At 44.1% G+C, this 264,155-nt stretch overlaps 7 protein-coding genes and 1 long non-coding RNA gene across 49 annotated transcripts; 5 read left to right on the top strand and 3 right to left on the bottom strand.

The window, feature by feature from the left end:
- Positions 1 to 35,203: 35,203 nt before the first annotated feature.
- Positions 35,204 to 86,497, top strand: SP1 (Sp1 transcription factor). The gene is made up of 6 exons (XM_045073387.1): positions 35,204 to 35,345; positions 36,395 to 36,549; positions 36,868 to 38,383; positions 78,044 to 78,212; positions 80,548 to 80,747; positions 81,812 to 86,497. Exons 1-6 carry the CDS (start codon positions 35,339 to 35,341, stop codon positions 82,123 to 82,125), a joined length of 2,361 nt encoding a protein of 786 aa, XP_044929322.1. The 5' UTR covers positions 35,204 to 35,338; the 3' UTR covers positions 82,126 to 86,497.
- A 5,668-nt stretch (positions 86,498 to 92,165) lies between these two features.
- AMHR2 (anti-Mullerian hormone receptor type 2) lies at positions 92,166 to 100,432 on the top strand. Of its 3 annotated transcripts, none has more exons than XR_006604663.1 (10): positions 92,166 to 93,679; positions 93,926 to 94,117; positions 94,383 to 94,454; positions 94,641 to 94,771; positions 94,886 to 95,116; positions 96,464 to 96,578; positions 96,715 to 96,887; positions 97,141 to 97,298; positions 97,455 to 97,591; positions 98,291 to 98,430. XR_006604663.1 is itself a non-coding variant. In XM_013046952.2 (10 exons), the coding sequence occupies exons 1-10, from the start codon at positions 93,331 to 93,333 to the stop codon at positions 98,498 to 98,500; spliced, it is 1,758 nt and encodes a 585-aa protein (XP_012902406.1). In that variant the 5' UTR covers positions 92,166 to 93,330; the 3' UTR covers positions 98,501 to 100,432. The 3 variants fall into 3 exon arrangements, 2 of the variants coding, with proteins under 2 accessions (XP_012902406.1, XP_044929117.1); XM_013046952.2 differs by having other exon boundaries at positions 97,141 to 97,288; positions 98,291 to 100,432; XM_045073182.1 differs by lacking the exon at positions 98,291 to 98,430 and having other exon boundaries at positions 97,455 to 97,619.
- Positions 100,433 to 106,779: 6,347 nt separating this feature from the next.
- PRR13 (proline rich 13) lies at positions 106,780 to 110,043 on the top strand. 3 transcript variants are annotated; one of them, XM_004774613.3, is made up of 4 exons: positions 106,780 to 107,041; positions 107,442 to 107,480; positions 107,838 to 108,205; positions 109,387 to 110,043. In XM_004774613.3, the coding sequence occupies exons 2-4, from the start codon at positions 107,462 to 107,464 to the stop codon at positions 109,429 to 109,431; spliced, it is 432 nt and encodes a 143-aa protein (XP_004774670.1). In that variant the 5' UTR covers positions 106,780 to 107,041; positions 107,442 to 107,461; the 3' UTR covers positions 109,432 to 110,043. The 3 variants fall into 3 exon arrangements, with proteins under 3 accessions (XP_004774670.1, XP_012902402.1, XP_044929248.1); XM_013046948.2 differs by having other exon boundaries at positions 106,792 to 106,847; XM_045073313.1 differs by lacking the exon at positions 106,780 to 107,041 and adding an exon at positions 107,136 to 107,155.
- An 11,562-nt stretch (positions 110,044 to 121,605) lies between these two features.
- Positions 121,606 to 143,711, top strand: PCBP2 (poly(rC) binding protein 2). 17 transcript variants are annotated; one of them, XM_045073298.1, is made up of 15 exons: positions 121,606 to 121,759; positions 124,132 to 124,274; positions 124,849 to 124,872; positions 124,964 to 124,996; positions 125,339 to 125,455; positions 127,117 to 127,248; positions 128,449 to 128,577; positions 129,584 to 129,658; positions 131,540 to 131,632; positions 132,786 to 132,827; positions 134,072 to 134,144; positions 134,655 to 134,693; positions 135,632 to 135,684; positions 136,594 to 136,763; positions 143,278 to 143,711. In XM_045073298.1, exons 2-15 carry the CDS (start codon positions 124,206 to 124,208, stop codon positions 143,312 to 143,314), a joined length of 1,086 nt encoding a protein of 361 aa, XP_044929233.1. In that variant the 5' UTR covers positions 121,606 to 121,759; positions 124,132 to 124,205; the 3' UTR covers positions 143,315 to 143,711. The 17 variants fall into 17 exon arrangements, with proteins under 17 accessions (XP_044929233.1, XP_044929232.1, XP_044929231.1 ...); XM_045073297.1 differs by having other exon boundaries at positions 135,629 to 135,684; XM_045073296.1 differs by having other exon boundaries at positions 129,572 to 129,658.
- On the bottom strand, positions 137,202 to 141,563 carry LOC123390036. The gene is made up of 2 exons (XR_006604685.1): positions 140,486 to 141,563; positions 137,202 to 140,077 (listed from the first exon to the last, which is right to left on the bottom strand). It is a non-coding gene; the product is annotated as an uncharacterized LOC123390036 (long non-coding RNA).
- Positions 143,712 to 144,405: 694 nt separating the features above from the next.
- Positions 144,406 to 161,114, bottom strand: MAP3K12 (mitogen-activated protein kinase kinase kinase 12). Of its 6 annotated transcripts, none has more exons than XM_004774610.3 (15): positions 159,468 to 161,114; positions 153,453 to 159,125; positions 150,233 to 150,714; positions 149,724 to 149,907; positions 149,373 to 149,564; positions 148,943 to 149,101; positions 148,671 to 148,829; positions 147,871 to 147,979; positions 147,558 to 147,667; positions 147,317 to 147,433; positions 147,061 to 147,198; positions 146,239 to 146,863; positions 145,973 to 146,043; positions 145,608 to 145,881; positions 144,406 to 145,167 (listed from the first exon to the last, which is right to left on the bottom strand). In XM_004774610.3, the coding sequence occupies exons 3-15, from the start codon at positions 150,675 to 150,677 to the stop codon at positions 145,069 to 145,071; spliced, it is 2,682 nt and encodes an 893-aa protein (XP_004774667.1). In that variant the 5' UTR covers positions 150,678 to 150,714; positions 153,453 to 159,125; positions 159,468 to 161,114; the 3' UTR covers positions 144,406 to 145,068. The 6 variants fall into 6 exon arrangements, with proteins under 6 accessions (XP_004774667.1, XP_004774668.1, XP_004774669.1 ...); XM_004774611.3 differs by having other exon boundaries at positions 158,960 to 159,125; XM_004774612.3 differs by lacking the exon at positions 153,453 to 159,125 and having other exon boundaries at positions 159,468 to 161,113.
- A 97-nt stretch (positions 161,115 to 161,211) lies between these two features.
- TARBP2 (TARBP2 subunit of RISC loading complex) lies at positions 161,212 to 166,516 on the top strand. 4 transcript variants are annotated; one of them, XM_013046884.2, is made up of 9 exons: positions 161,212 to 161,557; positions 162,122 to 162,286; positions 163,098 to 163,200; positions 163,780 to 163,872; positions 164,443 to 164,515; positions 164,731 to 164,848; positions 165,152 to 165,279; positions 165,707 to 165,908; positions 166,073 to 166,516. In XM_013046884.2, exons 2-9 carry the CDS (start codon positions 162,127 to 162,129, stop codon positions 166,228 to 166,230), a joined length of 1,035 nt encoding a protein of 344 aa, XP_012902338.1. In that variant the 5' UTR covers positions 161,212 to 161,557; positions 162,122 to 162,126; the 3' UTR covers positions 166,231 to 166,516. The 4 variants fall into 4 exon arrangements, with proteins under 4 accessions (XP_012902338.1, XP_012902339.1, XP_004774651.1 ...); XM_004774594.3 differs by having other exon boundaries at positions 161,217 to 161,557; positions 162,117 to 162,286; XM_004774597.3 differs by lacking the exon at positions 161,212 to 161,557 and adding an exon at positions 161,669 to 161,806 and having other exon boundaries at positions 162,117 to 162,286.
- Positions 166,517 to 166,733: 217 nt separating this feature from the next.
- On the bottom strand, positions 166,734 to 261,214 carry LOC101674217 (cyclic AMP-dependent transcription factor ATF-7). 14 transcript variants are annotated; one of them, XM_045073288.1, is made up of 14 exons: positions 261,047 to 261,214; positions 242,186 to 242,254; positions 232,708 to 232,750; positions 198,969 to 199,065; positions 194,036 to 194,154; positions 190,906 to 190,980; positions 187,539 to 187,696; positions 186,409 to 186,508; positions 185,769 to 185,882; positions 185,010 to 185,162; positions 182,580 to 182,777; positions 181,181 to 181,289; positions 167,048 to 167,169; positions 166,734 to 166,941 (listed from the first exon to the last, which is right to left on the bottom strand). In XM_045073288.1, exons 2-14 carry the CDS (start codon positions 242,203 to 242,205, stop codon positions 166,753 to 166,755), a joined length of 1,497 nt encoding a protein of 498 aa, XP_044929223.1. In that variant the 5' UTR covers positions 242,206 to 242,254; positions 261,047 to 261,214; the 3' UTR covers positions 166,734 to 166,752. The 14 variants fall into 14 exon arrangements, with proteins under 14 accessions (XP_044929223.1, XP_044929222.1, XP_044929215.1 ...); XM_045073287.1 differs by having other exon boundaries at positions 185,010 to 185,135; positions 190,843 to 190,980; positions 261,047 to 261,211; XM_045073280.1 differs by having other exon boundaries at positions 190,843 to 190,980; positions 261,047 to 261,200.
- Between the last annotated feature and the right edge of the window lie 2,941 nt (positions 261,215 to 264,155).

Genomic DNA, 264,155 nt, shown 5'->3' with positions numbered 1-264,155 from the left:
TTCCCTTGGGGGCCTTATCCCTAATCCTACCTGGGAAGGAGCAAGGTTCCCAGAAATATGTGAGCCAAGGGTCCCTGCTGTGTTACCCCCAAAAGGCTAGTGCCTAGACACAGAGCCCCCTCCTAAAGGTCAGTGCCAAAGCCAGGCAGAGAGGTTGCCTGAAGCCCCCAGCTGCCTCCCTTGGGACCCTGGGTCCTGACTTCTTCCACACCCTTTTTAAAGATAGTCCTACTGCCCAGCTGAGGACCTGGTGTTCCTGGGTACAGACCCCCACACCCCATTCCCAGTGCCCCCAGGGGCTAGGGGCAGAAACTGGGATCACTGACCAAGGACCTGCCTCCACCCTTGCAGGCCTCCCTCAGCCCAGCCTCCCAGGGGGTGGGGCAGCCCAGGCAGAGGCGCCATGTGGCAGGGGCGGGTAGAGGCTGCGGCTCTGGTCCTTCCAGTATAAACCCCCTAGGCATCTGGTTTCTATCCACCACCCCCCACCACCCTGGGGGCCCCTCAGCCTCCGCCCATGGCCACCCAGATGCTGAGCTCTGAGATGGACGCCCCTGAAGGAAGGGGTGGGATGATGACTCTCTGATCTCTCAACCCCAGGACTGGGCTGAACCACAGGGACTGCTCCCTTCACTCCCTCCCCTGGAAGGATCAGGGTGGGATTTCTAGGTTAGAAAGGTTGACTCTGGAACCTGCTTCGGTTCTCTCTAATGGTTTAGGATCATTTGGGAAGTTCGGGGTGGGGGGGGCGGGATGGGGTGAGCTAGAGACACAGTGAAAACTGGCCAGGGTGGGAAGGTTCTAGCCCCCTTCTCCTCAGGGAAGCTGCCGTCGTCCACACCCATGACCCTCCTCCCACCCTCCTAGGCCGGGCTCCTGCTGATAGCCCTATACCAAAGGGACTCCTAACCCTTTCCTGTTGTTGTTATAGAAGGTTTGGCTACCTTAGAATCACCAGTGAACAACCATCAAAGCCCTGAAATAGAGATGGACACACACTCTAATACATACCTAAAGGTGACACACTTTAAGAGACACTCTTGCGCATGCACTGAATTATGAATATATATATATTTTTAAAGATTTTATTTATTTATTTGACAGAGAGAGATCACAAGTAGGCAGAGAGGCAGGCAGAGAGAGAGAGAGAGGAGGAAGCAGGCTCCCTGCTGAGCAGAGAGCCCGTTGCGGGACTCGATCCCAGGACCCTGAGATCATGACCTGAGCCGAAGGCAGCGGCTTAACCCACTGAGCCACCCAGGTGCCCAAATATATATATTTTTTGACCCTTGAATAATGCAAGGGCTGGGGTGCCAGTCCCCTCACAGTTGAAGATCAGAATATAACTTTTGATCCTCCAAAACTTAACTACTAACAGCCTAGCGTTGACTGGAAACCTTACATAACATAGTTATACATAACATAATGTATAACATAAGCCTTACATAGCATGGTCGGTTAATGCGTATTTTGTACGTCCTATTATATACCGTATTCTTACAATAAAATAAGCTAGAGAAAAGATGTTATTAAGAAAACCATCAGAAAGAGAAATAGGAGGCGCCTGGGTGGCTCAGTTGGTTAAGCGTCTGCCTTCAGCTCAGATCATGATCCCAGGGTGCTGGGATCAAGCCCCGCATCAGGCTCCCTGCTCTGCCAGAAGCCTGTTTCTCTCTCCAACTCCCCCTGCTTGTGTTCCCTCTCTCCCTCTGTGTCTCTCCCTGGCAAATAAATAAATAAAATTCTGGGGTGCCTGGGTGGCTCAGTGGATTAGGCCTCTGCCTTCGGCTCAGGTCATGATCCCAGAGTCCTGGGATCCAGTCCTGCATTGGGCTCTCTGCTCAGTGGAGAGCCTGCTTCCCCCTCTTTCTCTGCCTACCTGTGATCTCTATCAAATAAATAAGTAATATCTTAAAAAAAAAAAAAGTAAATTAAAAATAATTAAATAAAATATTTTTTTTAAAGAGAGAAAAAATACATTTTGGGGGCACCTGGGTGGCTCAGTGGGTTAAGCCTCTGTCTTCGGCTCAGGTCATGATCTCAGGGTCCTGGGATCCAGCCCCACATTGGGCTCTCTGCTCAGCAGGGAGCCTGCTTCCCCCTCTCTTTCTGCCTGCTGCTCTGTCTACTTGTGATCCCTCTCTCTGTCAAATAAATAAATGAAATCTTTTTAAAAAGAAAACACATTTTCGTATTGTCCTGTTAAAAAATTGGTGTGTAAGTGTACCCCCTAGTTCTAACCCATGTTGCTCAAGGGTCAGCTGAATCAGTCAGCAGGCACACACACTGATACACACTGATTTTATATAAATATAAATATATAAATATATACATATATTTTTTCCAATGGAAATGTATGTTTATACCAAGGTACTTGGCCTAACCCCTAATCACAAGAAGGCACACAGCAGAATGCACGCATGCAAACAGACTCACAGTCCCCTCGAATACCCTCCCAGCCCAGGATGCACACAGACTCCCCTCAGTACACACGTTTATGCACATGGCAGACATAGCGCACACACGCGGGGCCTAATGTCACAACTGTACAGCTCTAAAGGCCCCTGAAGTCTCCCAGAGGGGATTTAGGAACCCCTCTTCCCACAGGAATCTGGGGAAAAGGGTGATGTGGAAGGCACTGCCAGTCCCACAAACTGCTGCTTGCAACTCCTGCCAGTGTAGCAACCTCTAGTGTACCCTTGGGGGGACTGAAAGATCCTTTACTCCCCGTATCCTCCAGAGCTGAGATGCCCCAGCAAACTCCCTGGCCCTGGGGAACCCTGGCATCCCCACCCCCACCCAGACCCCCCCCTGCTCTGCGGCCCGCTGACTCATCCCTCCCTCTGTGGAGCTCCCCAACCACAGGGGCCTGGAAGAGAAGCTTGGAAAGTTGCGCTCATGTCCCGGGCCCCTGGTCTGGCCACTGCCCGGCCCCCCCTCTCCCCCAAGCGCCCAGGCCCAGCCCTTGTCTCCAGGAGAGACACCAGTGACAGAGAACACAGAGGGAACAGGAAGGAAGAAGGCACAGAGAGACAGGGAAACTGGAAGACAAAAGGAGACACTGGGGGGAGGGAACAGATGGTGGAGAGAGAGATAAGAGGCCCTGGGAGACAGCCTCCAATCTGGTAGGGCCCTCCAAAAGCAATGGAGCTGGTGACCAGGGAAACTTGCTCCTTGGGTTGGGGGATATTGGGACAGGGCCACTGCCCTATTCTTTGATGTAGCATTCCGAGCCTAGGCTCAGGGTGCCTGGGGAAGAGGATCCAATTCTAGGAGACAAAGCTGAGAACACAGGGCAAAAGGGAAGCTTTCAAGATGCCGGCAAACTCTGCACAGAGCTTGGAAGAGGGGCTCCCCTCCCCAACATATATGTATACACATTTACATGTTATATGCCTACTGCAACTCCCTCTCTCTGCTGGTTCTCCCCATCCCTTCTTCCAGCACCAAGGCTATAAGGCAGGACTCCAGGTGCTAGTCCTGGCTCCCATCTGCTCTGAGGCTTGGCTTTCCTAGTTGACATTTGAGTCCTGAGATAATACAGCAATTCCAGGCAAGGCTGATCAGAATCAGAAAGAGACAATCTGGGGCACAGGGCTGGCTCTGTCAGAATAGCGGGAGACTCTTGATCTCGGGGTCCTAAGTTCGAGCCCCATTCTGGGTATAGAGATTACTTGAATAAATGCAACTTTTTAAAAAAATTTTTTTAAAAAGTGAAGAGAAGTGCTGTTAGAAGGGAAGGAGCAAGAATAGCAGGAGACAAAAAGGAGGGAAAGGGAAAACTTGAGACCTGATTCTGGAACAAGGGAACCTGCCTTGGCTGGGTGTCTCACATGGGTAGCATTGAATTAAGACTCTGGTCATCTCAGGGACATGGCCCTTTGTAAAACTATATAACCTGGAGTCTAATACATGAAATATTTAATGTCTGAATAAAGAGAACTTGGGGTGAGCCCTGATCTCATCTTCTATCCTTAGGCATGAACAACCCAAGGGAATGGTTTTTCAAAACCCTGGACACACATTTCCCTCATTTTCTCTGACCTGCTCCTATTCTTCTTGGAAGCACAGTTTTTTGAGATGCAGACTGGACCCGAGGAACATTCTTTCATTCCACAAAGGCTCAGTGAGAACCTAGCACAGTGAGCTAGACTCAGGCACACAACTGTGAACAACAGACCTAGCCTTTGCCTCACAAACCAGTGACTAACATAAAGAGTGGGAAGTATCTGGAGACCGTAATTACTAGATGTTACTGGAGACCAAAGAGTGAATCTAATCCAGTGTTTGGGCAATCAAGGAAAGCTTCCTGGAAGAAGCAGTCACTAGATCAAGAAACTGAAGTAGCCAGGTGAAGAGAGGAAGAGTGTTCATAGGCATGGAGAAGTGTGTATACAAAGGCCTAGAGGTCTGGGAGATTAATCAGACTTTTGAAATGCTCAAAGTTGAGTGTGACTGAGCAGAGAGTGGAGACTGGTGGAGAAGGTCTAATTGGTTATGCTAAGCATCTGAACCTGATCCTAAGGGCAACATAGGGGAATATTAGAAAGATAATTAGAAAGATAGCCCCAGCCACAGAGAGTAGATGGGAATAGGGGCTTAGAGCCAAGCAGTTCGGGATAAATCAGTCGTTTACTATGGTGTAAGCTTGGCCAGGCAATATAACCTCTGATGCCTTCGATTCTTCTTTAGAAAGGGGAAACAGAATAATACAACCACCTCCCAGTGTTGTTGCAAGGATTAGGAATAATACATGTGGAACTCTGACCGCAGCATCTGGCGCTTAGTAGTCGTTGCATAAACGGTGCCTATGAGTATTGTCAGAGTTTGGAGGGGGGCAACGTTAGAGGCAAGGAGAGCAGTGTGTGGCAGCAGTCCAAGCCAGAGGTGCGATATGGCCTGGAGCCGCAGAGGGGATGCCCAGGAGCAAAGGGAAAGGTGATACTGAGAAGGCGGTGGAGGCTGCTTGGACATGAGAAGTTTGGGGGTGTGTGGAGAGCAGTCAAGAATGACTTCCCTTGACACGTGGGTTTGTGCGTGCCTATGCACACGGGACGCGCAGGCATTCTAGACGTACCTATTCACTTCTGAGAATGGCCCTTGACAGCCCCTGGATCCGGCCAACAGAGTGAGGACTGGCCTCCAGCCTCGCAGGAGGACTTCCCGGTCACCCGGCACACACTGCCCTAATCCCTCCTTAACTATGGCCTTTCCTCTCTTGCACCCGTTCCTGCCTCTCCTCACCAGCCCTCCTCCCCTACAAAGACGCTGTCTGTAAATTTAGAGTCGGTTTAGGCCACCCTTCCCCATACTTCCTTTTTCCCCTGCCCGGGTGAAGGAGAGTCCTTAGGACTCAGCCACCACCACCTCCCTACACGCCCTCAATCGGACGCCCCCCCCCCCCCCCGATCTCAAAGCACGGCTCATCCCTTCCTGCGTGCGGAGGTTTGAGGCCAGGTGAGCCGCCAAGCGAAGGCAGGACTGGGGGGTCTCGGCCCCAGCTCCAGATGCCGCGGGAATGCTTGCCCCAGACGGACGGATCGTGAGGTCTGAGGACGCCGGGAGAGGACTCTCCAGTCTCAGTCCGGCCCGGGGCCGCCGAGGCCGTGGCCGCCCTGGCGTGCCTCAGTGTCCCCGCGCGGCCGGGAGGCGGAGGGGCGGGCCGGCCGGGGGGCGGGGCGCGGGCGGGGTCGGCCGGGCCGGGCGCCCGGGCAGGAGGCAGCTGCATATCTGCGGTCCCGACCACAATTGCTGGGAGTCGCGTCCCGGAGACTGGCGGCGCTGACTCTGCCCGCTGCGGCCGCCGCGCCGATTAGAGCCCGAGAGGGAGCGCCAACCCGGGGGAGGGGGAGAAGGCGGCGGCGGCGCTCCGTGTACCCCTGTCCCCTCAGCCGCAGCCAGCGCCCCCAACTGCCCCGCCCAGCCCTTTCTCTGCGGCCCGAAACCACGGTGGGAGTCCTGCCTCCCTAGCCCTGGTTTTCTCGAGACCTGGATCCCGGGCGTCCTCCTCTGGGCCCTGCAGTGCCGGAGGTCCGGACGGGGCTAACAGGCCGCTGACCCTGGGCTGCCAGCCTCTCTCCCTCACCCCCACATCCACGCAAAGAGGAGTCTGACTCTCAGGGTTCCCCGTCTCCATGTCTCCCCCCACCCCCCCCCGCCCGAACATTCTCTAGGCAAAAGTAGCTCCCAGCGAAGAGGGGGTCAGACTCGAGAGGACAGGCATCCAGGGGCCAGAGCACCCCCTGCTGGCTGGCCCGAAGCCCCTGCCCCTCCCCCTCCAGCTGTGACCTCCAGCTGTGGTGGTTGGGAAGAGCTGGCCTCTTTGATCTGGGAGCGTGGCCACCCCCTCCAGGCGCCCCATTAACCTCCATTATCCCAATTAGGCAGCCCTCCCAGTCCTGGATGCAAGCTTCAAAGCCCCCTCACAGGGGAGAAGAGGGGGCCGAATCCTATGCACCCCCCCCTCCGGCTTTCAGACAAGACCCAGGTGTCCCCGTCCCCAGCTTGGGTACATGCTAGTAGAGTCGGAAAAGGAACCCAAGAGCCACCCAGATCCCAATCCCTAAACTTCACAGAAAGAGAAGCAGATAAGAAAAGGAAACTTCTTTTGCTGGCTCTCCATTTTCCTGCATTAAATGATTTAGGTAGCAGCATCCAGGTTCCTGACTAACCTGAGCTTCCCATCAGCTTATCCTGCTTTATCCCATGGAGAGGGGAGCCAAGAGCCAGCACCCACCCCCTCCTTAATCCTATCTCAATACTCCCTTCCCCCTCCCTCCTGGAACAATTTCCGCTGGGGGAGCCAGAGCAGGGCCCGCACAGTGGCCGCTTCCTGGAACATTTTCCTGCATCCGAAACCGCGACTCTCTCCCCAGGGACCGGCTGATCAAGGCCAGATGGGAGCAGGGATGGAGGAGGAGGGGAGCGAGCCAGGCCCTCACCATCACCCCCTCCCAACCCATGCACTCCATGGGGAGCCCCTGCCCTGACACACAAACGCACACAACACATGCCACAGTAACACGCCCATGGGCATTCATGGTGACACTTCATGAACCACAAGGGCCAGGTTTTAGAGGGAGACATGCAAAGTCGTATAAATAATTCCACAAACACCTAGGCAAACCTTCTCTATCTACATAGTCGCTTACCCCTCTAAAGTCTCCCCAGGCACTGGGTTTTCCTTGCCAGCTGAGGAGACCTTAAGAATCCAAGAATATGGGGTAGGACAGCAGAGAGACTTTAGCTAAGAGAGGGTAAGGAGACAAACAGGCACACCTAAGACTGCCTGTGCCCTGCCAGATAACACCTACCACTCCGTTCTGCTTCTGGATGGCTCTCAAAACCTGGGGACCAGGGTGAAGGAAATCTGGGATGCCCGCCCTTGGTGCTGGCCTCAGAGCACTTTCTAGTTGCTTACAAATTATTCTTAGAGAAAAAGAATGGTGTCCAGTGGGCTCATTCAGCCAGAGGGCAAGAATAGGCTGCTCCAGGGAGCTCTGGGAACCTGGGGACCTGTGGTCTCACTGGTGACAGCCCACCCTTCACTGCTCCCCCAGATCCCTTCTATCTCAGAGGGTAGTGAAAAGAAAATGTGGGTGTTGTGTCTCCTCTTCTGCCCACTGCCTTTCAAACACAGAGGCCTAATTCTTTCTTCTTTCTTTCTTTCTTTTTCAGGGAGCTATTCTTACATCTGGAAATCTGGAATGTTTGTCTTTTGCTGGGAAGGGTACAGATTTGAACATGGATACGATATAAGACAGAGCATTGGAAAAGCTGAAGGTAGAGTAGTCTGCTCTTTTTCTGGAACATCTCACTGGTTTAGGAGAAATATTTGGCTATTTTTATGTATGTGTTTCTTTTTTTTTTTTTTAAGATTTTATTTATTTATTTATTTGACAGAGATCACAAGCAGGCTGAGAGGGAGGTGGGGTTGGGGTGGGGAGATCAGGCTCCTTGCTGAGTAGAGAGCCCAACGCAGGGCTCCATCCCAGGAACCTGAGACCATGACAAGAGCCAAAGGCAGAGGCTTTAACCCACTGAGCCACCCAGGTGCCCTATTTATTTCTTTTTAAGTAGGCTCCACACCCAACATGGGGCTCAAACTCATGACCCCAAGATCAAGAATCTCATGCTCTACTAACTGAGCCAGCCAAATGCCCTGAGAAGAAATATTTAAAATTGTAAAGTTCTGGAGAATCTAGGATACAAGGTCACCATAGAGAAATAAGAGAATTTGATAATAATTCTAAGAAGAACCAAAGCTAATCAGCCTGACCAAAAATCACTGTGTTCTTTCTTTGGTCTTGTTACCTAGTCAGAAGGCATAGCCTCCTCTTTCTCAAGCCCACCTGGTAAGGTAAGGGGATGACTCAAGCCATCTTTACTCACCTGCTTGATTATTTCCTTCTCTAACTACCTGGAAGGCCTTTATTTATTTAATTTTTTAACAATTTTATTTATTTCTCAGGGAGAAAGAGAGAGCACAGCAGGGGGAGTGGCAGGCAGAAGGAGAAGCAGGCTCTCCTGCTGAGCAGGAAGCCCATGGGGGACTTGGTCCCAGGACCTTAACCAGCTGAGCCACCCATGCGTCCCATGGAAGTCCTTTATTCAGTGTAACCATCATCTTCTATCTTTCCATCTAGCCTGTGACTTCCTGCTGTAGTTCCAGTAGAAAAGCCTATTTTTTAAAGATTTTATTTTATTTTTTAAAAGATTTTGTTTGTTTATTTGACAGAGAGAGAGATCACAAGTAGACAGAGAGGCAGGAAGGTTGGGGGGGAAGCAGGCTCCCTACTGAGCAGAGAGCCCTATGTGGGGCTTGATCCCAGGACCCTGAGATCATGACTTGTGCCAAAGGCGGAGAGGCTTAACCCACTGAGCCACTCAGGTGCCCTATTCTATATTTTTTTTTTTAAGATTTTTTTTTTTTAATTCATTTGAGAGAGTATGAGCAGAGGGAAAGGAAGAAGCAGACTCCCTGATGAATGGGGAGCCCTGACAGGGGACTCAATCCCAGGACCCCAGGATCAAGATGGGAGTCCAAGGTAGATGCTCAACCAACTGCACCACCCAGGGGCCCCTAAAGATTTTTTTTTTTAAGATTTTATTTATTTATTTATTTGACAGAAAAAGATCACAAGCAGGCAGAGAGGCAGGCAGAGGGAGAGGAAGAAGCAGGCTCCCCGCTGAGCAGAGAGCCCAATGAGGGGTTTAATCCCAGGACCCTGAGATCATGACCTCGACCCTCTAAAGATTTTATTTTTAAGTATTCTCTACACCCAAGGTGGGGCTCGAATTCACAGCCCGTAAGATTGAGAGTCATGCTTCACCTACTGAGCCAGCAAGGTGCCCTGAAAGGCTCACTCTTATAAAATAACAACACACCTGCCCTCAAGTAGCCCATAGGCTGAAGTTGGGAAGATTGTCTCTTCCAAAATATGGTCCATGGTATGCTACGCGGAAGTAACTTAGTGCTTAGTGCCCGGGACAGCAAAGCAGGGGCACTAAAACAAACAAATTTTGAGACAGGAGTGCCTGGGAGGCTCAGTTATTAAGTGTCTGCTTCAGCTCAGGTCATGATCCCGGGGTCCTGGAATCGAGACCCGCCCGCATCAGGCTCCCTTCCCCCGGGGAAAGTCTGCCTTTCCCTCTGCCACTCCCCCTGCATGTGTTCTCTCTTTTGCTGTCTCTCTCTGTCAAATAAATAAATAAAATCTTTTTAAAAATCTTTTTGAGACAAGTAATTTGTGTTTCATATTTTAAAAAATAAAAGCATTAGGGGCGCCTGGGTGGCTCAGTGGGTTAAACCTCTGCCTTCAGATCAGGTCATGATCCCAGAGTCCTAGGATTGAGCCCCACGTTGGGCTCTCTGCTCAGCACGGAGCCTGCTTCTCTCTCTCTATCTCCGCCTGCCACTCTGCCTACTTGTGATCTCTCTCTCTCTCTGTCAAATAAATAAAAAAATCTTTAAAGAAAATAAAAGCATTAAAGTAGTCATCATACGAGAAATCAGAACTTTGCAGTACATCCTTACTTGTACTTATTTTACTTTTAGTATTGTTTCTGTCTTGAAACCCTTACGGTGGAGGTATACACCACAATCTTTTCGGACCTTAGGATCTTTAAGGCTTATAACTTCATCCAACTCAGTTCTGTGTGTTGACATAGCAGGAATGCTGATGTGTGCTGTGAAGAAGAAGGGATTCCAGAGAAAGCAAAACCCCTGGAGGAAAGGGAAGTGTGCAAAAATCTTCTAGACTTTTTCAGGCAAGACCTTTCTTAGATCTGCAAAGAAAATTGAGCAAGGCTCCTTGATACCACCAGGTGGCAGGAGTGAGCTGCTCAACAACTCCACCTAGTCCCTGGCTGGGCTTGTTGGGGGCAGAAGGTTGACACATTTTTGTTCCCGAGGTGGGTGGGGTGGGGTATGGCAGAGCTACCAAAACTGAGGTGAGGGCTGGGGTGGGAAGAACTCTCAGAAGCTTATGGTAGTGATTCTCCTCCTTCCCCTGGTCTTGGCTCAGAGAGGACAAAGCATTTGTCAAAGGTCTAAGGGTGTCCTGACTCCCAGGCCACCAGCATCCAGACGTTGCATCCAGCAAACATCTATTTCCTATCCCACATACCTGCCCGCCTGCCTTTCACAGATATTGAGCATCTAAGCATCTAATATGCACCAGGTATATGCTAGAAGTGTCCCATGTAGCATTTAGAAAGAAGTGCAATCTAGTAGAAGAGAACCGGGCAAATAGCTATGCTCCTATGACACTGGGAGGCAATTCGAGTAGTGATTAAGCGCACCCACTTGAAGTCAGGCAGACTACGGTGTGAACTCAAGCTCACTTGCTAGTTGTACAAATCAGCCTCAGTCTCCTTGTCTGTAGAATGGGAGCATATGACCCTTGCAGAAGACCAACAAGATGATGTATAAAATTCATGCCTAAAAACACTTTTTAAGTACAATAAGTAAAATTCATTGTCCACTGTGTAGGTGGTGTAAGTGCTGAATGCTAGGGGAGCAGCACTCCGGTCAGACTTGAGGAGACTTCCTAGAGAACATTCAGTGTTGCAGAAATTTGAAGGATAAGTAGAAGGTACTTAGGAGAAGGAGGAGAGGTGGTTAAGTGTTGGGGGGGGAGTTGGAGGAAGGTGAACAGGGAGGAGTAGACAGACAACTTTGGGGAGCATGGATGTGCACCCCTGGTTCACCAGCAACAGGGACACATTTGAGACTGGCATAGTCCAGACTCTCTCCACCAATCAACATACATTTAGTGAGAACCTACTACGAGTCTCTTTCAAAGGCTATAAGAGATAATGAAGATAAACAAAAAATATGAAAGCCTGATCTTTGTGGCTCCTGGCTGGCTCAGTCAGTAGAGCATGCGACTTTTGATCTTGAGATTGTGACTGGAAGCCCCATGTTGGGTGTAGACATTACTTAAAAATAAAATCTTAAAAAAAAAAAAAAAAAAGGTCTGACCTTTATTCTCATATGCCTTTAGAAACTGGGAAGAAGAAAGGGTAGAATCTGAACCTTGCTAGCCTGATCTCCTTGCCTCCAGCATTCTTACTAGTGGTCCCTTTTCTCTCACTGTATTAACACCCTGCCTGGGTACTGTCCAATGAGTGGGTGGCCCACTCCCTACCACCCGCATTTTTTTTTTAAGATTCTATATATTTATTTGACAGACAGAGATCACAAGTAGGCAGAGAGGCCGGCAGAGAGAGAGAGAGAGAGGGAGGCAGGCTCCCTGCTGAGCAGAGAGCCCTGATGCTCAATCCCAGGACCCCAGGATCATGACCTGAACCGAAGGCAGAGGCTTAACCCACTGAGACACCCAGGAGCCCCAAGAGACAGTCTATTGATCAAACCAACATTTCCATAGTTTTCTCTCTCTCTCTCTTTTTTTTTTTTAATTTTTATTTATTTGACAGAAAGAAACACAGCAAGAAAGGGAACACAAGCCGGGGGAAGTGGGAGAGGGAGAAGCAGGGTTCCTGCTGAGCAAGGAGCCTGATGCAGGGCTCAATTCCAGGACCCTGGGATCATGACCTGAGCCGAAGGCAGATGATAATAACTGGGCCACCCAGGTGCCCCACTTCTATAGTTCTTTATAAGCTACACCGGCGTTTCCCCTGTGTCAACTCCTTTGGTCCTTACAAGCACCTAATGGACTAGGCAGCATCCTTAGGTCTTCTTATGAAGGAAAGAGACAAGACGTATAGAGCTGAAAAATTACTTGATTCCTTTGTCATCCTAAGAAATTAATGCTTTATCCTAAGGAAATTGGAGTTATTGAAGGCTGTGGAACTGGGAAGTGAAATGGCCAGATTTTTATTTAAAAACAAACAAAAAAATCCTCTAAAAAAAATGGGGGGATTGGTACACCTGGGTGGCTCAGTTGGTTAAGTGACGGTCTTCAGGTCATGATCTTGGAGTCTTAGGATGGAGCCCCACGAAGGGCTCCCTGCTCATCAGGGAGTCTGCTTCTCCCTCTGCCCCTCACCCAGCTCCTGCTCTCTGTCTCTCTCTCTCTTTTGCTCTCTCCCCCAAATAAATAAAATAAAACCAAAACAAAAATTTTTTTAAATCCTTAGGTAGGTTAACAATCGTGATTTCCTACTTGGTTCAGGAGTTCGCAGGCTGAACTAAGTTTCCTTTATGTGTTCACTCTATCACTGTGCAATTTCTATTTTCAAACTATCTAAACAGTTCATCACAGTCTAGTGAGATTGAGACTTTTGTACCTCACTCTTCTGCTTCCAGTCTTTTAGTGGTTCCCCTTACTCCAAGATAAAGTTCAGAGTTCTCTCTCTCTCTTTTTTTTTTAAAGATTTATTTATTTAGGGGCTTCTGGATGGCTCAGTCGTGTCTGCCTTCTGCTCAGGTCATGACCCCAGGGTCTTGGGATTGAGCCACATATCAGGATCCCTGCTGAGCGGGGAGCCTACTTCTTCCTCTCCAGCTCCTCCTGCTTGTGTTCCCTGTCTCACCATCTCTCTCTGTCATAAATAAATAAAATATTTTTAAAAATGTATGTATTTATTTGAGAGAGAGTGGTTAGGGGCAGAGGGAGACCTTCAAGCAGACTCCCCTCTGAGCACAGAAACCCACAGGGGGCTCAGTCCCACAACTCTGAGGTCACGACCTGAGCTGAAACCAAGAGTTGGATGCTCAACCTACTATGCCACCCAGGAGCTCCTGAAGTTGAGTCTTGAATGAGTCCTACAATTCTCCCAGTCCTGGCTTACCTTTGATTCATTCATCCATTCAACCTTGACCAAGTGTCTGTTATGAGCCAGGCATTCTAGCAGTCAGTGGAAACTGAGGCAAATAAGAACAGCAGTCTTTGTTCCTGAGAAGCTTACGATCTTTTAGGGAAACAAAAGTTGAATGAGTAATTACAGGGTTGGTTATATGGGACCTAAGGCTCTTTCAGGAGTTGGGTGAAGGAAGGATTCTCTGAGGACAAGACAGTTAAACTGAGTCCAGAAGAATGAAAGGGAAGTTAGGTGGGGGTGGAGAGAGACAGGAGGGTTCCAGGCAAAAGGACTCTGGTTTGAGGAAGATCATGACACACTGGAAGAACACATATAGGCAAGGGAGGAGGAGTCTGTGGCTGAACTTGCAGACTAGATGACTCAGAGCCTTGAAGGCCAAGTTAAGGTAGGAGCACTTTATTCCCAGGGTTCTGGAAAGCCTTGAAAAGATTTAAGCAGGAGAGTGTAATATAAACAGATGAGTTTTCATACCCTTTTTTTTTTTTTAAGTCATTTCTATACCAAACAGGGGCTCAAATTCATAACTCTGAGAGTCACACGCTCTTCTGACTGAGTCAGGCCAGCAACGAAAGAGCTGAGAGTATTTAAGAAGGATCTGGTAGGTGTTCTGGGCAGCACAGATTGGATTTGGGTGTTTCCAAATCTCATCAGCCTCGGGTTTACAGGTAATACTCTGGGGTCTTTACCAATGGTAAATCTATCACGTATAAACTGTTGGTGTTCAATAAATGACTGGAATGTGACCCTATTTACAAATTTCTAGGAATAGCAGGATTCCTCACTGCTGTTGGGTCAATAAACATTATTGGGGGGCTATTTTTGTGCCCAGTACAGGTCCAGGTGCTGGGGATATGAATATAAATGAGACCTTATTCAATGTACAAAAAAGAGAAATAAGTTGCATCCATAAAAAATTTTATCTCATAGTATAACAACAGAGTCAAAAGGCAACTGACAAGAAAATAGTTTCAATTTATTTAAATGATTAGTATATTGTATTTATGTATATTTAAAAGTGTTAAATAGCGGTGCCTCGGTAGGTCCGTCATTAAACATATACCTTTGGCTTGGTCATGATCCCAGGGTCCTGGGCCAAGCCCCACATCAGGCTCTCTGCTTGGTGGGGAGCCTGCTTCTCCCTCTCTCTCTGCTGCTCCCCCTGCTTGTGCGCTCTCTCTCTTGCTGTCTCTCGGTCAAATAAATAAATAAATATATAGAAGTGTAACAGCAGGGGTGCCTGGGTGGTTCAGTGGGTTAAGCCTCTGCCTTTGGCTGAGGGCCTGATCTCAGGGTCTTGGGATCCAGCCCCGAGGGCTCTCTGCTCACTGGGGAGCCTGCTTTCTTCTCTCTCTCTCTGCCTGCCTCTCTGCCTACTTGTGATCTCTCTCTCTCTGTCAAATAAATAAAATAAAATCTTAAAATAAAGAAAAGTGTAACAGCAGCTTTGGAAAACAGTTTGGCAGTTTCTTATAAAGTTAAACATATATTTACCATAAGATCCAGCCTTTCCAATCCTAGATATTTAACCGAAGAGAAATAAAAACGTATCTACACAGACTTTTACTTGGGATTCATAGAAGCTTTATTAATAAAATCAAAATATAGGAAATACCTCAGGACGCCTGGGTGGCTCAGTTGGTTGGACGACTGCCTTCGGCTCAGGTCATGATCCCGGAGTCCTGGGATCGAGTCCCACATCGGGCTCTCAGCTCCATGGGGAGTCTGCTTCTCCCTCTGACCTTCTCGCTCATGCTCTCTCTCACTGTCTCTCTCTCAAATAAATAAATAAAATCTTTTATAAAAAAAAAAATAGGAAATACCTCAAACATCCATCAAAAGGTGAGTGGAGGGGCACCTGGGTGGCTCAGTGGGTTAAGCCTCCGCCTTCGGCTCAGGTCATGATCTCGGGGTCCTGGGATCAAGCCCCTCGTCGGGCTCTCTGCTTGGCGGGGAGCCTGCTTCTCTCTGCCTGCTGCTCTTGTCTGCTTGTGATCTCTCTCTCTGTGTCAAATAAATAAATAAAATATTTTTTTTTAAAGGGGGGGCGCCTGGATGGCTCAGTGTGTTAAAGCCTCTGCCCTCGGCTCAGGTCATGATTCCAGGATCCTGAGATAGAGCCCCACATTGGGCTCTCTGCTCAGCAGGGAGCCTGCTCCCCCCACCACGTCTCTCTGCCTGCCTCTCTGCCTACTTGTGATCTCTGTCTGTCAAATAAATAATAAATAAAATCTTTAAAAAGAAAAAAAAAAGGTGAGTGGATGAAGAGCAACTGCCTGGCTCAGTCACTGAAGCCAGTGACTCTTGATCTCCCACATTGTAAGTTCGAGCCCCTCACTAGGCATAGAGATTTATTTATTTATTTAGGAGAGTGAGCATGAGTGGGGGGAGAGGCAGAAGGAGAAGGAGACACCCTGCTGAGCAGGGAGCCTGATGTGGGGATTGAGACCAGGACCCCCGGGGATCATGCCCTGAGCCAAAGGCAGATGCTTAACTGACTCAGCCACCCAGGTGCCCCATAAATGAATCTTTTTATTTTTATTATTTTTTTAAGATTTTACTTTTTTGGGGCACTTGGGTGGTTCGGTGGGTTAAAGCCTCTGCTTTCAGCAGAAATCATGATCTCTCTATCTCTCTATCTGCCTACTTGTGATCTCTGCCTGTCAAATAAATAAATAAAATCTTTAAAAAAAAGAAAGATTTTACTTTTTTTTTTTAAGATTTTATTTATTTATTTGATAGAGAGAAATCACAAGTAGATGGAGAGGCAGACAGAGAGAGAGAGGGGAAGCAGGCTCCCTGCTGAGCAGAGAGCCCGATGCGGGACTCGACCCCAGGACCCTGAGATCATGACCTGAGCCGAAGGCAGCGGCTTAACCCACTGAGCCACCCAGGTGCCCCAAGATTTTACTTTTTTATCTGAGAGAAATGAAAATGAGAGGGACAAGCAGGAGTGAGGGGAGGAGCAGAGGGAAAGAGAGAGGCAGACTCCCCACTAAGCAGGGAGCCTGACTCAGGACTCAATTCCAGGACCCTGGGATCATGACTTGAGCCAAAGGCAGACACTTAAGAAACTGAACCACCCCCGCTCCCTTAAATAAATCTTAAAAAAAAAAAAAAAAAAAAAAGTGAAAAGGGGCGCCTGGGTGGCTCAGTGGGTTAAGCCTCTGCCTTCTGCTCAGATCATGATCCCGGGGTCCTGGGATCAAGTTCCCCATCGAGCTCCCTGCTCATCAAGGGAGCCTGCTTCTCCCTCTGCCTGCTGCTCCTCCGTTCATGCTCTCTTTTTCTCTGACAAATTAATAATCTTTTTAAAAAATAAATAAAATTTAAAAAATTTTTAAATGTGAATGGATGAACAAATTGTGATATATTCGTAGAATGTAATACTATGAAGGAATACTGGGGAACAAGCTATTCATATACCCAGCAATATGTAAGAATCTCAAAGCCATTATGTTGAGTGAAAGAAGCTAGAGCAAAAAAAAAAAAAAAAAAAAAAAAAAAAAAGCATACTGTACAAGTCTATTTCTGTGAAACTCTAGAAAAGACAAAACTAATATTTTTCTAGAATCAAATCTAGAATGACATCTAATCAGAAGGCACATCATTGGCTGTTTGTGGATTGAGGTAGGGGAGTATTTGCAGGAATTGGAACAATGGGGCACAGGGAACCTTTTGAAGCAGTGTTCTATATCCCGATTATTGTGATGGCTACGTGGTGTTATCATCTGTCTAAGCTTAACAAAATATATATTTCAAATGGGTGCGTTTTACTGTATAAAATTATACCTCACTGCAGTTGATTTTATCTCAAAAACCAAAACAGAACAAAAGACAATTGACAGGCTAAAAATATTTGACATATTTTAACAAAGAATTTCTCTGGTTTCTGAAGTTGTTTTTTTTTTTTTTTAAGATTTTATTTGGGGTGCCTGGGTGGCTCAGTGGGTTAAAGCCTCTGCCTTCGGCTCAGGTCGTGATCCCAGGGTCGTGGGATCAAACCCCGAATCAGGCTCTCTGCTCAGCAGGGGGCCTGCTTCCTCCCCTCTCTCTGCCTGCTCTCTGTCACATAAATAAGTAAAATCTTTAAAAAAAAAGATTTTATTTATTTGACAGAGACAGTGTGAGCACAATCATGGAGAGAGTCAGGCGGCGTTGAGAGGGAGAAGCAGGCTACCCACAGAGCAGGAAACCGGATGAGGGATTCCATTCCAGGACACCAGGATCATGACCTGAGCTGAACGCAGATAACTGAGCCACCCAGGTGCCCCTTGTTTCTTAAGGTTTTTTTTTTGTTTTTTTTTAAGGATTTTATTTATTTATCAGAGAGAGAGAGGGAGAGAGCGAGCACAGGCAGACAGAATGGCAGGCAGAGGCAGAGGGAGAAGCAGGCTCCCCGCTGAGCAAGGAGCCCGATGTGGGACTTGATCCCAGGATGCTGGGATCATGACCTGAGCCGAAGGCAGCTTCTTAACCAACTGAGCCACCCAGGCGTCCCAAGGTTTTTTTTTTTTTTTTTTTTAAGATTTTATTTATTTGACAGAGAGAGATCACAAGTAGGCCGAGAAGCAGGCAGAGAGAGAGGAAGGGAAGCAGCCCCCTGCTGAGCAGAGAGCCCAATGCGGGATCCCAGACCCTGAGATCATGACCCGAGCCGAAGGCAGCGGCTTAACCCACTGAGCCACCCAGGCACCCCTTGTTTCTTAAGTTTTTAATTCCTTCATTAACATACAGTGTTATATTCGTTTCAGGTGTACAATGTAGTGATTCAACAATTCCACACATCACCTGGTGCTCATTACAGCAAGTACACGTCTTAATCCCCATCCCCTGTTTCACCCATTCCCCCCACCTTCTGGTAACCACGTTTGTTCTCTATAATTAAGAGTCTTGTTTTTTGTTGTTTTTTTTTAATTTGTCTTTCTCTCTTTTGAAACCCTTTGCTCTTTTGTTTTATTTCTTAAATTCCACCTAGGAATGAAATCCTGTGGTATTTGTCTTTCTCTGACTTATTCCACTTAGCATTACGCTCTCCAGATCCACCCACGTCCTTGCAAATGGATTTTTTTAAGACTTGATTTTTGTAAGTAATCTCTATACCCAATGTGGGACTTGAACTCAAAACCCTGAGATCAAGAGAGATCAAGAGTCGCATGCTTCACTGACATGTATGTGTATATATATACATGTATGTGTGCACCTATTATTTTTGTATTTTTTTTTTAAGTAGGCTCCCTGAGCAATGTGGGACTTGAACTCACAACCCAAGACCAAGGGTCACATCTTCTGACTGAGCCAGCCAGGAATCCCTCATTGCAAGTAGATTTTAACAAAGAATTGGTATCTAATGTACATAAAGAACTTTTTTTTTTTTTAAGATTTTGTTTATTTATTTGACAGACGGAGATCACAAGCAGGCAGAGAGAGAGAGAGAGAGGAGGAAGCAGGCTCCCTGCTAAGTAGAGAGCCCGACTCGGGGCTCGATCCCAGGACACTGGGATCATGACCTGAGCTGAAGGCAGAGGCTTTAACCCACTGAGCCACCCAGGCACCCCCATAAAGAACTTCTTTAAGTCAAACATTTCAGTAGAAAAATGGACAAAGCAAATAAAAGGAGAGAAAAAAATACAAATGGACAATAACAGAAGAGATAATTGTCCTTATAAATTTTGGTAAATCAGGAAAAAACAAATAGATTATGGAAGTACCGGACTCACAATTTTTAAAATTGGTGAGAATTTGGGAAACAATCACTTTCACAGTGCAGGTATGAATGTAACTGGAAATATTTGAGGGAGTTTTTTTTTTTTTAAGATTTTATTTATTTATTTGACAGAGAAAGAGAGATCACAAGTAGGGAAAAAGCTAGGCAGAGAGAGAGAAAGGAAGCAGGCTCTCTACCTAGCAGAGAGCCCAATGCGGGGCTTGATTCCAGGACCCTGAGATCATGGCCCAAGTTGAAGGCAGAGGCTTAACCCACTGAGCCACCTAAGGGCCCCCTGAGGAGGTATTTTGGCAGCATATCAAAATTTTCTATGTGCATAATCTTTTTTTTTTTTTTAAAGATTCTATTTATTTACCCGACAGACAGAGATCACAAGTAGGCAGAGAAGCAGGCAGAGAGAGAGAGGAGGAAGCAGGCTCCCCGCGGAGCAGAGAGCCCAACGTGGGGCTCGATCCCAGGACCCCGGGATCACGACCTGAGCCGAAGGCAGAGGCTTTAACCCACCGAGCCACCCAGGTGCCCCTCTATGTGCATAATCTTGACTGGACAATTCTACTTATGGGATCTATACTGATAATATGTATCGAGTGCATAGTGTATGCTGGGATTCTGACCATAGCTCAACTGTTCTATGGCATAAATACTTTTTTTTTTTTAAAGATTTTATTTATTTATTTGACAGAGAGAAATCACAAGTAGACAGAGAGGCAGGCAGAGAGAGAGAGAGAGAGAGAGAGGGAAGCAGGCTCCCCGCTGAGCAGAGCCTGATGCGGGACTCGATCCCAGGACCCTGAGATCATGACCTGAGCCGAAGGCAGCAGCTTAACCCACTGAGCCACCCAGGCGCCCCAGCATAAATACTTTTTTGTTTGTTTGTTTATGATTGATTTATTTGAGAGAGTGAGAGCACATGTGAGGGAGGGGGGCAAGGCCAGAGGGAGAGGGAGAGAAGCAAACTCCCCACTGAGTGTGGAGCCCAATTTGGGGCTCTATCTCATGAGATCAGGACCTGAGCTGAAATCAGGAGTCTGACTCCCAACTGACAGAGCCACCCAGGAGCCCTGGAGTAAATACTCCTGTTTCTGCATTTTACAAATGAAAGTTAAGTGACTTGCCCAGGGGTCATGCAACTAGTAAGTGACAGAGTCAGGAATCACAACTATGGTGTCTCTCCAGAATCTGTGCTCTTAAGCATTCTGCTATTCCTTTCCCCAGTCCCTCCTAAATGCCATATGTAGGTACATATACGTATGAAGATATTTGCTGTGGGAGAGTTTGAAAAATCAAGAACTGCTGGTACCTGGGTGGCTCAGTCGGTTAAGAATCTGCCTTCAGCCCATGTCATGATCTCAGGGTCCTGGAATGGAGCCCCACATGAGGCTCTCTGCTCAGCAGGGAGCCTGCTTCTCCCTCTTCTTCTGTCCCTCCCCCTACCATGCTAGCTCGCACTCTCTCTCCAGCTCACACTCTCTCTCAAATAAAACTTTAAAATTTAATTTAAAAAATGAAATATTAAAAAAGAGTGAGATAGGGGCACCTGGGTGGCTCAGAGGGTTAAGCCTCTGCCTTCAGCACAGGTCATGGTTTCAGTGTCTTGGGATGGAGCCCTGAGTCAGACTCTCTGCTCAGCAGGGAGTCTGCTTCTCCCTCTCTCTCTGCCTGCCTCTCTGCCTACTTGTGATCTCTTTCTATCAAATAAGTAAATAAAATATTTTTAAAAAGAGAGAGAGAGAGAGAGAAAGAAAACAAAAGGAATTAAAAAAAAGAATGAGATAAACTAACATGAAAAGATCTTTAACGGATTTTGTTAAGTAAAAAGAAAGCGAGCTGTAGAATAATACTTATCCTACCTATTTACATTAAAAATACCAATAATGAAGAGATATGTGTGAACAAAGTATGCTCAAAAGAGCAGAGGACTTTTTCTATTTTATTCACTGTTGTGTCTTCATTGTCATAACAGAACGGTGCCTGGCACATAGTAGATATGGGGTAAATATCTGTTGGAAGTATATAAATATATGTAAATGCTTAGAATAGGGACTGAAAAGCTCCAAACCAAACTATGACCTGGTGAAGGTGTTTCCCTACTTTGGGAAAAGAGAGAAAAGCGTGTGCAGGATACATCAGTGAAGGGAGGTGTTGTGTACTCCCCCAAACTTCTGGCTGTTTGAACCTTACAGAAAGAGATGATGTTTGTGTGTTACTCAAGTGAAGTGAAACAAAATCCAAACAGATTAAGGTGGGTGGAAGGATGGGTCAGTTGGTGGGGGGTGAGGGGCACCTGGCTGGCACAGTTGGTAGAGCATTTGACCTCTTGATCTCCAGGTCATAAGTTCAAGCCCCACTTTGGGCACGGAGCCCACTTTTAAAAAATTAAATAGGGGATTAAGGACTACACTTGTGATGAGCACCAGGTGTTGCATGGAAGTGTTGAATCACATCTTGTGCACCAGAAACTAATATTACATCATACGTTAACTATTTTTTTAAACTTTTTTTTAAAGATTTTATTTATTTATTTGACAGAGAGAGAGAGAGAGAGATTACAAGTAGGCAGAGAGGCAGGCAGAGAGGAAGGGAAGCAGGCTCCCTGCTGAGCAGAGAGCACCATGTGGGGCTCGATCCCAGGACCCTGAGATCATGAGCTGAGCGGAAGGCAGAGGCTTTAACCCACTGAGCCACCCAGGCGCCCTTTTTTTAAACATTTTTAAGGGGCACCTGGGTGGCTCAGTGGGTTAAGCCGCTGCCTTCGGCTCAGGTCATGATCTCAGGGTCCTGGGATGGAGTCCCGCATCGGGCTCTCTGCTCAGCAGGGAGCCTGCTCCCTCCTCTCTCTCTGCCTGCCTCTCTGCCTACTTGTGATCTCTCTCTGTCAAATAAATAAATAAAATCTTAAAAAAAAAATTTAAACTTTTTAAGATATAGGGGCACCTGGGTGGCTCAGTTAGTTAAGCGTCTCCCTTCTGCTCAGGTCATGATCCTGGGATCCTTGGATTGAGTCCTACATGGGGCTCCCTGCTCAGTGGGGAGTCTGCTTCTCTCTCCCGCTCTGCCTGCCATTCCCCCTGTTCCTGCTCTTTCTGTTTCTGACAAATAAACAAAATCTCAAAAAAAAAATTTTTAGGTAATCTCTTTACCCACTTGGTGCTCAACTTACAACCCCAAGATCAAGAGTCATGTACTCTACCAACTGAGTGAGCCTGGGCCGACAAATTGGAATTTAAATTAAAAATTTTTTAAATATTCTTTTTCACACACATACACAAATCCAAACAGATTAAAACAACAATAACAACAACCACAATGAAAGCAAAATTGTCTTGCCACATTTTCATTTATTTCTCTTCAACCCTTCCAGGTAAGTAATAATAGCCTCACTTTATAGATGAGGCAACCAAGGCTCAGCCTGGTTAAGCAATTCGCCTCCTGTTGTCCAGGTATTAAGCCTGAATGTGAACTCTGACCTGTAGCTTCAACAACCGAGGTTCACTTCTCTCCACTATGTTTATAAATGTACAAACAAATAAAATGGGGAAGGCTGCAAGGGGGGAGACAGCACATGTTGCAATGGGGTACGTGGAGAACCATGGACAGTTCTAGGGAGAAAAGGGATATTTATTTCTGGAAAGGGTTCCAGAGATGAAGTTTGATTACAGACTTGAGAAGTGAGTTCCTGGGGCCCCTGGGTGTCTCAGTGGATTAAGCCTCTGCCTTCAGCTCCGGTCAAGATCTCAGGGTCCTGGGATCAAGCACCGCATTGGGTTCTCTGCTCAGGAGGGAGCCTGCTTCCCCTCTCTCTCTCTGCCTGCCTCTCTGCCTGCTTGTGATCTCTCTCTCTGTGTCAAATAAAAAAATAAATAAAATCTTTATTTATTTTTTTTTTAAAGATTTTATTTATTTATTTGACAGAGAGAGAGATCACAGCAGGTAGAGAGGCAGGCAGAGAGAGAGAGAGGGAAGCAGGCTCCCTGCTGAGCAGAGACCCCCGATGCGGGACTCGATCCCAGGACCCTGAGATCATGACCTGAGCCGAAGGCAGTGGCTTAACCCACTGAGCCACCCAGGCGCCCCTAAATAAAATCTTTAAAAGAAAAAAGAAGAAAGGTGAGTTCCTGAAGTACTATGGGGGAAGGGCACTCCAGGCACATACCTGTGTGTCCATCAAGGGGATGTCGCAGAGGAGACCACTTGGCCTATTTTGTGAAGGGTAAACAGTTGAGTGGACATAGCTGGAGCTTTACTTACATCTCTAGGTGAAAGGTGAGGCCTAACAGGGTGCCTGTATAGCACAGTTGGTTAAGTGGTAAGCATCTGTCTTCGGCTAGGGCCATGATCCTGGGATCCTGGGATTGAGCCCCAGAGTCCAGGGCTCCCTGCTCAGCAGGGAGTCTGCTTCTCCCTCTGCCCTTCCCCCCCATTCTCTCTCTCTCTCTCAGATAAATAATAATAAAGAGAAAGATAGGAGTTCTCTCTTGATAAGACTCGCTGGGGACCCTGGAACCTATTTTGAAGATCAACCTGGAGAAGAGGAATCCATTCTCTACAGTAACCACACCAGTTAGGCAGTGGGTGGAGATGCCTAATAAGGCAGTGATAATAAGGTAGTGACTAGGGACATGGAGAGAGAGGATGGGATGAATCTGACAGGTATTTACAGACAGGACTGGCAGGGTTGATGGCTGATTACTGCTGTGAGGGGAATGAGCAGGAGTCTGAAGAGAGAAGTTTGTTGGGGAGAAACCTGGGCATCAGGCCCCTTAAAAAGGGATCGCTTGTGTATATATTTCCTTCATTGCACTAACATACAGTATTATAATTAGCTGGGTATGAGTTGGCCTCCTCTACTAAGCCACAAGTTCCTAGAGGGAGGACCATGTCTTGTTTATCTCATCTCCTGCAGAGTCTAGCCCCATCTCTTACATGGGGAATGTTTGACACTGAATGAAAGAGCACAGGGGAGAGATTGGCTTTGGTCTCCGATGAGTTGGGGGAGATGTAATAGTGGGAGATTAAAAAAAAAAAAATCACACAGGTTGAGGGGTGCCTGGGTGGTTCAGTGGGATAAAGCCTCTGCCTCCGGCTCTGGTAATGATCCCAGAGTCCTGGGATCAAGCCCCACATCGGGCTCTCTGCTCAGCAGGGAGCCTGCCCCCCCCACCTCCCCCCACCCCGCCTGCCTCTCTGCCTATTTGTGATCTCTGTCTGTCAAATAAATAAATAAAATCTTTTAAAAAAAAAAATCACACATGTTGAGAGGCAGGAAGTTCCCCCGCCTTCTGTCTCCCTCCTCAGCCTTGGTCAGAAGCCAGCCCCAGGGGAGATTGCCCAATTTTCCCTGAGTCCTTTCCTGGCTGGTCAAGAAATGGGTGGCTTGGGGAGTGGGGGAGATTGTCTCCCCGTAAGTCGGCTACCACCACCCAGAAAGTGATTCTAAAAAGGCTCTGCGAAGGAAGCCTCAGACTTCTACTTCTGTCCTCTAAACCACCAAATCTTGAGTTGTGTGGCAAGAGGTGGCATGTCCCTGGCACTGTGCCATAAGCTGATGTGGCAAAGGGAAAAGAGGAGAGAATAGGCGAGAAGACACGTACTCCAGCAGAAAGAAAATGGGCCTGTTACTGGGTATGCAAAAGGAGAAAGCACTCAATGGGTATTTTAACTATTAAGAGTATTTAATTAAAAAATATTAGTCGCTTATATTATTTAAAAGTGATTTAAATCAGGGGCGCCTGGGTGGCTCAGTGGGTTAAAGCCTCTGCCTTTGGCTCAGGTCCTGGTCCCAGGGTCCTGGGATTGAGCCCCGGGTGGGGCTCTCTGTTCAGCAGGGAACCTACTTCCCTTCCTCTCTCTGACTGCCTCTCTGCCTACTTGTGATCTCTGTCTGTCAAGTAAATAAATAAAATCTTAAAAAAAAAAAAAGTGATTTAAGTCAGAATAGATGGATACAGGCTCCCTGCTGAGCAGAGAGCCCAGAAGTGGGGCTCCATCCCAGGACCCTGAGATCATGACCCAAGCCCAAGGCAGAGGCCTAACCCACTGAGCCACCCAGGCGCCCCCCAATGATTTCCTTTTTAAAAGTATTCTAAAATAGTCTACAGGCATGCGGGGCACTTGGATGGCGTAGTCCGCAGAGTATGTGACTTGATCTCAGGATCGTTGAGTTTGAGCCCCACGTGGGGAGTAGCGTTCACTCAAATAAAAAATAAAAAAATAATTTATAGACGTGACATTAGACCCTTAAATATTTCACTATACGTTGCTAATAATGACATGTCCTTATATAATCCCAACACTATTATCATGCCCCCAAACTAACAATCATTCCTTAATATCATGTAATACCCAGTCCTCAGTCACACTTTCCCAACTGTCCCCAGTACATCTTTTTACAAGTGATTTGTTCAAAATAGGATCATATTGCATGTGACTCTTTTGCCTCTTAAGTCTCTTTTAAGCAAGAACAGCCCTTCCTCCTCTTTTTCCATGCCCTTGACTTGTTGAATAAACAGTCAATTGCCCTGTAGAATGTCCTACCTTTTGGATTTTTCTTATTTGTTTGTGTTTCCACTTACCTTATTCTGGCCAGCCCCCATATTTTCTGCAAGCCAGTGATTAGATATAAAGACTCCTTTAGATTCAGGCTCAATGCTTTTGGAAAGACTACTTCTTAGGTGATGCAGTGTTCTCCATATTACATTACATCAGGCACACATAATGCACATGTCGGGGGTGGTCTGACTCAGTGTTTTTGAAGGTGGGAGGAGGCTGAGCCTGAGAGGACCTAGGTAGTCAATCCCCTGTGGAAGCGAGCTCTGGCTGAGCCCCAGCCTGCAGGCTGCTGGTGTGTACCAGCAAGGAGTGGGCTGTTTTGGGGGGAGGTACTGAGAAAAGCATCAGCTTGAAGCTGGCAGCTTGGATTGGCTCAGTCTTAGAGCAGGATTAAGCAGAGTTCTGGGACACAGGCAGATACCACACAGGCAGCCTCCCTTAGTCCTGAACGTAGAGACTAAGCAGGCAAAATTCCCCAGGATTGGGCTGGAACCATTCCAGGACCCGTTCATGCTGCCCTGCACTCTCCACTGCAGAGAGCAAGAAACCTTCCTCCAGCTCTGGGCCCGTTGGTCATGGGCCTGGTAATGCTGTGGCTCAGAAAAATTCCTGACTCTAATAGCTCAGTTTTTCTTGTTCCCTGGCTTTCTAGGTCCTGCCTTACAGTACTTTTTTTTTTTTTTTTTTTTGCTTTTGAGCTTTAGAGTGTCAGTGCTTGAAAGAAGCTTGTGTAGCATCTAAGCTAGCCCGTCACTGAAGAAATTCCATTCTTCCTTAAAAATAGCTGCATGTTAGATGGTGAAACCAGAAGTTACAGTTTATTTCCCCAGACTTCAATCATTCCCACTCCACCTGCATAATTTTTAACATTATCAGGTTCCCCTTATTCTATAGTATACCATTAATTTATTCTTTATCATAACAACACCCCCTCTGAAATGACAGGTTTGGTAATGTTGTTGTTTCTTCCTAAAATTAATCAGAAGAGGGGCACCTGGGTGGCTCAGTCTTTAAGCAGCTGCCTTCAGCTCAGGTCATGATCCCAGGGTGCTGGGCAAGGGCCATCAGGTAGTCCCTGCTCAAGAGGGGGCCTGTTTCTCCCTCTGCCCGCTGCTCCCTCTGCTTGTGCTGTCAAATACATAAATAAAATCTTAAGAAAATAAAATTAATTACAAGAGCACACAAAGAAATGCTTACATTCCACCAGTTAGTAAGTACATCACATTTTGGGAAATGCCACAGAAGTAGAATTGTTGTCAGTTTCGTTCTGCCTTGGACCTTGGTTGGGCACATTTCTCAAGTCCTGAATGTATTTCCTAATCAATAAGAAGGAAGTAACTATACTCTGTATAGGCGTTAGTCACCAGTTTTGTTGCGAGTGACTGAAGGCAAGTTCTTCCTGGGAGGTTCCCAGGGACCTTTGTCCAGGCATGTCCGAGCCCCTGCGGTGGTGGGGGAGGGGAAAGCAGAAAACAGGCCAGCCTAGGTAAAGATTACCTCTCAGCTGGGCTGGAGAGCTTCACGGTGGTGGTGGGAAAACCCCTGCTGGAGGCAAAAGTCTGGGAAGCTCCCGCCCTCTCCCACCTTGCACTCTCCACCGTCTCCCTTGGCCACTTCAAGAAGGAAAGAACATGGTGTTCCAGAGCCCTGTCCCCACAGAAACCACCCACTAGCCCTGGGGACAGTCCAAACTTCCGGAAGAAGAGACGAGAAGTTAGATGTCACGCCTGGGCCTCTACGAACTTCAGCTGGCTTCCCGGGTCGGGGGAGGGAGGGCAAAGCAGGAAGGAGGGGTTTGTGGTTGGGGAGAGCCACAGGGCCCACCCCTCTCCGGAAACTTGGGGGTGGAGAGGCCCAGCCCAGCTCACAGGAGACAGCCAGCTCCGGGGTGGGCCTGGGAGGCCTGCAAACCCCACCCCATTCCTCTGGGCACCTCGTGGCCCAGGCGGGTTTGTTTATGAATCCAGCTCCCTCCTCCCACAGCCCGGCCCTCCGCCCGCCCTCAGGGTGGTCCTAGTTGCATGGGAGGGGGAAACTGGGCCGCCTACCCCCCTACCCCTCCCCTTTCTTCCTCCAGCCTCTCCTGTGGATGAGCGGGGAGGCCAGGTCCTTTTCCCAGTCTTGCTGTGTCTGTCCTGTTAGGGCCATTTTCCTTAATGGGAATGGAAAGCTGCAGGTGGTGTAACTCTCCCAGCTCTGACCTCTAGTGAGGACTCAGGACTGTTTGTCCCAGGAGAGGAAGCTGCTGCATTTTTGGTTAAAAGAGGAACTTTACTCCTCTTAACAATGCTAAACTGCAGGGCAGGACCCCAGTCACTCTTGGGGTGCAGCAGTCTGGGTGGGGGTGACTGGTGGGTAAACTGGCATTAGGTACTGGCATACTTCCAGGTCTGGTGAGCTGAGGTCCCTGAGGTGTCCAAAGGGTTTGGATATTTTAGGGGAGGCAAATGTTTTGATTATGCGTTTATTTCAAGCTGGAGTCCACAGGGGACAGACTTAAATGAGCAGAAGAGCTGTCTCCTTGCTCAGTTTGGGGTCTAGGCTTCTTTCTAAGCCGTCCTTGCCTCTGAGCCTGCCTTCTCTAGCTCTCTAGAATGCGGATAGATTGTGGAATTTAGTCTCAGACCTTCCTCTTCCTCTTCCCCACCACCTCAGACCACCTCTGCTTTTGTTTGTCCAATTGTTGTCAAGCTCTGGAGACCATCAGCTGGGTTTAAAGTCAGGCCCGTCATCTTGCAGCCCTCAGAAAAGAGAGTATTCGAGAAGTTTGGGCCAGACTTCAACTCCAGCAATAACTAAGTTGTGTTGTTGACCATGCCCCCCAACTCTCCAGAATTTTCATTTCCCCCACCCTCAGCCCTTCTTCCCCCTCCAGGCCTTTAAGTTCACCAGAGCCACGTACAGATTGCCAGACTGAACAGAGGCCTTCCTAGTACAAGGTACAGAATAGGCAGGGGTGAAACCACAGTGCTGCTCAGATACAGAAATAAAGACATAGCAAAGGACAGAATAAATCTTTTTTTTAAGATTTTGTTTATTTGACAGAGAGACAGAGATCACAGGTAGGCAGAATGGCAGGCAGAGGGAGAGCTCGGAGAAGCAGGCTCTCAGCTGAGAAGGGAGCCCGACGTAGGGTTCAATCCCAGGACCCTAGAGTCATGACCCGAGCCTAAGGCAGCCAGTTAACCGACTGAGCCACCCAGTGCCCCCAGAATGAATCTTTTTTTTTTCTTATTAAGATTTTATTTATTTATTTGAGAGAGAGAGTAAGAGAGCATGAGAGAGCATGAGAGAGGGGAGAAGGTCAGAGGGAGAAGCAGACTTCCTGCGGAGCTGGGAGCCTGATGTGGAACTCCATCCCTGGACTCTGGGATCGTGATCTGAGCCAAAGGCAGTGGCTTAACCAACTGAGCCACCCGGGTGCCCCCAGAATTAATCTTTTTTTTTTTTTTTGTCAAAGATTTTATTTATTTGACAGAGATCACAAGTAGGTGGAGAGGCAGGCAGAGGGTGGGGGGGGGAGCAGGCTCCCTGCTGAGCAGAGAGCCCAATGCAGGGCTTGATCCCAGGGCCCAGGACCCGGGACCCGAGATCATGACCTGAGCTGAAAGCAGAGTCTTAACCCACTGAGCCACCCAGGCGCCCCGAGAATGAATCCTTTTAAATAATGGTAATAATAAAGAATATCTGTAATTATTCCTGGATTTCTCATCAACAGGTTCCAGGCTTCCCAAATAAAAACCAGGCTTAACATAGTCCTTTTCTTAGTTTTTTTGCCTTTCCAGGGCCCTAAAAAGACTGAGGGATGTGCGTGATGATCCACCCAACTTCTCCAATCACCACTGCACTTCAGATGACCCTAGATAGCGTGATGTGAAAACCCTAGGCTTGTTTTCTTGTTCAGAGAGAAACTTGTCTTGCGTCGAAGACTGTTGATGCCTTATTATCTTATCAGGGACTTTCTCTTACTTTTTCTTTTCTGACCTCCTTTATCCTAGAGTAGGCAGAATAGGTAAAATAGAACAGAATAGAACAGAATAGAGTAGAATAATGTGGGGGCTCCTGGGTGGCTCAGTCGGTTAAACATCAGAGCCTTGGTTTTAGCTTAGGTCAGTATCTCAGGGTTGAGGGATTGTGGGATGGAGAAGCTGTGTAGGGCTCCGTGCTGGGCATGGAGTCTGCTTGAGATACACCACCCCCCACCCCAACTTGTGCATGTGCACACGCATGGTCTCTCTCTCTCAAAAAGATTTTATTTACTTATTTGACAGACACAGCTCACAAGTAGGCAGAGAGGCAGGCAGAGAGAGAGAGGTGGAAGCAAGCTCCCTGCTGAGCAGAGAGCCCAATGCTGGGCTCAATCCCAGGACCCTGGGACCATGACTGGAGCGAAAGGCGGAGGCTTTAACCACTGAGCCACCCAGGTGCACTTCTCTCTCTCAAAAAAAAAAAAAAAATGTCTGTTTTGTATTTATTTTTTCGAATATTTTATTTATTTATTTTACAGAGAGGGCACAAGCAGGGGGAGCCGCAGGCAGAGGGAGAGAGAGAAGCAGGCTCCCCGCCAAACAAGAATCCCGACATGGAGCTTGACATGGGGCTCTATCCCAGGACCCCGGGATCCTGACCCAAGCCAAAGGCAGATGCTCACCAACTGAGCCACCCAGGTGCCCCAAGTCTGTTTTGTATTTAACAGCTGTAGTTGAAAGCTAACTGAGAAGGAAGTTTACAATGATGGTGTAAAAGGAAGGTTTTGAAATATCTGCATATTTTATTTTGTAAAATGTTCCCAGTTACCAGATTGCTAAGTGGAAACTTTTTTTCAAGTTTATTTTTTTTAGTAATTTCTATACCCAACACGGGGCTGGAACTCACTACACCTAGATTAAGAGTCACAGGCCTTTCCAACTGGGCCAGCCAGGTGTGCCAAGTGAGAAATTGATGAAAACAAGAGTGGCTTCACGTCAAGAAGAATGATTTAATTTATAAAAGGCAAGCAACTGAAAGCAGAGAGTCAGTCCTTGGCCTTGTATTGTCTGGAGATCTGTTTAAGATTGGGGGGACTAGACTTCTTTCACTTAAATGTTTGTTTACTGGGTGTCAATTATATGCTATGTTAGGCCCTGAGGATACAAAACAAAAAAGCATCACCCAGGCCCTCAGAATGCTTTAGTTGGAGGAGATTGGATATTTACAAACCTCTAATGGAGGTATGTTAAAAGAACATAGTGGACAGAGTATTCAATCTGGGGGAGTTAGGAAAAGACTTCAGAGAAGTTGTTCTTATCAAAGCTAAGAGGAAGAGTTCGGTACCCTTAGTTTATAGCTAAGTAAACTGTGGTTCTGAACTATGGAGACCCAAGAAAGAATGCTTTGAAGGAAGAGTCCAACAAAGAACAAAGTAAAAGGTAAGAGTGCAATGGACAGTAATGGAAGATGAGCCTGAATAAGTGAGGGGTAGACCACCAAGAATCCCGACAGCCACTCTGGAGTGTTACCACTTAGTGCTTGTACTATTTTTTTTTTTTTTAAGATTTTACTTATTTTTACTTATTTGACAGAGAGAGATCACAAGTAAGCAGAGAGGCAGGCAGAGAGAGAGGAGGAAACAGGCTCCCTGCCGAGCAGAGAGCCCGATGCGGGACTCGATCCCAGGACCCTGAGATCATGACCTGAGCCGAAGGCAGAGGCTTAACCCACTGAGCCACCCAGGCGCCCCAGTGCTTGTACTATTGATTTTGAAGTAAAATATCTCTCAAATGACCCATGTTGCTTTGTAAACACTCTCATTAGGAGTTATTTAAATGATTTCACAAATGGTTATGCAGACAGACACTGGCATGTGTGGGATTTGAGAAACCTTGAAATAAGTTATTCATTTTAAAAAAATGTATCTTAGTTTTGTTTAAAGAAATTTTGTTCAGGTTTTCACAGATGAATTGAACAAGATGGGTCATGCCCATTTGCTCTCTTATCAGAAAGCAATCAGAAATTAAAAAAGAGACCTTTTTCTCAATACCTAGGAATCAAACTCTAATTCCCATTTCAAGGATAAACTAGCTTAGAACCATGGGAAAAAAACACAAGCTTTGAGCCTCGGTTTTCTCATCTGTAAAAGGGAATGGGAACTTAAATTAACTGAAAACATTAAGTTAGACAACACATATATATATAAAACATTCAGAGGAGGGCTCTATGTTAGCTCTTACCCCACCTCACCCCACCCACCCCTGCAACTTTAGGTGTGGTCTTTTGCTAAATACGCGAAACAGCTGTTAGAATCTCCAAAGTTTGGTTTACAAAGATGAGTAATGCGGTTTCTAACATCCCGGAAGTTTCAGTTTCTTCCCTTCTGGAAGTTTCTTCTTTACAGTCTCATCCCTTAGTTTTCCCTTTTTTTTAGGTTCTTTTTTTTTTTTTTAGATTTTAAAAATTTATTTGACAGAGAGAAACACAGCAAGAGAGGGAACACCAGCAGAGGGAATGGAACAGGGAGAGGCAGGTTTCCCATGGAGCAGGGAGCCAGATGCAGGGCTCAGTGTGGGGCTCCAACCAAGGGCCTTGTGATCATGACCTGAACTGAAAGCAGCTGCTTGACAACTGAGCCACCCAGGCGCCCCATCCTTTACTGTTTCTTAAACTTTGGTTTAGGGACTAATCACTTGAAAGAATTAGTTAAAAAGTTAATATTCTCCAGCCTCACCCCAGAGAATCTGATTTACTAGGTCTGACATGGAGACTAGGAATCTACCTTTTTCAAATTTATTTATGTATTACGTAATTATATTTATTTGATAGATTATCATTATTCCTATTTTTATACATGAGGAAGCCCAGGGAAGGGCATTTTGGCAGCTCAGTTGTTAAGGGTCTGCCTTTTGCTCAGGTCATGATCCCAGAGTCCTGGGATCAAGCCCCAGGCTCCACGTGGGACTCCCGGGTCTGGGGGAAGCCTGCTTCTCCTTCCCCAACTCCCCCTGCTTGTGTTCCTCTCTGGGTGTTTCTGTCAAACAAATAAAACCTTAAAAAGGTGTGTGTGGGGGAAGCCCAGAGAAGTTATTATTTTTTAAAGATTTTACTATTTGAGGGGTGCCTGGGTGGCTCAGTCGCTAAGCATCTGCCTTTGGCTAGGGTCATGGAATCTAGTCCCACACCAGGCTCCCGGTTCTGCGGGAGGCCCGCTTTTCCCTTTCCCACTCCCCCTGCTTGTGTTCTCTCTCTCACCATGTCTCTCTCTCTCTGTGTCAAATTAAAACAATCTTAAAAAAAAAAAAAAGATTTTATTTATTTGAGAGAAAGACAGCACATGAACGGGGTCGGGGGTGAGAGGCCAAGAGGAAGAGGAAGAAGCCGACTCCCCAGCCTCTGTGGAGGAGGAGGGGCTGGATCCCAGAATCCTGGGATCATAACCTCAGCCGGAGGCAGCCGCTAAACCAACTGAGCCACCCAGGAGCCCCAGAATCTACCTTTTTAAACAAAGCAAGCAAGGGTTTGGATAGAGACTATCTGACATTATATTTTGGGAAACTTTGATCTAGGGAGAGATGCTATTGTAATGTAATTTGTAATGTAATGTTTTATATAAATGTATACAAGAGGATAATGCCATTTGAGCTGTCACAGAAGTTAGATTTAGTAGTTTTCAGTAGCTAAAAAGGAACAATACAAAACATTTAAAAATAGATATGTAATTATTTTTTATTAAACCCATTAAAAAAAAAGTTATTTGTTTGACAGAGAGAGACCACAAGTAGGCAGAGAGGCAGGCAGAGAGAGGAGGAAGCAGGCTCCCCGCAGAGCAAAGAGCCTGATGTGCGGCTAAATCCCAGGACCCTGGGACCATGACCATGACCGGAGCCGAAGGCAGAGGCTTTAATCCACTGAGCCACCCAGGCGCCCCTAAACCCATTTTTAATAAATGGTTATATCAGGCCTGCTTTATTCAAGAATCTATGGAAGGCTTTTTGTGGGACTGCTCTGGGCTGGAATCTGGCACTATAACTTACTAGTTTTGTGACTTTGGGCCAGTTATTTAGCAGCCTAAATTTCTTATAAAATACATAACTTCTCTGGTACCAGTATTTTCTTTAGAAGCATGACACAAGGAACGCCGAACGCTTAACTGACTTACGCACCTAACACAGTAGGCATTCCACAATCACTTTCTTCAGGGCCTATGCAAAGCAGCAGAGGCCTGTTTTAGGGGGATCCAGACTTTAAAACATAACATGTCACGAAGTGCTGAATTGTAAATTGTAAATAACTTAGTGACAACACGTAAAATAGAAGGGGCTACAGAGAACGACCTCCGTGTCATTGACAAGTCACCCAGGCTGCCTCCACCAAAAGCAGGAAAAAGGAGAGGTGGAATGAGAGGCCAGCAATTCCAGTGCCTGGAGGAAAATGTCCTTTAACTTTGTAGTTAAAAAAGCAGGAACTCCTTATCTTGCCATCCTGCTTTACGCTTAGACGGTATTTACAATGAAGGGGAGAAACAGGAAGTGGCTTATAGGACACTGACGCTGGGAGGCTCTCCAGTGTATTTGAGCCTCAAAGACCAGCCCATGAAAAGTTAACCCTGCAAAAATTACGTAGTTAGCAGCTTTATCTGGGAGAAGTTAATAAAATGGCGTTTGCTGGTCTGACAAAGCCCTTGTGAATTGTCAGTTAACTGCGAGCGCAGCGCCAGATTTCGTCGAGCACGCACCCACAGGGCTTACACCCACATTCAGAGGCATCCGCCCGCCGGTCGGCCCACCCCGGGAAGGGTGAGACTTGAGAGGTACTTTTAAGAACGGTTAAGTGAAGGCTCGAACGAGCCCTGCTGGCGAGGTAGAACTGCGAACCGACGGTCTTGGCCCTGACACTTGCTGAGCAGCAAGGATCCACCGAAGCGTGCCACCTATTCACTGTAAAGACGTCCCCTGAGGAGGGCCAAGATGGCGACGAACTCCTCTTGGCACAGCCCTGCTCCCTTCCCCAGGACGGGAGGCTCTAGTAACGCCCATTGGCCAAGTTGGAGGCGGTGCCTACCTTCCTTCGCCGCCTCATTGGAGTTAGTGACTGAGGGAGACGCCAATTCTCCTCTGCCCACTCCCAAATCCCGCCCCCAGAGCTCATTCGGCGTTTAATTGGCTTTTCATTCACGTCAATCTGCGTCCTAGCATGTCTTTTTTCAGTGTTAATCCAATCATAACTTTCCTGGCTGCCCGCCTGATTTCTGATTGGTTTTGGTCAGCTTCATCCTATCCCATTTCTGCCTACTTCTTAACACCTCCCAAAAAGGACTGTGCCCAGGCATGTCCAGGGTTCTGGTTGGTTGTTGTTCTGTCATTCCAGTCAAAGTTCTTCCTATCCCTACCGGTCAGGGAGCCCGCCTGGCGGTTGACTGGCTTCCTTCCAAGCCTATCATCACTAGCTCCCGCCCACCCTCGCTTCCTGCGTCTTTCATTGGCTTTTAAAACGGAGAGGGTGGCCTCCTTGGGCGGACACCCGGCACGCAACTTTGTCTTACACGCCTTAGCGAGCAGCGAGTCTTGTCATTGGATAACCTACCCGTCTTTCTTCTGCAAGTCCCTCCTTTCTCCCTCCCTCATTGGGCGGGGCAGCAGCGAAGGGGCGGAGCCTAGGCTGGGCTTGTGGCGCGCTGCTCCCTCCTCCCTACCCCCCCCTCCCTGTCCGGTCCGGGTTCGCTTGCCTCGTCAGCGTCCGCGTTTTTCCCGGCCCCCCCCAACCCCCCCGGACAGGACCCCTTGAGCTCGTCCCTCAGCTGCCACCATGAGCGGTAAGGATGAGTCCACTCCAAGCTTAGGGGTGGGAGGGGAATGAGGGGGCGCGCGCGAGGGCCGACCGGGCGGTCCCCGCCGTGAGGGGGGGCGGGCGGGAGGCGGCGGCGGCGGCCTTGGTCCCGCCCGGGGCGGAGGGAAGGGAGGGAGAAGGGGCAGTGGCGGGGCCTGCGAGGAAGAGGGGGATGGGCCGCCCGCCCCGGGGGAGGGGGCAGCGTGGCCTCGCCCGCCCCCTGCCCGCCCCGGCCACGGGGGACGGGCCTTACCCCCCACTATTCGGCCGCCCGCCTGAGGCTCCTCCCGCCGGGGGCTGGAGCCGCGGGGGCGGCCCGAACAGTGCAGGCCCCGCCCGGGCCAACCGCCTCCCTGGTCCGCCCTCTGGTCGCCGCCTGCCCCAAGGCCCTCCCCTCCCCCCGTAGATTTCCCCTCCCCCCCCGTCCCGCCCTTTCCACGCCCCTCACCCCGAAACCGCCCTTTCCCTCTAGGGCCCGCCCTCTGTCCGCCCCGAAACCTCCAGATTCCTAAGCCCTGGACCCCTTTAGTCCTTTGGCAGTATTCACAAATGTTTTCCCACTCACACTTTTTATTTGTTCTTTTTTCTTTGCCCCTCTTCTGCTCTGGGTGCTTTTTACACTTGAAGTTTTCTCTTTCTCCATATCCTTTGACCCTAATTTTAGCAAGCTTTCCATCCACCCACATGTTGTTTTTTGCCTTACCTATCCTCCTTTTTCTCCCCAGGATACTTTTTTGTATTTTGAAACTCTTTGAACATATCCACTGCCCCTTACATTTCCTATGTGAAAAGTACATTTTTAATGTTTTCTGGGTTTAATTTTGTGCAAGTGAGAATTGAGGCCCGGTTTTATGCTCCTAAGCCTAGTTTGTGTTCTGTATGTCCTACAACTGCCCTTTGTCCAATTCACTTTTTTTTTTTTACACTAGTACCTTTCATCTTGCTTTATGTCTTTTTCGTTATAGTGTCCCTTACTCTTCCTCACCTCACTCTTTTCCTTCCCCTAACTTTAAGTTGTCTTTTAATTCCTTTTAGACCAAGATCACTCCATGGATGAAATGACAGCTGTGGTGAAGATTGAAAAAGGAGTTGGTGGCAATAATGGGGGCAATGGTAATGGTGGTGGTGCCTTTTCTCAGGCTCGAAGCAGCAGCACAGGCAGTAGCAGCAGTGGAGGAGGAGGAGGGCAGGTAAGTGATGATCAGGACAGAGTGGGGGAGATGTTAAGAGAATGTGAATATTTTTAGATGATTGTCTTTTCACAGAAACATTTTTAGGAAAGAGCTAAGCCATTTTGTAGCTAGGAAAGTTAACATAGTGAAACAAAAGACTGGGAGATCCCCAAAGATGAGGATTTCAGGAGTATAAATAGGTCCCCTTTTCCTTCCTTCCTTTTCCCCCCTTTTTGTGTGCACTGTTTTGCTGTTTATTTGTTTTATACTGCCCCCTGGGCTGGCAGCTGGGTATCACTAAACTAACTCCTCTCCTCTCCCTTATTTTCTGGCCAGGAATCCCAGCCATCCCCTCTGGCTCTGCTGGCAGCAACTTGCAGCAGAATTGAGTCACCCAATGAAAACAGCAACAACTCCCAGGGCCCAAGCCAGTCAGGGGGCACAGGTGAGCTTGACCTCACAGCCACACAACTCTCACAGGGTGCCAATGGCTGGCAGATCATCTCTTCCTCCTCTGGGGCTACCCCTACCTCAAAGGAACAGAGTGGGAGCAGTACCAATGGCAGCAATGGCAGTGAGTCTTCCAAGAATCGCACAGTCTCTGGTGGGCAGTATGTTGTGGCTGCCACTTCCAACTTACAGAACCAGCAGGTCCTGACAGGATTACCTGGAGTGATGCCTAATATTCAGTATCAAGTAATCCCACAGTTCCAGACCGTTGATGGGCAACAGCTGCAGTTCGCAGCCACTGGGGCCCAAGTACAGCAGGATGGTTCTGGTCAGATACAGATCATACCAGGTGCAAACCAACAGATCATCACAAATCGAGGAAGTGGAGGCAACATCATTGCTGCTATGCCAAACCTACTCCAGCAGGCTGTCCCCCTCCAAGGCCTGGCTAATAATGTACTCTCAGGACAGACTCAGTATGTGACTAACGTACCAGTGGCCCTGAATGGGAATATCACCTTGCTACCTGTCAACAGCGTTTCTGCAGCTACCTTGACTCCTAGCTCTCAGGCAGTCACTATCAGCAGCTCTGGGTCCCAGGAGAGTGGCTCACAGCCCGCCACCTCAGGGACTGCCATCAGTTCTGCCAGTTTGGTATCATCACAAGCCAGTTCCAGCTCCTTTTTCACCAATGCCAATAGCTATTCAACAACTACAACCACCAGCAACATGGGAATTATGAACTTTACCACCAGCGGATCAGCAGGGACCAACTCTCAAGGGCAGACACCCCAGAGGGTCAGTGGGCTACAGGGGTCTGATGCTCTAAACATCCAGCAGAACCAGACATCTGGAGGCTCTCTGCAAACAAGTCAGCAAAAAGAGGGAGAGCAAAACCAGCAGACACAGCAACAGCAACAAATTCTTATCCAGCCTCAGCTAGTTCAAGGGGGACAGGCTCTCCAGGCCCTTCAAGCAGCACCATTGTCAGGGCAGACCTTTACAACCCAAGCTATCTCCCAGGAAACCCTCCAGAATCTCCAGCTTCAGGCTGTTCCAAACTCTGGCCCCATCATCATCCGGACACCAACAGTGGGGCCCAATGGACAGGTCAGTTGGCAGACTCTTCAGCTGCAGAATCTCCAAGTTCAGAACCCACAGGCCCAGACAATCACCTTGGCCCCAATGCAGGGTGTTTCCTTGGGGCAGACCAGCAGCAGCAATACCACCCTTACACCCATTGCCTCAGCCGCCTCCATCCCTACCGGCACCGTCACTGTGAATGCTGCTCAGCTCTCCTCCATGCCTGGCCTCCAGACCATTAACCTCAGTGCATTGGGTGCTTCAGGGATCCAGGTGCACCAGCTTCCAAGCCTGCCCTTGGCTATAGCAAATGCCCCAGGTAAGGCTTTCAGTCTTTTGCATTCATTTCCAGAGCTAACGAGCTTAACTGAAATTGTTGAGTCTAAGGAAGGAAATAGAGATTTTTGTGGGTAACAGTTTCTAGAAGGCACGTTGATCAGAGAAATAGAATGATTCTATTTAAGTCATTTGGAACCAACTGAACGGAAACTTTTTTTTCAGTTAATCTTACGAGAAAGGAGCATTTCTGGGCAGTGTCTTTAGGGTCACTGTACTTCCAGGGCTTTTGGTGCTACAGAACAAGGGTCAGCAAACTTTGTTCTGTAAAGGTCCAGATAGTAAATATTTTAGGCCTTGTGGACCACGTAGTATTCTTTTTTGTTTTTCTTTTACAACCCTTTAAAAATGTAAAACCAGGGCACCTTGGTGGGTCAGTGGGTTAAGCCTCTGTCTTTGGCTTAGGTCATGATCTCAGGGTCCTGGGATCAAGCCCCACATCAGGGTCTGCTCAGCAGTGAGCCTGCTTTCCTTCATCTCTCTGCCTGCCTCTCTGTCTACTTGTGATCTTTCTGTCAAATAAATAAATAAAATCTTAAAAAAAAAAAAAAGCATTCTTATCTCAAGGGCTTTATTTGGCCTCTTGGCCCACCAGCATTGTAGAATGAGACTTGATTATAAACTTGATCTGTTTGTAGAACAGTTATTAAGTAATCAGGTGTTTCTTATGAACTGTAGCTCTTTAAGAGGGAAAAGTGATAAAGTGGGTTCCAGAAGGATTCTTTCTTTCTTTTTTGTTTTAACATTTGTTTATTTAGGGGCACCTGGGTGGCTCTGTGGGTTAAGCCTCTGCCTTTGGCTTACCTCATGATCTCAGGGTCCTGGGATCCACCCCTCATCGGGCTCTGCTCAGCAGGGAGCCTGCTTCCCCCTCTCTCTGCCTGCCTCTCTGCCTACTTGTGATATCTCTCTCTGTCAAATAAATAAATAAAATCTTTAAAAAAAAAAAAAAAAGATTTGTTTATTTGACAGCCAGAGAGACCACACACAAGCCCAGGAGAGGCACAGGGAGAGGGAGAAGCAGGGAGCCTGCTGAGCAGGGAGCCCATTGTGTGGCTTGATCCCAGAACCCTGAGATCATGACTTGAGCCGAAAAAGGATGCTTTTTTTTTTTTTTAAAAGATTTTATTTATTTATTTGACAGAGAGACCATAGGTACGCAGAGGGCAGACAGAGAGAGAGATGGGGAAGCAGGCTCTCCACTGAGCAGAGAGCCCCTTGTGGAACTCCATCCCAGGACCCTGAGATCATGACCTGAGCCGAAGGCAGATGCTTAACCAGCTGAGCCACCCAGGCACCTCTCTAGAAGCATTTTCAACAAAAAAGTTAATACTTAATTTTTAGTTAGCCAGATTATCCTACTCTACTCTCTGATTAATTTTCAGTTAGCTAGAATATCCTACTCTCTGAGCAAGCTGATTAATTAAGGTTTAATTTTTTAAACTTCTGGTTACCTTAAAAGTAGAATCCATCTGCCTTCTCTTACACTAATGTGTATTTTCAGTAAGTTTCTTGGGTGATTCTGGTACTTCCTAGCTAGGAGAACCACTTACTAGACTGCTTTGAAAGTAGCGTATTAAGAAGGGATGGGAGAGAAAAGGAGAAGGCCTGAAATGGAGTGGGGAGGTGGAGCTGAGAGGAATTAGGAATAAGGAGAGCATTGAAGGGAAAGAGTCCTCAGGGAAGAGGTATGTATTGGAATGTATGTTTAATCAGTGGACCACAGTACTCAGTTATTCATTTCGAATAGTGTTTCACTGTTGGTTAGAGATAAAAAAAGTGAAAAAAGTGAAAGCCTATTTAGAATTTATTTTAAATTCTGTGGTGATGCAGCTAATCTTTAATAAAGCACAAGAAGAGGATAGTATAGAATTTTTTTCAAGACTTATTTATCTGAAGAGGGAGGGGCAGAGGGAGAGGGAATCCAAGCCTACTTAAAGCTCAGAGTCAATACTGGGCTCAGTCTCATAACTCTTGAGATCAGACCTGAGCCAAAAATCAAGAATTTGATTCTTGGGGCGCCTGGGTGGCTCAGTGGGTTAAGCCGCTGCCTTTGGCTCAGGTCATGATCTCAGAGTGCTGGGATCGAGTCCCGCATCGGGCTCTCTGCTCAGCAGGGAGCCTGCTTCCCTCTCTCTCTCTCCGCCTGCCTCTCTGTCTACTTGTGATTTCTCTCTGTCAAATAAATAAATAAAATCTTTAAAAAAAAAAAAAAAGAATTTGATTCTTGATCAAATTGATCAAGATAGGGGCGCCTGGGTGGCTCAGTGGGTTGAGCCGCTGCCTTCGGCTCGGGTTGTGATCCTCAGGGTCCTGGGATCGAGTCCCGCATCGGGCTCTCTGCTCAGCAGGGAGCCTGCTTCCTCCTCTCTCTCTGCCTGCCTCTTTGCCTATTTGTGATCTCTCTCTGTCAAATAAATAAATAAAATCTTTTTTAAAAAAAAAAATTGATCAAGATACCCAAGATACTATAGATTTTTATATTTAGGCATGATATAAAAAATTATGATGGAAATAATTTACTATCACTGCATTTAGTTTTATTGGAATGTATGTGGGTTTGTGAACTGGTTACTTTTACTATAGAGTTATCATTTCATTTATGACTGGCCCTTATATAAAAGAGGGTAACTAATAAATAAGCGTATTTCCTGTCTCCTGCAGTTCTGGAAAATGGTGGCCGGGAGGTCTGCTCGAGTTCCCTAACTTTATTACATTTTTTTTTTTTTAATGATTTTATTTATTAGAACTCGAGAAAGAGATCATGAGTGGGGTGAGGGGTAGAGGGAGAAGACGACTTCCCACCAAGCTGGGAGCCCGATGCCGGACTCAATCTCACAACGCTAGGATCATGACCTGAGCTGAAGCCAGATGCTTAACCTGAGCCGTCCAGGCACCCACTTTCTTACATTCTTGAGGTGTGTTTAAGATGACTACATTTTGAGTCTTAACAAGACAACGGTTTTCTTACTGCATCGGAGACCTTGGAATAGAAAGTCTGAGCTGGAGAGGACCTAAGAGGTCATCCAGTAAAACTGCCTTATTTTCTAAATGAGGAAGGGCATGGAGTTACAGAGAAGCAATTAAGTAAGTGGTGAGACTACATACAGTCAGAGCTAGGGCTTGTACTTAGTTCTCCTAATGTAAGACTTACCTATTAGTTTTAACTTAGGATGTTAAAAAAATCCTTTAGAGTATTAAAAATGTTTTAGAAAAGATATCTTTGTTTCTTTGAAATTTAATGCTCTAGAGCTGGCAGATGTTTCATAGGCTAAAAATTATAGCTGTAGAAGTGGGAGAAGTTAATGAAAACTGAACAACACTCTGAAAATTAGACACTTGCTACACTAGCATGTTTGTTTTCTCTTTACTCTTAGTTTGTTGTATCCAATAGCTTTGCTCTTTCTCAAAGGAAGGCAAAGCTGGGGGATAGTTCCATTTAGTAATAATTTGGATCCTTGCAAATTTCTAAAAAGTTTCAGAGCATAGGCTTTAAAGAAACGTTATGAGGCATTCTCATTGCTAAATCATGCTCTGGAGAAGTCTGCCATTTAATATGTCATAAGATAGGGCTACCTGGCTATTGATGGTCTCAGAGCTCAAGAAAATGCATGCCTTTCTGTGAAGTAGCTGCAGCTTGACATTCGCTAATGAGAGAATGAGTCTCTAAAAGGCCTTTTTGTCAGAGTTGAGATTGGTTGCCTCATTAATACTGGTTTCCGAAGATAAAAGTTTCCTCCTTTTTGGTTGGTTAGTCATACTTGTGCAGCATCCCTCCCCCTTCAATTGGTCAACTTTATCCTCAGTGAAAGATAATAAAAGAATTTCCTAGAAGCTTTAGTGCTGCTTTGCTGTTGTCTGGCTGTTAAAAAATGTTTCATTTTACCCCTTTTTCTGGTATGTAGTAGTTTTACTGGAAAAACTCAATGTCTTGACAGTATAATGTAGTAGAAAGAGCCTTGGATGTGAAATCATCTATAGATAAGTGGATAGATACATAGCACTCTACAAACTGAGACATTATTACATGGTTGTGGAAGACTGCAACTTCCATGTTGTTCACGTAGTCTGTTTACATTTATTATTTTTAAAAATCATCTTTTAGAAATTAAGCTCTCCTATTGACTTGCAGTGTTTATTTCTGTTTGCTGAATACACAGGCAAAGGCACACACAAACTTAGCACCAAAGTAAGCCAGCCATCTCTGTGTTTTTTATGGCTTAGCCCCTGGTGGGTGGTAGTGAGGAAGGGACCACCCAGTAAACTGAGTTTAGTTTCCGGACAGTGAAATGATCTATGGGCTCTGAGGTTGGGTGGTTTTTTTTTTTTTTTTTCCCATTAGCTTTTTTGTAGTTTTTTGTTTTTAAATCGACACTGTTTCCCAGTTAAAGCCCCCTTTCCCCTCATTTTGTAGTTAACACTCTCGCAGATCTTGTTTTTTTTCCAGTTTAAAGTTTCAGGTTTTTTCTCAGACACTGCTGTGTCCTGAAAACTCTTCCACCAGGTTGAGGAGGGCCAGCTTTGGAAGAGGTTTGTATGACTTCGTGGGAGTTCTGCCTAATAAAGAGTTCAGGGCTAGTCTTTGGCAGGAGAATAAAACATATTTCCTTGATGGCTATAATTCAGTCAAGAAGCAAACTTAAGGCACTAAAAATAAAAATTTCACATCTGCTTGGTTTTATCCAGGTCAGGAAAATGTGTTTTCTTAGAAGTTAAGTTGAATGTGATACCAGAGTTAGTTTGCCAACAGTGTTGCTAAACTTGGGGTCAGATTGCTGAGAACTAATTTATTAAAAAGTTGTATTTTAGACTAGGGTATTCAAACACTAGTTACAAGTAGGTTTAGATAATTTAAAAGTGTTCAGAATTATTCTTTTGCAAAAATCATTTGAGAGAATCTTCTCTTAAAATATACTTTATCAAATACATAATGTCAAATGTTTCTACATCGTTTGCCTTTTTAATCTAATATTTGTTTCTGAAGGTGATATTAGTGCTTTTAACTGATTTCAATTTAAGTAGAAAAGGTCTCCTTTAAAACCAAGGTCCCTTCATTGATTTGGAACAACTGAGAAGATAGTCCTCGGACTTTTTCAGTTGCTCCTATTTATTCATTCTGGTGGCTTTCTGTAAATGACGTCATTGTTAAATCATGTTGCATTGTGTAATGTGGCCATTTCAGTTCTTAATTAAATAACAAGAGCACAAGGGTGCCTAGTGTTTCAGTAAAGTTTAGTATCTGTTTTGTTCTTATATCTTCCATTTTTTTAACAGTTCCACTTTGTAAAGTAGAATGTAATTGTTGCCACTAATAATTTAGTTCTACTCATTCCTTGCTTCTAATTGTTTTGTTTTGACATTCCTTGAAAATGTTTTGGGATGTAAGATGAACTTCTCTAGTAAATCTTTATTACATAATGCTTTGTAAGTTACTTATTGGATGTTTCTAAACATTAATAGATAATATTAGTTGAAAAAAATTTTTTTTTTTTTTTTTTTTAAAGATTTTATTTATTAATTTGACAGAGAGAAATCACAAGTAGACAGAGAGGCAGCCAGAGAGAGAGAGAGAGGGAAGCAGGCTCTCTGCCGAGCAGAGAGCCCGATGCGGGACTCGATCCCAGGACTCTGAGATCATGACCTGAGCCGAAGGCAGCGGCTTAACCCACTGAGCCACCCAGGCGCCCCTTGAAAAAAATTTTTAAGATTTTATTTATTTATGGTCAGATGGAGAGGGAGAGCGCACACAAGCAGGGAGAGCAGCAGGTAGAGGGAGAAGCAGACTCCCTGCGGAGCAGAGAGCCTGATGCAGGACTCCATCCCAGGACCCTGGGATCATGACCCGAGCTGAAGGCATACACTTGACCGCTGAACCACCCAGGTGTCCCTAGTTGAAATTTTCTACTTTGTTATTTGTTTTTCATATTTCTTACGGGTGTGTCACAATAGTGCTATTCCCTTTCTCTAATATTATTATTCAGGACCTGGTGTGCTGAAGTGTTATCTTAAGATGTATATGCTCACATTATGACTATATTGTTAATACTATGCTAGGTTTTAAGAATTGTTTCTCTTAGAAGAGACTGAAAAAGTTTCTGTAGACAGATATTTTCTTCAGAATTGATTGCAAATCTGGGCTGTTACTTGAATTTGCATTTTTCTCTAGTGTTTTTTAAACTCTAAATGGCTTATGGAAAGTGGGCAGTATTACTTGATTGACAAGTTTGGATGTGCCAGTCTAATTTACTATGAATCTTTCTAACTCTGTATCTATGTGCAAAATAGATAACTTAATTTTGAAGGAGTTAAGATATATCTGTGCCAAAATAAAGACTTTACCGTAAGAGATGAGGGAACTAAGTTAAAAATCTGTACATCTCCAGGGGTGCCTAGGTGGCTCAGTGGGTTAAGCTGCTCCCTTTGGCTCAGGTCATGATCTCAGGGTCCTGGGATCAAGCTCCACATCAGGCTTTCTGCTCAGCAGGGAGCCTGTTTCCCCCTCTTGCTCTGCCTCCCTCTCTGCCTGCTTGTGATCTGTCAAATAAATAAAAATCTTTTTTTTTTTTTTTGACTGACAGAGATCACAAGTAGGCAGAGAGGCAGGTCGAGGGAGAGGGAGGGGGAAGCAGGCTTCCTGCTTAGCAGAGAGCCCAATTCGGGGCTCCATCCCAGGACCCTGGGATCATGACCTGAGCTGAAGACAGAGTCTTTAACCCACTGAGCCACCCAGGTGCCCTAAATAAAAATCTTTTAAAAAATACCTACACATCTCTGAAAGCTTATAAGAAATCTTTTTTTTTTTTTTTTTTTTAAGATTTTGTTCATTTATTTGACAGAGAAGAGAGACAGTGAGAGAGGGAACACAAGTTAGGAGAGTGGGAGAGGGAGAAGCAGGCTTCCTGCTGAGCAGGGAGCCTGATGTGGGGCTTGATCCCAGGACCCTGGGATCATGACCTGAGCCGAAGGCAGATGCTTAATGACTGAGCCACGCAGGTGCCTAAGAAATCTTTTTATAGGAAAGAAAATACTTGCTGCAAATAATCTGAAAAAGGTTAAATGCTATTGAGATGGATCTTTTCTTCATATTGAAGAACTCAATATATTCTTTATTGAATTGATCCTGTTTGATGGTTTAAAAGTTACAACTCTTTGCAGACATAATACAATTAAATGAGACTATCAATGGTAATAGCAACTAAACTAAAGGTTGCTGAAGCTGGAGACCCTCATCCTCTCCAATACCCCCATTTTGACAGAAGCTAAGGACTAGAAAGATTCAATGACTTGCAGAGGTCACTGACAAAATTTACAGAGTAACAGATCTTTTGGCTTTAGATCAATTTCCTTTTCCACTATACTACACTATTTTCATTTTCTTTTTCTTTCCTCCTTCCTTCCTTCCTTCCTTTTTAATATTTAGGTAATCTCTACACCCAGTGTGGGGTTTGAACTCATAACCCTTGGGGCGCCTGGGTGGCTCAGTGGGTTAAAGCCTCTGCCTTCGGCTCAGGTCATGATCCCAGAGTCCTGGGATCAAGCCCCGCATCCGGCTTTCTGCTCAGCGGGGAGCCTGCTTCCTCTCTCTCTGCCTGCTTCTCTGCCTACTCATGATCTCTCTCTGTCAAATAAATAAATAAAATCTTTAAAAAAAAAAAAAAAGAAGAAGAACTCATAACCCTGAGGCCAAGAGTCGTGTAGTCTACCGACTGAGCCAGCCAGGCACCCCTATTTTCCTTTTTTTCTTTTTTCCCGCTATTTTCTCTTACAGGACTTCTTCCAAGTAGAAGAACGGCTTTGGGGTTTTTTTTAACCCAGGTTCAGTGTTACTAACATTTGTAACCTAGGACAGATAATAGGAAAAAAGAAGCATGGTTAATCAACAGCTTCTATATAAACTTTGTTATGAATCAAAATTTGTTATAATGAGATTAGTTAATTTGAATTTATTTGATCTGTAATTAAATGAAATATAAATAAAGTGATGTGATCAAAACATAAGAAGGGAGGATCAAGATGGCAAAAGAGAAATCAAATGTGAAGAAATCAAAAGAGAAAATGTGAAAATCAGCTGGGTCATATTGAGGTGTGTTAGTGTAGAAGGGTATTACTCTCCCCAAACTCCCTTTCCCCTTTTTATAGTTAAGATGATGTGATGTGTTTTCCCTGACTGTACCTCTCTTACTGTTTTTTTCCCTGATATGCTTGAGACATTTTCATACCAAATGTTTATTGTTCCTCATCTGTTTTCCATGCTATCAGGAAATTTTCTTTCAGTGCCTGCCTTCTCTACCCACCAAGTTTCTTTCTTTCTTTTTTTTTTTTTTAATTTTATTTATTTGAGATAGAAAGAGAGAGAGTGCACAAGGGGGAGCAGAGGGAGAGGGAGAAGCAGACTTCCTGCTATGTGGGAGCACGACGTGGGGCTCGATCCCAGGACCCTGGGACTGCAACCCGAACTGAAGGCAGACGATTAACCAACTGAACAACCCAAGCATCCCTACCCACCACATTTCTGATTTGGAAGAAACATATTATCCTGACATGCTTTGTTGGGGATACAGTTGGGGATACCGTTTAACACCCCTTGAGAGACTATATGAAGGGCCCAATTTTGTCTAGGCCTGATACAGACAATGCATAACATTCCTTTTTTTTATACATAATATTTTTTATGGTCCTGTGTGGTATCTGGAAATACTGTGCTTAGAATTATTTGGCAGTTTCTTGCACTCGTGAAAAACTGTATTTTAATTTTATACAGACTATTTGTCTTAAAGAAGGTAAAAAGCTCTTAATTCTGAAAACTGTATTTAGGAATTTTCCATATTATCAAGAACCTCTTTGTTTGGTTTGGTGTTCTCTTAACAGAATATCTTGTTGGCATTATCATGTTTTGAATGGCCTCCTTGTTTAGCCTTAAATGCTGTTAAGAAATCCAGTAATACTCATGATTCAGTTAACTCACATGTACATTCACACGAGTATACTTAGTAATATAAGTATATAAATATTATATTATATAAGTAAATAATATATATTATATAATAAAATTATATATAATAATAAGTTACTATATTAAGTATAGTAATATAAGTACATGAGTATAAGTAATATAAGTATAAGCAATAATATATTGCCCCCAGCAGTCTTAAGAGTTAGATACAAAAATGTAACAGTGGAGGGGAGAAGTATAATAATGAAAATGGGTTCCAATTTTTGATGCCTTATTCATAGGCAAATTTAGCAAAATTTATTGAGCATTTATTAAGTGTCAGATGTGCTTGGGTCTCAGAATTCGCTGAAACAGATAATGGTCCTTCCCTTCATGGTATTCAAGTTGCTCTTGTGTTGTAGATACACTTACTGCACTTCAGACGGGACGAGTTTTCACATTAATTTTCATAGTCAGCTAATACTGAGTTGCAGAAAATACAAGAAATAATAGGGTCATGCTATTTTGGATTTTAGTTTTTTCCTACTGTGTTATATATTACCAGGTTATTTATTTTTAATTAAAATCCTGTTGGGGCGCCTGGGTGGCTCAGTTGGTTGGACGACTGCCTTCGGCTCAGGTCATGATCCTGGAGTCCCAGGATCGAGTCCCACATCAGGCTCCCAGCTCCATGGGAAGTCTGCTTCTGCCTCTGACCTTCTCCTCACTCATGCTCTCTCTCACTGTCTCTCTTTCAAATAAATAAATAAAAATCTTTAAAATTAAAAAAAAATAAAAAAATAAAATCCTGTCATGTCCTTTAATCTTTTATTAACTATTCGTACTTTCTACTTATAATTTTGATTTAAGTTTTAAAAGCAGATATGTGGAAAGGGGGAAGAGAATTACACAAATATTTTCATGTATTTAATGGTAATGGTATTTTTGTTCATTATTAAATCCCTAACATTTACATTTTTTTTTAAGATTTTATTTTATTTTATTTGACAGAGATCTCAGGTAGGCAGAGAGGCACGCAGAGAGAGAGGAGGAAGCAGGCTCCCTGCTGAGCAGAGAGCCTGATGCGGGGCTCGATCTCAGGACTGTGGGATCATGACCTGAGCTGAAGGCAGAGGCTTTAACCCACTGAGCCACGCATGTGCCCCACATTTACATATTTTTAGGGAAAAATTATTTTAAACTAAAGAATATGCAAAATGGTATAGTTGTTTTTTAAATAGTAATAATTATTTTTTAAAAATTTTATTTTTTTGAGAGAACATGAGAGGGGAAGAGGCTCAGAGGGAGAAGCAGATTCCCCGCTGAGCAGGGAGTCCGATGTTGGACTCCATCCCAGGACTCCAGGATCATGACCTGAGCTGAAGGCAGTTGTTTAACCACTGAGCCACCTAGGCACCCTAAATAATTATTATTATTTTTATTTATTTATTTATTTTAAAATTTTTGACTGACAGAGATCACAAGTAAGCAAAGGGGCAGGCACAGAGAGAGGAGGAAGCAGGCTCCCTGGATGGGATGCGGGGCTCGATCCCAGGACCCTGGGATCATGACCTGAGCTGTAGGCAGAGGCTTTAACCCACTGAGCCACCCAGGCGCCCCTAAATAATTATTTTTAAAAGTGATAAAATACATGTAACATAAAATTTACCATTTTAACCATTATTTATTTGAGAGAGTGAGAGAGGGGCCATGAGCAGGGGTGGAGTCAGGGGAGAGGCAAAGGGAGAGTAGAAGCAGATTTCCCGGTCTATCCTAGGACCCTGATACCATGACCTGAATCAAAGATGCTTAACCTTCGGGATGCCTGGGTGGCTCACTTGGTTAAGCGGCTGCCTTCAGCTCAGGTCATGATCCCAGCCTTCTGGGATCAAGTCCCACATCGGGCTCCTTGCTCGGCAGGGAGCCTGCTTCTCCCTGCCTGCCATTCTCTCTGCCTGTGCTTGCTCGCTCTGCCTCTCTCTCTCTGACAAATAAATAAAATCTTAAAAAAAAAAATGCTTAATCTACTGAGCCACCCAGATGCCCTCATCTTAACCCTTTTTTTTTTTTTTTAAGAATTTTTTCTTAAGATTGTATTTATTTTTTTGACAGAGAGATCACAAGTAGGCAGAGAGGCAGGCAGAGAGAGAGAGGGAGAAGCAGGCTCCCTCCTGAGCAGAGAGCCTGATGCTGGGCTTGATCCCAGGACCCTGAGATCATGACCTGAGTCAAAGGCAGAGGCTTTAACCCACTGAGCCTCCCGGGCGCCCCTCTTTTTTTTTTTTTTGAAAGATTATTTATTTATTTGACAGAGAGAGACAGCGAGAGCTGGAACACAAGCAGGGAGAGTGGGAGAGGGAAAGCAGGCTTCCTGATACGGGGCTCGATCCCAGGATCATGACAGGAGCTGAAGGCAGAGGCTTAACAACTGAGCTACCCAGGTGTCCCACCATTATTCTGTTTCTTTGAGTTTGACTACTAACTTGACTACTTTGTCATATAAGTAGGATTGTAGAGTACTTGTCTTTTTGCGGCTGGTTTATTTTACATAACATAATGTCATCAAATTTCACGCATATTGTAGCATATGACAGGATTTTTTGTAAGGCTGAATAATATTCCACTGTGTATATATATATATAGAGAGAGAGAGAGAGAGCACATTGTCTTTTTTTTTTTTTTTTAAAGATTTTATTTATTTTATTTGACAGACAGAGATTACAAGTAGGCAGAGAGGCAGGCAGAGAGAGAGAGAGAGAGGAGGAAGCAGGCTCCCTGCTGAGCAGAGAGCCCGATGCGGGACTCGATCCCAGGACCCTGAGATCATGACCTGAGCCGAAAGGCAGCGGCTTAACCCACTGAGCCACCCAGGCGCCCCGAGAGCACATTGTCTTTATCTCTTCATGTATGATGGACATTTGTGTTGCTTCTACCTCTTGGCTATTGAGAATAGTGCTGCTGTGAACTTGGGTGTTTAGATGTCTCTTTGAGATTCTGCTTTCAATTCTTTTGGATAGATACCCAGAAGTAGAATTGCTGGATCATATGGTAATTCTATTTTTAATTTAAAAACAATTATTTTTTATAACTTTCTTTTTAGCTTCTTTAAAGAATCTCTTAATTTTATTTATTAATTTTTTAAGATTTTATTTTATTAGAGAGTGAGCACAAGCATGATTTGGGCACAGGGAGAGGGAGAAGTAGACTCCCTGCTGAACAGGGAGCGTGATATGGGGCTTGATCCCAGGACCCTGAGATGATGACCTTAACTGAAGGCAAACACTTAACTGATTGAACCACCCAGATGCTCCAGAAACTTTTTTTTGCACTATTTTTGCACTATTTTTATAGCCAGAACTACATTTTATTTTATTTATTTATTTGACAGAGAGAGACACAGTGAGAGAGGGAACATAAGCAGGGGGAGTGAGAGAGGGAGAAAGAAGAAGGGCTCCCATGGAGCAGGGAGCCTGATTCTGGGCTGGATCCCAGGACCCTGGGATCATGACCCGAGCCGAAGGCAGCTGCTTAATAGCTGAGCCACCCAGGCTCCCCTATAGTCAGAACTACATTTTAAACTTTTCTGACTGAGCACTTTTCTCATAAGATTATGTCCAAATTTCCTAACCTAATGGAGCAAGATCATTAATACATTATAGTTGATATCCAATGCTTTTATATTATTTAAATCTTGGGTATTTATAGAGTAAGTTGCTTAAAATGGAGCTGGAGGATTGAGGCTTGAGATAGGAATTATTGCTATTTAGAATTGCACAAGAAAAATTGTCATGATATACAATGTGTTTGAGCATGCTTTTAAAGATAAGTCATTCTTCTTAGGTAACTGGTAGTTGCTTACCGCCTTGTTTTAATTACTTACACATAAAAGGTCACAAGACATAAAAATGGCTTGTTGCTGGCAAACATTTCCCTTTATGGAATTAATTTAGTGACACCCCTCTCCCCTGCCCCGAGTCCCAGAAAATGACAGTTGTTGTGCCATTCCAGACAATCTCTAGCTTTATATATATGCTTAGGAAACTGTAACGTGGCCAAACATCTTGATTAGTAGTGGTAATTAATCTTTTAGTGAAATGCCTGATCAGAACTGTCTTAGTAAAAACTCTACATATCATCACATTGTATTATTTTTACCTGCAATGTAAAGCAAACTCAGATGCATCCAGACTTAAATTACTGATGGTTCTTTGATTTATTTCAGAAAACATTCTGACAACTAAGTTGTTTTAAGTCCTAAGAATTTTATTTCAGTAAGTAAAATGGAGGTATTACAAAATACTGCTATATTATCTAGATGTGCCTTACCATAAAAATTTAAGAAACAAGCATTTCAACTTAAATAGGCACATGTCATGGGGGTTACATGAAATAGGCACCTTCATTTCCTACACTTCTTGGTGTTGAACACTCCATGGACTATTTGATTTTAATCATTGCTTTGCTTGCAGAGAGGAATTTGATGCTATTTAAAGTGGTACCAGCCAAGAAATGTGTCCCTTCCCAAAAAGCCAAGCATCAGACTTACAGCAAACTTTTCTTTTTTTTTTTTTTTTTTAAAGATTTTTATTTATTTATTTGACAGAGAGAGATCACAAGTAGGCAGAGAGAGAGAGAGGAGGAAGCAGGCTCCCTGCTGAGCAGAGAGCCCGATGCGGGACTCCATCCCAGGACCCTGAGATCATGACCTGAGCCGAAGGCAGCGGCCTAACCCACTGAGCCACCCAGGCGCCCCGCAAACTTTTCTTTTTATTTAGCTCCCTTAAAGCATCACTACCATACATTGCATTGTCCAGAATGATTCTCTTAGTGATAATGTTACTGAATGTTGCATCATCTGAAGACCCCTAATGAAAGTAAGTTATCTAGAACCCCAGTGGAAAATTGTTTCGAGATGCCACATGTGCTGGCATTGTTCTCAGAATGCTCTATAAGATTTTATCTAGTGGAAACAAAAAAAATATAATAGTTAAGTTGGAAAACATAAGCTTTCTGTTCAGTTAGGAAGTCAGGTTGAAAACTGCCATCAGGTCTAGGCAGCTGCCTTCTCAGCTGAAATGGAGGCTCATAATGAATTATACATTGCACATGAGTGATTGTATCTATAAATGAATCATATTGTGTTATGTCTGCTGTTTTCCCATACCCTACCCCCCTTTTTCTGTCACCACACTACCGAGACATTGATACTATGAACAGACTCAGGGGCTTGCTAAAGATAATTCTCTGCCCTTTCCCACCACCCCCCTCCAAGTTTGTTACACTGCTGTTATGAGGGAGGATGAAATGATTCTTTGAAAAGTACAATATAGGGATGCCTGGGTGGCTCAGTTGGTTAAGCAGCTGCCTTCGGCTCAGGTCATGATCCCAGCATCCTGGGATCGAGTCTCACATCGGGCTCCTTGCTCCACAGGGAGCCTGCTTCTCCCTCTGACTCTGCCTTCCACTCTGTCTGCCTGTGCTCACTCTGACAAATAAATAAATAAAATCTTTAAAAAAAAAAAAGAAAAGTACAATATAAAAATCCACAAAATTGTTGGGATATGATTTAAGATGAGTTTTCCTACTTAGTACTTTTTTGAATGGGAAGTGTTACGGATGACTGACTGTAAATGGGATCTTAAGCTCAAAATGCTGTTTTTGCTTTTTCTGTTTATGTACTATTTTTGCAAATGAATGTCTCACGTCCTGTATAATACAGGTTGAATGGTTTAGCTATGAATATATTCTTTTTTTATTTTTTTAAGAGATTTTATTTATTTATTTGACAAAGACAGCAAGAGAGGGAACACAAGCAGGGGGAGTGGGAGAGGGAGAAGCAGGCTCCCAGTGGAGCAGGGAGCCTGATGTGGGGCTCCATGTGGGGCTGGATCCCAGTACCCTTGGATCATGACCTGAGCCAAAGGCAACTGCTTAACGACTGAGCCATCCAAGCCCCCTGAACATACTCATTAAACTGATGGATGAAATAACTCCAGCTCTGAAACTAGCAGTAATTGATTGAAAATCCTTTGTGAAAGAGAAAGAAAGGTTGTCCTGAAATGAGATATCTAGCATGGACAAGAAAGTGACACATGGTATTTTTAGGCAGACCCAGAAGGGTCCAAGTCATAACTTTGCTCTGTGACTCAGGGAAGTTCTTCATCTTCTCTAAGTTGAGGTTTCTTTATTTGTAAAAAAGGTTTAATCGATTATTAGGATAAAATGAGATCAATAACATGTTAAGAGCACATAATGGGTGCTTAACACATTAGTGCCCATCTCTCATAAAACTTCCATTCTATGTACTCCTCCTATTCAACTGAAAATAGGTTTTTGGTTTTTTTTTTTTTAAGATTTTATTTATTTATTTGACAGAGATCACAAGTAGGCAGAGAAGCAGGCAGAGAGAGAGGAAAGGAAGAAGGCTCCCTGCCGAGCAGAGAGCCCAATGCGGGGCTCGATTCCAGGACCTTGGGATCATGACCTGAGCCGAAGGCAGAGGCTTTAACCCACTGAGCCACCCAGGCTCCCCTGAAAATAGGGTTTTAATCACTTAATTCAAGGCTGCTCTTCTGGGTTGTTGAACATCCAGGTCTTCAGATTCTTTCTTCCACTATCACAGCTACCAAAGGAAGTAAATTCCAGTTAGTGTGCTTTGTTCTTTCATAAGCCAATCTAGTAGGGTCACCTGGGTGGCTCAGTGTTTAGGCATCCGCCTTCTGCTCAGGTCATGATCCCAGGGTTGTGGGATCGAGCCGTACATGGGACTCCCTGCTCTGTGGAAAGTCTGCTGCTCCCTCTCCCTCTGCTGCTCCCCCTGCTCTCCTTCTCTCTCTCACTGTCTCTGTCAAATAAGATCTTTAAAAAAAATAAATAAATGAAGATCTGTGGATCTGAAATTAGAAACTTTTGAGCATAGGGAAAAAAATAACTTGTTTAAATGATATTTGTAAAAACATTAAGCAACACAAATACAGAAAATAAAGTAAAAATTAATTAAAGTTTAGCTATCCAGAGATATCCACAGTTGAAATTCTGATGAAATTCCTGCCAGCTTTTTGTACATTTGTGTACAGTTTACAAAGAAATCTGTATATAGTTTTATCAATATTTCATTTTTTTTAAAGATTTTATTTATTTATTTGACAGAGATCACAAATAGGCAGAGAGGCAGGCAGACAGAGAGGAGGAAGCAGGCTCCCTGCTGAGCAGAGAGCCCGATGCGGGACTCGATCCCAGGACCCTGAGATCATGACCTGAGCCGAAGGCAGCGGCTTAACCCACTGAGCCACCCAGGCTCCCAGTTTTATCAATATTTTAATAGGATCATACTATCCATAATGCTCCATGATATGTTTTCACTAAGTAATATAGAATGAATATCTTTTCCATAAATAATAATTTACATTTTGTATCCTTTTAAATGATTGTATGAGAATTTCGTAGTATATTTGCACTAGGATTTACTCAACCCTGTTGTTTACAGAATTTCACTGTTGGGGCGCCTGAGTGGCTCAGGTTAAAGCCTCTGCCTTCAGCTCAGGTCATGATCCTAGGGTCCTGGGATCGAGCCCCGCATCGGGCTGTCTGCTCAGCAAGGAGCCCGCTTCCTCCTTTTTCTCTGCCTGCCTCTCTGGCTACTTGTGATCTCTTTGTCTGTCAAATAAATAAATAAAACCTTAAAAAAATTTTTTTCACGTTATGGCAGTGCTTGTGATGTTGTGATGAACATCTTGTGATGAACTAAGAAGTTCACACTTTTTAGATTAAAATTCCGTAAGTGAGCATTTCTACTCCTAGGTATATTTCTTTTCTTTCTTGCTTGCTTTTTTTTTCTTTTTCATTTAGATTTATCTATTTTAGTTATTTTTTAATTTTTTTTTAAAGATTTTATTTATTTGACAGAGATCACAAGTAGACGGAGAGGCAGGCAGAGAGAGAGAGAGAGAGAAGCAGGCTCCCTGCTGAGCAGAGAGGCCGACGTGGGACTCGATCCCAGGACCCTGAGATCATGACCCGAGCCGAAGGCAGCGGCTTAACCCACTGAGCCACCCAGGCGCCCCATTTTTTAATTTTTTAAAGATTTTATTTGTTTGACAGAGATAGAGAGTACAAGCAGGGGGAGCACCTGAGGGAGAGGGAGAAGCAGGTTCCCCTACTGAGCGGGGAGTCTGACATGGGACTGGATCCCAGGACCCTGGGATCACGACCTGAGCCAAAGGCAGATGCTTAACTGACTGAGCCACCCAGGCGCCCCAAGATTTATCTTTTTTAAAGAGAGAGCATGCACAAGCGAGGGGAGAAGCAAAAAGAGAGGGAGAGAATTTGAAGTGGACTCCCTGATGATCACCACTCAAGCACCCCATACTCTGAGGTATATATATATATATATATACTTTTAAGATTTTTAATTATGTATTTGAGAGAGAGAGCATGAGAGGGGAGAAGGTTAGAGGAAGCAGCAGACTCCCCATGTAGCTGGGAATCCAATGTGGGACTTGATCCTGGGACGCTGGGATCATGACCTGAGCCGAAGGCAGTCACTTAACCAATGGAGCCACCCAGGTGCCCTGAAGTATATTTCTAAGAGAAAAGGGAACTTAGGTCCATGTGGAAACTTGCACAGAAATGTTCAGAACAGTATAATGCATAATTGGCAAAATATGGAAATAACCTAGATGGCCATTGGGTAAATAAAATGTGATACATCCTTACGATGAAGTATTAACCATCAAAAAGGAATGAAGTATTGAAACATGGTACAATGTGATTGAGGCTGGAAAACGTTCTGTTAACTGAAGGAAATAAACCAGAGAGAAAAGGTCGTGTATTTTGTGATTCTACTTATGACCTATCTAGAACTGGAAAATCCGTAGAAACAGTGGTTGCCAAGGTATGGAGTGAGGGGAGAATGGGTGTGATCATTTAATGTGTATGGGTGTTTTTCTGGGGTGATAAAAGTTTTGAAAGTATAGAGAGGTAGTGGTTGCACAGAATTGTGAGTGCACTAAATGCCGCAGAATTGTACACTTTAAAATAGTTAATTGAATTGTTAGGTGAACTTCATGTCATTTAAAAGAATTTCAAAAGGAACTCCTGGCTGGGTCAGTCTGTAGTGCATGTGACTCTTGATCTCACTGTTTTGAGTTCAAACCCGGTGTTGGCTATAGAGCTTACTTTAAAAATTCTAGGGGTGCCTGGATGGCTCAGTCCATTAAGCATCCGACTCTCAATTTCTGCTCAGGTCATGATCTCAGGGTTGTGGGATTGAGTTCCAAGTCAGGTTCCATGTTTAGCAGGGAGTCTGCTTGAGATTCTTTTCCCTTTTCCTTTCCTTCTCTCTTTACCCCTCTCTTTTGCTCTCTGTCTTTCTCTCTCTCAAATAAATAAATCTTTGAAAAAAATTCTAAGCATCAGTGGGTCAAAGGTTTTATACATTTAATGTTTCGATACTTAGAACTAAGTTGAGGGGTGCCTGGGTGGCTCAGTGGGTTAAGCCTCTGCCTTTGGCTCAGGTCATGATCTCAGGGTCCTGGGATCGAGCCCCACATCAGGCTTTCTGCTCGGTGGGGAGCCTGCTCCCTCCCTTCTCTCTCTGCCTGCCTCTCTGCCTACTTGTGATTTCTGTCAAATAAATAAATAAAATCTTAAAAAAAAAAAACAAAGTTGAATTTCAGAAAGCTAACAATTTATTCTACCATTAATACTAGTCTTTGCCAATACGAGATTATTGCTTTAAGGAGCATTATTTGAATATTAGGGACATAAATATACTTTATTTATATTTACATTTTTTCTTACCTAAATTGCCTGTTTTTATTTTGAACTTATTTTTTTTATTTTTTAAAGTAGGCTCTACATCCAACTTGGAACCTAATGCAGGGCTTGACTCAAAGCCTGAGCTCAAGAGCTGAGATGAAGAGTCAGATTCTTAACCAACTGAGCCAGGCAGGCAGCCCAGCCTGTAATTATTTTATTGTGTTTCTGGTTCTTTTTAATAAATCTTCCTTTAGAAAAGTTTTAATATTTTCCCTCGTTACTACTTAACATTTTTTCCCTATGGTACCTGAGTGGCTCATGTCTGCTTTTGGCTCAGGTTGTCATCCCAGCATCCTAGGATTGAGCCCTGCATTGCATCAGGCTCTCTGCTCAAGGGGGAGCCTGCTTCTCCCTTTCCTTTTGGGTGCTGCCCCATCTGCTTGTGTTCTTTCTCCACCCTACCCCCTTTCAGATAAATAAAATCTTAAAAATTTTTCCCCTAATTTAGTCTCTTATTCTTCCAGGTAAATTTGACAGATTTTGTCAGGTTCCCCCAATAAATCCCTCTGAGATTTTTATTTTGACTCATTATACTTTCATTTTTTTCTTTTGGTCCTACACATTTCTTGCTGTTTAAGCTTAGTATTTTCTAGGTTTTGTTACTATTGTGAATAGGACCTTTTCTTCCATTTTATTTTATTGTTATTTTAAGATGTTATTTTTTCTTTCCTTTTTTCTTTAAAGAGAAAGAGTTGTGTTTGCACGGGTGGGTGGTGTCAGGGGAGGTAAGGGGGAGAGGGAGAGAGAATCTTAGGCATGGAGCTAAACACAGGGCTCAGTCTCGGGACCCTGAGGTCATGCCCTGAGCCGAAATCAAGAGTCGGACACTCAGCTAACTGCGCCACCCAGGCCACCCCCATTTTATTTTTATTTGTATATATGAAAGCTATTAACTTATGGGCATTGATTGTATAATGGCTATCTCACTGTAATCTTCATGCTTTCAATATTTTTGGTGATTTTCTTTAAGTTTCCAGGTATACGGTCATATCATCTACAAAAAAAATTTTTTTTAAAGATTTTATTTATTTATTTGACAGACATCACAATTAGGCAGAGAGGCAGGCAGAGAGAGAGGGGGAAGCAGGCTCCCTGCTGAGCAGAGAGCCAGATGCCAGGCTCGATCCCAGAACCCTGGGATCATGACCTGAGCCAAAGGCAGAGGCTTTAACCCACTGAGCCACCCCGGCGCCCCAATCTACAAGTAATTTTACCTACTCCTTTCTAATATTTATCCCTTATTTCATTCTTGTCTTGCTAAGTAATAGTGTTAATAGTAAGGAACCTTATTTTATTTCTCACTTTTTTTTTTTAAAGATTTTATTTATTTATATTGACAGAGAGCAAAAGCAGGGGATGCATCAGACAGAGGGAGAGGGAGAAGCAGCCCCTTGTTGAGCAGGGGGATCCCAGGATGCTGGGATCATGACCTGAGCCAAAGGCAGATGCACAACCAACTGAGCCACCCAGGAGCCCCTCACTTTTTTTTTTTTTTTTTAAGATTTGTTTATTTTAGAGAGAGAGTATGGGGAGGGGCGGGGGCAGAGGGAGAGGGAGGAGAGAAACAGAATCCCTGCTGAGCATGGAGCCCAGACCCAGAGGCTCCATCTCTTAACCCTAAGATCATAACCTGAGCCAAAATTAAGAGTTGGGCCATTAACTGAGCCAGCCTGGCACCCCTCTATCTCACTTTTAAAGTGGCGATTTTAATTTTAATTACTATGTAATAGCCTGTCAAGTTGTTTGCCACAATTACTTATTTCAGACATTTAAAATGTCTGATATTTTGGTAGTTTCAGATATTCCTATATTTTAAATATAGAATATAATAGACCATACAGTTTTCTAATTTTGAATCATTTACTTAGAATACATCCTTAGAAATGAAACACAAGATGGGATCAGGAGGGAGACAAACTATAAGAGACTCTTAATCTCACAAAACAAACTGAGGGTTGCTGGGAGGAGGGGGAGTATAGAGAGGGTTGTTGGGTTATGGACATTGGAGAGGGTATGTGAAATGGTGAGTGCTGTGACGTGTGTAAGCCTGATGATTCATAGTCCTGTACTCCTGGGGCTAATAATACATTATATGTTAATAGAAATAATAAATTTGTTATCTCAAAAAAAAATACATCTTTAGGAGTTGGTTTGCTGATTCCTTCATTACATAATCAATATTAAAAGAACAGAAAACATAACATTTAAAATGTATTAGATAAAATTTGGCTGAATTTTATATTGCCATATTAAGTAGAAGGTGAAAGAAACTAGTATGGGGAAAGAAGTATGTAAATGCATAGATGAGCACTTGTATTCTATCATTAAGTAGCATTTCTTTCTTTTTATTTTTTAAAGATTTGTTTTTTAGAAAGAGAGCACATGAGAGCAGGGGGAGGGGATGGGGGGGCCAGAGGGAGAGAATCTCAAGCGGACTCCCCACTGAGCACAGAGCCCTTTGCAGAGGGGCTCAGTCCCATGACCCTGAAACCATGATCTGAGCCAAAACCTAGTCAGAGGCTCACCTGACTAAGCCACCCAGGCATCCCCATAAAGTAGCATTTTTGTCTTACATCTTTTTGTGATATTGTTGTTGGCAGTTTAAAGATACGTTTTTGCAACACTAGTATAAATGAGAGTATCTGCTTTTAGTACTTGTCTAGTAATCTAGATAAATTAAGACAAAGTAAGGTCTAGCTCTTACATTATAAAGTGACTTTAGAGTTTATGTTTAGGGAGGGGTTAAAATATTAGCCCATAGTATATCAGATTATATAATTATACTATGGGCATTACTCATGCATAAACTTTGAGGAGCCTATCATTAAGAGGTATCCAACATGTAAGTGCTCTTTACCTGGTCACTTCAGGGATCTCAGAATGGTGTGGATCTGAAGAGTTACTTTTTTAGTTCAGATTTTTATATATAATGTAGCTATTACGATTATAAATAGGTAAAGTTTGTGCATATGAATATTGAGAAGATGAAAAAGTGATGATTTGTTGGGATGGTAGGATTTGGGATGTTTCCCCTCTTTTTGGTTTCCATTACTTTAAAAAAAATATTTATTTAAGTAATCTCTTACACCGCGTGTGGGACTCAAACTCACAACCCCAAGATCAGGAGTCACTTGCTCCTCCAACTCAGCCAGGCAGGCACCCCTTGTTTCCATTACTCTTACTCTAGTACTCGAAATATTTTTTAAAATCTTACTCACAAAATATGATAGATGGCTATTACTATTCCTTTTTCATCAGGCCCTACTAAAGAAATTGATCTGGTCTTATTGGTGAGATCGTCTCTAGGATACCTGAGTTTAAAGTACTTATTTTTGGGGCGCCTAGGTGGCTCAGATTAAGCATCTGCCTTTAGCTCAGATCATGATCACAGGGTCGTGGGATCAAGCCCCACATTGGGCTCCCTGCTGGACAGGAAACCTTCTCCCTCTCCCTCTCCCACACCCCTGCTTGTGTGCCCCTTTCTCGCTGTGTCTCTTTTTGTCAAATAAATAAAATCTTTTAAAAAATTAAATAAATAAATAAATAAAGTGCTTATTTTCCCTGTGATCATCTCTACTTTGCTGCAGCATTTTTTCATGGTTTTTATCATCACACAGCATCTCATTACTGTATTTTATCCAGAAAATTCCCTGAAAACACGAAGCTTAATTGGTACTATTTCTCCTTTCAGGACAGTATTGTGTATTCAGAATGGTTGTGTCTGCATTATTAATCAGCTCTAAACTATTTTTAATGGGAGTGAAATATCATTTGAATGCTTGTTATGATATCCCTTTTCAATGGTAAATCCAGTGGTTAGAAGCAAAATATTAAATTACTGTGCATTTTATTTTTTTGTTTTACAGTTTTTTATTGGTGCTATTTTAGAGATATTGATGATTAAATTTGATACTACAGTTGTCCTAGATAAGTTCAGAATAACATACTGTGAGTAGTAAGAGTACATATATAGATACAAGGGAAAAACATTAAAAGTCAAATTCAGCTCTTTTATTTTACTAACATACAGTGGTTTATTAAGTCCCTCCCATGTGTTCAGTGTAATGCTAAAGGTATGCTTTATATTAATTTTATTAGTCCAGTATAATCATATCTTTTTTCCTGATATGGAAAATAAGGCTCAAAGAGGTTACTCTGCTTGTAAGTGGTGAAACTAGGGTTCAATCTAGGTTTGTCCAACTGTACCATTATAGTGTACTCCAGTGTATTTACTGGTTCTGATTAATTTTAATAATCAGAATCTCCTAGTAATTTTTAAAATGTCTGTTAACGGATATGAACAGACCCTAAAGTCGGTCAAAAGGACCTAATTTGAAAACCAGCAAGGTTGGGGGCATCTGGGTGGCTCAGTTAAGTGTCCGAGTTGAATCTAGTTCAGGTGTTTAGTTTATTTTATTTATTATATTTGACAGAGAGAGAGAGCACAAGCTGGGGGATCAGCGAGCAGAGATAAAGCAGACTCCCTACTTGGCAGGAGGTTGGGGGTTGAACTCACAACCCTAAGACCAAGACCTGAGCTAAGATCTAAGATCTGGGGTGCCTGGATGACGCAGTGGGTTATGTCACCTTTGGCTGAGGTCATGATCCCAGAGTCCTGGGATTGAGCCCACATCAGGCCCCCTGTTCGGTGGGGAGCCTGGTTCTCCCTCTGCCTGCTGCTTGCCCTGCTTGTTTTCTATCTCTCTGATAAATAAATAAAATCTTTTCCCCAGGAAGTTATCACTATGGTGAAAGTTGGGTGAAAAGATACAATTCTTACTGATTTCTTGGTTTTAAAAAATAGTTTTCACTATGGAATAATGTTGACAGAATTGGGAAGTAGGTAAAAATCTTGGAATTTAGAAGAATTTCAGGTTACTAATAATTAAATTTTGAGATCTTTTAGTTTTTTTGGACACAAAAATAGGGAAATCTGTACCTTTGGATTCATGACAGATAACGTAAGACTGGAGTTTTTAGTAAAGAAACGTTACCAAAGCTGAAAAAGAAATCTGGTTTTGATAGACATTTGAATTACACTTCCTCAGATGTTCCCATTTATAATTTGTGGACTGCCTTTCCCCCTTTCTTTCTTCTAACCTCTTTGCTGGGAAGGTGGACTTTAAAAACTGCTATCTATCACTTAGTTACAGCGACACCTACTGATAAGAATCCTTGACATCACTGTGCTGATTGCCTCATACTTGAAGAAAACTACCCATTTACTGAGATGTTAAATCTGTAAAACATTGTTAGTAATAAAAGGGTGAGATGCACAGGCTGATTTTTTCTTTTCTTTTCTTTCTTTTTCTTTCTTTCTTTTTTTTTTTTTTTGCTTTGTCTGTGTGTTTTTTTTTAAGATTTTACTTGAGAGAGAGAAAGTTGGAGCAGGAGCAGGGGGAGGGGCAAAAGGGTGAAGGAGAAGCAGACTCCCCATTGTTCAGGGAGCCCAACATGGGGCTCAGGGGCTCGATCCCAGGACCCTGAGATCATGACCCATGCTAAAGGGAGACACTTAATGTACTGAGCCACCCAGGCACCCCTGTGTGTTTTTAATGATAACAGTTAAATGATCATGGGGCACCTGGGTGGCTCAGTCCTTAAGCGTCTTCCTTTGGTTCAGATCATGATCCCAGGGTTTTGGGATGGAGTCCCGAATTGGGCTCCCCGCTCAGTGGGAAGCCTGCTTCTCCCTCTCCCACTCCCCCTGCTTGTGTTCCCTCTCTCACTGTGTCTCTTTCTCTGTCCGATAAATAAAATCTTTTTAAAAAAAGTTATAAAAGTTAAATGATCATATTATAGAAAATATGAGAAACAGAAAGGAGAAAAAACTTGTAACTACTCTCCATCACAGGCAGCAATTTTGGTGTGTTTTCTTCTACTTTATTTAAATTTTAATGTACTTATTTCTTTGCTGTAAGATTTTATTTATTAATTGTCAGAGAGAGAGAGAGGGTGTGGGCGGGAGCACAAGCAGGAGGCAGAGGGAGAAGCAGACCCCCTGCAGGGAGCCTGCTGTTGGACTCAATCCCAGGACCTTGGAATCATGACCTGAGCTGAAGGCAGATGCTTAACCAACTGAGCCACCCAAGCGCCCCTAATGTATTTATTTTTCAACCATAGCTTTATTCTTGGCATGCATGTAATTTGTTCCTTGGTTGGTTCACGAATATGGCACAAGCATTTTTTCCAAGCTGTTATACTTCAGTTAACTATAAATTTTACTGACTGCCTTGTATTCCATCAGGTTACTTAACAGTTTCCTCATTGTACCCATTTTAATCAATTTCTTACATTGCTGTTTTAAGTAATTTGTTGGTTATCTGTTCAAATGACTTTTTCCGTATTTGGATTTTTTTCAGTTAGGAATATTTTTATAGGCTGACCTTTTCCTAAAGGTTAAGTTTTTGTGTTTTTGTCTACTAGTGAGGTTGAAGTTTTTCCTTCTGCTTGTTTATAAGTAGTCTTAGTTGATTTGTCTACTGGCACTATAATGATATTCTGAGGAAGTTGCCTGGGCAATTTTTTTAAAATAAAGAACTTCATTGTTTTTTAAAATTTGAGGGGTGCCTGGGTAACTCAGTTGGTTAAGTGGCCAGCTCTTCATTTTTTAAATTTTTTTTTTTTTTTTAAGATTTTACTCATTTGTCAGAGAGAGACCAGCTAGAGAGGGAACACAAACAGGGGGATAGGAGAGGGAGAAGCAGGGTTGCCCCAGCGCAGGGGATCCTGAGAACTGAGTGCAGGCGCCCCAAGTGGCCAACTCTTGATGTCAGCTCAGGTCATGATCACAGGGCCATGGGATTGAGCCCTGTTTTGGGCTCTAGGCTGGGTGTGGTGCCTGTGTAAGATTCTCTCTCCCTCTCCTACTCCCCACTCCCACCTCTCCCAAAATAAAAATAAATAAAATAAAATTTGTTGAAAATAACTTCCTCAAGCTCTTTTTTGCTTCTTTGTAATATAGAAGTTTTTCATTTTTATGTCAAGTGAACTGATCTTTTGTGATTTCTTTAATGAATTTTAAAATAATATAGAAATATCTTTTCAAAGTTTAATAATTTTCTTTTCTTCACATTTATTTTTTATTTATTTTTTTTTTAAGTAATCTTTCCCGACTGAGCCCCTTCTTTTCTTTACATTTAAGTGTGTATGTTTGTGTTTTTAACTCCCCTCCCTTTATTTTTCATGCTTTATATTTCGGGGAAAAATATGAAGAAGACAACTTCTCATTTAAAGAAACCAGCGTTAATGTGTCAGTACTTCATTCTTTTTTTTAATTGCCAAATACTATTTCATTTTGTAAATATACCACATTTGTTTATCCATTCATCAAGTTGATACACACTTGGCTTGTTTTACTTTTTGGCATTATGAATAATGCTCTTTTGAACATTATATAGAAGTTTTTATATGGACATGTTTTTATTTTCTCTTTGTTATATACCTACAAGTGGAGCTACTGGGTTAGATTCAATTTTAATGAGTTTCTTTGTATCTTTGAAAGATCTTAAAAATACAGTCATCTCATCTGCTAAGGATCCATTCATCCTTCAGTGGATGTGTGAAACTTTGGATAGTACCGAGTCCTAAATATACTGTTTTTTTCCTGTACATGCATATCTGTGATAAAGCTTAATTTATAAGTTTGGGACTGTAAGAGGTTAACAACAACAATAATAAAATAGGGCAATTATAATAATATATCAAAGTTATGAATATGGTCTCTGTCACAATATCTTATTGTAAAAAATACATCTTAATTGTACTGTATTCAGTACAATACTTACTGTATTGTACCCTTTCTGTGATGGTGTAAGATGACAAAATGTCTACATGATAAGATGAAGTAAAGTGAATGATGTAAGCATTGTGACGTAGTGTTGGCTATAGTTGACCTTCTCACAATAATGTCAGGTGGATCATCTGCCTCTGACTGTGATTGACTGTGGGTAACTGAAACCACAGAAAGACAGTCTGCAGATAAGGAGAGATGACTATTTATTGCTTCTCTTTTGTTCATGTACCTAACAGTCTTGCTGTTTCATTTATGTCCCAGAAACTGAAGTTCCCTGTATTCAGCCATTAAATACTGACTGTTTTACTCCAAAATACATTTTATTCATGCTTTTCTCTTCATTGGAAGAGAACTGTACTTGATTTTTGTTTTGTTTTGCTTTTGTTGTTGTTAAGTACGCTCCACACTCAGTGTGGAGCTTGAACTCAAGACCCTGAGATCAGGAGTCTCATGCTCTACCAGCTGAGCCAGCTAGGCACCCCTCACAGGCTACTTTAGACCTTTTTTTTTTATCTTTTACCATTATTGAGTGGAGTAGCCCAGACTAGTCTACTTTTTTTTTTTCTAATACTCCTCCTTGGGCGCCTGGGTGGTTCAGTGGGTTAAGCCTCTGCCTTCGGCTCAGGTCGTGATGTCAGGGTCCTGGGATCGAGTCCCACATCGGGCGCTTTGCTTGGCAGGGAGCCTGCTTCCTCCTCTCTCTGCCTGCCTCTCTGCCTACTTGAGATCTCTTTCTGTCAAATAAATAAAATCTTTAAAAAAAACAACAAAACCCTAATACTCCTCCTTCCAACTCTTATGCTCCTTTTATCAGAGCATGTCATTAGCACTTTATTTTATAAACTATAAGGCAGATATTATAGTTGATTTAATTTATATCTTCCCAGTAAGATAAAACCTCTGTAATGGCCATGATCCCATCCAGCCATCCCCAGAGTTTAATACAGTATCTGGCACATGTTCTTCTTTTTCTTTTTTTTTTTTTAAGATTTTATTTATTTATTTGACAGAGAGATCACAAGCAGGCAGAGGAGAGGGGGAAACAGGCTCCCGCTGAGCCGAGAGCCTGATGCGGGACTTGATCTCAGGACCCTGCTATCATGACCTGAGCCGAAGGCAGAGGCTTTAACCCACTGAGCCACCCAGGTGCCCCTCTGGCACATGTTCTTATTCTTGGATGTATACTTACTGGGTAAAAAGAATAGTCACTTTTTTTTTTTTTTAAGATTTATTTATTTATGAGAGAGAGAGGAGAGAGTTTTGTTTTTTTAGTTTTTAGTGTTTTTTTTTTAAGATTTTATTTATTTGTTTTTGTTTTTTGTTTTTTGTTTTTTTTTAAAGATTTTATTTATTTATTTGACAGAGATCACAAGTAGGCAGAGAGGCAGGCAGAGAGAGAGAGGAGGAAGCAGGCTCCCTGCCGAGCAGAGAGCCCGATGCGGGACTCGATCCCAGGACCCTGAGATCATGACCTGAGCCGAAGGCAGCGGCTTAACCCACTGAGCCACCCAGGCGCCCCTTATTTATTTATTTGACAGAGAGAGATCACAAGCAGACGGAGAGGCAGGCAGAGAGGGAGATAGAGGGAAGCAGGCTCCCGGCTGAGCAGAGAGCCCGACGCGGGACTCGATCCCAGGACCCCGAGATCATGACCTGAGCCGAAGGCAGCAGCCCAATCCACTGAGCCACCCAGGCGCCCCTGTTTTTTTAGTTTTTAAATTTTTTTAATGAACATGTAATGTTTTATTAGCCCCAGGGGTACAGGTCTGTGAATTGCCAGGTTTACACACTTCACAGCACTCACCATAGCACATACCCTCCTGAATGTCCATAACCCCAGAGAGTGAGAGATTTTTTTTTTAAGATTGTGTTTATTTATTTGACAGAGATCACAAGCAGGCAGAGAGGCAGGCAGAGAGAGAGGGGAGGGGTAAGCAGGCTCCCTGCTGAGCAGAGAGCCTGATGCTGGCCTGGATCCCAGGACCCTGGAATCATGACCTGAGCTGAAGGCAGAGGCTTTAACCCACTGAGCCACCCAGACACCCCGAGAGTGAGAGATTTTATCTTTTTTTTTTTTTTTAAAGATTTATTTATTTATTTATTAGAGAGAGATCACAAGCAGGCAGAGAGAGAGAGAGGAGGAAGCAGGCTCCCTGCCGAGCAGAGAGCCCGATGCGGGACTCGATCCCAGGACCCCGAGATCATGACCCGAGCCGAAGGCAGCGGCCCAACCCACCGAGCCACCCAGGCGCCCCGAGTGAGAGATTTAAAAAAAAATTTTTTTTCCGTTTAGAAAAAATTTAAGTTCAGTTAGTTAACATATAATGCATTACTGGTTTCAGAGGTAGAGGTCAGTGATTCGTCAGTCTTATATAATACCCACTGCTCATCACATCATTTGTCCTCCTTAGTGTCCAGGCAGAGGGATTCTTACGCAGATTCTGCACTGAGCACAGAACCCAGCTTGGGGCCCCATCTCATAACCCTGAGATCACAACCTGAGCTGAAACCAAGAGTCATTTCTAGGGACTCCTGGGTGGCTCAGTTGGTTAAGCAGCTGCCTTTGGCTCAGGTCATGATCCCAGCGTCCTGGGATCGAGTCCCACATTGGGCTCCATGCTTGGCGGGGAGCCTGCTTCTCCCTCTGCCTCTGCTGCCACTCGGCCTGCCTGTGCTTGCTCTCTAGCTCTTTCTCTCTGTCTGGCAAATAAATAAATAAAATATTTTAAAAAAATCATTTCTACAGCATACTTTTAGGGAGGACACTATAGGGATAAGCCTTAAAGAAAGTTTGTATATTGCAAAGCCTATAAATTATCTGTATATGTGTATGTGTGTAATAAGCAGTAATAATTCTGTAATTAGGAAAGATTTAATGTAGAAAAAATGAGCTTAGAAGCAAGGCTATATGGATTTGTATCGAGCACAAATTACTAATGAATTAGCAAGGGCTTGTGTTCTGGAACAGGAAGAAATAAGTTTCTGGTATCTGTTCTTTATTCTTGTGTGGTTTAATTTAATATAAAAGTATTAGAATTTTTTGTTAGATGCTTATCCACTTACAGTTCTGGGAGCTGGACAAAAAAAAATAAAGGCTCTTATCAGTTTGACACACAATAAATAGTGACACAAAATACTGGTAGGATATACTGAAGTATGTGTAGACTGTATAGTTAAGAAAAACGATAGGCTTAGCATGGTCATGACGTACTTTAAAAAAAATAATTTTGGGGTGCCTGGGTGCCTTATTGAGCCTCTGACTCTTGATTTCGACTCTGGTCATGATCTCAGGGTGTCATCAGTCTCTGCTCTGGCTGTGGAGCCTGCCTCAGATCTTACTCCCCTCCCCCCACCTGAGCACAACACTCTGTCTCTCAAATAAATAAGTCAGTCTTTAAAAAAATAATAATAATCTTCCTTCCTTCCTTTCTTGTTAGGGAGTGCATATTTAACTTTATATACCGGAAAACCTATTACAGTGTCTTAACCAGGTGTGTGGGTGCTTATTGTTTTTATGTAACATGGAATCTAAAATTAGTGAGTCCAAAGTTCGTGTGGCAGCTCAGGGTAACAGTAGGAACCCTGGCTGTGTTTACTTTTGCCTTAGTGTGGGACAGTTGCCATGCTTGCAAGGCAGCTGCACCACCTTTGGGCATTGTGACCTCTTTCCAGACAGGATAAAGGAGGGAAAGGTGAAGCTTGATAAAGGTGGAAGCAAGCTGAGTTTTTCCCATTTAAAGAGATTTCCTCAAAGTCTTATATATCGGGCAATTTTGTTTTACATCTGATTGGCTAAGACCTTGTCACGTGGCTACTTCTTATCTGCAGGGGTATTTAGGAAGGAGAATATTTGTAACCTGACACTATGTTAGACTGAAAAAAATCAGGTGGCTTTAAGGTAGAAGAGGAAGAGAATGAAAACTGGGAACAAGTAGTAGTATCTACTTTGAGCACAGTAGCCTAATGCACATGCATACATATACCACTGAAACAACCACAAAAAGAGAATGAGGATTTCACCTAAATTATTTTGCTTATTTATTTATTTTTTAAAAGTAATCTCTATGCCCAGTGTGGAGCTCCCAACTCACTCATGACCCTGAGATCAAGAGTCACATGCTCTTCCTGCTGAGCCACCTGTGCATCCCAAAGTAAAATACTTTAAATTCAAATTAGAGGGGCTTTTGATGGCTCAGTCAGTTGAATATTCGACTCTTTTTTTTTTTTTTAAGATTTTATTTATTTATTTGACACAGAGAGAGAGATCACAAGTAGGCAGAGAGGCAGACAGAGAGAGCGGGGGAAGCAGGCTCCCTACCAAGCAGAGAGCCTGATGCAGGGCTCAATCCCAGGACCCTGAGACCATGACCTGAGCCGAGGGCAGAGGCTTAACCCTCTGGGCCACCCAGGCGCCCCGAATATTCGACTCTTGAATTGGGCTCAGGTGGTGATATTGGTCAGGGTCCTGGGATCGAGCTCTGCAGAGGGCGCCTTACTTGGTAGGGAGGCTTCTCAAGATTCTCTCTCCCTTCCCGTCCACCCTACACTCACTCTTTCTTTCTCAAATAAATAAATATTTAAAAATAAATAAATAAATTCAAGGAGATTGGAGCATTTGGCTGACTCAGTTGGTAGGGCATGTGACCTTTGATCTTGGGGTCATGATTCAAGCCCCATGTTGGGCATGGCACCTACTTACTTCATTATTTAGTTAATTAATTCAAATTAGAAGAATCTCAAAAGTTAGGTGATTAGATAAAAGGAGAATTTGAAAAGAGAAGTGACAGACCTCAGGAAAAAATTAGAAATAAGAGAAAAACTTATTTCAGAAATAAAGGTGAAACTAAAAAGAACACATAAATGAAGAAGTGCAACAAGTAATGACTCAATAAAATAAAAAGCAAAGCAAAATTAATTTTTTAACAAAGGTAGAGAGAAGCTTTTAAAAATCAAAAAAGAGGGGGCGCCTGGGTGGCTCAGTGGGTTAAGCCGCTGACTTCGGCTCAGGTCACGATCTCAGGGTCCTGGGATCGAGTCCCGCATGGGGCTCTCTGCTGAGCAGGGAGCCTTCTTCCCTCTCTCTCTCTCTACCTGCCTCTCCATCTACTTGTGATCTCTCTCTCTCTCTCTCTGTGAAATAAATAAATAAATAAAAATCTTAAAAAAAAAAAAATCAAAAAAGAGGGCACCTGGGTGTCTCAGTGGGCTAAGCCTCTGCCTTCAGCTCAGGTCATGGTCTCAGGGTTCTGGGATCGAGCCCAGCATCACACTCTCTGCTCAGCCGGGAGCCTGCTTCCCTCTCTCTCTCTGCCTGCCTCTCTGCCTACTTGTGATCTCTCTCTGTTAAATAAATAAAATCTTTAAAAAAATAAAAATTAAAAAGGTAAAAGGAATTGAGAAAAAAATGCTATACTAATAGGCAAAGAGGGGCATGTGAGTGGCTCACTGTTGGTTAAGCATCTTCCTCAAATCATGATCCCAGTGTCCTGGGATCAAGTCTGGCTTCTCCCTCTGCCTGTAGCTCCCCCTGCTTGTGCTCTCATGTGCACGCACGCAGTCTCTCTCTATCTCTCTCTCTTAAAAATAAATAAGTAATATCTTAAAAGAAAAACTTAACATTCATATGAACAAAGTCCCCAAGGAAGAAAACAGTCAAAGCCATGGGACGGGAAGAAAACTTTGTGAAAGTGTATCTGGGTAAATTTGATTGAGAATTGCCAGTACAGAGACACAGTTCAGTAAAACTGATGGACTTTAAGGGCAAAAAAAAAAAAAAAAAAAAATCATTCAGGCATCCTAGTAAAAAAAGACCTAATCACATAAAAAGGAAGGAAAATTGTCACTAGCCTTTTTTTTTTTTTTAAGATTTTACTTATTTATTTGACAGAGAGACAGCGAGAGAGGGAACACAGCAGGGGGAGTAGGAGAGGGAGAAGCAGGCTCCCCGCTGAGCAGAGAGCCCGATGTGGGACCTTGATCCCAGGACACTGGGATCATGACCAGAGCTGAAGGCAGACACTTTACGACTGAGCCACCCAGGTGCCCTTGGGCTTATTTTTAAGATTTACTTACTTTTTAGAGAGAGATTGGAAGGGGAGAAGAAGAGGGAGAAGCAGACTCCCCGCTGAGCACAGAGCCTGACATGGGGTTAGATCCAAGGACCCTGAGATCATGACTTGAAAGTCAACTACTTAATTGACTGAACCATCAGGTGCCCCTTGCATTAGATTTACTGATAGCATGTTTAGTGTCAGAATGCAGTGGATTAACATTTAAGAAAATCAAGGAAATCAAACATGAACCAAGAATTTTATATTCAGGGCGCCTGGGTGAATCAGTCATTGGGTGTCTGCCTTCAGCTCAGGTCATGATCCCAGCGTCCTGGGGTTGAGCCCTCTGTTGGGCTTCCTGCTCAGAGGGGAGCCGCCTTCCCCCTCTCCAGCTCCCCTCTGCTTGTGTTTCCTCTCTTACTGTCTCTCTCAAATAAATAGGTAAAATCTTTAAAGAAAAAAGAAGAATTTTGTATCCAGATAAAGACTCCTAAGTATAAGAACCACAGACAGTTCGTTAAAGATTTATCTGAAAGAGAGAGAGAGAATGGATGGGGGGCGGGGGGCAGAGGGAGAGAGAATCTCAAGAAAACTCCCTGCTGAGCGCAGAACCTGATGGATGGATCTCACAGTCCCGAGATCATGATCGGAGCCAAAATAAAGAGTTGGATGCTTAACCGACTGAGCCACCTGGGCACCTCATACCACAGATAGTTTAACACTAACCTGTAAGAATTGAAGAAAAAGTGTTCAGGGGTGCCTGGGTGACTCAGTGGGTTAAAAGCCTCTGCCTTCAGCTCAGGTCATGATCGCAGGGTCCTGGGATCGAGTCCCGCATCGGGCTCTCTGCTTGGCAGGGAGCCTGCTTCCCCCTCTATCTCTGCTTGCCTCTCTGCCTACTTGTGATCTCTCTCTGTGTCAAATAAATAAATAAAATCTTAAAAAAAAAACAATGTTCATGTCACCTGTATGGAATCTACTAGAGCTTCAAATAACTAAAATACCTACAGAACCAAACTGTGGTATCTTATTTCTCTTCCATTAAGAGAAACTAGGAATATTAGGAATACTTGAAGAAATAGCTGATTTTATGTCTAGAGTAGGAAATTAGTATTAAATGTGGGATATTTTGTCAAAGGACACAGGAGTCAACTTGGTAAGTTACTGTGACCAAGTGTAAGATAGTTTGAGTATCTATAAGAAGATAACCACAAGGGATTGAAACATCAAATAAGTTTAAATCCTGAGTTCATATTGATGCAAAAAGGACTGACTGCAGAGGGGTATGAGGGAACTATTTGAGATGGTAGAAATATTTTATATCTTGATTGTATTAAACGGTCACACTATTTCTGTATACGTTTATCTGAACCATAGTTTCTCAACCTTAGCAACATCAATATTTTGAACCAAGGAATTCTTCATTTAGGAGGAGGAGCAGGTTGTCTTGTACATTGTAGAATGTTTAGCAGCAGTGGATGCTAAACGTGACAATCAAAAATGTCTTCATATGTTGTCAGATGTCTCCTGGGAAGCACAGTGGCCCTGGTTGAAAACCCTGGTCTAAACTTCCTAAAAGGGTGAATTTTTACTGTGTGTTAATTACATCTTAGTAAACTTGATTTTTTTAAAAATTTTTTATTAACATATAATGTATTATTAGCCCCAGGGGTACAGGTCTGTGAATTGCCAGGTTTACACACTTCACAGCACTCCATAGCACATACCTTCCCCAGTGTCCATAACCCAACCACCCACTCCCTACCGCACTAATTTTTTTTTTTAAGTTTATTTATTTAAGTAATCTCTGCACCCAGTGGGCTCAGACTCAGGACACTGATATCAAGAGTTACATGCTCTTCCAACTGAGCCTGGCAGGCGGCTCCCCAACAAACCCGATTTTAAAAGGAAGAGTCCTTTAAAAAAAAGAAGAAGAGTTTTTAGTCATTCTTTAAGGATTCTAGGAAGCTAGTTTATTTATTTATTTATTTATTTATTTAAGATTTTATTTATTTATTTGACAGAGATCACAAGTAGGCAGAGAGGCAGGCAGAGAGAGAGGAGGAAGCAGGCTCCCTGCTGAGCAGAGAGCCCAATGTGGGACTCGATCCCAGGACCCTGAGATCATGACTTGAGCCGAAGGCAGCGGCTTAACCCACTGAGCCACCCAGGCGCCCTAGGAACCTATTTTAAAAACTAGTAATTGACAGACTCAGGCATTTATTTCGTTTCTTATGTTAAACTGTATCTCAAGCATAACTAAGTAGTCAAGATACGGATGAATTTGGAGCCCATCTATAAGTATTGGTATTTTTTTGAAGTGTCAAGCTGACACTTCCAGTTGTCAGCTTCTCTGCCATTAAAAATAAAATTTTTATTTTTCTCTGATTTGCTACATATGATTCACTTGCATTGGGAAGCTAGATTAATAAAATTATTTTCTGAAAAATAAAGGACAGTATATTAGAATTATCTATTTCTGTTTTATTTCTTGATTTAGGGGTGTATTCTGGTATCCCTCATGCTTAAATGATTTGTTACCAGTATTCTGTTTGAATGTGGCTGAACACACTTACATTTTCTGCACTGAGATTTAATTCTTTGGATTAATTTTGCTGTGCAAAAAGAAACATGTTCAGAAAACTCAGTGTGTGCTTAATATAGGTATCGTTTTGAATATCAATCATACTGTGTTAATACTTACTGAATTAAAGAACACAGTGTTCTCAAAATCATTCCAGAGACCAGATGAATAGAGAAGTATATGGGAACTACCCTTTTGAAAATTATTGAGTTTCTTATTTCATCTTATTTTAGTATTGCCCAAGTTTATTCTCAGAGAAGAATAGGGTATTTGACTTAACATGGTGGTCTCCTTAAAAGTTCATGACTTCAGCACACTTCTTCACTTTGAAGAAACTGAAAAAGTGTGTTAACTACCATAGCTATTTCAATAACTGATGCTAGAGGCAACCACTGGGTTGGGCGAGACTGTCATTAAACTGTGCCTTTGGTTTACTTGTTATTTTCATCATGGAAAGGAAAATCTTTAATTTATTTCATTGCTTAACCAATCCCACATTTTAAGATAAAACTGTCCTTTTTCCAAAACTGTTATTAAAAGAGGCTGGAAACAGATTCTGGTCTGATGTTGATGTTTTGTTGGCATTTCATCCCTCTTTCTGTTAAATGAAACTCATTTATCCCCATTTCCAGTTTTCATATTTAAAAAAGTCCTTCGAGGGGTGCCTGGGTGGCTCAGTGGGTTGGGCCACTGCCTTCGGCTCGGGTCATGATCTCAGGGTCCTGGGATCGAGTCCCGCATCGGGCTCTCTGCTCAGCGGGGAGCCTGCTTCCTCCTCTCTCTCTCTCTGCCTGCCTCTCTGCCTACTTGTGATCTCTTGCTGTCAAATAAATAAATAAAATCTTTAAAAAAAAAAAAAGTCCTTCGAAATCATAGTAGAGATTGAGGAAGATTATTAGGTTTGACTGTCCATTTTACAAGAATTTGAAAGAGGCTTAGAGATGTGATTTTATAGCATACTAATACCTCATTATTTCTTTGTTTCCCTTTTTACTGACTCATACCATGTTCTAAATGTTACACTTACGTTTCAATAAAATGGAGAACAGTTTTCTTCTTTCCAGTTGCAGCAAGGGAGAACTTTGGGGTTTAATGAATCGCTTTTCTGATTTTAATGGAATAAGGTTTGTTTAGAAAGTAGATCAAAGATAATTTGCTTGTATGGACCATGGTTTTGCTTACTGTTTCTGAAGACCTATTGTAGATAATAATAGGATCTATAGTTTCATAATTTTTCTTCTGAAGTTAATTTTTGATAGATTACAACTGGTGATACTGAATAGCATTCTGTCACCCACTGAGCTTTTGGGGCCTATTTTCTTTTCTTTTAAGATTTTATTTATTTATTCGACAGGGAGATCACAAGTAGGCGCAGAGAGGAAGAAGCAGGCTCCCTGCTGAGCAGAGAGCCCAAAGCGGGGCTTGATCCTAGGACCCTGAGATCACGACCTGAGCCAAAGGCAGGGGTTTAACCCACTGAGCCACCCAGGTGCCCCTGGGCCTATTTCAAGAGGAGAAATTATCCATCCCCATTATGGGGAGTTTCCATTCAGTTTCACATGTAGCTTTTAAGGCAACTTGATTAAATAAAATAGCAGAGTATATCTTACTCCGTGATTTCTCACTATGGTTTGCCCACAAAATGATTTCCTAATGAAATTGACTACACTGTGTTAAATGTTGGGACAGATACCATGCTAAGCACCTTACAGTATTATTTCATTTGTTTTTCACAATAACTTTATGAAATTGATAATATTTCATCCCAGTTTTTGCCAGGGAAGAAACTGATAATTAGAGAAGTTTTACTAGCTCACTGTCAGAAAGCTAATCAAGTGGATGTGCAGGGACTCATATCTGTCCTACTCCAAAATCTGTTCTTAACCCTGTACTCCAGTCCTTCCAGTTTAGCTCTGCCAATATCATGAAAATCTCAAAACATTCCCATTTATTTTAATTTCATAGGCTTGTCCTTAGAAGCGGTAGAGTGAAGGGCACCTGGATGGTGCAGTTGGTTAAACATTGGACTCTTGGTTTCCTCTTGGATCATGATCTCAGGGTCCTAAGATTGAGCCCCACCTTGGGCTTCCATGCTCAGGAGGGGGTCTGCTTAAGACTTTCCCTCCCTCTTCCTCTCCCCATCCCTAGTAAAATCTTAGGGATGCCTCGGTGGCTCAGTCCGTTAAACATACCGCTCTTGGCTTCTCCCTCTGCCTGTCACTCCCCCTCCTTGTGCGCTTGCTCTCTCTCTCTCTCTCTCATAAATCTTTAAAAATAAATAATGACATACATACATACATACATAGAAGTGGTAAAGTGAGAAAGAAATCATGAGAAGAGTTTATTATTAGGCATAGTAACTCAAAATTATGTTGCTGCACTGAAGAGTGGAGAATAGGTACCAAAGTAAAACCAAGAGCTGAGATTTGTAGATACTGTTTGTTTCTTTATACAACAGATAAAAACAAAGCAGGACAATTTAAAATCTCCATTTACAGGAATCTTAACTGTGGATAGTCATTAATTTTTTTACAAGTGTTTTCACAGATGAATACGTACTGTTAGTTGATGCTTTGAAAACTTGAGGTTATGTCACCTCTTCCTTTGAAACATTACTTTTGTCCATTGGCCTAGAAAAGTGTTTGAAAATGTTAAGTGTGGCCTGTTAGTGCTTCATAAAATAAGTATACTGCGTCGTGACCGTCTTCTTTAACAGCACATAACTTTATCTCATTATTTTTCATGGGTGTATAGTGTTCAATTGCATAAGTTTATCATAATTTACTTAATTACTCTGATGTATACCATTTGATTGTTTCTAGTTTTTATAAAGTTATAGAAAATATTTTTGTCACATATTTTTGTATACTCATGAGTACAACATTGCTTATTCAAAGTGGAATTACTTTGAAGATACACATGTAAATTTTTTTTAAATGTAATTTTATTTTTTTAAGTAAGCTCTGTGTCCAGCATAGAACTTGAACTCACGACCTTGAGATCAAGAGTCACAAGCTCCACCGAGCCAGCCGGGAGCCCCTAAATTTTTAATAATATTGCCAGATTGACTTCAAAATGTACTGATTTATCACCACCTATATATAAAAGTGCCTATTTCCTGGGACACCTGGGTGGCTTAGTCTGTTAAGCATCTGTCTTTGGCTCAGGTTATGATCCTGGGGTTCTAGGATTGAGTCCCGCATTGGGCTCCTTGCTCAGCGAGGGGCTTGCTTCTCCCTCTGCCTGCCTCTTACCCCCTGCCTGCCTCCCCCGCCCCACTTGTGTGCTCTCTTTCTCTGATGAATGAATAAAATCTTTTTTAAAAAATGCCTATTTCGGGCACCTGGGTAGCTCAGTCACTAAGCGTCTGCCTTTGGCTCGGGTCATGATCCCAGGGTCCTGGGATCAAGCCCCACATCGGGCTCCCAGCTTGGCGGGAGGCCTGCTTCTCCCTCTCCTATTCCCACTGCTTGTGTTCCCTCTCACGCTGTGTTTCTCCCTGTCAAATAAATAATTTTTTTTTAAGATTTTATTTATTTATTTGACAGAGATCACAAGTAGACAGAGAGGCAGGCAGAGAGAGAGGGAAGCAGGCTCCCCGCTTGAGCAGAGAGCCCAATCCAGGACTCGATCCCAGGACCCTGAGATCATGACCTGAGCCGAAGACAGCGGCCTAACCCACTGAGCCACCCAGGCGCCCCAATAAATAAAATTTTTTTAATAAGATTATTTATTTATTTATTTATTTGACAGACAGAGATCACAAGTAGGCAGAGAAGCAGGCAGAGAGAGAAAGAAAGAGGGAAGCAGGCTCCCTGCTGAGCAGAGAGCCCGACGCGGGGCTCTATCCCAGGACCCTGAGATCATGACCCGAGCCGAAGGCAGCGGCTTAACCCACTGAGCCACCCAGGCGCCCCTAAATAAAATTTTTTAAAAAATGCCTCTTTCCCCATGTCCTTGCTAATGCTATGCATTGTTATTATTAGAGTTTATACTTTTCATGTTTTTTTGTTTGTTTTAACTTTTGTGATCTATAGATGAAAAGCTACAAAACTCCTCTTAGAGTTGCATTTTATTTTTTATTTTTATTTATTTATTTTTTTAAAGATTTTTATTTATTTATTTGACAGAGATCACAGGCACACAGAGAGGCAGGCAGAGAGAGGAGGGGAAGCAGGCTCTCCACCGAGCAGAGAGCCCGATGTGGGGCTCGATCCCAGGACCTTGGGATCATGACCTGAGCTGAAGGCAGAGGCTTTAATCCACTGAGCCACCCAGGCGCCCCTTTATTTTTATTTTTTAAAGATTTTATTTATTTGAGATTTAAGGATGGATGGCACTATCAGTAAATGTGGCTTCAAAGCTGTGACGAAATGATGCTATAAATGTAAAATGTCACTGAATCGACCACAGCTTGATGGTCTTCTCTACTTTACCTTGATCCCTTTTTCTCTTAATTTAAGGTGATCATGGAGCTCAGCTTGGCCTCCATGGGGCTGGTGGTGATGGAATACATGATGACACAGCAGGTGGAGAAGAAGGGGAAAACAGCCCAGATCCACAGCCCCAAGCTGGTCGGAGGACCCGGCGGGAAGCATGCACCTGCCCCTATTGTAAAGACAGTGAAGGAAGGTAAGTTGACCCAGTCAGGCCAGTCTCTTAAGAGTATAAGGGAGAAAAATTAATGGATTTGGAGGTAAGCAAAAGAGGGTTAATTTTTTTTAACATTTAGGACTTGGCAGTGTTGCAGAGGAACCAGAGATAGTACAATACATTTGATTGGGTTATATTACAGGATTTGGGTTCCAGCTCTGAACCTTTCATCTACTCTAAGACCTTGGGCCTTAATAGGTGCCTGCCTTTTCCAGAGATAAGGTTAAAATCACATGGAGCCAACTGGTCAGATGATTGTTACCATATGTCTGTTTTGAGATGGTTTAACAAGGTTGCTTATAAAATAGTCTTGGAAAGAAAAAGAAACATACTTACTATAATGATTTTTTTATAGTGATTGTGTGAGAATCGTAAGAGTTTACAGAGTTTTATTTTCCCTCACAATAGACAGAAATGTTTACTCCAGATAGAAAATTTTTCCATCATAAAATCTAATGTGTCATACAGAACAAAGTTTTGGCAAATTTTTCTTATTAGTAAAATATTTAGTTTTATTCAGTATTATCTCTGGAAATTTCCACATTTTTTTTTTAAGATTTTATTTATTTATATGACAGGCAGATCATAAGTAGGCAGAGAGGCAGGCAGAGAGAGAGGAGGAAGCAGGCTCCCTGCTGAGCAGAGAGCCCGATGCGGGGCTCGATCCCAGGACCCTGGGATCATGACCTGAGCTGAAGGCAGAGGCTTTAACCCACTGAGCCACCCAGGCGCCCCTCCGCATTATATTCTTTTTCTTTAATTTACCACTTTTGAAAGAAAATAGAAAGCCATACAGATTTTTTTAATGCCTTTGGAAAAAAATGTGTTTAAGGTTTGTCCCAACAAAATAAGTATAAAGATACAAAAATAAGAGCACCAAAACTAAATATAATTTGCGTCCTTTTTAGGTTAACTCTACATTACAGGAAAAATCTGAATCAGAAACACTGAGGGGTACTTGACTGGCTCAGTCAGTGGAGCATGTGACTCCTGATTTTTGAGTTGTAAGTTCGAGCCCCATGTTGGGTGTAGAGATTACTTAAAAATAATAAAATGATTTCCACCTAAGTGTGATTTCATTTCTGTTATGGTTTTTTTCCCCTCTGCTGTTAAAATCCAAGAAAAGTCCCTCTTAGAAATCTCCCCAGTGGCCACTAATGGATCACACATGGAACAAATTGATTTGGCAGAAACATTTCAGAGCTGATTCCAGGGAGGAGCTTAGGAACTGCTTCATATAGGGGATATATGTATATAATTTTTTTTACATTTCCTCTTTTTTTCTTTTTAACATACGTTGAATTAGGGTTTTTATTCCTCTGATTTAACTTTTATCCAGCCCATCTTCCTCTACTCTGAAGTCCCTGTTAGTGCTCCAGCTTTTCAGCTTCTAATCTAATCTTCTAATCTTCACCATTTGGCTCTTGACCTTTATTTTAGGAAATAGGTTCATAGTTGTAAAGTATCATGGTTCTTTAAAGTTCTCCACCAGGTGTTTAAATGGAGAGACCTTTTGGTCCTTAAGTACGTCCCCAGCCAAAAATGTACCATATTCACTTTTCCCATGGAAAATGCTTATGTTGAGATTTAAACTTTGTGAAAAATACTAGAAAGTGCCTCACAGACTTTACAGGTCTTGAGAGCAATTAATCTCTTCACATGTCAAACATCAGAAGGATTAAGGAATAGAAAAACAGAAAAGAGTAAATATCTGGTAGAGAGGAAACTTAAAACTTGAATTTGGGGTATTAAGAATCAGAATCAATTAAAGATTTATCTTTTTACTTTATTTTATTTACTTATTTAGAGAATATTAGTGGGGGTAAGGGTAGGGAGAGGGAGAATTTCAAGCGACTCCACGCTGAGTGCAGAGCCCAATGTGGGACTTCATTTCACTACCCCAAGATCATGACCAGAACCTAAATCACAGTCAGATGCTTAACCGACTGAGCCACCCAGGCACCCCTAAAGATTTATCTTTTGATACTAAAGAGAAGTCTTCTCTTCTTTCTTTTCTTTTCTTTTTCTTCTTTCTTTCTTTTCTTTTTCTTTTTCTTTTTTTTTTTTTTTTTTAAGTAAACTCTACCCCCAACACGTGAATCAAGTTTGTGACCCCAGGATCAAGAGTTGCATCCTCTACTGACTGAGCCAGCCAGGTGCCCCAAGAGAAGCGTTTTTTTTTGTTTGTTTTGTTTTGTTTTTTAAATAAAAATTTGGGTTAGTTTTGAGTGGGTCAGGTAATAACTGCTGACACTGGGGTTCTTTAATTTTTGTCTCTGGAATGCATGATGAATAGTTGTGTTCTTATTTTTAGGGGCTCTGGGGATCCTGGCAAAAAGAAACAGCACATTTGCCACATCCAAGGCTGTGGCAAAGTATATGGCAAGACCTCACACCTACGGGCACACTTGCGCTGGCATACAGGCGAGAGGCCGTTCATGTGTACCTGGTCATACTGTGGGAAACGCTTTACACGTTCGGATGAGTTACAGAGACACAAACGTACACACACAGGTGAGGAGGAGCCTGAGGAAGAGAGAAATGGTTATAGAATAGAAAACACAGAATGTATCTATGAAATAATTAAATTTCTGAGCAACTTAAGTTTGAAAGTGAAGGGGTAGAACATAAATGGAATTGGAGTTAATCTGGAAAATTTTTCAGAAGGGGCTAGGTTTTTAGTGTTTTTTGTTTTTTTTTTTAAGATTTTATTTATTTGACACAGAGATTACAAGTAGACAGAGAGGCAGGCAGAGAGAGAGAGAAGCAGGCTCCCTGCTGAGCAGAGAGCCCGATGCAGGGCTGGATCCCAGGACCCTGGGATCATGAGCTGAGCCGAAGGCAGAGGGTTTAACCCACTGAGCCACCCAGGTACCCCTCAGTGGGATTTTTAAAGGAAGATCATGGCCCTTTATTATTCTTAGTCTCAGCCCTGCCTTACTTTTCTGCTATAGTCCTTCCTTCCCTTTTTTTTTTTTTTTTAAGATTTTATTTATTTGACAGAGAGAGATCACAAGTAGACAGAGAGGCATGCAGAGAAGAGAGTGGGGGAAGCAGGCTCCCCACTGAGCAGAGAACCCAACATGGGGCGTAATCCCAGGACCCTGAGACCATGACCTGAGCCAAAGGCAGAGGCCTAACCCTCTGAGCCACCCAGGCACTCCTCTTTTTTTTTTCTTTTCTTTTTCTTTTTTTTTTTTTTAAGTTTTATTTGACAGATCACAAGTAGGCAGAGAGACAGGCAGAGAGAGGGGGAAGCAGGCTCCCTGCTGAATAGAGAGCCTGATGTGGGGCTCGATCCCAGGACCCTGAGATCATGACCTGAGCTGAAGGTAGAGGCTTAACCCACTGAGCCACCCAGGCGCTCCTAGTCCTTCCTTTCTGAGTAATCTTTGAGCTTTACTTATTTTTCTCCCGCCACAAAGAAAAAGATACTCAATAGATTTTTCTTGTTTTTATCACCTTCTAAGAGTGCCTGATATTCTGTTTAATGTAGTTTGAAAGCAGTGAATTGAACAAGTAAGTACCCTGCTTCCTAAGATGTCCGTTTCTTATCTTCTTTCTCTTCTTTTACTAAGGTGAGAAGAAATTTGCCTGCCCTGAGTGTCCCAAGCGCTTCATGAGGAGTGACCACCTGTCAAAGCATATCAAGACCCACCAGAATAAGAAGGGAGGCCCGGGTGTATCCCTGAGCGTGGGCACTTTGCCCCTGGACAGTGGGGCAGGTTCAGAAGGCAGCGGCACTGCCACCCCTTCAGCCCTTATTACCACCAATATGGTAGCCATGGAGGCCATCTGTCCAGAGGGTATTGCCCGTCTTGCCAACAGTGGCATCAACGTCATGCAGGTGGCGGATCTGCAGTCCATTAATATCAGTGGCAATGGCTTCTGAGATGAGGCACCCAGGGCCAGAGACGTATGGGCCATACCCATCAACCCTGGGATGCAAGGTAGCATGGGTCCAAGAGACATGTGGGAGAGAGAGCCATGAGGCATTAAAATGCATGGTGGTGGGAAGAATTGGGGGAGGGATACAAGAGAAGAGATGGGGTCTTGGCACCCACCTATATCATCAGTACCTCCTTAAAGTGGGAAACATTAGTGAAAATTCTGTTGGTGCCACCCTTTGATGAGCATTTTTTTGACCCCAACCAGTTTCTTAGTCTTCTTACCCCAGCCTCCCCTTCCTGCGTTTCCCTTCTCAGCTCCCCCATGATGGATCCCCCCCCTTTCCTAAAGCCATCATGCCTTGATAAATATATATGATCATTGAAATACTTTTTAACAAAAAACAGATTCTATATTATATATATATTATATATATATATATAAAAAAGATATATAGAGATGCATTTGCAGGGGTTGGCTGGGAGGAGGAAGGAGACCATTCTGTGACCAAAATACCTTGGTCATTTTTTTATATTGCCTTATTTCCCTATGGCTGAGCCTTGTTGTGACACATCAAGCTTTTCTATAGATGTTGTCTTGGCTTCCCACCAGATTAAGCATTCATATGCTCTGCTTTTAGTTTATATATACATACATAATGTTTTTCCTTCCTTAATTTTGTCTTTTTATTTGGGATCAGCTTCTTGCACTCCTTTCTTGACTCAACCTTTCTGTCTCCCTTTCTCTCACCTGATCACTTTATGTTTTGGTTTTGGTAATGATCCCTGGATGAGGCACTTCTGTCAGTCTTTTAAGGTCCTTGGTCCCAGCAGCGGAATGGAGAGCCTTGAAGCCCAGGCTGATGCTTGAGGTAGCTGTGGAGAGAGTGTTCAAAATACTACTGACGCAGGCACCCTCTTGGCGCTGGAGAGTTCAAGGCATCTCTCCTTATTAGCTGCTCTGAGCATCAAGAGTCTTTCTATGGAGTTGTACAAGAGACCCTTTAAAGGTTATAATCTGGGATCAGTTTGTATAAACTGTCACAAAGTGGTCAAGAAACAGGTAGGGGCTTTCAGTAGGAAAATGTTGTGCCCAGAAGTGGAAGTGACTCAGAGTGGTCCAGTTCAGGAGTTAGTGAAGTATTTGGACTTTTGTACAGCTGTCTTCCAAAGTAGCTCTAAGCTTTTTATGGGTTTTTTGAGGTCACATTCTGAAAGGAAATGCACTTCCTCTTTTGAACATCCCCCGTAGTTTCTTTTTCATGTTATTAAGGAGCATCAGCCAATGAATCTGTTCCGGGTTTCCATTCTGCAAAACTCCAGAGCATGCACAAGTGGCAAGGCAGTGGTTCTCTGATCTTTTCCCTTAACTCTTCCTTGGGTGGTTCCTAAGGGAAAAGGAAGCACATGATCATGGGAATGATAGCCCAGAACAAAAAAAAATATCTTGTCTTACCACTGTGGTTTATAGGAGAGATCAGGAGACACCATCCTGCTTTCTCCATGGCCTGATTCCTGAAGAGACTGATCCAAAAATTATAGCGGCAGGGAACTCTTAGTGCATTTGGCACTGAGATTTAAATGCAACCAGAGTTGTCCTCAAGGCCCAGCCATTAAAACGTTGCCTCTCTTGACCTTCTGGTATCTTGTCGGAGAGCTTTTCACTGTGAGGAAGTATGGAAATGGCTGTGTGTATGTGTGTAATCTGTTAGGTTGGGGATAGGTTTTCTGTTAGCCTATACTAAAAGAGACCTGCAATAAAAAATTGCCCTGATCTGATAGAAAATGAAGTGTTTGTGTATGACTGTGTGTGAATGTGTGTTTGTGCCTGTATATATCTACACACAGATGAGAAATTATATTTGAAATTGTTGGAAAATCAAATTCAGCTCAAAAATGCCTTTCAGGCCCATTACCTAGAAATCTGTCTTAAAACCTGGGTATGTTCCTGAGGTCATTTCTTTGCTTATGCTAAATTAGTAATAATTAATGATGGGGGATATTCAACTGCACTTTTGAAGAAAAAACTATTTTTGTGTTTGAAAGTGAAACCAACATCCAGATCTATACCAGAGTCCTAGTTTCTTTATAAATCTTTTTACCTTGATTACAAATAGATGATGCTATGATTCTACTATATATTTTATATCAAATCTATCCAAATTAGGGTCTGGGTAATTTTGTGTTGTTTAACTTGAAATATAATTACTGTTGATACTCTAAACAGTAGTTCGCTCCATTTGGTCCTTTCTCTGCAGACTTAATGCACTCAGGAACTATTGCAAGGAACTTTCCCCAGATCAAATTCTGTTAACACTGCAGTAAAAGTCATCCATGTCCAGCCACTTATCACACACCCTTTATTCCCACTGAAAGGCAGAACTCAGAACCTGTTATTTTATGTCTATAATCATGTACATAGGCATCTTTTGGAGGAAAGGGGCAGGATAACTCACCAGAGTGTGCAGAATTTTGCTAGAGCATTTCAAGGAATGGAATCTTCCCCAGTATGAAATTAATTTGATACAAACTAGCTTAATGATGCTGAGGACTACAGGTGTTTAGAAGGTTATTTGATGATTTTCTCTGGGATGGAATGCTGGTTTACCCTCAACCCCGTTCACGAGCATTGCTGTAAGTGAATTCATAGTCCGTTCTTTCCATTTACCTACCCTCTTTCCTTATCTCCAAGGAAGCTCCAGATCCAGTATCTTGTTTGCACCCAAACTGAAGCAGCTTCTGCTCTTGTCTCCCAGCAGCAGTGAGCCGCTCAGTCTTTTCCACAGGGAGTTAGGAACCAACATTCCTTGAGTCATGAGCTTATTGATGAAAATCCCTTTCCCTGAACATTTTGGCCAGCAGAAATTAATGTAACTGACAGGCATATTGATTCTAAAGTTTTCTTCATGAGTTGCTTTTTTATTTAAAAATTTTAAATGACCAAACCTTTGGGGCAGGGGATGCCCAGAGGAGTGGTAAAATTAAAACCCTGATTCCCTTGTCCATTCAGGTTGCCCACATACATTCATCTGTGTACCATTTGACTGTCTCACTTTTAAACCAGAGCAGTAACAACCCACACCATCTTCCTTCAGGGACCTCCCAGCTAGCACCCTGTTTGTGGGTGCTGTGCAGAATGCAATTTAATGGTTATTTCTCAGCCTGATTCAGAATAAACAGAACCCTTGATCTAGAAAGTATAGACTGAAGTGTGGGGTAAAGATTATGATTGGGGGAGGGTTAGAGACAAAAGCTGTAAATTACTATGGCTGATTGATTTATTTCTACTATATACATATATATATATATTTTTTGCTTTTGTATATCCTATATAGGAAACTAAGCATTGTATTTTTTTAACAAATCTGAGAAAGCACTATGAACTGCAGATGTTTGACTTTCAGAATATATTTTGTATTGTTAATATCTTCACATTGTGTGAATACTGGAAGCTGCAGATCTTTGCTAGGACGCAATAAATTTATATACTTTTTGAGGGGTTCCTCGGGGGGGGTGTTAATCAGGCCCCTGTTATGCTTTGGGGGAGTCCTGGTGCTACTTACTTAGACTTTTCATTCAATTGTAAGTACCCTGATGCCTTTTGGACCTCAGGATCAGAGCAAACAACTTTTAAGATCCTGGTACCAAGGAAATGCGGATAGTCTAGCTGCCTCAAGTAAGGGGCTCTTAGCATAGCTCTCCTTCCCCCTCTTCAAAGCTGGGTAGCCTCTCGGGGTGGAGAAGAGAAATGTGAAATCTCAGAGTTTCATCTCCCTTAAAAGAGAGCCAGTAAGTTATATGCAAGGATGAAAGGTGGCAGCAGTGGTTTTGGGGAAAGGGAGGAGGATATGGCACTCTTCCAGTCCCGGAAAACATTGCTTTTGGAACTTCTGATAAAACATGGGCAGGTTATTACTTTTGTTTGGGAGCCTGTGTTCTCTCTGGTGCCTCTCTTGGCTCTCCTCCTGGGATACAGACCTCTTCTGGGAGGATGAGCAGACCAGCTTTGAGGTTGACCTGTTTCTTTTCTTTGTCTGCCTTCCCTAAACACCAGCCCACAGGAGGACATTAAGCAGCCTTAAGCTTAAATTCCTACTCCCTCTTCCCAATTTGGCTCACTTCCCTTAGAGTAAGGGCTAGGAGGGGATAAAAAAGGGGAGTCCCTGGCTTCATTCCTCTCCTAGGTCTTTTCCAGTTTGATTTCCCCAAATCTAGAAAGATTTCCTCTGCCACGTTCATTTGAGAGAAATGAGTACATTGTCTTGTTTTCCTTTTTCCTTATCAAACAGCCCCAGCCTGCCTTCTCCCTTTTAAGTGGGAAGAGGTGTGGTGATCTGTTCCTCAACTCCCTTCAGTATCCAAAAAAAAAAAAAAAGGCATAACAAATGGGGTTAAGCTGGGGCTGCAAGTAGTGAGGACTCTGTTGATACCTCTCCTGGGATGTGTGTTTTCCTCTATCTCACCTTCAGGAATTACACTGTGCCTTCTCCACAAAGGGACATGGGCTTTGTCTACCCAGCCCTCCACTTTCCCAGCAACTGCTCTTGAACAGCGTGGACAAGGGCAGGCCTTCACCTTTTTCTCCCAGTGGCATCCCATAGCCCTTACCTTAGGGGAAGATGGGAGAAATATGCTGAGATTGACCTGAGGAGACCCTTTGTACACACACCAATGGCAGCTGCCCCAGAGCCTGCTTCCTCTTAACCCAGTCTGTCATCCTCTGGGAGGGACGGGCAGCGCTCCAGTCTCTGGTGCCTAAACAGGTTTATTTCTCTTTCTCAACACTGGCGATAACCAGTCTCCATACCACTGTGGCCTTTTTAAACCTCTTAATAGTCTCATGCTGTGTTTGTTGTTGATTCCAATCCAATTATCACCAGGGCTGTGTGGGGAAATACTTTTAAATGCTCTCTCATCGTTCTTGCTCTTTTTTCTGCCAACCCCCCCCCCATCTTGTGTATGTATGATGCTAATCTCTTGTCTTTAAGTTTCTTCTGCTCTTTTGTATCTTCCTTTCTTGTCTCTCCCCCTACCTTTTGTCTCTGGGTATTTTGGGGCTTTTTTTTTTTTTTTTTTTTTTTTGGCCTTTTTGTACAAAGATTAGTTTCAATGTAGTCTGTAGCTCCTTTGTAAACCAATTAAAAAAGTTTTTTTAATAAAAAGCCATGTCTCTGGTGTGTTGACAGGGTGGGAATGGGGAGAATATGGTTATAGCTTCATATACTGTACCCAACAGAGGTTTCCAGGTATATGGTTGTGCTACCATACATGTTAATCAGTGCAATTATCCTATACTTAACTCCCAGGCAAACAATTTCATGACCAGATCAGTGTGCAATGAGGACATAGAAATGTGGAGGACCAAAAGGAACAGGGCAGGCCCAACCTCTTAAAAAAAAATTATAAGTTATAGTTTGGAATGCTTTTAGATTTAAAGAAAAGCTACAAAGATGGTGCAGAGAGATTCCATATACTATCTTTACTCAATTTTTTCCATTTTAACATACTATTGGGGTATGTTGTCAAATCTCCAAAACAGACGCTGGTATAGTACATTAACCACCAGGCTCTGTGTTTCACCAGTTTTCCACTGATGTCCTTCCATTCCAGGATCCATTCTGGGATGCTACATTGCATTTCATTGATATGCCTCCCCAGACTCCTCTGGTCTGTGACAATTTCTTAGCCTTTTCTTATTTTTCATGACCTTGACAGTCTGGGAGTATTGACCAAGTATATTGTAGAATATCCCCCAATCTGAATTTGTCTGATGTTTCCCTCATTCTGAGACTGAGCTTCCAGGTTTCTGGAAAAAATACCACACAGGTGAAATGGTGTGAAATGCCTTTCTCTTTACATCCTCTTGGATGCCACATGACATCACCAGTGCTAACCATCACCCTAGTTAAGGTAGAGTGTTTGCCAGCTTTCACCACTGTGTTTCCCTATTCTTGGGAAGCAAGTCAGTAAGTCTAGTACACCTTTAATGGAGTTGGTGGGAATTAAGTTTCCCTTCCTAAGGGAAGTAAGTAACTATATGGAGTATTTGTAATTCTCTGAGGAAACTGTCTCTTCTCCCTCCATTAATTTATTTTAGTATATACTCATGTGTTTTATATTTAGATTGTACATTATTTTCATTGCTCAAATCACCCCAGCTTTGGGCACTGGGAGCCCTTTCAGGTTGGCTCCTGTGTCTCTGATATATCTATATCCTTTTCCTTTTTTGAGCACTTTTCAAAGAATTTTCCAATACACAAGATGATTCAGACTTCCCTTGTATTTTCTCAGCACAGAATCAGCCATTTCTCCAAGGAGCCTTAGTTCTTTTTATTGGAGAATGATATTCAAAAACTAAGATCTGGTCCTGACATATTACATTCAGTTAATACCAGCCTGTGTCTAACATGATCAAATCTGGATTATGGCCCCATCTGAAACTGAAATTGAAGTTACTTTGACAGTCTTTCCAATTTTCCATCAGCCTATGGCTTCACTTCCCTCCCTACCTGTCCAAGAATCCTTAGTCACTCCTTTATACTGTGGCTACCAGCATCCCCAACTACTTTGCTCATTTGACTCCCTTTGCTTTTCAATCACTTAGCCATGGGTGAACTCAGCCATCTGATTTCCTGTTTAGCCATTAGCAATGTATCATTTTAACATTTGACTTTATTGGGGGAGTATTTTTTTTTTTTGTTTGAGGTTTGGGTTTTGGGGCTTTTTTTTGGGGGGGGGTGTTGTAGCCCTAAAGGGGCCTTTAATGGCAGTATCATCTAGTCATTCAGTAAACATTTATTGGGCCCTTGTCCTAGGTACTGAGCTAGGTTGAGGATAAAAAGTAAGGCAGCTCCTGCCACCACATACTTCATGGTCTGGTGAGTGAGAGATCATTAATTGTAGGTTTCCCAGTCCTGACCCCACTTTGTAACAGATGCTTTACTTCCTATTTCATGGAGAGAACGTAAGCATGAATTTCCTCAAACTTCCCTCTCTTATAAGCAACCATATACTTACCAATACCAATTTACCTCCTTATCTTTTCTTGGGAGAGAAAGTTTGCCTTTGCAAGGTCAGCCTACTACCTGTGCTCTTAACCTCATTTCCTCGTTTTGATAGTATTTTCCCCTTCCATCTTCAGTTTCTCCTGGGTTCCCTTTCGTCATCCTATAAGCATGTTAAAATTCTCCCCCTGTCCCTCTGCTTCCACTTCAAGCTTCAGCTCCAGTTCTTTTCATTTCCAAAGTTAGTCAAAGTAGTTGATTAATTTTTCTCTTCTTTTAATGAGCCCCTCAGGCCACTTTGTTCAGCACCTATCATGTACAAAATTGTTTCTTACGGACATCAGCAATCTGGTTGCCAGCTCTGGCGGTCTTGCAGTCATTTGCCTCTTAGACCTCTTGCAACCATGTGCATCTTAGAGCTTTGTTCCCTTGGAGTGTAAGACTGATTGTCCTGATTCTCCTTCATAGTCACGTCTTCCTCTGTCCCTTAAATGTTGGTGTCCCTGTCTTGTGTCTTTACCCTTACTCTAACTTTCAACCCCTTAAACGAGTTGGATCCACTCTTTAGGTATCCCAAATTTTAAGCCCTGCCTTTTCTCTCAACCTGACAGACTGCTTACAGGACATTTTTATCTGATGTCCCACAGATAATTCAAAATCAACATGTAAGAAGGGGAAAGGATTCTTTGTGTTCCTCATCTCACTTAACAGTAGTAATACTGTTACTTGATCATTTATACTTGAAACCTCAGAACCATCTTTTTTTTTTTAAGATTTTTATTTATTCATTTGATAGACAGACAGAGATCACAAGTAGGCAGAAGGCAGGCAGAGAGAGAGGGGGAAGCAGGCTCCCTGCCGAGCAGAGAGCCCAATGCGGGGCTTGATCCCAGGACCCTGAGATCATGACCCGAGCTGAAGGCAGAGGCTTAAACCACCGAGCCACCCAGGCGCCCCTCAGAACCATCTTTTAATTCTCACTTTGAAATACCCACATTTAAAAATAAAATCTTGGGGGGCACCTGGGTGGCTCAGTAGGTTAAAGCCTCTGCCTTTGGCTCAGGTCATGATCCCAGGGTCCTGGGATCGAGCCCCACATCAGGCTCTCTGCTCAGCGGGGAGCCTGCTTCCCCCTCTCTCTCTACCTGCCTCTCTGCCTACTTGTGACACCTCCCTCTCTCTCTGTCAAATAAATAAATATCTTTTTAAAAAAATAAAATAAAATAAAATCTTGGGATGCCTGGGTGGCTCAGTTGGTTAAGATGCTGCCTTTGGCTCAGGTTATGATCCCAGGGTCCTGGGATCGAGTCCCACATCGGGCTCCTTGCTGGCAGAGAGCCTGCTTCTCTCTCTGCCTCTGCCTGCCTCTCTGCCTGCTTGTGTTCTCCCGCTCTCTCTCTCTCTGACAAATAAATCAATAAAATCTTTAAAAATAAATAAATAAAATCTTAAAATAAATACCCACATTCATTTGATTACCAATCCTGTCAATACTTACAGTACAATATATCTCAACTTTTTCCTTTTTTATTTCCACTGTCCTAGTACTCACCATAGCTATGGCTCAGATCTCATCATCTCCCTACTTCTAGTCTCCCCAAACCCTAGTCATCCATCTTCCACATTGCCACTAAACCCCTCCCTAAAATCTTTTGCTTTCAGGAAAAGTCTAGTCTCCTTGATAAAGACCTGAAAACCTTTCCAATCTGGTCCCAGTCTTTTCTTTCTCAGAAAAGACAGGCTGAGACTTAATATTTTCTGAGTTGAATGAATAAACAACTCATCTTAGCCCTGTAGACAGGGGCGGTCAAAGGTAACTTACTGGGCCACTGCAGACTTCAATCAGGATCCTGATGAAGAAAGATCTTTGTGTATGTGGAATCCAGGGAGACTGTTTCAATGCTGAGGTCCTTTCTCAGGACCTTCCTAATCCCTCAGCATTCAAATTATTACCCCTTCTATCACCACCTCACTCCATAAACCTGCCTGGGATGTTTCTGTCTTTGAGAGGAGTCATCATCCAAGATTTTGGGTGAGGAGGCGGCCTTCCTGCCTCATCCTTATTTTGTTCCCCTCTGGAGGAGGTAGTCTCCTAAAACACTCCAGACACAAGAAGCTATTTGACCTTCAAGTCCCCACCTGCTCTCCAGCCCCCCAAACTTATCTGATCTGGGAGCAGGAAAATAGCTGTAACGAAGTCCAACATTCCATCTCACTGGCAGGGTTCTGCAGACTCCCAGAAGGTCCCGGGGAGGGGTGGGCAGCTGTCCATCTGCCTCTGGCCCTGGTCATTCCTCCGGTTGCTCCTTCACAACTACCAGAGCTTTTACTCTCTCCTTTGTTTCTGCAGGCTTCCCAGGAGAACGGCTCCAGAATTAGAGAGTTAATACCTGTACCCTCAATCCTGGTCTAAGCCAGACTATTCCCAGAAAGGGTTTCTAGGCAACCACCAGGGGGACAGAAGGCTAGGAGAATGGAACCCATCCCCTCTGACTCAGATTCTCAAGGGAGCCAGCTGCTCCCAGGTATGGAAATGATTACCTATTAATGTAAGTCTTACCCTGGAGAAGAGTCTGGTGCAGTTAGACTCCTGTCTCCCATTACAGCACAAGTTATAAACTTATTCCATCTCTGTGCGGACATTCACGCTGCACACCCTGGGCTCTGCCTTCACATTATACTATCCCCGCCGCTTAATAAATACCGGAGATGGACTGTGGACATCAGTTATCAGAGGAGGCTGAAGCACCCTGAGTTTCTCCTATGTCTGCTGACCTCTGGTGGCGGTAGTTTGAACTGTTTCCTCCCTTTCTAGTTCATAGCCGGCTGGCAGGTAATGATGTATATTTTCTCAACAATCTAAATTCTAACATTCAATTATTGTATCAAATGGAAATTTTTTAAAAGATTTTATTTATTTATCAGATATAGAGAACACAAGCAGGGGAGCAGCAGGCAGAGGGAGAAGCAGGCTCCCCACCAAGGAGGGAGCCCAATGCGGGACTCCATCCAAGGACCAAGATCATGACCTGACCTGAAAGCAGACACTTAACCAACTGAGCCACCCAGGCATCCCTGGAAATATTTTTTATTGCTGAGTTTTTTGTTTGTTTGCAGGCATCATAGACTAATGTGAAGAGTAGGGCCTGGGCTTGGAATCAGACTTACCTAGGCTCAAATCCTAGCTCTGCTATTTCCTAGCAGATTGACCTTGGGCAAGTTACCTAAGCTCAACTTTCTTACCTGTACAGTGAAAATAATAATAAATAGCTCAATGGGAGAATAACATGAGATGATTGTAAAATGCATAGCCCTAGCTATGCCCTAGCACAGAGGTGCTCAACAGAAGTATTGTGGGTTTTGGGTTTGATTTTGTTTTGTTTTTACCTTCTCTGTTTTTTTTCAGTATTTGACACAATATGATTTTTCAAATTTTGGTAACATAAAATTTTACCATTATACCCATTTCCAATGTGACTTTTTTAAACTCTGAGAAATTTTATATAACTTTTTTCTGATTCTGAAAAATCAGAAACTGAGGTCAACTTTAGTCTGTGAAGCCTCTCTTTGCCCAGAGAGCTGCACATCTGAGCCCTGAAAAGAAGGGATCTTGGGCACAGTTGAATCCCTCAGTTGACCTCACTCTGGTTTCCAGCCTAGAAGGGCTGACAGGATCCAGCACTTTCTTCCAGGGTCAGCAAAGGGCAGAGGCCTGAAGTTAGGCATCACAGGGTTCTCAGCGGGGCCTCTAAGACCCCCTCCTCCCACTTTGCAGAGGAAGGAGGCGGCTGTGGAGAAGAGGATATGAGCTCGGTTCTCTGCTCCTCCCTCTCCTTGCTTTTCCCCACACCCATCTTCTCCCCCACAGCAGCCATCTCCCCCACAAAGACTGGAAAGAGGGAGGAGGGCAGGATTGGGCACTGAGGGATCAGAAGTCCCACAGCGCCCTATATCTGAAGGAAGCTCTGGCCAGGGCAGCTGTGCTGGTTCATGCTCACTGCCTCATGCTGCTTGTCCCCTCCAGCATGATGCTGGGGACTCTGGGCCTTTGCATACTATTTCCCACATCTGTGCGAGGTAAGTGTCGGGAGTGGGGGGTTTTTCACTCACCCACTGAGGGAAAGGGGGACTTGAAGCAGCAGCCACCCCTCTGGAAGAGTGAGTGGGGTGGGTGAGTGAGGGCAAAAAGTAGAGCCATGTGTCCCCATGGTGAGGTCAGGTTCCAGACCTCTGCTGACCCTGTTTCCTCTTATGGCATTACCACGCTGGCCCTGGGATATGAAACATGTTTTGTCTCTCCTTTTGGCTGCTGCTTTTGCCCCTGCATTCACTCCTATTTTGAACCTTCCCCTCTCCCCACCCTGGGCCACAGCACTCCCAAGCAGGCGGACCTGTGTGTTCTTTGAGGCCCCTGGAGTGCGGGGAAGCACAAAGACACTGGGGAAGCTGCTAGATGCAGGACCAGGGCCCCCCAGGGTTATCCGCTGCCTCTACAGCCGCTGCTGTTTTGGGATCTGGAACCTGACCCAAGGCCGGGCACAGGTGGAGATGCAAGGTGAATGGCAAAGTATACAGCAGGTGGAAGCTAGGGTGGGAGTCAGGTACATCCTGGGGTGGGGGTGACGGCGGCGGGAGAGGAGAAGAAATGGAATATGCAGAGGGAAAGAAAAGCCCGAATGAGATGGAGGGGATGCCTCTGATAGAGAAGGGGGTTATCCTCTGTTCCCAGACTCTGTTATGCTCGCTCGCCCTCTCTCTCTCTCTCTCCCTCTCTCTCCTCTTCTAATCCCACCCCAATCAGGATGCCGAGACAGTGATGAGCCAGACTGTGAGTCCCCGCACTGTGACCTGAGCCCCCGAGCCCACCCCAGCCCCAGGTCCACCCTCTTCACCTGCTCGTGCGTCACTGACTTCTGCAATGCCAATTATAGTCATCTGCCTCCTCCAGGGAGCCCTGGGACTCCTGGCTCCCAGGGTCGCCCCACCGTCCCAGGTAGCCAATCAGTGTGCTGGGGCCTGTTAGGGGCTGGGGCCCAGGTTAGGGTGAGAGATAGAACCAGGGCCAGTCTCACTCTACCCCCATCCCAAGTTTTCTTCCTCCTGGCCTTGAGAAGTTGGTTGCCCTGGTGACTGGGAGATAAGGGGCTTGTGACCAAGGTGGGGGTGGGTTCAGAAGCAAGTTCTCGTAGGAGGGGGAAAGGAGTGGAGTGGATTTGGGGCAGGGTTCATCCAGGCTGCATTCTTGCTTTAATGTCTAGGCGAGTCCATCTGGATGGCGCTGGTGCTGCTGGGACTATTCCTGTTCCTCCTGCTGGGCAGCAGCATCCTGGGTACTAATCTACTTCATCCATCCCTTGTTACCCCTGGTCACTGCCCCAAAGCTCTTGGCCCTTTCCAGCGTCCCCTGATCCCATGGTTCTAAGATCTCTACAGCCTGAGCCCATTACCTCCCACAAAGCCCCTTTCTCAGTCTCCATGCCTGTGTGCCCTGACCCAAGGGCTCTTTTCTGCCCCAGCCCTGCTACAGCGAAAGTCCTGCAGAGTGCAGGGTGGGTCAGCGCCAGAGCCAGAGCCAGAGCCAGAGCCGGAATCAGGCAGGGACTGGAGTGCTGAGCTGCCCGAGCTGCCTGAGCTGTGTTTCTCTCAGGTGCCCGGGGAGTGGTGGGGGCAGGTCCTCTGGTCCCTCCTGGAGGGTGTGCTGGGGAGGAAGCCTGGTCCTGATGCAAGCTGAGGCTCGCACCCAGCACCGTGTTTCCACCAGGTCATCTGGGAAGGAGGTCATTCAGTGGTGTGGGCTGGGCAGCTGCAAGGCAAACTGGTAGCCATCAAGGCCTTCTCCCGGAGGGCTGTGGCCCAGTTCCAAGCCGAGAGAGCGTTGTATGAGCTGCCAGGCCTACAGCACGACCACGTTGTCCGCTTTATCACCGCCAGCAGAGGGGGCCCTGGGCGCCCGCCCTGTGGGCCCCTACTGGTACTGGAACTGCACCCGAAGGTAAGGACAGAGGGGCGTCTGTGTGTCTGTGCCTGTCTGTGTATGGGGGTGCTGGGCTGGGGGACAGCAGGGGCCTGTTTGCGCTTATTCTTCTGCTTCAGATTTCCTCTTCTCTAGAACATGAAAAATGATTTTTTTTGTTTTCTTGTTTTTTTTAATTAGTCAAGAAATACTTGCTAATGTTTTTTACTCATGAAACATAGAGAAAGAGAAATCAGAGCCACTCATATTCCCAACCTTAAGGAAAACCAATGTTAAAGAAATATCTCAAGGCACAGCCCTCCAAAGCCATTTACACACTCGTCCAATGAGTACTTATGAACTTTATGAACCGTATGCCTAACCTCTTGGGCTAAGACAAACAGCCTCGTCCCCGCCTTTGTAGATTTGAGAGAGGAGTGGGGGAGACAGTAGCGAATCAGGTAAACACAAAAATAAGAGTCAAATGTCAAGTGTGCTAAGTGCTGAGAGAGGAGGTACTGTGAGAGAACAAGGGGATGTGCCTGGAGGGAATCATCATGAACTGGAAGGACGAGGAGGACAAGGTAGGCAGGGACCAGGCTGCCTCGTCCCTACGGACCGTCTAAGGACTAGGGACTTTATTAGCCCCTGCAGTCCTCTCCCTCTGAAATCCTGAATTCAGAGAAGTCCGCTCTTTGACCATGTGCCTTAATGCCTAGCTCAACAACGTCTGCTTTCCTAAGTTGGTTGGTTGGTTGGTTGGTTGGTTGAACCTCCCTGGCACACTGAAGTCATGTTTTTGGAATGAGGGACACAAATGCTCCTTCCCTTCCCGGTTTCCCACTTGCTCCCCTCCTTTCACTCTCCTCCCCAGAGGCTCTTGGAGGAGGGGGCGCCTAACACCGCAGGCCAGGTGGTTCCCGGGGAATACCACTCCTGAGCTCACCCTGTCTCTTCCGCTTCTGTTGGTGTCTCGGGTCCCTAGGCCGGATAAGGTGGTGACTCGTGAGTGACCCTAGAGTCAGACTGCTGGGGTTCCAGCTCTACTTGCTTCTCACCAAGTGACTTCCAGCAAGTTTACTTCATTTTCTTTCAAGCTCCTCGTCTATCAGAGGAGTGACAGGCCCCTGTCTCCTAGGGTTGTGAGGATTGCAGGAGGCCTGGCACAGTAAGCACTCAGACACTTAACTAGGGCTACTGGTTTCCTGTCAGTCTGACAGAGGCACGTTCTCATTCCTCCCCTGCCTCTTGTCTCAGCCTGGATGGATCCGCATGTCCATCTGCTGGGAGAGGCAGGGGGGAGGTCTGTAGACTGATCTCTGCTGCCCGGGGCAGATCAGCCACCTCCAGCTTATGTGTCCTCCTTTTCTCTCTGCTGTTCCCCAGGGTTCTCTGTGCCACTACTTGACCCAGCACACCAGTGACTGGGGAAGTTCCATGCGGATGGCACTGTCTCTGGCGCAGGGCCTGGCATTCCTCCATGAGGAGCGCTGGCAGGATGGTGGGTGAGCTGGAAGGAGGAAGCCATGGAATCAGGAGCCACACCGCTGTGCTTCTGATTCTCCCTTAGCTTGGAGGGGAAGAAGTGGGAGAAAGGAAGAGGACCCATGCCCCTTCAACCTTGGCTTCTCTCACAGGCCAATATAAACCAGGGATCGCCCACCGAGATCTGAGTAGCCAGAATGTGCTCATTCGGGAGGATGGGTCATGTGCCATTGGAGACCTGGGCCTCGCCTTGGTGCTCCCTGGCCTCTCCCAGCCTCCCACCTGGGCCCCTACTCAACCCCGAGGCCCCGCTGCCATCATGGAGGTGAGTACTCTGGATGACGGTGAGGCCCGGGATGACGGCAGTGTTGCTGATGAAGGCACGCTCTTTGCTGGGGCAATGGAACAGCAGTACTTCTGACGTTTAGGACATTGCTGACTCTAGCTGGGGGTGATGAGGGAGCCCACCGAACCTCACCTAGGTTCTAGAACGTCATCAGGGGGATACTGCATGGACCTGTGTTGTGGCAAGGCTTGCCAGGGAGATGACTCTTGGCCCTCCACGTCTTTCTCTCCAGGCTGGCACCCAGAGGTACATGGCGCCAGAGCTCTTGGACAAGACTCTGGACCTACAGGACTGGGGCACGGCCCTCCGACAAGCCGATGTGTACTCTCTGGCTCTGCTCCTCTGGGAGATCCTGAGCCGCTGCCCAGATCTGTGGCCGGGTGAGGATGGGTATGACCGTTCCCCCTTTTCCCCCCATAACTAACCCACCCATTCTAGATGCACCTACCTCCTGATGCAGGAAGTTCTGCCCTTCTCCCTCTTGGACTTTCCATGAGGAGGCACCCCAGGACTAGTTGACATCTAGCCCTATGTGCCTTTCCTCAGACAGCAGACCACCACCCTTCCAGCTGGCCTATGAGGCAGAACTGGGTAGCACTCCCAGTACCTGTGAGCTGTGGACCTTGGCGGTAGAGGAGAGAAGGCGGCCCTGTGTCCCACCCACCTGGCATGGCTTCACCACAGTAAGAACCCATGCTAGTGGGCTGGGGACCTGGAGAGTGTGGACCAGCCCATCTGCTCCTCTCTCCTCTCATCTATCCCCACTCCTGTCTCCTGTTCAGCTGGAGCTGGGCAGATTTGCTCTATACCTTGGCTCATCCCTTCTGCCATAAGTCTCACAGCCCATTCCTGAAACAGACACCTTCCTCCTGCTCACACTTGCCTGGTCTGTCTCTCTTCCTCTCCACCATCGGTTAGCCCTCTTTCTCAGTCCCCCTCCTCCAGGAAGGCCTCCTTAGCTTTGCTTCTGCCTGAGCTCTGCTCCCAAGATGGCTCCTCTCCTGGTACAATGGAGCCCAACGTTCAATCCAGTAATTCCTTGCCCTATCCCACACGTTCGTGTTTCCACCATGACCCACTAAAAGCCAGTCCTGGGTGTAAAGGGTTAAAAAGGTGGCCAAACAGTGAAATTTCAGGGTCTGTATAATTAGTTTCCTAGCAGGAAGCCCCTTTCCCTGCTACCTGATCTGTAATTTCCACGGCACAAGTATCTGTGGAGTTAACCATTGTTGGCCTAAGACCCTGGTCACCTGAAAGGAAGAGGAGTAATTTCCCATCAGCACGTGAAGTCATTAACCTGAATTAGCTCCTCAGAGGAAAATGTGAACCCTCTGAGGGCCACTGAGGATCCCAGGATTAAGCCTGCTTCCTGTTCTTCCCAGGACCCTGGTGGCCTAAGAGAGCTGCTGGAGGACTGTTGGGATGCGGACCCAGAAGCAAGGCTGACAGCAGCGTGTGTCCAACAGCGTCTGGCCGCCCTGGCCTATCCTCAGGAGGCCCGCCCCTTCCCAGAGAGCTGTGCCCAAGGCAGCCCACCTCTCTGCCCAGAAGACTGCCTCTCAGGCCCTCCCCATGGCCATCCCCCCTTGTAGGCCTCAGTAGAACGGCTGCTACTTCAGCCTCCAGCAAGGCCTTTGTTCCGGGGGTCCTCCCACACTGTGTCTCACCTGTAAATGTGCAGCTTATGTATAATCTCTGTACGTGCAAACATAAATCTGGTGCGCCGATGCCTGACTGCTGTGCCTCACCAGGGCCTTTCCAACCTGCCGGTAGCCTAGATCCTTCTGTGGGTGTCCAGTATAGGGCAGTCCCGATTGGGGCCTGAGGGGTGGGTGTGCATAGGAAAGAGATAAAGTCAGCTTTATCTCCCTGTCCTTGGGCCTTCCTGTCTTCCAGGGATCCTGGGCTCCTCCTGTCTCTCCTTTTCCTTCACTATCACAAGCCTACTTTTGGTGGGATCACGTGGCGGTCCTTGGGGAAAGATGAACTCGCCGGTCTGTAGCCGCCCAGAGACGCACAACTCCCCTTGCTGATGGCCTTCCCCGGGGTCCTGAGGCTTGAGCAGGAAGGCCTCACAGAGCACACAGGAAACTTGCTGTTCAGTGAGCAGTTTTCCAGGACAGGCAGGGTCAGTAGGTGGAGTGTTGCATGGTGGGGGAGGAAACTGCAGGAACCTGGGGAGCAGAAGCGTAGGCTGTATTGAGGAGAGAGAGCGGAAGTTCTGCGGAAAACTGTAGGCAAGGCCTTGTGAACTCTACTGAGAAGTTCTTCCTTCATTTCTTTTTGTGTCTTCTCTATTGGCTTTTCTTTCCCAACCCAGGCCTTTCATACGCCCCACAGAGACATTTCATGCTGGGTGCCTGGTTTATAGCCCTCATTCAGTTTCTTTTCTTTTTCTTTTTCTAAAGAGTTTTTTGTTTGTTTGTTATTAATTTAAGTAATCTCTATACCCAAAATGGGACTTGAACTCCTGACCTCAAGATCGACTCTGACTGAGCTAGCCAGCTGTGCCCCCGCCACCCCGCCTACCCCCACAGTTTAATTTCTAACAGTGCTCTTGGGGTAGGTTACATTCTCTTTCTAGGTGTCTGGTTTCTCATTTGCTAAGTCAGGGGTTTGAGGCCTTCTGGTCTAACTCCAGTAGAGCAGTGGGAAGGCTTTGACTCCCCACAATCCTGGTCAGTGACCAACGAGCCTAGTGTCTTTGAGTAAGTTACTTAACCCTAGGAATCTGTTTTATCATGTATAAAATATGGGTAAAAACACCTACCCTGCTTGCAAAGTTGATTCGGGGTAAACAAGAAATGGTGACAGGTCTTGTGCAGCCCCTGGCCTCAGTGGACACTTCTGTAAATGGTAGCAGTTGTGTCTGAACATTGAGATGATCTCTCACCCCTTTCCATGTTAGTTGTTCCAGCATTAACCTCTGCAGAGCCTGTCTGCTCTCAAGCCGTGAGGCTTCACTGTCCTTCAGCACTCTAATCCTCGATAAGACATCATCTTTTGGAATAGGCAGCCACCACCTGAGAAACTAAGCACATCGAAATCCAAGCTCCTGCCTCCCCCTCACCAATAGGGCTGCCTTCCCCTCTTCCCTGGCCCTCAAGTGCACCAAGTCTCTCTCTCTCTCTTTTTTGGCAATTTCTACACCCAAAATGGGGCTCAGAATCATGACCCTGGGATCAAGGGCTGCGTGCTCTTCTGACTTAGCCAGCCAGACACCCTGCACTCAGTTTCTCTTGGTCCTAGAGGAGCCCAACAAGGAAGGTGTTCTGTCTGCTCTGTGACCCTACCTCATTCCTCCCATCAATATCCAGTCGGTTCTCCAGTCCCACTAAGGTTGCATGGGTGGGGACTGCTCCTCTTCCTAGGCTGGCAGACCCCAACTATTATAATTGCCTCTTGGCCACCTATTTCCCCCCAGTCTTGGTTAAACACCAGGCTCTGAATATTCTTTATTATTTTTTAAAGATTGTATTTATTTATTTATTTATTTATTTATTTGAGAGAGAGCAAGCGTGAGAGAGAGATCATGAGAAGGGGACAGAGCGGGAAGGAGAAGCAGACTCCCCATGGAGCAGGGAGCCAGCCCAATGAGGGGCTCAATCCCAGGACCCTGGGATCATGACCTGAGCCGAGGCAGATACTTAATGACTGAGCCACACAGGTGCCCCAAATGATTTTGTTTTTTAAAAGATTTATTTATTTATTTATTTGACAGGGAGAGAGAGAGATCACAAGTAGGCAGAGAGGCAGGCAGAGAGAGGGGGAAGCAGGCTCCCTCTGAGCAGAAAGCCTGATTCGGGACTTGATCCCAGGACCCTGAGATCCTGGCTTGAGCCAAAGGCAGAGGCTTAACACACTGAGCCACCCAGGTGCCCCCCGAATGATTTGTTTAAAACAAAAATTAGATCATATCATTCCCACACTCAATACCTTTCAGAGACTTCCATTCACACTTAGAATAAAATCTGAACTCTTTCCCATGGCTTACAAGGATCTAGAAATACTTGCACCTACCTATACTTACCTTGATTCTTTTTTCTCCATAGCATATATACATTGCTGTCTGACACTTTATTGTATATTTATATTTTGCCTCTCCCAATATTACTTCAGAAAGGCAAGGATCTTTTTCTGTTGTTTTCACTTAATCCCCAGTGCTTAGAATAGTACCTAGCTGACTTGAGAAATACTTGCTAAATGAATGAATGACCGAAGTATGGTAAATATGGGGCGCCTGGGTGGCTCAATGGGTTAAAGCCTCTGTCTTCGGCTCGGGTCATGATCCCAGGGTCCTGGAATCGAGCCCCGCTTCGAGCTCTCTGCTCAGCAGGGGACCTGCTTCCTCCTCTCTCTCAGTCTCTCTCTCTCTGCCTACTTGTGATCTGTCTGTCAAATAAATAAAACCTTAAAAAAAAAAGTATGGTAAATAATTACTGACTTAATGAATAAGCTGAAATGAACTTTTAAAACATAGTTTAAGGGGCGCCTGGGTGGCTCAGTGGGTTAAGCCGCTGCCTTCGGCTCAGGTCATGATCTCAGGGTCCTGGGATAGAGTCCCGCATCGGGCTCTCTGCTCAGCGGGGAGCCTGCTTCCTCCTCTCTCTCTCTGCCTGCCTCTCTGCCTACTTGTGATTTCTCTCTGTCAAATAAATAAATAAAATCTTTAAAAAAAAATAAAATAAAATAAAACATAGTTTAAGGCTTTAAAAAATCTGAGTTTAGGGGCGCCTGAGTGGCTCAGTCGTTAACCATCTGCCTTTGGCTCAGGTCATGAGCTCCGAGTTCTATGATGGAGCCCCATGGCAGGCTCCCTGCTCAGCGGAGAGTCTGCTTCTCAATCTCCCTCTGCCTTAAAAAAAGGGCTCCTGGTTGGATCAGTGGGTTAAAGCTTACTCTGCCTTTGGCTCAGGTCATGCTCCCAGGATCCTGGAATCAAGCCCCGCATCAGGCTCTCTGCTCAGTGGGGAGACTGCTCCCCTCCCCCGGCCTCCCTCTCTGCCTACTTGTGATCTCTCTCTGTCAAATAAATAAATAAAATCTTAAAAGGAATAATCTGATTTTAAATCAGAGGAAGAATTTCCCAGCTAGCAGATAGGTGAAGATATACATGGAGGACATTGGTACCCTGTGAGGGTCCTGCAGAGAGGTTAAAATCATACTAGTCTGATAGTAATCGTTGATCATATTAATGAGAATCATGATATACTAGCACTTAATATGTGCTTATTATGTGACAGATATATGTTTATCTCATTTCAACCACCCTACAAGGTAGGTACCATTGCCACTATTTTATAGATGAGAGAACTGAATGATGGTCTAAGGGGTTTAACTAATTCAAGGTCACACAATAAGTGGCAAAGCCAGAATTTGGCTCTCGAAGCCGTCTGACTGTACAACCACCATGTTCTCTATTCCTCTTTGTTCATTCATTCATTTATTCATTCATGTAGTTATTCATTTAATAGCTTTTTCATTAATATCCTCCTATGTACCAGGCACCATGTGAAGCTCTAAGTGTTAATGAACACAGACCCTGCTCTCAAGAAGTCTAATTTAGAAAGCTGATACTAATCAAGTAATTATTGATTGATTCATGTATGATTATAAACTGAGACGGATATGGTAAAGGAAAGGCAAGATTCTACCACATGCTACAACATACAAATCTCACCTAAGTAGGGTGTCAAAAAGGTTTCCTGAAGAAGTAATTCTGACGGGGGTGGGGGGTTGGGTGAGCCTGGTGTTGGGTATTAAAGAGGGCACGTATTACATGGAGCACTGGGTGTGGTGCATAAACAATGAATTCTGGAACACTGAAAAGAAATAAAATTTTTTAAAAAGGAAGGAGAAAGAACAGAAAATATTCAGTTAAGTGAGAAAAAATAACAAATAAAAGAACATTTAATTTATACAGTAGAATTTGAAAAAAAAAAAAAAAGAAGTGATTCTGGAGCTGAGAGTTGATGAATGATCAGGAGTTAATTAGGCTAAGTGAAGAGAGATGGGGAACATTCCAGGCTGAAGGGAGTAAGGGCAAAGGCTCTCCTGCAAAAGGAACCAAGATCTGAAGGGATGAAAAAAGTTTAAGGGTTGGAGGGTAGAAAACTAGGAGTGAACAGTGTGAGAAGAGACCAGAGAGGTAGTAAGGCAAGACCACTGCAGGCTACAGTGACAAGATTTTGATTATTTCTTTACTGAATGCCTTTAGGGAAATAGACACTCATACACTGGGGCTGACGATGTAAATAAATATAACCTCTATAGAGAGTAATTTATCAATAACTACAAAAAGTAAAAATTTAAAGACATATATACAAGGTTATTTACTGCAACATTGTTTTTAATAGCACAAGATTGAAAACAATGCAAATATCCACTGACTGGTGGAATTGATTATGGTACATCATACAAAAGAGTAAAATGAAGTTGTGAAAAAGACAAAACACACTCTGTGTACTGATATGAAAATATCTCCAAGATGTACTAAGTGGGGGGGAAAGCTTCAAATTAAACTCTGCATAACTAGTTTTTATATTCTAAATGGGGGATATACATTTACATAGTATTTGCTTAATTGTAACGAAGAAACTGTGGAAACATATATAAGAAACTACAGGGGTGCATGGATTGTGGTAGACTATTGGTAGGTAGCTGAAGATAGATGTAAGAACAAGAGTGGGAGACTTTTCTCTTTATACCTCTTTATCCTTCCACATTTTGCAATCAAGTGAACATATTACCTTGTCGACAAAAATGAATACATATGTGTAAAAATAATTGTGATATTTGTCTTAAAGATAATGCAAAGCCAGTAAAGACACCATCTCACACCTACTAGGATGGCTGTACTGATAAAGACACAGTAACAAGTGTTGGGCCAGATGTGGAGAAACTGGAACCTTCATACATTGCTAGTGGGAACGTAAAATGATGTGGCTATTTTGGAAAAAATTCTGGCAGTTCCTGAAAAAGTGAAACACAGAGTTACTTGTATGACCCAGGGATTCCTCTGGAATTCAGAGCACTGTGCAACCATCACCATTGTGTTGGTATAACCAATAGGATTGAAAACATATGCTCACACAAAAATTTGTACATTAAAAAAAATCTTTTGATAAAAAAAATTTGTACATGAATTGTCATAGCAGCAATATTCATAATAGGCAAAAAGTAAAAACAATTAAAATGTCCATCATCCGATGAATGGATACAACAAGATGTGGCATATTCAATCAGCAGAATGTTATTTAGTACTTCCTTCATAAAAAGGAATGAGGCAGGGTGCCTGGATGGCTCATTGGGTTAAAGCCTCTGCCTTCAGCTCAGGTTATGATCCCAAGGTCCTGTGATCGAGCCCGCATCAGGCTCTATGCTCAGCAGGGAGCCTGTTTCCACGTGTGTGTCTCTCTCTCTGCCTGCCTCTATGCCTACTTGTGATCTCTTCCTGTCAAATAAATAAATAAAATAAAGGAATGAAGCACTCTTTCATAGGACAACATGGATGAACCTAGAAAAGATTATGCTAAGGGAAGAAGGCAGTTGCAAAAGACCACATATTGTACAATTTTCCATTTATATGAAATGTCAAGAATAGACAAATTTATAGACAGAATGTTGATTAATGCTTACTTAGAGCTTGAGGGGGTGGGTCGAGGAGAAAAAGGGAGGGGAATGAGGATTGCCCATTTGAAGGCTAATGGGCATGGCATTTTTTTTAGGGGGCACAAAAATATTCTAAAATTAGATAATGGTGATGGTTGCACAGTGCTCTTAATATGTTGAAAACTATTGAAAGGCACACTTTATTTTTTTTTTAAGATTTTATTTATTTATTTGACAGAGAGAGATCACAAGTAGGCAGAGAGGCAGGCAAACAGAGAGCCGGGGAAACAGGCTCCCTGCTGAGCAGAGAGCCCAATGCGGGACTCGATTCCAGGACCCTAAGATCATGACCCGAGCAGCGGCTTAACCCACTGAGCCATCCAGGCGCCCTGAAATGTACACTTTAAATGGGTGGAATGTATGGTATATGAATAATTTCTCATTAAGACTGCTTTAAAAAAGAGCAATAGTTTGGGGCACCTGAGTGGCTCAGTGGGTTAAAGCCTCTGTCTTCAGCTCAGGTCATGATCTCAGGGTCCTGGGATTGAGCCCCACATCCGGGTCTCTGATCAGCGGGGAGCCTGCTTCCCTGTCTCTCTCTGCCTGGCTCTCTGCCTACTTGTGATCTCTGTCTGTCAAATAAATAAATCTTTACATTAAAAAAAAGAGCAATAGTTTGAAATACTTAACTTCTAAAAGGCATTATGCCCATACAGACATATCAATAATTTATTTCAAACCCAATCTTCCCAAAAAGAAATAGTGTAGATATAAATTACCCTAGAGCTTAAGAAAACATGGGAAATAATTCATCTCAAATATTTAGCACAAAGCTGATAGGAAAGTACATCAAAATATACTATGGTTATATAAGATATTACCATTGGGGGATGCTTGGTAAAAGGTAAATACATGGGAATTTTTGTTTTTTTGCAAATTCTCATGAGTCTAAAAATTATTTCAAAATAAAAAATATTTTAAAAATCTGTCAAAGTCCTTAATTCAAGATGATAAACTCACTATAAAATTTATCTTCTTCGTATTTTTTTGTATTCCACAATTTTGGGATATATTTTCATTATGGGTTAGTTCAAAGTATTTAATTTCCATCATCGTTTATTCTTTGACCCAGAGTTATCTGGAAGCCTTTTTGTTTTCTTAGATTTCCAGATAGATATTTGTATTTATATTTTACATTGTGATCAGAGAATATGGTATGTATTGTACAATTCTTTGAAATTTGAATTATAGGGGCGCCTGGGTGGCCCAGTGGGTTAAGCCTCTGCCTTCTGCCCAGGTCATGATCTCAGGATCATGGGGGTCGAGCCCCTGCAGGCTCTCTGCTTAGCAGGGAGCCTGCTTCCTCCTCTCTCTCTGCCTACTTGTGATCTCTGTGTCAAAAAAAATAAAATCTTTAAAAAAAAAAGAAATTTGAGGTTTATAGGTTGAGATAAATTTTTTAAATAAATGTCTTAAGTATGCTAAGGAAGAATGAGTATTTTTAAGTTTTGGGTGCACGGTTTTCTGTGTTTATTCAATCAAGCCTGTTATTGTGATTTTTGGAGAGGTGATGACAAGTTGGGAGCAGAAAAGGTGGAGAGAAGTGGAGGGAAGTCAGATTTATTTGGGAGACAATACAAACTCTGTATGGTGTTGGAAGGGTACACGTGAAAGGTGAAGGAGAGCGCCATCAAGGATGACCTCCTTGGTTTCTGCCTTATGCAATTCGACCGATGGCGGAAGTATGCATCTGAGATAGGGAATCCTACGAGGGATTAGGGAATATCTCTATTTACCCCAAGAATGTTTCTTTACTTTCCACGGGGGATAGGGGGAAGGTGGTGAAATTGAGGTGTGGGGTTGGGACTCAGCAGCTCTCCGCCCTCTCTTAAACGCTCTGAATATATCCGTGTTGCAATACTGAACACGGTGAGTTTTTCACTTCACAAGGTATCGCACCTACCAAGCGAGGAGCAGCTCAGAGAGCACAAGCTGAGCATCCTAGTCGCCTTCGAAAGGATTTTGCCCAGAAACTGGCTCCGCCCTCTCCTAGATCGCTCTTGGCCCCGCCCCCAGGGATTTCCGGCCCGCCCACTTCGCTGCACCCTCCTAGTCCCCTGCAGAGCCCCGCTCCGCCCCTATTGCAACCGTTGTTCTCCAGCCTAGGGGGGACTAGAGTGATTGACGAAGATATTCTCCAATCACTACGCCGAAAGGCCAAGCGATGGCCAACTAGGCGGTAGCAGAGGCGGGTGTTGTAGCCTAGTTGGGAGGGGTGACCAGGAAGTGAGAACAGAGGATGAGTCAAGCCCAGGCTCTGGTGTGAAGGTGACGGGGCATCTGGTTTCCCCAATTTCCTCCTTTCCTCGACCCTAGGTCAGGGGTCCGTTCGCAACTAGGACGCGGGATCTCCATTTGGCGTTTTGAAGGTGGAAGGGGGTGTGTCTACATAAAGGAGCGGTTGAGAATCTGTCCTGAACGCCTTCTCCGTTTCGTCGAGAGGCAGTTCCTTCTAGCCTGCGGTGAGGGTCCTGTCTCTCTCCCCCACTCCCGGGGTGCGGGCTATGAAATTGTTTAAGATCCTCCCGTAGCTTGCGGGTGGTGAAAGTCTTCCGGACTCAGTCACGGAAAGGGAGGTGAGGGATGAGGACAGTGATATTCGCGAACTCTGCCCTTCTTCAGAGGAGTTAGAGACCTCCAGCTGTGGCGAGAGGGGCCCTGGGAGCTAGATCGCGGTAGTTAGGAAGGGGGGGGGCGCGAAATAAGTACCGAGGGCAAAGGAATGGGTGGGAAAAAACATTTATGTGGCGGTCGTGGTAGTTCTCCGAGTCTCTCCGAGAGGCGCTGGTTTGGGGCTCGGTCTTTAAATTCCCTGCCCACCTGTGCGCCATCAGCTTTTTGCCTTCCTTTCTTTCTCCACAGGCTGGAGGAAGCACCTGGAGATGTGGAATCCCAATGCCGGTAGGTATTTAGGGAATCTCTTTTCCCATCGCAGCCCCTTTTCAGTTGAGCCCCACAATAGGAAGTTTCTGTCCGTTTTTTCCTCCCCCTCTCTCACCCGCTGAAGCAAACCACAGCTGATCAATGCTGTTCTTTCCTTAGATTTCACTGCCTCCTTTTCTCACCAGCCCTGCCAGAGCCCTTACCTTTCCTCTGCTCTGCAGGTTTGTCTCCCCTCCGCCTCATTTTCCTTCCTCACCTTTGCATTTCCCTTTAAGTATTGAGTGAGAAGCCGAATTCCCTTCTTTTTTTGTCCTTGTTTCTTGTCAGAGGCTCTGAGCTGTTCTAATATCAAGTTATTCTTTGCTTCTTCACCAGGGCAGCCAGGACCAAATCCATATCCCCCTAACGTGGGGTACCCTGAAGGTTCCAGTCCTGCCCATCCACCACCACCTGTCAATCCTGCCTATCCTCCAGGCCCCTTTCCAACTCCCCCAGGAGTTCCCCAGGGGAATCCAGCTTTCCCCCCAGGTGGGCCCCTTAATCCTGTGCCTCAGCCTAGGTATCCAGGATGCCAGCCCCTAGGTCCGTACCCACCTCCCTACCCGCCACCTGCTCCTGGCATGCCTCTTGTGAATCCCGTGGCACCCGGCATGGTGGGACCAGGAATGGTGATGGACAAGAAGATGCGGAAGAAAATGAAGAAAGCTCATAAAAAGATGCACAAACACCACAAGCATGGCAAGGTTAGTGCCCTCCAGAGTCTGGCTAGGAAGAGGTGCCCCTACAGAGGGACTAGGCTAGCGGGAGTGGGCAAGGGGGATTGGCAGTCTGAGGACATAGAGCAGCCATTGTGTTGCTCTGGTAGATGGTTCTTCTTCATAAAGATTCTACTGGTAAGAATCTGATAACCTTGAAATATTAGGCTAATCGGGCCTTCTATCAAGGAGGGGCTATGCTAAGCCTTGGAATAGATAGCAGAATCAAAAGCCTTTCCTGTCTATCTATGCTCTCCCCAAACTTTTGCTCCACTCCCATTCCCAGATGCTTGTTTTAGCAAGTTAGACACACCCACCTTCAGTGTTCTCAAGGTTTTGTGTTAATTACAGGACCTTTGTTTCTACCACCCAGGGCATTCTTAGTGTCAACCCAAGGCAAGGCGAGTCTCTTCATTCTAGAAGAGTGTTAATTAACAAGTAGCTCTCAGGACAACTCTGAAAGGATAGAACCAGCCTGGATCTTGAGGAGGCCTTGATTTACATTTTATTGCCTAGTGTTTATTTGCTTTAGGGCTTTGGGCATTACTTCCTGGTTCTGGATCTTTGGTAGAAGTTTGAGGAAAAGGAAAAAGGAGGTTGAATGGGGAGTGAAATTATTCTGGAGAGACTAAAAAATGTTTTTGTTGACTGTTGATGGGAGTGTGCATGTAAAGAACCTTGGTTAGTAGTCTCCCCACTTTTTCTCCCACCTTCCTCACTCTCCCATTTGGGGCTTAGGAAGAAGTAGAGCTAGTGGGCACCCAGATGCTGGTTCTACTCACTTGTCTTAGACCCATAGCTACATGAACTTTCCATGCAGCCTGTCAGTAAGCATTTGCAAGGTAGCAGCTGTCTCCTAGCACTATACTATACTAGCACTTGTAGTTTATTTCTTGCCTAGGCACTGGCTCGGGTAAAGAAAGAAACATGCTCCCAATGCAGTATTAAGTTCTGTGTACCGATTCAGGAGGGTATAATCCATTCCTGTATGTTCACTGCTAAGGGATATGTTTGCTTTTGCTGTGTAAGGGACAGTCTGTTTCAAGACACCTGAACTTAGGAAGCAAGAGTGCTTGGGTGGAGGGGTAGAGAGCACCAGAGAATGTCCCATGGAGTGATCAAAGGTCGTTGGATCTGATGGCTGTCTCCTTTCCCCTTTCCCGTTACAGCATTCCTCCTCCTCCTCCTCCTCTTCCAGCAGTGACTCTGACTGAATACAGGGCCTGGACCCTTCCCTCAAGCCTCTCCAGTTCTGCTCTCCCATCAAGCTTCAGACGCCATCTTGTACTGGGGAAAATTAGCCCTTGTGCCCCTTCTTCCTCATCTCCCAATCTGAGCCTTACTCTGCTGTTCAGCCCTAACTAGCTAGGGAAAATGGGAAAAGAATTACTATGGGCCAGCAAAGACCATCTTCTCACTACTTGGATAGAACTTTTAGCTGACAAGTTTAGCAGGAGAACTGTTTTTTGAAGATGGTGAGCCTTGGAGCTAAACTCTGAAGATGAGTTTAAGATCTGTAAAATGTGATTTTTTTAAAAATCTTTTGTAATACTTGCAGTTGGGAGGTGTTGTGGAAATTTAATTATGGAAAAAAGAATCTGTGCCATTTTTGTAATGTGGCTGGCACACTTTGGTGATTTAATGGCACATAGATTTCCCAGCAGCTTTTATTGGTGGTATGAACTGTAAGGCTGCCAGGAGGTGGAGTCCATTTGGTAGATAAGCTCTGCTTGCCATTGGAATCTCACTCCTTAGCTTAGTAGGCTGGCTTAGGTCCTTCTCATTCTCCACCTCTCAGTCCAAATAAAGCTTTTTTTTTCCCCTGGTCTCTGTTCACCCGTGCCATTACCTTGGTTGGGCCCAGCGCACTGTACTACTTTTGCTGCCCTTCCATAGACCCTCCAAAGTGTATCCGTTTTATAGTAAACCAGAGTGTCAGTAAGGAAGACACCATATGTCCCTATGTTTCTTAAGTGGGAGGAACCTTCAGAATTGGTTCAGACTACTGGAATGGATCTCTACTGTGATCCGGTCAATGAGGATACAGGTCTTTAGCATAAGTTTTCATATCTACTACAGAGGTTCTTAATCCTGGCTGCCCATTAGCTATCAGAGTAGTAATTTAGAGTATAATCAGAGTAATAATTTAGACTGTAATCAGAGTAATAATTCAGAGTAATTTTTTAAATTCAAATTATTTAATATACTGTGTGTTATTAGTTTCAGGATAAGAATAATTTAAATTTTAAAAAAGATTTTATTTGTTTATTTGATAGAGAGATAGAGAGCACACGTAGGCAGAGTGCCAGGCAGAAGGAGAGGGAGAAGCAGGCTCTCTGCTGAGCAGGGAGCCCTACGCAGGGCTTGATCCCAGAACCCTGGGATCATGACCTAAGCCAAGGGCAGATGCTTAACCAACTGAGCCACCCAGGTGCCCCTCAGGGTGAGAATAATTTAGAGTTTGGCCTTAAATCTATTGAATGAGGGGCTGCCTGGGTGGCTCAGTCAGTTAAGCATCCAAGCCTTGATTTGGTTCAGATCCTGATCTCATGGCTAATGAGACTGAGTCCCTTGATCAGCGAGAGTTTGCTTGGATATTCTCTCCCTCTGCCTCCTTCCTCTGCTCTTTCTCTTGCTCCCTCTCTGTCTCTCAAATAGATAAATAAATCTTTATAAAATTGTTTAAAAAAAATCTATTGAATGAGACTCTTAAGGATGGGGCTCTACAAATCAGTTTTGTTTAAAGTAGGCTCTATGCCCAGTGTGGAGCCCAGTGTGGAACTTGAACTTGCCACCCTGAGATCAAGACCTGAGCTGAGATCAAGAGTTGGATGCTTAACTATCTGAGCCACTTAGGCGCCCCCACAAATTAGTATTTTTAAGGAAACTGGTGGGTCGAGACACCTGGATGGCTCAGTGGGTTAAGCCTCTGCCTTTGGCTTGGGTCATGGTCTCAGAGTCCTGGGATCGAGCCCCACATTGGGCTCTCTGCTCAGCAGAGAGCCTGCTTCCCCCTCCCCCTCTGCCTGCCTCTCTGCCTACTTGTGATCACTCTCTCTATGTCAAATAAATAAAATCTTAAAAAAAAAGAAAAAGAAAATAGGTGGGTGACTATGATAACACAGCTAGAATTGATGGCCCCTGATTCACTCTAGGCCATGCACGGTGTCACACATCAGGTTCTCAGCGATCTGCTGAGGAGAGGAAAAAGATATTCAAGAAAATTAGTTAATAAAGATAGAGGCTATAAAATGCCAGAGGGATAGAAACCTAGAACTAAGTGAGCAGGGTAGAAGGGGTCAAAGATGACTTCACAGGAAAAGTGACATTTCAACTACCTCTTGGCCCTGGAGCATGAAAAGTATAAGGAGAACAAAACAAAAAAAAAAAAAAAAAAAAAAGAAAGAAAGAAAGAATGGATTTACCAAGTAGAACGGGGAGAGGAGCCAGGAGAGGCACGTATGCTTGGTTACAGGGTCAAAAAGTTCCATTGCGTCTTTGGGAATTACGGGCCTCCCAGTGGGGCTGGATTGGTTTTCTAGGAAATTGTTTATTGAGGAAATCCTGTATTCTGGGTGCTGAGCCTACAAAGATGAGTAAGACCATCCCCACTGTTAGTGACCCACAAGATCTAGTGAAGCAGACAGACATAAACAGATTATTATGAATCTGTAAAAAGGACCACAATAAAGACATGGATCCAGCAGTGGGGGAACCAAGGAAGGGATGATGGTGTCACTGGGAAAATGAGCTAGGTCTGGGCTGTGCCTCAGGATACGCAGGAGTTGCCCAGTTGGTAAATAATTTCAGCCAACATTTAGCATTTATTTTGTGCTGGGCTCAGGGTGTTTTTTTTGTTTTGTTTTTTTAAAGATTTTATTTATTTATTTGACAGAGAGAGATCACAGTAGACAGAGAGGCAGGCAGAGAGAGAGAGAGGGAAGCAGGCTCCCTGCTGAGCAGAGAGCCTGATGCGGGACTCGATCCCAGGACCCTGAGATCATGACCTGAGCCGAAGGCAGCGGCTTAACCCACTGAGCCACCCAGGCACCCTCAGGGTGTTTTAAATTTACAGCTTCTATAATCTTCAGAGCAACCCTATAAGGTAGGTACTATTATTCCAATTGTGGATGTAAGGGAAACTGAAGCAGGAAGTGGTTCAGTAAGGATTCAGACTCAGGCTGTCTGGCTCCTGATTCTGTGCTCTTAACCCAATGGACTGCAGGCAGAAACAGTGGTTTTGCTGAGGCTAAGAGTTGGGAAAAGGGGTAGGATGAAACTTCAGGAGTTTTTGAACCCGAGTTACCGTGCAAGAGCCTGAAAGCAGAAAATGAGGCTGAAGTTGGGGAGATGGGCTAGAGGAAAGAGTGGGTTTGAGAGATGTTTCTGAGGTGAAACCCACAGGGGTTTGGGGCGTGAAGAACAAGGAAGGAGCGTTTTTCGTTGGCTATATTGTGTCTATGACCTTCCCCTGAGGTGAGTTATACCAAATAAATGCTTGAGGTCTTCCTAGAATTTATTAGTTCATTTATTTATTTATCCAAGATTTTATTTAGTTACCTGACAGAGACACAGCGAGACAGGGAATACAAGCAGGGCGAGTGGGAGAGGGAGGAGGAGGCTCCCCAAGGTTCAGGGAGTCCCATGGGGGCTCAATCCCAGGACCCTGGGATCATGACCTGAGCTGAAGGCAGATGCTTAATGAGTGAGCCACCGGCATATCCCTGTTTATTTTTTAAAAAGATTATTTATTGATTTATTTTTTTTTTTTTTAACGGGGAAAGGACTCCCCTGTTTTCCCTGTGCTCTGAATGTTTTTATTTTTATATTTTTTTAAGATTTTATTTATTTATTTGACAGAGAGATCGTAAGTAGGCAGGCAGAGAGAGAGGGGGAAGCAGGCTCCCCATTGAGCAGAGAGTCCAATGCGGGGCTTGATCCCAGGACCCAGAGACCAGGACCATGAGCTGAAGGCAGAGGCTTAGCCCGCTGAGCCACCCAGGTGCCCCTCTTTATTGGTTTATTTGACAGAGAGTAAGCAAGAGTGAGCACCAGCAGGGGAGAGGGGCAAAGGGAGATAGAGAAGCAGGCTTCCCCCGCTGAGCAGGGAGCCTGACAATGGGCTGGATCCCAGGACTCTGGGATCGTGACCCCAGCCAGAGGCAGAGGCTTAACCCACTAAGCCATCCGGGCGCCCAACTTTTTAAGAGCTGAAAGTAATACATTTACTTTGGGAGAAGATTGTAACTTTTTAAAGTTTTATTTAAGTAATGTCTATACCTAATATAGGGCTTGAATTTATAACCCTAAGATGACTGAGCCAGCCAGGCATCCTGTAATATTTTTAAAAACTTTGTTTAAAGGGGTATCTGAGGGGCACCTGGGTGCCTCAGTCAGTTAATCGTCTGCCTTCACCTCAGGTCATGATCTCGGGGTCCTGGAGTCAAGCCCCGCCTCCGGCTCCCTGCTCAGCCGGAAGCCTGTTTCTCCCTCTCCCCCTCCCCCTGCTTGTGTTCCCTCTGTCCCTGTGTCTCTCTCTGTCAAATAAATAAATAAAATCTTTTAAAAAAATAAAAAATTTAAAAAAGGGTGCCTGGCTGCCGCAGTTGGTAGAATGTGCAACTCTTGATCTCAGGGTTGTGAGTTCAAGCCCCACATTGGGTGTAGAGATTACTTAATAAATGAATTAAAAATCTTCTAAAATTTTTAATTTTTTAAAGTGAGCTTTATGGCCAGTGTGGGTTTAACTCACAGCCTAGAGATCAAGAGTTGCATGCTCCACCAACAGAGCTGGCCAGGTGCCCCAGATTGCAACTTTTTTTTTTTTTTTTTTTTAAGATTTTGTTTGTTTATTTGACAGAGATCACAAGTAGGCAGAGAGGCTGGCAGAGAGAGGAGGAAGCAGACTCCCCGCGGAGCAGAGAGCCTGAGAGCCTGATTCGGGGCTCGATCCCAGGACCCTGGGATCGTGACCTGAGCTGAAGGCAGAGGCTATAACCCATTGAGCTACCCAGGTGCCCCCAGATTGCAACATTTTTAAAATAAAGATTTATTTGTTTATTGTAGAGAGAGGGGAGGGGCAGAGGGAGAGACTTTTTAAAGCAAACTCCCCACTGAGCATGGAGCCTGACACAGGACTATCACCACCTGAACTGAAATCACAAGTAGGACACTTAACCAACTGAGCCACTCAGGTGCTCCAGACTGTAACATTCTTTTTTTTTTTTTTTTTTTAAAGATTTTATTTATTTGACAGAGAGAGATAGATCACAGGTAGACAGAGAGGCAGGCAGAGAGAGAGCGAGGAGGAAGCAGGCTCCCTGCCGAGCAGAGAGCCCGATGTAGGACTCGATCCCAGAACCCTGAGATCATGATCTGAGCTGAAGGCAGAGGCTTAAGCCACTGAGCCATCCAGGGTCTTTTTTTTTTTTTTTAAAGATTTTATTTATTTATTTGACAGAGAGAGAGGAGGAAGCAGGCTCCCTGCTGAGCAGAGAGCCCGATGGGGGATTCGCTCTCAGGACCCTGAGATCATGACCTGAGCCGAAGGCAGCGGTTTAACCCACTGAGCCACCCAGGAGCCCAGATTGTAACATTCTTTTTTTTTTTTTTTTTTTTTTTTAAGATTTTATTTATTCATTTGACAGAGATCACAAGTAGGCAAAGAGGCAGGCAGAGAGAGAGGAGGAAGCAGGCTCCCCGCAGAGCAGAGAGCCGGATCTGGGCCTGGATCCCAAGACCCTGGGATCACGACCCGAGCCGAAGGCAGAGGCTCTAACCCACTGAGCCACCCAGGTGCCCCCCAGATTGTAACATTCTTAATAGGATACTATTTGTGTAGTCAAGCCCCCAGCTCTTATTTCTATATTACATTGTTCCTTTTGTCCCCCTTCCCCGCTTTATAGGGGAGCATAGTGTAGGCCCTCTTTTGGATCTAACATTAGTTCCTTTAACCCATCTATTTTGAAGTTGATTCCATCTGTGTGTGTGTTTATATAACATTGTTTTAACATCATTCAATTAATTCGATCTTTTATTGTTGGAATTTTAGATTGTTTCCAGTCTTACTATATACTTAACTACAGCAGTGAGTATTTTGGACATATATCTTAAAAAAAAAAAAGATTTTATTTATTTGTCAGAGAGAGACAGTGAGAGAGGGAACACAAGCAGAGGGAGTGGGAGAGGGAGAAGCAGGCTTCCTGTGGAGCAGGGATCCCGGTGTGGGGCTGAATCCCTGGGATCATGACCTGAGCCAAAGGCAGATGCTTAATGACTGAGCCACCCAGGCGCCCCTTTTTTGGACATTTATCTTAACTAGAGGTTGAAAATCGGATCCCCATAGCTATATCTGGCTGAGTATTTTTTTTTCCCTTTGGCGGGCCTACTCACTGTGTTAAATAACATTTTCTTTTTCTCTTTTAAGATTTATTTGTAGAGAGAAAGAGAGAGAGAGAGCACAAGCCGGGTGGGGCGGGAAAGAGGAAGGAGACCGGACTCTGCACTCAGCATGGATCCTGATACGGGGCTCAATCTGAGGACCCTGATATCATGACCTGAGCTGAAACCAAAGAGTTGGATCCTTAACCAACTGCACCACCCAGGTGCTCTAATATCAGACATTTTCTTTCTTTCTTTCTTTCTTTTTTTTTTAAATATTTTATTTATTTGTTTGACAGAGACTGAGAGAGCTTAAGCAGGGGGAGAGGCAGAGGAGGAAGGAGGCTCCCCACTGAGCAGGGAGCCCAATGCAGGGCTCTATCCAGAGACCCTTGGATCATGACCTGAGCCGAAGGCAGACGCTTCACGGACTGAGCCATCCAGGTGCCCCTAATATCAGACATTTTCAATAAAGATTTAGATTTTTAAGCTGGAAACTCTATCAACAGTGAGTTCACAATTCTGAAGGCAGAAATTCTGGCCCTGAGTAGTGGTCATTCCTTATTGATGGGTCCTGTACTCTCCAGTTTTATCATCTTTTCAGCTTCCTGTTGCCTTCTTTCTACCCATTACATGACTTGCCTGTCTCCTGAGAACATTGGGATTGCACCCTATTTTGTGCAACAATATAAAGCATTAAAGATGGTCATTCTCAAGTGTGCTTATCTTACGCCTTCACCACCTTGTGCCCATGAGGGGAATCTGGGATTCTGCCATTTTCTTCTTACTGGAAACAAAGTATAGCAAGGTTTCCACACATTTGAGAATGGAAAAGGATAAGAAACCCATGAGATCTAAAATACAAATTGAGGGGTGAGTGGCTCAGTAGGTTAAAGCCTCTGCCTTCGACTCAGATCATGATCCCGGGGTCCTGGGATTGAGCCCCACATCAGACTCTCTGCTCAGCAGGGAGCCTGCTTCCCTCCCTCTCTCTGCCTGCCTCTCTGCCTACTTGTAATCTCTCTCTCCCTGTCAAATAAATAAATAAAATCGTTAAAAAAAATAAAATAAAAATTGACACTAACTTTGGGGATTGCCAATCATGGGATGAGTCTTTAGTTTGCTGCCTTTTTGGAGTCATCTCCCCATGTCAGGTTGTTTTATGGCTCTAGGCAAACTCGTTCTCTTTTTTCTCCTTCTGAGAGGAATTTACTGATTCATAAAATTATCAGGTATTGCTATTAAGTGCATCACATCTTTCTCTTTCAAAGCTGATTACAGCTATTGCCCAGCCCTAGGAGAAGCCATGCTATTGTTAGTAAAGGATGACATTATTTTATCAAAAAATTTTTAACGATTTTTTAAAAAATAAATAAATAAAAATAAAAAATTTTAATGATTTTATTTATTTATTATTTATATTGTTAAATAATGATATTATATTATACATTATATAATTTATAATAATATAAATAAATATAATTATTTATATAAATAAATATATAATATATATTATTATAAATGAATAAATAAATACATAAATTACGAGAGAGAGAGAATACAAGCAGGGGGAGTGGCAGAGGGAGAGGGAGAGAAGCCTGCTCCCCGCTGAGCAGGGAGCCTGATATGTGGCTGGATCCCAGGACCCTGGGATCATGACCTGAGCCCAAGGCAGATGCTTAAACGACTTAGCCAGGTGCCCCTATTTTATCAACTTTTATTTGATACTTGTTTTGCCTTCCACATGGATAGCTACTCACTTCCACCTGAGCTCTCAGGGTCTTTGGAATCTAAACGACCCAAGTGCAAAATCTTTTTTTTTTAAGACTTTATTTATTTTTAAGATTTTTATTTATTTGAGAGAAGAAGGGAGAGAGAGAGACCATGAGTGGGGGAACAGATGGACCCAGAGGGAGAGGGGCAACAGACTCCCTGGCAGAGCAGGGAACCTGACTCTGGGCTCAATCCCAGGACCTCAGGATCATGACCTGAGCCGAAGGCAAACATTTAATCAACTGAGCCACCCAGGCACCCCACCATGTGCGAAATCTTGAGGTTAATTTGATCTTCTGCACAGGCCTCATAGTAAGCCTGCTCCTTAGTTTGATTTGAAATGGTGGTGTCCTGGGGCACCTGGCTGGCTTGGTCACAAGAGCATGCAACTCTTGATCTCAGGGTTGTGAGTTTGAGCTACATATTGGGTGTAGAGATTACTCAAATGAATAAAACTTAAAAAAATTTTTTGGAGGTGCTGGGTGGCCCCACATTGGGCTCTCTGCTCCATGGGAAGCCTGCTTCTCCCTCTCCCACTACCGCTGCTTGTATTCTCTCTCTTGCTTTCCTTCTCTGTCCAATAAATAAATGAAATCTTTAAAATTTTTTTTTCTTTTTGAGGATTCCTGGGTGGCTCAGTTGATTAATCATCTGCCTTTGGTCCAGGTCATGATCCCCTGGTATGGAGCCCCACAATGGGCTCTCTGCTCAGTGGGCAGCATGCTTCTCCCTCTCCCTCTGCCTACTACTCTCCCTGTTTGTGCTCTCTCTTTGTCACATAAATAAATAAAATCTTTATTTATTTTTTAAAAATATTTTATTTATTTGTTTGTCAGAGAGAGAGAGAGAGAACAAGCAGTCAGAGTGGCAGGCAGAGGCAGAGAGAAGAAACAGGCTCCCCGCCAAGCAAAGAGCCCCAGCGGGACTCAATCCTAGGACCCTGGGATCACGACCTGAGAGCCAAAGGCAGCGGCTTATCCAACTGAGGCACTGAGGCACCCATAAATAAAATCTTAAAAATTTTTTTAAAAATGTTGGTGTTGCAACATTTTCTTTCTTCCTCCCCACCCCCCTGCTATTTTCTTATTTCCTTTCCTCTCTTTCAGCATTTGGTCTGCCCCTTGCCTTTGCCAGTGATAGACTTCTTTTTATTTCTATCTCACATTATTTCTTTCTTTTTTTTAAAGATTTTATTTACTTATTTGACAGACAGGGATTACAAGTAGGCACAGAGGCAGGCAGAGAGAGGAGGAAGCAGGCTCTCCACCGAGCAGAGAGCCCAACGAGAGGCTCGATCCCAGGACCCTGGGATCATGACCTGAGCCGAAGGCAGAGGCTTTAACCCACTGAGCCACCCAGGCGCCCCTCACATTGTTTCTAATACACCCCTCACTCCCACCCAGGGGAACTGGAATCCCCAAGCTGTATTTTTCACTTTGGGAAGGTATTCCTCTTCAGATGACTCCAGTGAACTGGAGTTACCCAATAAAACTTAACTGATATTAAGGCCAGAACTGACACCTAAAGGACTTGAACAAGGTTCAATAATAACCCTGTATTTGCTTTCTCTTAATTTCCTCCTCCTTATTTTGTCTTATTCCCTGCCAGAGCTCTTCTGGGTTTTTTGTTGTTGGTGGTGGTGGTGGTTCTTTTTTTTTTTTTTTTTAATTTTTACAAAAAGCTAAAATTTAGAAGTTTACAGACATAACACAGGAGAAAATAGTTTAATGAACTCCTGTATTCCCATCACCTAATCTCAGTAATTATCAACATTTTGCCAATATCATTCCATTCCACATATTGTTTCCAATTTTTATTATAAAAATAATTTTTTAAAAGTTTAAAGAATATGACGATTACCCATACACCTACTACCCACACTAAGCAATTGTTAATGTTTTCTCCTACTTGCTTCAATATACCTATGTGACCCATTTGAGAGTCTGTTGCATACATCATGACCTGTCATCCGTAAATATTTCTTTTTTTTTTTTAAGATTTTATTTATTTATTTGATTGATTGACAGAGATCACAAGTAGGCAGAGAGGCAGAGAGGAGGAAGCAGGCTCCCCACTGAGCAGAGAGCCCGATTCGGGGCTCCATCCCAAGACCTTGGGATCACGACCTGAGCCGAAGGCAGAGGCTTTAACCCACTGAGCCACCCAGGCGCCCCATGACCTGTCATCCATAAATATTTCATGAAGCACCTCCTAAACAGCATTTTTCCTACATAACCACAATCCCATTATCACACTTAAGAAAACTTTTTTTAAGGTTTTTTTTGTTGTTGTTGTTGTTTATTTATTTAACAGAGATCACAAGTAGGGAGAGAGGCAGGCAGAGAGAGGGGGAAGCAGGCTCACCACTGAGCAGAGAGCCTGATACGAGGCTGGATCCCAGGACCCTGGGATCATGACCTGAGCCAAAGGTGGAGGCTTAACCCACTGAGCCACCCAGGCGCCCCAAGAAAACATTAAAAAAAATTTTTTTAATTTAAGTAATCTCTACATATAATGTAGGGCTCAAAGTCCCAACCCCAGTATCAAGAATCTCAAACTCTTCTGACTGAGTCAGCCAGGTGTCCCCTCACACTTAAGAAAATTAACAGTACTTCCTAATATTAGCTAATATTCAGTTCACTGGATTTCCTTAATTGTCCCCAAAATATATAGCTACTTTTAAATTTTATTTTATTATTTTTAAAGATTTTATTTATTTGAGAGAGAGAGCACGAGGGAGAAGCAGACTCCCTGCTGAGCAAAGAGCCTGAGGCAGGGCTGGATTCCAGGACTCTGAGATCCAAACGCTGATTTTTTTTTTTTAAGATTTTATTTTTATTTATTTGACAGATCACAAATAGGCAGAGAGGCAGGCAGAGAGAGAGAGAGAGAGAGAGAGGAAGGGGAGCCGGCTCCCTGCTGAGCAGAGAACCTGACGTGGGCCTCTATCCCAGGACCCTGGGATCATGCCCTGAGCCAAAGGCAGAGGCTTTAACCCACTGAGCCACCCAAGGGCCCCCCAAAGGCTGATCTTAACTGACTGAGCCACCCAAGTGCCCCCTGGGGTAGTTGTTTTGCAGACTATTCTACGTTTGTTGATTGTCTCCTTGTAGTGTGATGTATTTAACTTATTCCTTTAGCCCTCACATATTTCCTGTACATTGCTAATTAGGTCGAAAGGTTGATAAGATTCAGATTAAACACTTTTGACAAAAATACTTAATAGACAATGCTATGTTTTATTTTATCTCACCACATAATGTCAGTCGTCCTGCTATTAGTGTTGCAAAGTTTGATCACTTGGGTAAGGTGGTGATTATCAGATCTCTCCATTTTAGATGACTTTTTTTTCCCCTGTACAATTTGCCAGTAATGTGTGTGGTGATATTTGTCCCCATGATAATATCTCGTTCCCCTATCAGCCTGTCACTTAAAGTTTTGATGACTGATGCCACCGGCCTGAATGAATTATTTCCTTTTGGGTTGCAGAGTGGATGATGATTTTCTAACTCTTTCATTCTTACTACATTTATTAGATGGAAATCTTTTAAAAAATAATTTTCCCTTATCAACAACGGATGAACTACAGTTCTTCCTAAGGGAGTAAATGCTTAATTCTTTTTTTTTCAATTACTAATTTTCTGAGTAAGGAGTTGGTATAAAAGTTGTCTTCAGTGTGGCAAATTAGTTTTTTTTAATCTTTCTTTTCTTCTTCTTCTTTTTTTTTTTTTCTTTTGAGTATTACTATAGACTTCTGTGGTTTTTGCCATCTCTTCACACCCATCTCTTCTCCCTCGTTTCCTTTATCCATGGCGACTGCCAACTCTCTCCTCACTCATGCCTGGGCTTTCCAATCAGCCCGCTAGGGGCCACTAGCTTCCTCCCTGTCCCTACGCTGCCGCTCTATCATAGACTTGGCTATCCACTACCAGGTGTTGTCTCACTGGTGCCGACGCTGTCCACGGAGCCGCTCTAGGCTGTTGGGAGGCCGTCCGCACTGCGTGGGGAAGGTTTGGACGACGCAGTCGCCTCGCCGGCCCCCGGGGCGGTTAGCGCTTCCGGGGTCGGAGGGTGCGCGGGGTTGAAAGCGGGCCGCTCCGCCCCGTCCCCCTCCCAGACCAGCAGAGGCAGCAGCCGGAGCAGCCGCAGCCTGCGCCCTCTCCCGCCCGCCCGCCCTCCGCCCGCCCGCCCGCCCTCCGCCGCCCTCCACCCGCCCCGGGGTCTCTTTCCCCCTTCCTCCTCCTCCTCCTCCACCCCCCCCCTTCCTCCTCCGCCCGCCCGCGGGGCCCCCCTCGCCTTCCCGCCCGCCCCTATTGTTCCGCCCCCGGCCTCCCGCCCTTCCCCTTCCCGCCCGCTCCCCTTTTCCCCTCAGTCGCCTCGCGCCTGCAGGTAAGCTTCAAAATTCTCCCTCCGCCCCTAGCTATAGCTCTGTTTCCACTCTTGCCATCTTTCTCAGCGGGCTCCGGTTCTCGTCACGAGCCCCGGCCTCGCGTAGTACCGCGTGAGCGCCTACCCCCTCACTCTAGCTGGCCGGCCATTCACGCGAGGCCCTGGCTCAGGCGCGGCCTAGTAGGCCTCGCGCAAGGCCTACCCCCCTCCCCCCGCCTTTTCCCGGTGGCGGCTGCGCAGGAGTCAAGGAGGGCGCGCGCGCGGTAGGGGGGGCGGCGGTGGATTTGTTGGTTGAAGGGGGTGGGGGGAGGCGATGGCCGGCTTGCTGGCCGGGCGGGTGAGCGCGGCTCCCCGCGGGGGTCAGGCGCTGGCGCAGCCACACGAGGAGGCGCTACTAGTCCGGCCCCTCCCCCTGGATCGCAGCGCCCCCCCCCGACCGAACCGTTTATTTTTTTTCCCTTCTCTCTTTTCTAGTGGAGGCATGGGGGGGGGCATTTTTTTAATTGGAAAATGCTTGGATGACCGAGGGGAGGGGGCGGCGGAGTTAAAGGGTAAACGGGCTCCCAGTTACCGAGTTATTCAGGACGTTCTTTCGGGGTAACGAATTTTGAAATCACAAAATGCCTGCCGATACAGACGCAGGCCGAGCTATTTATAGGAGAAGGGGTAATAGACTGCAGGATTAACAGCTGGATTGCTGGGATTGGGTACACTTACATTGACCCAGTCAGGAGAAAATGACAGGGATTTCTTGGATGTTTGGAGTTAGAAATGCAGCTTTGTGTAATCACGAAATGGCCTTCTAAAAGATTTTCAGTGTTCTTGCCCTTTCTTAGCTGCGTTATTCTGGTGTTTGTAAATTGATTTCTGTTACATTTGAGTGGAGATAAGCTAAACTGCCAGTATTGTACCATATCTCATTAAAAAGAAAAAGTCATTCTTACAGACATAACTCTTGTCTCCCCTTTTCCACTCTGCGCCCTCCCCCTCAGCACTGTTGTTTTTTCATGAGTGAAAAGTGTTGAATTCTGGGATTTTGCCAGCAGTTAATTCTATTTTGAAGATGGGGGAATGAGGTGCCTTGGGGAAGCAAAGCCCATCTTTTAAATCATGCTCTGGAGGTAACGGGGGGGGGGGGGGGGGGAGCAGCTTGCCATAAACAGAATGATCTGGCAGCAACTTAAAAACACTTTTTAAATGTTTAGGGATGGGCTTTGTGTTAGAGCAGAGTTAAAACGGTGGCTGGTTTGTGAAGGAGGAAAACTAGCTGTAGGAGAGTCATTGATGTTCAGTTTTGAAGGGATGGTTTCTAAAAATGTCACTGGAGAAATTTATCAACTTTGGAGAACCTTTTTAAAGCTAATGCTGTTAGGTCCTAAGGAGGTGTGGTAGGAAAAGGTATATCCAAAACCAGATTCTATTTCTGCATGTAATTTGTTACTTGAAAACTGAAATATTGGGAACATTGTTTCAGAGGCTAGATGGGGAAAGAGCTTTCTTTGTAGGAAAGGTTGATTATTGCTCTTGCTTAAAACAGCTACAATAAATTTTTAGCAATACCATTTTTTTTCAATTGTTTTTTTTTGGGAAGAAAATTCAAGATTTAATAGATTTGAATAGATGGAGTAGTAACAAAGGTTAATACACAGAAGCAAGGAAAATTTTCAAACCTGAGTGGTTATCAAGTTGGGTTGGGAAAGGGGATAGAAGAAAGGACTCGGGCTGTACTTAATGTACTGAATGTTTTCCCAAAGGGAAATACGGAATCCCACCCTTCATAGAAGGCTTTCATAGATAATGCCATTTTCAGTGAGATGATTGATTTAAAACTTAATAAATTATTTGGTGTCATCTGTAAAGATGTGAAATTTTAATGTGAGAAACATCTCAATTTTTTAGCTACAAATTGTTGCGAGTAGGAAAACTTAGTGTCTTCTAGCTTTCAGCCTGAGCTCCTACCTAACAAAGAAGCAAAAGGTCATCTGCCTCTCTCTAGTTGATTAGTTTGAGGTTTGGCCTCATGATTTCCAGGTGTTTCTGTATCATGTCAAAGCTTATTCTGCTGAAGGACAAGTGCACATTCAGCAGTTCCCTTACAACCATTGCCGATTGAAGGAATCCTCATCCTGAGAGTCAGCAGAAACCCTGCCATTAAGGAGAGCAGACTGAAAAGTCGTCTTCCATACTCTACAGAACCTGAGCTGTAAATGGTTGTCATTAGTGCAGTTGTGCTGGGTATACACACGCTTGCCAACTGATAGGTTGTCATTTAAGGAGAAGAGTCCGGAAACATTGATAATGGTGAAAATGATTTTAGGAACTATTTCTCCTATTGTTTTCCCTTTCTGATTTTGGTCATGTTTGCTTTTCAGTTTTTGGCTTTCACCCCCATCAGTGACCAAAGACTTGACCACTCAAAGTCCAGCTCCCCAGAACACTGCTCGACATGGACACCGGTGTGATTGAAGGTGGATTAAATGTCACTCTCACCATCCGGCTACTTATGCATGGAAAGGTATGCACCAGCTTGGGAAATTGGGTCATAGTAACTGCTCAGGGAGAGGCCAGGAAGAGAGGGCATGCATCTTGGAGCTCATCAGATTAGCACTGTGGGGCATCTGGCGTTAGCACTCTTCTCTATCAGAGTAGATGAGAGTGTAGCGGGAAAATGGACAGACTTCAGTAGGAAGCTCCACTGAGCAGGAAAGGCTTAACTAGAGGATGGAGCCAAAGACTGTCTCATATCTGGAAAATAAGGTTTTGCCTGTAGAGGTTGCTATAGCTTGTGATAAGTAGATCTCCTTGGCCCCGACAATTTTGGGAAACTTAAGGTGGGGGGTGGGAGGTGATGTATATGGTACTTTAAAAAATAACATCTTAAGCACAATAGCATTTAATTATTACTGCTTCATTATTCAGAATTTTTGGATATCTCATTTATGTTTTGAGCAAATACAAGAAAAAGCTCACCCAGTCCCCTTTCCTATAAATCTTAATTTTCACATTGCTTCGGACAGTTAAAAATTGCTTTTCATAATAATGAACACTTGGAGTTTCCTCTTATTTGATGCTAGTTTTTTCCCTTGCAGGAAGTTGGCAGTATCATTGGAAAGGTAAGACAGTTTCACTTCAACTCTAATTACTGTTTAGTCAGTCTGGGTTGAAATAGCATTTGGGGCTCACTCTTGACTTTTCCTCTTACAGAAAGGAGAATCAGTTAAGAAGATGCGTGAGGAGGTAAGTTATGTGGGGGAAGTTAAGGGAGTGTTAAGTTCTAAAGGCAAACATTTTCTTATTAATGAGTGATTGCAAGGGGAAAGGTCTCAAAAGGAAAATGTATTTTTCTGGTTTGGTTATTTGTAACGGCATATAGTATGCTGGGAAATGTAGTTCCTGTGTCTTAGTTCACTCAAGCATTAAGGCAGCTACTGTAGTCTGAAGACAACCATGAGCAAGTGTTTGAAATTATGCTGAAATTGGCAGCTAGCTCCTTGCTTATCTTATTTGAGGGGGGGGATGTTCTATATATACTCAGATCTTTTTGTCTTACTTAACCTCTCGGCCTTGTTTTTTATCCAGAGTGGTGCACGTATCAACATCTCAGAAGGGAATTGTCCTGAGAGAATTATCACTTTGGCTGGACCCACTAACGCGATCTTCAAAGCCTTTGCTATGATCATTGACAAACTGGAAGAGGTGTGTTGTTCCCTCTCATTCTGCACTTAGTCTTTGTTTTATTTTACTTTCGGGTGTTTTTTAAGTTTCATTTTTTTATTTAGAGTGTGTGTGTTTGCGCGCGCACGCATGCCCACCCTCAGAAGGGGAGTGGCAGAAGGAGAGGCAGAGAGACTCCTCGAGCCCATTCCTGCTGAATGCAGAGCCCACACGCAGGGATCAATCCAAGGACCCTGAGATCCTGACCTGAACTGAAATCAAGAGTTGGCTGCTCAGCCATCTGAGCCACTCAGGCACCCCTCCCCATGTAGTCTTTCTTTTAAAGTGCTAGACAGCTTAGTCATTTTCTGAGAACTTTTAAATCAAGGAAAAAATGGGTCATAAATATCTATGAGTCCTTCCTCCACTTTAGTGTTCCCCAAATCTGGCCATTAAGTGATTTAAATCATTAAAACAAATGGCTTGACTATTACTTGGTACTCAACATAAAAAAAAGGTGAGAAACTAGCATCTTTTATTTTCATTTTTTTTGACTGACCGTTTTGAAGGTATGACAGTACTGTATTACTCAACATTACATTTCCTGATTTATAGTTGAGTGAATCTAAATGTACTTACTTTAGGTGCCTTGGTGAACACTACTGTATAGTATGAATAAATCGATACCTTTCAACCTTGGGTGTAGTTAAGTTTTTAAGAAAATGAGTCTGCTAATGTTGTGTCAGACCTGTATTTGCCTCCTCCCCTTCTTCAGTAATGCTGCTAGTGCTAATGCTGCATTTGACACCACAGGCAGAGGAGAGCTGTTGGCTGCTGCTTGAGTTGGTGGTTGGATACTTAATGGTGCCTGAAATTTTATCATGGCCAAGATCAGAAATGCTATCTTTTGACCTGCAGGGCCCTGCTAATCCAGATCCTGAAGCTTAAAAAACATTCAGAAGATCTATTCATACTTTAACTTGCCCTTGACTTTAAGGGCTTATGTTTAAGCACTTTCCAGGTCTAGCTATTACATAGAGATTAGGCTGAGAAGTGATGTTTTGCACCACTTAATCCTCAGGAGGCTAAATTTAACTAGGTTAAAACATGACTTTTTGGGTGTAGCATATTGTTATGGGAAAGATGGTGGGCTTTGGAGCCAAATACAGTCATTTAATTTAAAAATCTCCAGCTTTTTAGATGTGATTGAATACTTGGCCTCAATTTCATTATCTGTATAATGGTAATATTACCAAGAAATTAAAATAATGATAGTAGAAATACACAATTTAATCTTCCCAGTTTTCTGGTAGAGCAGAATTGGTTCTTTGAATATTCTAGATTATATTGTTTCATCTTTCTTCTAATGTTTTATTTAATTTTGACTTTGATAATTGTTTTACTTTGCAGTCAGCTCTAATTTCCTGAACTAATAATCACTTGGCTTCCTACCACACTCCATCTTACCCCCTCGATGAAGGAAACTATATTTAGGGCTAACCCTGAAGAAATTTTGTAGATGTTTTTATCTTTTCAGAAATAGTTGTTTTGGGAGGTGGGGAGGCAATATTTGAACTTTTGCTGATGGTAGATCATGACATATTTCCCTTATAAGGTTAAAACAGTTCTGTTAATAGCAGTTCCGGGTCTCAGGGATCTGCTGAAACTTATATTCTTTTGTTCTGATAAATTTCTTTTTGAAGGACATCAGCAGCTCTATGACCAATAGCACAGCTGCCAGTAGACCCCCAGTTACCCTGAGGCTGGTGGTCCCTGCTAGTCAGTGTGGCTCTCTCATTGGGAAAGGTGGTTGCAAGATCAAGGAAATACGAGAGGTTCGTAACTTTTGTTGTTTTCAAAATATTTATTATAAATACGGCTTTCTCTATTAATAGCTCTTAGTATGGCTAGGAGACAATACTGAGATGAATGAACAATATTGAGATGAATATTGTTAAAGTAACGCTCCTGGATGGATTGGGAAGACAACATTGATACATACATAAAATGTAGGGGTTTTTTGTTTGTTTTTTTAACAATTCATATGTCCTAAGAAGTCAAGAAGGTTAATCAGAATTTCTAATAGGTGAGCATGACCTGGTTTCTTTTGTTTTTGTTGTTTGTTTTTTGTGTATTTTAGAGTACTGTGCTGGGGGTTGGGGGGACAGAGGGAGAGGAAGAGAGAATCCCAGGCAGGCTCCATGCCCAGCGTGGAACCCAGTATGGAGCTTGATCCCACTATCCTGTAAGATCATGACCTGAACTGGAATCAAGAGTCGGACATCTGACTGAGCCACCCAGGCGCACTGTTTCCATTTTTTAATTTGGCAACTTTTCCACCAGACTATGTAATTTTTTTCATGTCTAAGAAAATTTGATATATAATATCTTCTTGGCCTTGGCCAAACTCCTACTGAACAGCAAGGGAGAAATAAGGAGATATAGTAGGATGCAGTTGTAATTGTGTTCCCTTTTAAATTGTGGCTCTTACATTGAATTATGGAAGCTTTTAATAGTGTCTGGGAGTTACTAAATTGGATGTTGGAATGAAATTTGAGTGGCTTCTAAAGGAGTTTTTAGGAGCTTGACCATACATGCCAGGAGAGCAGGGATTTTGGCTTTATATATTCAAGCAACCTTGAATGGTTCCTGACACACAGAATGGGCTTGATAAAAATATTTATTTAATAAGAGAATGAAAAGTTGGTGTTACTTGTGGAGATTTTGTTTGATGGCCCGCAAAGCTACCATTAGCTGAAAGGAAACTGCCTAGAAGGGCCTTTTTCTTGAGAGCAGCTTAAATTTAGGCTGTTGTTCAGGTTTATTCTTGACTTTCAGAGGCTAATTTATTTATAACTGTGATTAAATAGTCCTATCTGGAATAAGGGAAGAGTGGGAAGGGAGAATAAAAAGGGTAAAATAGGAGATGGGATAAGTATCTCTACTGAGTGTTCAACTCTAAAATTGCTGCTTAGGGAATTGGAAGAGTATGAGCTGTTTTTATCTGATTTTTAAAATTTCTTTTTACCCCAAAGAGTACAGGGGCTCAGGTCCAGGTGGCAGGGGATATGCTCCCCAACTCAACTGAGCGGGCCATCACTATTGCTGGCATTCCGCAATCCATCATTGAGTGTGTGAAACAGATCTGCGTGGTCATGTTGGAGGTAAGCCCTCAGGCTCATGCTGAGAATGGGGGGTTATTCTAGGGAGACAGACTGCTCTATATTTAGTAAGACTAGAATTAGGTGAAGCTGTTAGAAGCTTCCAGTGGGGGTGGGGAAGAGGTTCCCTGAGTTCATATTTTCCTTCCCCCAACTTTGAGTTTTCTTACAGTCTGAGCAAAAATAGAAACTGTTAAGCAGTATGAACTTTAGGTTTACAACAATGCTAGTAGGGTTGGTAGGGGAAGATTGACTACTTGGACTGAGTGAACCAAAGATGTAACTGGGTTCTGAGGAACTGACTTAAGTTGCCTTTGGATTACAGTATTTTGGCTGTGAACAGTTTTGACGCATTCTTCAAATTAATTTTTGTGTTTTAAGGCAGGATTATAATCAAGATAGTTATATGGGAAAAAATTGACCCATAGTGATGTTTTTGAATGGTTTATGAGGTCCTGGTAGCATATGTTAGAATAGCAAAATTAAGGGAAAATCTTTTCAGAATTGTTAGGGAATTCATTCCATGTTGCATGAAAAAGGAAAGTAAAATTTTCAGAATGTTGACTGAACCTTTGAACTATTTCTTGACAGTGTCTATATTATCCTAGGGATAATACTGGAGTGTTTCATTTCCTATTTTGGCTTCATTTTTACGTAGGCCAGAACGTAAGATACTTAATCACTGATTACATATGTACGCATAGAGGTTTGTCGTGTTCATTAGGTTCACTTGAAAACGTGGAAATAATGCGTAAATTATTACAGGGGAATCTGCCTTGATGAGAATTAGTGTGAGCTGTGTAGTCCACGGACCCATCTTACTGCTTTAAAGGCAAATAACTACAGATGATTTGAGATTAGATCTAGCCAGAGACAACGTTGGTAGGTGAAGGGATGGAAATTAATACAGTTTTTAATTTAACTGATCTGTGTGAGCTTAAGCCACACAGCTGAAGCAGCTTTGAAACCTTATCTCTTTTTGTTTTTTTCCCCTCTGACTCTCTCCCAGTCCCCCCCGAAGGGCGTGACCATCCCGTACCGGCCCAAGCCGTCCAGTTCTCCAGTCATCTTTGCAGGTGGTCAGGTAAGAAAGTTCTTATTGGTGGGCTAGAATGAACGAGGATTATATTTGAAATGTCAACTTTGCCAGCAGCACACCAGGCCACTCTGCATGCTTGCTGAAACCTGTATTCTGGCCATAGTTTGCCGTGCTTTTGGTTTTATTTTTTTGTACTGGAGAAAGCTATGAATGCCAAGCCCTTACTTAATTTTTAGCAGACAATGGGAGTTTTGTAGGCACTCGGAAGGGGGAGTTTACTTGGTGATTTAAGGTGGGTTGGGTTAGAAGAAAGGGTTAAATTGCCTTGGTGTCACCACTACTCTCCCTGTCCCCCCCCCCACCCGCACCCCATCCATGCTTTTTTATGTGTGGGGTGTTCTTTAGAGGTCTGAATAAAAATAGCAAAGAACTGGACCTCTGAAGGAGATTCTGGATGGTGGTCTCAAAATTGGGGGGTCCTAAACTTGAGTGTCCTACAAACTTCCCTTCCCCCCCACCTCACCTCCCCTACTCCTACCCCTTCACTCCCAAACTCCAGTGAATTGTTTTCCCAGGCTCTTAACCTTATAAACACTGGTTTGAATCCACATGGGATAACTGAAACCAGCCGGGGTGAGGGTTCAGTGTGCGAGAATAGAAGGGGGAGAGCATGTTGGGCTGTGGTGCTATGACCTTTGGTGTTAGAGTAAGAACACCAAAGCACCCCCTTGGCCTCTTTCTACTTCACCCACCTAAACTCTTGATCCTTGGCACATGGTTTGTTCTGAAGTTAGATTTTTATGACAGGAGCATGGATCAGAATCATGGTAGTTTTATGCGTTGCTGGTTAGCATTTAAGGAGTAGGTAGGTCAGTTTTGTAAATGTTGGGGTTCAGGATGAAATAGAGATCTTCATTTTGGTGGCTTCCTAAGCAGGTGCATTGCTCAAAATGCCTTTTCCCAGTGAGGAGCTGGCCTGTTAAAAGCACACTTAATTCCACAGTTAGTTCTATCTTTTCTTTGAATTGGGGGAAGCATAAACTTGAAGTCCATCTCATTCACATTCTGTTGTGAGTTGGCATAAAACAAGAAGATTCTGGGGACTTAGTTTGTCATGTGCTTCTGGGAGCTTTTGCAAGAAATCATGTTGCAGTGTTAACCTTGAGACAGTTTAGTACCTTTCTACAAACTGGATTGGTTAAAGGGTTCTGTTAGTCTGGATAGTCAAGCAGGATAAACAAAGGCCCAGAGTCAGTATAGCAAGGACGCTTAGCCTTAGGAGTTTTCCCTTCTCCCCAGGAACTCTAGGTTCCTGCTCTTCCTGGATTCTTCACTCCCGTTTGGGATTATAAAGAATCCCATGCTGTGTAGCAGCAGTCCTCTCTATAATTCTTCGTTTCCCTTTCCTTTCCTCTCCTCCTCTTTCCACTTCCCACTTCTTACCTCTTTGCTTCCCCATCTCCCTCCCTCCCTCCCTCCCTCCCTCCCTCCCCCCTTTATTCAGTTGACCACCCTCTAAAGGCTTAAAGCTTCTTTCATGAGTGGCCCTGATTATTCCCATGGCCTTTTTAAATGGACTGGTTCATGCAACGTCCACAGATGGACCTGTATCTTTTGTTCCTTTGTGACAAAAGTGGGCTCTGTAGGGGTTCAACTTAATCCTACATGACCAGTAGCTGGCATCAGCTCTGTTGCCCCATCCCTCCATTCTTACTGAAAATAGTCCAATTGTGCAGTGTGATACCTGCCACAAGGTAACTTTTTTTTTTTTTAAATTCACTGATTGCAGCTCGTTTCAAATTGTGTCGTGAGCTCCTTTTTAAAGGAAAAGAGAAAATTAAACAACTTTTTTTGTGTGAATTTCATGCTGGTGACAAGGTGCCGGATTGACAGCCCTGGAGACTGAAATCCTCTATTTATCCACAGGACAGGTACAGCACAGGCAGCGACAGTGCGAGCTTTCCCCACACCACCCCGTCCATGTGCCTCAACCCTGACCTGGAGGGACCACCTCTAGAGGTGAGAGGGGATGTTCAGTCTCCAAGGCTCACTCAATCCTTCCGCCTCAGCCGAGACTGCCAACACGCGGGGGGCCAGTGGCGCTGGTGATTTTTGTGCTGTGGACACCACCTGTCCACGGGGACCTGGACTGACCCCCCCACCTCATTTCACACAGGCCGCGTAGCCCACCAGATGGTAACACCAACTCTCTTTTTTTTCCCTTTTTTTCCTTTTTTTCTTTTTTCTTTTTTTTTTATTTTTATTTTTTTTATTTTTGTTGTTGTTGTTCAACCCCTCTTCCCCATCTCCCACTCTTCCTATCCCATTTTCACCTTCTACCCCAACCTGGGTGCAGTTTTGGGGGTACTGGCCACTGTGATGTGAAAAGCTTCACATCCCGTTAACCAGCCACTCCTTCCCCTCCCTTCTTGTTCCTTCTCCTTGTCCCCCACCCCGTTGCCCTGAAGACCCAGCTCCCTTTTTGGAGGTTATGGCGTGGGGGGAGGAGGGTGTAGTGGGAGCTGCAAGTGCCTTTTATGGAGGGGGAGGTGGGAGAAGGTGCAGGGTTTAGCACACAGTAATTTGTTTTCATTATTTATTTATTTATTTATTTATTTTGCATTCTTGTGGTCAGCTCCCTAGTGTTAGGTACTCAGCTAGCTTCCAGTGCATTTAAGGTCTTTAGGCAGATGCAGAGAAAAAAAAGATAGGGAAAGGGAAGTGTTTCAAAATATGTCACGCAGGTTTGTGCAAAACAAATCATTCATGTCACCATGATTGGTATATAAGGGTTGGGGTGGTTGAGGGAAGAGACCATTTTCCTCCTAGGCTGTGTTGAATATAGGGAAAAGAAGGGGGTTTGGTCAATCGAGGCATTGCTTAATCCCACTTCCCACCTTTCTATTAAGAAACGTGTGTTTTGCCTTTGATTGCAGGGAACATGGCTCCCTTCATAGGTTTCCTGGAATAAGGCATCATATTTAGGTTTCAAAGGCAGCCAACTCAGGCCTCACTGTGATTATGAGATATCACCTACTGCCTCAGTCTCTGACCTCCCCCATCTCTAGTTCAACTCTGGCTTCCTGGCTAGTTGAAATCCGTCTCCCCTTCTCCCACTGGGTGGCTGTCCGTGATTGGTTTTTTAATAGGAACTGTTTTCCTCCTTTTGTAGGCCTATACCATTCAAGGACAGTATGCCATTCCACAGCCAGATGTAAGTTTTGTTTTCGCTTCTTGTTTTGAAAAGCTCCCTCTCCCATCCAAAATTGTTTTCACTCTTCTATATAGGCAGAAGTGAGTTGGGTCTTAAACATTTACAGTATTGTTTCCCTCACAAGGTGAAATGAGCCCCATATTTTGGCCCTTAAATAATCTTATTCAGGGCCACAGTAGCACCTTGTTTGCCTTTTGACATACTCACTGGAAATTGGAATTCAGCAGATTATTAGATTCTGCTTTACCCCATGTTCCATATTATTCTATCTGAAAGAGTTCCATGCTGTATTGTCATTTGTTGTTCCAGGGCACAGTTTAAATTGACAATGGACTGACTGTGCATCTCTTCAGAGAGTCTTTTCCATGAGTGGGGGGAGTGGGAGGTTGGGCTTGTCTTTGGGTATTTCTCAATTTGAGGTGACAATTTAAAAAGCATCTGCATGGGTGGGAAAGGGGCTTATTTTGCACAGGGAGGGATAAGAAGCTGAATATTTGGGGATTCAACTTAGTAAAAACCTTTCTTGCCACTAAACACTCCTTTTTAAAAGCACTAATACTCAGACTTCGTCTCTGCACTTTCTCTGTCATTACTAACCCTTTCAGGTGCTGAGCATTAGACTTGGGAAGTTGGGTTTGGTTCTTGGTCAGTGCTTGGCGCAGGAAGGGAAGTAACCTTTAGGAGGGATTGTTTTACAACAGCCAGGATAGTTTGTATAGGTGAAGAAAATTAGCTATAGAAACCCACTGGGTGGGGGGGTTGGGCTGAGCCCAGTTTGGTTTCATCTTAATCTCTCTCCTTGCAGTTTCCCTGCCCTCTCATCTCCTTCCCTTGTCCCAGTAACTGACAACCCTGCATGGTGTGTTTTCCCTAGCACCACTGCAGTTTGTTTACCTAGCCTGTCTGTGCTTGTCCCTGGGGCAACTGTTGCAATGGCTGCAAACACCTTCATTATTAGCCCACAAGGGGATGGTTGTCGGGCAGGTGCTGCTGCTTTTCTTTTCACACACCCAAGATGCATTCATTCTTTTGTATTGATGCCCTTTCTACTTCTCACCCTTAACTTCATATTCTGCCCACCTCCAGGATTGTGGTTATATAAGCCCCATCTTTACTCTGTTTTGTAGTTTTAGTGGTAGATTCAACTTTGGGGATCAGGAGCTCTGCATTTTCGAGTCTGAATGTGCTTGAGCCCTGGCTCTGTTACTCTTCTAATGCCAGCCTCTCCTGTTTCCTCCCTACAGTTGACCAAGCTGCACCAGTTGGCAATGCAACAGTCTCATTTTCCCATGACGCATGGCAACACCGGATTCAGTGGTATGGATACCTCAGTGTTTATTTCTGTAAGGTGTAGTGCAAGACAGAGGCCAGCCCCAAGGTCTCAGTTTGGCATCTGTTTAAAACATACTTCGTTACCCAGCATCCTGCTGGTTTAAAGTTGCCTGTCTTCTATCACTAAACCGAAGGAGGTAATGTGTTTGTTAACTTGGTTTTCATTTGGGATGAGTTATTCTTTTTTTAAAAAAAAAAAAAAAAAAAAAAAGGCCCTGGAAGGTTTGGGGTGAGGTTTGGGGATGCTTGTCAGGCAAAGGGTAGGCTGATATTTCTTCCCATCCTCACTGCTGCCCCTTTGATCTGATTGGCACCCCCTTTCTCTCCGCCAGCTATTCAGAGATCTGGGTAGAAAATCCATTTGTGCCAAATTGTGTAGTGGTTTTTGGTTTTGTTTTGTTTTGTTTTTGGGGCTTTTTTTTCTGTATAAGGAATAACTTGTCCGATAGGGTTAGGATGAGACCACCAAACTCATTTTCACTTGTATCTTAACAGGCATTGAATCCAGCTCTCCAGAGGTGAAAGGCTATTGGGGTAATGATTAAAAAAAAAAATCTGTAGTATTCTACTGTTATATTAATAAACTGGTGGGAGTCTTGTTTCACTGCCCATGACATACCAGCAAGATGCACATGGCAGAAAGGAGCTGAGAGAGCAAAGGGGTGGGCCTGGTGCCCCTGAGGGTCCCTTGATGGATCTGGCCAACCCCCTTCTAAAAATGTTGGGTTTAGCAGCCACAGCTGAGAGTAGGACTAGCTTTGAGAATTAGCCAGCCAGCCTGGTTCTCTCCAGGTGTTAGTATTATTGATGGGTATGGGTGTTTGCTGATATGATTTTTTTTCTTTTTCTTTGGAAAACAAAATAAAAACCAGAACAAATTACTGAGCAATTGAGGGAAAGACAGGGAATAAATCTGGAGAAATGAACTTCCCTCACCTGGCTGCCATTTCATTTTCTTTGACCTTGAAGTGTAGGTTAGGATTGGGGGAGGTGTTAATCTGATACAGGTATATTTAAAGCAACTCTGCATGTCTGCCAAAAGTCCATGGTACCCAGTAACAGGCATGATATTGGCACTGGTGCTAGTGAGCATCAGGTGAAATAAAATTGGAACACAACAGCAGCAGGAAATCTTAAGCAGAAAAGGGGAGCAGTGCAGAAGGATTTGGTTAGATTTTGGTCCTACCACATTCCCTTGCTCCTTGCTTCCATTCCCTTAACACCCTAATAGGCTGGGCTTTGCAGGAAATGGCATGAAATCAGCTCTTCTGAGTTTACAGAGGAACCTTTCCAGCATTATTTCTGTACCCCTTTCCCCCTCTTTCCTCCTTGGAGGCTTCCAAGTTAGTGATGAATCCCAACAGCCAATGCTGGGTTTCCAGTTTGTTTTCTTCTGTTAGGTTTATGTGCAAATCAGTGGGGGTTTTTTAGCTATGCATTGAACTTCCTTGCTCTCTTCTGTCTTTTAGCAGGTTTGGATGCATCTGCTCAGACTACTTCTCATGAACTCACCATTCCAAATGATGTGAGTATGATTAATAGGGTTGCATGGGATAAAAATAAGAGTCGATATAGTGTCATGCCATTCTTGAGGCCTAGTGGGGAAGGACATGTTTTTTTTTTTTTCCCAGATCCCGAATTAAACATTTTAAAAGCATGTAGAATCATAAATAAAAACTGATGGAGAAAATGGGTAAAACTGTTGTGTTGAGGTATCATGAGGTAGAAAGAACCATTTTTGTCTCAGATACAAATTCCCATTGGCTTTAGTTTCTTGGATGATCCGAAGCCTTATCCTTAAAGGAGGGGCCATTGAATGAATGTTCTGTCCAACATGATAGTTGCTAACTGCATGTGGTGGTTTGAATTGTGAGAATAATATCAATTTCTCAATCTCACTAGCCACACTCAAGGTTTTCAATAATTACGTGTTATTAGTGTCTACAGTATTGGACAGTGTGAATGTATACCCATTTTTTTTTCACAAAGGCAAAAACGTTATAAATTAGGCAGAATTCTTAGCAGTATGTGAAAATGGTAATCATAGCATGGTAAGTTTAGGCATCTTTGTTGCCAGAAACCAGAGACCTTTATTATCCCTAGCCATGAGAAACTGATTTGTTAGCATATTGGCTCTGCTTTATTTTGTCTTTGGATTGGTACTCTAGGAAATGAGCTAATGCTCCTCAGAGTCCATGAGCTAAGAGTTGGCTCTGACCTGTGGTAGTCGGACAAAATAGGGCAAGACTGGAGATGCAATCTAGAATCAAGTTATTTAATCAGGAGTATGTGAGTAGGGTATGTAAGATGCAGATAGTAGTTTCAGTTACCATTATTGTGGATCCAAGCTGTAGAAGACTAGAGGGGTGGGATGGACTTCTTGGGCCTAGCCATGCATCTCCTAATTTTGGTATGCTTTGTTTCTTTTCTTAAGTTGATTGGCTGCATAATCGGGCGTCAGGGCGCCAAAATCAATGAGATCCGTCAGATGTCTGGGGCGCAGATCAAAATTGCGAACCCAGTGGAAGGATCTACTGATAGGCAGGTTACCATCACTGGATCTGCTGCCAGCATTAGCCTGGCTCAATACCTAATCAATGTCAGGTAAGTGTTCCTTCCCTACCTTTTGTCTTATTGTTGGTAACTCATTAATGTGTGTGTTGGGGAAAACAGTGTATTATTAAATGTGGGAGTATTTGGGGGATGGGAGTGGGGATGGATGGAGATAGCAATAAAGTCTTGCCCTACTTTGATCCATTCTTAGTGTAGCAAGCAGAAAAAGTAACAAGATTGGAATAAATTTGTTCGGGGGAGGGGAATAGAATGCTTGGCATTTGACTTGACAGTTTTAGGCACGGAAACAGTGGAGCACATTTTTACTAGTAACGTAGTACTCTGGCTGGAGCATCCATACTAAGAAGCAGATGTGGGTCTCTTGCCGTACATACCCTAGACCAATATTTTACAGATGGAGGTTAGTCTCCAAAGTGCCCTAATTGGAGTAAGGATAATGAAGTAGTAATGTGACTGCAAGGCAGTTTATAGGAAGCAGTGATTACCATTTATTCTGAAAACATACATTTTTCTAAAGTTGCAAATGTGTTCCATTGTTGAGGGCTTGTGGGAAAGGGGAGGCACAGGTTTTGGACGACTATTTCAGAAATTCCTAGCCTGTTCTTTGGGTTTTTTTGTTTTTGTTCTTGTTTTTTTGTTTTGTTTTTTTTTTTTTTTTTGCCACCATCTCATACCATAATGGTTTCCTGAGGTTTTATTCTCCTCACCCAAACCTAGCTGATGTTACTGCACAGGACAGCCAAAGTGGAGCTGTTTTAAGTCGGGGCAGGGCGGGGGGCGGGGAACATCCTACAAAGCATTCATATTTCTTGCTTACTCAGCACATATGCTTCAGTCACGATCTTAATTGCTTACTAAAGTGCTAAGCCAGGGTTAGCAGTCCATTTCCCCAGGGGGCTTAGCCATCTTTGTCTTGTAGATTTTTGTCTAGTTCTCACTTACTCTCTGTCACAACTGTTCAGTTTCTGTTGTGCATAGAACGTGTTCTGAGTTCCTGAATCTAGGGCAAGGGAAAGGAATTCCTAAGTGTGAAGTCTGTTTTGTTATTCTGCTTACACTGACTTTGTAATTATTCCATTGTCTTTTATCTCCTGGTTAAGAATTTATCAGTTCCCCCATGGTTTTGACTTTTGCCCTAAGCCTTTTATAATGCCTTGAGGTATTGACTACTATCTATGTAGGAAAGATTTCATGTGTCTGGATCTGCTTCAGCTACCAAGCACATCAGATTCTTCATGTTCATTAGGAAATGGTAGTAAGCTTTGTGTAGTGGCTGTTTGCAAAGGTTTTTCTTGTTTCTAATTGGGATATGGGTAGGGCAGGTCTGAGGGCAGGTCTTAGGTGGTGAAATTCATGTTGTTGGAAGGTGGGGATTCTTGTCTTCTGCTTGGGTAGGCTTACACTAAATACTGTCAGGTAGTGCTTAAATGGAAGCAACTTGTTTGACCTTAGGTCATAAGGAAGCAGAACATGTCCACCTGAGTTTCCGGATTCAGTTGCTCTCCAAGGATCCTCCTTGGAGGATTGCTGGCCATTTAGGGTTGTCCCGTTTCATTGAGTTTGGGTCACAACTTTGTGAGGCTTCATTTAACACCAAAGCAGAGATTATACATGCACAAAACTTAATCTTCACTCTCCCATCTTAGCCAAGTTTGAATCCAAAAGCGAGCTGGTTTTATTACTACCAGGCAAGAAAGATTTCTCTGCTTTCAGGAATGGATTTTGAGCATTTCTGCTCTTACTCTGTCAGTGTGGGTCCTTTCTTTATCCCTGCTTTATGGATTGTAACGTCTCTGGACTTCAGTAAACAAAATGGAATCTTAAGAGGAGGGGCCCTGCCCTTGAAGAGTTAATCTTGTGGCTAGGTTGTCCAGACAGTCTTTGACAAATACTGCGGTTCTGGCTTAGATGGGTGGGCGTTCGGAAGGTGCTGGTCATTAGGCTATTTGGACTTCACTTCAGGTGTCTGAGGCGTATTTTTGCTTTTTTAAATGAGTTTTTCGGGAGTGCTTGAGTATCTTTCAGTTCTGTGAGGTCTGTATGAGAAGTATGTTTCGTGAAAAAGGGCTTTTTTTCCTCACCCCCACCTCTTACAGAAAGGAAGCTTTCCTAGTTGTTAACTACACTTTTGTTCTCAGCATTTTTCTTTAAAATGGCTACATTCTTTCAAGTTGAAATTAGTAACCTACTTCGGTTTCTTGTCCTTTCCCATCCTGGTACATTGGTTCATTTGTTGTAGAAGATGGAAGCACACTTCAACATTAGGGGGGAAAGTTTCTATTCTATAGAATAATATTCTACACCTTCTCAAGGGATTGGTGAGTGTAACATTTTTGTTCTTGTTCGGAGATTGCTCTGAATATTCTTTCATTTTCTACTTTGAAATCATTTCTTTCTGACTTCTGGGTTGCATTCACGTGTCAGATACATGGAAGTGTGTTTTGTGTGATTTCTTTTCTCAGTCTGTCCACTTTTTCTTCACCATAACAGTTTTATATAGCCTTGTGGAATGGGATTTGGTAAAGTGTACATTTTTTTAGAGGGTGGGACACAGACTGAAAGAGGGGCATTTTATCACAAGTTGGTATTAGGTCTTCCTAATTTGCAGCCAGAGGCACTTAACTGATAACAAGCGGTTTTTGTCCTGTACTTTATCCCTTTTGTGGTCTTCCCTTCCACCCACCCTTTTTTTTTTGTTCCTTTTTTCCTCTGTTACAGTTTAGAAAACGCTAAACCCTCCTCCCAGGCAGCCTCCGTCACGATCCCTGATCACCTCAGCATCAACCTCTCTCAACCCTCCACCCCTTCTTCTTCTTCTTCCTCCTCCACCACCACCCCCTCGCTCGCCACAGCGGGGACCTCCGACGCACCCTCCAGCCTCCCCAACCCTCTTCCGACCGCCCCTTGTGTCTCCAGTCTGCTTGGCATGAAACCCATCCCTCTCCTGGCTCTAAATGTTGTGTCTGCTGCTAAGGGGACCGGGGCTTCTGCTACCACCACCACCACCTCTGCCGTGCCATGTGTAACTAACAAACTGAAAGGCGAGAAACAGAGATTCTCCCCCTACTGATTGAGTATCTTGAGGTACCCCCTCAAGTACTTCTTGGTTCATTTTGTTTTTCTTTGTTAACATTGGTGAGAACCAAACAATTGTGAGCTTGTGATCGTTTCCTTTTTACTATTTGGGGCATAACGGGGTGGGGGTGGGGGTAATGGTAACCTGGGGTTAGGGTTAGGCCATTTCATCTGAGTGCCTGTTTCAGAGTCTGACTTGTTGAATTCTTTATCTAGAGCCACAGTTCTTGCTCTTCTTTTTCATTCTGTTACTTTTTTGTAGCTTTATTCTGCATTGCAATATAACAATGTGTTAGGCTCTGTGTTAATGAATAAAAGCTGCTCCGTTAACACCCCCCCCCTTTTTTTTTAATTATTTAATGGTTAAGTTATCAGCAGGCCGTCATGGCCAGATATGTGTTTCTAGCTGTAATAAAGTTGCCACAGTAAGAACTTTAGTTGACTGTGTGCTGTGAAGGGTGACGGGGTGGGCACTTGTGACTTGTGGCTGCTCAACTAGGGAGTCTGGAACGTGGACTTGGGCCTGTTTGTGTCCCTGGTTGATTCAGTAGCAGTCCTTTGTCATTCCCCACAAAAGGAGATGGGCCAGTAGCAGGTTACAGCCTGAGGGTCTTCCTTAATTGGCATTAAGATGCTTTAGTGAAAGACCAGATTCTCTGACTTCTCAAATCCCTTACCTTGCCAACAGCAGCAGGTAACAAGGGGGTGCATCCCAGGATTGTTGCCTCTGGTGAGTGGTTACTGTGAGAATCTTTTATAGAGCATACATATAAAGAAGTTACTTCTTGACCTAGAATGGGAAGGCAAATTGGAAAAAGTAATAAAGTTGATTGGCTTTTGTCTGCATTTCTCTGAATGAGAAGTATCCCTCTTCCTATGACACTGGGTAAATCTTGAACAAACCAGCCTGTAACATCATCCGAAATTTGACAGGATTCTCTAGTTATCCCATACCCACCCTGATTACCAAGTTCCTTTACCCTTCCTTCCGTTCCCTGCTCCTGCTTCTGTCTCCCACCAGCCCTCTCACAAGTAGAGAATTATAAACTTAGATTTGGAAGGAGCCCTTAAGATCAACTGTAACTCACCAGTCCCCTCACTTACCAGATTTAAAAAAGCCTTGGAGAATTTAAATTCACAGATCACATGAGTGACTAATCTGCACTAACAACTTGTGCTTCACTTTTAACTCAAGTGTACTTTATCTCCCTGAAGTTAATTTTCCTTGTCCCAAGACCACAGCTCACTCTCCACAAAAGACTAGAAGTGCTGTAGGTGGGATGGCAGAAGGCCTCTCATGCATGGTCTCCTGTTCACCCTAAATGCATATGGCTCTTCTTAGGGCATTAAGATAATGAGAGATTTTTTTCTGTTGACCTTTTCTCGCATCTCATTTGGTTTACAGTATTTAAAAAAAAAACAAAACCTAATTGCTGATAAGTATTGCAGCGTGTTATCTCATGGCGTTGTGGTCTCTCAGTCCCACATTTGGCCTATGAAATTAGTGTTCCTTGTCCCGAGTTTGCACAGAGGAGCAGCCTTCATTTCATTGTCCAGATAGTTTCCTCTTGTTAGTTGTTGGTGCTCCTTTTTCATATGGTCCAGCTCTCCCTTAATAAACTAACTCTTTCTCTAGTTAGGACTTTATTCTGCCTGTACCATCTCCCCCTAGAGACCAGATTTTTATTTTATCTAGTTCTTGAATAGATGGCCTCTTTACCTAATGAGTGCTCTCTAACGGAGGAGTGCAGGGAAGGAGGCAGATGCCAGCTGTGCCACCATGATCTCCAGGGGTATTGGTGTTAAAGTTTTAAAAACTTTTTGAGTTCCCTATGTGGTCCTTATTACAGAGTCCTTAGCATGGTACTCTGGTTGGGTTTTCCCTTCTTGCCACCTTCCCACCCCCTGCCTTAGTCCCTGCTTAGGCTGTATATAAATTCTGGATAGGTTTGTTTGTTTGTTTGTTTAAGATTGTATTTATTTGGCAGACACCACGAGAAGAGGGAACACAAGCAGAGGGAAGTAGGAGAGGGAGAAGCTGGCTTCCATCTGAGCAGGGACTCCCCTTGCGGGGCTCCATCCCAGGACTCTGGGATCATGACCTGACCCGAAGGAAGACACTTAATGACTGAGCCACTCAGGAGCCCCTAAATTCTGGATACTTCTTTTTGAGCTCTTTTTCTTGCCTGAGTACCATGACCTTCTTGCATGAACTTAATTTTCTTTTAGGTCTTAGACCGGAATTGTTCCAGCAGCTCCATCCTGAACCTTCACTCCTCACCACTCTTAGGTTCAGGACTTACTGCTTATTATGTAGCCCTAGGTCATCCTATTTTGAGATTGGCAAGAATCTGCCCCCTATAAAAGAACTAATTATTCCCTCTTTATGCTGGGGTAGAAATACCATTTTAGACTTAACATACAGTTTGTTGCTGAAGGACCTGTTTCCTGGTTCTCGGGTGTTGTGTTGTCCTTCCTCACCCCCCACCACCTTGGCTTTGCATTGTTGTGGAAGGCAGAGATGGCAGAATACCATTCATTTTGTTCTTGACTAGATACCACAAATAGGTTATGCCAGTTAGTTGAAAAGCCTCATGAAATAAACTTATGAATTGAAATGGAGTCTTACACAATTAGTTCTATTCAGAGTGGGGGCTAAAACTTGCTGGGTGTGTAATACTCAGTGAAGCAGGCTATAAATACCTAAACAGTCCTCCTTCAGAGTTCAGAATTGGGTTCCAGGACCTCAAGTGATAAGATCTATTTGTGACAGAAAGGCACTGTAGCCGGCTGGGTATGTCTGAATGGAGAGTTTAACTTGAGGAGCCCAAAGCTTTGGGAGCTTCTAGAGTGAACCAGGGAATTGTTGAAACATGTTGGCTTCTGCTTTTTAAGTCTGAAGGCGATAGGTTGGGTGTCATTCTTATACTTAGTATACTTGCTCTTCCCTTTTTAACATCCCCTAGCGTTTAAAACTATTATTATCTCTTAGTGGAATAATTCTTCACAATGCTAGAGAAACCCAGGACGGAAGCCTTTGTGACTCTGTTGCTCTGTCTCAATATTAGCCTCATGAGGCTACTTTCAGATAAAGGTTTCCTAAACTGCTTTCTATCAGTAGCAGGGAAGAGCTAAAATAAGCCCAGTGAAGAAAAGGTGCTTCTGTGTAGTAGGACCCTGTAAGAGGAGGTTTTAGTGTGTGGCATATTTTTGGAAAGCATCTAACATCTCCCAGATACTCCCAAAGCACTTCATTAAAGGAGCCCCCACAGTTGGTAACAAGAGTCTGTTTCCTTCAGTTCTGGGATAATTTTCCTCAGAAAGCTTGGATTACAGGGGTTACAGAGTCATGGTACAAGTTAATCCAAAAAATCTTAAAATGTCTCCTTTGACATTGAAAGTTTCAGAGAGGTGCAGCTGGGCATTCAAAAAACTAACTTTGAGTTCTTGTTTATTTTTTGTGTTACAGGCTTTCCTCGGAGACGGGTGGCATGGGGAGCAGCTAGAACAATGCAGATTCATCCATAATCCCTTTCTGCTGTTCACCACCACCCATGATCCATCTGTGTAGTTTCTGAACAGTCAGCGATTCCAGGTTTTAAATAGTTTGTAAATTTTCAGTTTCTACACACTTTATCATCCACTCGTGATTTTTTAATTAAAGCGTTTTAATTCCTTTCTCTGTTCAGCTGTTAATGCTGAGATCCATATTTAGTTTTATAAGCTTCTCCCCCCCCCCTTTTTTTTTGGCTCATGAATTTTTTTTTTCTGTTTGTCATGGAAATGTAAGAGTGGAATATTAATACATTTCAGTTTAGTTCTGTAATGTCAGGAATTTTTCAAAAAAATTAAAAGATGGACTGGAGCTTTTTCTTTGTGAATAGAAACTGGATGCCACAGTGATTCATGTGGGTTTTATTCCTGTTGTCTTGCTGTTCTTTTTGCACCTTTTATGCCTCATAGGACAAGGACCCTGCTTGGGTTTTGAATATAAGCCTTTATTCCAGTTAAGATGTTTTCTTCTGTTTTACCAATCCATCTTTTTTTTGTAGCCCTTGAACCAATTTTCCCTTGAGCCTACCTTGCAGAGTAACCAAATAACGTCCAAGCTAGCCGTGTGCCCTTTGTCCGAAAGTTTGGAGGAGGGTTACATTTACCTAGGACTTGTCTGCAAAAAATAGGAAAGCACTTCCACTGGATGGGAAAGGGGCTGGGGAAGGATGCACGAGCATACTGTGGGAGCAGCTGAATGTGTGTGTGTCGGACTGGAATTCAGGTTGCTGAGCATGTCTGTCCCATACTTGGCCAAGCTCAAAACCAGTCTTTTGTTTTGAATGTTCATTTACAGTTATCTCTATAAGGATATGTGTTTTAACATTTTCTGTCTTCTCCTAAAGTCCTAAAGATGTACCTGCTCTCGTTTATGCAGATGATTTTAGAAGGTTGACACTTTGAGTGATGTTCATTTAGTGGGAGGAAGAAAGCATAAAAGGAGGGAAGAACTTGTCCAGAGTCCTCAGATCATGTCTGGAGTCCAAGGCTCCTACTTCAGCCATGTGTACTGCCCCATACATTCACCAAGAAAACCCTCAACAGCTGGGCCTGCGTGGAGTGGCTATATTTTAAGATTTTTCACAGGGGTTACAATATGACAGTCCCCACCCCAATCAGGCACCAGGATAAAAGCAGGGACTTAAAACTTATCATCCCCTTCCTTCAGCCTGAGCCATCACATGCTTTCACAATCTCCTAACCTCCCCCTCAGCCCTAAGCCAGGGCCTGGGCAGAGAAATGGAGGGACAAAGAAATTAGTTACATTGCCACCTGAGAAACCTCAGAGGGGAGGACCCAGCCTTCGCCTCCCTCCTCCCAAGTGCAAAATGTGTAAACAGAGTAAACGGAAAACAAAAAAGTGCAGTCTAAGTGGCTCCCTTTCCTCCTCCCCAGGGTTGGGGGAAAAGAGTATAGAGGAACGTAAGAGGCAAGTCTGGCTTTTCTATTGCCTTACCGCTCGCTGAACATAATGGGGTGAAGCAGGAAGGGGCCAGTCTGCCCGTACCCACAGCTCTAGGGTAGTACTTGTCCTTCATTTCCACAGCTGCCAGTAGCCCTAGAGTTTCATCAGGTGAATTGGTCAGGGGTCAGACTCCCTTGAGCCTGACTTAAGGCTGGGACAGCCCCATCTTTCTCTGTTGATTATGTGGCGCTTATATATTATTTATATAAATAATTTTTCTATGTACAGGAATCAGAGTGGCTTTCATGGAGGGAGGGAGGCTGGAGGCTGCAAGGCTTCACCACTGTTGGAGTTGTCCAGTTCAGTGCTGTCACAGTCTGAGTCCTCATTAGTGGGAGGGCCCTGTGAAGAAGAGAAGTACAGTGAGGGGAGGCTCAGCAGCTCTTGGTGTTAGAGATCGATTCCTTCAGGATCCTTCACTGAGGTCTTGTAATAGCCAGCAGCTCCCTGATTTCTCACGGTCTTCAGATTTCAGTGGCTGAGGCCATGAGATGCCAAGGCACCAGGTTCCCGGTTTCAGGATTCATCCTGGCTGCGATTTATGGCTGCTGTACAAGCAGCACCATTCACCTACTAACAGTACTATGTGCTCTATACCCTGGGCCTCTCAGATCCACCCTGTGGATATAGGCCCCTTGGTATGGGAGGAACGGGGCTTGCATATTGAGTGACTTGGAGGCTAAATACTGACTGAGCTTTCTGGTGTCTTCGTCTAGAGGTAGACAAAGTCCTGAATAACTAAGCATCTGCTCTTAATGTACCTAGTTGTTTCTGAGACTCACCTGCTTCCCTCTGGGTAGGTCCTGGTGTGGGATGGGTCGGGAGCTGGGTTCGGGGCCAGGAACCACCTCTGATGCAGGTGGGTCCAGTGGGATTTCTGAGCCCTGGGAACACATGTCATCAGACCGCTCATCTGGCCGCTCATCAGTGTTGGTACTGCCAACTTCAGGTGTGCCGCTGGGGGAGGGCTCACTGGCTGTGCCCTCCTCCCCATCAGATGGATTCTCTGAGCTGAAGGTGGACAGTGACTGGCGCATGTTCATGCCTTGAGGCCACCTGTATGTTGGAGAGGCCAGGGTTACAGTTGGCACACTGCAGCCTGCTAATAAGCAAAACACTGTCACTACTTCCTGTACATGTCACTCACCTCTGGCTTGATGGCAGCTCTACTTCACTGTCCACCTCTCCTTCCTCTTCCTCCGATGAGATACCACGTTTCTGCAGGAGAGGAGGAGTGGACTATGGTCAGAAGTGGGAAGAGGTCAGTAAGGACCCAAGAGAAGAGAACATAGTCATTAGGGTTAAGTAGGGAATGGCTTAAGATGAAGACCTAATATGGGAGGTGAGTTGTGGACTTGGGCCCAGGGGAGAATGAGGAAAGGGTAGGAGCTTAGGAACCACCCCATACTTTACCTGGCTCCGGGTGACAGCAGCCCTGTACAGCAGTGCAGCTGGGGTCAGGTGCTGGGACCCAGCCCGGCTTCCTCCCCGTCCCGCCGTCCCTTCCCTTCCAGTTCCCAGCAGCCCCACAACGTCACCAGGCCCTACTGGTGGAGGTGGCTCCCCTTTGGCTCCCCCAGGTGAATCTGGGCTGGTGGAGCCTGGTGCGGAGCCCTCACTTGGCGGGGTATCTCCCCGAGCTGGAGGTGGTGAGCCAGGATCCCCAGCTCCCCCTGTGGCCCCTCGGCCCCGGGCTCCCAGTGCTGCTGACAGCAGATCCGGGGATGATGAAGACATCTTTCGAAGCAGGAGGTCATGGTGGAGCCCACGTAGGGCTGGAGGGCAGGCCTCCCAGGCTGAGGGTCCCCCTCCTAGCCCCCCTGGGCTTCCTGGTCCCCCAGGTTCATGGGGTGGCAAAGCTGCACGAAGCCCAGGCAGGTCTCCACAGCTGCCCTTGGCGCTGGCCTTGCGGTGTCGAGTCTTGCCACGACGACTTCGTCCTGGTGAGGGGGGGCCCTTAGGACACCCAGGAAGCCCCACCCCACTCAGGGCAGCATCAAGTTTAGGTAGCAAAGATTCAGTCTTGAGGATATCTGGCCTGGTAGGGGAGGGAAAGTACAAGTCTGAGATGAACAGATTGATAACTTGAAAGCCCTCCCCAACCTTGGGCAGTACAAAGTCTATCCCCCCCTACCCCCCCACAGATCATCTTCTGGGCATCCTTGGTCTCCACCCCTGTTTCTAGCACTCCCCCTGCCGATCTGCAGCCTCACCACTTGAGAACTCTGGTCCCACCTTTTACTGTGGGGTGACAGTTTCTGTGGGACGTTCCTCTTCTTGATGAGCTTCTCCATAGTGTTCCCATGCAGGAGGCCTCGGGAAGGGTGTGATTTAAGCAGACCTGGGCATCTCCGCTCTAAAGCTTGTTCCCTCCTAAAGATAAGACACCTCAGTCTGGCATGTGATCAAAAAGGGGGACCCAGGCTCTGTAGGTTCTCTGTGTCACAGCTCCATGAGGACGAGATCTGATGCATGGGGCACATAGGGTTACCTGAGCAGCTCCCTCTCCTTGAGCTCCAGCTGCAACATGAGGGCATTAAGTTCCATGTACAGGTTGTTGGCTCTCTCCAGCTTCCTTTCGTAGTGCTCCCGGATGTCCAAGGCGTGTCTGAAACAGAAGGGTCTCTGAGGTGAGCCAGCGTCACCTGGTGCTGTAATTAGTCCCAGTCTCTGGGAACTGGACCAGGGTCCCTGCTGGTGATGAAATCCCCTTCCCAGACACATGCACACACCTGAGCTCCTCCCTCCTCCTCATCACCAGCTCCTCTTCTAGGCGGTGCAGACAGGTCCCTTCTGACTTAATTTTTTCAAAGTGCAGCTTTACCTCTTCCCGCCACTCTGCCTAGGGGGTGAAAAGACAATGAGGGGTGAGGGACCTCCTTTGAGCACCGAGGGAGTAGGCACTGGACTGGCCAGGATGGGGTCTTAGCCCTCCTAAAAGCGAACCTACCATCCCTTCCACCCATCCCCACATCCCTTCAGAGGGCACACTCTTCTCTGCAGAGGGAGGGAGTTAAGGTGTCCCTTTTCCCGCCCACAGCACACCTGGGACTTAAAGTAAGTCTCCTGGGGTGTGGACAGGACGTCGGCTGAGGCGATGTCCAGGTGCAGCAGGATCTGACGGAACGATGGACGATTTCTTGGTTTGCTGTTCCTGGAGGGCATGGAGTTGGGGTGGAGGAGTGGAGACAGAAATTTTAGGGATGACCAGAAAGGAACTAGAGCATCCTCTCCCCAGATGTGCCCTGGGGACCCTTCTGTTTCAGACATCTGGGAGCCTTGGACATCCGGGAGCACTACTCTTCCTGGAGAAGAGAACGCTAGAGTGTGCCCCGTGACCAGCTCCTTGGTCTACTGGCTCTGCTCTCCCATTAGCACATCAAAGTCCTGCAGTAGGGAAACCTATTTAATCCTGTTTTCCGAACATCTTTTTCTGATTAATTCCATCAGACAGACATGCTTGGGGAAATGGTAAACCAAAGGTGGGAAATCACCAACCTCCTTTCAGAGTCTAGGTTCCAAACAAGGCTCCAGGGCCCTCCCCTTCCTGGGTTCTAACGCAGCCCTCTTGCTCCAGCCACCCTGCTCCGGGGCTGTGCTGGCCCTTTGCAGGTGCACCCCAGCTGCTCTGGCCAGCCGGGATTGGGGTCCGTCTTATACAGACCAGGAAACGGGCTCAGGGGATGATAACACTTGCCCAAGGTGGCACAGTTAGTCTCAGTCATGAGGGAGTTATGTCCCTCTTTCCCCGTCCAGGATTCTGGGCCTGGAGGCCTGGCTTCCAGGTGCCGTCCCAACTGCCAGCAACCACCCTTCACTTCACAGCTTTGCCAGGCCGTCCTTACCAACACTGGCGAAGCAGGATTTTGAAGCCGTCTGGGCAGCTGGAGGGCACTGGCAGATGGAGACTGTTGCTTCCCACGCCCCAGATGATGGCTGAGGAATCTACGTCTTTGTAGGGGATCTCACCAGTCAGCAGTTCCCACAGCACCACGCCAAAGGACCTGGGGATAAGAGGGGACATCCCTTGGGAGGGGCTCCCTCCAGAGGCCCTGGAAGCCCCCTCCCTCCCTAGGGTTGGCTAGCTGCCCGCCTCGGTGCTCAGCCCAGCCCTCACCAGATGTCAACCTTCTCGGACACAGGCTCGTTGCGGATCACTTCAGGGGCCATCCAGGCTACTGTCCCTGCAAAGGACATCTTGGTGCTCTTGTCACTCAGCTCCTTGGAAGTGCCAAAATCGGAGATCTTCACCACATCGTCGTACGTGATTAGCATGCTGGTAAAGATTGTAGTCAGCTGGGGGCCAGGCCCCTCTCCACACCTCTTCTAGCTGCAGCAACCCTAACTTTAAGTCATTTGGGACACCCAGAGGCCGGGGGCTTGCCACAGCCCTCCCGAAATAGGACTGTCATTTGGGAAGGGTTTTTGAGATGGGCCACATGGACTCAGGACAGGGGTCTGGAAGCAGGGAGCCGGCTACACTGGCTGGGGGGTCACCTGCAGGAGACCATGCACGTCAGCTTCTCTGTGCTTGCTGGCTTACTCACTTGGGGGACTTGAGGTCTCTATGGATAATCTTGTGCAGGTGCAGGTAGTTCATGCCACCGGCGATGCCCATGGACCAGTCAACCAGCAATGAGGGGGTGACAGGGCGGCCAGCCCGCAGGACCTCGTACAGCTGGCCCTGGGCGCAGAACTCCATGAGGATGCAGTAGCAGGGAGCCTGGGTGCATACGCCCCTGGGGGCCAAAAGGGGGCATTAGGGCCTGGGCCAGCCTCGCAGGCCCCTGATTCCCACTTGGAAACCGACCCTCTCTACTCCCTGTCCCTGCCCAGCCCCCTTTGACCCCTGCCCACAGCCCAGTGGCCCTGGCTTCAACCCCTGCCTGGGATCTTACTTGAAGGTGATGATGTTGGGGTGCTTCAGCTTCCGCAGGTGCTTGATGTCCGTCTCCTTCAGGTCCCGTACCTTCTTTACAGCCACTTCCTCCCCGTGGAAGCGTCCCAGGAACACCGCGCCCTGGGCCCCTGAGCCCACCCACTGCAGGTCCAGGATCTCCTCAAAGGGGACCTCCCACAGGTCTGCGAACAGGAGGCACAGTGCCACCAGGCTTGGGGGAGCCATGCGCAGGGGCTTGGGATGGGGAAGCATAGGGGCAAGCCTGGGGCTGGCTGAAGGGACTCGGGGGCCCAGGCCAAAAACAAGCCACAAGAGGCCAAGGAGCCAAAGGGAACAGGGAAAGGAGCCAACGGGGGCCTCCAACAAAGCCAGGGCATGGTGGGGGGGGGGTGCTGCTGCTGAGGGGCCGCTGCTGAGGGGCCACGGCTGGGCCCCAGGGGGAGAGATGGGGCTGCCCACCAGGTGTCGGGGAGACAGAGACAGGGCCCCCATGAGGATGCGGCCTACCTTCCTGCTGCTGCTTGTGCTCTGTGGAGTAGGCTTTGCCGATCATGGTCCAGACAGGTCGCAGGCAGCCGAAGAGCCCTTCCAGAAAGCCGCTGCCGCTCTGGCACTGCAGCCGCACCTCATCGGCTCGGACCCTGGATGCCCGACTCTCAGGTGACCCCGTGGCTCCCCCAGGGCCCCCTGCATCCTGCTCGTGGAGCTGCAGGACACTATTGGCGAAAGGCTCAGGGGGCGGCTCTCCCCCCGGGGAGGGGCTCGGCCCGCCCCCGCCCTGCCCGCCCAGCGGCACCACATCTCGGAGTACACACTGGGTGGGTGTCAGGTCCTTCTCAGGGGTGCAGTCAGAAGTGTCCGGGTCGAGCTTGCGCATCGACGCCTCGCTCAGGGTGGACACGAAACCCCCGAAGGAGGGAGAGGGTGTTCGGGTCTCATGGAGGCAGGCCATGGCCTCTGGGCCTGGGTGCGGCGGGGGGCCGTGGGCCCTAGGAGAATAGAGCGAGGGACGGAGGGTCAGCTGGGGCCACACCTCAGAGGCAGAAGCCTGGTGGGGATCCGGGCCCCCCACAGCCCTGCCAGAAGTACCACTGGAGCTGCGCTCGCCCTTGGGGACCCATCTCAGTAACCCGACGCATGAGCTTCCTCTGGAGCCTCCATTAGTAACATCCCTGAGCAACATTCTCAGGTTGGACCCAGGCAACAGCCCCACACTCAGGCACAGACCCAGAGCTTGTGCCAGAAACTCAAGTATTCTGGTAACAGACTCATCCCCTTCTCCTCAGAAGACTACTGTAATTCACCACTGGAGCTCCCATTTCTGTCACTTCAAGCTCCCATGGACATGCAGAAGTCACATAAGGGTCTCTCAGACGTACACCTTCTACTCTGAGTCTCAGCCTCAGGTCTGTGATAGTAACACCCAAGGTCTCCCTGGCGCAGAGGCACACACAGGTGACACACAGACACTCTGAGAGGACATTCCTGGGCCTCCCACGTGCTGGGGAGGCACCTGGAGCTCCCACTGGTGTACTTACACGTGAGATGGCTGAGGCTTCACAGGAACACTAGTCTCAGGTGAGAGTCATCCCAAGGCACCCTCGGGTTCTCATCTGGGACTCCCTCTCCAGTGCTCACACACACCTGGGCGTTGCCAAGGTAAGGGAAGCCTGAAGTCCCTCAGCCGAACTGGGGGTGGGTGGGGACGGAGTGGGGCAGAAGACATGGCAGAGCCATCCAGTGGGGAGGCAGATGCAGAAGCAGAAGCTGGGTCAGGACAAGCAGAAGCCTACTGCTTCTCCCCCCTTAGGCCTGACATTGGTTCTGCTGCTCCCTCAGGGGATCAGTTACAGAGGCCCTGTCTCCTTGCTGCTTCTCCATCACTCCATCCCCAGCTTCCAAACCAAATACTAGCTTTCCAGAAGATGGAGATTTGTTCCAATTCTTGTAACTAGGTGCTATTTTAAAAGTAACCATTAAAAAAATCGGAATTCTAAGGGCACCTGGGTGGCTCAGTTGAGGATCTGACTTCAGCTCCGGTCATGATCCCAGGGTCCTGGGAGAAAGCCCAGCATTTGGGTTCCTCCTTACTCAGCGGGGAGCCTGTTTCTCCCTCTCCCTCTGCCCCTCCCCCAGCTCCTGCTCACTCCATCTCTCAAAAAATTAAAATCCTTTTTTAAAAAAGTTATTTATTTGAGAGTGGGAAAGAGAGCACGAGAAAGCACAAGCAGAGGAGCAACAGAGGGAGCAGCAGACTCCCCATTGAGGAAGAAGCTTGATGTAGGGCTCAATCCCAAGACTCTGAGATCATGACCTGAGCTGAGTGAGCCACCCAGAGGCCCCAAATAAATAAAATCTTAAAAGTCGGGGTGCACCTTTTGGCTCAGTGGGTTAAGCATCCAACTCTTGATTTTGGCTTAAGGTGGTGAGATCAAGCCCTGTGACGGGCTCCATGTTTAGCAGAGTTTGCTTCTCTCCCTCTCCCTGTGCACTGTCTCCCTCTCGAATAAATAAATGTTTAAAAACAGAATGTGAATTCTAGCCTTGCCTCTGCCATACACTGGCTGTATGACCTCAGGCAAACTGGACTGGGCCTCAATTTCTCCAGCTGTACAAAGGGGATAAACTAGCTATCATCACTCAGGCACAGCAAACTCTTCAACCTATACCAAACCTGTCCAGAGCTTGGCATCTGGAGTCATTCTAGTCTTCCGTCTTCCTCCACATCTAGTCTGCTAACGGATCCTGAGATGTGAGGATTCCTGAGGACAGTGATGCTCTAACTGTTCCTCATATTAGGGTCCTTCCTGAACCCCTGCAGCAGAGCCTCTGAATCACAACAGGAGAGGAGGGACAGGAATCTACACATAAAAAGGGGCCACTGGATGATGACACAGATGGACATGGAAGTTTGGCACTCCTGATGGTATCAACTCTGGTAACAATTTCCAGGCTTCTCGAGGATTTTTCAGTGTTTGTGGGTGGGCCTGAAACATGCATATTTAACAAGCACCTCAGGTGATTTCTACTTGACTTTGGCCCATTTAAAAAGCTCTGACCCAATGCCGGTTTGTTCTCTCTAGTTTCACCTCACTGTCTTAATTTTGGACTATGGTTGTGTCAGCTAACCCGAGACTGCCTCCTAGTCTCCCAGTACTTAACACAGCGTCCCCCACCCCCACCCCACTCCCATTTTCCACGACTCTTTAGAAGGATCTATCTAAAACACAGATTGGCCAGCACCCCCTCTTCTGCTTCAAGCCCTTTAAGAACCCCCTACTGCCCTTGGCCCACCAGCCTTATCTCCATGCTCAGGTCCCTCGCCAGCCTCGTCTCCCACTGCTGTTGGCACCTGGGCCATACAGAGCTGACACCAGGCTACATGGGGCTTCTGTGCCAAGGCCCCTAATGAGAATGGCTAACTTAGGCAAGGCTTACGAAGTACGTTAGCCTCTGCCGACAGGCGCATTAGCTCAATTAATCCTCACAACGACACTCGCCCCAAGTGACAGAGGTACTGGATAATCTGCCCCGGGTGCCCTCTCTGAGGAAAAGCCGCAAGCTCCGCCCCCGGGCGTTCTCTTCCTGGAAGTCGCTTCCCCAGCCATCTCTCCAAATCTCACTCAGTCCTGGAAGTGTTCCTTCCTGCCTGTCTTCCCCCCACCACCCCCTCCCCCTCCCCCGCCCCGCTCTGAGCTGATATCGGGCCGGCACAGCCCCCCTGTACCTCCTTCATCGTGGCTCCCATTAGTCCGGAGGCACTGTGGGCTCAGGCGTCCGGCTCCTCCGACAGCCCGCCCTCCATGAGACCCCCGACGCTCTCGCCCGGGATCCTAGGCTTCGCCCAGCACGGGCGCGCGGGCAGGACGGTCGTCTTAAAGGCCGCCCCTACGCTAAAGATGCAGGAGCTCCCTGGCTCTTCACCGCCACCCAGGGATGGAGCTGTACCCGTCGGTCCCTCTATATTCTTCAGTAAACAGACTCAGAAAGCTTTAGTCACAGTCATTTCCAGCCTCTGAATCCTCAAAATATCCTACGAGCTATCGGCGCCGTGGAGGGGAGTAGATGTACACCGTAATGCCAACGACAAACCCAGGCCAAGAATTTACTCCGCAGGATCCCAGGGCTTTGGCCTGCGCCCCCAAGGCAGGGTGGCTGGAAAGGTAGCCACCTTTCGCAAGTAGGGTGGGCTGGATCAGGCTGTTCGCGGGTCCCGCGGGAAGCCCCAGGAAGGCCCTCCGAGGCGGGGAGGAAGGGGTTACGGCCCCAGCGCCCCCTCCCCCTTCCCGACCTCCTTCCCGGCCGTCACGTGGCGCGGGCCGCGTGGCTGGAACCGGGCGGGGGCCCGGCGGCGGAAGGAGGGGGTCCGGGTGGGGAAGGGGAGGGGACTCAGCGGGTTGGGGGAAGCGCTGGGCGCTGCGGCGTAACCATGACGACTGTGCCCGAGGCGGCGTGTGAAGTCACCAGGACAAGATTAGCCCAGAGTCACGTGAGCGGCGGCGGCGGGGGCGGGGCTGCGCCTGGGCCCCGCCCCTGACCCGGGCCGGTGCCTGTGCTGGTGGTCCGGAGCCCGGCGGGGATCAGGGTTCCGATCCCGGGCCCCCTCAGTCGGCCACCGGTGCGCTGCCCTCCTTCGCATACCTCCCTCGACCTCTCATGCAGACCCATCTTCGGCCCGGGCACCGAGTGGAGGGAGAGCCATTGGTGCTGGGGAGCGGGGACTCGGCTTGGAATGTGGGGAGCAGTGCCACAGAGAAAGCAGGAGATGGGGAGATAGGGACACAGAAGGGCAACAGGCACACCCAGAGAACGGGGCGGGGTGGGGGTGGCGAGCGGAGAAATTCAGAGACCGCAACGGTGAAGCGCAGGGAGAATCAAATCGGAAAAGGATGGATTGAACGCCTGAATGTGAAAAGCAGAGAGGGCACTGAGAAAAAAGTAGCGGAGAAAGAACTGGAAAACGTGGAGACCATCTGTGCCCTTCCCAAGTCTTTCCTATTTAGAAGCTGAGCCTTGACTAGGCACCACACCTGGATTTTTAAAGTTCTCAGTCCTCATGTGGTGTTTGGCAACTAGGAGTTTCAGGCATAGAGAGGGTGACATGCTCAGGCACTTGCCACCAAGCGTCCCTCCAGTTCACCAGGCTTCCCCAGAGGCCCCTCTGGTATCCAAGGGCTCGCAACTAGGGAGACAGGGAGAGAAACCATTTCACCTGTTTGTCTTTTAGGGCAGTGGGAGTTACCTGAAGAAGTAGGAGATGTGATCCAGGGAAAGGGAGGGTCTCTAGCTGGGCTCCTCAGGCCACCGCCAACCTGTCCTTAGGCTAACACAGCTCATCCAGACTGACCTGAGGGAGTCAGGGGAAGCCAGGCCCCAGGGAGCTACAGTCAACTGGAGATTCCTCTCCCAACACACAGCCCTCTCAGTTTCCTTTATCTCTGACCTACCAGCTGTGTCCCACTGCCCCCCAGCTGGGCCTTGGCGCCAGGACTTTGGGGGCACGTTATGCCAGAAGCCCCTGGCCTAGACATTAGGTCACCTTGGGGGAGGGGAACTGCGTCCCTGGCCATCAATTATGCAGAGCATGGAGGAAGGGCAGAGAAGTGACAGGAGTGGGTGGATATCTCCATCATCCTGTCAACCATATTTACCAAGCGCTTACTGCGCAGAATTCCACATTGGGTGAGGGGACAGAGTGGTCCCTAAATCCTACATCTGCCAGGGCAAGAGGCTCTCTTGAGCCTCTTGAGTCCTCAGAGTCCTGGGAGGTCCTAATTCGGTTTCAGCTACCTGATTCTCTGCTGATGACTCCCAGAGTGCCCACTCAGGAGCCTGTGGTGGAGTGGGTCCTGGAAGGTCCCTCTGCTTCTTCCTCCTCCTGGTTCTCCTGTCCGAAGTGCTGGAAGCTTGTGGCAAGGGAACCCTTCGAATTCTCTCTCCTGTCCTGTTCTGTTCTAACAGCACAATCTCAAGGCCAAGTTGCATGTCTGGCAGTCTTGGGGGCTCAGCTGAGAGGCTAGTCCATCTGTCTAAATTGCAGGCTCTCACACTGAGCACTCACCACTGCCCTGGACCTCAGTTTGTCCTCAGGAAAAAGAGGGACGTTCTTCTCTCTTGAGTGAGGGTGCGAAGCAAGGTCTTCACAGGGAAAGGAAACCCAAGATTCTGGGGCACAATGCTAGTTCCATCTCTACAGGCTTTGAGATCCTGATAGGATAAAGGACCATGAGCCCTCTTGACCTTGCCTCCTGGCCACCGGCTGCAGCTGTTTTTCTTTTTGAATACAGGGTTCTTTTCAGATGGAAGGCACTACAACTTTGTCAGTGCCTTCATCAGGGGGAAATGTCTTCCCCAACAAACTTGGGGTAAATTGGAGATCACCCCTAAATCCAGGTACCCCCCAGCCTCATACAGGTCAAGTCCTGAGATGCCCCCCCTGGTGCCACCACCTCTTCTTCCAGTCAGCTGGGCAGAAACAGGGCAGGGGGAGGGGGCAGGGCTATTTAGGAAAAAAGAGCTAACTTTGGATTTGGAGAGATCAGAGCCAGAACCTTAGTTTTGCCACAAGTTGAAGAATGTTACCCCTTCAAGGCCCCCTCTACCTTCTGGGGTGGGGACAGTTTAAGATGATGTGGGGAATGCTGTGAGCACACTGCCTGGGTCCTGACTGTCCTCCTGGTTAGTTGGACACCAGGTCTGTCTTTGTGGCTTCTGGAGAGGCCAGCTCTTCATCTGACCAGAAAAAGGCAGACTGGGTCTCAGACCTTCTAATTCCGCAGGACTTTTCTCAATATCGGGTCCCAGTGGCCATGGGGTGCTGGAGTCCCCAGTCATTGGCCTCTTTGCTACCAGACCCTCAGTCCTTCCTCTACAAATCCTATCATTCCACCTCCTCTGGACTAAGGGAGAAGGCCTGCACCACATACTCACCCCTGGCCAACGTAGCCCGGGATCACCCCACAGCCCTACCCTTTAAGGTCAGGAGGGAAGGGAAAGGAGGGGTAGAAGCAGAGTATGAAGCGCCAGAGTGTCCCTCCTACTCAGGCCCTTAGGTGGACCCAGAAGAAGTACAGCACATTTAAGCAAATAGTTCCTGGGGTGGATGTGCATTTAAAATGATCTGGAAGATCAAAAATCATAAAGAAATAAAAATATAAAAAGATCTGGAAGGACAGATACTGAAGTGTAACCATTTCTAGGTAGGTGGAGTTGTGGATGCTTTTATTTCCTTCTTGTGGCTTATCTGTATTTTCTAATATTTCAGAAATAAGTTTCAATTGCTTTTAAAATAAAAAAAAAATCAGATTTTGAATTGAAAATGAGAAATAAAAATCAGGAGTGCCCATCTGCTCCTGTCACCCGGCTTGGGACAGTGGGTGAGTGGGTAGCCTGGGAATTAGAGAGGTTTGGTTGATGTCCTGTCTCTGCTCCTGACCAGACAGGCAATCTGGAGTAAGACACTTCTGAACAAACCTGTTTCTTCTCTCTGAACGGATTGAGGTACCCCTGTCACAGCGGTCATACAGTCTAGAACACAGTGGTTCTGGGTTAGACAGCCCCAAGTCCAAGACCTAAGCTCTTTCCCCAAAGTTCAAAGAAATTACTTCTTTAAGTTTCAGTTTCCTCATCCCTAAGACAGGGATGAAAAGAACACTCAACTCTTAGTCTTTTAACACTAGTGAGAGAATCTCAGCAAGGTTCCTGGCCCAGGACCCAGCACACACGAAGCATGAAGCTCCCTAGAAACACGAGCCACGCCGAAAAGTGCCTAACAAGCAGGAGCAGGGTTTCTTTTATAAATATGATTCCCTTCCCTTCTTCCCCTTTTCCTCATCGGCAGTAGAGGGGGTACGGGTGGAAAGGGAGGTGGGCAAACGCAAGGGGCAAAAAGAAGAGCACCGCGAGAAGGAACCCAAGGCCAAGGGCTCTTTGTCCTGAATGACCCTGAGGCCCCTCAGCCCTAGTGTTCCTACCTCAGCACCTTCCCCAAAAGCAAAGATGACCCTGGTCCTCCTGGAAACAAGACAGACCAGTCGCTGTGGTCAACCCCTCATGAAGCCCACGTGTCACCTGCTAGCCTGTCTCCACAGTATCCTCCTTCTGCCCCAGGAGGGACTTCTAGTCCCTTCTTCCTCCCCAGGCCAGGCAGGGGAGAGGGAGGACCACATGTGAGATGCCACTGGGCAAGTTTGGGGTGGTGGGCACTAGGATTTAGGGTCCTCTTCCTGGAAGCCAGATGACCATTCTGTCACCTCCAGGGGAAGGACAGGGACACAGCAGTTGGTTTGAGAGGGGTCCTGCCATCCTTAGCTGTAAGGACACACAGGATGTCCAAAGCCAGTCCTTACTTAAACTTCTTGTCGCCTCTGCCCATAGCTGGGTTTAATTCGGGGATGGGTATTTAGTTGTGTTTTCATGGGTGCTGGAGTTGGGATATCACACCTTTGGTCTCCCCAGCATCACCTCAGTCCCCACTGGGAGAACGGATGAGTGGTTGGCACTTCCCCCCCAAGAGGGTAAGCACTCTTAGCCACCCTGAAGTGTGAGATGGGAGAGAGCAGGCCCTGAATAGTGCTCTGGGAAACTTTGCTGTCTGGACAGGAAGGCCAGGGAGCTCTTGGCCCCTTTCCTTCCAGAATCCCTTGTGCTTGCCTTCCCTCGATATTACCCTCCAGGTGACAATCAGAGCTCCCAGAGCCACGGAGTCCATCCTGCGAGATGGAAGGGAAATGTCATTTGGAGGGAGGCGGTGGTTGTGGCTGAGAGGACTCTGGGTTGGGGAGAGACCTCAGGCATACTCCTTCTTGGCTGAGGGCCACCCACCCACTCTTCTCTCAAGAGGGAGCAGGTGCAGAGTTAAAGTCCCCAAAGGTGGGACTCCTTCTATGCTAAGGGACACCCCACTGATTTCCTTCCACTCTCTATAGAGCCTCTGACCCCCTCTTCCCTCCCCTCAGCCAAGGCCATAGTTAATCAGGAGGCACAACTGTGTGGAACAGATTCTTGCTTATTTTTTAGCCAGGGAGTTAGAGAAATGTGTGGGGGAAAGGGATGAGGTTCTTGAAAGACCTGGGCTGGGGAATTGGGTTAGGGGAGCCAGAGGAGATGGAGAGAAAGAGGGAGAAAACCACAAATGAATGGGGGAGGGGAAGAAGCAACAGCTGGATGGAGAAGGTGAATACCACAGCTGGAGGGGATTGGGGGCATCAGAGGGAAGGGGAGGAGGGCCATCACCTGGGCGTCCAGGAACAGGTGCTCGCACCCTCTAATCCTCAGGTGCAGCGGGCTGAGTGTGGGAGTGGGGGTGGTGGTGAGGCAGGCGGTGGGCACATCAGGCCCCGTCCTTCCTTTCCTTCCCTGAGAGGGCCCAAACTCTTCCTCCTCCTTCCCTCTCTTCCTCCTGGAAGATGAGTGGGAGGAGAGGAGGGTGTTCTCTTGCCCGCTGTCCTTTAAGTCTGTCCCCCAATCATCCCCCCACCCCCACCCCATACGGTCCTTTCCAGCTCCGGAGGCCCTTCGTCTCCAAGCTGGGCCGCGGCGTCCCTCCGCTCCGTTCCCCTCCTTCCCATCCCCACAGGCGTCGGGTCCAGGTCCCCAGTTTCCTCCGCCCCGAAGCCTCAGCATCCCCGCGCCACCCTACCCCACCCCGCCACATCTGCATCCCCGACCCTCCCTCCGCACCCGTATCCCCGGACCGGGACCCATCCCTGCCCCCCACCCCCCAACTCGGCCAGGCTCTCACCTCAGGGGCTCCTCGGCCGCAGCACAAAAGGCGGCGCTGCTGCAGCTCGGCTCCGGATGCTGCTCCCGCCTCCTCCTCCTTCTCCTCCTCCTTCTCTCCTCCCCCCGCTGCCCTCGACCGGACCCGGGGCGCTGTCACAGGCGAGGCTCGTGCGGTGTCCGGGTGCACGGGTGTCAGCCCCAGCTTCCTCCCCCCGACCCCGAGCCCCTTGCCCACTCGGCTAGAACTCCCACTCCTTCCAAGGCCCCCGCCCCTGGCCCCCCGGGACGGACACGCCCTGAGCGGGGGATGCTGCGCTGGAGCCGCCGGCCTCTTAAAGGAGCCTGCTGCTGCCATCCGGCGCGCTCCAGGCTCGTCCCTGGCCCTTCTGGGCCCCTCACCTCCCTGCAGGCGGTGTCCTGTGACAGTCGCACCTCGGGCCTTACGCTGATTCCGTCGGAACCCCCTATGACCAGTCTTATAAACTCCTTCCTATTCCCAGAGACAGAAGCCCTTCAACGTGGGATACCCCCCACCCGCCCAGAGCTCTAGCATTGCTCCCCCTGCCATGCCGATCTTGCCAGATTTCCTTCCCCTAATTGTCACCACTCCAGTTTTACCCAATTGGAATCCACTCAGCTCAATTCCCCGTCCCCCTCCAGCGTTCCTCATGATCATTCCAAGATTGCCCTGGACCTCCGCTACCTGACCCATTCTCAGGACACTCATTAGAACCAGACATTTTCGTGATCTCTCTCCAAGGTCACAAGATTTTCCAACATCTTTTAACCCGTGGTCATAAGACTTTGGGGAGGAGAGACTGGAGCTCTGGGACCCAAACGTAAGTGTTCTGCTCTGCACCCAGATTAGTGGATTAGTTTTAAGAGGCCAGAAGCCTCTCTTGCTGTCTCTTCGGCTGAGAGACCAAGACCCACAGGCAGAGGGAATGAGACCACGACTAGTTTTCGTCCTTCTAGTCCTATTGTCCCACTATAGCCCGATTCTCAGGCTCCAAAGGGGATCTCCTGGACAGCTACAGAAAGGTTCACTAGGGTCATTCTAAAAAGGCTTTAGAAAAGAACTGAAACCAGACAGGCTGCGGGCTAGAATTAAGGGGAAGGGAGGTGAAGGGCAACTTAGGGAAAGGAAGCAGGTGCTGTGAGACGAAGGCCTAAGGGCCAGGAGTTTAGGTCGAGCGCTGAAGGAGCACTGCCTGAGACGCACTTGGCTTGCCCCACCGCTTCAGGGGCAAAGAACAGTCTCCTCCCGCGTCCAGGTAAGGGCCACCCCCCCAAAGCCTGCAAAGAGCCAGGATCCGACAGCCGCCTCGCCCCCGGACCAATCACAACCTTTCCTCAGTAAAGAGGCGGAGCCAGAGGGGGATGACTCTTTCCTTGTCCCTGCCTTCTAAGTAAAGTAACCAATTGCTATCTGCCTAGAGAAGTAAGCACAATCGGAAATAACCAATTATACCGCGAAGCTTTTCGTGCATGCCTGACCCTGCCCCTCCAGCTGCGACAAAGCTGGCGCGCGAGCGCCTGGGTTCTGTAGTTTCCTCGGGGAGTCAAAGAGTCCAGGGCTCCAGTTAGCCCTTACCGCCCCGCCCCCAGCTGCTTCCACTCTGCTACTACGCATGCCCGCTCCAGGGAGAGGAGACGCGGAAAAAAGGAGGCGGGACGCTATTTAAAAAAAAAAAAAAAAAGCGCGCGCGCACAAACACACACACAGAGACACAGACACACACAGACACACACAGACCCACCCACACACACACAAAACCGCCCTCAGCTCGGGAAGCGACATTGGACGACTCCGCTCCTCCCAGAAGGCGGTGCTACCTGCCGGGGCAAACCACGCGGAGGGTTGTGGGGCGGACAGCTCCCCTCCGGGTGGAGACTCATGGAGTCGGGTGGGCGGGGGACTCTATGTCCCGGCATGCCCCGCGCCGGGCCCGACCGGCCGCGACTCGGGGCTTGGCCCCGGCCCTAGCTCGTCGGCGGTGTATTGGGGTACATTGAGGCTGCAGTCGCGGTGGCGCCCGCGGGGACGGAGGTGGGAATGAGTGAAGAGGAACAGGGCTCCGGCACCACCACGGGCTGCGGGCTGCCCAGGTGAGCCGCTTTGTACCGATCCCTGCCGGGCGTAAAGCGTGGCGCGGTGCGGAGGAGGTAGCGGCGCGGCCCCAGCATGCACCTGGCCTGAGGGTTGTTCCCGGCAAGCACTGGGGTAGTGGGCCGTGGTTCCCGGCATGCATCCCGGCAGTGGCCACTGTCTCTTGCTCTAAATAGTTTGGGGTTGGCCTGGTTCCCAGACTGCACTTGGGGCACTGGGCTTTATGCTCTCGACATTCAGTGCATTTGGTGGGTACCGGGTCCCTGGCCTGCACTGTGTCAGGGGACATGCACTTCCTAACTGCACTGGGGTACGGGCTCCTCCTCCTCAACTGAGACTGGAATAGTGCATTCCCCGCTTGCTCTGGGGGCAGTGCACCCTGCTTTCCCAGCCTGCATCCCTACTCCACATTGAATCCAGCTAATGTCTTCTCTACTCTCCGGGGTCCCTTGGACCCTATGTCCCCCATAGTGTGCCTGGGTCTGATATGACAGTGCTTGGCCAGGTGGGTGCAGAGTTGGACGTGTGATAAGAGTCTGTGCCCCCCGCTTCCCCCAGTATAGAGCAAATGCTGGCAGCCAACCCGGGCAAGACCCCGATCAGCCTTCTGCAGGAGTATGGGACCAGAATAGGGAAGACGCCCGTGTACGACCTCCTCAAAGCCGAGGGCCAAGCCCACCAGCCTAATTTCACCTTCCGGGTCACCGTTGGCGACACCAGCTGCACTGGTGAGGAAGGCTTGGGCATCCTGGCTGGGGTGTGCATTCCCAGGGCCCTGTTGGCTTTGTTTCTTGGAGTCTCTTCCCAGTCCTTTTCTCCAAAGCCAGTGAGGGAAGGAGAGATTTCAGGGGAAAAGCCACTGACTGGTTTGGGAAAATGGGTCTTTGAGGAGGTGGGTAGGGCTTGGGAGAGTTAGAGGAGCACACAGGACTGGGACAGTGATCTGGCAGATTGTCATCATCCTAGAGGAGAAAGAGGAGATAAGCCAAATTCTCAGTGAAGTATTTGGGGGGAGTCAGTGCCTGCTGCCCTGGGCTCTGTTCCAGGTGCTTGACCAAATTCCTAGTTAATCTTAAACCACAGTCTGATCCTGCGATAGAGGTGGTAGTATCCTCAAGTTGAACAGGAGGGAAATGAGACTCAGAGGGATTTCAGTGAGTGGTGTAAGGTCACATGTCTAGTGAGTGGCAGAGCCAGGCCTTGACTCTAGAGCCTACCCTCTTTCTGCTTTTCCAGCCATCTCTATTTATTGAGAGAAAAGAAGGTGCTTCCCAGAGGAAAGTAAAGCAGAGAAAGAATCTCCACCCAAGGTGTCTGAGCTCAGGGGCTTCCGCCTGACACGGCTTGGTTTGGGGAGCTCTGGGGAAGATAAAAGCCCTTCCTTCTAGCAACTAGTGTAACATTTCCAGTCTTGGGCAGGGGCAGTTGGTGAGAGGGGCTTGGTTGACTCCCTCCAGCTATAAGGAGAGAAGCTGTGGGATGCTGGTTTTTCTTCTGTCCTCCCAGTGACCTCCAGTATTGCCCACGCCCCTCTCTCAGGTCAGGGCCCCAGCAAGAAGGCAGCCAAGCACAAGGCAGCTGAGGTGGCCCTCAAACACCTCAAAGGGGGGAGCATGCTGGAGCCGGCCCTGGAGGACAGCAGGTGAGGGAGGAACAGCCGAGGCTTCCTAGAGGCCCTGCCAGGAACCCAGGCCCCTGCGCCACCTCCTCTGCCCAGTAGGCCTGGCCTGGTGACACTTAGCCACCTTGACCTGGCCCCTTCCTGAGAGTTTCCTCTGGACAGAGCAGGATGCTGCCAGGGCTTCTGCTGCTGTGAAGGACCCTTTGGGGGGAATGTCAAGGGGCTGTGCCTGTGGTTTGGGCCCGGCTAGGGAGGGAAAGGGGTGGAGGCTGAGGCTAGAGGGGTTGCACCCCAACATGCCTCCTCTCTCTAGCACGTTGTCCTTCCCTCTTCCAAACTTACATTGGAGGTTTTTGCCTCCCCGTGTTTCTTGGGTAGGAAGAGACCCTCCTTCCCCTTTTCTTAGTCTTCTTGATCCAGTGTTTGGCAGCAAAGGCTCCGAGGAGGAAAAGCTGGTGGTTAAGCTTCCCTGAGTCTTTGGCTCCAGTGGGAAGGAATTTTCTTAGGGAATGGGCAGGTCAGAAGGACCTGGGTCCCCAACCTCTACTCCCCCCACCCCCAACATGGGTGTGAATCAAAGGCCCCCTTCCCCTCGGGAAGTTCTTTTTCTCCCCTAGACGCTTCACTGCCTGAGGACATTCCAGTTATTCCTGCTGCAGCTGCTACTCCTGTTCCATCTGCTGTTCCAACCAGGTATCTTGTATTTCCTGCTGGCCTGAAGGGGGAGGAAGGGGTCCTGGCTCCTGGTCCCCCAGCCCTTGGCCCCAGCTGGTCAGGCAGGAGGAAGTCTGAGAGTAAACAGAGGATGGAATAGATGGGGACCAGAATTTGAAGAATTTGCACCAGTTGGTAAGCTCTTGGGACAGGAGGTAATTTATGACTTTTAAATAGCCATAGGGATGAGGTGTTTGACCATGTTCAAGGGTCTCGAAGGCCCCATTTTCTTCTGAGTTGGTCACATGATGGTCCTGTGTATGCCTCCCATCAGGTGCTTCCAGGGACTGGATATACAGCCCCTCGCCCACTGTCCTGCCAAGGTGATGATCCAGTGTTCCAGAAAAATCTAAATGGGCCTGGGCCCTGGAAGAGACCTCACTTGGGTGGGAAAAGGAGGAAGCAGGCTGGATGTTTGGAGAGACAGCTGCTTGCCTGGCAGACACTAGGGAGATGTTTGTGGGGACACCAGAGCAGAGCTTAGGACTCATGGAGAGCCACAAAAGGGACAGCCCCATCAGTTTTGGCCCTGGACCCTTGTTCCTTCAGGAACCCCCCCATGGAGGTGCAGCCCCCCGTGTCCCCTCAGCAGTCTGAGTGCAATCCTGTTGGCGCTCTGCAGGTGTGCCCCCATCCTCATTTCCCATGCATGCCTGTCTTTCCTTGGACCTGGGGCTGTGAGGGACGGTTATGTGGGAGCTCTTCCCCTGTTCTGAGGGCTTTTCCCATCCCCTTCGTTCCTCCTCCCTGGAATTTGAGGCTCCCAGGGTAGGAGGGAGAGGATGTAAGGAGTCTTTTCTCACTCTGCCTTGTGCACCCTTGTTTCTCCCTCCCAAGGAGCTGGTGGTGCAGAAAGGCTGGCGGTTGCCCGAGTACACGGTGACCCAGGAGTCTGGGCCAGCCCACCGCAAAGAGTTTACCATGACCTGCCGAGTGGAACGTTTCATTGAGATTGGTAACTGGGCAGAGGGGAGTTCTTGAAGCTACTCCAGCCCTGGCTACAGGCAACTCCTAGCCTCTCTATGCTACAGCCTCACTGTCCTGGCCGAGACCCCTGGCTCAGCTCCTTCTCCCAGCTGCTGCTTTGTCCTGGCCTCCCCCCACCCTCTCTGGCTGACCAGGTTCTTAGGTGCATGGCAGGGCCCAAGCTCCTCTTTCCAATTGACATCCCACAGGGGACCCCCAAGCTTGAGCTGGGTGGAAAGCACTGGAAAGCCTGTTGGGAATCATAACCCAGCAACCTTCTCCCCACACGCAGGCAGTGGCACCTCCAAAAAGCTGGCAAAGCGTAATGCGGCAGCCAAAATGCTGCTTCGAGTGCACACGGTGCCTCTGGATGCCCGGGATGGGAATGAGGCAGAGCCCGATGACGATCACTTCTCCATTGTAAGTGGCTTGTGTGGGCCAGGCCCTGTGGTCCATCCTCCATGCCAGGCAGGACACTGGGGACTGGGGACTTGGGCCTGTCACCTGGGGGTGAGCCTCTCTGGATCCCAGGCCAGCTCCTGCCCATTTTTCTCCCAGACCTCCTTGGCTGTCCCCCTCCCCACAACCTCAGCTGTAGGCCTACCTGGCGAGTGCTGTGGGGAGCTGGGCCAGGGCTGGAGCCCTGGAGCCTGCACTTACTGGAATGAGGAAGGCTGCCTGGACCCCTGGCCCAGACTCCAGTAGTTAGAGGGGGCCAACTTGGGGAAGGCTGGCTGGATGGAGCATTCCTTTTGTGGGGTTTTTTTCTCCTTGACATTGAATGTCCTGTTAAATGCCTGGGTCTCAGCTCATGGCTGCATCTTTCTCACTGTCACCATCTTGTCAGGGTGTGGGCTCCCGCCTGGATGGACTTCGGAACCGGGGTCCAGGCTGCACTTGGGATTCTTTGCGGAACTCAGTGGGAGAGAAGATCCTGTCCCTCCGCAGCTGTTCCTTGGGCGCTTTAGGTGCTCTGGGCCCTGCCTGCTGCAGTGTCCTTAGTGAGCTGTCTGAGGAGCAAGCCTTCCATGTCAGCTACCTGGATATTGGTATGGCTAGTTGGGAGGCCAGGGGATGGTGGGGACTGAGCCAGAGCAAGTACGGACGGGCCCACAGGGAGTTGGGGAGGGCACGACCACGAGGATACGGATACCCCCCTCCCCGTGCTGCCTTCCCACCCAACACCACCTCCATCCTCTCTTTCGGTCTCCAGAGGAACTGAGCCTGAGCGGGCTCTGCCAGTGCCTGGTGGAGCTGTCCACGCAGCCAGCGACTGTGTGTCACGGCTCCGCGACCACCAGAGAGGCAGCTCGTGGGGAGGCTGCTCGCCGGGCTCTGCAGTACCTCAAGATCATGGCAGGTAGCAAGTAAAGCCCCAGCCGGACTCGGACACGCCTCCTGGCTCCCTGCTCTTCTTCCCCCAGCCCACGCATCTGTTCAGCTCTGGTGCCCCCCTACCCTGGAGGTGCCGTCTCTACCTCTGACACAGACTGCCTGCCTGCAGGCTGAGGAGGACACCGGGCCAGCAGCCAGGGAACACGGGGCCTTGGCTGGCCCAAGATCTGTCCTCATGGCACTGATGATGATGAGTGGGAATGAAATCTGGGGGCTCTCCCTGAGAGCCTGGAATAAATGTGCTTCCTCTTGGATTCTTAAACCCTGCTCTTTCTGTTCCCCTACCTAGGGCCGACAGCAGAGGAGGTTAGCATCAGGGTATCCTGTTGTGCCTCCCTATCTTGTTCTGGTGGCAGGAGGCCCCATCACCTGTGTTCCTGCAGAGCTTGATTTGACAGAGATGGAGGGGCTGTGGCCCTGGCCCTGGCCCTGGGGCTCTCTTGCTGCCCTTTCAAGTCTTAGACAGACAGACACATGGATTCAGAAGCCACAGCTTTATTAGGGGAGGAGGGGAGGCCTGGCCCTTGTAGTTGGGAGCCTCGCATGCATACATATCAAGGGATGACCGGTCACTTCTTCCCAAAGCGCTGAGGGGCAGCCAGACTCCAGAAGGGGGAGCTGAGCCCCTCCTGGGCTCGGGGACTCAGCTGTTCGCTGCTCCAAGAGCCCCGGGCGTTTCTGCCAAACCTTGGGAGAAATCCATCTTCAACTGTAGGTCCTTTCAGCCCCTCCCTCCTCCAGCCCCCACCCACCTGTTTGGCTCAGGCCTGGACCTTGTCTCTCTCAGACTCACCTCTGGGGCTGGAACAGAAAGGCTGGGCTCCGGCCAGGTTTCTGCATGGCCTGGAGCAGGGAGCGCAAGAGTGACCCGGGGGTTTGGACCTCCTGCAGTGGGTAGGCTCCGCTGTCTTCCTCCTGTGGTACAGGGGCATTGGGGAGGGAAGATGAGCAAAGGCCTTGGACATTTTAGGTCACATGGGGAAAGGAGAGACTCAGAGGCACGTTGTAGGAGGCTGAGGACCCACTGAAGACCCTGGCAGCCAGAGTATTTGAACTGAGAGCACAAGTCTCAAGCTGAGATAGAAAAATGGTGACAGTGGGGGAGCAGGGGGAGGTGTCTAGGTGACACAGTCTGTTAAGTGCCCCACTCTTGATTTTGGCTCAGGTCGTGATCTCAGGGTGGTGGGATCAAGCCTCCCATCGGGCTCTGCATCTTTTGGAGCCTGCTGGAGATTCTCTCCCTGCCCTCTGCCCCTCTTCTCACTCACCTTCTCGCCAAATAAAATCTTTTTAAAAATAAAAAGAAAGAAAAATTGTGACATGGGGCTAGGGCAGTAACTTACCATGAAGATCTGGTTTTCACCTCCGTCGTCTGGTCCTCCAGCACAGCCTCCCTCTGTTAGTAGCAGCACCATCAGCAGCACTGCGGCCCGCCTGGGCTCCATGCTGCCATCTGCCTTCTTGGAGCCATACCCGCTTCTTATACCTGCAGTGGCCCGGCCCCCCACCCCGCGGCAGCCTGAGGGGCAATCTAGAGCAGGCAAGGGAAATGTACTGCTCCATCAGGAGCCGCCTGGGAGCCCCTCCCATGGCACCTCTGGGACTTCTTGCTCCCAGCCTCCGGCCCCCAGCCCCTAAGGCTGGAGTTATAGACTTTATTAGATGCATAAATTCTGTCTCCAAAGCTCAAGAAGCATCATTAATTGCAGATGCTTTGTCAGAGCCAGGCCCTAGGGGGCCTTCAAGAACCCCTAATTCCTCAACAGTTTCCAGAGTTCCAATCGATCACCTCCTCGCTTTGCTAACTTGAGACTAAAAGCATAAAGGAAGTCTTGTCAAGAAGGTCTAGGCACTATGTCTTAGAACAGAGGAAAGGAGGGAAGAGCCAGGGTTAGAGTGAGCCAGGTGACCCAGCCTGGTCCCTCTTGTGACTATGGCTGCTGCTGGGGTCATCCAGCCCCTTCATCCCCTTGCCTATGTGCCCTTTGGGGGGATAAAAATGGAGGCACTCCTCTGACATTTGCCTGTGGATAGTAAAGTGGGATACAGGAGACTAAAAGGTTTCAGAGCCCACAGAAAGTGGGGATTACTCCCCATCAATGGTCACAAGCCCCTTGCTCATGGGGGAGCCCCACTCAGGCTCTGCCTCACCTGGGCGTCTGCCGCCATCCTTCACAGCTGAAGCACTCTGCTGCCACCCTGTGGCCACAGCTTGACACTGTCAGGGCTGGCCATTTCCTTTCTGCTCTCTGAGGGGTGAGGCTATGTAGATGGAGGTTCCTACCGCCCTGACTCTAAGGGATCCCCGAAAGGCAGGGGCAGGATACTAGGGTTGGTATTTGGTTTTGTTCACCTCCTTCTAGTCACCTGGCTCCGACCTGTGAGGGCAGGTGACAAGAATCCTGCCTTTTTAGGAAAAAAATCGTTTTTCCTCAGGAGTCCTTTAAAGTTATCTGGTTCACTTTTCCTTCTGACCTTAGAATCCCTTCCTGAGCATCACTGCCTGGCCTCCCGACCCCAGTGTGGCTCTCCAGCCTATCTATGCTGGAGAGGGGCCATGGTGCCAAGAGCCTGTGCATCAGTCTTGGGCAAGCAAGCTCTCTAAACTGCAGTTTCTTCACCTAAAACATGGCAACATTGAAAGGAACTACTTTCTAGGGTGAGCATTATTTGAGATAATTCTTGTAATCCACCCAGCACAGGATCTGGCACAGAGCAAGTGTCCTCAAAAGTGTTAGCAGTGCTGCCCCTGCATACACGAGTTCCAGTGAACTTGGCGTCTCCTGAGACCGTGATCAAGCAGGTTTACCTGAGAACCAAGCTGGCTTCCATGAAGTTACAGAACACTGCACATCTTTCATATGTGCAAGCCTTCCATGTATCTAAAGACAGATGTCCCTCTTCCACTCTTCAGTCTTTTTTTTTTTTTTTTAAAGATTTATTTATTTGACAGAGAGAAATCACAAGTAGACAGAGAGGCAGCCAGAGAGAGAGAGAGAGAGGGAAGCAGGCTCCCTGCTGAGCAGAGAGCCCGATGCGGGACTCGATCCCAGGACCCTGAGATCATGACCTGAGCCGAAGGCAGCGGCCTAATCCACTGAGCCACCCAGGTGCCCCCCACTCTTCAGTCTTAAGGGCATCTAGAAACCAATTCTTAATTTTGAGGAGGTAGAATAGAGCAGGTTCATCTGGATGTTTTAGATAATTTGGCCTAAGCTAGGGTTAACCCTTCTGTATGCTTTGTCCCCCAGCTGGTCCCAAGCACAGAACCTGGCGGTCCTCATCACTACATCCTGGCATTTCACTGCTTCTTAAAAGGGATGATCCAGTCCATGGGTTTTTCTGTGGGAAATGGATCCTATGCCACATCAAGATCCTTCTCTGTACTTTCCTGACAGCAGTCCAGAGGAGCAGGGCTGTGAGGGGGTGTGGGCTTCGGGACTGCAGAGTGGCTCTGGGCTTGGAGTGGTTTCCACCCCAGCTCCTACACTTTACTATGTGCCTTGGCAAATGTCTTAACCGAAACCTCAGTTCATCTTAAATGAGGCAACTACTCCTGTTATCAAGAGGTTGTTGCAAAAAGTGAATGACTTACTGAATACGAAGTGTCTCGTGTTCCATCTAGCATAGAGCAGCTAATAAATGTTCACAACCCTGACTCTCCTAGTATCTCTGATCATCAATTACAAGTGGACCTGAGCTGAGGCTCAATTCAGCAAGGGTCCGGTCTAGCTAACTTCCTATGTCTAGAAGGGAGGGGACTGCTCTCTCCCGTGGCAGACATAGGCACACCTTGGAGATACTGCTGCCAGATCACCACAATAAAGCAAGTAACGCACTGGGAGTCAAATGAATTTTTTTGTTTCCCAGTGCATATAAAAGTTATGTTTACACTACACCGCAGCCTATTAAGTGTGCAATACCATTATATCTGAAAAACAAAATAAAACAATGTGTATGCCTTAATTTAAAAATTTGCTTAGGGGTGCCTGTGTGGCTCAGTCTTCGTTAATTAAGCATCTGCCTTTGGCTCAGATCATGATTCGGGTGTACTGCAATGGAGTCCCACCCGCATCTGGCTCCCTGCTCAGTGGGGAGTCTGCTGCTTCCTCTATCCCTCCCGCCACGCCACCTGTGCTCTCTATCACTTGCGCTCGAATAAAATCTTAAAATAAAATATTGCTTAAATATGATTGTTATTTAAAAATTTTTTTTTCAAGTAAGCTCTGCACCGAACGTGGAGTTTGAACTCAGGCTGAATTCAAGAGTCAAGACCCTGAGATTGAGAGTCCCACACTCTACCGACTGAGCCAGCCAGGCACCCTGTAAGTCGGTCTTTCACTGGTGGAGGGTCTGGCCTTGATGTTGCTCACTGCTAGACTGGTGGTTGCTGAAGGGTGGGGTGGCTGTGGCAATTTCTTTAAAGTGACAATGAAGTTTGCTACATTGATTGGCTCTTCCTTTCACAAATGATATCTCTGTAGTGTGTGATAGATACTGTTTAGACAGTTTTTCCCCATAGAATTTTCAAAACGGAGCCAAACCTCTCACACTCAGCTGCTGCTTTATCAGGTAAGTTTCTGTAATATTCTAATTTAAAAAAATTTTTTTTTAAAGATTTTAAGTCATCTCTATACCCAGTGTGGGGCTGGAACTCCCAACTATGAGATCAAGAGTCCTGTGCTCTCCTGACTGAGCCAGCCAGGCACCCCTGTAATATTCTAAGTCCTTTGTCATTCCTACAGTCTTCACATTCCTTCTCAAGAAACCACTTTCTTTGCTCATCCACAAAAAGCAACTCAATTGTTCAACTTTTATCATGAGACGGCAGAAATTCAGTCAGTCCCACCTTCAGGTTCTACTTCTAAATCTAGTTCTCTTGCTATTTCCACAACTATAGTTACTTCCTCCACTAAAGTCTTGTACCTTTAATTTGTAAAAACAAAGAACAAAACCCCAAAACCAACCAACCACACACACAAACATACAGAGTCTTCAAAGTGTGATAAAGTGAAGTGCAAGGAAACAAAAAGGCCTGTAGGGGCAATGGCTTAATTCTTCTACAACTTGGGAAACAGCTCCGCGCTACCTTCAGTCTCCTTTCAAAATGTCTCCATCTTGGCTTTGGTATTTGGCTCTCAGCAACTTACTTTCTTACCCTTCTCCGTAACCCCATGTGCTCCTGACCACAACACAGGGAAGATCACCACTACCTTTCCAGTCTGGAGACACAGTCTCCCTGCTTGTGTCAATTATTCCAAACACCAACCACAAACAGCTCTCGTATCACTCCTCTTCTACTGGGAAATCCTCAGAAGCACCTGCTACCTCCTGGCCAAGTTTTTTAGCCTGGCTCACTCTTCTCACTTGTGCTAATTATCTAGGGATACACAGATTGCCCTATCCCTCACCATAGTTCCTGACCACTACTTGTTCTCCTTGTGACTTTTACCCGTTTCCAAACAAGCTCCATCCCTCATTTACAGAATAAGCTCTTCCCCACATCCACAGAACCGATAGAATCTTTGGAAAGCTTCCCTTTCTATGTGTGCGCTCCCCCAGTCATGTCAAAACTTCCTGAGAGTAGGGTTTGTTTTTATTTTTATTGTTGGGAAGGAGGGGACAAAACACTAAAAGGGAAGAGGCCGCTTGCCTTCACACACACTACCTTCCCCTATCCACATAAAGCCCATGAGTTTAGCCGTGAGGCTCCCATGATGCCAAGGACCCTGTTCCCAGGGTAGTGCACAGATCTGACCCCTGGTCTCAGTACCTTCTTTCATGTTCTATAATTTATATGAACCACCTACCTTCTTTAGGCTGTGTCTTCCCTGCATAAAAAAGAGGGATAAGAATCCCTGCTCCTTCTGTCCTCAGATATAGGAGAGCAAGGAAGAGCATAAACATGAAAGCCCGATGAATTCCCAGCAAGAGTGGCCAACGGGACTCGAATATGAGAGTACTGAAGCATTAGACAGAACAGTGGTTCTCTCGATAGTTTAATGTTATATTTGCAGCATAAATAAGGCACAATATATGTCAGGGCGAGGGGGAGCGGGAGAAGGCATAGAGGGGGTGGGGATAACTGCTGGGTGGAAAGGGGGATAGGAGAGGGGAGGGGGAGGGAGAATAGAGTGAAGCCTCTGCCTCAGCCAGTCCCAGGAGATTGTGAGAGCCCGCTCACAGGGATCATGCTGAGTTGGGTGGCAGGGAAAGGGGACAAGACAGTTTTGTAACAAAACAGCCTGTAGCACTACATCCTCCCACATGTCAAAGTCCACCACTGGGGACTAGGGGAGACCCAGACCCAGAGTCGAGCTCCTTGGTGAGATGGAGAGGTGCTGCTACATGTCAAAGATATACAGATGAAGAGAGCTATAACCATAGATACGCATGGCTTGCTTTCAACAGATACTATGTCCGGAGGCGGCAGCCTCCACTGTTGGGGCTGGAGGCTCATCTCCCTGCCGGAAAGGGGTGTGTAGATGTGCGTGTGTGCGTGCGTGTGTGTGTGTTTGTGTGTACAGGACAGCTAGAGCTCCAGCTGGTCCTTCCTGTAACAAAGAATGTGGAGTGACCAGTCTGCAAGCGAATATGGGACAATTCTTGTCCAGACCAAGGCAGGACAGGTTTGAGGAGGAAGTAGAAGGAAGACAAACCTAGATTCTGAGATGAATGACGTGGTTGTTGTTCTAATGGGGGTGGAGAGAGGGACGGGAGGAAATGGAAAAATGTGTTAGTGCTAAGGCAGAGGATGGTACTTAAAATATCCTGACACCCTACAAGGATGTCCCAACTTGCCTCTAAGGCAATGGTTCTCACACATTAGTGTGCACTAGAATCACGGGGAGTGCATGTTAGCGTCCAGCCTGAGTTCCCAATTCAATAGGTCTGTGGTGGGGCCCAAATGTGGTGTCTAACAAGCTCCCAGATGCTGGTGCTGCTGATGCTCCTCGTCCTGGATTATATCCTGAAAACTACCACCCAAGGGAAAGTCAATAAAACTAGTGCTCATAGCCATTTCTTACAGCTAAAATTGCACTCGCCAGTAGCTAGTGGTGGTGAGATACCAGCCCGCCATTAAAAAAATAAAATCAACCCTAGCAGCTACAGCACAAACCTGCATCTACAGAGGACATAGCTGCCTTCACCTGCCCTACTCTCCCTAGCCTCTTCTCAATCTGGGATAGCATTTTGCCCCAAAGAGCGACAAATGACCTGCTAACAGAGGGTGGGAATGGTGGCTAGCAGCTGATGCTCATTCCTGCTGGGTTACCACTCAGGGGCCTTGGGTGGGGATTTATGTCTCTGTGTGCATACATGTGTGCAAACACGAACAGAGAGAAATCAGTTCCATACTATGAGTGGGATGTTTAGGGTTGTGGGAGGCTGAAGTAGGATGGGAGCTCCTCTAATCTGCCTTAGGATCCTCACCTGTCCTGTTCCTCCCTCTGCCCCTGTCAAACAAAAGTCTAAAGAAAGCAGAAAGAGCATATCAACAAAGGCATACGTGATATAACTAGGAGGACTGGATTCTAAATGGACTGGTTATGAAATTAAAGGAAAAAAAAGGAATACATTTCCTTCCTGTGTATACAATGTACAATATTAATGAAAAATAATGATTTGGGGGTGGGAAGGAAGTCATGAGAAAAAGGGGGAGGTTTTGGGGAAAGGGTGGTCTCAGGGCTAGCACCTTTAAAGGAGCCTCTCAGTGTGCAGCAGGGGAGCCTCAGAAACCACAGGAGGAATATTTTGGTAACTGCTTGGTGGTTCAGGCTATAGACAGGGCATGGTTATGGCTAAGTACCCTGTCGACCAGGATGGGTGGTGCCAGAGGGCAGTGAATCAGGATAGAAGCCAAGTATAATAGAACAGGCACAGGGAAGGCAACAAGGTGAATGAGGTTCAGTGAGGACATCTCCTTGTTTACCACTACCAGGAGTGTATGGTCTAGTGCTTAGGGCCAAGGAGAGGAGTGGAGGCTGAAAGAAGCCAGATGTGGGGTGTACAACCAACAGGGAAAGAGTAAGTAAGGGAGGGCCTATTTTTCTAGCTCTCTCTAGCTGTTGAGGGAAGCTTTCCCAGACTTTTCAACTCTGAGCAAGCTGAAAGGGCAAAAGTCTGCAGAGCAGACTACCTGGTCTAGTACATTTCTCTATGGCCTTGGTTATCTACCAGCTGTGTCTCTGGGGTGAGGTGGGAGGCCTGAGCCTTGTGTTCACTCAGAAGAGTCCCAAGGCATCCATACTCCCAGCTCCTTTCAGAAAGTGTCTTTCCGTAGGCCCCTAGAAAAGCCATGGTCATTAGGAAGGGCTAAGTGACATCCTCCATGTTTGGTTCTGGTCCAGATGAGTCAGGAGGGCAAAGGGCAGGGAGACTGGCCACAAGGCTGGCATCAATGACAAGATAAGTGACATTCCCCTTAACTATGACAGAGTCTCAGGATAAGCAACTGCTCTGTCTTCTTAGTGAGGCCACGGACCAACTAAAGAGCTATCTGGGGGGTTCTGTCCTGCCCCTCCCCTTCCTACTGCTTTACTACTAAGGTTCTGGCAAAGCCCCTTATTTAGGTCCCCAGTAACTTCCTACCAATGAAAATGAAATAAGGACTCAAGAGAATGAGACATGGGGACTAAGAAACTAAATAAGACCCTCTAAATAAATTAGCTTTCCTACACAGGGACAGACAGCTAGGACTCAAACTTCCTCCAAGGCCAAGCAGTAAGGCAGGGCATGTGTGCAGTGACAAACGGATTCTTCACTTGAAAAACACTTGACTAAAGGGGGAAGAAAAATAGTCATGGGTCTTACAAAGGCTCCTTGGGAGCCATAAACTCAGTCAACCTTTAGGGCAAGGCTCCTGGTAGGAAATCAAGAAAATAAAAAATGAAACACAACTAAAGCAGAAGAAAGTACCAGGGCGCAGCCGTCTAAAGGAAAAGTCCTGAGTACAAGTTATGGCTGTGAACTGTTAAAGGCAAATGGAGTCCCCGGAGGTGGTAGCTGGCGTCCTGACCATCTGCCGTGCCATTTGCTAGACTGAGTCACCTCAGGGGCTGTTCCTGTTGGGTCCTGGGGCGGATGGGTAGAGGATGAGAAAACCATGTTTTCTCTCCTTTCTCTTCACCAGGTGTGTCTTGTTCAGCACCGGCTCTGAAAAGCAGGAGGGAAAATGAAAAACAGACACAACAGAATATGTCCTCTGACTGCCTCACCAGTGTTATCACTCTGAGAAGATGGGAACCTGGTAGCTTAGAATGTTTCCACATTTCCTGATGACAGCCAATTTTGGAAGACAGACTAAGAAAGGAAGCTGGCAGTTATTCTGTATGCAAATTTAAGATGGAGGTAGGAGAGAGGGAGAAAAGGACATTCTTGGCTTGGCCAGATGGCAAAAGGTGGCTCTGGGACAACTGGAAGAGATTCATACTGACAGGCTATTAAAGCTGACCTATCTATCCACAGGCCTCTGGCTTTGGACTGCTTCCTATGGCCCTGGTAGAAATTGCATAGTTCAGAGCCAAAGGAAGATGAGAAGTCTTAACGGGGAAGAAAGAGGGACAAGAGGGATGAATTTCTCCCCTTGTAACCTGACTCCTTACAGTAAGAATGGCTGAGAGCAATAGTCACCAACTTCCCAGGCACACCAGATCTCCACAGAGCAGGGCTCTTCTGCTGAGATCAGTACAGCACCTCCTCTCTCCTGCCTCTTCCCAGCCTACCTTACCCTCAAGAAAGCCCACTCAGGACCCCGGGGACACATTGAACCTAGGGATCAGAAAGCAGAGGAGAGCTGAAGAAATATTACAGGAGCAGAGAGACCTAGCAGCTAGCCTAGGAGCCTGGTGAACGGGAGAAGGGAGATCCAGGGTGAGGGACACTTGTGAATAGAAGAGCGTAGCTTGGAAAAGACGACCTCGGGGTGGGGCTGGGAGATGGGAGAAGGAAGGGAGTGCAAGAGTGCCCCACACAACAGCTCCAGAGGGCTGTGCCTAAAGAGAGACTGAGGCAGTGACCCAGGCAGGGGAACAAAAAGGGAGAGACAGGAGCAGATGGACGACCGAAAGGAGTTATATATGCTTTGGCCAGTAAACTCTTGTAAGACATTAAGAATCAATCCACTAACCTGATAGAATGAGCTTCGAACTCTCCTGTTCCTGCTTGCCCTAATGGTCACTGCAGGAGGGTGGACTGTGGAAGTGGGGGGGATCAGCCAGTCACACCCGGGGCACTTTCCCTTTTCACTAACGAGAAGAGCTAATAAGGCCACAAGATGATCTTTCCAAGGCTTAGCAGGAGGTGGAAAAGGCCCCAGCAGTAGGCTGAGAAAACTCAAAAGACACAAAAGGGGGTACCCAAACAGATCTGGAAATAGCTAAAAAACGACTAGAATTCTTGCAGCTTTGTTTCTTTCTGCTTTGTTTTGTTGTTGTTGTTTTTTGTTTGTTTTGTTTCTGGGGTTTTTTTGGTGGCAGGTAGGGAGAAGGACTAAATTTTATGGAAGAGCTGAAAAATACTGCTAATTCATACATCAAGGGTAATTTTACATTCACCATAAGTGAATGTTTGAACTAGACTTCAGGAAGAGGGTAAAGGGATAAAATAAGCAGCTAATGGGAGACAAAATCCTGAGCCCACTGGGTGGCTGGGGCGGGCTAGGGGGTGACCTGCCATCAACACTGGCCTCCCTCTACCTAGCAGAAGTGGCGTGCTGCTAAGGATCAGGAAGGTAATAGTCATGGCTTAGTGGGAAGAGAGGGAACCGAGAAACCCAAAACCTAGAAGTGCAAGGGTTAGTGTTGAGAGAGACAGGTACACATGCACGGGCAGGGGTGGTTGTTCGGACCATCTGGAAAGGCCTTTGGCTGTGGGTACATTAGAAACTGCCCCCTTAGGGGATAATCTATGTGGCTCTGGGGCTGGGAGGTTCCTAGTACAGGTGTCAATGTACATGACCATGTGGCTGAAAAGCCCCACATCTGTCCGTTACTCACAACACACAATCTTCCCCCCATATTGCCATGTCCAAGGCAGATGGGAGGCGATAAGATGACATCTCTCTTGGCTCTTGGGCGGGCGAGCTCTGGCTGGGGACCTCTCCACCAGGGGAGGCATCATCTGCCCGCAGACTGGGACTGTGGGGTCATGATCACATGCGACTGTATCGGCATGCTCAGTTCTGTCCTTTGGCTGGCCATCTGAGTGAGGACCGAGGTGGCTACAGCTTCAGCCGCAGAGCGAACACTGAGGCCATTGCTAGGGGCTGTTGCTGAGCTGTGTTGAATCACAGGGGCCGGAGAACCCGTTGGTTCTGAGCTTTCCTTGGGGCTTTCTGCCAGGAAGGAAGACAAAGAGCAGACAGCAAGTAGTTAGAATGGGGAAACGAGCAGGATCACCTTGTGCCATAATTCTAAAGGAGTCCCAAGCAAAGGAAGCCCATCATTCTGGGGGGCAACCTTCCCAGAATCTTAGCTTCTAAGCCACAAAGTGGCTAGGAAATGGGAAGTTCTACGAAGGGACGCAAGAACTAGGTCCAAATTAATTTATCTATCTCACTAGAGTAACCCCCCAGCATGTTAATTACACTGTCTGGCTTCTATGTCTTTGTGTGGTTCATCACCCCTACTGGAACACTCTTCCTTTTATTCATGCCCTTCAGTCTTGAAAGGTGATTTAAAATAGACCCCCCCCCCTTTTTTTAAGCTATCCTCTTTGATTAACTCCCACAGGAATTTAATCATTCCATTTTTTAAAAAAAGATTTTATTTACTTATTTGACAGAGAGAGAAAGCACAAGTAGGCAGAGGCAGGCAGAGAGAGGGGGAAGCAAGCTCCCTGCCAAGCAGGGAGCCCAATGCGGGGCTTGATCCCAGGACCCTGGGATCATGACCTGAGCCAAAGGCAGAGGCTTAACACACTGAGCCACCCAGACGCCCCTCCATTATTTTTTTATGTTCCTTTAGCATGCACTTGCCCCACAGGTAAGCCTGATAAATATCAAGCTACACTCAGGTGTGGTTATGAACGACCCACCAGTCGTTGGCCAAGTCCAGTTACTACGACAAACTACAAACACACCTGCTGGATCCTCCTGTCAATCAGCTAGGCATTAATGACTGAAAACATTTATTACAGGCTATGCCACCTCACCTAAAGTCATGATAACATCTTACTCACAACCACAAATATCTGAGCTGCACGCAGAGGCAACTCCATGTGGCTCTGCAGTCAGATTTTGTGAAACATCACAGCCTCCACAGCTGCTTCAACAGAGATGTGTGGAATAAATAAGGGCCAACGACCAATAGTTGTATTTTTTATTCTCTCCTGGTAAATGTCTGGGTCCCCTTTCAGGATTCAGATATAAATAACCTCCTCTGTGAAGCCTTCTTTGTTGCGCTCATGACATTCGCTATCTTGTGGCCGGTCCTTTCAGAGTGCACTCATTTATTCGTTGTCTGATTGAGCATCTTGCATGTGCCAGCACTGTGGTATGTGCTGACTGAAACAGGAGCCCTGTCTTCAGGAAGCTCCCACTCCAGGGGCTCACTGACTGGGCTAGCTGTGCTTACCTTATTCACAGGCTGACACGAGCATCTCCTCAGAACTCTGAGCCTCTCAGAGGTACAGTGTGTCACTGGCCTGCGTCAAATACCTACCACAGTGTCTACACCACACAGCAGGAACCAGATATATCTTTGCTGTAACAAACAAGTACTTTAATGGATTCCTGCCCCTCAAAAGTTCTTGAAGGGACTGGGCAGAAAACTTACTGTATACAGACTTCATACTGATGAATACTCAGTCCTTGCCTTCTTTACCCCATCAAAAGGATCTGAAATGCTGATCACTAAACTTCTGGAAACACCTCCTTTTCCTGGTTTCCAGAATGCCACACTCACGACTCACCTTATCTTCCTCCTGCCTTCTGGGAGGCTCATTCTGCCTCATTTGTAGGTTTCTTCTCCTTTCTCTGACCTCTAAATGTTGGAGTACCCCAGAGCTTGATCCTGCAACTACCTCTCTCTTTCTGGCTGTGCTCTTTCAATCTGGTTTTGTAGCTTTAAAAACGAACTACATGCTGCTGACTCCCAAAGCCGTACCTGCAGCCTACCCTCTGAACCGCAGGACCACACAACCAGCCTCCACTTGACACCCACACCTGCAAGCCCAGCTTGTCCAACTCTGGGCTGAAGCTACACCTCCTCATCCACTTGCTTCTACACTTTCCTCTACTTCCACAAATGGCAACTCCACTCTTGCAGTTGCTCAGGCCAAAAACTTGGGTGCAGCTTTTGATTCTTTTCTCGTCTATTCTACTCCGTCTGGCCCGTCATCAGGCCCCGTCACTCTAACTTCAAAATACACCCTGAATTCAGTCCCTTCTCAGCACTTTCTCTACCACCCTCCTGGCCCAAAGCTCCACCACCGCTTGCTCGTGTGACTGCCACAGACTCTTACACAGACTGCCTGCTCCTGCCGGGGCAGCTCTGCACTCTCTAACAGAGTGGTTTTGTTCAAACCTAAGTCAGATCAGTCATGTCACTTCTATTCTAAAAACCCTCAAATGGTTCTCCCCCAACCACAAGGACCAATGAGGCCCTATATGAAAATATTCCCGTTAGCTCCCCTACTTCATCTCCAACTACTCTCCATCCCCGGTTTTCTCCAATCCAGCCACACTAGCCCCCTTGATGTTCCCGGAATGTGCCACATGCACTCCCACTTTGGGCCTCTGCATTTGCTCTTCTGCCCTTTAGCAGTACGTTTTCACCCATATAAATGCACAGCCAGCTCCCTCCCTTCCTTAAAGTCTTTATTCAAAAGTTACCTCATCTAGAATTTCAACCCTGCTGCCGACATTTCATATTCCTCTTTCCTGTTTTTTCTTCCAAGCCTTTACTCTTATCTAATAGACCATATATTGTACCTATTTATCTTGCTTATTGTCCGTCTCACCTACTAAAATATAAGCCCCTCAAGGGCAGGGATTTTAATCAAATCTATTTGGTTTCCTATTATATCCTCAGCATATAAAACAGTGCCTGCACAGAAGAGGCTCAATCAGTATCTGCTTAATGAATGAATGTATCCTGAAGTACATATTAAAATTAAAATTTAAATAGAGATGTTTAAAATGAGTGATGTGGTTACTCTTTTTCTATGGGAACGCATCTCTGAAATGATAAAGACAGCTAGTGGAAAAATAATTCAATACATCAAAATTTGACAGCCAAAATCTCTAGGAATTTATTAAATTTGTACAGGAAAATGAATTATTAGCATTCACTGTCCACAAGCAAATTATTCACAGTAATTTTAATTTCAGGACTGTGCCTGTCCCGAGCATGACTCTATGACCATCTCTTTCTAGCACTATTTTATGTGTGCACACAGGTTACAAACTAAAACTACCATTGGTCCATCACTGGAAAGATAAAATATACCCCCAGAGCACAAGGCTTAACAAATGCCAATGTATCATCTGTTGTTTATACTCTCTTGAGGCCAAGATAGTGTCTTTGGAATAAGAAAGACCTAGATGGAAATCTTGGCTCTGCTATTTCACCAACTGTGTAACTTCAGGTACATGACTATTCTGTGGTTTGCTTGTGTATAAATGGAGGCGATATCTATTTCATGAGAGAACAGAGCAGATGGTAGAGTGCCTAACACAACACAGGCACCTGATAAATATTGCCATCCTTTATCTCGAACTATGATAGATAATTAGGATAACTCTATATGGTTCTGGAAACAAAATTATTTTTTAGGACTGGCTGGTCCAGAAAGGCTGCTTCACCCATCAGTGTGGATCCCTCCAGAACATTCAGAATGGTATTATCAAACTATAAATAGTTGAGACACTGGGTACATGCAGTTTATTGACTGACTAACCTTGCTTAGGTTGTGAGCCACTTACCCAAATAGCCTTGGGTCTTTTTCTGTAGTGCAGTAACCGGGCAGTCTTTGTGAGCTAACAGTAGCTGTTTCAACTGAGCCACCTCATTCCGTAGCAACGTGACTTCGTTCTGAAGAGGGAGGGAAGAAAACAAATCAAGAAAATGCACACTCCTACCTATGATCTCTGTCTGTCAAATAAATAAATAAAATCTTTAAAAAAAATCTTTAAAAAAAAAAAAAGAAAAAAGAAAAAAGAAAATGCACACTCTACCTACTAACAACTACCTACTCATGTTGTACCCCCATGGCTGTCCCCACGGTGAGGACAGAATGCTGTCTGGATTTTTTCCCCTGAATCTGGGAGACTCCTCATCCCGTAAGGCTTCAGACAGCTCAGGACCAGTCATGAGTTCAGTGACCGGAGCTGCTTATAATGAAAAGTGGGGATTCATAATGGACACATTATTCCTACTTAGGATAAACATAATCATACCAGAATTAATAATGCATATGTCCTCTAAGAAAGCCTACTTCCAGGAATCTGTTTAACAAAACTACCTACTCAAGTGCACACAATGTTAACTATAGCATTGCTGTTCTGGCAAAAAATTAGAAACATTGTAAATATCCGTATCTTATAATATAACCACACTACAGAACATACTACCATAGAGCTATTAAATAAATGAAGATCCTCTAGACACATGGCCAGGTCTCCAGAGATATTATCAACCCAGTTACATGTTAGAACAAATACACAGTCCCTCCCTGACTATCCCACAAAAAGTGTAAGTGAAAAAAATAGTTAGAAATACATATTATGTCTGGTAGGTACACACCAAACTCATCAGGAAAAAATCAGACTGGGAAAGATATACTGAAGAGGAACTTTGGTTTTGTTCTATACACTTGTGTGTGCATGTAGGTATACATATGTTATATACATAAATATAGTCATACACCTTTGCAATGAAATCTTAGTAAGTAATCAAAAGAAGGAAAAATAATATTCAAGAAAATATCTGGATTATAATTCTTCTATTTGTGCTTGTGTGGTTTCCCTTCTTTCATTAAGCTGCATTATCTGGGGCAAATACATTTTCCTTTGGGTGCTTCATGACCCCAGCTGGATTTGACTAATACCCAAAAGAGTACCCATTGCCTCCATCTAAATGGGTCTGTGGGTGATTCAGACTCTAGCAAAGGTTTAGGAATAGATGGTGAGTCTTTTTCAACCCCTGGGGAAGAGATTTCAATTTTGACTGGTAAGAGTCTCTTTCGGCATTCTTCCTGGCACAGCTTCTGGAACTGTCCTAATTTAAAGAATCATCGTCTTCTTTTATACTGTTTCACTTTTTTCTGATTCCATCTCACTTCCAAGATTCCTCAATCCCAATAATCACCCAGGACCCACTCACACTCAGCTGAATGTTCTGAGAAGTGAGCTCCTCCGCCTTCTTCTCAAGGGAGGACACCCAGAGCTTCCGCTTTTGACGGCAGCGGGAGGCTGCAGCCCGGTTGCGCTCCAGGAACCGCTGCCGCCTTTCATCAGGATCTTCATCCACTGTGCGTCGCCGCCGCCCTCCCGTACTAGGAGTGGGCTGGGCTGGTGAGACCTGGGGCCCAAGAAGAGGAGTTACTTGAAGGGAACGTAAACCCTTTCCAAATTCAACCTGATGTCAGGTAGAGATCTGGCAGAGGGCGTATCAGTCTCCGTAACCACAGCAAGTCTCATCACCATGTCCCTGAGTTTCTCTTCTCTCTGCCTCCCCCTTTCCTTCCAGACTTCTCAGCCCCATACTTAGACCACAGCTCAGGTGAAAACTGACTATTTCTGAGACAGACAGATAAGATGAGGCGAGCATCACTTTTTGTTTCATAACAATAGGGAATCTTGTAGGTGGGGAAACTATAATGAGGGGTGGGTGCCTGGGGAATTTTTAGGGAGACTGGAATAAAGATACTTGATTTGGACAAGCAATATATACAAACAACAAGTTTCAGAAGAGGAGAAAAGACTTTACTATGGGTGAGATACTAGCTATCATGGAGAGATATGAATTAGTACGTTCTTATTTACAGTCAGTTATTAATCATCCTCAGCAACCACCCTTCCCCCTTGTTTGTTCTGTTTGTTCTTAAACAAAAACCCATTTTGAATCCCTTTACATACTGGAGATCTAGGACTGCCTTTTGTCTTGAAACTTTAAGCTGATGTCCTCTGTCACTAAAGTACTTCTGGATCGTCTTCCCTTTCTATTAGCTGGTATGTGTTCAGAAAAGATAGACCAACTTTCTAATAACCGGCAAAATTAAAATGTAGGAAGGTCAGCCCTCTGTATAAAAGAAACTGTATAATGTAAAACAATGCCAAAAATAAATTCTTCCGGGACCTGCTGCTATTAGAGCACATCTGTATTAGTAGTTCCCAAGGGACAGAGCTCACATCAGTTGCATGAGACTAAGCGTGAGCTTATAAAAAACAGAATCTTATTCCACTTCAGGCCCTACTAATTCATGTTCCCCATTAATATAGATAATCAAGAAATAATTTTATTTATTTACACTAATATTATCTCTCCCAAAAGAAAAAATGGCAAAGAAATTTAAAACTCAATTTAATGAGGTGGAGGCCTTGGGTCACTGCTTCGCACTGTAATATGGGAAGTTTATACTAATTCTCTTGAGATTTTCAATTTTCTCTTTGTCCTGAGCTCAACGGAGCACATGAAAGACTGGTGTTTTAGGAGGATGGAGAAAGGAAATGGTAGGTTCCTATTCTCTCACGCAGGGAAGAGAGGTAAAAGAACACCAAGAGAAAGAAGGGAAGAATGAGGAAGAAAGGAATCAGCAGTAACTAAAAAGAAAGTCTTTTTTTTTTTTTCCTCCCATCATTTTCTTATGAGGGACAGCAGCACAACTCAGGCAAGGTGGCTGTGGCTTCACCATCTCCAGGGACTGGCATTGGAAGGGGTTACAGGAGGGACGGCAAGCTTAGTTTCCAATAAGAAAACTCAAATGAAGGCTTTTGCTGTTGGCCAAGCTTTAAGGTGGCATATGGACATTAAATGCTAGGACATGTGGTGGTAACTGACGAAGCAGGTGGTGACATCAGAAAAAGGGGCTGGACAAAGATGTCATTCTAGAAACCCATCTCAGGTTGTTGTCACCTGTCCAGCGCAGATACTACAAAAACTAAGGCCTATTCAGTTGTCAAAGAAACTTATTAAAACTGAGGCTTCCCTGGGAAAAGAATAGGGCATATAAATGGCACCACTCCTTTCATTGCTCTGCGATAGAAAGGGACTAAACTGATAAGGAAAATGTGTTTTATTATGTCTGTTTACTGAGCCATCTTAGTACCGTGACATCACGTTTTACTCATATATTGTTATTACCCAATTTTGGCCACAAAACTTAATCAGGTAAGTTTTTTGGTTTTTGTTTTTGTCTTTGTTTTGCTTTGTTTATTTTTTGTAAGACTTAACTCATGGGAAAGCGACTAGGGGAGCCTCCTTTGGTGCAAAAAGTGGTTTGAGTCAGGTTCTGTCACACTTCAGAGGGTTCTGCAGATACGTCATTCACATATAGAAAAAAAACAAAGACCAAAAACTGAGACCTCCTCTGTGCCAGCTCTGCCTTCTCCTGCCAGTCTGATGTAAATACAACAGAAGAGTGGGTAAAGCCTGGTGTGTCTTGCTACTGTCAAACTGTTAACAAGAACCGAAGCGCAAGAAGATGCCCCGACTGAAACCCGCTCTTCTATAATTTTTTTACTCCTCGCAAAACAGACGTGCCATAAAGTAATGGTGACACAGTGGGTTCCCCCGTCCAAGGGCCCAACTGACCTGTGGCTGGGCAGGGGACGGGGCATCCGGGTGCTGGATGAGGATCTGGCTCTGCTCAGGGCGGGCTGTCACCATGGTGCTGGCAGTACCTACCACCATTCCACACCCACCATTGATTGAGGAGACCTGGTGGGTCAGGGTGGCTTTTAGTCTCTGTAGGGAACAACAATAAAAAACAGCTTGCCAGGGGTGAGATTCTATCAAGGGTGAGAAAAGTGGGCTTAGATTTTAATACTGACCTTACAGATCACTAAAATTTCCATGCCAATTTGCCCTTAACAGAGGAATTAAAAGAAAATGACAGGGAAAATGTGCACCTGGATCCCTACCATGCCTACCCTGTTCCTTGGCTACCATCCTGGGCACAGTTGGAGGGTGGGGGCTGTTGAAGTAATAGAGTCCAGATGAAAGCTCTCTTCTGGAACCCAGCCAGGTGCTGGTTACGCAGCTATTCACCTCTTGGCCAGCTCTCCTGCCCACTCGTCCACCCTCCATCTGTCACCCTGGAACTGAAACAGCAAGCATTCCACTCCAAACAATCTGTGCTGCTTCTTTTCACTGCCATGGTCTATGTACCAGGCTCTAAAGGTGGAAGAGAGGAGACAGTCATGAATCAGGGTCTTTTCTTCTCCAGACCCCACCACAGGGTATCTTTAGCTTTGCAAGCCCCAGGTTTCTCTGCCTGGCTCACTCGAAAAACCTAGCTGATAACACTTTTTTTAAAAGGGCCAATACTGCCCCAAGCTGGGATGTACTCACCATCTTGGCTTCTGATGGCATAGGGTGGCCAGAGGGAGAAATGGAACCACTGCTGTTAACTGGTGGGCCAGGGATACCAGGAATGTTGGGCACCATAGACACAGGTCTGGCCAGCTGGATCAAGAGGAGGAGGAAAAACCAGAAGGGAATATAATACTAGTTGGGGGCAACAGCTTTCCAAAATGAAGTGCTTTGGAGACTGGCCTGTTCTGTGCAGCCTGTCCATAGGGCATAGCGGGACAGCCTGGGAAACACCTTTCCCCATGGAGTACCACATGGTAGGGAATCTAATCCTTCAGTGCTGTGACAATTTCTATGGGAATGGCTGGGGCTGTATCTTGAGGATCAAGTGGTGGGTAATGTGGGAGGCGCTAAGTGCCAAGTGAAATCAACCAATGAGCAGGCTGGCAAGATCAATTCCTAGACCAGGAGCCAATTGTCCAGATGAGTCTTTGTCTAGTGTTCCACAGTGCTTGCTGGATTGGCAGAGGTTAGCAAAGAGTTTAGGCAGGCTGCCACGCTCAACTAATACAGACCAGAGCCCATGTCTCCCTGGGGCTCATGTGTGTTTATGAGCTTTCAGGTGGAAGCGAGGGATTAGTGTGTTGGTAGGGCTGGCTGCCCCAACTACAGAGCTCACCGATATAACAGAAGGCATCTGTACTGGAGGCCCTGGCAGCACAGGCATGGTCTGTCCATTAGCAAGATGCATGACGAGAGGGAGGGAGCCAGTGGGAGACCTGTGGAAACATGAAGTGAAATGCTCATCACACAGACCCTTTTGTCTATAGATCCTCCTCCTATAATTATAGCAATTGCCCATGCTTCTCTAGTTATGGAAGCTACAGGGCAACACTATAAAACCTTGACACCCTCCTGAAGAAGGAAAAACCAGTGAATGCTACTTACCTTTCAGACAGACAGAAATGGTAAGATCTTTACACCTTGCAAATTAAGCAAACACCACTGAACTCAAACTGGTGGGAAGCTAATCCTATTAAGATGTCAGAACAACAAAACATCCCTACCACTGGCATGTATAAATTCTGTCTTGCCTTAGCCAGGACATGGATGAAAGTTGTCATTTTGCAAAGCTGAATTACGTCATATGATAGCCAAACATGAGTAAGCTTCTCTTGCCATTTGCATGTACTGCTCTATCTTAGCCCCAAAAGATGTCACTTTGTATTTTTCCTAGTGGGTCCAGAGAACAATAAGCTTTAAGAGGCTAAATCCTGACAAAAACCTCTTAACCCATGGGTACCTGGGGACAGGAGCTCAAGTCATATCATTAGGAAATATGTATGGACCACGCCAGGAATACAGACAGACAGACAAACAAAATTAGGGGCAGCAAAGACCAAGAGCCCCAGACTAATGGGAACACCAGACTCAAAAAAGATGACTTAATGGGTTTCAGCCTGTCATTCAGTAATGCCCCCCAAAACTTATACAGATTGAGGCCAAGAACTAAATTTACTTTCCTGTGTGGCTTTCCACCACTATGAATAACTTCCTAAAGTTTTAAAGATTCTTCTTTCAGATCAAAGAAGTATTAAACCTCTAAATTAAGGCAGTATTATTCCCAAATAAATACCTGCTTGCTTACTAATAACGTGAAGGAGATTTCTGGTTATGGGGGGATATTTTATTTTGAGAGACAATCTCACTGACTCGTTTTGAGTGTTGAAAAACAGTCCCCGTTTTTTTTTTTTTTTTTACCAAGTACAAAAGGGTTCAGGCTTCACTGTTTCTCCCTGCTTTACTTACCCCAGTTGCCTGTTGGATGGTGGAGCCTGTGTGATGACGGAAGTTGGGGAGGGAAGGGTTGGGTGAAGTGGATCATAGCCCAAGTGGAGAGGCAAGGAGCCAGGACGCACAATGGTAGGTGTTGGGGTAGAGATCACGACAGGCTTTGGGGCCACCTCCTGAGGAGAAGAGACCAACAGAACACAGAATGCTATAAGGGACTGCTTATAGGAAAATATGTAGCTGGTTAAATGTAGTACAAATTTACTGGAAAGAGCACCACAGTGACTCATGTAAATCATGCCATCACTCTACCATGATCATGGATCCATACTTCACTCGCCCACTCAACAGGAATGCTGAGTTAAGGCTCTCTGGCTATATCCCTTTCAGGGATGAATGCTATATAAATGAGATTAAGAGTTGAAAATCACTTGAAATCTTTATAGAAGCACTGTAGTGCTATGTAAGTTCCAAGGACTGTAATAATCTTTCACTCTTGTTCCAAATCAGATGCCTGAGTGTCCTCCAATCTCTAATGAGAAAAGACAGGGTGTAACACTGTGATAAGGCAACCCAATATCTCCTACAGACATATGCCCCCTACCTTTTTAAGTAGCCTCCATGCCCAGTGCGGGGCTTGAACTCACGACCCTGGGATCAAGAATTGCATGCTCTACTGAGCCAGCCAGGTGCCCCCGCACCTGCCCCCCGCACATAGCCTTTAAAAAAAACTATGGAGGAAAAGACTATGGAAGTTTGAATTTAATGGTCATGTCGTAATAAAACAAACCACTTCCCACCGTTAATTTGTTTGGGACCTTAGTTGCTAGTGGCCACACTGGCCTTCACACAGCTCCAGACAATCTTTAGGACCTGGTTGCTAATGAAAAGGGGAGGGGGGAGGGACAGTTGCAATGTTTAGGGAGGAGGTAGGTTGGGGAAGTTATCAAACCAAATTTGGAGGGAGGTAAAAGGAGGTACAGATGTTCTAACCACAGTGGACATTAAAATTAATAACCCCTGGTAGAGAGTAGGGACTGGAAAAAGGCATGAGTGGGCTTCTGAGGTTCTGATAATATCTGGGTGCTGGTTACACAGGCTGTAAACTTCATGAAAATTCAGTGAGCTATATACTCACAATTCATGCGTTTTGTGTGTATACTGTATTTCAATAAATTTATAAAAAACATTACCTCATAGAAAGTTTCCTTTAAAAAAATAATACTCAGAATTCTAATAGATTTTCTCTTTGAGTCACTAGAAGACTTCCTTCTAAGAAGATTTTTTTCCAAAATCATTTAATGTCCAGTTTTTAAAAAAAGATTATTTATTTACTTGACAGAGAGAGAGAGAGCACAAGTAGGCAGAGAGGCAGGCGGGGGGTGGGGGGAAGCAGGCTTTCTGCTGAGCAGAGCCCGATGTGGGCTCGATCCCCGGACCCTGGGATCATGACCCGAGCCAAAGGCAGAGGCTTAACCCACTGAGCCACCCAGGCGCCCCTAATGTCCAGTTTACGAATTACATAATTTTTCTTTCCCACTTAGTAACTTAAGTACAGGGGTGCCTGTGTGGTGCAGTTGGTTGGGTGGCCGACTCCTGATTTCAGTTCAGGTCAGATAACGATCTCAGGGTCATGAGATTGAGCCCCATGTCAGGCTCCACACTGGGCATGGAATCTGCCTGGGATTCTCTCTCTCCATCTGTCCTTCCCCACTCCTCTCTCTCCCTCTCTCTTTTTTTTTTTTTTTTTAAAGATTTTATTTATTTATTTGACAGAGAGAGAGATCACAAATAGGCAGAGAGACAGACAGAGAGATGAGGAGAAGCAGGCTCCCTGCTGAGCAGAGAGCCCTATGCGGGACTCGATCCCAGGCCCCTGGGATCATGACCTGAGCCGAAGGTAGAGGCTTAACCCACTGAGCCACCCAGGCGCCCCTCTCTCTCCCTCTCTTAAAACAAAACAAAACAAAACAAAACAAGAAGCAACCCCCCTCCAAAAAACCCCAGAATAATAGAATTACAATATACATAAAGTATATTAATCTAAATGATTAACTAAAGTCATTTAGTTAGATGACTAACTACATCTAACTAAATGACTTCATATATGTCAAATCAAGACAGAACCCATTTCCAGCACCCCAGAAGGTATCCCTTCCAAATCCACATCTTCCCTCATGAAAGTTAAACATTTACTTTGAGTTCTATCATCAAACAGTTTTGCCTCTTCTTGAACCTGATGTAAATGGAGTCATGTGTGTAATTTGTGTCTGAATTTTGTTGTTGTTCAATATAACATTTATAGGATTTACCTACACTGCTGTGTATATCATTAGTTCATTCTTTTTTAATGCCATGTGGTATTATCCATTATATTTCATTTATTTATTTTTGAAGGGGGGGGGCTGTGGGAGGCAAAGGGCAAAGAGTGATGGAGAGAGACAATCTTAAGCAGGCTCCAAGACCGGCATGGAGCCCGATGTGGGGCTTGACTTCATGACCCTGAGATCATGATGAGCTGAAACCAAGAGTCAGATGCTTAACTGACTGAGCCACTCAGGCACCCCTACTATTCCATTTTAGAAATATATCACAGCTTATTTATTCATTCTCTTATTGATGGACATTTGGAATACTTCGGTTTTTTTACTATAATGAATATAACTGTTATGAGCATTCTTATACACTTTTTTTTTTTAAGATTTTTTATTTATTTATCAGAGAGAGAGCAAGCGAGCACAGGCAGACAGGCAGAGGCAGAGGGAGAAGCAGGCTCCCTGCCGAGCAAGGAGCCCGATGTGAGACTCGATCCCAGGACGCTGGGATCCGACCTGAGCCAAAGGCAGCTGCTTAACCGACTGAACCACCCAGGCGTCCCTCTTATACACTTTTTATATACTAATTTCACTTCCATATAGACTCAGAAGTGGAACTACTGGGTCAGAGAATAGGTGTAATTTATACAAATCTTCTAAATAATGAGCATTATTTAAATATAATCAATCCTGTGTCACATACTATTTATACAAGTAATGAATCAAAACTTAATCTACCTATCAATTAACACTTGGAATAATTCTTTTTTTTTTTTTAAGATTATTTTTTATTTTAGAGAGAGAGCACACCCATGTAAATGAGCAGGGGGAGGAACAAAGGGGGAAGGAGAGAGAATCTGAAGCAGACTCCCCACTGAGTGCAGAGCCAGACACGGGAGTTGATCCCACAACTCTGAGATCATGACCTGAACCAAAACCAAGAGTTGGATGCTCAACTGACAGAGCCACCCAGGCATCCCTGGGATAATCCTTGGTAGAGAATTTACCTTTTCTTTGAGTGGTGGGGAACAGGGACTAGAGGCAGGGCTATCAGGTGGGGATGAGTCTACCTCCACTGGCTCTTCTTCTTTGATTTTGATGTCTGGTGTGGAAGGCAAAGACATGTCAAGGGGCCCAGCAGCAGCCTGTTAAAGAGACAAATAAACAAAGTTCAACCCCAGTTGAACTGAATCAAAAATCTTTCCAGTTCAAAGATGAGGAAATATACTCTCTTTTCCTTTTTTTTTTTTTAAATTATTAAGTAGGCTCCACACCCAATGTAGGGATTGAACTCACAATCCTGAGATCAAAAGTTGCATGTTCTACTGACTGAAGCAGTCTAATGCCCCGAGGAAATATACTTCTAAGTTCAGCCTTTGGTCAAGGAACTGAACTGCAAGTCAAACAAATATGGAAACTAGGTTTTATGTACAACTCTGGCCATATCATTTCAATTTCTCAGAACTTCTGTTTTTCTTTTCTTTTCCTTTTTTTTTTTTTAAAGATTTTATTTATTTATTTGACAGAGACACAACAAGAGAGGGAACACAAGCAGGGGGAGTGGTAGTCAAAGGGAGAAGCAGGCTTCCTACTTGAGCAGGGAGCCCGATGTGGGGCTCGATCCCAGCACCCTGGGATCATCACCTAAGCCAAAGGGAGATGCTTAATGACTGAGCCCCAGAACTTCGGTTTCTCTAACTGTAAAATAGAAATAATGCATGCTTCACCATGGGTGAATACTTAATGATTCTGAAAGGAAAAAAATACTTATAAATGTTTATAAAGACCCTGAAAGGAGAAAAAAAGAGATGCCATTTAAATCATAATTGTATCATTTTTCAGGAAAGTATAATGATTCCTGACTCCAGTGCTTGCCTATTTCCAAACAGCTCTGCTGGCCACTAGAGAACTGTGAGCACTTCTTCTGCCAACCAGAAGGACTAGTTTACACAAGTATCAAAAGCAAACAGAGACAGACTAGCTAATGAAGTACTGCAAACAAGACAGGAAAGATCTTTTCTAGGGAACTTCCCATGCTTGATGGTGACTTCACCCCAGCATCTGGTGCTAGAAGCTAGAAGTTAGGAAGCTAGGGTCTGGGGTAATGAGGAAAGGAAAGCCTGGTCATTTGATTAGTTAAAGACATTAGACCTTGGTCCCAGAAGCAGGACTGGAGGAAACCAGAAAGGAAAAGAGAGTACATTTCTGGCAGTGGTGAATCACTTCACAGAAACTGTGGAGCCGTAAATGGCTTTGCAGGGAACCATAAACCATCTGAAAGGATGGCCCTGACATTGCATGACAGAAGGGCAGGCACTGCAGTCCGGTTTCATGAAAAAGTAGATCCTTTGTTCTATTCTTCCCATATTTTAGGCTTCTTGGTCAAAGAGGAGCTTGTTTCTAACTCTTCCCTTCCTACCTTAATCCCCAGAAATCTTGGTAGTTGAGCACACCGAAGATAATCTGGTGTCTACCATGTTAGAGATGGTGGTAATGATTCTTTCTCTCCAATCTGATGGGGGTAAACAAAAGCAAAGATGTTTTCATTTCTGCCCTCATTTTTTCTACATTGTGAAGATGTTGGGCCCAATTCAGCTAACTCTGGGATCCCTGAAGTCAGAGGGTGGTGGGAAAGAGAGGCCTCTAAGTAAATAGAACCACAGGTTTAAACTCCCTTAGAGGCATCTCCCAGAAAAGCTGTGGTTCAGTGAAATTTTAGACTCAGTCAACATTCCTAGACACAATCTTCTAATGAGTCTGTTGTTCTCATCACGGGGAGGTAAAGACCAACCCCCTGTATAGGCAGGAAGAAATATCAAGATACTCAATGAGTTAAAAAATGCCTGACCAACTATGAATGGCCTCCCAGAGTGTCAACTGAGTTAAAATGGCAGTAGAAAAGACTTCCCACTTTTAAAGGGAGGTTAATTTTCTTGAATTTGCCTCTAACGAGTTTGATTTTAAATCACTCACATCCTGGTGGAAACAACTGGACTGATTTGTCTTGGGAGAAGGAGAAATGATGGTGGCTGGGGGATGAGGCAGGGAAGCTATAAAATAAAATTATACCACATAGGTTGAAGCCATTGAGAGATGAGAGACTGGAGTCTCTGGAGAAAAGTAATGACGAAAAGACTATGGCTAGTCCAGCTGTTTGAAAGTGGAACGACAAATATAAGCCAGTGGATTTCCCTGTTTTCTTTCAGTCTGAGGGAGATAGCAGGAAAAGAAGCTCAAAGGAAGCTACGGAACTTAGAGAAACCGTCCGTGATAAGGATACCTTATCTTGCATTCTTACAATTACAATTTATGCTGGATGAAAAAAAAATAATAATTCACAACTCTCTTGATTTACCTCTTAGAAAGAAAGAACTCAGAATAAGGGATTCCAACATTCTAATCCTCTCTATAATACCTATACTAAAGTGGCCTACATACAAATGCACACACTTCGTGATAGTTTCTACCTGCTGGTCCTATTTCCACACCTGGGCCAGAGAGAGTAAGTTTAACCCCTCTTTTACATGAAAGCTCTTCACATATTTGAAGAACACTATTTTTTTTTCACTTTAATACTTCTCTTTTCCAAGCAAAACTTCCTCAGTTTCTTTTTATGTTTCCAAAGTGACAATTTCTAATCCTTTCATGATCCTAGTTGATCTCCTTTGGAAGGCATTACGAACCCCTTCTTGAAGTTTAATGTCTGGAATATCATGAGAAAGCTACCTGAAAGTAAGAGCTACATATATTGAAACAAAGAAGTGTCAAAATGTAATAAATATTTGTTGATTGGCTGGCTGAATGCCAATAGTCCAGGTAAGAAGACTGATTAGCTCAGAAAAGAGTAAGAGATTTGATCCCCAAAAATATTATCTCACAGAATCTGAATAATTTATAATCTTTTAACATCCTTAACATTTTCAGAAGAGAAATTTAAAAAAAGAGAGAGAGATTACTGAATTAATGCTCCACTGAAAGGGCAAGAAGCCTAATTTTTACTAAAGACAGACTTGTACTGATCCATCATCTGGACCCCCTGAAGACATGAAGGCTGATTTGGATTACTGGGTATCATCTGGTTCTAAAGAATGAAGCCCATAATTGTGTGCTTTAACCGACTAAGCAAATTATCCCAGGGCACAATGAAAATAGCCTCCATCTGAACACTGCCAGTTTGTCAGCAAAAGTCCCGCCTCTTGCCTTTTTTTCCTCCTCATCTGCAGCTTTCTTGAATTCATGTTCAAAGGAGCTAGCTAATTCATTGAAGAGCCCCACCTCCTCACAATTCTTCAGGAATCTAGTCGGAGTAGGAGTTTGATCTGCAGACACGAAAAAGAAAAAAAGGAAACTTTATTTTAGTTTTGACCTGAAATTAAAACTTGACAGTATACGGAGAACACATTTTTATTCTTCTATTTGGAAAGAGTCTCTGTGTTAGGGCAAATTTGCTTTTACGAAGCTGGAGCGGGTGAAGGCCAGCGCTAGGCCACCAGAGGGTGTCTGTGCTGTGCTGCTTCAAGGCCAACAGAGGGAAGACAGAACAATGTTTTGTTGTGTGACTCTCCCTGTAACCCCTTTTCTTCCAGAGGCTGGTTTCACCTCCCTCACCCACCAAACAAAACAAAACAAAACCACCCACCCAGGTGGAATTTGTGAAACCTCCAGATCTGAAAATAAAGAACAGTTAAGTGACATTTTCTCTTTTAAACTTACTCCCTGCTAGGTCTGAAGTGAGCAGGTATAAGCAGATGGACGTTAAAATCTGATGAGGAGAAGAAACTGAGGATCAGATGGTTGAGTTTGCTTGCTAAAGCTACCAAATAAGAAATGGTGCCTTGTCTTTCAGTAGTCACTGAGGTAAGGGTCTGTTACCTTCTGAAGGCATTCCAGGCAAATCTTGGTGCTGAGGAACAAGACAGCAAGATCATGAGCTAGAAAAGGAAACTGCAAACAATAGAGCTCATTTCACAGAAACCTGGGCTCAGAGCAAATTCTGGAAACCAGGATATTTGGATTTAGCTTTGCCAGCCGAAATATCCTCTCAGGGGTGTCACAAATCTTTCCTCAACAGTGCCTTTGCCCCTGGGAAGAGGAAGGTGATTGGCAACCCGTGTAAACTTTACAAGCAACTTGAATTTTAGATTTGAGCTCCTCTCTCCCCATTCTGGTTTTCTAGTTTTTTTCTCTTAGTTCAGCTGAATCCTGTTCCCTGATCTAAACTTCTATTATGATGGTTTTCTTTGACATGCTAGTCCCCTCAGGGATTCATTACATATCCCAAACCGCTAAACTGAATGACAGAAATAGAACAATGTTTAAATGACATTTTAAGGAGTGAGACCTGGGAATAAAATCATTCCTTTTAGCATGATCGATTTGAAATAGTCCACTGGGATTTTCCATGGAAATAGCAAAAAAAAAAATTTTTTAATTTAAACAAAACCTCTTCTGAATGAGAGTGTTTGGAAAAGTTACCACTACCTCCCAAAATAGTTTTAAAAGGTCCTCTGGCAGCTTTGGTTGGCCAGTGATGAAGCCACTTTCCCTCCATTCCCGGGTGAATGGAGGTAATATCATCCTTTATGCTCAAAAGTACTTGAGTAAGGACACACACAAAAAATCACAAGTCAAGTGAAACAGGACAGACCAGCTAAGGGCATGGCGATGGCAGAAGAGGGCCTTTTGCTTCTCTGACCTGAGACTCATACAAGCTGCTCCCATTCCTGAACAAACAACCAAACAGCCAGAAAATATGTAAGAAAACCTTTAGGGTGCTCTGATGATTCTAAAGGAATCAACAAGTGTTTACTGAATACCTTCTACATGTTTTGATGCTATATGCATATATACTTGTGAGTAAATTTGGGGGAGAAGATGGTTACGAGTATAGGAGTTTTGCCAAATGTAAGACATGGCTCTTGCCCTAGGGAACAGAGAAATGTTTTCTAGTCGAGGAAATAAACCAATATACATCAACAGCATCATAGTATACACAAAACTAGGCACCATGTGCAGTAGGGAATAAGTTTGTTGTAGTAATTAAATAAAGACAAATTAATGACAGAAGAGTAAGGAGGTTTCAAGAAGTGGGACTTGAGCTGCGCCTTCAAGAATGGTTTTCACCAGGAGAAAGAAGAGAAGATTTGGAGGGTAAGAGGAGTAAGGCAGGTAAAGGCACAGGGAGAGACAGGGTATGGGACCACATATAGGTGAGGAGAAAAAGGTACGTCTAGGGTAAAGATTATCAACTCAGGGGGTGCCGGGCTGGCTGTCAGTAGAGCCTGTGACTCTTGATCTAAGGTCATGAGCCCAAGCCCCAAGTTGGTGTGGAGTCAACTTCAAATGCAAAAAAAAAAAGAAGAAAAAGAAAAAGAAAAGTCAGGTATATAAGTTGTATACAAAGTGGGGTAGGTATCATCAGGCTACATTACAGAAAGCCCAAGAGTCCAAGTATAGCCTTGAGAGTAAAAGAAAATAGGAAGACTAGGACAGATTTTTTAAAGATTCAATTAATTAATATACAGTGCATTATTAGTTTCAGAGGTAGAGTTCAGTGATTCATCAGTTGTATATACCACCCAGTGCTCATTACATCATTTGCCCTCCTTAATGCCCATCACCCAGTTATCCAATCCCTATCCACCTCCCCTCCAGCAACCCTCAGTTTGTTTCCTTCAATTAAGAGTCTCTTATAGCTTGAGATTCTTCTTCCTTTTTTTTTTTTCCCACCTAAGAGCATTTTATTTAGAGGGAGAAGGTTTTTAGGGGTTTTATTGTGTTTTTTTTTTAAGTGATAATTGTATCCCCAAGATGAGGTCTGAACTCAGGACCCTGAGATCAAGAGTCTCATGTTCCCCCAACTGAGCCAGAGAGCCAGGTACCCACATATTTTGAGCAAGCAGAAGAATTTAAGGAAGACTGGCTTTTCTTTCTTTCTTTTTAAAAAGATTTTATTTATTTATTTGGGAGACAGAGTGAGACAGAGAGCAGGAGCAGGGGGCTGGGGGTGGAGAGGGAGAAGCAGGCTGCCTGCTGAGCAGAGAGCCTGACGTGGGACTCAATCCTAGGATTCTGGGAGCATGACTGGAGCCAAAGGCAGATGCTTAACCAACTGAGCCACCCAGGTGTCCCAAGACTGGGTTTTCAAGAGAATGCAAGACGAGAACTAGAGACTGGTCAAGGGGACCAGCTTTGGAGAAACCCAAGCATAATGAGGGTAGTGGGAGGAACAGAACAGAGAGAATGTGAAGAAAGAATAAAACAACTCAAGATTTTTTTTTTTTTTAACAACTCAAAATTTTGAGACTACTGATATCACTGAATAACAAGGAGAAGGAGAAGGTCTAGGAGACAAGGAGAGAAGCTCAGAAATGGGGTGTGGCGGGGCATGAAGATCTGAAGGACAGAAAGACAGCCAAGTAGGTGTTCAATAAGGGATTGAAATACATGTCGGACACAAAGTCTCAATTTAGAGAAATGAGAATTATCCTCCTCAACAGGATAAGGAGTCATGTGCAATGGGATAAGCACTCCAGAACAGAATGCAAAGAGTAACAGGAAAACACTTTCTCTCCTTGGGACTATCCTGTATTGATTTCTCTCATCACTCTTATAGACTTGGCATAGAACTTCCCACCTTTGAAATAATCTTTCCAAACTGATAATCTTGTCTCAAATGTACCTCTTTCATAAACTTTCTCTGATTAATCCCACTTAATATTCATTCTCTTAGTATTTATACTATTTGAATTATCACTTGTACTTGACCGCAAACTCTAAAATTTTTTTCATTTATGTGTGCCTTGACTTAATAAATTTAAGTACGTGTTACCTACATATACATATATTTTAAAGATTTTATTTATTTATTTGAGAGAGAGAGAGACAGTGAGCGAGACCATGAGAGGGGAGAAGGTCAGAGGGAGCAGCAGACTCCCCATGGAGCTGAGAGCCCGATGAGGGACTCGATCCGGGGCCTCCAGGATCATGACCTGAGCTGAAGGCAGTTGCTTAACCAACTGAGCCACCCAGGTCCCCACCTACATATATTTTTATACCATATCCACTCTTCCTAAGATTTCCTCCAGGTTTTCTTAAGGATCATCAATGACAATGTCCCCAACTCATCATGTCATTTTCCAGGAATTATAATCTACAAATTCCTAGTAAAGTGGCTGGTGCATACAGTAGCTATTCATAAGTATTTGCTGAATTAATAAGGATTAGGAGATGTGTAAGGGCAAGTTCCTTTCTTCACATATAAAAGCACGGAGAATGAGGTTCTCTCTTTCCTTCACTATATCTTGGGTTGCATTTGGTTAGCAATATTTAGAAAAATCGTGTCTTATCTGAGTTATGTAATAACTATCAACTAAATCCCCTACTGGCTAATATTGCAGTAAGCCTGCTTAACTCAGGCTAAGTTAGAACCCCTCACAGTATTGAAAGAAAAGGCCCACTTTGTTTTGTATGTCTGTCTAGCTGAAAATGTCACAGTAGAACTGCCGCACGATTTGAGAGCAGTTTCTGAGAATGCTCCCTAGAGCATGGCATATGTAAGCAAGACACTATCTAAAACAACCAGCAAGAGATTCCAGGTCACCCAGATTGGCTTAGAAAAGTCCCATTGACTAAATGTCTTGTTTGAGCTTTGGAAATGTGCCCTCAGGGCTGTCTGGGTTCACAAGCTAAGCTGAATTTACGAACTGACTGCTTGGGGGAAACTGACACCCCGGTGGAAGAGAAGCAGCCAGGCTAAGTTGGCTTTCTTGCTTTCTTTTGTTCACCCCTTCACTGTGGGTAGGGAGAAATGTCAAAGGCATCTTTTGTCTGTAAATCTTCCAAAGTCTTAATAAAAAGAAGGCAAGGAGGGAATAGGCTGAAAAAAGCCAAGACAAAACCTCAACACTCCTACCCTCAAAACCCGCAGAACCCAATCTTGTATTTAAAAACGGAATGGAGGGCACAATAGAAACTTGGGAGCATTTAGTGTTCCTTTTTCCTGATTAAATGCAGATCACATAAGGGCTCTTAATGGGAAAAGGGGAGTAGAGCTCCCAGTACATCTGGTCCCTGGTATTAATCTTAACTGTCTGGTGATATCAAGGCACGTGGCTTCAGGGGCAGCAAGTACCTGCAATGATGACTGAGTCAGTTCGGGCTGGGCCAAATTTCAATGTCATCTCATGCTTGTGTTTATGAACTGCCAGGTGGTCCTCGTTTGTAAATCTCTGAAACGAAACAGAAACAGAGATGTGAAAAAAAAAAAAAAGCGATTCAGTGCCCTTTTAAAATGTCCTACCAAACATCCTGCAATAAGAATGGTCCCTGGACAGAGGGGCTGAAAGGGGAATGGGAAGGAGAAAAAATTGGAAGTGACGGAAAAGGAGAGGAGAGGGATTAAAGGAGAAAATGGGGAAGGGGAAAAAGAGGCACTAGAAAGCTATGCGGAGAGGAGAAGAGGAGGGCCGCAGCACCAACTGCTCTGCAGTATCAGGTCCAAATGAGAGAAGTGGACAGATTGCTGGTGAAGTGGGGTCCAGGCAGGAGGCTCCAAATGAAAAAAACATTTAGGCAAGGCTCGTGGCAAACAAGGGGGAAATAATTTTTAATAATAATAATAAAGAGGGAAGAAGGGAAAAGCTGGACACTCATTGGTCATCACAAAAATAGGAAATTCAGAATGAAGCTCTCCACAGTGGGGCTGAACTGGACTATTTATGAGGGGGATAACAGGGAGATAAATTATGCAGGATTAGGAGAACCATTTAACTTCCTGGCCCCCATAGTGCTGCAGCAGGCGCCTGCCCAGCTATTTGGCTCAGGGTTTTAATGAGCCAGGATGGAGCCGTAGAGGACAGAGGCCCAATGGCCAGCAGTAATGGCACACACCAGCCCCATCGGCCAAATGCTGTCTCCCCTCATCGGGCAGCCCGCCTGGGCTCCGGCAGCCATAAAGGGGCCAGTGCAATGCTGCTGGCTATAGAATAACAGAATAAAAATGCAAGCAAAAAAATTTTTTTTAGGGTAGGGAGGACCCTGTAGGCAGGATGAGGGAAGGGAAAAGGAGATGGTGTAGAGGCTTTATTTATTTAGGGGTTTGGGTGAAAGGAAAATGAAAAGGTGAGGCTAGGTCAGCCTCAGTTACGACATATAAGACAGGGTTACTGGACAGTAATTCATGTTCCCACCCCTTCTTTAAAGCTGGGGAGATGAAGAGAACAGATGAACAGCAGTAATTCAAAAGAATGATACCCTCAGAATTCCCTTTGAGGCTGGCTGGCCTGGTTCCTTCGTTAAAACATGCCTGCAACACAGGAACAGCTTGGATGCTGCAGCTTCCCTGAGCTCCCTCACCAGCGAGCCTCTGAAACATGTTTGTTTGTCTTTTTGTTTCTAAAAATAATGACTGGTTAGTCCCCTCCTTTTACTTTCCTCATGAGATACATACCCATTTCCCAGCAGACGTTATACCTTTAGCTCTTTTTTCCACAGTGCTTCTTTCTTTTCTTTTTTTTTTTTTAAAGGTTTTATTTATTTATTTGACAAAGAGAGATCACAAGTAGACAGAGAGGCAGGCAGAGAGAGAGAGGGAAGCAGGCTCCCCGCTGAGCCGAGAGCCCGATGTGGGACTCGATCTCAGGACCCTGAGATCATGACCTGAGCCGAAGGCAGCAGCTTAACCCACTGAGCCACCCAGGCGCCCCTCCACAGTGCTTCTTGACTGCAAACCCAAATACACAGGAGCTAGCCCCACCCATCCCGGCTCCTATCCAGTCAAGAAAGTGACACTGAACTTCAGTTTAAGTTCCTTTATCTTACCTGGAAGTAGATACTTTCCCCAAATTTGCTCAGAGCCCTATCAGCACTAAAGCTAGCTTAAGGTGTAAAATCCTCCCAGGTTAGGACTCCAGGCCTGTAGGGAAAAGTTGAATTTTCAATTAAGAGGATGAAGAACCAAAAAGTAAAACTGTCAAAAAGACTGCCTTGGAGTGGTTTCTGATGGATCCAGGATAAAACTGATGAAGTATGAGGGAATTTATCCAAGAACTTTACTTTTCTCTATTGTTGGTTAACCATAGGCATCAACGGTTTCCTTCACAGATTTCTCCCTAAGGAAAAATGGCTGGGGCTAAGGGTGAAAAAAGGAAAAGAACAGTCTTTTAACCAGGGGTATGATATCTGTGGGTTAAATAAGTCACTCTTGAGGTTCTGAGCTTGCCAGGTATTTGGTAAAAGGAAATGAGCAGAATCTAGTCTACAACAAAGAAAAACCAACATTTTAGGAGAAGAGCAGTGGATCAGGCAGAGGTATAGAATTTCAAAACACTGGTAATGTTCTAACAGTCTTTTCCAAAAAGATGTTTATAAGTACTTCAAGGAAGTTTCATATAGGTAGCTTGAAAAATTTTGCACAATGTTCTGGAATCTAGAAGAATGACCTTTAAGTAAAAGTCCTTTTCTACTATCAAAAATAAAGTCTGTGTAAAACTGAGCTGAGAGAAAAGACTTGAAACCTTCCTTCATCAGGTTTTACTCTGGTTAGGATCACTTAATATTTTAGTTCACATGGGGCGCCGGGGCGGCACAGTCAGTTAAGTGGCAGACTCTTGGTTTCGGCCGGCTCAGGGCAAGCTCTCTTTTCTGGGTCATGAGATAGAGCCTCATGCCAGACTCCATGATGAGTAGTGGAGTCTGCTTGAGTTTCTCCCTCCCTCTCTGCTCGTGCTCTCTCTCTCAAATAAATAAACCTTAAAAATGATTTTTTTAAAAAGGCAACCCCCGCTTCTGTTACAATTTTGCTACACAGTCCCGATTGTCTTATCTAGCTCTAGCTCTGGTTCCTCTCCGCTGCACACCCCAGCCCACACTCCCTTCCATGCTGCCTTGTTCTCTCCCTGAGTTATTTAATTTTTCCCAGTCAAAAGCTGGGATCTGAAAAGAACTGAAGGTGGCCAAAGGGATTTCCCACCCACTGGCATCTCAGAGGGCTTGATAACTGTGATCATGGATAGGAAAAAAATTACATCTTTATTCTCACAGAACTCTGAAATTTAACATTTCTAACTCGAATAGACATCACACATATCTTCTTATCACATATATCAAAATGTCCTTTATACTCATTGCTACTTTGAAACTATGGGAATCACAAGACCTACCACTAGAACTCTTGTTATCTAATGCATTAAATACCACACATATGACATTATCAATTTTTAAAAAGATTTTATCTATCTATTTATCTATTTGACAGACAGAGATCACAACTAGGCAGAGAGGCAGGCAGAGAGAGGGGGAAGCAGGCTCCCTGCTGAGCAGAGCCCGATGCAGGGCTCGATCCCAAGACCCTGAGATCATGACCCGAGCCGAAGGCAGAGGCTTTAAGCCACTGAGCCACCCAGGCACCCCGACATTATCAAATTTTTTAAAAAGGTTTGATTTATTTATTGGACAGAGAGTGTGCATGCACAAGTACGTGCACACACGGGCAAGGGGAGGGGTAGAGGGAGAGGGACAAGCAGACTCCACACCGAGTAGGGAGCTTAACATGGGACTCGATCTCAGGATCCCAAAATCATGACCTGAGCCGAAGTCAGGTACTTAAGGGACTGAGCCGCCTAGGCCCCCTACATTATCAAATATTAAAAATATTTTTGGGTGCAACCACTCTGGAAAACAGCATGGAGGGTCCTCAAAATGTTGAAAATAGAACTACCCTATGATCCAGCAATTGCACTACTGGGTATTTACCCTAAAGATACAAATGTAGTGATGCGAAGGGGCACGTGCACCCAAATGTTTATAGCAGCAATGTCCACAGCAGCCAAACTATGGAAAGAACCTAGATGTCCATCAACAGATGACTGGATCAAGAAGATGTGGTATATATACACAATGGAATACTATGCAGCCATCAAAAGAAATGAATTCTTGCCATTTGCGACAACATGGATGGAACTAGAGCGTATCATGCTTAGTGAAATAAGTCAAGCGGAGAAAGACAACTATCATATGATCTCCCGGATATGAGGAAGTGGTGATGCAACATGGGGGCTTAAGTGGGTAGGAGAAGAATAAATGAAACAAGATGGGATTGGGAGGGAGCCAAACCATAAGTGACTCTTAATCTCACAAAACAAACTGAGGGTTGCTGGGGGGAGGGGGGTTGGGAGAAGGGGGGTGGGGTTATGGACATTGGGGAGGGTATGTGCTTTGGTGAGTGCTGTGAAGTGTGTAAACCTGGCGATTCACAGACCTGTACCCCTGGGGATAAAAATATATGTTTATAAAAAATAAAAAATTAAAAAAATATATTTTTGGTAATTATATTTCAAAATAATTGGTTTCTTTTGTAATTCTATGTATTTTACTTTACTAATTTAAAAAAATAATATTCTGAAAAATAAATAAAAATAAAAACAATATTCTGAAAAGGGGTTCACAGGCTTCATCAAACTACCAAGAGGGGGCGGTTGTGACACCATAAAAGTTAAGAATCCCTGACTAAATTAGGTGAGCTTCTGAGGAGGAGGCAAATGGGCAGAATTTTAAGAAGCAGAGCACTGGCCTGGTCTTGGCTTCAGTCATCTCTCCCTATAACTTCTTTCTCTCTCTCTTTTTTTTTAAGATTTTATTTGTTTTGAAAGAAAGAGAGAAAGAAAGTGAGCAAGCAGAGGGAGGGGAAGATGGAGAGAGAATCTCAAGCTGATTCCGTGCACAGAGCTCAACTCAGGGCTCGATCCCATGACTACTAGATCATGACCTGAGTCAAAATCAGAAGTAAGAAGCTCAAATCCTCGGAACCACCCATGTGCCCCTCTCCTTATAATTTCTAATACAATTTTTATATGGCTAGAGTAGGAAGGGAAGAATAAAAGTATACTAAAGCTTTTTATTAAAATGAATGTTGATCTATTATTTTTATTGTTCCTTACATTCTTTCTCATTTATTAAAATTTAACCTTTAAGGGGGAGCTTGACTGGCTCAGCTGGTGGAGTGTGTGATTGTTGATCTCTGGGTTATAGGTTCAGGTTCCATGTTGGGTGTAGAGATTACATGAAGAAAAAATAATAAAATCCTTAAAATTGTTTTAAAAATTCAAAAAAATTAACCCTTAACAATTCTCTAGATCAGTCTTGAAATGTGTGCTGAGTAAACTATCCCTCTGAAAGCAATTTCTCAATTCAAATATCTAAAATCATTAAGTGATAAAAATTTTGACCTTATTAGATAAATTATTCTATTGAATTAAGTGGGTGGAGGGGTTCTCAAAAGGATTTCCTCTTTGAATTATTGCCCATTTAAAAATCTAATTCTCCCATTTGTTAATACCCTTAATGGGTCTTCCCTTGTTCTTTCATCTTACCTATGACTAAGGTTTTGGCAAAGAGCCAGTCAGGAACACTCATTCTGCCTGTAGGGTAAATAATGATAATTTTCAAGGAATATGTAGATATTAGCCATCTCCAAGATAACAGAGAGCTGATTACCATTCAAAATGGAGACTGAAGAATATAAGTCATACTGAATCAAGAAGGCAGTTTATATGCCTTGGGAAAAGATCTGTATAGTAACTAGGGTTTAGCATCTAATTTGCTCAAGTAAATGCATCAGGGCAGCTTCTTGGCATAAATGGGTGAGAAGTATTATGTGGTAATTATGTGCACCCTATAGACCAAGATGTTTGCAATCTGCTCTACCCAATATGATAGCTACTAGCCACACATGGCTACTAAGCACTTTAAATGGGGCTAGTCTAGGGGCACCTTGGTGGCTCAGTGGGTTGGGCCTCTGCCTTTGGCTCAGGTCATGATCTCAGGGTCCTGGGATTGCGCCCCGTGTTGGGCTCTCTGCTCAGTGGGGAGCCTGCGTCCCTCTCTTTGCCTGCCTGTCTACCTGTGATCTCTGTCTATCAAATAAATAAATAAAATCTTTTAAAAATAAATAAATAAACGGAGCTAGTCTAAACTGAGATGCACTAAAAGTGAAAATGCACACTGGATTTCAAAGATGCAGTACAAAAATGATAAAAAAAAAGTAAAATATCTCATTAATTTCATGCTGATTACATGTTGAAATAATATTTTGAATATACTGGGTTAAATAAAATGTATTATTATTTTAATTTTTATTTATTTGAGAGAGAACGAGTAGAGAACAGCGGGCAGAGGGAGGAGGGAAGCAGGCTCCCCACTGAGGAGGGAGCCCGAGGGGCTCGATCCCAGGATCCTGGGATCATAACCTGAGCCAAAGGCAGATGCTTAATCGATTGAGTCACCCAGGCACCCCAATAAAATGCATTATTAAAATTAATTTTACTTGTTTACTTTTACTTTTTAATGTGGCTACTAGAAAATTTTAAATTACATATGTGGTTTGTATTGTATTTCTTTTGGACAGCTCTGATCTAGATAATATTCTCAAAGACCTGATAGGAATTTTAATCATGTGCCAATCTTGAATATCTTGAATCTTCCCCCCAAACCCCATCTTCTCTAAATACAGTTTATACTATATGGCAGTGGTTCTCACCCAGGAACAACTCTGACCCCCAGGGGACATTTTAGCAATGTTTGGAGACATTACTGTTTATCACAACCTGGGCACTTTATTGGCCTCTACAGGGTAGAGGCACGGGTTGCTGATAAATATGCTGAAATGTACAGGACAGTGCCCTAAAACAAAGAATTATCAGACCCCAAATGTTAACTGTGTCTTTGCTGAGAAATTCTGCTACACAGTTATAGGGAAAGAGAAAAAGAAACAAGAGGGGAAAAAAAGGCTGTTTTTTAGTTTCCCTTGCCAAACTGCCAACACATGTTTTTGGATCTAAAACTTGGAAGGAAAAAAACAGGCAGAAAACTCCCAACCTCATTTTATAAAATGGCTGATGTACTACAGATCTGCAAATACATTGGGAAGACGGAGATAGAAGGCACTATAATTGGAAGAAGAACAAATTAGGTGGGATTCTCATGCACTGCCTTGTTACAAAGAGATAATACACAAGAAGCAAATCAAAACAATTGGGCTAATTTTGACTTTTATTCCCCAGTGGAGATTTTCTTGGTTTAATAAGTGTTAGGAAACACTTAGTAAATGTTTCTTTTCTTTCTTTTAAGATTTTATTTATTTATCTGAGAGAGAATGAGTGAGGAAGAGCATGAGAGGGGAGAAGGTCAGAGAGAGAAGAAGACTCCCCAAGGAGCTGGAAGCTCAATGCAGGACTCGATCATGGAAGTCCGGGATCATGACCTGAGCCAAAGGCAGTCGCTCAACCAACTGAGCCACCCAGGCACCCCTCGTAAATGTTTCTTAATGTCAGGGGCTTAAGGATCAATTTGAAAACTGGTATCAGTTGCAGAATGGGCAGGGAAAGTATAGTTTCTCATTAACAATTTTCCACAAGAGATCTTTGGAAAAAATCCTTTCTGTTTCTAGGCAGTTTCATTCTCACCTACCCTTCTGTGATAGAAGCCAGAATCCCACCTTCTAGGAAACTGACTAAATGAATAAAGCTAAGTCAAGGGCCAGGAATGGCCTAAAAAACAAAGATGGTGGGAACTGTAAATCAGGAATACATCTCAGTAAATGAAGTCTTAAAAGTTGACATTTTTGTAAAGATTTTATTTATTTGACACAGAGAGAGAGAGAGAGAGAAAGAGAGATCACAAGCAGGCAGAGAGGCAGGCAGAGAAAGAGGAGGAAGCAGCCTCCCCACTGAGCAGAGAGCCCAGCGCGGGGCTCGATCCCAGAACCCTGAGATCATGACCTGAGCTGAAGGCAGAAGCTTAACCCACTGAGTCACCGAGGTACCCCTTAAGTTTTTTAAAATTGATGTATAACATGCACCAAAAAATATATATATATTAAGTGTACATCTCAATGGATTTTTTTTTAAAGATTTTATTTATTTATTTGACAGAGCGAGATCATAAGTAGGCAGAGAGGCAGGCAGAGAAATAAGAGGAGGAAGCAGGCTCCCTGCCAAACAGAGAGCCCGATGTGGGACTCGATCCCAGGACCCTGAGATCATGACCTGAGCCGAAGGCAGCGGCTTAACCCACTGAGCCACCCAGGCGCCCTCAATGGATTTTTTTTTTTTTTAAAGATTTTTTATTTATTCATTTGACAGAGAGAGATGACAAGCAGGCAGAGAGGCAGGCAGAGAGAGGGGAGGAAGCAGGCTCCCTGCCGAGCAGAGAGCCCGATGTGGGGCTCGATCCCAGGACCCCGGGATCATGACCTGAGCCGAAGGCAGCGGCTTAACTCACTGAGCCACCCAGGCGCCCCTCAATGGATTTTTTTAAAAGATTTATTTATTTAAGAGAGAGCGAGCAAGTGCATGTGTGGGGGTAGGGGAGAGGGAGAAGAGAATCCTTACTCCCCGATAAACAATGGAGCCTGACACAGGGCTTGATCCCAGGGCTCAGAGATTATGACCTAAGCTGAAACCAAGAGCCAGCCACTCAACTGACTGAGCCCCATCAATGAATTTTTATATAAGTAAATGCTGATGCAATGACAACCTAGATCAAGACATGATACATATTTCAGGTACCCTAAAAGTCTTCCTCATATCCCTCTTTTCTTAAGCTTTTCAATGAAATAATTCTATAAAATAGTATAGTACCTGGCATACAGCATGTCCTCAGCTAGTTCTCTGCATTTTTTTTTTAAAGATTTTATTTATTTATTTGAGAGAGAGACAGTGAGAGAGAGCATGAGCGAGGAGAAGGTCAGAGGGAGAAGCAGACTCCCCATGCAGCTGGGAGCCCGATGCGGGACTCGATCCCGGGACTCCGGGATCATGACCCGAGCCGAAGGCAGTCGTCCAACCAACTGAGCCACCCAGGCGTCCCATAGTTCTCTGCATTTTTAATCTCAAGGTAGACAAGACAGGTATTAGAGTAAAACTTGGTTTTTCTTTGCAGAATAACTCTGAACAAGTCAACGCTTTGAGAGAGTTCTTTTCTTAATCCCATTGAACTAGTCTTCCAGAAAGTTTTTGAAATAATAGCATTAAACAGAACTGAAGAGAAGGCTCAGGGCAAAGGAGAACTCAAACCAAACTAGAGCTAAATTTCTGCCTATTGACTCTGAGCCAGGCACAAGCATATGGGCACTAGATATATAACAGTTTCAAGCTAAATCCTTGGTAAAGTATTGTAACCAATGAAATTTCTGTGCAATATGCACTCAAACCCTAGCCAAATTCGTTCCTGAAATGTTGTTTTTGGCCACCATAGCTCCAGTTTCCATGTGGATTTGCCTCACATTTAAAAACTCTCTAATGCCTTGACCTATGATTAATACAAGTCCCTTTCCTTGTTTTAGAAGAGCAGACTGGGGGAAGGGGACAAATGAGAACTCTTTGGTTATTAGGAAATGAGCCCTGAATGCCTAAACGATCAGGGAACAATACAAGGAAATGAGTTTACATTTGTGATAGTCTGAATGTTCCCTTATGCTGAAACCTAACTAACCCCTTCTCCAAAGTCTCTGGGTCTGACAGCACTTCATGGACAGAATAGCGTTCTTTTATCATAGTATCTACACAAGGGCATATTTTGATGAAAAGAAAACTGCATGAAAAAGCCACAGCAAGCCTTGGGACGCCTGGGTGGCTCAGTTGGTTGGACGACTGCCTTCGGCTCAGGTCATGATCGCGGAGTCCTGGGATCGAGTCCCACATCGGGCTCCCAGCTCCATGGGGAGTCTGCTTCTCCCTTTGACCTTCTCCTCGCTCATGCTCTCTCTCACTGTCTCTCTCTCAAATAAATAAAATCTTTAAAAAAAAAAAAAAAAGCCACAGCAAGCCTAAAAACTATGGGGAGCAAGCTCTAAGGTACGGTGACAGCAGGGCTAAACAGGATGGAAAAGAATAACCCCCCTTTTTATGAACATTACTTAATCTCTTCAGTTGATCACATATTCTGAAAGGAGAAACTAGGAGATCTGCAATAGTCCTAATAATGCTTCCCACCCTCATTGCAGCGCTTCTATTCCCAATCCAAGAGACTTTTGTTTGTTTGGGAAAGTAGGGAATGGGAGAAGAAGGCAAAGGACTAAATAAACATACCTCAAAGCCAACATCACTTTCATCTGTACCTTAGTCAATCCTAGGTTCCTGTTCCCTCCTTCAAGATGCTGCTATTTATTAAATGAGTCACATATCCTGCTTTGAATGCTTCATGGCTCTTGAATGAATCACTGCAAAGTACAGATTTTTTCAACAAATAACTACAGCCACAGCAGTGGCAGCTCATAGACTATATGTGTGAGCAAGGTAATTTATAGAGGAAAAGAACAGGAACCTTCTTCCCAAAATACTCCAAGAGAAAATGTTGTCAGAGCAGTAAAAGAGGACGAAGGGAGGGTGGGGTGGGGGGGACCATCAAATTATACCTAGCATAAATTCCTCTGTCTATGGAGTAAGGAATTTTCTGTTTGGAGGAGGCTGTTTGAGTGTCTTAAAGATTCTACCAGCTGACTAAATTAGTCCACTGTAAAAAAGAAGTAATTTTAAGAGGAAAGACATTTGATAGTTGGTCTAGCAATGAACCCATCAGAATAAAAGTTCTTCAAGAGCAAAGATCCTCGGGGCGCCTGGGTGGCTCAGTGGGTTAAAGCCTCTGCTTTCAGCTCAGGTCATGATCCCAAGGTCCTGGGATGGAGCCCCACATCGGGCTCTCTGCTCAGCAGGGAGCCTGCTTCCTCCTCTCTCTGACTGCCTCTCTGCCTACTTGTAATCTCTGTCAAATAAGTAAATAAAATCTTTAAAAAAAAAAAAAAAGAGCAAGGATCCTCTTCATTTGTTTATTCATGGAAGTATCCCAAGCACCTAGAACAGTACCTGCACACAGTAGGTATTTAAGATTTGCCGAATAAACACCAATTAGCATATATCACATAAGTGATACAAAGCATCCCCAACTTAAAAAACTCTTGTCTATGTGTATAATGGTGACAGAATTTTCATTATATCCAAAAGAATGGGATTTTATTTTATTTATTTATTTTTAAAGATTTTATTTATTTATTTGACAGAGCAAGACACAGTGAAAGAGGGAACACAAGCAGGGGGAGTCGGAGAGGGAGAAGCAGGCTTCCCGCTGAGCAGGGAGCCCGATGCGGGGCGTACAGGGGCTCGATCCCAGGACCCTGGGATCATGACCTGAGCTGAAGGCAGAGGTTTTAACCCATTGAGCTACCCAGGTGCCCCAATACCCAACCTTTCCAATGGAACTAGATGCTGGGTCCACGCAGGTTGAGAATATTCCAATGCAAGGTGCTTAGAATGAGAAATAAAATTTTAAAAATTAAGACAACAAGAAAAAGTCAAAATGGCAACAAAGGGAATTTAAATCACTGAAAAGAATTTCTTGATTCAGAAGAGAAGGGGGCTGAAATCATTCCGAAAGGAGATTTTAAAGGAATATAAAATGCATTAGTTTTCTGGTCCTCTTGTATTTTTGGAACTTAGTTTTTCTTGTTCTTCCACTGATGTTTTCTATCCAGGTCACTCTCTCTACTGATGTGCAAAGTCTCCTTGTTCTCAATTTGGTGCCTCCACACAATTTGCCTATTTTCTGCCATGTCTTCCTCTCTTCCCCTGTTCATTCAAATCCTACCATTTTTCCAAGGCCCAGATGAAATTCAATTGCTTTTTGAATACTTCTCTCATGCCTCTGTAGTAATCTCTCTCTCCTAAACCTGTATGGTACTTCAACAGTTTATACCATGTAATTTAGAATTTTGGTCTATGTAGTCTCATAGTTTGATCCTTTAAAGTACACTATAAACCTCTAAAGGGTTAAAAATGGTTCCTACACTTATTATTTACCCTTCCACTTGCCCCGTCTTGGGGCTTGGCCTAGAGGTGAGCACACAGTAGGTGCTCAGTAAATTCCTGTTGGAGTGGTTAAGTTTTATATAGTGATAATGAAAATAACTGTTCAGGGATGCCTGGGTGGCTCAGTGGGTTAAGCCGCTGCCTTCGGCTCAGGTCATGATTCCAGGGTCCTGGGATCGAGTCCCACGTTGGGCTCTCTGCTCAGCAGGGGGCCTGCTTCCCTTCCTCTCTCTCTGCCTGCCTCTCTGCCTACTTGTGATTTCCCTCTGTCAAATAAATAAATAAAATCTTTAAATAAAAAAAAAAAGAAAAGAACTGTTCAAAAACTTTATCACTTTTGGGTCTTAAGACTTTATAACAGGGCACACTTTCAGAATGATCTGATGCCTTTCCATCACCATTTCCAAAGTACACTTTATTACTCAAATAAATGAGAATTCATGTATCCTCTCCACTATTTTGTTAGATACCAGATTCCCTTTATTATGGAAAGGAATTTATGGTAATTTCAGCATGCTGGAGTTATACCACTGTAGTATGAAAGGACATTGATACCATGTCTTATGGGTCAATTCACTTTCTTCAGGTAACCGAGTCCATTGCTGAACTTTACTACCAACTAAAATGCTCTGTGCAAAAGATGTCAATTCAGGGATGCCTGGGTGGCTCAGTTGGTAAAGCAGCTGCCTTCTGCTCGGGTCATGATCCCAGTGTCCTGGGATCAAGTCCCACATTGGGCTCCTTGCTCAGCGGGGAGCCTGCTTCTCCCTCTGCCTCTGCCTGCCTGTGCTCGCTTTCTCGCTCTCCCTCTCTCTGACAAATAAATAAATAAAATCTTAAAAAAAAAAAAAAGATGTCAATTCAGAAACAGCAACCTTTTCTTTCTTCACCCCTCAAATCACCAGTGGTGATTTTAAACACATCTTTTTAAGCACTGTCTTTTAGGATCCCAATAACTTAAATTTTATAGAGCACAATATCAGCATCCCACAGGAATCAAAGAGTGTGAATAACTGGATTCTTCCTTTTATAACATGTACACTAGAGAAACTGACAAGAGGAAAAGGTATATTACAATCTAGACAACAAATCAGTTGGTGGAGAGAATACTTTTTCAAAAAATTTTTTAAAGATTTTATTTATTTATTTGATGGACAGAGAGACAGTGAGAGAGGGAACACAAGCAGGAGAGTGGGAGAAGCAGCAGGCTTCCCACCGAGCAGGGAGCCTGACGTGGGGCTCGATCCCACACATTATGCCATACCTGATCACTAACTTTAATTTTGGTTCCTTGTTCCTTCCTTTTGTTTATGACAATGCGAAAAATCATGACCCCATAGGTGGTGTCTTGTGCCAAGTAAGTTGCTGGTACTCAATGAATCACAACAAAATGGAAACTGAGCTCCAAAGGTCATATAGACCCACTCCAAGAGGGACTGAGCACCATAGGAAAAAGAGTGTGACAAATATAATTTCTTATCAGTTTAAGTTGGGAAAGTTGGGTGATTTGTTTTTATTTTTTATTTTTTTTTAAAGATTTTATTTATTTATTTGACAGAGAGAGATCACAAGTAGGCAGAGAGGCAGGCAAAGAGAGAGGAGGAAGCAGGCACCCTGCTGAGCAGAGAGCCCGATGTGGGACTCGATCCCAGGACTCTGAGATCATGACCCGAGCTGAAGGCAGCGGCTTAACCCACTGAGCCACCCAGGTGCCCCGGGTGATTTGTTTTTAAATTCTGCTTGCTCCTCAATGCAACTGAGAAATGTAATTTTTTTTTTTTTGAGAAATGTAATCTTATTTCAGGTATCAATATCCTTAGCCAAAGTCCCCAAACAACTCAACTTCTTTTCTATGGTATTCCCTAGTATCCTAGTAAACCAGCAAACATAAATCTCCTTCTTCTTCTTCTCTCTCTTTTTAATTTTTTATTGTCATAAAATACACATAAGTTACCACTGTAACCATTTGTAAGCATACAGTTCAGTGGTATTAAACACACTCACACTGTCGTGCAACCATCACTACCATCCATCCCTGTAACTCTTTTCATCTTGTAAAACTTAAACTCTAGACCTACTAAACAATAACTTCCCATTGCCCCTTTCCCCAGCCCCTGTTAACCACCATGATGCTTTCTGTCTTTATGATGTTGACTACACTAAGTAACTCATATAAGTGGAGGATTTGTCTTTTTGTGACTTACTTCACTTAGCAGGTCTTCAAAGTTCATTCGTGTTGTAGTATACTGTAGAATTTCCGTCCTTTCTAAGGCTAAATAATATCCCATTGTATGTATATACCACATTCTGTTTATCTCTTCATCAGTCAATGATGGACATTTGGGTTGTTTCCACATTTTAGCTATTGTGAATAATGCTGCTATAAATATGGGTGTATAAATATCTCTTCAAGAAAGATCTCTCCAGGGGTGCCTGGGTGGCTCAGTGTGTTAAAGCCTCTGCCTTCGGTTCAGGTCATGATCTCAGGGTCCTGGGATCAAGCCCCACATCAGGCTCTCTGCTCAGTGGGGAGCCTACTTCCTCCTCACTCTCTGCCTGTCTCTCTGCCTACTTGTGATCTCTGTCAAATAAATAAAATCTTAAAAAAAAAATATCTCCAATTGAATCTCTTGAATTCTTTTGGGTATATACCTAGAAGTAGAATTGCTGGATCATATGATAATTTTATTTTTAATTTGTTAAGTAATCACTATACTGTTTTCCACATTGGCTATACCATTTTATATTCCCATCAATAATGTACAAGGGTTCCGATTTCTCCACATCCTTGTCAACACTTGTTCTTTTCTGTTTGTTTTAAAGTAGCCATCTTAATGGGGGTAAAGTGGTATTTCACTGTAGTTCTGGTTTGCATTTCTCTAATGATTAGTAATGTTTAGCATTTTTTCATGTGCTCATTAGCCATCTGTGTATCTTTTTAGTAGAAATGTATTTAAGTCCTTGTTTTTCAATCAAGTTGTTTTGCTCTTGAGTTTCAGAGCTCTCTATATATTCTGGGTATTAATCCCTTATCAGATATATGATTTATAAATGTTTTCTCCTATTGTGTAGGTTGTCTTTTTATACTGTAGATGGTGTCTCGTTTTTTTTTAAGATGTCATTAAAAAAAAAAAAGATGTCATTTATTTTTTATTTGTATGTAATTTGCGTGTTTTTTTTTAAGTTCTTATTCAAATTCCAGTTAGGTAACATAGAGCGTAATATTAGTTTCACATGTACAACATAACAATTAAATACTTCCCTACAACACCCCGTGCTCACCACAAGTGCCCTCCTTAATCCCAATGAACTATTTAACCCATCAACCTACCCACCTCTGACAGTGTCTTTTTAAAAAAATTTTTATTATTATTTTTTAAGTAGGCTCCCTGCCCAACACGGGGTTCAAACTCATGAGCCCCTCTCTTGATCATGAGAGATCAAGACTCAACTGTTGATCATGATAACAGATCAAGAGTCACATGATCGGGGCACCTGGGTGGCTCAGTAGGTTAAGCCGCTGCCTTCGACTCAGGTCATGATCTCGGGGTCCTAGGATCAAGTCCCACATCGGGCTCTCTGCTCGGCAGGGAGCCTGCTTCCTTCTCTCTCTCTCTCTGCCTGCCTCTCTGCCTGCCTCTCTGCCTGCTTGTGATCTCTCTCTGTCAAATAAATAAATAAAATCTTAAAAAAAAAAAAAAGAGTCACATGATCTACCAACTGAGCCAGCCAGGCACCCTTGACAGTGTCTTTAAATGCACAAAATTTTTAAAATTTTAATGAAATTCAATGTGTCTATTTTTTCTTTTCCAAGAAATCATTGCCAAACCCAGTATCATGAAACTTTTGTCCTATGTTTTCTTCTAAGAGTTTACTGTTTTAGGTCTTACATTTAGGTCCCTGATCCATTTTGACTTAAATTTTATATATAGTGTTAGGGAGGTGTCCAAGTTTATTCTTTTGCATGTGGAGATCTAGTTTTCCCAGCACCATTTCTTAAAAAGACCGTTCTTTTTCCACTGAATGGTCCTGACAGCCTCCTCAAAAATCATTTGGCTGTATATGTGAGGAATTATTTTTGGTATCTCTATTCAATTCCAATGGCCTATATGTCTGTTTTTATGCCAATATCACAGTGTTTAGATTACGGTAGCTTTTTTTTCTTTTTTAAGATTTTATTTATTTACTTGACAGAGAGAGAGAAGAGATCACAAGTAGGCAGAGAGGCAGGGAGCCCAATGTGGGGCTCGATCCCAAGACCCTAAGATCATGACCTGAGCCAAAGGCAGAGGCTTAACCGACTGAGTCACCCAGGCACCTCTTGATTACTATAGCTTTGTACTAAGTTTTGAAATTAGGAAGTGTGAGTTCTCCAATTTTGTTCTTTTTCAAGATTGCTTTGGCTATTCAGGGTCCCTTGAGATTATATACGAATTTTAGGATGGGTTTTCTTTTTTTTTTTTTTTCTTTTTTTTTTTTTTTTAAAGATTTTATTTATTTATTTGACAGAGAGAGATCACAAGTAGGCAGAGAGGCAGGCAGAGAGAGAGGAAGGGAAGCAGGCTCCCTGCTGAGCAGAGAGTCCGATGTGGGACTCGATCCCAGGACCCTGAGATCATGACCCGAGCCGAAGGCAGCGGCTTAACACACTGAGCCACCCAGGCGCCCCTTAGGATGGGTTTTCTACTAATAAAAAATGTTATTGGGATTTTGACAGACACTGCATTGAACCTTATTGCTTTGGGTAGTTCTGATATTTCAATAATATTAAATCTCCCAATCCGTGACATGGGATGTGTTTCCATTTTTTTTTTTTTAAAGATTTTATTTATTTGAGAGAGAGAGCAAGAGAACAAGCAGAGGGAGTGGCAGACAAAGGGAGAGGGAGAAGCAGACTGCCCATCAGGCAGAGAGCCCAGCATCGGGCTACATCGCAGCACCCTGGGATCATGACCTGAGCAGATGCTTAACCAACTGAGCCACTCAGTCGCCCTAGGATGTGTTTCCATTTATTTACATCTTCTTTAAATTCTTTAAATCTTCTTCTTTACATCTTCTTTAAATTCTTTCAGCACTCTTTTGCAGTTTTCACTAAGTCTTTCACCTCCTTAAGTTAATTACCAAGTTTTTTAAAAAATTTATTTATTTATTTGACAGACAGAAATCACAAGGAGGCAGAGAGGCAGGCAGAGAGAGAGGAGGAAGCAGGCTCCCCGCTGAGCAGAGAGCCCGACACGGGGCTCGATCCTAGGACCCTGGGATCATGACCTGAGCCGAAGGCAGAGGCTTTAACCCACTGAGCTACCCAGGCGCCCCTAATTACCAAGTTTTTTATTCTTTTTGATGCAATTGTAAATGGGTTTTTTGTAATTTGGGATACTGACTAGAATCCTTTCACCTTTCAGGACTCCCTCAAGCATTTCTTTTGAGGTAGGTCTAATGGTCATTAACTCCTTCAGTATAAATGATCTGGGAATATTGTAATTTCTCTCTCACTTTTAAAAATTTTTTAATTGTAAAAATTTTTTTTGAAGATTTAATTTATTTATTTGACAGAGATCTCAAGTAGGCAGAGACAGGCAGAGAGACAGAGAGAGAGAGGAGGAGGAAGCAGGCTTCCCGCTGAGCAGAGAGCCCGATGTGGGGCTCGATCCCAAGAACCTGGGACCATGACCTTAGCTGAAAGCAGAGGCTTTAACCCACTGGGTCACCCATGCGCCCCTCTCTCTCACTTTTGTTTTTTGTTTTTAAAGATTTTATTTTTAAGTAATCTCTACACCTAATGTGGGGTTTGAACTCACAACCACAAGATCAAGAGAGATGAATTTCAGTTACTGGGCCAGCCAGGCACCCCTCCCTCACTTCTGAAGGTCAGTTTTGCTGGATATAAGATTTTTGATTGGCAGTTGTTTTCCTTTAGCACTTCACATATATCATCCCACTGTCTTCTGACTTCCAAAGTTTCTCATCAGGAATCTGATAATAGGGGCACCTGGGTGGCTCATTTGTTAAGCATTTGCCTTCAGTTCAGGTCATGATCCTGGAGTTCTGGGATCGAGCCCTGTACTGGACTCCTGCTCTGCAGGGAGTCTGCTTCTCCCTCTCCCTCTGTTCCTCCCTCTGCTTGTGCTCTTTCTCAAATAAAAAAATAAAATCTTTAAAAAAAAAAAAGAAATCTGATAATATTATGGAGGATCCTTTGTATGTGATAATTCACTTCCTTTTCACTTCCTTTTTGCTGTTCTCAAGATTCTCTCTATCTTTGTCTTTTCAAAGTTTATTTATAATGTGTCTTGGTCTGAGTCCCCTTGAGTTCATCTTACCTGCAGTTTGTTGAGTGTCTTGCATGTTTCAAGTCATGTCTTTCATCAGATTCAGAAAGTGTTCACCCATTATCTCCTCAAATATTCCCCCTGCTCCTCTCTCTCTCTCTTCTTCTGGGACTACCACAATGTGTATGTTGGTCTACTTCAGTGCATCATATAGGTCCTCTAGGTCTGTTTGCTTTTCTTCAATCTTATTACTTTCTGTTCCTCACACTTGATAACTTTTATATCCTATCTTCAAGTTTGCAGATTCTTTCTTCTGCTTGCTCAAATCTACCTTCAAATCCCTCTACTAAATTTTTCATTTCAGTTATTGTACTTTTTAGTTCCGGTGTTTCGTTTTGGTTTCTTTTTAGATTTTCTATCTCCTTGTTGATGTTTCCATTTTATTCACACACTGTTTTCTTAACGTTGGCTACACTTCCTTTAGTTCTTTGAATATCCTTTTTTTTTTTTTTTTAAAGATTTTTATTTATTTGTTAGAGAGAGAGAGAGATACAGAGCGCAAGCACAGGCTTCAGAGTGGCAGGCTAGAGGCAGAGGGAGAAGCAGGCTCCCTGCCGAGCAAGGAGCCTGATGTGGGACTCAATCCCAGGACGCTGGGATCATGACCTGAGCCAAAGGCAGCCGCTTAACCAACTGAGCCACCCAGGCGTCCCTAGTTCTTTGAATATCTTTAAGACAGTTGTTTTAAAGTTTTTGTCTAGTAGATCTGCTATCAGGTCTTTTTCAGGGAGTTTCAGTTAATTTATTTTTTCCTTCAACACTGGGAATTATTTATTTAAGATTTTATTTTTTATTTATTTGTTTTAAATATTTTATTTATTTGAGAGAGAGAGTAAGAGAATACAAGCAGGGGGCATGGCAGGCAGAGGGAAAGGGAGAAGCAGGTCCACTGCTGAGCAGGAAGCCAGACATAGGGTTCAATCCCAGGATCCCAGGACCACAACCCAAGCCAAAGACAGACACTTAACCAACTGAGCCACCCAGGCACCTCTAAGATTTTATTTTATTTTTTTAAGATTTTATTTATTATTTATTTGACAGACAGAGATCCCAAGTAGGCAGAGACGCAGGCAGAGAGAAAGGAAGGGAAGCAGGTCCCTGCAGAGCAGAGAGCCTGATGTGGGGGCTCGATCCCAGGACCCTGGGATCATGACCTGAGCTGAAAGCAGAGGCTTTAACCCACTGAGCCACCCAGGCGTCTCCTAAGATTTTATTTTTAAGTAATCTCTATACTCAACATGGGAATCAAACTTAAAACCTTGAGATCAAGTTGCATGCTCCACTGACTGAGCCAACCAGGTGCCCCCGAAACTGGGCATTTGAAGCGATTTAATAAAGTAGTAACTCTGAAAATCAGATTCTACCCCTTCCCCAAGCCTTGCTAATTTTTATTATTGTTTCAGTGTTGGTGTAGGGTGATGTAGGGTGTCTCTGTGCTGAGGATCAGACTGAGGCATAAACTTACTATCTTCTTAGGTCTTTTCTGAGCCTTTCCCTGGACTCACACACTCATTTTCTAATTTTCTTATATATGCAGTTGTTTCTGAGGACCTTAGTCTGTAACGTCTGGCTCCCAAAAGGGAGAAAAATGAAGAATAAAGTGGGCAGGAGCGGTGCAGGCCTTTTAAACCCCTTGGAAGTCACTTCAGCCAGATGGAGAAGCACTTGCAACAATGAGGGGAGGTGCAATAAAAATGGCTACCTACCTCTCTGTCTACACCTCTGACATCAGGAGCACCAATGAATAATCAGAGCAGCAATCTGATATTTGGAAGACAGGGTTCTTTCTGACCATTCTAGCTCCTATATGCTATGTATAAGCTGCTCCAAGAACACATGCACAGCTGCCTGGCTCCTGCCTGGGGGTGGGGGAGAATAGCTACTACTGTGCTGAGCACAGAAATTGATTTAACTTAACCACAGTTTACCTTCTAATCCTTTCCCCCTATAAGTTATAAGCCTTTAACAGACTCCAGAATTCCCGAATACTTTTATCAGACAGATTCTGCCAGTGTAACTGTTGTCTGGGAGGGGAGACCAATTCCTGGTGCTTCCTACTCTGCCACCTTCCCAGAATCCCTTTCCTTTCAATAATATTCCCTGTGACTTTTTCCAGTAAGGCCATAATTAAATCCTGGATCCAAGGACTTTAAAACTGGAAATCTATATCACTTATTAGACTCTGAGATCCCGAAGAGACTACTGTCAATTAATGCCTTACATATTGGACTGTCTGGTGAAAGGGGGTGGCAGTGGAGCAGAGACAGGGGAAGAGGTAATAGGTTTGAGGAAGACACTATTGGTTTCTTAACCCAATTCTCCATTCCCAACCCTTCTCCCTTGTTTGCTTCCCACTATAAACGCAGAAAAGCCAGATGCTCACTTCCTCAGCCTCCCATGCAGGTAGGATTAAAGTGGTCACACAGTTTAGGCCACAGAAATCCACTGGGGGCTGGGATAAAAGACTGAACTTCTGGGAACACTTTTGTTTCCTTATAAAGAGAAAACTAAAAGAGGAAATTTCCTGGTGCTACTTCTTTTCTTTCGTTGCTCATCCTTGACTGAGGCAACAAACTTGAGACTAAAAGGTAAAGGCTAAAAATGGTGGAGCTGAAAGGCAGAAAGAACTCAGGTCCTCAATAACCTTGTTTAGCTGCTCAAACAGTCTTAATTCTCGACTTCTTACGTTACAAGTGTTCACAAAGTTTGAAGCTATAGGAAGTAGCTGCAGCTGAAACCATTTCTAACAAATATATGATAAATTTCAGGATATATAGATTCTTCCTCATTTTCTATTAAGGAACTTGAAAATGGAACAAGGAAGACAGTATCTCATTCCACATCTTCATGAATATTTATCAGCTGTACCTTAAAGCAGAACTGCTTTTCACTTTCGCATAGTATACCAATAAATCACTTCATCTCATCATCACCTATTGCCACAGGATTCTTACAAACAAGGGCTATACATTTGTTCCGGCTTTAGGGAAGGACAAAATGGTAAGAGAGAAGCACCTTGTCATGCTGCTCTTGAACCCGAGGCAGTTAAAGATCCTCTTCAGTAACATATGGAGGTTTAGGTTGACCCACATCTTCTTTTATTCCTGTTTCTCCCTCAAATACATAATGGCTGGCTGTACATTAAACTCCAGGGCACTCTTGGGAACTGTGCTTAAGCATGAACAACAACAGACCCATTACCTTTCTTTAGATAGTGGTGACTTACTTGGATGGATTAAATGTTCGACTTTTTTTTTTTTCAATGTGGGGGCTGAATTCACAACCCGGAGATCAAGAACTGAGCTGAGATCCAGAGTCGGATGCTTAACCACTTAATCAACCTTAACCAACAGAGCCATCCAGGTGCCCCTTATGCTCAACAAACTTTAAAGGACCAGTGCCTAGGAGCAGAGAAATCCCAGCAGCAATTCAGCAGGGCTTGGAACTGTGTCAGTTAACACAGCTAATTGCTTTCTCCATAGCTCCTGCCTAATGGTAGATCTTATAGTATTCTACTTCTCAAACGTATCTGCTTAGCTGGGGTACTATTAAACTTCCCAAAGGAATAACTTTAGTTCTTAACAAAGCAAGGAAAGCTTTCTGGGTCAAAATGATTATCACACAGCCCTGTAAGTTCTTTTGGACATCACACATTTGTGTTTTTCAATCTCATCTCTCTTCCCAAATTCTTATCAGGATATTATTAGGTACAGAGCCCTTGAATAAGACGTCACTTCTATTTTAAATAAGACATCACATCTATTCTGCCACACAGTTAGTGTTGTTGTGCCTGATCTTAGACATGGGTGGGAAAGACAAACATACAGTGTGAACAGTGTGGCTCTTAACCATCAAAGCTGGGATAATTTACTACATTTCGGTTTTCTCTGGGGCTGATGAAAATTTCATTATGCAAAAAGAATACTCTAAACATTTCTTGGTAATAATACAAGAGATTCTGAATGCTTACAATGAGCTCAGCAGAGCAATGTACTATGAATCACACTAGAGAGACTAAAATAGCTAAAAATTCTGCCCCTTTAAGGACTTAAATACAACTTGGTATTCTAACAGTTCAGTCAAAAGAAAAACTGAACCTGAAAGAGAGAAAGTGGGACAGAGAAAAGGAGAGAGAGAAAGAGAGGAAAGGAGGAAAGGACAAGGGTAGAAGAGAAAGGGAAGGAGAAAGAGATGTAGATACTTCAGTCTTCAAAACTTTGAGTGTTTCAATGGCTGGGGCAAGCTTAGAGGATTACACTCAACCATTCAAAAGTAATTCCAAAATGCAGCAATGTGTTTTTGTTTCAAACAAACTAAGTTTAACTGTCCAGAGCTTTAATGACTACAGAAAAGGTTACAGGCTAGTAAAGAAATAGACAAAGATTCAAATGGTTTGGCAAGTCTCTTGAATAAGCCGGGAACTTGTGAAATGCACTGATTCTGCCTTGCCTCCTTAATTTGATGCAGAAAGAAAGCCTTAACCTTGAGTTACTGATACATTCAGCTGATTACCTTTGTGTATAACTTGGAAAGCTTTGAAATAAAACCAAGCAAATAGGAAACTCCTTATATGTTGATTTTTTTTTTTTTTTTTTAACCCATACAAGGTATTTTTTTGGACTGCTGGCCAATGAATAGAGGTCTACATTAAAAGAATGCAGTGGGCACCTGGCTGCCTTCAGCTCAGGTCATGGTCTCAGGGTCCTGGGATCGAGCCCTGCATTGGGCTCTCTCTTTGGGGGGAGCCTGTTTCCCCCTCTCCTCTGCCTGCTTCTCTGCCTGCTTGTGATCTCTCTGTCAAATAAATAAATAAAATCTTAAATAAATAAATAAATAAATAAGAATGCAGGCAGGGAGGGGCAAAATGGAACCTATGCTGCCTAAGAGTCACACTTATCCACACGCTTCGAGACTATTATAGTTATCCACTACAGCAGCAACATCAGGTGCTGGGGAAACTGCCCCTGCTAACCTTCCCAGCCTCATCACAATCTGTGCTCCATCAATATCAAGCTACCTGCAGTTTCTCTGAACACACCATGCTGTTTCATTCTTTTGTGTCTGCTGTTCTCTTATGTTTGGGATATTCTTCTCTCTAACATTCATCGCTATCTTCTCCATCTGGCAAAAAAAAATTTTTGGTAATTTTTTTTTTATCTTTTTCTAAACCGGTTAAAACATCACCTCTTCCAGGAAACCTTCCCTGATGTCTACCAGAGCTCTCTGAACTTGCAAATACTTGTATTATTACATTTATCATACTATAATGTAATTACATTTTTATGTGTCTGACTCGCTTATGAGACAGTGAATACTTTGATACATCTTTCTGTCACTAGTATCTAGCATGGTGTGTAGCACACTGCAGATATCCAAGTTTTTTTTTTTTTTAATTGAACCCACAAAAGCTAACAGGAGTCTGACTGAACTGAGAAAATTATTCATGGGCTAATTTTGGAAACCTGTCCCCAGTCTTACTCAAGGTTAGATACCTGGCAAAATACACAAAGGGAAATGTCTTGACTTTTTTATTCTTACAACAGATCCTTTGTGTGCACCAGATCTCTCACTAGACATTTGTGAAAACCCATATTCAATTTTTGATTCTGGTCTAAAATGGTAACAAATTGTTTCAATTATATAGAAACCTCCCATCCTATTATATCAGAATGTAGACAAACCAGGAGGTGCTAATGGGATCCTATTAACCTTCATATCACATTACAACAGCCCCATCTGTTAAGGGAAAAGAGGAGAAAAAGGATAAATACAAAGGCCATTAAGCATACTGATGGATGTTAGGGATAAATGAAGACTCTGGTACTCCTTGTCCTCACTTCTTGGTAACAATTCACTATAGCAAATAACAGATTTCAACCATAGTGTGGTAGGCTGAGAATGGTTCCCATTTTAGTTTGCTGGAGCTGCCCTAAAACAACAAATTTATTGTCCCACAATTCTACAGGTCAGAAGTCTGAAATCAAGGTGTCAGCACAGCTGGTTCCTTCTGAAGATGTGAGGGAAAATCTGTTCCATGCTCACCTCCTGGCTTCTGATAGTTTTCTAGCAATCTCTGGTGTCCTTGGTTTGTGGTAGCATAACTCCAATCTTTACACGGTGTCCTCCCTGGCTGCACATCTGTGTCCAATTTTCTCCATTTATAATGACACCAATTATACTGGATCATGGGTCCAACCTACTCTAATATGATCTCATATTAACTAATTGTATCTACAACAATCCTATTTCCAAATAAGGTCACATTCTAAGATATTTGGGGCTAGCATTTCCACATGTGAATTTTAGGGGATACAGTTCAACCCCTAACATCTCCCAAAGATATGTCCACGTCCTAATTCCTAGATCCCACATTACCTATATGATGATTAAACTGAGGATTTTGATATGAAGAGGTTATCCTGAATGATGCACCTAGGCCCTCAATGCCATCACAGAGTTCCTTGTAAGAGAAAAGCAAAGGGAGATACACACAAAGAGGAGAAGGTGACGTTAAGACAAAAGCAGAGACTGGAGTGATGTGGCCATAACCCCCCAAATGCCAGCAGCCACCAGAAGCTGGAAGAGGCAAGGAAAGGATTCTCATGAGTGCCTCCAGAGAGATTACTCTGCTCACACCTTGATTTCAGACTTCTGGCCAGGAACATTAACAGGAATAAAAAGGAGCATTACATAATAATAAAGGGGTCAGAGGCACCTGGGTGGCTCAGCTGGTAAAGTGTGACTCTTGATTTTGGCTCAGGTCATTATTTCAGGGTCCGGGGATTGAGCCTCACATCAGGCTCTGCGTTCAGCACAGAGTCTGCTTGCCCCTTTCCCTCTGTTCCTCCCCCTGCTTGAGCACTCTCAAATAAATAAATAAATAAAATCTTTTTAAAAAACTAAATCTTTAAAAAAAAGAGAAAAAGAAAAGAAACCACAAACCAATGTCACTCATGAACATGAATTCAAAAATCCTCAACATTAGCAGGTCATGATCTCAGGATCCTGGAATTAGGCCCATACTTGCTCTACACTCAGTGGGGAATCTGCTTAAGGATTCTCTCTCCTTTCCTTAAGCATGCTGCCCCAACTCATGCATGCACATGCGTGCTCTAAGATAAATCCTTTTTTTTTTTTTTAAGATTTTATTTATTTATTTGACAGAGACACAGCAAGAGAGGGAAGACAAGCAGGGTAACAGCAGAGAGAGAGGGAGAAGCAGGCTTCTTGCCAAGCAAGGAACCTGATGCGGGGCTCAATCCCAGGACACTAGGATCATGACCTGAGCCGAAGGCAGATGCTTAATGACTAAGCCACCCAGGCGCCCTGATAAATAAATAAATCTTTAAAAAAAATCCTAAACAAGATAATAAAACACAAGAATGTTGAAAAGAATTACACATCACAACCAAGTGAGATTTATCCCAAGTATGCAAGGATGGTTCATGTAATCTATTACATCAGCAGGCTAAAGAAGAAAAAATCACATGATCATATGAGTGGATGCAGAAAAAATATTTGGTAAAACCCTACACAATGATAAAAACCCTCAGCAAACTAAGAAGAGAGAAGAACTTCCTCAACTTGATAAAAGAACATCTCTAAAAAAAAATGTACAGCTAACATCATACTTAACGTTGAGAAACTTGAAGCTTTCTCACTAAGATCGGGTACAAGGGAAGGATGTTTCTTCTCACTACTTTTCAACATTGTACTGGATGTCCTAGCTAATGCAGTAAGACAAGAAAAGGAAGTAAAAGGTATGCAGACTGGGAAGGAAGAAATAAGACTATCTTTGTTGGCAGATGGCATAATCATCTATGTAGAAAATCCAAAAGAATCAACAAAAATCCCTATAATTAATAAGTGATTACAGTAAAGTTGCAGGATACAAGGTTAATATACAAAAGTCAACTGCTTTTTAAAAAGATTTATTTTAAATTCTTTCTTTTAAATAAGATTTTTATTTATTTATTTGATGGAGAGAGAGAGAGAGAGCACAAGCAGGGAGAGTGGCAGGCAGGGGAAGCAGGAGGCAGAGAGAGAAGCAGGCTCCCTACTGAGCAGGGAGCCCAATCCCGGGGTTGGATCCCAGAGCCCTGGGATCATGACCTGAGCTGAAGGCAGACGCTCAGTAACTGAACCACCCAAGATTTATTTATTTTAAAAGAGAAAAAAGAAAGCAAGCATGAGTCGGGGGAGGAGGAGAGGGAGAAAGAGAGGGAAAGAATCCCAAGCAAATTCCCCACTGAGCATGGAGCCCAACATGGGGCTCAATATCATGACCCTGAGATTGTGACCTGAACCAAAATCAAGAGTGAGACAACCAAATGCTTGAGTCACCCAGGAGCCCTTCAACTTTTTTTTTTTTTTTTTTTTTTTGAGAGAGAGAGCGAGCAGGGGGATGGGCAGAGGGAAAGGAAGCAGCAGACTCCCTGCTGAGTGGGGAGCCAGACGTGGGGCTCAATCCCAGAATCCCAAGATCATGCCCAAAGCCTAAGGCAGTGGCTTAACTGACTGAGTCACCCAGGCACCCTCAACTTTTTTTTTTTTTTTAATATACCATCAATGAACAAGTAAAATTTGAAAATAAAAACATAATGCCATTTACATTAGCATCCCTAAAACTGAAATAGTTAGGTATAAATCTAACAAAATATGTATAAGATCCCTCTGAGGAAAATTACAAAACTCTGATGAATGAAATCACAGAAAATCTAAAATAAATGGCAAGACATTCCATGTTCATGGACAGGAATACTCAATATTGTCAAGATGTTAGTTCTACCCAACTTGATCTAAGGATTCAATGCACTCCCAATGAAAATCTTAGTGAATTATTCTGTGGATGTCAACAGACAACCTGATTTTAAAGCTTAAATGGAGAGGCACCTGGGTGGCTCAGTGGGTTAAAGCCTCTGCCTTCGGCTCAGGTCATGATCTCAGGGTTCTGGGATCAAGCCCCGCATCAGGCTCTCTGCTCATGAGGAACCTGCTTCCTCCTCTCTCTCTCTGCCTGCCTCTCTGCCTACTTGTGATCTGTCAAATAAATAAATAAAATATTAAAAAAAAAAAAAAAAGCTTAAATGGAGAGGCAAAAGATCCAGAATGCCCAACTCAATATTGGAAGAGAACAACGGTGATGGACTGTCACTAACTTCAAGATACACTCTAAAGCTACAATAATCAAGATAATGGGGCGCCTGGGTGGCTCAGTGGTTAAAGCCTCTGCCTTCGGCTCAGGTCATGATCCCAGGGTCCTGGGATCGAGCTCCGCATTGGGGCTCAGCAGGGAGCCTGCTTCCTCCTTCTCTCTCTCTGCCTGCCTCTCAGCCTACTTGTAATCTCTGCCTGTCAAATAAATAAATAAAATTTTTAAAAAATCAAGATAATGTAGTACTGGTGAAAGAACAGACAAAAAGATCAATGGAAAGGATGGAGAGCCGAGAAGTAGACCCTCCATAAATATAGTGAAATTTTAATTGAAATTAATTGATCTTTAACAAAGGAGTAAAGGCAGTACAATGGAGCAAAGAAAATCTTTTTCACTGAATAGTGCTGAGACAACTGGACATTCATAGGACCTAAAGAAAAAAAAAATCTAGACACAGACCTTACACTCTCCACAAAAATTAACTCAAATTGGATCACAGACATAAATGTAAAAGCCAAACTATAAAACTCCCAGAGGTTAGCAATGCCTGCATGGCTCAGTCTATTAAGCATCAGACTCCTGATATCAGCGTAGGTCTTGATCTCAGGGTTGTGAGTTCAAGCTCCTTGTTGGGCTCCATGCTGGGAATGGAACCTTTACTTAAAACAAAACAAAAAACTCCTGAAGGTAACATAGAAGAAAACTTAGATAATTTGGGGTTTGGCGATAAACTTTTTAGATACAATACCAAAGTCACACAATTCATGAAAGAAAGAATTAATATGTCAGACTTGTTCAAATTAAAATCTGCTCTGTGAAAGTCAGTATCAAGGGAATGAGAAATCAAGCCACAGACTGGGAGAAAATATCTGTGAAAGACACATCTGATAAAGCAAAATATATATCCAAAAAACTCCGAAAACTCAATAAAAAGAAAACAAACAACCCAATTAAAAAATGGGTCAAAGGGGTGCCTGGGTGGCTCAGTCATTAAGCATCTGCCTTCGGCTCAGGTCATGATCCCAGGGTCCTGGGTTTGAGCCCCACAAAACTTGTGGGAAGCTTGGCGGGGAGTCTACTTCTCCCTCTTTCACTCCCTGTGCTTGTGTTTCCTCTCTCACTGTGTCTCTCTCTGTCAAATAAATAAAATCTTAAAAAAAAAAAAAGTGTTCAAGAAACATTAACTCTTTAAAAAAAAAAAAAAAGGACAAAGGGGCACCTGTGTGGCTCAGTTGGCTGAGCATCCAACTCATGATTTTGGCTCAAGTCATTATCTCATGCGTCATGGAATCAAGCCCCTTGTTGGGCTCCCTACTCAGCAGGGAGTCTGCTTGAGATCCTCCCCCTCTGCCCTTCCCTCCACCCGAGCTTGCTCCCTGCTCTCTCTCTTTCAAATAAATAAATGAATTTTTAAAAATGGGCCAAAGACCTTAACAGACTGCCCACCAAAAAAGATATATAGATGGATAAAGATATACATATGAAAAGATGCTCCATATCACACATCATTAGGAAAACACAAATTAAAACAACAGTGACGTCCTGCTACATACACATTCAAATGGCCAACATCCAGATCACTGACAACAACGAATGCTGACAGGGGTGTGAAAGAATAGGAACTCTCATTCATTGCCAGTAGAAATGCAAAATGGTACAGCCACTTGGAAGACGGTTTGGCAGTTTCTTACAAAACTAAACACAGTCTTACCATATGATCTAGAAATCATGCTCTTTGGTATTTATCCAAAGCAACTGAAAACTTATGTCCACATAAAAACCTGCACATGAATTTTTATAGCAACTTTACTCATAATTACCAAAACCTGGAAGCAACCAGAATATCCTACAGTGGGTGAATGGATAAATAAACTGTGGTATGTCCAGATGATGGAATATTATTCAGCACTAAAAATAAATGAGGTATCAAACCAAGAAAAAATATGGAGGAATCTTAAATGCATATTACTAACACATATTAAGTGAAAGATGCCAATCTGAAACAGCTACATACTGTATGATTCCAACCAAATGGCTCTCTGAAATAGGCAAAATGGTAAAGACAGTACAAAGATCAGTGGTTGCCAGGGGACAGAAGATAGCACAGAGGATTTTTAGGGCAGTGAAAATATTCTATGATAATATAATGATGGATACATGTCACTATACATTTTTCCAAACCCGTCAAGGTACGACACCAAGAGTGAACCCTAAACTATAAATTCTGGGTGATGATGGCGCATCAGTGCAGTCTCATCAGTTACAGGAACTACAGCACTCTAGTGGGGGATGCTAATAATGGCTGGGGCTATGGACCTGTGGGGGCAGGGCAACCTCTGTACCTTCTCCATTCTGCTGTCAAACTATAACGGCTCTCAAAAAATAAAGCCTTAGAAAAAGTTGAAAATGACTAAGTAAAAATAAATAGCTTGATGCATGCTTATTCTCACAGAGTGCTCAGAAAAGAGCCTGTACTCATTGCTTATTATTCTAAGACAGAAAAGCACAGCATAGCAGAAAGTCCAGCTTCCAAACAAGAATTGTTGTCTCTTTGACAGAGCTCCAATGCAATTACACCCGAGCCACTGATTTTTCTATCACTACTTCCCCTTTGTTTCAGAGACAGCATCCACGACCTTCTGTTCATGCGGTGGAGGAAGAAATTGCTTCCCGGAAAGCTGAGCCCACTGCCTTTTACTAGATAAAGAAAAAACAAAAAGTCATTCGACTCTGACAAGCCGATTACTGTCTATGGAGGAGCAAAATGCCTCCCTTAGGACTAAGGAAAGAGCCAACAAGGTACAATATGTTCAAACCTTTAACCACTGCTCTGCCAAGAGCTGCTACATATGAGCACACTACTCTCTCTCCTCTGAGCAGTCACATGCGCCTAACTCAAAGTACAAGCCTCCATAAGGAGGCTACCTAGCTGTAGTTTCAAATGCATATAAAGTGAAAGAATGCTGAAACAAGTCTCCCCTTTCCATTTTTGCATTGCCTTAGCTAGGCAAAAACTAAAGGAAAGAAAAGGAAAGGCTAAAGAGGAAATAGCTAAATTGTTGAATCTAATATGGTGCCTTATAAAACAAATTCAGACACCCAGACCCCTGAAAATGTTAGAGTAACTACTTTTACTGTCCCCTCCCAATACAGCCTAAGTGGACTAGGGTCTCTTCTTCTAAGAAATACCCGAAACTGAAGTAAAATGACAAATGTCTGATGTTATGAACATTTAAGACAGTATAAAAAATTAATGTACACAGATTGTCACTGTATAAAAAAATGATGTTCACTAAAGTGACAAGTGTAATACTATCTGCTCAGTCTAGTATTCCAAAGATTGACTGATTGATTGATTGATTTTAGAGAAAGAGAGAGCATGAGTAGGGAGAGTGGCAGAGGGAGGAGAGAGAGAATCCCAAGCAGTGTTGCACTGAGCCCCAAGTGGGGCTTGATGTCAGAACGCTGAGATCATGACCTGAGCTGAAATCAAGAGTCAGATGCTAAACTGACGGGAGTCACCCAGGCGCCCCTCACTCTGGTTTTCTAGAGCAAAGTCCACCTACACCCCACACCTGAGATCTTGACAAGTCCAATGAAAACTCTTCACTTGACTAAAATAACTCATGCCAATAAACGGATTTATTGTTCAGTTTTTGGTTGTTATTTTTTCCCCCCAGTCAGTGACTTTGAGAACAGGGACACAAAAAGGAGGTAACTGAGACTTAGCATTAAAATGCAGGCCTTTGGGACACTTGGGTGCCTCAGTCGGTTAAGTGCTTGCCTTTGGCTCAGGTCTGATCCCAGGGTCCTGGGATCAAGCCCCATGGTGGGCTCCTTGCTCAGCATGGAGCCTGCTTCTCCCTCTCTCTCTGCCTGTTACGCACCCCCTGCTTGTGCTTTCTCTGTCAATAAATAAAATCTTAAAAAAAATTTTTTTTAATTAAAAAAAATGCAGGCCTTTAAAAAAATCATCCACCCTATTAAGCTGCTACTATCTATCTGGTAACCTCTTACCAATCAAGCTTGTAGTCTCTGTTTCATAGGTTGCTGCTTTAAATCACCTTTTCTCTGCAATTAGTTTTATAAGAACTCCTGCCAGGACACACACACCTGGAGACAGACAGACAGACACACACACACACACAAACTCACACACACACAAACATGCATGCATACACATGGAACTAAATGCGTGTCAGAGGCATCCAGAAAAATAAACAAATGAGATCTCTGACCCCTAGAGTGATCGTTTTGGTAGTCTGTGACCTTGCCCAATAAGGCATTCTCAGCTTTGAAGCCAAGAATTTGACTTGGTCACAGCTAGAAAAGACAAGACTTCAGTCAGATATTTCCTGATGTTGAATGCTAAATTCTGAATCAGAATCAGAATCAAGAAGGGAAATATATATTTTAAGCAGCCTTTCCATAAAACATACAGACAAAATATACAAAGAATACTTGTACTATAAACATCAACCAAGAAATTCTCCAATCTCTTTCAATCCTTTGTGTACTTCCACATATTTTTATCACAAATTATTTCACATAAATATTTCCATGTATCTACTTAGCCACAGGTGTCACTTTTAATGATAAATGAGGTCCACAGCATTAACACACAAGGGAAAAAGAAGACCAGACATATGGAAGGGCTATGAAATCAAAGAAGAGGATGCAAGATCTGAGTAGAGAAGAATTTTATTATTCATGGGTAGGACCCTCCATGCAGTTGTACGCCCAAAAATTCAGAGGATAAACAAGCTAGCAATCACCAGGCAGAATACACATCTCAGGACACCATTAACCAACTTCTAGCCATACCCTCATCCCACCTTAGTCATATTTCCTCTTGCTACCAATCAGTATGGCAGCCACTATAACCAAAGCCCCACTATTACATGACACTACACAAAGAAAGATGCCATTTGTATCTGGGAGCTTACAGACATAAAACTAAGAATGAGAAGAAGGAAGTCAATCAGGAAGTAACCCACTCTAGAATTCACAAAGATGACACCACAATGCTTCTTTGGGCCTATGAGTGGAGGATGCTGAAGCCAAGATTTTTAGGTCCCAATTTCCTAGTTCTGTCTACCTTTCTGACCGGTCAAGAATTTATTTTCTTTCCATCTTAAAATCATGGCCAAGCTACAAACATGATTGTTTACCTCAGAAAGAGTTAGCCACATCTCAGCAGCACTCCCAGGCAGTTAAAAATCCATTACCATTACAGATTAAGGCTAAGGCAGTTGCAGAGAGGTCCTTTCATGTGAGTAAGAATTCTTATCTTTTTGTACAAGTCAAGCTCAGTTATAGTAATAAACTGTAGTTTATTACTGACTGCACTGGGACCACTGACCAAAAAACGACTTATTCTCTCTCCCCACCCCACCCCCATGTTAGATGAGCATATTTACATGTATAGGTCGAATAATGAGAAACCAGTTTAGCCTAGTAGTTAAAAGGGCTAGTCTGGGTTTGTGTAATAGCTCCATCACAAAATATCGTGTGGCCTTGTACAAGTTACTCAGTCTCTCTGAACCTTCGCTTTCTCATCTGTACAACAGGGATAATATTATATCCTCCTTCAGGGGATTTCTAGGATTAAATAAAGTAGTATCTATAAAGCACTTTTATACAGTACATAAGAGCTCAGTTAGCTGTTGCATTACTGCTGTTATTATTACATTAATAGAGTTAAACAATTTTCTTTGTATTTTGTTCTCTCCCATTCCCCCCATCTAATCCCTTGGGTGGAATACAATTTTCCACATTATATAAACATAGCCTTTCCTCTAAGTGTGTAGGTCTGTATACCCAAGCTGCTGGTCTGCACTAATCAACAGTAATTCTGAACATCATGTTATAGAGCCTGATGTAGGCTAATGTTCATTTTACCATGGAGTCAATTCAGCTCAACAAGTAGGGAAACTAAATTACCACTGAGGCCAAGACTGGAGCCCAGTCTAGAAGGTGGAAAGTCACTATCTCTATGAAAAGAGATCTTGCCCAATACTAGAGAGTTATTATTCTAAGTAGATAGGAAGCCTGAATTCTAGAACTGGAGAGATCAGTTCAGTCTCCTTCCCTCATATTTTAACAATATAAATTTTCCAGGGCAGGGCAAAGAGGAAATATCTCTTTCTATCTCAAAAAGAATTAAGTTGCTTCTAGTGTTTATTAGGATGCTTCTTAAGACTTAGAATTCTCAACTAGCTTCTAACAGAAGGAAATTGAAATAGCCCAATACAAAACTAAGAAGTAAATCTATTTATCTTTGACAGCCTCATAAGTTGCCACGTCTCCTTTGCTCAGGAACCATTCTACCTAAGCCAGTCCTCATCTACTATTCCAAAACACAAATACAAACTTCTATTCCTTAGTGTAGCCAATACTACATCCGTGGCTAAACTGATTTATACTAAAGGTCCCATACTTTTCTAGTAACTTATTAGTTTACATGAATCTTTCACTAATGTAGAAGTACAGAGGATTACTTTAAGACAGGGAATCTTTCTTACTTACCTTTAAGTTGCACTGACTTTTTTCAGTCACATATAAGGCTGCCCTTGAGAGGAATGGAAAGGACATTTTATTGTACTCAACATCATCAAAGGAAAAAGGATCATGGGCTCTACTACTTCTTTGCTCAGCCCTAATACCTTCACTCCCCATATACAGTCCAATGTTCATGCTACCCTTGCTCCCAAAACCCAGAATCAGTAAAACTCTCACTAGGCAAGTCAAATCTTTTAACATCAGAGAGATTTCTGGAGGATCAGAAAAGCTGCCACCTTAATCTCCCTGGATAGATTCTTGAGACTTTTAGAGGGACCTTCGAGCTGTGACATTAAATATTAAATTTTCTCTTCCCCTTTCTCTAGCTATACCTAATCACATGGTTATCTGCTCATAACTTTAAAGAATTAGAGGACAGCAAGATTCTAACTATATGACATTCTGGGAAAGACAAAACTATGGAGACGGTAAAAAGATCAGTGGTGGGGTGCCTGGGTGGTTCAGTAGGTTAAACATCTGCCTCTCAAATAAATAAATACATCTCAAAAAAAAAATTAAATGTATATTAGAAAAAGAAATCAGTGGTTATCAAGCGTTGGGGATAACTGCAGGGAGGGATGAATAAGTGGAACACGGGAATTTTTAGAGCAGTAAAACTACTCTATATGATAAATAATGGTGGGTGCATATTATTGCACATTTGTGAAGACCCATAGAATGTACAACACAAAGATTAAACCCTAAGGTAGCTGCGGACTTCAGTTAGTATTAATGTATCAATATTGGCTCATCAGTTATAACAAATGTACCACACTAACATAAAATAGCAGGGGGGAGGGAAGGGACGGGGCACCTAGGTGGCTCAGGTCATGATCCCAACATGGGATCAAGCCCCAGGTCCCTGCTCAGTGAGGAAGCTTGTTTTTCCCGCTCCTTCTGCTGCTCCCCCCCCCCCCCCGCCAACTTGTGCACTCTCAAATAAATAAATAAATACAAGCCTTAAAAAAGAAAAAAGACACAGTAGCAGGGGAGAATAAGAAGTATATATGGGAACTCTCAGTACTTTCCACTCAATTTTTTTTCAAAAGATTTTATTTATTTTCTTAACAGAGAGGAGTAAGAGAGAGAGAGCGAGCACAAGTGGGGGAGAGGGGCAGAGGGAAAGGGAGAAGACGACTCCCCATTGAGCAGGGAGCCTTAGGTGGGGCTCGATCCCAGGACCCCAGGGTCATGATCTGAAATGAAGGCAAATGCTTAACCAACTGACACCTAGTCATTCCTCCACTCAATTTTTCTATAAGTGTAAAACTGATAAAAAGAATAGTCTGTTGTTGTTTTTTTTAAATCAGAGGAAACACTGGTTAATAACCCTTACCAGGTACAATGACTAATAAGAGCCAAGATATGTTATACAAGAAGAAGGCAAAAAGTAAAAAAAGAGACCACAGCGCTTAATCACAAACTAGACAGGAGGATAACTAAAGACAAGGCAAAAGTCTTGAGGAAGTGAGGGAAGGAGAGAGAGACAACTCTCACATCATTTTTATAGTGACTGGTGTGCAAAAAAACTAAAGCAAATGTTATCTCCCTCGGAGAAAGAGAAGAGAAACCAAGCTTATAAGGGGTACTGAGATACTTGGCAGAAAAATTACCACCATTAAGCCTCTGGCATACTTACAAGTGTCACCCTGATGCCTCTCCCTGTGGCTAAGAAATCAGAGCTTGTCACTGTAACCAAGTCTGCAACCTGTGCTGGTGCCAATCTTTATGGTAAATTGAGGCATTTTTCAGGAAAATCAAGGGATAATTGCCCAGTCTCAAAAGCAGATCTGACCCTTGGGAGGAGAAAGGAGGCGTTCCTTTTGCCACTGGATGATTCTCTCTGGAATAACATAAATGGCTCTTCAAGAGACTATGTCTTTGATAAGCGGAGCTGCAACTCTGACAGCCAATCTGCCGACTGACTGCCGAACAGAGCGCTCTGCTTTCCACAATGACTCAAAGGACTCGGCAAGGCTGCAGATTTATTTTGCTGACTTTCCCTGCAGAGTTACCCAAGTTTTTCAAAGGCAAAAAGGAAGAACTCTTTCCCTCAACCCAGGGAATTGCAAATTCCACCTGGGATCTAAAGACAGAATTATGTTTGCTCAAAATCCGACATCATCGATGTGAGCAAGGGGATTTAAATGCTGGAATGAGGGCTGGCAATGTTGGTCTTTAGAGCAGAAGTTGGTTCGGCTCCTTAATCTGCCGGCAGAATCAGCAGCCACAGTCTGGTGTGTCAGACTGGGAATGGGCTAATTTCAAAATTCTTTCTCATTCGCTTCGTTCTTTCACATGGCAATTGTAAATAGTCCAGATTCTTACCAAAGCACAATCTTAGGTGGTGTATTTCAGTGCACAAAGAAACTTCTAAGTAAAAACACAAAGGCACTACTACAAAGAGATAACCCCCAAACCTTCCATCTTTTCTCCACAATGTTTTTCTTCTTGAAATCTTATCCTTAATCTGATCATTTTTGAGGGATTTAAAAAGCAAAATCTATCTATAATAAACTACTAATAACAGCATTTCTCCCTCACAATTTATATGTCATTTCTTCAAGGTGAGATTTTTAAAGAAAACAGCTTTCAACATATTCTAAGTCAAAAGTAATAGCCATGTGCTATGATTTATAGGACAGACCCTCTATGGTTAAATAGATTCAACCCTCAACAGACAAAAGAAAACTAGGCTTGAGAGTTCAGATATGCAATTTCTGTTTGAAACCTTTTTTATCTTAAGATACACAAAGATTTTAAAACACTAATATTTAGAGATAATAAGTTCTATTTTGATTTTTTAAAATATTCATTGCTGTACTGAGCAAGTATCCTACAACAGTAACTGGAGCACGGACAGTAGTAATAGTAAAATACAGCACAGAAAATTATAAACAGAAAATCAGAGTAAGATTTTTTTTTTCCCCAATAAAAAACCATGTAACCCCTTTTACAAAAACAAATGAAAAGCGGACAAAAATATAGATGTTCTGCTTTATAAATAACACTGGCAAACAATAGCTATCTTAAATTTTTAGACATAACCAAAAGTCTAAAGATCTGGCTAAGTGAAATTAAGCTAAATGCTTACTAACGTTTGCAACTGTAACCCTTTCAAAGGGGTTTATCATTTGGTTATAAAGACTCAAGATCAAAACCTGGCTCTTCCCTAATTCCAAATGAAGAGGCTTCTTTTGTTCTGTAAATCCAATTTAAAAAGAACACTGTATTTTAATATAAGTCACTGGCATCTGGTTAAAAAGCTTAAGTTTGTCCCATTACATCCTTTGAGCAGAACATTGAAGTTCTCTTTCCTCTCCTATGAAAGAGCTTCCAGAGAGAGCATCTCTTGTACCTTGTTCATAATGCACAATTTATCGGCATTTTGTTTCCTTTCTAAATGGCCGGGAGGGAAGAAGAGCTCCACAGCCACTGTGTGTGGTTAGTAATGGCGCTTTTACTTGTCATTGTACAAAGCCTGTTAAATATTTACAACACAGACAGCAATATCTAGTCCTAAACACCCAGTTGTGAGTTTGAATTTTTTTAGAAATAAATCTATGACAAGTTTTCCCCAGCAAAACGCCAGAAGACTTTACTAACAGCTTCAAGAGACCCAGCGGGTCCAGAGGAGCAGTTATAGGCCATCTGGTGATTACTTATTATTATTTATACAGCACTGTAGATGTACACACAGATGTGTTATGAATCCACATACAGAGTAGGCCCTAACAAGGGCTTCAGACAAAATGCGACTGCTGAGCAAGTCAATCTGCATTAAAGAAACACGCTAACCAGAAAGAGGGAACACACTGGCTGTTCTTCAATCTGCCGCATTAGCTGGAAGATTATTTGATAAGAGAATGATGAATTCTATATAATGATGACAATACCTTGTAAGTTAACAACCTAGCTGTACGTAGTTTTGCAGGGGTGGCAAAAGAGGGACTAATGAAGGACAGGCTCTCAGATCCAGAAAGCACATTATTAACTTGGCAGTTTATAAAAGAAGGGAGTAGAAAACAGCCTCTCTCCTGAGTTAGGAAGAACTGAGATACAAAGATACAGAATTTTTTTTTTTTTCCTACCAGGAATGCTCTGAGAACTGTTTCTGGGCTCCCATTCCAAATATTAAGTCATACTCAAGGAAAACAAGAGTGAATAACCGAAAAATTTCATCTAATTTCTTGGGTATCGCTCTAATTAGGTTCATACAGCCTCCCCTTGGCAGATCAGAGCAGGGATGCTTTTAATCCACTATGCTCTTAGTAACATAAAAATAATGGTAACATAAAAAAGCTAAAATCATCAACCACATGTTTCTAAAGGCGAATATCAAGAGTGCCAGATCGGACATTAAAAACAAGGTTTAATTCCTTGCTCTTAATATATTTACATTCTTAAAAATCCTAGTCCCAATTTTGTCCACACGATGCATAACGGTGGTCTACTTCCATCACAACGATTCATAAAACTGTAGCATACTCAGAGTGGACTGAAAGTTATTGCAAAATCAACATATTATTACAAAAAACAAGGTTAGCATTTGGCCTAATTGTGTATAATGCAGTGTATTTTCAGCTGCCTGACAGCATGCAGGCACTCTTACCAGATGGGAACTGGATGAATTATTGAATGAAATATGAATTATTAAATAAAAATTTGAATTTTTTTAAACTCTTGGCAGGGGGTGAGGAAGAAAGGCTTATTTGTTTGCCTGAAATTGCCCTCACCTGTCGAAGCATGTAAAGGTGGTATCTACCACCATAAATGGTATTTACCTATCAAAGCCATTTCTTCCTTATTATTCTCCAATTCAAGATGCTCCCCTGACATAAAGAATTAGTAATCAGCACCAACCCATTCTTCCTTCTTTTCTTTGTGCTAATGCCAGGTAATAGGGATACTTGCCAAAGGGATAGAATTAAAAATCCAGAGTCCCATAATACCAGTATGGCCCACTTAAAGGGAAGGCTGGGATAACAGAAAAAAATCTAGAGATTTGTGTTACATAGGCAATAAAACATATACCTTTGTAGCATGCCAGCATTTAACCAATCATAGAAGCTATTTGTTGCCTCATATATTACAAAGCAATAGAGATTTAAGGGATAATGTTCATGAAGGCAGAGGATACGAAGCAATAAACAGCATTGGAGGTTGGTTAAATGCCAAGTGAAGCCAGGACTACAGCACCATAAACATTATTCCTATTATATGACAAGATAAGGAGGTACAAGAAGCTGCCCTCAATCCCACCACAACTAGGGCTCTACTGCTATTCTTGGCCTTAGAAAGGGAAAGCAGGCCCTGGAGGTCTATGAGCTAGTTATGTGTTTCATGTCTCAGTTAGATACGAAGAGAACCTCAACCTATACCTAAATGTCCTCTGGGAGAAGAAAAGATCTGGCAGTAGATAACCTTAGGGGGGAAAAAGAGTAACAGCCCCTCAGGTCACAATGGACAGAGGAAAAATCAAAGGATTTTTCCTTAAAAGGACAGAGTGGATATAGAGGTGATTATGACAGAAATTTTCCTCAATGGCTAATAATGGGATGATCTTGTCCATTAGAAGTATCTCCTCAGAGGAAATGTGTTCCTGCTCTTAAAGAAATAGACATTCTAAGTAATAAGCTTATATGATCAGCTTCTGCTCAAGGGCTTAGTTACAATAACCAGAAGGACTACTTAAATCTGCATAATTTGTACTACAAAACAGTGTCATGTTCCCAAAAGGGAGGTACAGGAATATGGAATTTGTGGGCTCCTAGTAATAAAAACTGGCAAAAAGCATCTAAAAGGTAAGTTATCTAACTGCATTTACAAATTCAAGATTACTCTCAGAAGCATAGTACAGTTGACCCTTGAATGACATGGGTTTGAATTGCACAGGTCCACTTAAATGTGGAATTTTTAAAAAGTAAATATAATACAGTACCATAAATTTTCTCTTCCTTACAATTTACTCAACATTTCCTTTACTCTGGCTTATTCCAAAGTGAGAATACAATATATAATGCATATAACATACAAAATACAAGTTCATCAACTATTTATATTATTGGTAAGGCTTCAAGTCAACATTAGGCTATATTAGTAGTTAAGCTTTTAGGGAGTCAAAAGTTATATGCAGATTTTTAACTCCCCCGGGGTGCTCCTAACCCCTCCATTGTTCAAGGGTCAACTGTAGTTTTTCCTGCTTCTACAAACAACAGAGCAATTTCACAATCCACCTTTAAATAAGAGAGTGCCCCAAAGCATCAAAAACTTACAAGATTACCTAAATTCAGCACCAAACTATACTTCTACTAACTATACTACATCACAACAGTATTAATTAGATGCTATCTTATAAACATTTCAAAAACCCAAACCACTCAAATTCAACCCAACCCTTTGGCACAGGGTATCTGGGGTACTGTTGCCTTAACAACACTAACCCGTTCTCTGGAGGCAGCTCTATTAACTATTCCTGCTACCACATTCCATAGAGAGGTATTAGCAAGAATATTGCTCTCCCTAAGTTCCTCTTCAGGAGAGTGATGAGGCCTCAAGAGAAACAGGGTCTCGACAGGAGAATAGAGATGAGAGGGCTCAAAACACCCTATCATCTGTCTTTTCAGATAAGAATGCAGAGAATACAACCTTCAGCAGCCATCTTTCTTTTAAAAAAGTGCATGCAGCATATTTAGAATTCAGCTGTGTCACATCAGACTTACTGTTGGGAAGTGGATCATGAACAGAATCCAAAAATAACAGCCATTAAAGACCTAGCAACCAAAACATGTTTACGTATCCATTGAAAGCCTGGTGGTTTTGATTATATGGTGGAGAGCATAATCCACTAGTCTATTTTAGGTGAATTTTCCTTTCACCTTCCCTTAATATTAAGGCGTAGATAATTTCTGAGTTTAGGGGTACATAAGGTAAAGTCTGGGCAGAGAACATACACTGAAATAATGCAAGATTCCTACAGTTTTTGTTTGTTGGTTGGTTTTTTAAGGATCCATCTCTTGAATTATGATTTGCTTTCATTCCTTCTTCCTCTAAGAGGTAGAAACCACTGATTTTTGAGGTTTCAATGGCAGTAGGTTCTAAACCATGTCTTGTAAAAATTATCATGGTCCTTATTACCACTACTAGGATTTACATAGCTTTTTAAAAATTATTCTACCATTTCTGGAATAAAAATTTTGAATCAATAACAGTGGATTATAAATAACTTAAAGTCCTCAAGTGGCTCCAGGATGAAACCATTTTCAAGAGATGTAAGAAAGCTGGATGACAGGCCTAGGGTAGTTCGCTTTCCCAAATGTATCTTCTTTGCCAGATTTCCACTATTTCACATAATAGAAAGCAACCACAGTTGTTTACCACAGTAAATCTTGAAGAGATCCTACTTTAGAGTTAATTGTTACTAGATATTGGGGGAAACTTGGAAGGAGACTAAACTTAACTAGAGAACTACAATTTTACCTGATCATAAAATTCTGACATGCAAAGGAGGTAAAGGGACGAACAATGCTACCTTCTATTCTTTTCTATAAAGCAAGAAACTGGAATACAAAAGAAGGTAGCAATCTCCCTGAGTTCCATATCCATTGAGGGGTGGGGAATGGGGAAGGCTTCAGGACCAACAGTAGAGGTTATAAAGAATCCGAACAACCAAAATACCAGCAAACAATTCAGAAATGGGAGGAAGAAGTAGGGGAAGGAAAAGGCTTATGACAAACAGTATCCAACAATACAAAAGGAACCAAAGTAAAAAGTCCCTACTATTTTTACCACCTCTAACCCAAGCAAAACAAAAAGAAATTTCAGTGAAAACTACTCTTTTCTGATGAGACAGCCTAAAGAAACCCATTTATACCTTTATTTTCAGGGAGCTTACGAGATGCTTTTTCTGGTGTTTTCCTTTTATTTTATAATCCATTTTAATTTCTTTAAGCCCTTGTCTAGGTGGTTTTAAGCATAAAACATAAGCGGGGCACTGAGAAGCTTAAAAATAAACAAAGAAAAATAAAAGTATGAGAAAAATAAATCTTTTCACCAAAACTGCAGATTTTTAAAGAGAGATAAGTGAAAAGGGTCCCCGGTATCAATTATGGGAATCACAGTAAATAGTATTACCAACAAATCCACACGCAAAAATTTGAGGGGATCAGGTTCAGATATATATTCTAATATAGCTGTCTGAAAAGTGAAACAAATCCATCCTAATTTCCCAAGTGGCTTCTATTGTAAAAGAATAAAATACAAATCAGATGGGGGAGAACAGTCAACAATAAAGCTGAAAACTGACAAAAAAGGAAATACACCCTATGACACTAAATACTTCAGAATGCAATGGCTTTTTTAGCCTTTTCTGAAATCTTCAGCATTATTGGACTTTAGAATCCTTCTGCTTATTCCTTGTCACTATCTTATCCCATTCACCTCTCAAATTCCAATTCTTAGGAATCTCTGGAACTTAACTCTTCTTTCTGCTGAAGTATTTACAGTGTTTAATAGAACTAGTCTGCAATCTCACATACCACCAGTAAGTGTCACTGGGCAGTCACATGGCATATTCCTAACTGAACAGAAATTCAACCTTTCAGTTCTATAAAATCAATCCATGAAGGCCGATAAAACTTCCTTTGTATGCTTTTCTTCATCCTTTGTGAAACATGGCAGTAGGGGAGGGTCTAGGAAGAAGAGTTAAGAAGGTACAAAATGGGGGGTGTGTGGGTAAAGAAGCAGTTTCAACAAAATTACTTTATTAAAAAAGCATATGATGAAAGTATCTGACACATAATGTACAGATATGCAGACAATAACATGGCAGCTAACGCACAGAACAAGGCATCCTGCAGTGTCAGGGAGGGAAGATGGCTGAGAAATCTTGTAGTTCATACATTGCTGTGAGATCTCAGGTTCTATGTTGGATTTGTATTTCCTACATAGATAGAGATCTGCCTTAGCTACCAGCAGTGATTTTCTGGATCAACAGTCCAAAGAAACTTTTCTCTCTTATTTAAAAAATCCAACATACTCCAGCAGACTGAGGCTCACGATGAACGAATATGTTCTCAGCTGCCTATTCTAAATATGTTAAGCACACTTTTATCTCCCCGAAGGTTGAGGAAAAGATATTTCTAAACTTGTTTTATATTTAGATGGATAGCTTTAGAAAGCAGGAGAGAGCAACATGTATTCCTCAACACTGTGGGTTGGGAAACAAATACCAGTAGAATAACAATATGAAAGAGAGCAAGGCAGATTTCATTACGGTAGAGTGCCTACACCTCCTCATAACATGGATTTACACACTGCAAATCCTCTGATCTGATTACCTCCAGTGATCACGTAAAATACCGGCTTTAAACTCTTTGCCTTAGTGATAAAACAGCCACTTTGATTCACAACGAGACATTCACAATAAAGTATATTGTAAACGTACCTGTCCACAGCCTGGGGCATTGCACACAAACGGTCTGTCGTCTCCCATATTTCATATAGCAGAGCGGAGCTGAGGAGGGGGAGGCAGGGGGAAAAGTTATGTTAAATACGCTGGAGTTTAAAAAAAAAAAAGTGCTTCAAAAATATCAAGCCTAGAAACAGGTGTTCCAAGAATGCTGTCTATCAAAGCTATAAACACAGGCTACTTTGGGGAGACCCATTAGACAGGTGGCATATGATCTATTGCGCCTCAACTGAAACTTTTAATTAGAAAAATTGAGACCTAAATAGTCAAGGAATTTCAAACCTTTGGTAGATTTCCCCTCTTCCTGCTACAGTATATAACACACTCCTCTAGTCTGCTGAATTACAATCAGTGCAGTTCCCTATGTCAATAAATCCACTGAACATTCGATGCGGAAGCCATATTTCTGAACTAGAGAAGACCAAAATTTGTCATTTAATTAATTAAGGGATTATAGGAGGGGTGCTCCATTTTACAGGGCTATAATCTGGCTCCCTGGTGTATAAACTACGAGACTGTTGGCAAGGGCCGTTTATCCCAGATTATTGCCAAAGAAAACAAAGCACCCATCCTATTGGGCTACACGGGAAATGATTTTCATTAATAAAAAAATAAAAATAAAAACCTTCTCTCCCCACTGGGAGCCTCCTTCTCCCCCCACCAATCGTCTGTGGCAAATGGAGAAATATCGGTGCCCTTCCCCCTCTAATTCTATTTATGGCTAGGTTTTTAAAAGCAGCAATAAAACAAATGTCGACTCTTTGGGGGTTTACTGGGTGAATATGTTCCGGCTGTTTGTGCCGCTCTCGGCCAGAGTTCTTGGGCTGCTCTGTTGCAGCCAACAGATGTGTGCTGCTGCAGGGGATAAAAGAAATGGCACTAAAAGGCATCACCATCCAACCTCTCTATTTCTCTGAAGAATTTAACAGGGCTTATACTGTTGTTTTTTAATTATTGAAACTAAACTCTTGAAAAGCTGATCGAAATTCTTTGTCAAAGAACAATAATTTCAATATGAATGTGTTGGGGAAATTTCTCATTTCCCACTTAGGAATAAAAATAGAGGTGGAGATGGATAAGGATGAGAAATGCAAATCATAGTAAAAATATTCCTAAAAGATCAACAGGGTTTTGAAAGGGGGAGGGCACAAAACTAGACTTCACAGAATAAACTCCTAAAGTATTTTTTCGAACATCTTTCTATAAGAAAGGAAGGTGTAGAAAAGAGCATTAACAAGGGAAGATGAAAGAGGAAGAACTATAATTTGAATATGCCTAGAAACAACTTCAGAACTGTAACCAAATTCAAATTTTTATTTTGGAGATAAACCAAAATATCAGGTTGCCCTCACTCAGGTCTGCATTAAAATAAAATGTTAAAGTGCTAGACTGAATTTGGTAATCAGAAAACCCCGCTTAAAACTCAGAGGGCAGCTAGGTAACATCTCTCCTACTCTCTTAAGACTCACTCTGGGGTTGGAAACCAGTATTTCTGGTAGTCTGATCAGTAATTTCACAACTAATCAGTGTTTAAAATTGTGGGGTGCCCCATAAAACAGAAAGGGCTTCTTAGTCATCTTTCAGTGTGCTAGGAACAGGGTCTAACTATGAAGGAAACTGATGCTGCAGCATTGCTGTAATGGAAGAGAGCCTGTATGTACATAGGTGCACACAGATTTATATCACATTTAGCCAGGATAAATTGCTTCAATAAATTCTTTTCCTAGGAGAAGCCAGCTGAAGCTGATGATTGGGTACTGGGAAAATGAGAGCTTTATTCTTCTTCACACAGCCCCAGGACAAGAGGGTTTTCTGGTTTGTTTGTTTTAAATACATAATGATTTTTTAGCACTTTCTGGAACTATGACATAGTGCAAAAAATAAATATCAAGTAAATAAAAGTATATAAATGCAAAGACCATGGCCATCACGACTGAAAATTCAGAACACTTCTGGAAAGCAATTCATCTCTGGAAAAATTCCTAACTGCTGTGCTGGAGATAATTTCACTTACTAGTCCCAAACCCTGCTTTCCTAATATAATCATGAAATGAAAATTTAATTTCAACAGGATCCTGTAGCATATCTTCAACCAGGAAGTAAACTACAAGGGCTAGGGCAGATATAACATAAGAAGCAGGTGAGATTCCTTCCTTTTACCTTGTTTCTGTTATTTGGCTAAATTTTCTGTTTTCTACCTAGTTAGAGGAGAAAAGGGGTGCTTTTGAGAGTAGGACAGCACTGGCATAGGAAGTGACCAAATAAACTCCAGAATGGTTTCCTTCCAACCACAAAATTCAAAATTTAACTTGCTTTTGTACAATCATATCACAATATATGGCTTCCAAATCCATTTAACTGCACCCTTACTAGGAAATAGAAGTGAAAAATCACAATTTTCTAAAAGAAAACAAAAGGCAAAACCAAGCTGAGGGAAAAGTATTAAATGCAACAAAAGCAACCATTTTCAGGGCTCAAATCTGACAATCACTCACTAGGATTTCCTGCTTCCTTCCCACTTTACTGGCTTTTTGTTTTGCCATTTTCACCAAAAGGAGGATCACAATGGAAGGAAGAAGGCCCTCTTTCTTAAATACCCAGAATTATTCTGAAATCATTCCTCAGTATCTTGCTGCTTTTCATTTCCATCATTTTCACTTTAAAGTGATTTGTCTTTTTTAAGAATTAAATATATTACAACAACAATCATCTGTTCTCCTACTTAAAAAAAAAAAATCCAGCTTACATCTTTTCAAATTCCCTGTTAGCTGTATCAATTGCTACATACAAGGAATGCCATTGCTTATTTCTGATAGATAAAACAAATCTCTAGTTATGAAAGAGGTCAAATTGAAGCCTTCTCAAGAACAAAAAGCAGCACATTTCTGTCATATAAACAGGCTGAGACAAAGGTGAAATCCTGCATAAAGATACTGCCATTCACTAGAATTTAACTCACAGCCCATTTGGAACTATACTACTTGACAAGTAGATCACGTGTCTGGGCATGACACTCAAATATGTGTCTGCTCCCCGATCTATTTCTCAGGATGAAACTCAACATTTTGTACAACTAACCAATAAATGACAGGCAAAGGATACACACATTAAGAGAAATTTCCAGGAGGAAGTGAGATGCTTCCAGAGGAGATCTTAGAACAGGAAAACAAAGATGCAGAAAAAGGCTGTTCCAGAGACCAAGTGTGCAGAGGAAAAGGCTCAGTGACCAGAAGGCATAAGTGATAAAAATTACTATTTACTCAAAAGAGAGAAAGTTACCTGAACGCTGGGAGAGAAGTGAAGAAAATCCAAGGTTTAGAGACTGGTTTTTAATAACTGGGATAATTTCATAAAATCTATGTTAAATAGTTTTGTCAAAGCCAGAAGTATATCCTAAAATGGCCAATGTGCAAATATGAAAATTGATTTTCTATGTATGTAATGATATATATATACGCATATATATCTTTTTTCCGCCTTTTTTAATAGAAAGAGAATGGAGTCCCTCACTGAGGATGATAAAGCCTGTTCTCTGGACCCAGGTATAATAAAATAATTTCTCTAGTAACTAACTGCTGTTCATAAAATGTTCCAACTTTAGCAAAGCATAAAAGCCACATACAAACACACCCAAGAGCCTCTTCTTAGGTTCCTAATAACAAAAGCAAATATTGCTAAGTACAAAAATTGAGAAGGGCATATGCACCATTAATATCAAAGATTCATGAAAAAATAGAAGGGGTTTAGACTAGCTATCATTCATTCACTCAAAAAATATTACTAGGGAACTAAATGCCAAGCAAAGTGGACATAAAAATAAAAAGACAATAATCCTTTGCCAAAAAAAAGAATCTTTCACTCATCTGTGTCAAGAAAAACTAGAGCTGGAGAGTAGTTAAAGCAGTAAAAAAGAGTTTTTTAGTCAGAACTATTGCAATAGAAGAAAAGAGACCTCTGTATAGAACTGGGCTCAATTCTGAATACATCATGCACAAGTGGAAATTTATAGCCAAGGACCATGGTGGGGGTTAATGGATGGAAAAGTACTAAGAGGAAACATCAGGAGAAGGGGGGATTCTGACTAAACCAACCTAACAAGAGTCTTGCTAAAGACAGGCCAGGATGATGATATGTCACCTAAGGGACGGTGAAAGATGAAGAACGTGATCAGATATGAGGGTGATCAGATATTGATGGTGAGGGATTCTTGCTAAAACTGGATCTTACAAGAAAGTACACTGATGGGACTAAAAGAAGGTTCAGAAACCTGCCTAAAGTTTGGTCAGACAATGAATTTTTGTCATTTGGCATGAGAGGTAAGTGGTAAGAACGATGATTTAATTCATAAGTTCAATTAGTCAGAGATTGATCAGCATATATATTAGATCTGTTGCTATTTCTTATTCTTTGTGGGCATTTATCAAATTCCTTTGCTAGACAACTCCAGAGTACAGGCAAGAGCACAAAAAAGAGTAATGTAAAGTCTTGGTAAAAGATCTGGCTAGGATAAAGTCTGAAACTAATAATCACAATTTACTTTCTAGATCAAAAAGTAAATATGGTCAGTTTTAAAATTCATCAATTCACTGGGGTGCCTGGGTGGCTCAATCGGTTAAGCATCTGACTCTTGGTCTCAGCTCAGGTCTTGATCTCAATCTCAGGGTGGTGAGCTCAAGCCCCGAGTTGAGTTCAACACTGGGCATGGGGCCTACTTTAAAAAAAAACAAAAAACAAGAAGCAAAAAACCTAAAATTCATCAATTCAGTGCCTACCCACACTCTAGGCCCCAGAAATCAACAGTGAATGAGACAGACAAGGTTTCTACTCTTACAGTGCTTATAGTCTAAAAGGAAGAGACAAACACAAAGCAAGTAAACAAAATAATTTCAGATTAATAGCAGATAACTGCTATGAAAGAAATGAAATGGTGATATGTTAGTGGCCATGAGCAGGCTATTTTAGTTTCATGAATAAAAAGAAAATGGCTGTATTATCTGTGACCAAAATGGGAATGGGATAGAATATAGAGATCTAGGTTAAAACTTCTGGAAGCCTTTCCTTTCATAACACAGTTTATTTTTGGTAGATACTTACTGATTTAATATGAAGGCAATATTTAAGTATACTCTGCTGAAATTCTACATTTATCTTCCTGTTTCTTTTTTCATAAAGCTGCCAGCTGGGTCCACAAAACAACTGCTATACAGGTATTTATGTATTTAAAGCTAAACATATTTGACATGTTTTAAATACATATACAACTACTTTGTGCCTAAGGCACTTGATGTGACTACACTCAACCAACTCCGTGCTTTCCTTATCATCCAAATAGCACAGAGGTGACTCCACAGCTTTCAGTTAGAGTGCTAAAAAATGGGGAAAAGGAAGATTATTTGCCAAGTTAACCTTTCATTGGCTCTTGAAAACAAAACCCAGGCCAGAGCTGTTAAGATATATTTTCATGTATAAAAGAACGCAGCAGGGGGGGCCTACCTGGCTTCCTAGGTAGACATGCCACTGTGATTGTGAGTTTAAGGAGTTGCAAGTTCTCGGGGGTTTTGAGTTCAAGCCCCACATTGGGCGTGGAGTCTACTTAAAAAAATAAATGAAATAAAATAAAATATTAAAAAAAAAAAAAAAGAAGAAGGAAAGAAACATTTTAAAAAAAGAATGCCACAGAAATTCTTACACCTTCGGTTGCCTGGGTGACTCAGTCCAGTCGTTAAGTGTCTGCCTTGGGCTCTGGTCACGATCCCAGGGTCCTGGGATTGAGCCCCACATCAGGTTCCCTGCTCAGAGGGAAGCCTGCTTCTCCCTCTCCCACTCCATTCCTGCTTGTCTTCCCTCTCTCACTACCCCTTTCTTTATCAAATAAATAAATAAAATCTTTAAAAAAAATAAATTTTTATACCTTCATATAAGACTTTTGGGAGTACATATTTGAACAATCTTTCTGGAAAGCAATCTGGCAATATTTATATTGTCTTTAAAATGTTTTGTATCCCTTGAACAAATCATTCTTTTTTCAGGACTTTATTCTGGGGTTAAAGCCCAAAACAGGGACCACTTATATATTAAAAGGTTTATCATAGTCATATTTATAACAATAAAGAACAGGAATTAAATGTTTAGAAAAAAGGATCAATGTAAGAAACTGCTTGACAAGAGACTATATTTAAGTTAAGAATAACATTTCTGGGGGCACCTGGGTGGGTCAGTGGGTTAAAGCCTCTGCCTTTGGCTCAGGTCATGATCCGGGTCCTGGGATCAAGCCCCACATCAGGCTCTCTGCTTAGTGGGGAGTCGGGAGTCTACTTTCCTCCCCCCGCCCCCACTTGTGATCTCTGTCAAATAAATAAACTCACTCTTAAAAAAAAAATAACTTTCTGAAAGCTATTTAATGACATAAGAAAATGCTATATATTCTATAGGGAAAAAAGCAGGATATAAAATTGCATATGCACCATAATTCCAAATCTATAAAAATAGAAATAGGGGCGCCTGGCTGGCTCAGTCAGTAGAACATGCAACTCTACAACTCCTGATCTCAGGGTCATGAGTTCAAGCCCCACATTGGGCATGGAGCCTACTGCGGGGAGGAAAAAAAAAAAAGGCAAACAAAAGAATAAGCATATAAGAAGATAAGGGAATTAGCATCCAATGTTAATAATGGTTATCTCTGGATAATGGTATTCCCGGTAATTTTGTTTTCTTCTTCTTACTTTCAGCATTTTCTGAAGTTTACACTGATCAGATTGCTTTTAAAAAAATAAAAATAATACAGAGTAATCTAATAAAAAAAAAATCTACAAGTTAAAAAAAGGTCCACATCTGGTACACTTTATTATAAAGTACTAGATGGTATATTTAAAAATCATGCAAGGCTGTTCGTTCATTCTCTACTACAAAGCAAAAGAACCAACTGACAAATTCAATTCATTTTTTGGACTACCAAAAAAATCTTTCTAAAATTATAAACTAGCAGCTTCATATGGAAATAGACACGGTGGAAACTTATATCGATACACAGGGTAATCAAGCAGTTCAAGATAGTTCCTCCTTTGTTACCTTCAAAGAACCCATTTTCAGAATCCCATGAATGCTCCCTAAAGAGTATTACTTATATCAAACACTTAGAAATTGCCCCAGCCATTCATCACAGAGAGAATAAAGAGAACTGAAACCAAGCTTAGCAGGTACTAAATGTCTTTCAGTGCAGTTATAAACAAGCTAAAAAAAAATGTAGACAGGCACCCAAACAGAGCTCTATGGGCTCCATTCCCTTATGGTATTAAAAAGAAAGAAATTATATACAAACAGTTCTCTTCCAAGAACATAACTTTGGATACCAAGTTTCAGACTCTAAGATAATTAAGCTGCTACTAAGCAAAGAGTACAAACACCAAAGATCTCTACCACAGCAGTCTCAACATTTTATTCTCCATAGGATACTCAGTGTTGCTATGATTTGCATTACACCTAGAAAAATGATTTAAGGGAAAGATGCCAGTAAACATATGAACTGTGAGACTATAATGAATATTATGTGAACCTCAGAAAACAAAGACTCAAGTTTTACTAGGTAGTAGATTATTTAGGAATTGAAATTTCTGTTCATAAATTTTGGGTTTGTTTTCCACTGTATTACTTAGCATAAAAACAGTTTAGCATATATTATTTCACTAGTAGGTAAACCAACTGACCCAAAGGGATTATACAGAAAGCACATATATCACTATAATCTTAAACTAACTTGCCTTACTGTTTTATATCAGAGTTTTTGTAAAGCACTTTGCTTACAAACTGGAAAACTGAGGTAGAGAGTTAGAAAAAAAAAAAATAGACAAAAGATGAGTCAAGAGGTTAAAGCTCACTTGACTCCTAGTTACCTATTCTCACACACTTCAAAGAAGATATAAAAACAGATAGCACATCTTTTTAGAACTCCTAAAAGTTAAGGACACCTGGGTGGCTCAGTCCATTAAGACTCTGCCTTCAGCTCAGGTCATGATCCCAGGCTCCTGGGATGAGTCCCACTATGGAATCCTTGCTCAGTGGGGAGCCTTCCTCTCCCTCTGTCCCCTGCTCGCCCTGCATGTGTTTTCTCTGTCTGACAAATAAATAAAATCTTTAAAAACAAAACACAACCTCCTAAAAGCTGTATGATAAAGGGGCACCTGGGTGGCTCAGTGGGTTTAAGCCTCTGCCTTCAGCTCAGGTCATGATCTCAGGGTCCTGGATCAAGCCCCACATCGGGCTCTCTGCTCATCAGGGAGCCTGCTTCTCCTCTCTCTCTGCCTGCCTTCTGCCTACTTGTGATCTCTGTCTGCCAAATAAATAAATAAAATCTTAAAAAAAAAAAAAGTTGTATGATAACCTGCCTATTATGTAACTACTTCCAACTGAATTGTGTTACTTCCAAAAATTTACACATAATAGATGTTTCTTATATGTTTATTATACAAATGAATGTCCAGAAATAAGAATCGGGAGGGACTACTTCTTGGAGCAATTTTTTTTGTCTAGAAAAATTAAATTATGTTCATAGTTTCAACATTAAGAGTGTGTGTAATTTTTTTTTTTTGTGGTGGACAGCAAAGTAAAGTTTACTGAGCGATAGAAAAAGCTCTCCAAGAGGGAGGGGACCCAAGAGGGTTGCCCAACATTAAGTATATTTTATTATAATAATTTTTAAATTCATAATCCAATTACAGTATATGTCAAGGACTGGCAAACTTCAGTCAGTGGGCCAAATCCAGCCTGCCACCTCTTTTGTATGGACCACAAGCTAAGAATGGTTTTTACATTTTTTTTTTTTAAAGATTTTATTTATTTGACAGAGAGAGATCACAAGTAATAGGCAGAGAGGCAGACAGAGAGAGGAGGAAGCAGGCTCCCCGCCAAGCAGAGAGCCCGACGCGGGACTCGATCCCAGGACCCTGAGATCATGACCTGAGCCAAAGGCAGCGGCTTAACCCACTGAGCCAGCCAGGCGCCCCTTTACATTTTTAAATGGTTGGAAAAAAACAAAAAAAAGAGTATTTCATGACACATAAAAATTACATGACATTCAAATTTTAGAGTCCATAAAAAAGTTTTATGGGAATACAGTGATGCTTATCCTTTGCATGTTGTCTATGGTTTCTTAGGTGCTACAATGGTATAGTTGAATCGTTACAAACAGACCTCATGCCTGCAAAGCCTTATTTACTATCTGGCCTTAGTTTGCAAACTCCTCATATTTATAAATAACTATTATTAATTAAAATGCATGGGTAATTAGGAGATCCCAATTATGACAAATGTCAGAGTGTATGTGTTAATCATTAGTAAGAACTTTTATATTGTGACTATTCAATTTAATTGAATTAATAATAATTTCTTTTTAAATGACTACAAATTTTTGAAATTAGGTTTTTTGTTTTTTAAAGTAGACTCCACACCCAGCATGGAGCTCAACACAGGGCTCAAACTCATGACAGGGAGATCAAGACTTGAGTCATGACCAAGAGTCAGACACTCAACCGACCAAGCCACCCAGGCGCCCCCCGCCCCTGGCTTTTTTTAAGTCAACTCTACATCCATTGTGGGGCTCAAGCTACAACTCAATAGTAATAGTATGTAGTATGTATATAGTACATAGTAATATGTACTTCTGACATATGTAATATGCTCTTCTGACTGAGCCAGTCAGATGCCCAAGAAATTAGGTCTTCTAAAAATAAGGTTAATTAAGCTAGCTCCATAGTTCTCAACCTTAACATATTCACTTGGGCACCCTGAAAAATACAGATTCCTATGCTTCCAGGATTTTCTTGGCTTTGCGGCCCAAGAATTTACACTTAAAAAAACCACCCTGGGTAATTCCAGTGCAAATGGTCAGTAACTCAGCCTTTGAGGGACATTAAAATGGTTGGAGAGCTTATAGTTCTTCTAAAGTAAAGGGCTGTATTTTTCCAATTTGGTACTACAAGACAGCAGTTTTCAGAGTGGGCTCCAGGGATCCCCATAGATTCCTAAGACCCATTCAGAGGGTTTATGGGTGTTCAAGTCATACATGGATGAAAGATCTATTTAAAGAGCAAGACAGGCTAATTCATTTTAATTTAACAGTATTAAAATTCAGAGATGTGGGCGCCTGGCTGGCTCAGTGGGTTAAGCCGCTGCCTTCAGCTCAGGTCATGATCTCAGGGTCCTGGGATCGAGTCCCACATCGGGCTCTCTGCTCGGCAGGGAGCCTGCTTCCTCCTCTCTCTCTGCCTGCCTCTCTTCCTGCCTCTCTGCCTACTTGTGATCTCTCTCTGTCAAATCAATAAATAAATCTTAAAAAAAAAAAAAAAAAAAAAAAAAATTCAGAGATGTGGTTTCAGATTCTACACAACAGTCAACCATTAAGAAACTACCCCATTTTGGATTCTGGTATAGTATCAAAGAAGAAAGACTATCTACAATTATCTGAAAAGAATCTTTCTGTTTTCTGGGCTCCTGGGTGGCTCAGTCGGTTGAGCATCCGACTCTTGGTTTCTGCTTATATCATGATCTCATGGGCTGTGGGATCAAGTCCCACATCAAGCACCTCGCTCACCAGTAAGTCTGCTTTAAGACTCTCTCAGTCTGCCCCTTCCCTTCTCAAATAAGTAAGTCTTTAAAAATAAATCTTTCCGGGGCACCAGGGTGGCTCAGTGGGCTAAAGCCTCTGCCTTCCGCTCAGATCATGATCCCAGTATCCTGGGATGGAGCCCTGCATCGGGCTCTCTGCTCAGCAGGGAGCCTGCTTCCTCCTCTCTGCCTGCCACTCTGCCTGCTTGTAATCTCTTGTCTGTCAAATAAATAAATAAAATATTTAAAAATAAATAAATAAATAACTATTTCCTTTTCCTATTAGTATCTGTGTGTGAACCCAGGTTATCTTCACATACGTCAACCAAACAACATACTGTATCAGACTGAATACAGAAGCAAATATGAGAATCCAGCTGTTTTCTATTAAGTCAGACATTGAAGCTCTGCACCCCAATTTTTCTGACACTATAGTAATTATTTATGTTGTTATTTGAAAGTGAGTATTTTTTCAATTTCTCCACTTTAATTTCTAAAATGCTCAATATCAACAGATATAACCAAGACAAACCAAAGTCCTTTGGAGTCCCCAACAGTTATGAAGAGTATAAAGGGGTAGGTATTGAGACCAAAAGCAGTTTGAGACTCACTACTTTTTTTTTTTTTAAAGGTTTTATTTATTTATTTGTCAGAGATCACAAGTAGGCAGAGAGGCAGACAGAGAGAGAAGAGGAAGCAGGCTCCCCGCTGAGCAGGGAGCCGGATGTGGGGCTCGATTCCAGGACCCACAGATCATGACCTGGGCTAAAGGCAGAGGCTCAATCCACTGAGCCACCCAGGCGCCCCCGAGACCCACTGCTTTAAGAAATACACAAACAGGGACGCCTGGGTGGCTCAGTCGGTTTAGCATGTGCCTTCAGCTCAGGTCATAATTCCAGGGTCCAGGGATCGAGTCCCACATTGGGGGGTGGGAAGGTCCTTGCTCAGCAGGGAGGCTGCTTCTCTGCCTGATGCTTCCCCTGCTTGTGCATGCCTGCTCTCTCTCTCTAACAAATAAATAAATAAAATCTTAAAAAAAAAAAAAACCAACAACAAACAAAAAACAGTAGAGTACCCTGGATTGATCAAAGAGAAGGTTCAAATTAATTTCTGGATTTTGAGCTCTGACATGCAAGGGACAGGTTTCCAAAAAAGGAGCCAGCTTAAACAGATCAAATACTTTTGTATTGAATGACTAAAAACAGATGGGAGTGAGAATTAGGCTGAATCATAAGTTAGATAACACATGGCCAAACCTTAGAACCTATCTGGGAACAGCTTCATATAGGCAACTATTTGACTAGAACTTTTTTTAAGTCTCTCTAGGCTTTTGAAGGATTCAAGGAACTATTTTAAGCTATCCTCAGAAAGGTTAATAAAAACAAAGAAGCAAAAGCTTACTAAAGTGACAGCAGGAAGCAGAGTTAGAAATAACTATATAGAACACTATATGTGTCTATGTTTGGCCTCAATATGCATTTTATGAGTTGAAAAATTCCTGGAAACTGGAAGGCTGTCAAAAATCTAACCCTGTGTTTTGGGTTTTTTCCTACTCATTTTCAGATAAGGTATCATCCCTAAAACAATACACCAGTAGTGATCAACCCGTAAACACTAATCCTTAAGGATACATGTAAAATCTTCATGCACTTCTTTTTTTTTTTAATGGACTTAATTTAAATACACTACTAACAACAATAAACCTGAGACTTTAATATTAAACCCTAGTATGAGTTAAGTCCTAGATAGGAAATTGCTACAATAATGACAATCATGGAGATGCTTAAAAATTCTCAAGGAAAAAAAATCTGTTTTCTAAAGACTGTCCATATACTGGCAACACAGTGATCTGTTTGGGGTATTCTAATGCTCACTGACTGACTTTCAATAATCCCAAACACAGATGTGTAAAATATCAGCAAACTACTGCTTGCCTATAACTTAAAAAAATAAAGAAAATGGTACTACAGGAGACACATTACTACCAGAAATACCAGAAAAACCATGTTAAATAAAACCAACATGGTGTTACTCAAGTTTGATAAAGCTTAAACAAACATTACTGGCAAGAAACTTGGTGCCAACACAAATCATTTACAGCAGTCATACGTTCTAGTCAATAAATCGTCCTGTTTCTATAATACAGTCTGGCGTATTCCTTTTCAGAAAGAATGATTATGCTCTATTTTTTAATCTGAAAAAAAGTAATTTTTCTAATGCATGGTAAATTATAAGTCCCAAATACAATCTGACCAATTTAGCATATAAATCTTCTTTGTCCACTATGTCAGCAAGAAGCATTATACCAGATAAGATATTAATAGGTAATTCCACTCAAAACAAGTTGGATTTTGTGAGATGGTGCAGCAATGGCGGAACAACACTGTTCCATGGAGGTCCAAGCCACAAGCTCACAAAGTGACTTTTTAAGCTAAATCTTAGCCCCAGTTACACTTTCACAAGGTGATATTTATTAAGGAAAAATGCATTCTTGAACAGAAAAAAGAAACCTTTTTTTAAAGTAAACTCTACACCCAACGTGGGGCTCGAACTCACAACCTGAGACCAAGAGTCGCAGGTTCCACCAACTGACCCAGTCAGGCATCCTGAAAAGAGAAACTTTTTATATACTCGGGTTTCAAATGTATGAGAACATTTAGGATTAAAATTGCAAGAAGATGAAAAAAAGCTAAAAAAGTGAAGTTGTTTGTAATGAGTTTTGTTCTCCGATTAAGTGTTCCTACATCCTTCATAAGATTACTATAGTTTAAAAAAGAAAAAAAAAAGATTACTCTAGTAACTCACATTTGCCTTAGTTGGGAATCTTTCCTACATGTCTGCCTACAAATTTCTAAAAACTAGGTAACAAATTCGTCTTTTCATAAAATTTTTCCTCTCTAAGGTAGCCAAGCAGTATACCTTTACTTTCAAAACCAAACTGAATTTTCTTCATTGTACATAAGCAGTGGGTATATTATTCAGACACCCCCCATACACACACACTTTCTAAACAAAAGGATAAACAAGAGAAGGAAAGAAAACAAAATACTATGGCTTAAAGGGGTAGGGAGACAAACTATTTCAACACAAAGTGTCCACCAGGGAAATTCTGTAGAGAAAATATCATGATGAAATATTTTAAGACATGAAATGACCCCAATGCAAAATTTTGTTGTTGTTGTTGATTCTTGTTTTGTTTCTTGCTCAAAGGAGTTATTTCTTGACATTTATGTTCCTTACTTTCTGTTTAGCCATTCCCACTGGGTCAGTAGAACCACTTCAATTTCATTTTCTTTAATGTCTCCTTTTCTTCAATAGTAAGTTCTTTGATCTGAGTTTCTATTTATGAATGTTTGGACTGGAAAGGACCTTGAGGGGTCATCAATTCCATCCTCTGCTTTTCAGGAGAATTCATAACTAAACAATCTCAAATGGGTAAGAAGCTATCAAAAGATGTACCCTGTCCCTAACAGCATGCTACTTCATTCCACAGAGACATTTCCATTCACAATTTTTTATTTTTTAAAAGTGAAAGTAAAAATTAAAACCCCAAAAGAGGAAGGTGCTTTAAAAATGCATTTATCAGCTAAAATTGCTCAAACTTAAGTTCAACTATCAGGTCTAAAATTAACACAGAGGAAAGTTGTTGGCTGCCAACACAGTCTTTATTCCCTAGAGATGTCTTCTGATGTTATGGCTTATTTCTAGCACAATTTTACCTATAGCACAGAGCATGACAAACTTAGCCCACCACATCAATAAACTATAAAGGCAACTGTGTGTGAGGGGGTGTGCTTTCTTTTACAGGTAGTGTAGGTTTTTATTCCAAACAAAATGAAAAGTTAGGTCTAAATTGGAGATGTCAATATTATGGGGAGGCTATGATATAACTGCTACATGGATAATAGTTTAATTTTTTAATATTAACTTAAAATGCCATGTCTTCCTAAAAGACTCCAAAACAGAATTTCATTTGATAACACAAAATATGCAACTATGCAGAAACACTGTTAATCATTCTAGAATTATTTTAAAAAATAAAAATAAAGGAAGCAGGACCAGCAATGTTGGAAAGGGGGAGGTAATTTTACTTTAAAACATAGCGGAATTATTAAATAGATGTCTTATAAACAACTGACAAGTAACGCAATGATTTATAAACACTAGCATGACCTAGCTAGGTAGCAACTAATGTCTAACTTCATTTTTCACCAGGTCACTAGCCTAGGAGCTTAGGGATAGATCAGAGACAATGTATTTAGATTTCAACAGGATGCTTCTTAATATTAGACAGGAAATATAAGTTAGATGATAAAACTGAAGGTGAATTCATAATTGAATTTTATGCAAAAGGTTGACTGATGGATTAATATCAACCTAATGATAGCATGCTGATGTTATATGGCACTGCTCCACCCTTATATATTTCTACCAGTGACCTAAAACAAAAACACAGATGTTTATGTCTCATTTATCAAATTTATCTATCAAAGATACAAACATGAGGATATGAGGAATAGCTGAGGCCAAATAAGATTATTAAGCTAAAACAATAAACCCAAATTAACAAGATGACAATTACAAGGATAAATGTAAGGTCATCAATTACATTTAAAAAATCAATTACACAAATTAATGCGATCTTGGACTTTAAGAATAGAAGTACAGAGCACAGCAGAAAAGAGGCCATACTCTTCCCTGTACTTTGTATTGATGAGATTATACCTGAGGTGTTATATTTCAGATCTAGATAAGAAACCCTAAATACAGGCAACCCAGCTGATGAGGCCTGAACTTTATCATTTAAGGAATGGCTAAAATAACTTGGGATATTTATCCTACTACATAACTGTTATCAAATACTTAAAGGGCTACCATGCTGACAAGGAATTAGGTTTATTTATTATAGCTGCAAATGGCAGAACTAAAGAGCTTCAGCACAATGTAAAGAATGTTCTAAAAGTAGACCTCCAATAATGGAACAGGGTATCTGTGAAGTGGGGACCTCTTTCTTATTGCATTAGAAATGAAAAGACCCACCTGCCAGGAATTCCAAATATGACGTATTTTCATGTTTCATGAATATACTTTGTCCCAAAAGAAGCCTCCTTCAGGAAGGCAACATTCAAATACTGATGCTTAAAAATTGTTTTCTTTGACATGTTTCTAAATAGATGGAAGACCTTCTTTTTTTTTTTTAAGTTTTTTGTTTTCGTTTTCATTTTTTGTTTTTTAGTATTCTCTACACCCAATGTGGAACTCAAACTCACGACTCAAGATCAAGAGTAACATACATGCTCTACTGACTAATCCAGCCAGGCACCCGATGGAAAATTCTTTCATGAACTCTCAAATCGTAGTGCCATTTTTAGAGAAACCAACAGCAAAAAAAAATTAATGCTTTTTCTTTTTAAATGAATGCTGCATTTGTTTTTCTGGAAGAAACAACATCTGCACCTTAACTTTAGTACCTTTATCAAGGGATAAGGGACAATTATATGCCAGCCTGCCAACTAGCCTCCAGAAGAGAGCTGTCTTTGTTATACATTTACATGGCAAGGCTATTTGCTCCACCTAAAACTTCCTTGCAAGGAGAAGGCTCCTCCTTCTCAGACGTGGATGAGGCTGCTGTTAACACACTACCTCCTACTGCAGCCTAGGAAAAACTCCGTCTTGACATGTACAAAACAATAACTTGTGAGAATTTCAGAGCAGCTGTGTTCAGGCAGAGCCAGGGACTTTACTTGAGGCAAAGTAGCAGCTTAAGAGTTGAATGAAAAAAAACAATTTTCATTTGGAGCTGGAGGTGGAGAGAGAAAGAAAAAGGAGGTACAGTAGCAGTGTCCATTAATATTTAAAAGCCACAGTAAATAAAAATGCTTAAAAATTACAACCCTGGAACTATCACAGGATGTAACCTTTGATCCACAAGTTTAAAAATGAGCAGTGTTGACACTCCCTAGCTTTCTGCTAGGTGTTAACACTGATGAAATTAAAAAAAAAAAAAAAAATCTTGCATTTGATAGTGCCCCAGTTAAAGCCACCACAAACTCAAGAATGGAAGAGTAAAACAAGGGACTTTGCTCTTTCATTGGGTATTTTTTGTTCTGCTGCCAGGCAAACTGTGAAAAGGTCTGAATGTCCAAAAGCACTGCTCTGAATGTGAAATATTAGAACTCAATTCAGTAATTAATGCTAAAGGGTTAGTAATTAATTGGTCTCAATGTGTCGTAGGGGCAACTTTCTGGCTAGGAGAAAAAGCTTCAAATGGCTGCTGAAAACCAAAGGTTAATACAAAGCAACATACTCTGGTTTCTCTTCATGAAACAGCTTTACCGGCATTTCAGACATTATCTTGCTTCTCAAAAGTACAAGGAGAAGAGAAGGATATAAAAGACAAATCTATGCAGCAGCAAAGCAGCTCTTAATTAATTGGCTATATTAGTTTAATTCATTATTAAATAATACACACCTATCAAACAAAGGGCAAAGGCTTGTCCCTTTGCTGTACAGAATTAAGAACAAACTGGTAAGACTACTTAGTATAGCTGCCAAACTTTTCTTTAGCTTCTTTTCTTACAGACATGTTACATTTCGCAATAGCCTCCACTTACCTTACATCCTCCATGTTTAAGTACAAATTGTGTTTGATTTCCCCAATCCTTGCCCTAAGATATTATGACATATCTTTAACTTCTGAGTTTAGACACAAAGGAAGAAACTGAAAATTTTTCACTTTCCTGAAATATATGTCCATCTTATTTACACCGTTTAAAAATATATAAGATAAGCTAACTAAAAGTAACCACAACTAACCATTTAACAGTTCCAAGAATAAGAATGGATGAGACACACATTTAACAAAACAAACTTTGGTATATTTTTCTGTGCTTATAATAACTGTAAAGACCAATGTCATTACAAGAATTCTTACACTACTGCAAGGTTTTTAAATATAAGAATCAAGTGAGCTTGCCCAGAACACTCTGCACATCCCCACAAACCTACACTTACTATGACACAACCTTCGGAGACACTAAAACACTATTAAGTAGAAAGCAAACTTTTAAAGTTAGCAAAGTAGCAACGCAGCAATCTGGGTAGGAGGTGCCCTGGGTAGTAAACACCCCAGTCAGAGAACATAACAAGCAATTCAGAGCAACATGACTCCCAATGGGGTTCCAACTTGTACCGCAGAAGTCCCAAGCCCCCATCCCTGAGTTTTGGAAGAGAGGAGTGTAGGAAGAGGAAGAGAAGAGAGAAAGGAAATCAGAGCACAAGTGATGAAAGTGTTCTGTATTTCTTCTTCTCCACCCCTACCTAATCTTGCAAGCTGGTCACCAGACTAGGTGCCATATACAACAAATGCCCCAAATCAATATCCTAGGCTGTTTCTGATACCTAGGCTTAAGACCTGTATATATCCGCTGTCTCCTTTCGAAACACCTCCTTTACTCCTCTAAAATTCCCTTACACTCTTCCCAAAGTGATGCCTTGGCTGGTAAGCCCGCCTCTATAAAGTATTCCTAAACTCATTCACTGAATTTTCTCAAAATTCATACTTTCTCTCTGAAATCATGCCCTTATTCTTTTTTCATAATTTTCAAAATTCAATCAAAATGCCATGACTCCCATTCCCAGTGATTTACCTCTACCTATCTTTCCATCCAAACCCAATGCCATATTTTCACCTACTGTTCCCTACCTCCTGCCTATTACCCTTGGCTCTTCAATGCCAAGCCCCTAACCCCACTTTGATAAGCCTGAGTCTTCAATTTAGCACCCCATCCCTTCCTCCCATTCCATCCCATCCCATTACCCTCCCATTAGGCTCTACTAGGCTTCCATTCCCTCAGGATTCAACTCCCCTCTCCTTGCCACGCCCTGTGCCCCCCGGGGCTACTTACCCCAAGTTCTCCCCACACTTCAGGCCTCTGGCCCCGCCTTCCCCCCCAGAGGAAGGAGGCGGTAGGAGGGAGAGAAGAGGGGCGGCACTCCGCAAGGTAAAGACGATCTCTCATTAGTGTTCATCGCCGCCAATCGTAGCTTCCTTCTCTTTTATTGGTCGGCGTTAGTCCATGCCCCACCCACTTCCTCAGACAGGGCCCGGCCACCGCCTCAGCGCCCCCGTCCAACACAGACTGGGAGGGGAGACCCCGGCCTGGGACACTGAGAGTGGCCAGAGTTGAAAGAGAGACTCCGCCAGATCATGGACTACTTAATGTTAAAAGAACTCACCCTCTGGTAGCTCCGTCGCCTCCCGCCCGCCCGCGTTCGTTCCCACAATCTGTCTCCAGCTCCTTCTTTCCCCCCTCAGCGGAGCAGATACTTTCTTCTCGTCCGGCCAGGGGCGCTCACCTCTCGCGAGATGTTGGGGGGTGGGTGGGGAGGAAGGGCGAGATCCGTAGGCCCTAAGTTGGAAAAGGGCCGACAGGCGGTGCTCCGGAAAACAGAAGGGGCCGGACTTCTGGTGGGCCGGGCTGGCCTGGAGACAGGCTGAGTGAATTGGTTACAGACGGGTTACACGTGTTTGGCTGTGCAGTATAGGAGTTAAAAAAGAAGAAAGGGAATCCGTTCAGGTTCCTGTAGTAGTGGAGATCCAAAAAGTGAAGAAAAAGCACCTGACTAGCTCAGTCGGAACAGCCTGTGATTCTTGATCTTGGGACCATTAGTTCAAGCCCCACGTTGGGTCTAGAGATTACTTAAATATATGAACAAATAAACCAAAAGCGCCTAAGAGTAAGGAAGCGCAAATGGGGAAGTAAATGTTCTAGGGAATGAGATTATTTCAAAGGAGCACACTTTCTTACCCTCCCCGGCCCCCTAAAGGAGCGCACTTTTAAAACAAGAGAATACCTCAATGAAGCCGTTTAAAAAAAAAAAGAACCCCGCCCCCCATTCCGATAGGCAAGGGGATTCAGGTTTCCAAACAGTCGAGTAATTGCATTTTCTTCTTTACATTTAGAATAATTTTACTGTGGCCGTAAATCTGGTGTGTGTGTGTGTGTGTGTGTGTGTGTGTGTGTGTGTAACTGCATGTGGGGTGGGGATAGTAAGGGTTCCAACTGCAGGAACTGGATACGTAAAGAAATGTGCGGTTGTTTCTACTATCCTCCAGAGACATCACTTCCTTAATTGGAAAGTAGTTTGAAATACCTTTAGCCCTGGAACTGGAGTGAACGTATTGGAAAAAGCAAGCCATCTACGTAGCAATCCCAAACCTGTTCTTTAATTGGCCTGTGACTTTGTGAGATGCTTCTCTGAGTCTCTTTACCATGGGGCTAGTAAATTTTACTCAGAGAGTTGTAATGATCGAATGAGATAAGATATATAAAACTGGGAATCACAGAACACTAAATACTCAGCAAGTATTTCAATAAATACTTTAAAGGAGGGCGGGGGGGGGGGGCGCCTGGGTGGCTCAGTGTGTTTTAAGCCTCTGCCTTCCAATCGGATAATGTTTTCAGGGTCCTGGGGTCATCCGTGGGGCTCTCTGCTCAGCAGGGAGCCTGCTTCCCCCTTTCTCTGCCTGCCTCTCTGCTAATAAATAAATAAATAAATACGCAACAGGGCATACTAGGTGCAAGGTACTGTTCAGGCATGGGGAGAAGAGCAGACAGACCAGATCCCTGCTCAGGTAGAACTATCATTACAGTGGGGAGAGGGAGGCAGTTAATAAGCCAAAAAACACACTTATGTCAGTAGTGAAGAGTCCTTCAGGGTAATGAGTCAGATCATGGACTATGAGACAGAAAGTTGGGATGTGGGGAAGCCACTTTACTCCTCGTGAGGCCTCTCTGAAGAAGGAATGTGTTTGAACCAGCAGTTGAACTATGAGGAGGAAACGGCCTTGGGAAGATTTCGGATGAAACAAAAAATGCAAAACTACTAAAATTTGTTCTCATGTGGTAACCAAGATGGCACATTTTATGTTATGTGGGGTTTTGCCACGACTAAAACAACAATAACAAAAAACCTTAAAAAAATTACCATAGTTATAAGTAGAATTAATGGACTCAAAGTATTACCTATGGAATCTCTTTTCTCTCAGGTAAATTCCTTCTGCAGCTTTATATTACTTGGCTTTCTGAGCTTTCTGCCTAGGATGTCATCCATTCTCACAGCACCCTCTAAAAGGCAGAAATAATCCAGATGATTTCTTCTTAGATAAAAAGGTTCAGAAGCATAGAATCACTTAAATTCTTGTGAAGTTAATTGAGGAAGGTTGAAAGAAGTCTTGGCTTCCAATCTACTCTCCCCCAAAACAATTCCTAGTTAAAAGAATGCAATGAGGGGCACCTGGGTGGCTCAGTAGGTTAAACCTCTGCGTTCGGCTCAGGTCATGATCTCAGGGTCCTGGGATTGAGCCCCATATCAGGCTCTCTGCTCAGCAGGGAGCCTGCTTCCCCTTCTCACTCTCTACCTGCCTCTCTGCCTACATGTGATCTTTGTCTGTCAAATAAATAAATAAAATCTTAAAAAAAAAAATGCAATGATAGAAACAGACCCTCAAAATAAATGGGATATTTGTATATAATGGGAGTGGTGTTAAAAATCAGGGAGTCGCGGCTCCTGGCTGCCTCAGTCAGAAGACAACACAACTCTTGATCTCAGGGTTGTGAGTTCCAGCTCCATGTTGGGTGTAGAAATTATTTGAAATAAATAAACTTAAAAGAAAAAAAATTGGGGCAGCTGGCTGGCTCAATCAGTGTAGTGTGCAACTCTTGATCTCAGGGTTATGACTTGGAGCCCCACACTGGGTTATAGAGATTACCTAAAACCAAAAATCTCTTAAAAAACGTCAGGGACTGGGATGGCCGGGTGGCTCAGTAGGTTACGCTTCTGCCTTTGGCTCAGATCATGCATGATCCCAGGTTCTTGGGATTGAGTCCCACATCAGGCTCCTTGCTCAGCGGGGAGCTTGCTTCTCTCTCTGCCTGCTGCTTCCCCAGCTTGTGCGTGCTCGCTCGCTCTCTCTCTCTCTCTCTCTCTCTGACAAATAAGTAAATAAAATCTGAAAGAAAAAAAAAGAGAGAGAGAGAGTAAAGGATTCTACAAATTGTGCTAGGACTATCAGCTACTACTCTGTGCATATAAGAGAATAAATATAATAGCTAACATTTATAGATCTTAGTGTGTTCCAGGAACCATTTTAAATGTTTTACATGTTTTAATCCATTTCCCGCAAACTTATATCTCCAACCCATATCTCTCCCTTGAACTGAAGACTCCAATTACCTACTTTGAAAATCCACTTTTGAAAAAAAAAAAAAAAGAAGAAAGAAAAAAAGAAATCCACTTGGGTATTTAATGGGTATTTCGAACTTATCATGTCCAAAATAAATTC

This window comes from Mustela putorius, unplaced genomic scaffold (assembly GCF_011764305.1).
Source record: "Mustela putorius furo isolate JIRA1106 unplaced genomic scaffold, ASM1176430v1.1 tig00537227_pilon_pilon_pilon, whole genome shotgun sequence".
Classification (NCBI taxonomy): Eukaryota; Metazoa; Chordata; class Mammalia; order Carnivora; family Mustelidae; genus Mustela; species Mustela putorius.
The sequence above is the reverse complement of the archived record's forward strand: the minus strand, read 5'-3'. Positions and strand labels throughout refer to the sequence as shown.

Bases quoted from the DNA above. Each gene is read 5' to 3' on its own strand.
- SP1 (XM_045073387.1), top strand. The intron at 38,384-78,043 runs GTAAGGCTTTCA...TCTTAATTTAAG, and splicing joins GGCTATAGCAAATGCCCCAG to GTGATCATGGAGCTCAGCTT. The intron at 80,748-81,811 runs GTGAGGAGGAGC...TCTTTTACTAAG, and splicing joins ACACAAACGTACACACACAG to GTGAGAAGAAATTTGCCTGC.
- AMHR2 (XM_013046952.2), top strand. From the start codon at position 93,331: ATGGTGAGGTCAGGTTCCAGACCTCTGCTGACCCTGTTTCCTCTTATG. The intron at 94,772-94,885 runs GTGCCCGGGGAG...TGTTTCCACCAG, and splicing joins CTGAGCTGTGTTTCTCTCAG to GTCATCTGGGAAGGAGGTCA. The intron at 95,117-96,463 runs GTAAGGACAGAG...GCTGTTCCCCAG, and splicing joins TACTGGAACTGCACCCGAAG to GGTTCTCTGTGCCACTACTT.
- PRR13 (XM_004774613.3), top strand. The intron at 108,206-109,386 runs GTTAGTGCCCTC...TTCCCGTTACAG, and splicing joins AACACCACAAGCATGGCAAG to CATTCCTCCTCCTCCTCCTC.
- PCBP2 (XM_045073294.1), top strand. From the start codon at position 124,206: ATGGACACCGGTGTGATTGAAGGTGGATTAAATGTCACTCTCACCATC. The intron at 127,249-128,448 runs GTTCGTAACTTT...TTTACCCCAAAG, and splicing joins AGATCAAGGAAATACGAGAG to AGTACAGGGGCTCAGGTCCA. The intron at 136,764-143,277 runs GTAAGTGTTCCT...TTTGTGTTACAG, and splicing joins CAATACCTAATCAATGTCAG to GCTTTCCTCGGAGACGGGTG.
- MAP3K12 (XM_004774608.3), bottom strand. From the start codon at position 150,908: ATGTTGCTCAGGGATGTTACTAATGGAGGCTCCAGAGGAAGCTCATGC. The intron at 149,565-149,723 runs GTAAGATCCCAG...TTTGGCCCCCAG, and splicing joins CCCAACATCATCACCTTCAA to GGGCGTATGCACCCAGGCTC. The intron at 146,864-147,060 runs GTGGGACCAGAG...CTCCCCTACCAG, and splicing joins CTGTCACCCCACAGTAAAAG to GCCAGATATCCTCAAGACTG.
- TARBP2 (XM_004774594.3), top strand. From the start codon at position 161,505: ATGAGTGAAGAGGAACAGGGCTCCGGCACCACCACGGGCTGCGGGCTG. The intron at 164,516-164,730 runs GTGTGCCCCCAT...CTCCCTCCCAAG, and splicing joins ATCCTGTTGGCGCTCTGCAG to GAGCTGGTGGTGCAGAAAGG. The intron at 165,280-165,706 runs GTAAGTGGCTTG...CCATCTTGTCAG, and splicing joins ATGACGATCACTTCTCCATT to GGTGTGGGCTCCCGCCTGGA.
- LOC101674217 (XM_045073280.1), bottom strand. From the start codon at position 242,205: ATGCCCCAGGCTGTGGACAG. The intron at 185,163-185,768 runs GTGAGTACATCC...TGTTCCCTACAG, and splicing joins TGCCATCAGAAGCCAAGATG to AGACTAAAAGCCACCCTGAC. The intron at 166,942-167,047 runs GTGAGTCTGAGA...ATTTCTCCCAAG, and splicing joins TTTCTGTTCCAGCCCCAGAG to GTTTGGCAGAAACGCCCGGG.